The 288,358-nt window shown below is 39.3% G+C and overlaps 1 protein-coding gene across 4 annotated transcripts; it reads left to right on the plus strand.

The window, feature by feature from the left end:
• Positions 1 to 6,814: 6,814 nt before the first annotated feature.
• On the plus strand, positions 6,815 to 209,469 carry MDFIC (MyoD family inhibitor domain containing). 4 transcript variants are annotated; one of them, XM_081957345.1, is made up of 5 exons: positions 6,815 to 6,915; positions 7,159 to 7,304; positions 44,406 to 44,537; positions 73,372 to 73,638; positions 85,985 to 88,129. In XM_081957345.1, the coding sequence occupies exons 2-5, from the start codon at positions 7,217 to 7,219 to the stop codon at positions 86,224 to 86,226; spliced, it is 729 nt and encodes a 242-aa protein (XP_081813471.1). In that variant the 5' UTR covers positions 6,815 to 6,915; positions 7,159 to 7,216; the 3' UTR covers positions 86,227 to 88,129. The 4 variants fall into 4 exon arrangements, with proteins under 4 accessions (XP_081813471.1, XP_081813474.1, XP_081813473.1 ...); XM_081957348.1 differs by lacking the exons at positions 6,815 to 6,915; positions 73,372 to 73,638; positions 85,985 to 88,129 and adding exons at positions 207,789 to 207,867; positions 209,373 to 209,469 and having other exon boundaries at positions 6,995 to 7,304; XM_081957347.1 differs by lacking the exons at positions 6,815 to 6,915; positions 85,985 to 88,129 and adding an exon at positions 95,784 to 96,366 and having other exon boundaries at positions 6,995 to 7,304.
• The last annotated feature ends 78,889 nt before the right edge of the window (positions 209,470 to 288,358 follow it).

Below are 288,358 nucleotides of genomic sequence, written 5' to 3' on the forward strand. Positions count from 1 at the left end.
CTTTCAATTCCCTCCGGCGCCTCGGGCCTCGCTCGTGCCTCTCTCTCCTTCCCGCGGCCCCCCGCTGGTCTGGGCTCACAGCTGATCGCTGTTCGGGCCGCTTGGTTCTCATGAGTCGCCGTCATCCTGCCATGAATCTTCCCGTCCTTTCAGTCCAGATCAACTCCATCATCCAGCCCCCCTCCGTTCAGGGCCTTCATCACCTCGCCGCTCCATACCGCTCCGTTCAAAAAACGCCAGTCACCATGCCAGCCAGCCAGCGCACTATCCACCTTCTGCCCGGCTGCCAGACCGACCTAACTGGCCAGCCTGGGTCCCGGGCGAAAGCCAGTGTGGTCAGCAACAAAAATCCCGACCCTCGCGCTGGAAATGAGGGTCGGCAGCATCCCTGCCCATCAGAAAGCCCATCGCAATAAGCGGAGCTCAGAGGCAGACCTCCATTCCTCCGGAAGCTCTTCCTCCATGGTATTTCGCGACTTTTTCATGTTCCTTCTCCTCGACCTTGCTATCACCTGGTATTGCGATGTCTATGATTGTAACCTTATTTTTCTCAATCAGTGTGATGTCTGGTGTGTTATGCGCTAGTATTTTGTCTGTTTGTATACGAAAATCCCACAGGATCTTGACCATCTGATTTTCGGTGACTTTTTCAGGCTTATGTTCCCACCAGTTTGTTGTTGTTTTAATATTATAATTTTTGCACAAATTCCAGTGGATCATTTGTGCTACTGAATTATGCCGCAATTTATAATCAGTCTGCGCGATTTTTTTACAGCAGCTGAGTATGTGGTCAACAGTTTCATCAACTTCTTTGCAGAGTCTGCATTTGGCATCATCAGAGGATTTTTCGATTTTGGCCTTAATGGCATTTGTTCGGATAGCTTGTTCTTGCGCAGCCAGGATTAGTGACTCTGTTTCTTTCTTTAATGTACCTGTTGTTAACCATAACCAAGTTTTTTCACTGTCCACTTTATCTTTTATTTTTTCCAGAAATTGACCATGTAATGCTTTGTTCTGCCAACTCTCCATTCTTGATTTTATCACATCTTTTCTGTATTCTTGTTTCATCTGTTGGGCCTTCAGTAGATTTTTGTTCTTTACTTCGATTAATAGATGTTCTTGACTTTCTTTTAAATAATCAGCCAGTGCATGTTTTTCTTCTTCAACTATTTGCTTCACTTGTAATAATCCTCTGCCACCTGATTTTCGGGGCAGGTATAGTCTATCAGTGTCACCGCGTGGATGTAAACTGTAGTGCATTGTCATTAGTTTCCTGGTTTTTCGGTCCAAAATGTCCAAATCAGCTTGTGTCCAGTTAACTATACCAGCTGTGTATAACTGGTATTGTCCAGGTATCTATGGCCTTGACTGTATTTCCACCATTTAATTTAGATTTCAAAATTTTCCTAACTCTGTTGGTGTACTCTCTCCTGACAATAGTTTTTACTTCTCCATGTTTGATGTTATCCAACTGCAAAATGCCTAAGTATTTGTAGGCTTCATTTTCGTTGCATTTAATTAGTTGGCCATTAGGCATTTCAATTCCCTCACATGTAGTGATTTTGCCCCTTTTTATGGATACAGTGGCGCATTTTTCCATGCCAAACTGCATTGAAATATTGGTGCTGAATACTCGGACTGTGTTTGTCAGTGATTGGATTTCTATTTCTGACTTTCCATAGAGTTTCAAATCATCCATATATAATAAATGTGAAATTTTTTTAGCTTCTTTGGCTGTTTGGTAGCCTAATTTCATTTTTTTAAAGATTACTGATAGTGGGATCATCGCGATGATGAAGAGAAGAGGTGAAAGTGAATCACCCTGGAAAATTCCTCGCTTGATATTGACCATTCCGTTGTTTTCATTCCCTACTGCCAACTCAGTTCTCCATTGTTTCATCGCCTTTACAGTGAAGGATGTAATATTTTTACTAATGCCAGTTGTTTCTAAGCATTTTATGATCCAACTATGTGGCAATGAATCAAATGCTTTTTTATAATCAATCCAGACCATATTCAAGTTCATTTTTCTTTTCTTACAATTTTCTAATATCATTTTATCAATTAGGAGCTGATCTTTTGTGCCCCTACTCCTTCTTTTGTTGCCTTTTTGCTCTACTGGCAAGATGTTGTTTGTTTCCAAATAATCCATAATGTTATCTGCAATAATGCCTGTGAGTAATTTAAAAGTTGTTGGCAAGCATGTTATTGGTCTGTAGTTTTCAGGTATTGTTCCTTTAGTTGCATCTTTCTGAATCAAGTATGTTTTTCCAGTTGTCAGCCATTCATCAATTTGACCATTTTGTAAAATTTCATTCAGTTGCCTGGCCAACATTGCATGTAAACTGGTCAGATATTTGAGCCAGATTATTATTTATTTATTTATTTATTTATTTTTCCCAATACAACTCATGCAAAGGGTCATCCACAACTACATTACATTTTCCACACTCATATTTGTGATTCCTTATAACTTCTTTAAACTAAACATTTTTAGTACAAATCAGCGCATTGACATATATATCACTAATGCAGTTTCCTATCTCTTCCATTGACATAATTAACACCTTATGTATTGAATACAAGTATATCAACTATAGGTTAAACATGAATTGAAAAACATCTAATTCAAATGTATAAGCTGTGAATTTATTATATAATCACAGGCAAACATTGCACTTATGCCTAAGTCCTCTACCCACGCACATTATAAGACAGATAAAACTATCTTAGCTGGCTGTTGTAAATATTACTCTGCTAATTCAACAAGAAATTGTACTGCGTGAATCCTTAATGCAGAACACAGCTAAAAGTGATTTTAGCAATTTTCTTCCCAAGTTAATTCAAAATGTATATCCAAATGTTCCTCTTATTTTTTTTCCCCAAGCACTAGGGAGGATTATATTCAAAACCAGACACTTTTGCTGTGTGTGTGTGTGTGTGTGTGTTTGCTTGCTTGCTTGCTTCTGGTCTCCAGAGTCAGAAGGGCCGGTTGGGACCCCCAGAGGTCATCTAGTCCCATCCCAAACAGCGCCCCCCCCGCCCCACATTCCCCAGCCCCACCTCCTTTGGGAAGGCTCCGGTGGGGGGGAATGCGGAGCCCCCACCCCTTCTGCTGCTCTCCCCCACCCTTCACTCTTACTCCCTCCCTCTCTTCGCAGGCTGGGCGACCGCAGCGCTACTGGGACGGTGAGCATGGATGGGCCGTCACCCCGGAGAGGGGAGGTCCGGCCGCCAACAAAGGGCTTCTGCCGAGGCACCCCATGCAGGCAAAATAGCGAGCGAGCGAAGGAGGATCAGGCAGGGCACCGAGGCCCCTTCGCCTCCCACTTTGTCTTGAAGAGGTGGCTGCAGCTGCCAGGCGCGGACGGACGTAGGTAGCCAGAGTGGCCCGGGCAGGCGAGCAGGCAAGCGATGGAGGATCAGGCGGCTCGCTCGCTCATCTCCCCAGTTTCCCCGCCGCTCTGGCTACCTCCGTCCGTCCACACCCGCAGCTGCAGCCACCTCATCAAGACAAAGTGGGAGTGAAGGGAGGCGAAGTGGCCTCCCTTTAATCACTCACTCCCCCCGCCTGTCCGTACTATGCTAGCCCTGCGCTCACTGATTGGCTGGCTCACCAATCATCCCGCCCACCTCTAAGAGCCTTATCTATAGAAAGCCAAGTAGAAAAAAAGATAACTGGGTTTAGTGTGTAGGCAGGGCTAGCATAGTGCAGATGGGCGGGAGGAGCGAGCGATCGAGCAGCTTCTGGATGGGCGGGGGTGAGTGAGCAAACTGGTTCTGAATGGCTCGCTAGAGGAGGCCACCTCCATCACTCCTCTGCTGCCCCCCTTGCCTCTTACCGCCCCCCTGCCGCCCCCCTTGCCTCTTACGCACCCCTAAGCCATCTCACCGCCCCCCAGGGGGCGACACCGCCCACCTTGGGAACCACTGGTTTAAAGCTTCAAAAATAAGTACCAGCAGTTTGAAGTGGACTAAAAATGTACCTGCAGAGAAAATTGCATATTGGTGTTGTTTTTAACCTAAACTTCAGAAGACTTCCATCAATGGTTTTATGTAGATGCTGAACAAATACATGATATAGGATATAGGAAGAATAATGTAGGATTTTGTTGGCTAGTAAAGTCAACATGTGGCCTCGTGTTTGGAACTCTGAGGCATCGTAGATGTATTTTCAAATATTGAATGAAATATTCAAGAACATATCAAAAAGCACAGTTGTTTACTTATGCTGTAGGCCCATGGCCATAGGGTAGAACTTCCTGAACCAATACTATCATCAAAGACTGCAAGTACTCTGCCTTCTAAACCTAACACAGCCAAGTGGTCCAGAAGGGAATGTTGGTACTGAAAGACACTGACAGATCTCTCACCATTTCTTTTCAACCACTTGAAAAGTTAGGGTTGATCCTTCCTTCTTTCTTTTCTTCCTTTTCTGTTCAGTTTCAGGTTCCTTCCTCTTTTATATGACCATTCCCTTAGGCAGCACTTTGTCCCTTTGTTTGCCAAGGTCATTTCCACGAACAAATATGTCTGCCAAATCTAACTAATACTAATATCCTTAGTTATTTTTTTTGAGAGGCTAGGTCACCATTTTCACAATGATGTGAAGTACAAGATTTGATTAGTTTAGCTATAAAAATACTGAATATCTCTCCCCCCCCCCCATTTTCATTTTGTCTTTACTCTGTATAGTCAGCAAATAAATAAAAACAGAGACACAGAAAATAGTTATTGGTTTAGTAAATTGTAAGGTTTATATGGAAATGATAAAGTAGCTCTTTATTCTGTCTTATATTTATTTTTCTGCAATTCTGTGATGAAGGAATGAGTTCAAATAGGCACTTAATTAAGTTACATTTCCTTTCAAGAATTCAACTTATAGAAGGCAGTAAATGAGAAATGCATACTCCCTTAGGATACCAAAGCAGAATAGAGTTTGTAGCTCACGATCAATAGATCCCTTAAAAGGTAAATGGCAGAAAGTAGCTTAGTGGGTAATATGTTAACAGTATTCCCATCCTAAAAACAAATATATTTTCTAACCCTTCCTGCTTTTCTTATTGAATATTTCCTACTAATTGTACACAATAAGGAAAACAGAATAAATATTAAAAGGCCAAATCAATATTTGGGTCAATGTAATTTTTAACATTTTGATACAACATCTAACATTCCAGTACAAGTAAAACCTCCATTTTTGAGGACAGAGAGACTTAAATAATCCAAATGATTTTTAGATTTAAAGGATGTTCCCTGTTTCTCTTTCTTCCTGGTTACTACAGTCAACTACTAAGACAATCCTTAAGGGTATCATTTTCGATACATGTCTTAGGGATAATTGAAAGGACCCCCCATTTTTTTGCATTGCTTTGTCAACAAGTGATGGTCAGAGAAAAAGTCACAGTAGGGTTAAACCCAAATTTTAAGGAAGAGCAGCAAGCAGTGTCTGGAATGCTTCACCAAATTCCCAGTGGTGCCTGTTCTTTCCACAAATATATTGCAGTTCAATTTGTGTGGATGATGCACTCCCCCCCCCCCCCCAAATTTAAACTTCAGAACTCCATGTGGCACTCGCAACCAGATTTATTCCTGGTTGAAATTCTCATATCGGGGCCTTTCCAATCATCATATGGCTGTTGGATTCTCAAATCTTTCATTCCAAAATAGAATTGAGATTCTATATTTGGCTCAGTTCCCAACATAACAGATTCAGACTGTAATGGAAATGCTACAAAGTGCATTGTTGATTAGACAAACGTTTCTTTTGTTTTATATGGAACCAAACCCTAATGCTTAGACTGTCATAGTACCCAAGGCACACAATATCTATCCTGAATGTGATTGGGCACTCGGATTAGACAAGGTTAGCCATCACTGCTCTACAACTACAAAATGTTTTATAAATTTCCACTGAATTGAATGATAAAAGTGTGATACCATGGTTTTGCAACCAGGTTCTTCTCCCAACAGCTGCAATCAAAGTTCTGTATAAATGTTTTTATTTATGTGTGAGAGAGAAAAGAGGGGGGGGGGGCAAAGATGTGAGATGGGGAGAAGTGAAAATGTTGCGATGTTGCTATGGAGTATGAGGGTTTGCCAGAACTAGATTATAATCTTTTGGGGAAGTTGTAACTTGGAATAGTTGCTATGTGGTTGGTTGTTAAGTGAGAATTATCTGTAAAATGACTTGACATCTAATAGAGAAAAATATGTTTGTACTCTGGAGCACAGGGATCCAGGATGGTTGCCCCATGAGCTATATGTAGGGGAAGTGTAATTTTGCACACATGTGATGTTGAAGTGAAGATGAGCCCTTCCCATGATATATGAGGTAATTGTATGGATTAGTCTTTGGTATACTTGGCCTCTCTAATGAAGTAGGAATTGGTTCACCAGAGAACAGACTTGATCAGCATCACATTCTTTAGGAAGAAAAGATAGTTTAGCTTCTTCCTCTCTGCATCCTGGAGTGAGAGCACCAGCAAGAAGGGCAGAATCAGTGGGCCACGGTCATTTTCTAGGCTGGACAATGAATATAATTCACCGGATCCCCACAGAAAAAACAGGCTGTTATATGGAAATTACAAGGAAAGGAGGCAGGAAAGAAACAGAAAAGCCCTTCCAGATTCTACTTATGTTATTTTGGGATGAAGTTAGAGAAATACCAAACTTGAACAAAAACTGTAGCGGGGACTTTGCCTGTGAGGTTGCGCCTAGACCCATCCGGTTTACTCAAGGGATTGCCTGGAGGAAGAGAGGAGGCGGCAGGTTGCTGCAGTCGAAGAGTAGCAACAGGGAGGCGCACGCGGTCAGAGAAAGCAAAGAACCGCTCCTGCAAAGTTTTCCTTCCCAAGGGGGGGGGAGTTGAAAAGAGAGGGGGGAGGGAGAACACCAGACGTCCCAAAGTTAATAGTAAATATGCTTTTGGGGCGAGGCAATGATTATATTCAGCGTCTATTTTAGCTCCTTGGGGGCCTGGCTCTGCGCGTTTGAGTTCACTAGAAGTCGGTGACCAACGCGCGCCTGCCCTTAAATCGCCGGGGGCGGAGGGATCTTTTTTAGCAACAAATATTTTGCCTCCTGCGAGTAAAACGTGGGTGGAGTGTCAGGGTGCCTGGCACCCATTTGAGACACTCCATTTCTTTATGGTTTCAGGGTTGCGCGCTAGCTTTGCGGAAAGGACTTTTTTCAGGACTCGGTCGAAAGGACTGACATGTCCCAAGCGAGAAAACCCCTTCCTTCGGAGCCTGATGGGCGCGCCACTTCAGCGGAAAGCGGCTGCCTGACTTCCCTCCCTTGCGGTAAGTTGCTGGGAAGATTTCTTAGAACTACGGAGATCAAAGCGTAACTGCGAGACCGTGTTTGGCTTTGGGGTTTTCTGCCCCTCCGAGGCTGGCCTCTGCCCGTCCCACAGAAACTGTAGGACGCTTCAAGCACGAGACCGATTCGCGTTCTACGTTTCGCTTCTTCGCGTGCCTTTTCACTTGCACTTCAAAACACCACATGTACTTCCAAAAAACTCTTTCCTCTATCGGTCCTGTTTTCCTGACTTTTTGTTTATTGCGACGCCTCCCACATTCCTAGGCAGGCTGAGGAATGCAAAAATACGTGAAACTTCACTCACCTAATTACTGAACAGGCTGGGTGGGAAGTTGGAATAGGCTTGTTTTCTCTTCCTGGCCTTCTTCCTGCAAGTATGTGCTTATGTAGCTGGAATACAGTATTGGTGCCTTGAAATAAACGTTAGTGATTGGTTTTCTTTCATTGGGTTAGCTACGTTTGTCTGAAAAATAAATAGTTGAAGCAAGAAGGATTAGAAAAGATTCCTATGATAACATTACCCTGATGGTAACCTACAAGTTAAGGTAGACTATTCTGTTCATGAAATCAATAAATCAATCAGAATAGAGCCGGAAGGGACCTCCTGCTCATGCAGGAGATTCTATACCATTTCACACAAGTGACTGTCCAGTCTCTTCTTAGATCTTCCAGTGATGAATCACTCAGAACATCTGATGGCAAGCTATTCCACTGGTTAATTGTCCTCACTGTTAGGAAGTTTCTCCTTAATTCTAGGTTGCTTCTCTCCTTCATTAGTTTCCATCCATTGTTTTTTGTCCTGCCCTGTGGTGCTTTGGAAAACAAGTTGATTACCTCCTCTTGGTGGCAGCCTCTCAAATACTGGAATATTGCTATCATGTCCCCCTGGTCTTTCTTTTCTCTAGACTAGCCAATCCAAAATCCTGTAACCATGTTTATTCTCCAGTTCTTTAATTGTTTTAGTTGCTGTTCTCTGCACTTTTTCCAAAGTCTCAACATCTTTTTTGTAATGTAGTGACCAAAACTAGATGCGGTATTCCAGGTGTGGCCTTACTAAGGCTTTATAAAGCAGTACTAATATTTCATATGATTTTGATTCTTTGCCTCAAACCAAGGATTATACTAGCTTTTTTTGCTGAGTATACAATGCTGACTCAAATTTAAGTCATTTTCCCTCTCACAATTACTGTTTTTGAGCCAACTTCCACCTAGTCTATACTTGTACCTTTAGTTTTTCCTGCCTAAGTATAAAACCTTGCTTTTCTCCACGTTAAATTTCATTTTATTGGATCGGGCCCATTGTTTAAGTTTGTCAAGATCTTTTTGGATTCTCAGCTTGTCTTCTGTGGTGTTGGTTATTAGACAGCTTAGGCTGTCTTCTTTTTTGAGTCTTATTTTATATTGATTTTCATTATTTTATATATGGCTTGGTTTTAAAAGAGACTAAATGATGCAACTTGCATTTGAAGAGAAAGGAAATACAGTGCTCTACAACTGTTTAGTGAAAATCTCCTTGGGTGATGTAGCAGCAAGATAATAATGGAGAAGAGTTAATTAAACTTGAAATGCTTGATGATAATATACTTCCTTCTATTGTGTTTAACTGGATTATCTTTGCCATCTTGATTTCTGAAGAGCTATTTTGTAAGCCCTACTATATAATATGGGTCATCCATACACATTAAGTAAGCATAAAATTAAAGCCTCTTCTTTAGTTGGCTTTAAGTTCTATTGAATACAGTTGGACTTATTTCCAAGTAAATCATGCATAGGATCCCATGATTGGTATAGTGCAGTGATGGCGAACCTTTTTTGGCTCGCGTGCCACAAGGGGGAGCGCAGGGGGGTCGAGTGCGGGTGTGCCTCACCCATAATGCAACGTGCGACCCCCCCAGTGCGCATGCGCTCCGGAGGGCGTACGTGGGGGTGGGGGAGGCTGTTTTCGCCCTCCCCAGGCTCCTCTGGAGCCTGGGGAGGGCGAAAAAAGCATGTAAAAATGGGGGGAGCGCCTGTAGTGGGTGCATGTGCATTGGAGTGGTCGTGCATTGCATTATGGGTGCGGCATGCGCTCCCCCCACTTATGGCACGCGAGCCAAAAAAGGTTCGCCATCGCTGGTCTATTTGGTCTGCAGCCATGTTGGCATGATCTCTAGGCTCCTCAATAATCTCCACATTTTGTGGCTACTTTTGCTCATGTTCAGTTCTACTATTTAATCTTTGTTAATATTCACTTCATACTTAATTAAAGTATTGTTTTACATACGTTGTTGTTGTGGGTAAAATAAGTGGAAGGTGTGTTGGACAGGTTCACTACATTGAGTTATTTGTAAAAATAATAAATGTGGATACAAATAAATAATACAAATAACGTTGCTACAAATCATATATTATATATTAATATAATCAATCAATCTTTATTGATTAACCCTTGGGCCATATCAAAGTACTAAGTTCCAGAGACAAAAACTACAGTTTAAAATGAGATTGAAATAAACCACAATTTAAAATATAAATGGAATAAAATACAATTTAAAATATAAACAGAATAGAGTGCAATAATTTAAATTACAGATTAAATATGCTTAAAATTATATTACAATGTCACCCCTACGTCTACCCCATCAAGTGGTCTTTCAATCTACCGTGTTCTGCTGCACCAGCTTCGTCCTTGTTTCCATCAACTTTACAGTAAATTTGGCAATCCATTTCACCAACTGCAAATTAGTACCTAACAAACAATGTTGCAAAAAGCGCTCTTTGGATTTACGAGTACTGGTATAAAAGATCCTACCCAACTGGTGTTCCCTCAAATATGAGTACAGGGGGCAATCAAAATTATTTGGGATATTGTTTCGACTTCCCCCGTCCCACATAAACAGACTCTTTCACTTGCAGGGATTCCCTTATACCTGCCTCAAAGCATGCTTATTTGAAGTTGGTCCAATCTCAATTTGGAAAAAAATCTCCTTATGACGGGAGATAAAGGCGAAGGTAAGTATTTTTCTATTTTAAAAATTTGTTTGTTTACTGATAGCCAGGGGCAAACTTTTGCTGTTGTCACTTGTGCAATGTCTGATTGTGCACTTATGTCTATAAATCTCTGTGCAATCCAAGATCTGATCTGCCTAAAATCGTGCTGCTGCCAGTTTAAAGGCATACCAAAACTTGTTACCTGCTTCAAAATTCTTGATAACCAATTATTTTTATTACTTGAGCTAATCTGCTCCATTAGCGCGATCTTTATAACCTCCCTTCCTCGATCTCGATTATTCTTAGACAGTAATAAACAGTCTTCAACATGGCCCTTGTGCCAATCGCATGTACTCCCAATTCTGCCCTCACTACGCATGCTGGGGTTCCAGGGGACACAGCCAAGATTCTCCTCAAGAACTTATTTTGAGGGATTTCCAACCCAGGCAACTTAACTAACCCCCATATTTCAATTTTTGCCTGAAAGACCTTTAACATGGGGGTTAATGAAGATGGAGTTTTCTCTAAGATAAGTTTATTTAATTGGGTCGTCTGAGGCAGAGCCTTCTGAGCTCTGGCTTTTACATGTTTATCCCATTTACCATTTGTCTGGAATACTATCCCTAAGTAGGTAAATGACTGAACTTGTTCTATTCTTCTGCCATTTAAAATCCATCTCCTCATCTTTTGTTGCCAGCTAAATATCATTACCTATGATTTCTCTACGTTAATTATCAACCGATTCTTTATGCAATATGCTGCCAACCTCCCGAGTGACCTTCGTAGCCCCACCTGTGAGGCCGACATCAAAATTATATCATCAGCATATAACAAGCAATTTACCTGTCTTGTTCCTATACTAGATCCATGGAGTAATATGTCTTCCAAACATTTTGGCAAGTCGTTTAAGTATAAATTGAAAAGTGTTGGAGCTAAAATGCAACCTTGTCTTACGCCCTTATTTATTGGGATTGCATTTGTTACCTATCCTGTCCTGTTCACTCAAATTCTAACCTGGGTTTCCATGTATAACAATCTAATTAAATATAGCAATTTATTTTCTATTCCCATGGTCTCTAATTTATCCCATAATATTTGTCTATTAATTGTATCGAAGGGAGCCTTTAGGTCTATAAATGCCACATACAGTGGATTTTTCCCCCAAAACTTTAACTTTGTTATTAGATGGTCCAATACAAAACAATTGTCCATAGTAAATCTTCCGCTCCTGAAGCCTGTCTGTTCTTCAGCCAGAATGTTATCTCTCTTTATCCAATCTTCTAATTTATGCAGTAAATACTTAGCATCATTTTTTTTTGCTGAAATATCGATTAAATTAATTAACCAGAAATTATTTGGGTTATCTCTAGAGCCTTTTTTATGTAGTGGAATAATTATTGATGTGCGCCAGCTAGCAGGAATTTGCCCTGTTCTATTAATAAAAGTAAAGAGACCCGCCAGGACAGGCGCCCACCAGGTTATGTTTTCTTTAAAAAACGATGCTGGGAGCGCATCCTGTCCTGGAGCTTTATTTGACTTCGGGGAAGAAATTATTCGCCTCACCTCCATGATTGACACTTCTGCCCACTGGGGTAAGGCTTCATATCCCTGTTTCAGGCTAAGAGAAGATATCACATCATCAGAACTTTCCGCTATTGCTGGAGTGGCCAGATGCCTCTCCCAACTTACTGCAGTAATATTTGGGTCACTTGTTGATTTTCTATCTTTAATAATTTTTGAGACCCCCAACCAGAAGAGTGTAGGTGAAGCCAGCTTTGCTGCCTGTTCTAAGCCAGCCCATAAATTATCAGTATAAGAGGCTTTTTTTTTCTTCATTAGCTGCTTATATTTCTGCCTCATGATGATATACTTGTTCTGTAATTCCATGTTTGGGCTGTTTAAGTATTTCCTAAGTGATTTCCTGAGCTGTTTTCTCCTATCTTTGCATTCGTTATCAAACCATGTTGAGTGACTATGATCAGACTGGCCCTTTGGCTTAGTAGTCATGAAAAAATGTTTCAATTTATGGCATATTTCCGCAAAATATACTAAAAGCTCTTGTTCACCTGTACTATTTGAGCATATAAGCACTAGGGTTTCCATACATGGTGAATTCAAAAATTCTGTCACTACTTTCCCTTCAACCCTCTTCCATGTTAGCTTTCTCTCCTGGGCTATTTCCAAGTTGTGGCCTATTTGTTGAATTATTTGGTTCCTTTTCCTTAAATCAGAAGGAAATACCAGGGACATCTCAATTGGAAGATGATCACTTTCAGGCCTTGGTAAGGTTGAGACCGAAGTAGCCCCTGAGACTAAGCTGTGAGAAACACAAAAGTAATCGATAGAGCTACATGCCTTGGGACCAAAAAAGGTTATGGGGTACCTTCTAACCTCTGAGTCCTGGCCTACAATTTGAAGGTTACAATTGTATACCATTGTTAGAAATTTCCCCCCATCTTTATTCTTTTTCCTATCTTGGGAGTCCCATGACTGTTGGTTGTGTAAATAACCATCTGGAATTGTACCGTTTTTAACAAAAGATTCCAACAAGGGGCTAACACGGGCATTGAAATCTCCTGCCAAAATTAGAGGTGTTTTAATAATTTTTCCCCGTATATCTAATATCTTTACCTCCAGTGCCTCCCACAGGTCGCCCATTGTTGGGTTAACATACACATTTATAAATACTATTGACTTCCCTCCATATGCCAAATGGATTGCTTGAAAAAATAAAGGGCCAGAGTTCGAGCATATCTCGCTTCCCTTCCATCCTAATTTGGCTTTTACCAAAATGCACAGCCCTCCTGAGGCTCTTCCCTTTATAGCTACCCTCTTTGCTGATAGCTGCCAAATATTAAACCCAGGGAGCTCAATAGGGGCCTCATCACCACTAACCCAAGTCTCCTGCAAGGCTTACCTGAAATTTAATACAGTCATCCGTACACCAACTTCCTTTCCATCCTGCCACATTTCATGAGAGGAAATGTATTCTTGAAGAAGGTGATTGTATGCTATTTCCTAGTCAGGCTTCTTGAGTAATCTCTTCCACCCATTCCACCCATCCTTCCCCATTTGTGCTCACACAGCCATTTAATCGCCTGAACTCCATAAAAGACTGTTTAGGCGTCATTTCACTGCCTGTTGTTTTCTGGCTTGCAGATCTGTAAGCTCTATTAATCTCTGCCTCCATATATATGTATTTCTGCCTGTTCCGCCGCAATAAGATTGATCACGGAGTCCAACTTTAAACGCACCTCTTCAAACTGGTCAAAAATGGCCAAGACTGTTTGAGAAGTGAGCATGCTGTGTCGTCTGATAAACTCCTTTGTACTATCACTTAGCTGTTTTTCAAGCCCTAAAACTGGTCTACTGTAGTTGTGAAGCTCCAATTCCAATCCCTTATCCCGGCATGGAGCTGACTCACTTAAAGTTGCTGAGTCATTTGTCTTCTGAGTATGCGGAGGGATTTGTGAGCCTCCCAACAGGCCTCCCACCTACTCTCCTCGGCCTATGCCTGCCGATCCCATTCTGGGGGAAAATCCCCAAACAGTGCCAAAACCTCGCAGCTGTCTGGCCCGGGAATGAGGGAGGATGCACGACCCACAGTTGATGGAATAAGCTGACAGTATCCGTTGATTCTCTGCTGCCCCCGCATTCCAGCTCCACCTTCCATACTGCTAGGTGAGCACTGTGCCGTCTTTCTTTTCTTCCCCCTGGTAGAGGCCATCCTCCCTATCAGCAAGCCTTCAAACAAATATAGAAGAAACTCTGGATAAACTTGGTGGAAGAGCTCAGCCCTTCCAAGTTAAAAGCAATTAGGGAATTTCTGAAGGAATTCAGGCTGAGGAATCTCGGAGTTGGTTTAAAAGGCCCAAATTAAAAATGCCTATATATTAATATAGGTGTATATCCTTCAATATGATTCATTTTAGGACTGAAACTTTGCTCTAGATTCTCATATTAACTTCATTTTTATGGCCATTTACCACGAACAGGGCCTTTATAGGGATGGCACCAATTTCATAGAATGCTGGACCAAAACTTTGCTTGCCTTACATTTAGATTTATATTTGTTTTTTGTTTTTTTTACAGGGAAATAGCTTCTGTTATGGTTTTTTTCCCCCTGAAGTTGTTTCATCTTTTTACACTTGTATTACTATATCTAATATACTGATTTAGTTTTTCTCCCAGCAAGTTTGGCTTGTCTCATTTCATATTTAAATTTAGACACTGAATTTTCCAATCATGGCATTAATCAAATGCTGCAATATATATTTTCATTATCAAGGAAATTATTGAGCCTTTTGTGTATCTTAGTATCTTGACTCCTGCATAGATTACAGGTAATCATCGAGTTATGACAGTTCACTTAGTGACCCTTTGAAGTTATGAGATAGTCTCCTCCCAAGTACTTAAGACCACTTCCCGAAGTCACGAATGTTGCAGCACCATGGCCATCATTCACCCTTATGAATGATTGCAGAGGCCCAGCAACATTCACCCTGCCTATTCCTGCTCCCCCTCCCCCACCGGGTCTTCACAGACAGTCTTATTTTCGAAGATCTAGCGAGTTGTCTCCTCTCCAGCCTCTCTGTTTCTTTGCCTGTTCCTGGCGAGAGCAGAGAGAGAGCAGGACGGGTGCGCCCTGCTCAGCTTCTCTGACTCAGTGAGACTGCCTGCCATATCTGGAGCAACAGGCAGACTTGGTGAATCTCATCCAAAGGCTTCCAGACTCGGCACAGAAGAGCGTTTTCATAACAAAATGAGGCTTTGGGGCAGTGAACTCGCACTGCTTCAAGCCTCTCGTTGGCGTGCAACTACTTTTCCCCTGGAGACTGGATGCTTCAAGGTGTTTCCAAGAAAACAAAAGTATAGTATTTCTATGTCACCCTATTATGGAACTATAGCCAGACCTTTTCATTGCAGATTTGTATCTTATATACTTCTGTCTATCTCCCATTATTATAATTCTAATAAATATTTAAACAATATTGTAACAATGGAAAATACTCAGTGATACATAACATAAGGGATTTCAGATTATTTACATATAGGTAAATACTACAGGTAGTAAAATGTTTTCTCTGATAGACAAGTGATTTGATTGAAGTCATGTTCTAACTTTGTGTCCCAGTCCACTAATAATCTCATTGCCTTAGTCTAAACTGAGTCTTAACAATTAGCAAAGGAATTATGCATCAGCATGCTATTTATCACTAGGTTCTGCAATTGTTTGATACAGTAACAAGAAGCCACACAATAGTCACCAGATTGAACTGTAGCCAAGTTATTTGTCAGATTTAAAATTCTGTTCTTGAGAGGATAGTTTCTAATCTCAGTTCTGGATTAGGAAACCATCTGGATATTTGAAACAGAGTTCTTTAAAAAGTTTTGTACTTTTTCATAGGTAGCAAAATTGTTCTTGAAAATGAAGTCGAGCATTTGTCTTTATGGCAAATTGCATGACTGCATCAGAAATAAAGTTCATTCCTTATTTTCTACGAAATCTTGGAACTGCTGTTCTCTTTTGGGCTGAGCTTAATTCAGTGCCAAATTAACTGTTCAATTAAGCAGTTTTCCTACCGGAAGATTGAAAGACTTTTTCTAAGTATTTGAAACATGCAACCAGATCAACTCATGGATTTGCAGTGTATCATTTATGAGTCTTATGGCTGGTAGAAAAGATGAAACATTTTAAAATTACTGATAGTCACTTTGTTGTTCTTGCAGTGTTTACAAGGGCCTTAAGCATTCTCCTTAAATGACTTTGAATCAGAGACATAATGGTGGCATTATCTACATAAAACAAAATCAGCAGATGCTTTTTTGCCAATTTGATGCATATTTTATCACTTTCTTTTGTAAGCATGTTAATGTATTTACATTGTTACTAAACAGAAATGGAGCTACCACACCTTACTTTATTTAATTTACTATTGAGATCAAGTTGGAAAGCTGCCCAACATGTTAATTCGGGGTATAATTTTGCAATACAGTTTATAGCTTAACAGTAATAACCTTTTGTTAGTCCTAGTTTGTATTGAATTTGCATTCTCCAAACCAGACTAGTTATCTTCAATGATGTTTTTCTCCTTAAAACAATTGCACTATTTCCTTTCTACATGTCTTGCATGGAATGGCTAATTATATTTAATAAACAGATGGATGTGTAATTAGTAGGATCATTTTTGTTATCAGTTTTTCTGTTATAGCCAATTTAGGATTTACTCTAGGGAGCACGTCAGCTACATAAGGCAACTTAATGTTTGTTAACAACAATTTTATACCATGTATGAGATTCAGAATTCTAATCTAATTGCACCTTAACTACACTTCTCAATTCTGTTGCAAATTGCTTCAAGGTATTCACAGGTGACTAACACTGGCTTCTCATTATGGGAACAAGGAGATATCTGTTTCTTAACTGATTCTACTAGAAACATGGTCTGCATCATGGGTATCAAACTCAATCATGTCATGTGATGTATTGCAGCATATCATAATTTTTTTGCGTTTGTGGAGCCAGGGTGGGCGTGGTCTGTGTGTGACTCATCCAGCCCTCCAGCGACCAGTTTGACACCCCTGCTCTACATACTTTCCCAATTCTAGGGAGCTTGCCTGTTAAAGTTAGTGTAGTTTCTATAGGAGAAGGTGAGCTCAGAAAACCCCCTTTGAACACCAGATGGAATACAATTGTTTAATTTTCATTCTTCAGTCAATCTGTTTCCATTCATGCCCACTTTCCTTCCATCTAATGTTCTTATGCTTCAGTCACGCTAGTAAGCCATTGCTTACAGTATTTACTTTTGTTTTCTGAACAACTGTTCACTTACAAGTTACACATATAAAAACAGACTTGTATCAACCTAAGGTAACAATTTGTTGGGCTGAGACAACAATTTTCACTTAGTCCAGATCTGCACATTATAACAATTTTAACTCCCTTTTTGGAAGGAGGATGTTGGGATTACAATGTTCTGACCTCTGGTATCTTCACAAACTAGTGTTCTGCTACAGCTTTAATTTTCAGTAGCAATTTAGCTGCTGTTTGCTGAACCTCATTTTTTAAGTCTTTCCAGCTGTTCATTTTGATTCAGCAAAGGAACTGCTGATCATAGTTTGGAATATCTTCAACTTGGTGCTTCAATCTGGTATTGCATTTTTAATTATCTTGTTTGCAAATACTCTCCTTACTGGATTTAAACTCCATTTGACTTCTACACATCTCAATTGTTTACGTGAATCTACAATGATGCCAAGACCAATCAGCATTTATTTATTTATCAACAAGTACAAGGAAACAAGTATCAGTATAGCCATAGACATGGACACATGAAAAAATGGAACAAATAAATGGATATAAATAAGCAAAACATAGCCATAACCACCTAAAATGAGTACATATCAATGGGGACAGTAGGACAGGGACAGTAGGCATGCTGGTGCACTTATGCACGTCCCAGCATAATATTATTTATCTTTAATTGCTCAGTGAAATAAAGTCATTATAAGACACTTTACTTTGCTTTACCTGATTAAGTAAGCTATTTGATCTTGCTTACAGAAACTGTGGACCAACCTTTTAATTGGCCATACTTTAAAAAAGAAATTCATTTTTATTTTATTAGGCATGAATGTGTGAATTCTGCATCCTTTGTAGCATTTATTTGGGTGTCCTGATGAAGATACTGAAAGAATAAGGAGTCATTTTTGTAGATTCAGTGAGGCATTGCCACAGTAATATACATTACTTCTTTTGTTCCCCATTGTATTTTTGTATTTTCTTTTGGTTTTAGTTGGTAAATGAACTGATCTACCAACTAAACGAATGTATTTATTAAATTTATATGCTTCCCATCTCACAGTTAAGTGTCTCTGGGTAGCTTATAACATAATAAAAGCAAACATTAAAGGTATAAAGGTTTTCCTTCTCCAGTTGTGACCCATTCAAAGGGATGGTGCTCATCTCTGATTCTCAGCCAAGGGAGCCTGTGTTTCTGAGAGATGCTTCCATCATCATATGGCCAGCATGAAAATACAGAATGCAGTAACCTCCCACTGAAGCTGTACCTATTTATCTACTCACATTTGTATGCTTCCAAACTGCTAGGTTGGCTGGAGCTAGCATACAAAGCATTAATTGTTAAAATGAAGAAAGACTAAAAAAGTTAAAAACCAGAATGCAATGGGGTGGGATGGGTATGAGATTTTCTTCCTGTTCCACTAAACACCTCTAGCACAGAACACCAGGCCTTAATAATTACCAAAGGGACATGAGGAACAGAGGTGGGATTATACCTTGAGGAGCATGAGGTTTTCACAGGAAAGGCCTTTCTCTTGAGCCCTCCAAGCCAAAATTCCTTGACTGATAGGGTCTACAGCATGTTCCTTTTTTGCAGAACAAGTGAAGTGGGCCCATTGGGGTGAGATGATTCCTGAGGTAATATGGACTCATGCTATAAAGGGCTTTAAAGGTCTTAAGCACATGTTGAATTGGACTAGGAAGCAAAATGGCAAACAGTGTAGCTCGTGCAACAATTGTGTTACAATTAATGATGTCAGGATTTTTTTTTTACAACCATCCATCATAATAAAATCTGCTTCTCTCAGGTGGTCATTCCATTTGACCCTCTTGGACCCTGCTCAACTGGTGTCTTATATTTCTTTTGGCTACAATATGGGTAACAGTGTCAGGATTGCCTGTCAGTGTTTAGTTTCAGTGTATATGACATTATATGGCACAATAGCAGAAAATAATATATGTTTGAGAATTGAGCCTTGACCAATAGGTAAATTGATATGAGTTATTACTTCGAATTACTCCCATTCAGGATGGAGAGGAAATCTCAGCAACAGGACGTGTTCTCCGGGGGGGCTCTCCGAAAAACCGTCAAATTCCCTGCTGTGTTGAGGGGGTGATTAGCCATAGCAGCCTTGGGGGGGCAGTGAAGAGGGGGAGAACAAGTGGGTGTGGTCGGGGAACCTTCAATTTCCATAAATGCCTGCAAATTGCTTGCAATTGCTTCTGGACCCAAAGCAGGGAAAACAGCCATTATGAGCTACCACAGCTGAGCAGTTTGGAAAATCAGCAAAGTGTTCATCTGGGTGAGATAACAAGATTGCTTGAAAGCACAACATTCCTGTAATTAACCTTAATCTCCAGTTGGAATTTTTTTAAAAAGAAAGAGTGGTAAGAGACAGATGGGGGGGACGGGCATTAGAAAGCTCTCCCACCCTCGGACCACCAGCAAACAGACAGACAAAGCCATTAGCAAGACAAAAGGAACGATAGATCTTGAGAGCTGTTTAACTGTTAAAGGGCTAGAAAGCAAATTGGAATTTTGACTTTTACTTTACTCTTTACAGACTTTTACTCTGTGCTTTTGTTTTTCTATTAACTTTTGATAATTTCTTTGCTTTCAAAGCTGTGAATTTAAAAGATAAATATGATGAATTATTTGTTTGCACTTCCATCCAGTGGTAAATAAAACAAAATTGGCTGGGGAAAAAAAGAAGAAAGCTGGCTAAGAAGAAATGGCCTTGAACTATGGCTGATAATACTGAACTGATGATAAAGTCTCTCTAGAAGAAAGAAATTAAGACCAGCTGGGTAAACATGGTGTTGCACTCTCTTGCTACATTATAATGGGCTGCTGAGAATACTTTTTTCCTTTTTACTGGAAGAAAAAACAACTTAGACTAAAGGTTTTCTTTTTTTTCACTTTTCTACTTTGGTCCTTTTTTTCTACGCAAATTTTTATCTTTCTCCTTCCTTTTTTTCCCCGCCTCTCTTTTTTTTCTTTTTCTTTTATCTTTTTGCAATGAAGTGTGAATAACCATTGTTGAATTAATTTTGGGGCTTTTTTCTTTCTTTTTGTTGGGGTAAGTGCCTTTTCTCCAATCCCTTTTTTCTTGTTTCCTCGTTTCCTTGCTTTTTTTTTTTACCACACGTTGGCATTATACAGTGAATGGATTAAGGTAGCAAGAATCTGAAGACTGGGTCCAAGAACAGGGGTTGGTTTATTGGAGGCTGGTGTTTGAGCTGCTGTGGGCAATTTCAGGATTACAATCAATCTACTAATTTACTTTTTGGATTATAAAATTTGATTATAACTCAAGCACAACAATGTCAGAATCAAATACCAAGATGAAGAAAATAACATCATATGCATCTGCAACAGCTGCACCGCCCGGTCCAGTGACACAGAAAGTAACAAGCATACCAACGCAACAAGATAAAGCTACCTTGGAGTTAAAAGTATGTTGCAAGCCATACATGCAGATCTTAAGGGTCTTAAGGAGCAAATAAAGAAAGTAAAAGAGAAAGTGGGCAAGGTGGAAGATGAATTGAAAGAAGTCAAGGAAATGATGGGGGGAAAATGAGCAGAGATTGCAGAAGGTGGAAGAAAGAGCAGAAATAACAAAGAAAAAAGTGGAGGAGATGGATTATAGATTGATAACAATTGATAAAAAGCAAGATGAATGTACCATATTCTGGGAAATGGAACGATCTGAATTCTACCTAAGATTTCAGAACATTGAAGAGGAGAAAGAAGAGAATTTAGCAGAGAAGATTGCAGAAATCCTCTCAGGGGTCACAGAAATTAGTAAGGAACACATTTTAGGTGGAATGGATGAGACATTTAGAGTACATACAAGATATGCAATGAGAAATAACCTGCCCAGAGAGGTACATGTAAGATTCATTAAAAAAACTCTTAAAAATGAAATATTACAAGCAACAAGAAGTACCATAATCAAATACAAGTCTAGAGAGATAGTGGTATTGAAGCAAATTCCAAGGAAGTTCAAAGAAATAAGGAAAGAATACCACTTCCTGACTAAGAGTGTGATTAAGAAAGGGGTGAGTTTTAGATGGCTGGTTCCAGAAGGGATTTTGATAAATTGGCAAGAACAAAGGCACAGATTAGATACAGTAGAAAAAGCAGAATTATTTCATAAACAACATATAGTAGCACAGGAGGGAATGTTGGTAAGAGAAGAGGGAGGAGCCAAATTCAATTGACATCAAGGTGTGTAACACTAAAGGAGGATAACTATTATAAGATGAGAAAACACACAGAAATAGATCTGGAAAGATGGAAAAACTTACAATTATCATTGATGGGAAGAATAGCAGTAGTAAAGACGAATATACTACCAAGATTGCTATATCTATTCCAAATAATACCTATAAAATTAGAGAAAAAATACTTTGAAAGTATGAATAAAATAGTGGAGAAATATATATGGCAGGGGGAAAAAGCAAGAATTAATATAAAAATGTTGCAAGATGCAAGAATTTGAAGTGGATTTGGATTACCAAACTGGGAATTGTATTATCAAGCAGTGAGATTAGCTTGGATGAAATAATGGATCCTACTGAGTAATACAAGATTATTGACATTGAAGGTCATGATTTGCAACTAGGTTGGCATGCTTTTTTGTGATATGATAAGGCATATGGCTATTTTCAAAGACATTATGTAAGGAATGGATTGTTAACAATATGGAAAAGAGTGAAAGGGAAACACTATTTAGAAATACCAATGTGGCTTTCAACAATGGAAGCATTGAGACATCCAAATATCAGTAGAACGAAAAATATCATTAGATACAAAGATATCTTAACAGAAAGGGGGGAATTAAAACAAAAGCAAGAATTAGAAAAACAAGGGATTGATATAGGATGGTTTTCACAATTGCAAATACAATCAAGATATGAAAAAGATAAAAGGGAATACCGTTTTAATTTAGGAAGTTCAGAGTTGAATAAGATATTTATGGGAATGGAAGAAAAAATAATTAAGAAACTGTATAGCTACCTACTAAGAACTAGCTTAGAAGAAGAAGTGGTTAAAGATACAATGTTAACTTAGGCAAAGAATTTTGGCCATATGATCGAGCTAGAAAAGTGGCAACAACAATGGGAAAGGAACTATAAATTAACCGTGCCAACAGCTTACAAATAAAACTTATACAAAATGTTTTGTAAATGGCACATGTCACCGGGAAAATTAGCAAAGATGTTTAAAGACAAATCAGCAAAATGTTGGAAGTGTCAACAAGCAATAGGCTCCTATTATCATATGTGGTGGACATGTGTAGAAGCAAGGGAATATTGGACTAAGATAAGAGTATGGTTAAAGAAAATGTTACAACAAGAAATAGAATTTAGACCAGAGATATTTTTACTAGGTATTATCCCAGAGAAATTCAAGAAAGAGGATACTTATTTGATTATACATGTAACTACAGCAGCAAGAATTGTATTTGCCCAAAATTGGAAATTAAATAAGCTACCAACAGATGAAGAGATAGTAAATATATATATTAGATTATGCAGAGATGAATAGGTTGACAATGAAAATAAAGGATAAAGAGAAATCAGAGTACTTCAAGACATGGGAAAGATTTTATGATTGGCTAGAGAAAGGAAATTAGAAAAGAAAATAGGGAGAAAATATAGAACCTAGACGATGCACTGTTAAATGGAAAAGGGAGGGGGAGAAGGGGAAAACAGAAAAGAAAATATTAAATATATAAGTATATATCCCAAAGTGAGATATAAAGGGAGGGAATACAGTTAGGATAAATTAGCGAAGGTACGGGAATAAGAAACGATATCAAATTATATTTGAGTTTGCGGAAATATCACCCCAAGGAAACAAAGTGAGATCTGAAAGAGACATCTACAATAATAGAAAAGAAAGAGAGAGGAGGAGAGAATGAAAGAAGATGGGGGAAAGAAGAAAGAGGTGAGAGGATGGAAGGGAGAGGAAGAGAAGGAGAGATGGTAGGAAGGGGAAGAGGAAGAGTGGGAGTAGGAGAAAGGTAAGGGAAGAAGGAAGGAAGAAAGTAGAGAAGGGAGGGAGGGAGAAAAGAAAGGGAAAATAAGGTGGTATTACAACAGGAGGAAGGGATGGTAAATAAAGCAACCTAAACTGTATATTATAACCTATTAAATGAAATAAAAAATGTATAAGAATGATAAATGTAAAGAAGAATAACAATTATGTGAATGTATACTTAAAATGCTATGTAAGAGAACAAAAAAAAATTATGGGAAAAAAAAGGATGGAGAGGGGCTATCTGTTCATCAGGCTAAGACGAGAGTCTTATTTCTGTTCTGCATTCATTTGTTACTAGAATATTATTGTTCTTTTACTCCAAGATGCTGATTTGGGCCATTCATCAGGACACTTCCCTTGATATGGTCTTTATGTTGCCTCACTATTATCTTTCACTTCAATATCCTGCTTAAGCTTTTCCTGATCCAAGATTGAAATATAGTACCTTAGAATATTCTGGAGATACAGATTCAATAAATTTCAAATTGTTTATAGACACAGGTGGGTTTGTAATTATTCAGTTCTGCTAACAGGCAATTGCAAGTATTTTATGTAAGTTTACATCAGGGGGCTAGACCAATAATTATATTCAGTCTACTGAAAACAAGTAAGTGATTCAGGGATTATAAGATTTCTGTCATCTATTACTAGTTTAAATGTGTCTCCAGTAAATAATGTTTTTTAGTTATTTTATAATTGTGGAGTTTTTGTGACTTTTGTATGCCAGGGTCTTGTCATTATCTTTTCTGCTTAGTTATATTGTTGTCCCCCTCACTTTCTTGGCATTCTCTCTCTCTAATTTATACTGGGATAACTCTTGGCTAAATTTTTATATAAAAAGTTCATAGTTATTCTTATCTTCAACTTTTCTATCAGTTGATGGAATTTTTCAAAAAGAAAAAATATCAGTGTCTCAGTTATGAGAAAGTTTGCTTCGTTAATATTTTCATAGTATTTGTTATATTTCCTATGGATTTTATTTTCTGTTATGTCTGAGAAATCTTGGAGCATCTCCATTGTCACAACTGAGAACCTGTTTCACATTTAAACTATTGGACAATTATTCTAAAAGACAGAATCAGCTTCTAGAAAACATCACTACCAAACTCAAAAACTTTATTTGGGAAAAATTGTATCTACTTTTACAAAGTTAATTGGTGTTTTTTAATGCCTACGTGAAAGAGATTTAAATTCTTCCAGCCAAGTCCATACAGTTGTCAATGTAATTTAAAAACAACTTTAATTTTTTAATGTCAGGTAGCCTTGTAGCTTATGGGTCTGATGTTTTGTCTTTTATTAAAAGCAAAATTTATTATGGAGCTTTCTGATCAATACTACTACAACAATTTTCTTCCCAAATTCTGAGGGGAATTTACTAATCGTAATACATTATTATTTGTATGAACTGTCCTGGGGGTCAATTTCCAAGCTTAATTAAAAATGCTTTTCCTTATCTATAAAACTTACAACATTTTTATAGGTTGATTGAGGAACTGTTGCTTCCCTTATGAATTTGCTTAAAATTTAAGATTTGCGTTAAAGCTATTTTAAAGCTAGATTCATCATTTAAAAATAAATAAATTGTGGGGAGCAATAGATCAGGACTTCTCCATGTCAGTCTAAATGTCAACTATCCATAGCCATTTTCTAAGTTTACTTTTTAGTGGATTGTTTAAAATATTGCATCTGCTTAACTAACTCATCTATACTTTCAAGATTTTCTCCTTTTTTATTTTGGTGGCTGACATATCTGAAGTTTGTTAGATTAGATCTATGGAGATCCATGTTCAGCCGCACTCTCAGCTCACTCATTTTGGAGATAAAATAAAGGAAAATCTAAGTCATCTTGAGCTCTTGGGATAATTGTGAGATATAAATCTAATAATAGTTTTAATTGAGCTGCTTGCTTGGGCTTTACCAAAGTTATTATGTAAATATGTCTGCAAAGTTTGACATGAAAAACAGCTCTTTGCTTTTATAGCTGAGTGAGTCAAAGGAGAGAATTATCTGCTTTCTTGAGAGAGAGAGAGAGAGAAGGTGAGCTATATTGCATAATTTTCACTTCCGAGTCTTAAGTGCTGATTTGAACTTGAGTTGAAAATTAGTCTGGAGAACTGAAACAAGAAGTGGAGGACCATAATGTTTAAATTTTTATTTCTGTTTTTTACCTCTTCTTCCTCTCATTAGGTGTTCCTGTCTTCTTTTGAAAGTAATAGTGTTTCAGATATCAGACACTTACCTTGGAATGTGTAATCTGTTGTCAACTAAAAGTATTCTGAATGATAAATTACTTATTTCCCCTGTTTTGGGGGAATTCATATGTAAGTAGATATAATCTTTTTAAAAGAAAAATTTATTGCATAGCAACTAATAGCAACTAGAGTAACCAATAAGATAACTTGCACATGTGTTTGACTTCAAAACTACTCCCATTTTATACTGCTATAGCATGAAAGGAAATGCAAATATAACATCCTAATTTAAAATAATGATTCTCATTTAACTTATGGGGACAGAACACCTTTGTAAAAAAACACACAGACCTATTTCTCTGAAAATAAGACCTATACTGAAAATAACCCCCTAGTACGTTTTTATGTGTGTACCCTACCCCCCCCCCAAATAAGCCCTACTTAAGAGGCTGTGCAGCCAGCCACCCGCCCATTCCGTCTGGTTGCTCATGGTCCTGTGGCCACGAGGCAAGGTGGTGTGTTGGTAGAGCTGCCCCATGCACTGGTTACCTTGGGGGCACTGCAGCCATCTACGCTCCAACATCTGCCTTGCAACGGCAGCGGTTACAGTAGCCATGTGCAACAGGAGCCCACATGTGCTGGCCCACTTCTTCTGCTTGCTCGAGGCCGCAATGGAGCAGTAGGCCAAGTGGTGTGTTGGTGTTGCGGCCGCAAGGTGAGGCAGGTGTTGGGGCATGAATAGCCTGACTGCAGGAGCTTCTGAGGTAAGCCGGTCCAGGTTGTGTGGGGCAGGTTCACCCCCCCTCCCGGCCTCACCTCATGGCCAAGGCACCAGCATGTCACTTGGCTTCCTACTCCATTGTGACCACGAGGAAGCAGAAGTGGGCTGGCGGTCACACAGGGTTCTGTTGGACAAGGCTGCTGGGATCACTGCTGTTACAAGGTGCTTGGCCTGGCTGTGGGGACCCTGAGGGAAGCCAGTGCAGAGCGTGTGGGGCAGCTCCACCCTCTATACCTTGCCGTGGCAGCACTAGCTCTCTGTGCAGCCTCCTGCCCCACCAAAGAAGTGGGCCTCCTGTACATGGAAAAAAAGGCACCCCCTGAAAATAAGCCCCAGTGCTTAGTTTGGGCCCAAAAGAAAATAAAACCCAGTATTACACAGGTATAAAGGTTTTTTTTTTAATACTGTGGTATCAATATAAGTAACCTGATAGTATTAAAGTTCAAGTTTCTTATTACTCTTATTTTCTCTATTATACTATTCTCTATTATACTGCACTGGCAACTAGTTTTAGTGTTAAGTTAATAAAACTTCCCACATTTCTCAAGTAAATTACTGAGATTAGTCAGATGCATTAACTGTTTTGGGTTCTTAGTATACCCTCTGAGAATCCTGATTATATGGTACTATTTGCTTTTGTTCAAATACTCTTTTGAATTGGAAGACATATTGTTAATAAACTTAACTTGCTTCATTTTAAATCATAGAATCATAGGGATGGAAGAGACTGTAGAGGTCTTCTTCCTATCCAAAGCAGGAGACCTTATTTCATCCAATCTTGTCAGATCTTTACTTGAAAGCCTCCAACCACTTCAGGAGGCAAGCTATTCCATTGATTAATTGTTCTCACTGTCAGGAAACTTCTCCTTAGTTCCAAGTTGAATCTCTCCTTAACAAACTTCCATCCATTTCTTCTTGTCCTGCCTTCAGCTGCTTTGGAGAATGTCAACCGCCTCTTTTCTGTGATAGCTCCTCAAGTACTGGAAGACAATTATGTCATCCCTAATCCTTTTCTTCGTTGGCTAGACATACCTAGTTCCCTTAACTGCTCATCATTAACTTCATCCTCCAGACCCCTTCTTTATTATTATTTTCTGCATGCTTTCTAGGATCTCAATGTCATTTTTGTATTGTAGTGATCAGAATGGATGTAGTATTCAAAATGTGGCCTCATTAGTGCAGTATAAAGCTGTACTACCACTTCTTGTGATCTTTATACTATCCCTCTGTTGATGCAGCCTAGGACTGCATTGGCTTTTTTGGCAGCTGCTGGCTCATATTTAGGTGGCGGTCCACTAGGACACCTATATCCCTCTCATAGGACTACAGTTGAGGCAGGTACCATCTATTCTATAATTGTGTATGTGGTTTTTCTTGCTTAAGTGAAAGATCTACTTTTCTCACCACTGAATTGCATTTTGTTGGATAGAGCCCAATGCTCAAATCTGTAAGATCTTTCTGAATCATGAGTTTGTCTTCTAAAGTGTTGGCAATTCTCCCCAGCTTGGTGTTATCTGCAAATTCGATTAGTTTTCCTTTTATCCTCTCATCTAGATCATTTATGAAGATGTCAAAGAGCACAGGGCCAAAACAGAATCTTGAGGTACCCCACTACATGCTACTCTACATGTAAATCTAGTTCCATTTTGCAATGATATTGTCTATCACACATTTTTCTATTTTACCAAGAAGTTGGCTGTAGTCTTCTTTGTCAAATGGCTTATGAAGTCCAGGTATACTATAGCTACAGCATTTCCCTGATCCACTAATTTAGTCACTTCATTAAAGAAGGCAATAAGATTTGTCTGGCATGTTCTATTTTTAACAAACTCATGCTGGCTTTCTAGTGATCGCCCTGTTCATTTCTAGGTGCTCATAAATCTACTGCTTGATTATCTTTTCCAGAATTTCCCCAGGTATGGATTTCAAGCTGTTTAGTATGTAGTTTCCTGAATCCACATTTTCCCCTTCTTGAATATTGGAATCACATCAGTTCTTTTCCAGTTCTCCCCACTCCAGGAGCTTTGAAAGTTTTCATTCAGTGGTTCTGAGATTATATCTACCAGCTCCTTCCTGAATTCCTCTGAAGTGAATAGGTGTTCTTTTACCAATTTCTTGCCTACTTTGATCTGTATTCCTGTTCTGCCTCTCACAGTGCTGCTTTTGGTAGGTTGGGCTATTTTTTCCTTTTGGGTGAAGATAGATGCAAAGAAGCAATTAATTCTGTTTTACTTGCTGCCTGTCATTTTCTTGCTGTCTTCTCCCATTAGTGAACCAATCATTTCCTGGACTTTCTTCTTGCTCCTTACATACTGAAAGAAACCTTTTTGTAATAATTAGTAATAAATAATAATAGAAATAGGATGATGGTGACAAAAGAAAGTAAAAGTACTACCAGTAGTAATAGGCATCTTGGATGCAATCCCAAAACAATTGGAGCAACCATTTGGAAACTACCAGCACTGACAAATTTACCATCAGTCAATCACAAAAGACAGCTTTACTTAGAGTGGCTTACATCCTGGTATGATACCTATAATACCATCAAACATCCACATCTGCCTGTCCCAGCTCCTTAGGAAGGACTTGATAGGTGGACAAAAATGCCAAATCTAATCTGAATATCTGACTGACCCTGTGACAAACCATAATAATAAATAAATAAACTTCATTTGGAGAACTTAAGATGTTAAATGGTCTGCAGATTCATCATATGGTTTCAGGTATATAACTGCAGTTGAGGTGATTAATACTGTATCTGTGCAGCAATGACATAATTTTTTCCTGAATATCAAACCTACAACTTCATTTTCTATATTAGACATCCATCGAAGTAACACACACATCAAAAGCAGAACTCTGAGGCAGGTAGATTACTCAAAGAACATGTTTATTGGATACATCATATTGAGAGATAGGATGATTGCTTTTCATTAGATGTGTTCAAGCAAGAGCTAGATATCCATTTGTCAGATACTGTCAGATTCCTGCATTCTTGGAGCTACTATGAATTCATCAGATTCATCGTAGCTCCAAGAGTGCAGGAATCAATTATCGTGGGACTTGCATGGCTGAACAAGTGGGCACCTACAATGAAGTGGGAGGATGGTGTTAAGAAATTGATTATTGGTTTTGGGCCACTACCACCGGTGGAACCAAAGGGCCACCTGGGGATGGTTGTACCCAATAGCCCAGGCCGCCTAACACTTGCAGCACCTGCAGTAGACGCAAAACCCCCAGGGATCCAACAAGTACCAAAAGACTACTGGGACTTGGGGGGGGGGTGTTCAGTGAGGAAGATTGCAACTATCTTCCCCCTCATCGGCCCACAGATTGCACAATAACATTCATACCTGGGGCTACCCTACCAAAGCCCAAAATGTACTCCATGACTCCCAAGGAGATGGTTGAATTGAGGAAGTATATTAACATCAATTTGAAGCGGGGCTTTATTGAACCTGCAAAGTGAAAAGGCTCCAGTGCGAAAAGAAAGATGGCGGGGTTCATCTCTGTATTGGACTGCGGGGTTTGAACACCGTATGCGTGAAGAACACTTATCCCCTCCTCCCCATGAAAGATATGTTGAACCACTTGGCTAAAGGCAAGGTCTTCACCAAGCTGGACTTGAGAGAGGCCTATTACCGCATACAAATCATGGAGATAAATGGAAGACCGCTTTTAACTGCCCCCTTGACAGCTTTCAATTCAAAGTCATGCCATTTGGGCTACAAGGAGCACCCGCAGTCTTCGTGCAGTATATAAATGAGGTGCTACATGAGCACCTGTACTGCAGAGTGCTCGTTTATCTCAATGACAACTTGGTCTTCTCTGAAACCCTGGAAGAACATGTGAAGTCCTGGAAAAACTTCTAACCGCCAAGCTATATGCAGTTATCGAAGTGTGAGTTCCATAAAACCTCACTAGATTACCTTGGCTATCGCATCTCCAACTAGGGGATAGAGATGGTCCAGGAAAAGTGAAAGCTGTGTTAGACTGGAAAACTCCAAGTACTCACAGACAGCTACTGAGCTTTCTTGGATTTGCCAATTTCTATAGGCAGTTCATTTTGGCTTTTGTGGAGATTGCCCTCCCATTGACTGAACTATTAACTATTTGCCTTCCCCGACAAAGTCAAAAGCAAACCAACCCCTAAAGTGGACAATGGACTGTCAAAAAGCATTCGAGAAATTAAAACAGCTCTTTGCCCAAGAGCCCATACTGTAACACCCCAACCCAGAACAGCAATTCATAATCCAGACTGATGCCAGTGATGTAGCGGTAGCGGCTGTGCTACTGCAAAAGAATAAAGAAGGGCACCTCTTGCCATGCGCTTACGTCTCCAAAAAACTCACCACAATTGAAAGAGGGGGGCTATTTGGGAGAAAGAAGCATATGCGGTCAGGTGGGCACAATACTTCCGAAGGTTCACATTCGAACTGAAACACATACCTGCAGGGAAGAACTTGTTGGTGGATGCCTTGTCAAGAAAACCGCAGTTTGATAGTAAGAAGGAAGAAGTGGTTCACCCCATCCTTTCTTCTTCCCACCAAAAGGGGGCCCAAGTCACCACCCGAAGCCATGATAAGCTGACGACAGCGATGAAATCATCTCCCCCAGCAGACCTGTGGTTCAACAATAACAAGGACATTCTATCGATGAAAGATGGTTTAGCCTCGAAGGGATGCAAACTTTGCATTCCTGCGGGGTTGAGGCTGGAGGTTCTACAGCGAAGTCATGCGAAACTAGGAGGCCACTTTGGATTCCTAAAAACGCTCCACCTTGCCAGGCACCAATTTTGGTGGCCAAAGATGAAATTGGAAGTGGAAGATTACATAAAAAGCTGTACTACTTGTGCAACAATGTAAATACAGCCAGGGAAGCCTCCTGGACTACTACAATGGGTGGCCAGCCCTAGCCGACCATGGGAAGAGATCGCAATGGACTTCATCGTTGAGCTCCCAGACAGCAATGGGAATAGAGTAATCTGGACAGTTATTGATTTGTTTTTCAGCAGGCACATTTCATTGCTTGCTCAGGATTGCTGTTCGCAAAGAAATTAATGAAAATGTTTGTGAAACACATTTACCACCTGCACGGAGTGCCCAGGAGGATCATTTCAGACTGCGGAGTTCAGTTCACTGCCACGTTCTGGAGAAAGTTCCTGAGGTCCATTGGGTCCACACAAGGACTGAGCTCAGTGTGTCATCCAAGCACAAACAGAGCAGCGGAAAGGGCCAATGCGATAGTGGAACAATACATCCGGTGTTATGTGGACTATCAGCAAGACAACTGGTTGGACTTGCTACCCTTCGCCGAAGTAGCGTACAACAATGCGGTCCACAGCAGCACTGGATTAACTCCTTTCCAAATTACCAGTGGCATGGAATTTGTTCCCATGCCTGAGCTGCCTAGGGAATCTCCCTCCTCCATGTCTCTGACTGAATGGATGGACACGCTAAAGAAAGGATCAGAAAATATGAAAAAAGCTCTAGTGGAAGCGGCAGAAGCCTACAAGAAGTAAGCTGATAAACACTGCTCGATCCAACCCCCATTTCGTGTGGGGGACAAAGTTTTTGTATCTACCAAATACATAAGATTAAGAATGTCTAGTAAGAAATTTGGCCCAAAATTTCTAGGTCCATTCCCAATAGTGAAGATAATTAACCCAGTTATAGTTCAACTCTGTCTACCCAGAGTGCTAGGGAAAATTTACTCAGTATTTCATTGTAGCTTATTGAAACCAGTAATTGGGTACAGCATAAGACCGTTCACCCAGCCTCCCCCCCCCTCCTATAGTGATAGAAGGAGAAACACATTATGAGGTGAAAAAAATCTTAGATTCCAGGCTGTATAGGGGTCACTTACAATATTTAGTGCATTGGAAGGGGTACCCTTTGTCCAAGCTACTTGGGTAAAAAGCTGGAACCTAAAAGCTGATAAGTTAGTAAAACAATTCCATGATAAGTTTCCTGATAAGCCAAAGGGTGCCCCGGGTGGGGGGGGGGAGAGGTGGTTAATTCTGTTATGTTAACCCCTACGTTATTTCTTTTCAGGGAGAGGTTTTCTTCTGAGGAGAGGCCAATTGTCAGCCATGCAGCCATATTCCCTTTGGCCTGCCACACTTTTTATTATTCTACTATGCTGTTTCTATTGTGGGAAAATGGGAGGGTGGATGGTATGGAGTTAAATGCTATGTAGCCAAAATAAAATCCTTTTCTAAAATCCAAGGTCATCCTTTGTCTCTACACCTCTGCACCTGACCGGAACTGGATGGGTGGAACTGCCAGCATTGCAGTGGAATATTGATCATGTGGTTGTGGGGGCAAGATCCTGAACTTTCAACTGGGTGGGGAAAACCAGGAAGCTTTCAGATTCAGGTTTTCCCAGATATGCCAACATGGCTCTCTTAATAAATTGGAACTTTGAGCAATACTTTGCCTTGGACTCCGATTTAATTTTGGATGCTATTTGGAACCCTGACAGATACTTTAATTTGGGCTATTGCATTTAGTATTGGCCTTAATGGTCTAAATGGCCTCTATCATTAAAAGTAACACCAGTGACAAGGAATATCATAGCTGAATTTTGGCTGTCATATTGACTATGAACTTACCCAGATCAAGATGAACATTCTTACTAGAGTATTTTGATGTCTCAGGGTATCTTGGTATTGCCTGTATCAGGACCAATGTCTCATGATTTTTGTGTGAGTTACTCTCAAGTAGTATAGGGTAGTTTTCTTTAATCTGGATTCTGTGAGTGTGAATTTCAGCTCCTTGAATTCTTCTGTTACCAATTAATTTCTGAAGTGTAAACATAGGAGCATGCTAAACTTTGCAAATAATGGCTGGGAAATAGGAAAGGACAAACTTGCAGAATATGTTTCTATGACAAAATTACTGCTGTCTATCTTGAATGCTCTTTTAACTTTGAGATGTAGGGGGTAGTTCATTCAGGGATCAAAGTTGAAAGGTTTGGGTTCATATGCAACAGTTGATATGAGATCTTAAATACAAAACGTAAGTAATAAAATAATCTGCTTTATTTAAACAGTTTCAATAATCAATTCCCATTCACACTCATTTCACTCCCTTTAGTGCACCTTCTCTTGGCAGGCTGATGAGGTACTTGATGGGAAGATGCTACATGCAGCAGAGGGACAGGTTTAATGGTTAAGGCACCAGATTAGAAATCAGGAGACTGTGAGGAGAGGCGGAGCTGACTTCATAGCGAAATGGTGTGGATTCACAGGGCTCTCTGAAATCCTGCCAAAATCTGCCTGCCAGGAGATCCTTCAGGGCCATGATGAAGTCAGAGGGGACACTCTGTCAATCACAAGGAGACCGCAACAGCCTTGTTTAATCAGGAGAAACGTCTAAAAACCAGCACGAGAAAAAGATGGCCATTATGTGCTAGACCGAGACTGTGACAGCCCGAATGAAGAAGAAACAAGAAAATGATTTGACAACAGTGTGACTGATCTGGGTGAGATCTTTCAAACTTCTGTTGAGGAATTTTCTCCTATAATATTATTCTATTGAAAGTGGGACACAAAGAGGAGGAGGTAGAGTCTTCTCCCACTCCTCAAGAACAGCAGCAATTAAGACTGAGCTGCTGACAGATCCGGAAAAGGGAGAAGATAATTTTTTGAGATAAATCAATTTTAAAGCTAGGAAAACTGGACTGGTTGTTTTAGCAATTCTAATTGAGCTAAAAAGTATTAGAATATATTTAAATTGAAACTTTGACTTTCGGAACATTTTTTTTAAAAAAGAAGATTTGGACATTTCAGAGACCCAGAAGCAAAAGTAGAGAAACAGAGTAAGGGCAACATTTACTGGCGGGGAAGGATGTCAGGAAAGTGAAAGGACCTTGATTGTCTATGGCTGATAAGATTGTGTTTGTTACAAGTAATACCTGCAAATTGTTTGTACTGGACATTTGGAAACAGACAGTGAAAACATTGAAACTTTTTGAACATGTGTGGGGTTAATTGGTTAATCAGTAGTTGGCAAACCACGCTGATTAAATCAGTCAAAATCCACATTCCTTCCTCTTAGTCCTTTTGCTTACAAGAAAGACACGTAGACATCACATTCCATGCAGCAAAATATTAACTAAGTAGAGAGTCAGGTATCTATATTATGAAGTGTCCATGAGGTGTCCATGAGGAAAGCTTGTATCTGTAAGCCAATCAATAGTTGCCAAGTGGATTTTCTGTCCAATGAACTTTTACTATTCTGAGAAGTTTGACAATAAAAGGGAGCCCCGAACAATGCTCTGAGTGGGTGCATTCCCATCACAACCTTACTCCTGTCTGCATCTTCTTTTCTATGTTACCAACAAACATGGTAACTTTCTGAACCTTTGTGGATTATAAATATGCTGAGCAGTTTGAAGTTGGGAAACAGTATGGATTTAATTTGAGATTAAGTGGAAGGTTTTTTGATCTACAAGACACTGGTTTATAAAATATTAAGGATTTGGTGGGTCCTTGTGGATTACAAATATTATTTGCTAAAAGAAGAAGAAATAACAGATGTTTTTAAAGAAGCTTTTTGGACTAATTTATAGACTGACTTTGTGGATTACAAAAGACATTCCCATTGGTATCTGGGGGCTGGGTGGAAGGACCCTTTGGTGAAAGTATCTTGGTAATATTCTAATATTCTAAATGTGGGAAGTGACTAAAAGTGACTGGGGATTTTGGATTATTTTGGTATTGTGAATCATTGCTGTTTATTCTTTTTAAATTTACTAATACAGTTTGTGGGCAAAAATAATAGAAAAACGCTATTTGAAAATACCAGTCTGGCCCTACATGATGGAGGCACTGATACATCTGACTGTTGTTAATACAGAAAACATTACAAGATATAAGGACATTTTGAATGAAAAAGGGGAACTTAAAGCAAAGCAAAAACTGAATAGTCAAGGGATTGATTTGGCATGGTGACTACATATGCAAATACAATCAAAGATATGAGAATGATGCTAAAATGTATGTTTTTTATAAAGAACCAACAGAACTGGATCAGATATTAACAGGGACAAATGAAAAACTAATTCTAAAAATGTATAAATATCTACTGAGCATTAAAATGGAAGAAGAGTAAATAAAGGAAACAATGATATTAGGGGGCAAAATTTTGGGGTATATACTATAGAGTTAGATAAGTGGCAGAAATTGTGAGATAGGAATTATAAACTAATAATGTCAACTGCATACAAAGAAAATTTATATAAAATGTTTTATAGATGGCATTTTTCCTGTACACCGCTTGGAGAGTCCAAGCAATGGGTTAATTCAGTCTGCTTGCCCTTAGGACTGAGGAACTATTTTTCCTTTAGCCACACCTCCTCTTGGTGTGCTCAATCCCCCAGAATTCTTCCTCAGTCAGCCCGTTTGGACGTAATTAGTTAGAGCTCTGAGCTAAATTAATCCTTTTTTTGGCTTGGACTCTCTATTTGCGTTTTATTTCTTTTCCTAACATTCCCCAACCTTGTGAGACGTTTCTCTCTTCATTGCTGCGCTTCTCTCCAGCAGAAATTGCATTTGAAGGCCAGGAGGTAAGCTGGAAGGTGGTGGGGGGTGCCCCTCAGCCGATCCTCATGGGACGGCTTTGGAGGCCTGCCGCTTGTCGTTTAAAACGGCGCGGCTGCAGCGGCGAGGCTCCTACGTCCCCAGGCCCCCCGTTTGTTGTTTTAAACGAAGTATTTTTCGTTCCCGGCCTGCTAGAGGACCTCTGCCGCAGGGAGGAGTGGGCGATCGTCGCCATTCAAGGCGCGTTCGCTCCTCGCTCTCCCTTAGCCCCACGCTGTTGCGGCGGCCATTTTAGGCGTGAAAATAAGCGCGCCCAGCCATGGCCGCCATTTTGCATCAGCCTCGTTAAGGAGACCGCTGGAGGTGGCAGGGCCTAGCAAGGGTTTCTCGGGCTAGGATCGCCACCTTCGCCTTTTGTCTATTTTTGCGAGCGGCGCTGGTTCCTGTGCCATTCCAACGGTCATCATACCGGCTCAGGGAGGAGGCCTAAGTAAGCGCAGGCCAAAGCTTTTTATAGTCATTCTCCTCCCTGCTTCTCCTGCGGAGCCTTGCACCTCGGTGCAGGCCCCAATCCTACCCCTGGGCCTCCGACTGGTATTAAGCATGGGATAATTTCATACGTATTGATTCAATTACTGTGCATATGGCAATTTTAACGAATCCTTTCGTTTTGTTTCCCCTTGCAGCAACCAGTCTCTCTCTCTCCTTCTGCCTTATCATAGCCTTGCTCCATCTTGTGTGGTCATTGACTATGGACCTGCCCAGTCCCCCCGATTCCCAAGATACTAGGCCGAGCCTCTCGCAGGCCCCTAGCAAGGGTTCCTCCTCATCGGGGAGTGGGGGTGCGGGCAAGAGTGGTGGGGGTAGCTCTGGGAAACAGCGTTCCAGAACCCCTTCTGTGGCTGAGGCCAAGGATGCGGAAAGGCGCCAGCGGGCCCTTGACAAGCAGTTTGAGAAGGCCAGACGCCAGGCAGACAGGGAGCAGTCCCTCTCAGGAATCCCTCCTTCCCGTGAGGATCTCCAGATGGTCCTCGCCGAGGAGGTGGAGTCCCAGGACCTATCCCCAAATAGGTCATTTGTAGAGCCGGCTTCCCCGGCACCCTCTTGGGCCTGTGAGCAGGCTCCTCTCCCTGGGGATGCTAGCATAGATGATATGCAGGGGGCTTCACCCCCCCTAGAGGAGGGCTTGGATCCTGATTCTGACTCTGAGGAGTTATCTCCCTGCATGCAGGAATTAATGGCCCGTGCCATTGCCAAGGGCATCACGGAGGCCATGAAATTTAAGAGTCCCACTGCAGTGGCCCCTAGGGGTCCCAAACCCGATCAGGTAGTTCCCCCTCCAAGCAAGCGTGCTCGCCATCCTTCCCTGGAATCCTCGGTGGTCAGCGAGGCCTCTGCCATTGAGGACCCTGACCCGGAGGTGCTAGGTCTGTCGGACGACGAGGACCTCTCCCCTGAAGCGCCCGCCTTTGCGGGTCTGTTCAAGCCCAGCCTTTTCAAATCTGTCCTTCACAAGGTCAAGGCTGCCACCAGGGTGGGGATCAAGCCCAAACTGACCGCGCCGGCGGCAGATGCCACTCCGGCTAATCCCAATGCGGTCATGTTTGATGTCCCAGCACCCCAACAAGAGCTGGTTCCGGTCCCGGGGCTGTTTCTCGACCTAATCCAGCGCCAGTGGGCTCAGCCAGCCACGCAGTCCTCTCCCAGTGGGGTAGATAGGAAGCTTTATACTATGGAGCCAGTGCTGGAGGACCTTCTGGCCCTTCCCACTGTCGACCCGCCCATCGCTGCACTCACCTCCAACTCCTCCCTACCGGCCGACCTCCTGGAAGGCCTTAAGGCGGAGGACAAGAAGGCGGAAAGGGCGTGCCACAAAACCCACCTGGCGGCTGCCTGGGCCATCAGGGCCGCTTCATCCACTTCCTTTTTCAATAGGGCCTCTGTGATCTGGCTGCGCGAGCTCCTAACCAAGCTCCCGGCGGGAGACGTCCGCCTCCACCAGGATGTGTCCAAAATAATCGCGGCCTCCCAGTATGCCGCTGATGCATCCCTTAATGCCACTAAATTTGCCTCCAGGGCACTCGGCTCTAATATAACTTCTCGCCGGCTGATCTGGCTCCGACATTGGCAAGCGGACCAGAAAAACAAGTGGAAACTGGCTTCCGCCCCCTTTAAGGGGTCCAAATTATTTGGCGAGTCCCTGGATCCTCTCCTCATCGAGTCCAAGGACAAGAGGAAGATCCTCCCTTCTCTAAACAAAAAGCAGGAACGTAAGACCGCTCCCTATTCTAGGAGGCAGTCCTTTCGTGCCTCCGAGCCTTCCACCTCTGCCTCTTCCTTCTCTCCCTCCAATAGGTCCTTCGGTCAGCAGGGCGACAGATCCCAGGACAGGGCGCCCTTTCGGGACAGAGGCAGGCAGCAGTTCGGCTTCCGCAAGTATAACCGCGGTGGGGCCTCCAACAGGCCGTTCCGTAAGTCAAAGTGACTGCCCGGGCTCGGCGCCCATCGGGGGTCGCCTCCAGCTGTTTGCCTCCCATTGGGCCCAGAACACCGAGGACGCTTGGGTTCTGCAGATAGTCAGGGAAGGCCTCTCTCTGGAGTTCCTGTCCCTCCCCCCCCGGACCTTCATCCGGTGCCCTGTCCCATCCTGCCCCCAAAAGAGGGAGCGTATGGACCAGGAGGTCAGTCATCTCCTAGACATCAGGGCCGTGGAACCAGTTCCCCAGGGCGAAGAGGGGAGGGGGTTTTACTCCATCCTCTTCCTGGTGCCAAAGAACTCGGGGGGGTGGAGAGCCATCTTGGACCTCAAAAACCTCAACAGGCATATCGCCTACCGGAGGTTCAAGATGCAGTCACTGCAGACCATTCTGGCGGGGATTCGACAGGGAGATCTACTCACATCTATAGATCTCAAAGAGGCATACCTCCACATCCCCATCCGTCCTCAGCACAGGAAGTTCCTGCGCTTCTATTATGCGGGTCGCCACTTCCAGTACAAAGCTCTCCCATTCGGCCTCTCGTCCGCTCCTCGGACGTTTACCAAAGTGCTGGCGGTAGTGGCGGCCCAGCTAAGACGCAGGCCCATAAGGCTCCAGTGCTACCTGGATGACATCCTTATCCAGTCGTCGTCCAGGCAGCAGGCCCTGCGGGATCTCCAAACCACTATGAGATCCCTCAGAAATCACGGCTTCACTCTAAACATAGAGAAGAGCCATCTCACTCCAACAAACAGACTTGTACACCTGGGGGCGGTGATAGATACCAACTTGTGCAGGGTTTTCCTCTCCCGAGACAGGTTGGCCGGTCTAAGGTCCATGACCCACAAGGTGATGAGCTTGAGGCAGGCTCCAGTGGTCCTTCTGTCGCAGCTGCTGGGAAAAATGATCTCCTGCATTTCCATCGTGCCGTGGGCACGCCTGCATTCCAGGGCTCTTCAGTGGCTGCTGCTGCCGCACCAGAGGGCATCCAGGAGCAACTCTACCAGGCCGATTCGAGTTACGCCGGACGTGAAGAGGTCTCTCCGCTGGTGGGTTTCTCCGGCCATCCTCAAGGGCCACCTATTCAAGGAGCCCGAGAGGTTGATCATCACCACAGAGGCCAGCCTCTCCGGCTGGGGAGCCCACATGGAGTCCCTGGTTGTCCAGGGCAAGTGGTCCCAAGTAGAAACCAGCTACAGCATCAACCTGCTGGAACTGAGAGCTGCTCGCCTGGCCCTGCGCCATTTCAGCCGGTCCATCCATCGTCAACATGTGCTTCTGATGACGGACAATGTGGCCACCAAGGCCCACATCAACCGCCAGGGCGGCACCAGATCCAGAGCACTGATGAGAGAGGCGGAGTCCCTGGGCCGCTGGGCGGAGCGCCATCTGGAATCCCTCCGCTCCGACCATATCTCCGGAGTGGACAACACACAGGCAGACTGGTTGAGCAGGACGACCATAGATCCTGCGGAGTGGAAACTGGACCCTCGCCTGTTCCACCAGATGTCCGACAGATTCGGGACTCCGGCCGTAGACCTGTTTGCGTCCAGGGACAACAAGCAGCTCGACCGCTTCTACTCCTGGTTCTTCACCCCGGGGGCGGAGGGGACAGATGCACTGCGTTGCAAGTGGCCCCGCGAGCTACTGTATGCCTTCCCTCCCCTGCCTCTCCTTCCTCAATTCATCTCCAAAGTCATCGCAGAGGGAGCGGAGGTCCTCCTCGTGGCCCCGCATTGGCCCCGCAGGTCGTGGTTCGCCGACCTTGTCCACCTGTCGGTGTCTCCTCCGTGGCGCATTCCTCCGGACCAGATCTCCCTCAGCCAGGGGGCCGTGATTCATCCAGAGCCCCAGTGGCTCCAGTTGGCCGTCTGGCACTTGAGGGGGACCAAATAAAAGGCCAAGGCCTGTCGGAGGAGGTAGTGAACACCATTCAGGCGGCGAGACGCCCTTCAACCACCAGAATTTATGATGCGTCCTGGGCCGCCTTCGCCAAGTGGTGTGAGGAGCTGCTCATCGAGCCGACGACCGCGCCTGTTTCCAGAGTACTTGACTTCCTTCAAGCGGGGCTCAACAAAGGCCTGGCCCCGAACACCCTTCGACGCCAAGTGGCGGCCTTGTCCACCGTCTGGTCGGGCGACCACCTTTTGCCTCTCAGCAAAATTCCGAAGGTGCGCCTTTTCCTCAAGGGCGCCTCTAACCTTCGCCCTCCCACCGTTCATCGCTACCCCACTTGGCAGCTGTCCGTGGTCCTGCGGGCCCTCTCTGGCCCTCCATTCGAGCCTCTACGCACTACTTCTCTTCGATTCCTGACGCTGAAGACGGCCTTCTTGATTGCCATCACGTCAGCTCGCCGGATTTCGGAACTGGCGGCTCTTTCTGTTCGCCAGGATCTGTGCGTCATCCACCCTGACAGGGTCATTTTGAGGCTGGACCCGACCTTTACCCCCAAAGTGAACTCATGGTTCCATAGAGCGCAAGACATTGTGTTGCCAAATTTTTGTCCTCATCCGTCGCATCCCAGAGAGCGATCCTGGCACAATCTTGATGTCAGGAGGGCCCTGAAGGTCTACATCGCTCGTACTGCGGAATTCAGGAAGTCAGAGGCTCTTTTCCTCTCCTTCCAGCCTGGTTCCCTAGGGAAGAAGGTCTCTTCCTCCACAATTGGCAGGTGGCTTCGTGCCTGCATTGCGACTACCTATGAAAGTCAATCCAAGGCCGTTCCGCGCGGCATCACTGCACACTCCACACGAAGTGCTGCCACCTCCGCGGCCTGGGCCACCCAGGCCTCGATCCTGGACATCTGCAGGGCCGCTACGTGGTCCTCTCCTTCTCCATTTGTGTGACACTATAAATTGGACATTTTCGCCTCGGCTGAGGCGTCCTTCGGCAGGCGTGTGCTCCAGGCGGTTGTGTCAGAGACCGAATCCCGGGAGCCTTCTTCTGCCCGCCCAGATGGACAATAACTTGGGTATGTCCCATTGCTTGGACTCTCCAAGCGGTGTACAGGAAAATGACCATTGGCTTACCTGAAGGGTCCTTTTCTGTACACCGCGGGAGAGTCCAACCCACCCTGGCTCTCAAGGCCGGGATTCGGGTTCTTCGTGTCAACAGTACATCATCTTGGACGCTTCGCTCCGTCCGCACGAACTGACTCTTTCTAAGAATTCTGGGGGATTGAGCACACCAGGAGGAGGTGTGGCTAAAGGAAAAATAGTTCCTCAGTCCTAAGGGCAAGCAGACTGAATTAACCCATTGCTTGGACTCTCCCGCGGTGTACAGAAAAGGACCCTTCAGGTAAGCCAATGGTCATTTTCTTTTTTTTAGCAGATTTTTTCCCCTTCTACAACACATTACAGTCATTATATCAACATTGTTATATCATCATATCTGTACATGTATATAACATTTCGCTTCTATATTTACACACCTTTATACACAGTTCTATATATATTTATATATATTGTTTTTTGGCTTAATTAATTTTCTTGTTTTGCAGCCATTTGTACCAATTGTTCCAAATTTCATAATATTCCGACTCTTCTTTATCTTTTAATTTCAGTGTTAATTTATCCATCTCTGCACAATCCAAAGTTTTTTTTAACACTAATTCGTCCGAGGGGGCATTATTTTGTTTCCAGCATTGGGCAAATGCTATTCTAGCTGTAGTTAGTAGATGTGTTAATATGTATTTAATTTTTTTGGTATATTTTCCTTTGATTATTCCCAGCAGAAAGATTTCGGGTTTGTATTTTATCTGTTCTCCTGTAATTTCTTGCACCCATTTCCAGATTTTTGTCCAATATTTTTGTGTTTCTGGGCAGGTCCACCATATGTGATAAAAAGTCCCTTGTACTTTTTTACACTTCCAGCAGGTCGGTTTCATGTTTGGGTACATTTTAGCCAATCTTGCTGGTGGTAAATGCCAACGATAAAACATTTTGTACATATTTTCTTTAAATATGTTATTTTATAATTTGTGTTCCAAATTCTTTCCCAATCCACTAGATCTATGTTGTAACCAAAGTTTTTGGCCCACGCTATCATGCAACCTTTAACTTTTTCTTCTTCTAATGTTACTGCTAATAAATATTTGTAAATTTTCGTTATGAGTTTATTTTCCAGGCCAATTAAAATTTTATCTATTTGTTGTAATTCTGTGTATATTCCATATTCTTTTACATCTTTTTTGTATCTCGATTGTAGTTGGAGATATGGCCACCAATCTATATTTATATTTTGCTCCTTTAATTCTTGATTTGTTTTCAAATTCCCTTGGCTGTCTAAAATTTCACTATATCTAACCATTTTCGATAGATCTAGCGTATTGGGATGTGCCATGGCTTCCATAGTGGAAAGCCATGTCAGTATTTTCATGTAATGTTTTTCTCTAATTTTATTCCAGACCTGTATCAGTGCATCTCTAATATAGTGTCTGTGAAAGTATTTTTGTTTCTTTATAGATGGCATTTTTCACCCACAAGATTGGAAAAGATGTTTAAGAATATGTCCGCTAAGTGTTGAAAATGTAATCAGATACTGGGTTTGTACTATTACATGTGGTGGATATGTCCAAAGGCAAAAAATATTGGACAAAATATTGGACAAAAATACATACATGGTTGGAAAAAAATAGTAAAGCAACACCGTAACACAGAAATACTTTTGTTGGATATTCTGCCAGAAAAATATAATAAAAGGAATACATATTTAATTTTACATGTGTTAACTACATCTAGAATTGTGTTTGCACAACAATGGAAAAATGAAGAGATCACATGAAAACGATATAAAAAAAAAGAATGTGCAGAAATGGATAGACTAACATTCAAAATTAAGGAGAAGGAAGAAATTAAATACTTTTTAACATGAGATTTTTTTTAATCAATGGCTAACTAGCAGAAACAGAAGTTAGAAACTTAAAAGCATAAGGAAATGATTGACTTTATTGAAGACTTTCTAAAATAGATAAACAAATATTATTATTACTATGTGATTATTATTGTTATGAATATTGTTATTATTACTATTTGTCAAAAGCAACTGTATACTCAGACAACACACTGTTTATATAGAGACATTGAATTTATATATTTAATATTAAAAAATTAATAATAATAAAAAAGAAACAGGAGACTGTGAGTTATAGTCTTATTGTTGACATGAAAATTGGTTGGGTTGATTTTGGGTCAGTCTTTCGCTTCACAGGGTTGTTGTGGGGTAAATAGGAGGAAAGTGTATTGAGATATTTATAAAAATAACAAAGGCAGGATTAAAAATTTAAATAAAAAAATAAAATCAGATCAAAAGTTTTCCACTAAATCTTGTAAATCCATTCTTCTTTTATAGATTGTATATACAACTTCTCCTGTGAATAAATTTTCTCTCCTCTGCTGGAATATACTATTAAACAGTTTGTCTTTTAGTGCAGACTCCTTTTTCTAATGGAATGTGATGCTAAACTGTTTCAACTTACTCATTTAGAATGCTTTTAATTTCTCTTCTATTGATGTAAATTGACTCCTGTCTTTCCATAGTCAAACATAGTATATCAACTAATTTATAGTATTTCAAATTTCTTTTGCATTGCTTATGGGAAAAAGATTGTGTGTAGGACGTGATTGTGGATAGACTATAGATCTGTTGAGTTTCTCAACAACTAGTAGCTTGAATTTTGGTGAAAAACTATTCTTTGTAGAGTATATCAATTATAAATTACTAAAGGTTTATCTGTCAACTAATGTTGAAACTCATTTATCACAGTAAATACAATACAATAATACAATACAATACAATACAATACAATACAATACAATACAATACAATACAATAGTAGAGTTGGAAGGGACCTTGCAGGTCTTCTAGTCCAACCCCCTGCCTAGGCAGGAAACCCTATACCAGTGATGGCGAACCTATGGCACGCGTAGGTTGTTTATCTGGATTCATTTTTGTTAGACTAAAATCTGAATTTTGAAATAAAGGACTAATACTAAGGATGCATGGACTCTGATTTGTATTGCCATTTAGTATATTACACAATGTGGCAAAGTTTTGTATCCTTTGTGTCACATGGATTATAAGATGTGCTTTACATTGGAATTTCTTAGAGTTTTGAAAGACAAATGGTAATTGCAAACATGTTAAAAACATGACTTTAAAGTTAAACCATCATTTTTAAAAAATGTTGATCCTGTTGGAAATTCTTGAAGTAAATTTGAAATGGAAAAAGAAAATGTTAACTATACTTAAATGTTTTGTGGTTCTTAGAAAACAAGGATGAAGACAAAACAGCTATAGGAGTGCTAAGAGGACCAGAACATTTATGTAATCAAAACATACAAGCAGATACACAAGGCCAGCCCATCTGGGGAAATGGCAGTGATGGTAATCTCATCAGAAGTAAGTATGTACAAAACAGCAAAGCTACTGTTCCTTTTTATTTTGAGGGAGGGGGAGGAAGCAGTTTTCAATGTAAACTGCCTATAGGCTGTTATTGTATTACAATATGTTACCAAGTATATCAAATTTCTCCCCAAGAATTATTTCTGTAAATCTTATGTATCAAAGAGGAGAAACTGTGACATAAATACATTATATTGGTGATTTTGCTTAGCTTCATATGTTGTGTTGAATTATAAATAGTTTTATAAAATATAATAGTATAAAGTATAAATAGTATAAAATAGTATAAAGTATAAATAGTATAAAGTATAAATAATATAAAATAGTATAAAGTATAAATATTATAAACTATTCACATAGTGCTCTACCCTAACCAAACAAACCACATTATAATTTAGATTGGTAGATAGATCCATCCAGTATCTCAATTGCTCTTTTTTATAATTATAGCAATGTGTGTTATATAGTTCTGTTTATTTTCTGACATGACATATTTTGTTAAACTGCAACAGGATCTGTTTGTTTGTGGTTTAGAACAATGTGTGAGCCCATCATTATTGTTTATAAACCAGGATCATTATTTTTGCATTTTGGATGATCCAGTCTGTTGTATTTGTCCATAAAAAAAACGGTAGCTAAAACAAACTATGGCTTAGCATGAATTATAGCCTTATTGGTTGGTATATGCGTGTGCAGGAACACAATACTTTTGAATAATTGCTATGGAATTTCATTAAAGGATTTTGACATCTAACAGTGTTTTGATATGTAGGCTCTACAGTAGATAAAATAGAATAGAATAAAAACTTTATTGTCACTTTAAATGTATACTAATCAGCATACATTAAAATGAAATTTTGTTGCATTCAACTCTCAAAAGATAACCATTATGCATATTCCCATATACACACACTTATATGGCATAGAGAAACATCACAATCTAGTTTGAATATATACACATACTTGGCCCAAAAAAACCCCTGTGAGTTTACAAGACAGATGGCATAAGGAACAAAGCTGTTACAGAATCTAGTAATCCTGCTGTAGATAATTTGAAACCTCCTCAGAACAGAAACAGACCATGAAGCTTGTGTGTGAGGTCTCTAACAATACTTTGAGCTCTAAGCACATAGCCTTTATAAGCAGTATCCTGAATATCGGGAAGTGAGCTGCCTATAATCTTCTCAGCTGTCCTTACCACTTTCTGTATGGACCTTCTATCTGCCACCAAACTGCCACCAAACCAAAAAGTGGTGCAGTTTGTTAAAACGCCCTCAATCTGTAAAAAGTGGCCAAGACAGAAGGAGAAAGATGTGCTCTCCTCATCTGATGCAGAAAATGCAAACACTGGTTTGCATGCTTCACTGAAGATAAAGTATGAAGAGACCAAATCAGACTGTTAGTTATCTGAACTCCCAGATACTTAACACTATTGACCATCTCCACAGCTGCAGCCTTGATACAAAGTGGTGTATGACTATGCCAGTCCTTTCAAAAATAAACAGTGATCTCCTTTGTTTTGTTAACATTCAAAACCAGGTTATTTTTATTGCACCGATCCACCAAAGCCTTCACCTCCTCCCTATAAGAATGTTCATTGTCATCCCTGATAAGATCCACCACTGCTGTGTCATCCACATACTTCACAATATGATTCATAACAGACTTGGCACAGCAGTCATGTGTCATCAAGGTGAACAGTAACGGACTCAAGAAAAAGCCCCATGGGGAATGTGTACTCAAGGAGATAGAATTGGAAATGTTTCTTCCAACTCACACAAATGGCCTATCAATAAGGCAATCAAGTACTCAGTTACATAAAGAGCTATTAAAACCCAATAGACACAGTTTGTTCATCAAATGCTGAGGAATAATTTTGTTGAACACTGAACTAAAATCAACAAACAGCATTTGCACATGAGTGTTATTTTCCTCCAGGTGTGTCAAACTAAAATAAAGCACGCATAAAAGTGTTTTGATATGTAGGCTCTATAGATCATATGTATAAACAGAACATGAGAAGAACTTATTTGTTCCAAGAATCTGCACTAATAAGACACTTCCATTCTGATTAGGGATGCATTAATGTACAAAGCAATCTTTTTATTTCTTGTAACAAGTGCAGCAGTATTTCATCAAGATAGAGCTTTTGTTCTTGCGAAATGCTAAAAACAAATCAAAATTCACAGAATATATTAAACAAGATATGTATTATAATTCATGTTAGTTAGGTTTATAGAATGTTAGGTTTATCATGTTATTATTTCATGTATCACATTATTTCATGTATAAATGCAGCTTGGATGCAAGTTGATACTATCAAGTAAGTATTGCTCTTGAAAAAGTCAAGAAAAGATGGTCTTGATTAATATGTGAATTGGAAATTATGAGGAAATCTCAGGAGTATAGCTTTCTGTAGCTATACCAGAAAGTCCAAAACCAAAACAAAACCATCCTCGGAGAAGATAATAGCATACTATTTTTAGTTTGTTGTTAAAAACACTTTAGGCAAGAAGTGGTGAAAACAGCATTAAAGAAAAATGTCAGTGCTTTAGATTTTTGATCTGTTAACAAAGCATGGGTAGGAATAGAACAGTTCTTTTAATCTTGCTTTTGCTTATTGATACATTCATGACTGAATATTCCTTTCCCCTGAATGGATTGTTTTTCCACTTACATAGTTTCAATTATTGCTTTTTTGTTATAAGATCTTTTAAATTTTATGCTGTAATTTTTTTCCAAATGTTTCTTTTTTATTTTATAATATGCAATAAGAGAATAAACCATGGAGCAATCTTACTGGCAAATATCCATGAATGTTATTATCATAGTATCCAAAGATATAATTTTATTTATTAAAATTGGAGTGCTTGGGGAGGAGAGTTTGTTGGAGGTAAACTTCTGTCATTTCCTCAGTACCTGAAGAATATTGCAAGGCCAGTCTAAGCTGCTGTTGTTATAAATTTCTTTCTGAGTCAACTCCTCCTTGTTTTCTGAAAATTCTTCATTTAGTATTCTTTGATTGACATACTCTTAGTTTTGATTCTAATGACCTTTCATACTTCTTTTGATTTGCTCAGGAACCATGTATGAATGGCTTATAAATGATTTTATTTATTTGTTTATTAAATATATGTGTTGCCCATCTCACTGTTGCACAACTCTGGAATTAAGATTCTGATGCAGAGTCCTTGTTTTTTTGTGTCTCTCAATGCAAGAAAAGCAATATTTTATGTTAGATGTTTAATTGACTTGATGAAAATATTTATATAGGCGCCATTAGTGAGAAACATTTATACTCATTTATTGCCATAAAGTTTAATTTTTATTAATACAGTACTATTGCAATACTTAGTTACAATCAGGAATTTGTTACTCTTTGATTTAAAATACTGTTCCATTTAGAAAATTAAAATTGTAGAACAAAATCTGAAGGCAATTGAAAGCATATTCTTGAAAAATACTAACTTGCGTTGATGAAGAAAAGTCCCTAAGAGCCAACAATATTTATAGCATATAATTAAACAACACTTTTAAAATGGTTGTCATCAATTTATATTTACTTAATTGCAGTGATAAAGTGAAGATGGACTTGACAATTTTAAGTATGAAATTAAAAACAAGGTATTGCAGTGTTCATTCCAAAACACATATTTACTTCCAAAATGTTAGGTTTACTGCTAAAGCAAATTAGATATTCCCTGCTCATATTATCCTTGTAATAAAAATTATTGCAAATATAGGACTCTATTCTACAATTCTGTTTGATCTGTAATTTTAAGAAAGGTATAGAAGATGTTGTGTTTGTTGTAAAGAAAACAGTTTAAGACATTCCTTCCCAGAAAGGAATATTGCATACTACTCTCTTCCCTCTTCTGCTTTCATTACCATGCTTCAGTACCTTATGATTACATTCATCTTATAACAATAATTAATTTGGGAACTAATCTAAGTCTTCCTTTCAGGTAAATACTCTAAGTTGAAATAGCAGTAGACATTGAAGATTGTAGTATCTTGTACATTTACACAGATTTAATCTTTCTATTGCTCAAACAGGACTTCTGCTTTGTGATATTTAACAAAACAAGAAGCATCTCCCATATATTCAAACTGTCATGAATAATTGATTAATAATAATCCAGTTCTCAAGATTAAATAGCCTATTATATGCTGATGTTTTACAGATAGAAAGGTCACTGCCATCCATCACTTCTGCTTCAAATTTATCCTCTTCTTCATTAAACATATACCTTTTTCTTTCTGAAAAGGCATGTTTTCATCCATATGGGAAGAAGAAAAGCTTATGATGGACATGTTTTACTATCTTATAAGTCTACTCTTCAGTAAGAGGATAAATTTAAACTATCTGGATATGTCTAAAATGAATGCCTTTTAAGGTAAAGCATGACATTTTAAAAATTCAAATTCTCTATGGTACTTGAGAAATTGAAGTGGCTATTTTTGCAGAGTCCCCATTTGCAAGAATTAGTGAATTCTCTTTTGAGAGGTAATCATTTAAGGTTGCTTCACATGATCATCTTTTATCATATGATGATTACAAATATGCTAGTTTGCTTTTGTGAAATCTCTATTGCAAATCAGCTCTTACTATTAGAGATTCCTTATTGGGACAGTTGATAGAGGCCTCACTAAAAGCTAATTTGTGCTGAAGTTTTTTCCAATCAGACAAAATGGTAGTTAGCAGGAAGTGATTTTAATCATGCATAGGATTTTCATTCATAGACAATGTGATTTTTTGAAAGTGACTTTAATTTAGAAATCAATAAATGAATGAGAAAGAATTATTAGCATATTTTAGTGATGTACTTTTATATCAGTCATTATTTCAATAAGGTCTTCCATGTACAAGCTAATCTTAAATCTGAGAAGAGGCAAAGATGCCAAAGGGATTTCCCCAAAAGTAGTGATTATAAAGTAGATTAAATTTTATTACAGAGAATCTATTACGTAAGCAAAATAACTTTTGTTTTCTTGGATAAGTTTTGATGTTCTTATCTTGTTTTTATGTTTTACTTTACTAAGATTTGCAATATTGGCTTGGAATAAGACCCAGCAAACAAACTGAAATTTTCTTTGGAAAAGCATGCATAAAAGTATGCTATGTGTGTGGTAATTGGTCATTATTTATTTTTTAATAGCATGGCACATTTACATTGCATTTTGATAAAAACAAGAGATAAAAATACAAAATAGGAAAACTAAAATATTGTAAGCATATGTATAGATTACACACACACACACACACACACATAATGGAGCTTTGCTGATTTCCTGGGTCTGACAAATGAATGAATATATATATATTCGTAGATTTTCACGGGTGTAGGTATGCTGGTTTTGTTGTATTCGGGTCTTTTCCCATGTAATGTTACCTTGTAACCTTACATGGGAAAAGACCCGAATACAACAAAACCAGCATATATGTATGTGTGTGTGTGTGTGTGTGTGTGTGTGTGTGTGTGTGTATATGTATGTATGTATGTATGTATGTATGTATATATATATATATATATATATATATATATATATATATATATATATATATATATATATATATATATAAATACATACATACACACACACACACACACACACACACACACACACACATACATATATACATATATACATATATACATATATTCATTTGTCAGACCCAGGAAATCAGCAAAGCTCCATTATAGGCTCCATTTTGGCACTCTGTAACCAAATGTTGGATAGTTTATTTTTTGGCCTGGCAGTAACAATTCAGTGATGGTATTTTGCTCCACTTATAGAGAGCATCTGCGCATCTATTGTGTTTCCCCAAAAATAAGACCTGGTCTTATTTTCTTTTAAGATTGAAAATAAACACTCAGAACGAGTTACCTCTCATTCTGTGTCTCTGGGTACCTAGAGGTGTTTCTGGTGCACTCTTGCCAGCTTCTGCCCTGCCCGCGGTGCCAAACAAGCTTGCAGTTAAGGGCTCCTCTCTTCTGCATCTAACCTCGTGGCTCTGGAGCGGGTTGCGACCACAGTTTGTGCTCCACCAGGCCTGGAGTTCGGGTCTTGGTTAGGCTGCTGCTATGATGAGGCAGAAGGCCGTGCTGTTGCAGGAAATCAGGAGACCCGGACTGCGAGATAAAGGAAAGCTTTATTTGGCCAAATAGTTCAGATAGAGATAGCAATTTCTAACATCTGAACAGCGTTCTAATCCAAACACACATTCTTGTAGTGTGTTCAAAGCATCAAAAACACGAAAATATGTTAAAGCATTTCTATTGGCTGAGTTCCTTATTTCTGAGCAGAGAAGCAGATGATATCTTGATGCTCTTTCATGTCTAGGCTACAGTTGGCATGCAGGAAGCACTAGTTTCATACTGACTTGTGTGGTTAAGCTCTATGTCTGACTCGCAAGCGAGACCTCCAACTGACTTGGCCTACTTGCAGCAGGTGTTGCGGTTTGACATTTGAATTTCCTAAGTTTCCTGTTCTTCTTCAAGACTAGAAAATGTATAACGAGATAGAAGGGATAGATGGGGCCCTCAGGAGATCCTCTAGTCTGACCCCATTTCATATTTACTCTTATGTCCAAATCTGCCTTAGTCCCCCCTTCAAGACTCTATTTTTAATTACAATTGAGTCTTGCCTCTTATTGTGTCTTATTATGATATTTGGCATTGCATATGGCAAGGTTAATATCTCAGGAGTACATATTAGTTAATGGAAGCACATAATACAATCAGGTTATGTTAATGATTTAACATCATTATATATTTTATATATTTCCTAAGCTCACTACTGAGAGTGTATTTGAAGTAAATGCTGCCTAAAGCAATATATTTCTGTTGTGCATTTTTAAAATCTTGTGAAAAATACTGCTAAAGTCCCTGTTTAATTGGAATTTCAATGCTTTTTTTGTGTTGTTAGTTGGATAATATATAAGAAGTTAGAAACTGCCCACACTGTACTTTAAATAATGATTGAGCTGACATTGTAGTAGTCTGCAATTTTCTGTGGTAATGATATATTCAATTATCCATATTTAGCATTTGAAATATAAAAGTAGATGTTTTGTAAAAACTGTGAGCCACAGGATATGCCCCTACTACATCCTGGTTAAGAAAAGATTAGCCATCTCTAGAATAAGGAGAATATCCACACAAAATATTTAAACAAAAAAATGTGTGGTAATATTTTTAAATGCCTCCAGACTTACAGTTCTTATATTCAGATGTAAATATGGGATATACATTGTATGAAATAAATTTCATACAGGGTAATACAGGAAGTTTACAAATTGATTTCTTTAACAGTAGTTATGGAAGACACAGCAGTTACTAGAAAATCTGTATTCCAATACTAAGTAATAACTACTGCTAATGAATGCTAAAATTGTTGGATAGTTGTACTTATTTCATATGCTAATAAGAGACACTCAAGATATTGCAGTCCAAAATTAAACAATACATTCAATAAAACTACCACAGGAACAAGTTGGTTTCAGGAGAACCAGAGGCACATAGAATCACCCTGTACAATTACTAACAGAAAAGACAAAAGTTCCCAAATATTTTTGCTTTATCAAATATTAAAAACAAATTTTTTGTTTGTGTAGACCTCTACAAATCATGGATAGTCCTTAAAAGTCATCTCCATCTTGAAGAATTTGAATGCCGATCAGGAAGCAACAATTTAGAATAGAATATGAATTAACTAAGAAAGTAGTTCTTTGGCTCAAAAATCCACAGGTGTGTTGGTCACACTCCTGAAATAAAATAATATTTGTTTCTTAAGAAAAATGTGAGAAATCTAGACATTGTGCATCAGTGTACAGATACTACAGTGGCAGCTACAATATGCACTGGCTGCGTGATTAGGATCCATCTAGAACCATTAGAAAGGCTAAACTAAGAAAAATATTTTGAACTGTTGTGCGAGAGAAAATAGATGAGGTCACCTTGGAGAGCAAGCTGAATGCAATATTGGATTTGCACCTGTTCAGTTCTGTATCTAGTTTTACTCCCACTACTGTTCACTTGGAACCAGGTGTAGAAAATGGAAGCTAAGTAGAATCTGGAGAGTTAGATATATATGTAATACTTTATGACTGTACAGAATACAACTGTCACATTCTTATGGGTTCTACAGCCTTGCAAAAAAAGTTCAAGTTTTGTTTATTTTATCTTTAATAAGGTAAATTCTGGTTCTAGTAAGTGCTTCAGCAACTCATTCTTTTATTAGTAAAAATAAGGAGGCAAGTACAGAAGATTTATTATTAATACAATACAATACAATACAATACAATACAATAGTAGAGTTGGAAGGGACCTTGGAGGTCTTCTAGTCCAACCCCCTGCCTAGGCAGGAAACCCTATACCGTTTCAGACAAATAGCTATCCAACATCTTCTTAAAGACTTCCAGTGTTGGGGCATTCACAACTTCTGGAGGCAAGCTGTTCCACTGATTAATTGTTCTCACTGTCAGGAAATTTCTCCTCAGTTCTAAGTTGCTTCTCTCCTTGATTAGTTTCCACCCATTGCTTCTTGTTCTACCCTCAGGTGCTTTGGAGAATAGTTTGACTCCCTCTTCTTTGTGGCAACCTCTGAGATATTGGAATAATGCTATCATGTCTCCCCTAGTCCTTCTTTCTCTTAAGCTAAACATACCCAGTTCCTGCAACCGTTCTTCATATGTTTTAGTCTCCAGTCCCCTAATCATCTTTGTTGCTCTTCTCTGCACTCTTTCTAGAGTCTCCACATCTTTTTTACATCGTGGCGACCAGAACTGAATGCAGTATTCCAAGTGTGGCCTTACCAAGGCATTATAAAGTGGTATTAACACTTCACGTGATCTTGATTCTATCCCTCTGTTGATGCAGCCTAGAACTGTGTTGGCTTTTTTGGCAGCTGCTGCACACTGCTGGCTCATATTTAAATGGTTGTCCACTAGGACTCCAAGATCCCTTTCACAGTTACTACTACTGAGTAAGGTATCACCTATACTGTACCTGTGCATTCCGTTTTTGTTGCCTAAATGTAGAACCTTACTCTTTTCACCATTGAATTTCATTTTATTAGATAGTGCCCAATGTTCAAGTTTGTCAAGATCCTTCTGTATCTTAAGCCTATCTTCTGGAGTGTTGGCTATTCCTGCCAGCTTGGTATCATCTGCAAATTTGATGAGTTCCCCATTTATTCCCTCATCCAAATCATTGATGAAGATGTTGAAGAGTACTGGGCCTAAAACAGAGCCTTGGGGTACTCCACTGCATACTTCCCTCCATGTAGATGCAGTTCCATTGAGAACTACACGTTGAGTGCGGTTGGTCAGCCAGTTACCAATCCATCTGGTGGTGATGCTGTCTAACCCACATTCTTCTACTTTATCTAGTAGTAGGTTATGGTCTACCTTATCAAAAGCCTTACTGAAGTCCAAGTAAACTATATCAACGGCATTCCTCTGGTCCACTAATTTTGTCACATTATCAAAGAATGCAATAAGATTAGTCTGGCATGATCTGTTTTTGACAAATCCATGTTGGCTTTTGGCTATTACTTTGTTTGCTTCTAGGTGTTCGCAAATTCGTTGCTTGATTATTTTTTCCAGAATCTTTCCTGGTATTGAGGTTAGGCTGATAGGTCTGTAGTTTCCTGGATCTAATTTTTTCCCTTTTTTGAAGATGGGAACCACATCAGCTCTTTTCCAGTCCTCTGGTAGTTCCCCGGTGTTCCAGGATCTCTGAAAGATATAATTCAGTGGTTCTGAGATCTCGTCTGCTAGTTCCTTCAGAACTCTGGGGTGTAATCCATCCGGTCCTGGTGATTTGAACTCATCTAGGGTAGACAGGTGCTCACTTACCATTTTCTTCCCTATTTCAATTTGTGTTCCTAATTTTGTGGTGCTGCTTTTGATAGGTTGGACTGTTTTATCCCTTTGTGTAAAGACAGATGCAAAACATGAGTTAAATAGTTCTGCTTTCTCCCTGTTGCTTGTCACCTTCTTGCCACTTTCTCCTAGCAATGGACCAATTGTTTCCTTAACTTTTTTCTTGTTTTTAACATGTTGGAAGAAGCTTTTTTTGTTAATTTTTACTTTTGTGGCAAGCCTTTCTTCATTGTGAGCCTTAGCTTTCCTCACTTCATCTTTACAGGCTCGGGCTATTTGCTGATATTCTGCCTTAGTTATGTCCCCCTCCTTCCACTTTTTATACTTACTTTTTTTGTCTTTCAGTTTGTCAGATAGTTGTTTATGCAGCCATGCTGGTTTCTTTTGGGAGCTGTTGTTTTTCTTCTTCATTGGTATTGTGTTAGACTGGGCTTTTCTAATCTCATTTTTCAAAATTTCCCAAGCTTCTTGAGTTGTTTTCCCCTCGAGGATTCTCATCCATGGAATTTTTCCCAAGCTCTCTCTAAGTTTATTGAAATTAGCTTTCTTAAAGTCCAAGACTCTAGTTTGACTTTGTTCTACTACTTGTGTTTGGATAATGTTGAATTCCAATATTGCATGGTCACTTGCCCCCAGGGTTCCTATGACTTCAACACCTTCTATCATTTCCTCTCTGTTGGTGAGAATTAAGTCCAGTATGGCTGATCCCCTTGTTTCCTTCTCTACTTTTTGGAAAACAAAGTTGTCTGCTAGGTTTGTTAGGAACCTGTTGGATCTTCCACTTGGTGCAGAGTTTGTTTCCCAGTTGATGTCAGGGTAGTTAAAATCTCCCATTACTATTGTGGTGTGCTTCCTACATACCTTAGTTAGCTGACTAGCAAAGAGTTCATCTTCTTCCTCTGCTTGGTTGGGTGGCCTGTAGTATAGACCTATGGCAATGTCATTTCCCCCACAACCTTTAATATTGACCCAAATGCATTCAAGATAGTTCTCATTATTGTTGTGCTCTATTTCTGTAGAGACATAGTTATTTCTTATATATAGTGCAACTCCACCTCCTCTTTTATTTGGTCTATTTCTTTTAAATAATTTAAATCCTTCTAGCTGTATGTTCCATTTGTCAGTTTCATCCCACCAAGTTTCTGTAATGGCAATAATATCATATCTGCCCTCTTTTACTTGAATTTCTAATTCTCCCTGTTTATTCCTCATGCTCTGTGCATTGGTATATAGACATTTGAGTCCATTTTGATTGACCTTGTGTTTACTGTCTACATAACCTGTATTATGCCTGACTGCCCCTATTTTCTTGCCACTTGTGTGATTCATGCACATGGTATGACAATCACTATTACATGCTTGGTTTTGCTTGACAGCAGGAGTGATAATCGTACCCACACACACATCTATGTTACATGCATTTATAACCCTATGAATTTTAATTTGCTGGGGACAGAGATGTTCTGTATCTATTAATTCTCTGTCCCCGCTCTTCAGTTTAAATGTTTATCAAGAAAATCTGTGAATTTAATGCCAAGTAACTCAGTTCCTTTCTTGGATGGGTGCAACCCATCTCTTTTGTACAGTTTTTCATTGGACCAGCTACAGGCTTCATGACTAATAAAACCAAAGCCTTCCCTTTTACACCACTCCTTTAGCCAAACATTAAACTCTGCTACACGCTGGCCCTTCCCTTTTTGTTCCTTATATACAGGTAAAACCTCTGAAAAGATAAGCCTACAACCTATACTATTAAGTTCATACCCCAAGTTCTGGAAATCATTCTGCACAGAAAGTACATCTTTCTGGGATAGATCATTAGTGCCAAGATGTATAATAGCATCAACGTCACAGTCCTTACTTGCATTCTTGACTATCTTAAGAATACGCCTCTTGTCTCTGCTGGCAGTAGCACCTGGCAGACACCTGACCTATTTTAAAACCTCCGTATCCTCTCCTAAATTAACATCTCTTACGATTGAATCACCAACCAGAAGGTGACTTCTCTTTTTACATACCTTGATCTTCTTCTGCGACTGATGTGTGATACCTGGTTCCCCTTTTCGCCTTTCCGAAGAAAGTTCTTCGTTTTGGACCACGATCCCCTGCTTATTTGAGTCATCATTATCACAACTGCCTTGACCTATCTCTTTAGTGTCCCCATTAAGGTCAGCAAGGGCACTATATCTGTTTTGCTGGGTCACAGCAAAAGCTTTGGGTTTATGGTTCACAGCTCTCAACCTGCCAGATCCCACAGTTGTCCAGACAGCTCTTCTCCTGCAAGATCTTTGTGGTAGAGGGGGCTGATAGTGTGGCTTCACCATAGAGTGGAATGGCTGACGTAGACACCTAGTTTCTGCTTGGAGAGCACAGATTACAGATTCTAGATAGGTAATCTGCCTATGTAGACTCGTAATTTGTTTACAAAGGGGACAGTATCCAAATTTGAAAAGAGTACTGCGAAAGACAGGTGCAAAACAGCTATTACATTGAACTAAGCCAGTCATTTTGAAATAAATAAAATCACAATCTCAAACACACTAATCCAGAATGTATTATTGCTATTTTGGTTTATAGATATATGATTCGCGCGCCTAACGGCGCGCGGGCCCCCACCTCAGTGTCTTTGTCTTGTGACTCACCCCCTCCTTCTCTCCAGCAGCTCCAATCCTAGCTTCAGGAAGATTCAAATGATATGGAGTTTAAGGGCCCCCACCTCAGTGTCTTTGTCTTGTGACTCACCCCCTCCTTCTCTCCAGCAGCTCCAATCCTAGCTTCAGGAAGATTCAAATGATATGGAGTTTAAGGGCCCCCACCTCAGTGTCTTTGTTTTGTGACTCACCCCCTCCTTCTCTCCAGCAGCTCCAATCCTAGCTTCAGGAAGATTCAAATGATAAACACTTTCCATTAATATATATAAAAGGGTAATATAATTGCTTTTGGAAATATGCAACAAAGAAACTGGAACAAGACTATACTATTTTTTCTTGATATTTCTGGAAAAAGCAGTGTTCAACTTTTAACTGAAGAAACTTGTCATCTCTAAATTGTTGCATACATATTACAGACTGCCTTAGTTCTTCAAAAATATTGAAGATCAAAGAAAATGGTATAAATATATTGGTTCCCATTCAGTTAATTCCATAAGATAAGGACTTTTGAGTACCCCTGCCCTCAGCTATATTGAAACTATGTGAGCAGAATAGAGATTTATATCTTGTCTGAACTGAAAGGAGGAACAGAATTTTAACTTGGAAAAAAATTGCATGGATAATTTCCTCCCTAATGGGGAGCAGTCTTTACCATCTCTTCTTTGAATGTTCTATTACAAATGTTCAAGATGAATATGAAAAAGTTTGTCTTGTTCACTTTCCTTTTAACACTCCCTATTAGTTATTTGATTGTTAGGGAGTTGTAAACTAAAATGATTACATTTTATGGCATCGTTGTAAAATGAGAAGTGTGATGGCATAACTTTTCAGCAATACATGACCATGTATGTATGTATGTATTTGAACTCTCACGCATCTTTTGATTTGACTTTTTTGTTTTCCCTTACTAAATATCCCCTCAAGGTGGGTTGTATGGAGTATAAGTGAGTGACACAGTCACCTAATGAGTTTCTAAAACTAAGAAAGACAAAATATTTGGTGTTTCGCAATGCCCACCTAACACATTAATAATTACATTGCCTGGGCTTCTTCATGTTTTATTGTAGTAGAATATTCATATGAGAGGCAGATGTGAATTACATTAGTAATATAGCTAAAATATCTTTGCCATGTCATGAATATTATGTGTTGAGACTTTAAGGCGTACCTGAATTCTCATTTCTTTCCCACAATGTAGTGAATTTGAAAGACTTTCTCCTAAAAAATAAATCTAAAGTTAATATTTTCTAGTTATGAATACTGAATGCATATTTCATTGATGTCATCATTATGTTACTTTTTTGTGTAAAATGTCTTAATGTGAGGACATACGTTTTTTGTAAAAGATTTAGACTCTTGGTACGTGTGCAAGTTCAGCATCTTTTGGTTGTTGTTCTTTAGGAAGCCACTCTTTCTTGGACTGTGGCAGAAGCCTGGGGTGGGAAACTTTCTTACCTTAAGGAATGGATTTATAATACAATTCCTAAAGAACCACAACTATGGGAGCATAAGATAGCATTTTTAAAATACATGAAATAACGTGAAAGCATATTCTGTTATTCCAGAATGCAAGACATGAAATAATTGATTTAAGTTACAAGAAGCAAATTCTGATTGAATGTTAAGAAAAAGCATTAAAAATCATTACCCAAAGACACAGACCTCCAGAGCAGTTCAGAGCATGGACTGCCAAGCAGTTGCCAGAGAACCATCAGTTTGGGAAATTTTAATTTGATTCTAATTTTATGGTCAGGTATGTATGTAAGTGCCAAGTGGGTACAAGAATGATAGATGTCCTGATCCCACTCAGCTGGGATCTTTTGCCCTCAGCTGCAGGAAATTATATTACATATTTGCCTACAGTGTATGAAAATCATATTTAACTCCAATATTCAGATGGGTACTTAAAAACTTTATAAGAACTGCATACACATGTTTTCAATAGTAAGTCAGGGCTCTCCCTCCCGTGAATGTGACTGCCAACAAATAATTTTAGAGTTCTTTTTTCTGCCAGAGTTTTCAAGAGATTGACCTTTGAGTTGATTGACCTTCTGCATCATTAGAAAACTTTTATTATTTTCTTACTATTTTGTCTTACTATCTTTAATCTTCTCTTCACTCTTTATTAAATTTCTGAGAGTTTTTTTGCCAAAACAATTTGTCTTCCTATCTGAAAGAAGGGAGAGGGGAGATTTTCTTTTTTTCATTTCTCCTTTCACGGGCTTGTTGCCTTCAGCCTTATAGCATAAAGTCTCCTTTATTATAGGATAAATTATAGGATGATTACTCTGCTGAATATATGGGAGAATATATGATAAAAAATAAATACAGGTGGTCCTCAATTATGACCACAATTGAGCCCAACATTTTTGTTGCTAAGTGAGACTGTTGTTAAATGAATTTTGCCCATTTTATGACTTTTCTAGCCACAGTTGTTAAGTAAATGACTGCAGTTATTAAATTAGTAAATAGTTTGTTAAGTGAACCTGGCTTTCCCATTGTCAGGAAATCACAAAAGGCAATCACATGACCTTGGGACACTGTAACCATCATAAATATGAGATAGTTGCCAAGCATCCGAATTTTGATCACATATTGATTTATGGTAAGATTGAGAAAATACAGGTAACATGCATCCCTAATCAGAAAGCTTCCCAAAAAATGGTAAACATTTAAGGTCACAGTACCCTTTCAATAATTACCTTTGAACCTAGTATAATTTGCAGCATTTATACATATTGTTAGTGTATTTTAGCTTACATTTAGCTTGGTTAAAGTACTGCTATAAAACAAATTAAAATAAGCTCCAATTTATTTTAACATATTAAAAAGAAAGAAAGTAAGGAAAGTAATTCTTAGAAGAATAACTAACTGCCTTATCTTGAGACTTTAAAAAAAATTATGACAAAAACAAAACACCCTTGATAATGTGATTAATGAAAGTGTAACATGCTGATCAATACTAATATATAAAATATTACATTATAAATTAGTTGATCACTATTGTAAATGGTCATAAAATCAGTAATACATTGCATATGTTTAAAACTAGAGACATCTCGGATCTGGTAAAGCAACTTCAATATTCATTTGCTAGAATTCATAGCTTGCATTCATTGTGACAAGAGTTATTTGAAGCTGAATGAGATGTATTTGTTTTATTTGATCTGATTTTCTATATTTTAAATGCCAAGCTTTGCATTTTTCTCTGTTGGATATCATTTTAATAGTTTGCCCCAGTTTTTTGTTTTCTATCAAGTTCAGTTTCAATGTTAGTTTTATCTTCTGAAGGATTTACTATGTCATAAAGTTTTGTGTGGTCTGGAAATTTAATAAGAGATATATTATTTCATAATCATTGATAAACAAAGTGAAGAATAGTGGCTGTAAGTCATAACTTTATAGCAACTTGAATCTTCATTCTTGTCTTGTGAACTGCTATTGGCATTTGAGTAGAAATTTTCAATTTTGACTCAGCCTGGTGATAATATAATCAAGTTTAATGAAGGAGAATATTTGTAGCTTAGGCCCCTTCATAATCAAGTCTCTTCTAAACAATGGTGGGATCCTGTCAGTTTAACAACTGGTTTTGTGATTGCATGCTGATCACTTTGCGCACATGCACAGTTTTTACAAAACTTACTTTCCATGTTACTTCTGGGGAGTAACACAGCTGAGGTGCGGCAATCTCCTCTGCTGCTTGATTCAGCTGAGAGGATATAGGTAAGTAAAATGCAAGGGCAGGTGGGTGGGCCCACCTGATTGTTGGAGAGAACCGGTTTGTTCCCCAGCTGATCGTCAGAGCTACCAGTTCACCAGAACCAGTCTGAACTGGCTGAATGCCACCCCTGCTTCTAAACCAGGTTGCCAATTAAAATATGTGAACTATTGTTGTAGTTAAAATAACACAATATATTCCACATATTTCTATCAGCAGTCTAAAAGTGAAATATGTAACCTTCCACATATTCCTGAACTACAATTTAGAGTTGTGCAAACCGCTTGGAGGGACATTTTAAAAAACTGAGAAAGAACCTCAGAGAGACTCCTTCCCAGGCTGGAACCTTATTTGAGCCACCTTGTCACATTCATGAAGCATCCCTCTGACTGGTTTGTATACCCCCACTAATTGCTAGAAATTCCAGCTACAATCAGAGGTGTGTTTCTGCCGGTTCGCCCTGAATCGGGCGAACTGGTAGTGGCGGCAGCATTCGTACGCGCATGAGCAAACTGGTAGTAAAATAAATTGAAACAGACCACTGTCTACAATGGTAAATTAAGATGGAAGCAAGAAGTAATGATTCAATGATACCTGAAGTCTAACCAGCATTATAAAATGTCATGTTATTATATATTCTTGATCAAATGTAACTTGATGGTTACAGAGGTGTGAACCAATTACTATAGCTAAGCCATAAATTATGGACTATAAACATAGTGCCTATGTTTACACAAACCAAGAATCAATAGATCCACAGTTTTGGCTAAACACACCGTATGAATCAGGATGAAAAAAAGGTTAGATGACACTGTGAGCTCTAATTTGATGCTCCAATTATTTTAGAAATGATCTTAATAAGAATGACTGACAACTAGCACAGCAATAATCTAATGTGTGATGCCCTGAGTCCCTTGGTGGAGCGGGTGCGGCCTATAAATTGAATAAATAAATAAATAAATAAATAAATAAATAAATAAATAAATAAATAAATAAATAAATTACCAGGAGTCTTTGTGAATTTAGCAAGATTTAGGACTGGTTGATATAAATAATTTAAATGGTTGCCAAGAGTTGTCCAGTGAATTTCATGATTAGCTATGTGGATATGGGTACAGATTTGTAACTTCTCTAGATCTGGAGAATTCTGGGAGTTTACCTCTATACATTCTAAAATTGTCCACTGGATTAAAGGATATAGAATGGACCATAATGCTATGAGCCAATTTCACACAGCGTTCCCAAAATTAAGGAGGACTGAACTTCTCCTATAACGTTTAAGTGACATAATAAGAGGAAAACTGAATGAAGAGAAAGCTGATATAATAGCTCCTATGCCCTTACGAACTACAGCTAATTTTCAAAAACTCCAAGAATCCATCAATTACTTTCACTTTTCTTGAGTTTTGGTTTGTCATTATAGTTTGTATAGTTGCTTGGTAAGGATGCTTGGTAAATATGGTGCTGATTACAGTTTTGTTAGAAAATACAGTAATGATTTTTCTTTTTACAAAATATATACTGTATATAGACTAAATTTTATGCCTGTAATATTCTTTAACAGCTACTAAGAAAACTGTATAGATGTGGTAATCAGGAATCCAATTCATCCAAATAAAGAGCATAATTGATAGATTTATTTATTTATTTTCTCTTTAATAGGATACATATTGTGTGGTGTAGGTAGTATTCTCCTACATTGAAAACGGAATACAGCTAAGCGTGCATTTCATAATCATTGTTGTCATTTCTCATAGATTTAAAAAATATTTGAAAGTTTAATATTTAATTTGCAGTGAAAGAGAATATATAAGCATACATAACAAAATGTAAACAGGCAGATGTTTTTGACAGCTGGATATGAATTTCAAATCTAAATGGGGACTATCAGTTTTTTGTTTCATGTGTGAAATCTTGGTAATAAAGACATACTAAATACTCAGAAATATTTTATGCTATCTAGTAACCAAATAAGTAAATTACAATGTAATGTTGGATAAGTAACACACAAAATACTATATTAAGGTGTGCTTATGAAGAGGCCAATAAGAGTGCTTCAGTGAAACATGCTATTGGGTTATATGCTATAGCAATATATTGTCTTTGCAATATTATTTGCTGTTTTTCGGTCAGAAATGATTCATTCTATTTAATCATTAATCCAATTCTGATGCATTTTTACTAATAGTAATGGTAAAATATTGAACAAAATCCACTAGTTTTGTAATATCATGGGAACAATTTAACAACGGAAGCAAAGTTTCTTTCTAAATATATGTAAAGTAATATTTTAGCATTCTACATTGTTTTTGGGTTTTTTTTTAAAAAAAAGTTTGTCCAGTGCTATCCTGAATTTAAGGTGCTGAATGTTCCTAAATCTAATATTGGAATTCTGATAGACATTGCATTAGTTATTGAATGGGAAGAATAACATTTTGCTCGTGTATAGTGGAAAATGGAGTCTTTTGTAGCAGCACATGGTCTGTTTGGAATGATATAACAGACACTGCATGTTCACATATCAAACAAAATGCCATCTTACTATAGAAAAGAGGTGTCAAAAAGTTTCTTTGTACCTTTAACGCATGCGATTATGTAGTACAAAATGCAGAGTTTGTAAAAAAAAAATTCAATATACAGGCAAAAAATGAATAATTCAAAACAACTCATAAGTTCTACATTCTACTGTATCTTTTATAACACAGGCAGAAGATAGCATTGTGCTCCCAGTAGGGCTGAATTTGCACAAGTTACACCTCTGAAAATGCCAGATGGTCTATGGTCTACTTTTGAGAGCTGTCATATATGTAAAGATTTTTTAAAAAAGAAAGACAGCTGAATGAGAGTAGTGGATCATTAAAGAGAGAGTGAGAGTCCCTTGGTATCACTGTGTTTTAAGAAAGCATTGTGTCGTTTCCTCATATTAAGCTTTTCATTATTTTTTCCTTTTTTAGCTGTGTATAGCCTTTAACAATAAGGAAAACATTTCTATTTTAATTTGAATTATAGTGGCTTAATCATAAAAACTTTCAAATGTTTTTGGTTCTGTATATTAGAATTCAGGCATATAGATTCTAATTGGTTTCAAGTGCATTTTAAGCATACGATTCAAGTATCTTTAGTGAAAAATGATTGATAAAGTTAAAATAAATTTAAATTGCTATAATTAATACCATGGGGGGGTGCTATTCATTTTTTATTTGACCTGTATATCATTTCTGAATACTCCAAAACCATTCAGCTAAAAAGTTATATGCTAATGTTGAAAAAAATAAGTCTACTTGGGAACGGAATTTATGTCTTTATCCTAATAGAAATCATGAAATTAAACTAAAACAATTGCACAGGGTTTGCTTTTCGTGGAGATTTCATATTGCACATTAATTGTTATATGCAACTAGTGAACATATGTCATACATTATGATATTGAAAAATAAATAGTTGCAAACAACCACTTCCAATCTTGCAATAGTCTAAAGCAGGAGTGTCAAACTGGCAACTCTTGGGTCGGATGCATCACACACAGGCCACGCCCATCCCAGCTCCGCAAAGGGGGAAATGTCACGATACATCTTGTGACAGCAATGTGATGCTGCGAGTTTGACACTGGTCTAAAGCATCACAGTCAATTCTAATATCTCTGTCATTTAGTTTTATAGACTTTTTCCTATGTTCTTGCCATTTACTTATTGACAAAGGATTAGAGCTTTTCCAACAGCTGCCCAGAATCACTTTGAAGTGAGATGGACAGCAAATAAATGTGAAAATAAATAGACAAATAAACAAACAAACAAAATAAACACTAAGGTGCTTAATGTTGAAAGCATATGATTTTATATCCAGAAATTCTAGAAAGCATACCTCTCTGTTAGACTACTAAATGTCAAGATGCTTGCATATTCAGGAAATATTTACACTTTTATCAATACTGATTTAGGATGAAAATTGAAGTAGATCAAGTTATTCTTCCATAGGAAAATAAATGTTGAGTTCTAATCTGAGTTTGTGATTGATTAAGTTGTGTCTGCTTACCCATGTAAATGGAGTTTTCTGTAAAAAAGTGATCATATTTTAATATCTTTGGAGATTTTCTTTTGTTGGTGAATTGCCAGTATATTTCTATTCACTGAAGATGTTTGATGGAAATTTATCATTTTTGTGAATGAGTGTGGCTTTCCTGTTGTGTCTTTAGAATTTGAATTAAATTATTAGTTATCAGTCTTGCAAATAAGACCACAAAATAACACCCCCCCCTTTTAAATAGCCTGCCTGTCCATACATATATAAAATTTGCCATGAGACTTAAATTAACACAAGGAACCAAGGTTTCTTTTCTTTTCTTTTCTTTTTTTGCAGAACTACTATTTCTCTGCCTAGAGGCATTTCATGCTCCTGGGAAGACCATCAGACATGTCTGACTGTTTTGACAAACATTTTTCTTTATTTTATACAAAGATATTTTAGATAAGCTGCTTTTACAAATGAGAATTATGTTTTCAGTGAATGAATGATTTTCAATTGTCTGCACACATTAGAACTGAAGGTGATTGATTTTTTTCACTTTATGAGAGTTAGGATAAATGTTTTAATGTATGAGTCTTCTATAGAAAGTAGATTTCAATATCTAAAGTTTCCTTCTGTCCACAGTTAAATTTATATTCAAAAATAGTATTAATATATAAGCTTCTGCCAATAAATTTTTAGTGCATTTCAGCTTTATATTTGCCCTGAACTTGCATTATTATACTTTAAGGGGCACTTAGATAATTTTTTGCTGATGTCTAGTTGCAAGCAGGGTTGGCATAATGAGCTGACCATGACATGCTGACCCTGAAGAAAGGAGATTACTCCTACAAGAAAACAAATAAACACACATTATTACATAACAGTCTCCTGGTGCTGCTTGGCCTTATCATGGTCAATTTGGGTACTGGCATGGAATTTGTGGATAAGTCTAGTGGCAGGAACATTCACTGCTGTTACCCATTCTACCTCTGCCAGGGGAAACTCCTTCCACAAAACTAAACATTGTAACTTCCCCTCGGAATTGGGAGTTGAGGATCTCATTGACTTAAAATGAGGGGAGAGAGGTGGCTTAGTAGCTGGTTTCATTGGTGAGCTATGGAAGGGCTTGAATAAACTACAGTGAAACACCGGGTGGATGTGCCTGAAATTTTTTGACAATTTCAGTTCCACTGTCACCAGATTCACAATCCAGGTGAAAGGGAAAGGACCTATATTCCTAGGATCCAGCTTCTTGCAAGGCTGTCTCAGCTGCAAGAACTTTGTGGAGAGATGTATCTTATCCCCTATCTTAAACTCCTTCTGAGTTGTTCTCTTCTTGTCAATCTGTCTTCTGTTTCCCTTGCTGCTTCTAGCACTTTGCGGACCACAGGCCAAATGGCTTTCAAAGTACTGATCCATTCAGCCAATGATGTCATTGAACAGTTATCTTGAGGGAGTTCTGGTATAGGGACGAACTCAGTGGCTACTTGAAAGCAGGTGAATCCAATATGACTGTGTATGAATTATTGTATGCCACTGTCAGACCTGTCCTAGTCTGATCCCTTAGCAAAGAAGAACCCTCGACTCCATTTGGTTGAAGTAAAGGTACTTTTACTCAGAGATGCTGTCTGCAGTAAAGCCAGGCAGAATTTAAGTTCTCGTGCAAAAAGACAAAAGAATATTCCACTCAGTTTCATCCCTCCCCCCATGACTAGTCCAAACACAGCCAGTGTGGTGCTGCCTGGATGTTTTGAGAACTCTGAATGGTTTTGATTGATAGCTTCCACACTCAGGCCAAAAGGCCTTGAAGACCCCTTAGCACAAACCAGTCCTGTAGTGCTCTGATTTTCTTCAGCTGGCATACCCTCTCCCAAATTCACACACAATGGGCCCTATCTAACAACATGAAATTTACTGTGGAGAAAAGCAAGGTTTTGCACCTAGGCAGGAAAAATCAAAGGTACAAGTACAGATTAGGTGAAACCTGGCTCAAAAACAGTAACTGTGAGAGGGACCTTGGAGTCCTAATGGATGATCACTTAAACATGAGCCAGCAGTGTGTGACAGTAGCCAAAATGCAAATTTTGATTCTATGCCTATATAAAGACAGGCATAGAATCAAAATCATGTGAAGTATTCATACCTATTTATAAATTCTTAGTAAGATCACTCCTTGAATACTGCATCCAGTTTTCATCACATTACAAAAAAGGTGTTGAGACTTTGGAAAAAATATAAAGAAGAGCAACTATGATGATTAAGGGCCTGGAGACAAAAACATATGAAGAACAGTTGGGTATGGCCAGTCTAGAGAAAAGAAGGACTAAGGTGACATGATAGCAGTATTCCAGTATTTGACGGCTGCCACAAAGAAGAGGGAGTCAACTTATTTTCCAAAGCAACAAAAGGAGGACAAGAAACAATGGAAGGAAACTAATCAAGAAGAAAAGCAACTTGGAATTAAGGAGAAACTTCCTAACAGTGAGGGCAATTAATCAGTGGAACAGCTTGCCTTCTCTCAAAAAGAGAGACCGGAAGCGCCGCAACGGGAACAGTTGGGAAATAGCGGAGCTCTGATGGGCTTTGCGAAAATCCAGCTGGACACTCACTGTCAGGGACCCTCGGGTCAGAGCCTGTTCTGGAAAAAGAGGTGGAAAATAAGAGACATCTTGAAAACCAAAGAGCAAGTTCCTCGAAAGGTCCGAGATAAAGCTCTTCAAACCGGCAGCGGAAGCGGAAGCAGCTTTAATGGGCGCTTTAAAGTCGGGGCATCCGGACCAAGCTATCTGAGCAAGAGAGGTGTTGGAACAAAGTGCTGGACCTGGGTGAAACAGTGATCAAGCAAAGGTAAAGAAACTTTAAATTTGGATTAAAAAGAGACCCAAAGCGGAATTTAGTGGCTATTTGACAGATGGGGGATTTAACAGAGAGAGAGAGAGAGAGAGAGAGAGAGAGAGAGAGAGAGAGAGAGAAAGGGGGGTGACAAAAACAGAACGCCCTAGAAGACTTTTATTCCCAAAAATTGGGCCTGGGTGTATGTGTGTGTGTGTGTGTGTGTGTGTGTGTGTGTGTGTGTATGTATGTATATATATATATGTATGTATGTATGTATGTATGTATGTATGTATGTTACGGTGAAAGACCGAAATCTGGTGAATGTCGACATTCACCGGTGAATGTCGACATTCACCAGATACGCTTGATGAATGTCCGAAAATACCCTTATCCTCTCGACACCCTTACCCTAATCCCCTTACCCTAATACCTCGGCAGATATGCTTCCTTTTAAGCGTCTTCTATTCGCGGAGTTTTTTTTTTTATGTCGATCGCAGGATCGCAGGTTTTTTTTAAAAAACTCCGCGAATAGAAGACCTTTAAAAGGAAGCGAGGAGCCGAGGTATTAGGGTAAGGGGATTAGGGTAAGGGTGTCGAGAGGATAAGGGTATTTTCGGACATACACCCTTACCCTAATCCCCTTACCCTAATACCTCGGCTCCTCGCTTCCTTTTAAGCGTCTTCTATTCGCGGAGTTTTTTTTTTTTATGTCGATCGCAGGTTTTTTTAAAAAAACTCCGCGATCGCAGGATCGCAGGTTTTTTAAAAAAAACTCCTCGAATAGAAGGGTGTCGAGAGGATACGTTTTTTTTTTATGTCGATCGCAGGATCGCAGGTTTTTAAAAAAAAACTCCGCGAATAGAAGGGTGTCGAGAGGATAAGGGTATTTTCGGACATTCGCCAAGCGTATCTGGTGAATGTCGACATTCACCGGTGAATGTTGACATTCACCAATTTCGATCTTTCACCGTAACATATGCACACGGTAGTGAGGCGCTTGCTTATTTTTCTGTAAGAGTACTGCCCTTACAGCTACATTATTGGCATCTGCCTGAATGAGGAATGGAGTTGTTAGGTCCTGTTTATCTGTATAAATGTTCAATCTGTTGGCAGGGGGGAGGTTTTGGGTTACACTTGCATGGGGTTTTCTTTGTTCTTTTTCTCTACTTTGATGTACCAATTTTATCATCCCAAAGGTAGAGGAGGAAACTAGAAGAAAAGCTATACTGGACCTAATTCTTACTAATAGAGAAAAAGTGATAGAAGGAGTTGAAGTTGCCGGAACTTTGGGCAAGAATGACTCTGTCATATTGGAATTCAATATAATGCAAACACAAGCAATAAAATATAATCTAACCAGCATCTTAAACTATAAGAGCTGATTTTAACAAACTCAGAGACAGCCTAAGAAAAATTCCATGGATGACAATTCTAAAGGGAAAACAACTCAAGAAGCATGGGAAACTCTGAAAAATATGATCATAAAAGAAAGTAAGCACTAGGTTCTGCCTTAAGCCCAGTGTCAGACCTGGAAGCCATCTTTTACAGCCAGTACTCTTCAATATCTTCATAAATGATTTAGATGAGGGAATAGAAGGGGAACTCATCAAATTTGCAGATGACACTGTTGGCAGGACGGTCCCTGAAGCCTTCGGAACGCTTATAACCACCCTCCGAGCAAACCGGACATGACTTCCGGTTTGCTCGGAGGGTCATTTTAAGCGCTCCGAAGGCGTCAGGGAAGCCTCTGGACGGTCCCTGAAGCCTCCGGATGGCCTCTGGGGCTGTGGGTGGCGGAGGCTCTTTTCGCCCTCCCCAGGCTCCTATAAAGCCTCTGGAGCCTGGGGAGGGCGAAAAATGGCTTTTAAAAAGGTGAACTCAGCTGGCCAGTGCGCATGCGTGCTGGCCAGCTGACAGGGCAGCGCCTCGCGTGCCCTGACAAATGGCTCCACGTGCCACCTGTGACACGCATCCCATAGGTTCGCCATCACTGGTATAGGGTCTCCTGCTTGAACAGGGAGTTGGACTAGAAAACCTTGAAGGTCCCTTCCATCTCTATTCTGATTGAATCAGATTCCGAATTCTTGCCTACCTTTGTCCCTAGATGTTTTCAGAGGTTCATTCAGGTCCTACTGAGATAAAAAGAGTCTCAGTGAAGACGTAACTTCATATTTTGGTGCTTGTTTAATTTATTTAATAAAGTTAATCAATGTTAATATACCAGTGTGTAAAATTTCTCTTAGTTCAAAATTGTATTTGTAGGAGTACTTTATTAAAAAAAATCAGGGGTGATTTGAGCCAGCCCAACCCAACCTCTCAATATTTTTGGCTTTCTTCTCCACAATGAAGTTCTTACCATTCACTTCTAGACATGCCTCACTTAAATACATTTCTGAATAACTCCATAGAAAGAATATTAAACCCTCAAAAAGAATGCAAAACTTTCAAATGCTTCAACAAATTTTACAAGGCCAGGAGGAAATTAAGAAACAGCTAAGGGAAATGAAAGATGAAATTAAAGAGAATCAAGTTCAAATTTATAAGAACTCACAGAGACTGGACCTTGTGGAGGGTGGGGTGGCGGAGGCGAAAGGGGGGGTAGAGGCTTTACAGAAGGGGAACAAAGAACTTGATATCCAACAAATGAAAACAGAGTTTGAGAGAATGTCCTTTTATCTTAGATTTCAAAATGTAATAGAAGCAGATGGGGAAAACATAAGGGACATTATGACTAATATTCTAGCTGAATACATACACAAAGATAAACAGCAGATGGAATGGGAAATAGATCTGGTCTATAGAGTGAATTCAGCATATGCCAGAACACACAATGTACCCAGGGAGGTTCATATTAAATTCCTTAGGAAAACCACAAGAGATGAAATTCTGGGTGTACAAAGGGGGCAAACACTGACATACCACGACAGGGAGATAACCATTCTGAAGCAGATTCCCAAAAAAATTAGGGAAAAAAGGAAAAGCTATTCGCAATTGGCGAATAAACTATACCAGAAGGGGGTGTGGTTTAGATGGTTGATGCCTGAAGGCATGCTGATATTCTGGGAGGAGACAAGAATCAGAATCAACACACCCATAGAGGCACAGACCTTTATGGAAAAAAATAAAGCGAACCTAGAAAAAACAGAAGATACCACAATGGTCACACAGGACACGGGAGGGGCCGGAGCTCTGCCAGCGGGGGGTGAAGGGGAAACACTAAGAAAGCTCAGATCACAAAAATGAATAAGAAAACCACAATGTTATAAACAGACCGAAAGTAATAATGAAATTATATCTAGACTATATATCATAACTATATAAATTGATTGAAAATTATTTTTTCTAGAATTAATATGCTGATTTTTTATCATTATGTATTAATGTTTGATATTTAGATGTAACCTATGAGTTTGGAGGGAGGAGGCGTCTGCCACACTTGCAACTGCCAAAATTTGTAACCATTCCACTTACCCTTTTCCTTATAAATGTTTTAAAAAACCAATAAAACTTTTTGAAAAAAAAAAAAGAATGCAAAACTTCCCCCCAGCAATTAATAGAAAGAGGTTTCTAATCTTGAAATAGTCAAAATTGGAAGGCTTGTAAAGCAGTTATCCTGTCATTTACTTTTTAGTAACTTGGAGGTACATCTGTAATATATGCAAGGATTATTTTGTGTATAATCCAGAAATTAGTGAATATATTCCACTACTATATAAAATATTTTAAAATATTTTCATCAGAACCTGTTTGTTTATTGAAAGCCCAAAGGATTTCTACCCTAGTTGTTTTAGGACGTGTATTTTATGAGGTCCACATGCATAAATCAATATAAAAACATTTCCTAACGTAGATTTTCTATAATAAAAATATGTATGGTGGTTTCAGAGTTCTGCTTTGGTATTTTTTTCAAAGGTAACCAAAATATATTTTTTCCGGATTACCCGTATTTTTCGGAGTATAAAATGCTCCGAAGTATAAGATGCACCTAGCTTTTGGGGAGGAAAACAAGGGAAAAATATCTGCCTCTGCCTCCCAGCAATTGCCTCCCTGCAACAAACAGCAAATAGTATAGACAATATACACTGTTTGTAGTGTTATATTTCAGACTATACTTGTACAGATGCTGTTAAAATTGATGTGCTTTCTGGAAGTATAGTTATTTTCTGCTATTTAAAAGAATAGCACTTTTTAAAACAATAGCACTGGGCCTCTTCAGATCAAGCATTTATATTAAAAAGCTTCTTCATTTTGTTAAGTTGTCTGGAATAATAAAGCAGTCTTTAAAAAATAAGTGTAATAATTTGAACATTCTATAGGCATTTATAGCTGTTGACTTACCTCCTTGCAGCCAACAGCCTGATTAGCTGAAGAAGAAAAAAATCTACCTCTGCCTCCCAGCAATTTGCCTGGTGGAGCAAACAGCAAATTTCACTTTCAATTTTTCCTGATCATCAGCTGTTTCAAGCTGCAGGGATTTCTATAACCTATTGAAGCCCCCGTTTGCTGCAAAGAGGTAAATTGTTGGGAGGCAGAGGCCAAAGGGTTCGGGCCGGTAGGTGAGTGGGGCTACATTTGGTGTATAAGGTGCACCCAAATTTTCACCCTCTTTTAGGGTGCGTCTTATACTTCAAGGTACTTCTGGAAATGTATATAATTATGTATGATGTATTATATAAAGAGGGGGAAGGAGAGAGTCTCATTTATTTTGTTTTAGTTTTTATATTCTGCCTTTATAAACTCTTTTTTTTTTTGCGCTTTTAGCAATATTGTCTTAATGGTTTTTTAAAATTCTAATTTTAGTTTAACAGTCATGGGAACTTGTTGCCTACAGATAAGTTAATTTTTAATCTATTCTAAGAGAAACTTGGTTTGACTCAGAATATTTAACAATCTCTGAGGTTTTAAATCCTTAAAGTATTAATTTCTTACAGTAAATAAATAAATCTCTTACCATGGTTTCACTTGGAGACCAAAATTAAATCCATAGTTAGTGTTTAAAGCAGTGTTTCTCAAACATGGTAACTTAAGATGTGTGGAATGAATTACCCTGCGGATTTTGGGGCATTGAAGTCCACACAACTGAAAACTGGAATATCATCACTGGTATATAGCAGCAATTGATCTCAAACTCCAGCCAGTATTATACCTAAATATATTTGTGTAATATGGCAGAACATTTGCTCCAATATCAAATTAAAATAAAAAAGATTTGAGGAACTTCCTGGATGAGTCCTGGACATTCCTTATAGATGAAAATTCCATTTGTAGTAAGTCCAACGGAAAGTATATTATACATACTGATCCAATTAAAGTAGGAGAAATACATATTTACAGAAAGCTTGTTCCAGAAATTTTCACTGCACTGTATAAAATATTTTTTCTGCATTCAGTGACACTGCTACAGTGATCTCAAGTTTTTTAATTATATATTCAGATCGTTCATTAGTAATCAAATATTAACAGACACTTGATGACTTTATCAGTCCTGCATAATGTGATTTTATAATCAAAATAATATAACTTATAATAAAAACCCCAAATGTGTTAGTTAAAGCAATTTATAATCTAATCTATTGCAATCAGTATTTTTAATCTGATGAACTTTCATAGTCAGCAAGGTCTTTACCAGTGTTCTAGGTCATAGTTATGTAAACGTGGCTGAACGTTGGAAAACTTTGTTTAAATAGGTATCATTACAGCAGTTAACTGCTCTAATTCTTTCTTTTTTTAAAGCACAACCTCAGCGTTTGCCTCAGCCAAATGCTTTGCCGCTTGACAAGTATAAGGAAGGAACCAGCAAAAAACAAAATATCCCAAGAAGTCTGAATAGCGAAAGTGGATTTTGCAGTGGAGTCAAAGTTGATGCATCAGATAACCAAATATTTTCTGCACATGATTCCCAAAAGCTACACAGAAAAATTCAGTCCAGCCTGTCAGTCAACCATGATAGCAGTAAGAAAAGCTCTACTTGTTCTCATAAACTAGGTCCTTTTCCTGAAGGTAAGTTGATAACAAAGCCCATTCCTCATAATAATTAAGCAATTGTCTAAAAATAATTGAAGAGTCTTGAGTCATGTTTCAGAAGGAAGTAGAAATCATTACTGTAAAACATAACTTATTTCACCAAAGGAAAATGTTTGGTGGAAATTGCAGCAAGTATTTGAAAGAAATGAAAAGTATTTCCTGCTTTCAGATATTTGCTCATCTTGCTACTGATCTTGGAGTTTTCTTTAAATTGCTAACTGGCAGTATCATTACAGAGACAAGAAATGCTTTGTATTTAGGAGACAGGCAAATATTTTAAAATGTGTAATAACTTGAATTTTTGTTATTGACAAGGGCTTAGTACATCCCTAAAAGTCCATATTCTGTATAGAAACCTAATCCTGGGTATGTATGTATTTTGCGTGTGCGTGTGTGTGTGTGTATAGTATATATAAAAAATCACACACACACACACACACACACACACACACACACACAAACAGTTGTAAGTGCAAGGACCCATTGTAAATGACTTTTTTCAACATCATTGTAATTGTGAACTGTCACTAAATGAATGGTTTTTAGTAGAGGACCATACAGTTCGTAGTTACAATGGTGCTGAAAAAAGTCATTTACCACTGATCTGTACTTACAACTGTTTCATCCTGCCTATGCCACATGATCAACATTTGGGTACTTGGCAACTGGCATGTATTTATGATGGTTGCAGTGTCTCGGGGTCATATGATTGGGATTTGTGACTTTTCTAGCTGGTTTCTAATAACCAAAGTCAATAGGGCAGGGGTGTCCAAACTTCCCCATGGCTGGCTGGGGAATTCTGGGAGTTGAAGTCCACAAGTCTTAAAGTTCCCAAATTTGGACACCCCTGCAATAGGGGAAGTTGGATTCACTTAACCACATCATTTGCTTAACTGCCTCACCAAAAATTCGAGCAAGACTTACTTAGCAATTTATCGATGAACGTTCCAGACTCAGTTGTGATTGTAAATCAAGGATTACCTGTAAATCTTATTTATTTCCATACCCTCAATATATAAATAAATGTTATTCTTGTTTCTTTGGAACCTGTGAATAAACCATTGATCCAACTACCGTAGAAAGAGCATCAGAATTTTAAAAAGAAAAGGAGAACAAGGCAAAATATCATTTTATCCCCTTTCATAATCTTCTCTCAACATTATTGTGAATATGCCAGAAACAATTTTTCTGGAAGATTGATCATCTTGGCAATTTCCTCTATTCCCTCCATTTCAAATGTACATTGCCTAAGTTTATAAACCTCCTTTTATAGATTACTAGTTGAAGCAGTTTTTATTAATTGATTTGAGCACAGAATCCACACAATTCTCATTATAATGAGAGGAAAAACTCAACTGATTACAAGGGCTCTCTCTCTCTCTCTCTCTCTCTCTCTCTCTCTCTCTCTCTCTCTCTCTCTCTCTCTCTCTCTCTCTCTCTCTCTCTTTCACACACACACACACACACACACACACACACACACACACACAAACCTCTATGTATTGAGAACCAATTTGGTGTATTGGTTAAGGCATCAAGCTACAAAACAGAAGCCATGAATTCTAGTTTTTCCTTAGACACAAAGCTGAGCTGGATAAATTACCCAGTGTAAGTAATTTTGACTGATCTCTCTCAGCCCTAGGAAGCAGGCAATGGCAAACCACTCCTGAAATATAGTCAAGAAAACTGCAGGGACTAATCTAGGCAGTTGCTAGGAGCTAACACTGACCTGAAGGCACAAAATAAATAAATAAAAAGCTGTACTGTATACTATAGAATCATGTTATATAAATATCTTTAAATTGGCTTTCTAACAGTTAGTTGGTTAAATCTTGATATATGGAACAATATCTTATTCAATTATTCAATACTGTAGTGAGAGAAGGGCTTGTCCTTTAAAATATTAGGAAAAACTAACCTAAGAAAGAGTAGAATAAATATTATGCAAATTATTTTCAAAACATTATCAATTAACAGTAATAAATCACAGGGAATGTTTCAAGGAATTAAAAAACAAACATAATGCACATGCAATTGTATATGCTCACCAAATGTATGTAGCATCTTGTTTGTTTAGAAATGCATGTTTTCAGCTCTTGACATCTTGTCAAGAGGGGCTCTTGTTTGCTTGTGAAAATTATGTCACCTCACATCTCCTGTCACCTTTCTGATCCTTCAGGTTCTGTATGTAGCTTTTATGATATGCCGATGCCTGAACCTCTTGTTTTCAGCCTCTGCAAATTTGTACTTTCCTTCTTTCTTTTATATACTCTGGTGCTTCCCACCATTCACTGAAGTAATTTAAATGTCACTTTTCTGCTTCTCTCACAGTATTCTCACAGTCTCACATCAGGTTTGTATCACTGTACCTCCTGCTGCTATAGTGCAATAATCATGTCTGATTTAAATTGAAAAATATAGTGTACATTGTATTTTCTAAAACAAAAAGTATATGTTGTTGACTTATTGTATTGCTTAGGGATGGCAATTCCTGTATTCCCAATTGTCATCGTTAACTGAATCCCACTGTTGTTAGGCAAAGCAAGTTCTTGCTGGCTTTCCACAACCAAAGTTAATGAGGAATCTGGCAGGAAGTTGCAAGTCCCAGGCCTCTAGGTAAGGGAGTGACTACTGCTGATGGGGGAGGGCATGAAAGGGTATGGAGGAAGTCAGGGAGGGTGCACAAGAATTTCTACACAGATCAAGGAGTGAGTGGGAGAGTATAAGGAAGTATGCATTAGAAGGATCATTGTGGGTTGAGTGAGAGTCGTGGTGCAGATGTTGGGGAGGATGCACAAGAGGCACAGTGTGAGTCAGGAAGGGTTCACAAGTAACATGAGTCATAGAGAGTGCATAAGGAAATGAGGGAGGATCAGGATTGTAAAGACGTGCTGTGCAGGTCAAGGAGAATGCATGGTCCTGTGCAAGTGGGTGGCATAATATGAACACAGGGTCTGGGGAATGGTGCATAGGTTGGGGTGACTTATCCAGTGACAGTCAACCTTCTCTGCTAGCTTTCCCATTGACATTCTAGAGAAACTAGTTGAGAAGTTTGCAAAAGGCAACTATGTGATCGCAGGGTACTTGGCAACTGGTTGTAAGTTCTGGGATGGCCAGAACTCTAAGGACCCATCATTTTTCTAATACCATTGTAACTACAGTCACTGACTGAATGGTCATAGATTGAGGATGGCATATCCAAGAACCTAAAAAAAAGCTAAAATAGGCAACTTAAATTATACCAATCAGCAGGCAATATGTAGGGCACGCAAAGATACTCAACCATTTTCCAGTTGTCAGCCCTCCCTCAGATTGCCACTTCCACCTATGGAAATGGATTATTTTCTCATATGCTTGTTAAGTCTTCAGTTTTTCACTTGACAGAGAATCTGGCAATCTCTCTTTGTTATATGGAGAGTATATTCTCTGACTTTATCAGAGAATAAATACTATGTCACTGATATTTCCATTTATGTCTGTGGTCCCTTTCCAATTCCACAATTAAACAATTTTATGACTCTGTGTATATAATTTCTTGATATGAAGGTTGGAGGCCAAGCATCTCCTTCAATTCCTGCATCCTGCATCCCAATTTCATTGTATTTATTTTGTACAATGACAATAAGGACTATACTATGCTGTATCGTGTCACCCTCAAAGCCTATGAGGCAAAGTTTACCAAGGTAATAGGGCATCATCAGAATTTCAGACCTTACATACATTCTTCCAGTCATCCTGAAACACAGAAAAACTGCTGAGCTAAATAAACATTGTGCCACCAACTATTTACCACTTGGTGAAAAAAAATGTAAAGAAGAACTTTTCTTTTAATACCTACCACCTAAGTCTATTGTAGTGGAGGCATGTCAATTACATGGAGCTATGTTACAGGCGAAACCATCTTCCCTCATTACATCAGCCTATCCCACACAGTCAGGTAGAGAAGGGGCTGAGACACTGTCAGTTAAAATATTTTGATGTGGCATCTAGGAAGAGAGCCTTCTGAAATTGGCCTCGCCCCAGAGGAGAGGTGTGCCACACTTTTTTGACTTTTGGAAGAGTTTGAAGACAACTCCTTGGGACTTACAGAGAAATATGCAGCCTTGGTGTTGGTTAGTGTGTTGAAGGACCCCTCCCTGCCTTTTTTCTAAACTTTAATTATTCTATCCTTTTTTAATTGCCTCTTTTTACTGAGATACTTTAGAAGGCCAGATCCTGAAGATGAAACTCAAATATTTTGGCCACCTAATGAGAAGGAAGGACTCACTGGAGAAGAGCCTAATGCTGGGAAAGATTGAGGACAAAAGAAGAACAGGAGAACAGAGAATTAGGTGGCTGGATGGAATCACCAAAGCAGTAGGGGTGAGCTTAAATGGACTCCAGAGGATAATAGAGGACAGGAAAGCCTGGAGGAATGTTGTCCATGGGGTTACGATGGGCCGGACACGACTTCGCAACTAACAACAACAATTAAGATACAGTATTCTACAAAACATGTATCTCAGTAAAAAGATGCAGCTTTTAATGTTTATATTTTTAATTGTACACAGTCTAGAGTCATTCTGTGACATGGGTGGATTCTAAATTTGATTAATAAAATAAAATAAAAATCCATCAATAATAGTGGGAAATTATTCTATATTATTGGATTATAATTGGATTCCAAATTAGACTTCATTTTTCACAGGAAGTTTGGCTCCATGTTATTAGCTATCAGAAATTCTATTAAACTATACTACTTTTCAGGTGGATGACAGAAGTTATTGAGCATGTAAGGTTTTCCCATGTTTTCCAAGTACAGACATGAGCTAATCACAGTTTATCGGACAGTTAATTCAAAAGATATTGTCTCTTGTTTCCTACCTTCCAATGAATGCCGAATCCCTCTTTTCTTATCACTCATAACACATTTAACGAAAGTGTTCATCTTTAGCCTTATCTACCACCTGCATGATGTCATTCCCTGCTTTATAAGAATAAATAAATGAGTAAATAAATAAATAAGAGCCTTTAGAAATGATGGCTACCACTATTTCCCTTTATCTCTTCTCTCTCTCTGTGTGTGTGTGTGTACACCTACCTACAGGCATACATACTGTAATTATATATTCTACTTATATTTATTGAATAATGTTATTATGAATTTATGCAGAGTTTGCAGAACTTTAAAAATAAAACTACCTAGTACAAAAGGAATATCCAGAAAAATATCACCTCTCAAATATAACCCCCTCCCCCCACTTCCCATCGAATCCAGCCAAAAGCTTAGGCAAAGTGCCAGGTCTTAAGGACTCTTTTAAATAAAATCAGAGTGGGAACAGAACAGAATAGAATAAGAATTATTACAATTAGAACATAGAACTAGAACAGAACAGAACTCTATTGGCCATGTGTGATTGGAATTTGTCACAAGCATAAGCTCTCTGTGTACAAACAACAATAAAGTGATAGGTCATAAATCATAGAACTATATGATATATGGGGGGGGCGAAGTCACGACAACACGATGTGCGGTCTCAATGTTCTGAGATCGCAATCGACACTTTTGCCACTGGGGGGGGGTCCAAACGGATCTAAACTGTCCTGTAGAGACAGTGAACAGGAAGAATACGTCTTGCTGAGCTCAGGGATATCGCAAGATCCCCAAAAGAAGCAAGAGAAATTTCTTCAAGCCGGTGACAAAAAATCCAGCCAAGGCTGATGAAATCGGGATGGCCCCAAAACAGAAGGAATGGAAAGTGAAAGTGTTTCCAGCTGGTGAGGAATCTTCATTGTTTTCAAAGAGAGACTGCCTATAAAAACTTAAAAATTGTTTTAAATTGAAGAATAGAAGAATCAAGGGGCGAAATTAATTTTGCAACGGTTCTGGACAGTGGTTATCACATTTTTTTATATGCTATCTTCATGGATGAAACCTTTACAAGCTTTTTAAAATGGATGGATTAAGTCTTCTGTTTTTATCTTTTTTTTCTTTGACTCTCGGTGATTTATAAACCAAAGCTTTCCTCTTTCATCGCTGTGAGTATTATTATTTTTTAATTCATTTAAAGACTGGACCTCTTTTTCTAATTTGAAATATAAAACAGATACAAAAAAAGAAATATTTTAAAAGTGCTACGTACCGGGAGGTCTTGTTGATTGGAGCTTGTGTATTCAAGCAGAACTTTTCCCTTTCTTCGTGGTTTTTCTTTGATGGCTCATTACAGAGCGATAGGGGTAAGCCTTTGAAGCGTGTTTTCAACCAGAGAAAAGGGGGAAAAATGGCTTTTGTGAATCCATGTTTTAACTTTAAAAACTTTAAAAAACCTTCCAAGCGAGAGCTCTTTGTTTAAGATGGCGGAGTGTCAGGAAAATGGAGAGATTGTAAGGCTGCAGACAATATTTTTAGAATTACTAAAATTAACAAATACATATGAGAGGATTGAACAAAAACTGAAACTTTTGGAAAAGTTAACAGAAAGATGTGATCGAAAATTTGATGATGTTCACCAAATGCAAAATGAAGGGATTAAAATTCAAAGAATTGAAGCGGAAAATGGATATAAAGCGACATATGAGAGGATTGAACAAAAACTGAAACTTTTGGAAAAGTTAACAGAAAGATGTGATCGAAAATTTGATGATGTTCACCAAATGCAAAATGAAGGGATTAAAATTCAAAGAATTGAAGTGGAAAATGGATATAAAGCGATGAAACTTCCTGACATTTATGGTAATTATTACTCGGTATAAATTCTCAATTTTTCAACTATAGGGCACTCAAAGCGGCTAAGTTTACAAAAGCACTAAACATGAAAGTAACAGAAATTAGAAAAACCTGCTAAAAGTTCTGACTGAAGAGAAAGGGTTTAATTTCTTTTGTAAGGCTGAAAGTCTGGGTTTATATTTTATGCCATTCTATTTTTTAAAGTATTTTTTTACATTTATACGCTAAATGCATTCAATATATTCTATAGCTAGAGAGCATCTTTCTTAATTCTCTTACTTATGTGTCAGTAGGCATTCCCACATAACACAACAGAGTGTGCTCAGCATCCAAATGGCAACTAATTTATACATGACAGTTTTTTTAAAAAAATACATGAAATCCAGTATGGTATAGTGGCCAAAGACACCAGGCTAAAAAAAATTGACATAAAGGCAATCAATCAACCAATCAAGAAGGCAGGAAGGTATTTATATACTTTGAATTGACAAAACATGCTATATCATGTAATTATTTTACTAATTACTAATTGGTTTGTTTTTGAAAATGCAAAGAATGGGATACTGAAAGAGGAAATAAATGGAGAGGAAACCTATTTCAAAGGGCAAGAGATAGCAGAAGAAGAAAAAAGTAAAGAATTTATGGACTATGAAACTTTATTAACGAAAATATGGATAACACTGCTGACAACTAAATACAAGTGGAATAAAGAAGCAGAAAGAGGGCATCAGAATTATATGAGAGATCTTACAAGCAAGGAGTTGCTAGGACTAGTCCATACAAAGCTGATTAAGAAGAAGCTTAGAAGATTGATACCACAAATGGCAGAGGACATAAGATTGTTTTGTTATTGGAAAGATGCAGGTTGATAGATGGAAGAGTATAATTTAAAACTACTAGCTAAACCTAGTGAAACTTAGTGATAATAGGTATAGTCAAATAAAAAATTGATAATGATAATACTTTATACAATATGTAGTGTTATGATAAGCAATAATTGGATATGAATATTGAAGGATACCCGAGATTATATATAAAGGTTAATAATAATAATAATAACAATAAAAAAGAGAACTAAATTAGTCACAGTTAAGTTTTGATTATTAGGGGGGAAATGTTGTAACATAGAATATAGCCAAATAAAGGATAATAATAATAATCTATATATATGTATGGGTATAATATAAGGAAATTGGATGTAAATTGTAAACAGCGATTTGGAAAGGAGGATTAGAAAACTTTGTTATTAAATATTATGGATGTTTAGCTAGAATAGGATATAAGGATTTAATGTTAATGGAGGATTTTATAAATAAGTAAATGAAATGCCAGTATGTGGTTATGTATTTAATTTTGCTATATTTCATGATGAAGGACGTTTAAACAATTATAGTCAAATAAAAGTGGAGGTATGATGATGGTAATATGTATAAACATTTGATTTAATATACTAGAGTTAATTTGAATTATAGTTGATGATGGTAGAAGAGATGCACAAAAACCGTTTGTAACCAACTGATACACTTTCTACAGGATGTAAAGAAGGAGGATTTTTATGTTTGTTTTGAAAATTAAAAATAAATAAAAAAGTTTTTGGCAAAAAAAAAGAACTATATGATATATGACACTATATATCATATAGATCTATGTTATGAACAAAGTGATAGTCATATATCATTGAGAAGATGATAATAATTAATCAATGCTGAATCTGACTGACCAATTATGTACACTGGGCAATAACTAGGATGTGTGTATCCTCAAGTAACCAGGCCAGATGCTATGAAAGAGTTTAGTAGTGAAACGAGCAATCTTAAAATTTCATCTGGAATAATTGGCATGCTCAAGAGGGGAAAGCACGGATATTACTTCGTCATATTTCTTTTTCTCTTTAGAAACAAAATAATCCTTCACCCAGGTGCCTCCTCTCTTCAAAGCTCACTTCTGCATTACATTTAGGACAACACATAATGTTTCTTCCCTTTTTAACAAACATCTCAGTTCTGATCAAGGGGTCACTAAATTTCCTTGATTCTCAAAGAGGGTTTTCTTTCTATTTGTGCTCTGAATGGCAGAGTTTCAGAGAGCCTTATGTCTGTTTTTGACCTTTTAAGGTCATCCAAAGGGTTATTGTACCTTCTTGAGCTTTGTCATGACACTTATTTATTGAGAAAAGATAATCTATAAATAGACATGAACAAAAAATGGTCAAATGGGTAAACTATTTAGAAGTATTTTTAAATGACACTGATAGATAATAGGATTGTGTTAACAAAATGATACAAAAATGTTATGGCATACACTGCGATCTGTTTAGATTATTTTTAAGGCAATTTTACAAAAGTAAATGAGGAATGTACAGGTACCAATAGTTCCTACTCAATGTTGGTAATCAGGATCAGCAACTTTGTTGCTAAATTATTTTGAAAAACAGTCATAAGTCACTTTTTTCAGTGCCACTGTAACTTTGAATGATCATTAATCAAATGGTTGTAAGTCAAGGACTACCCATGTTTTGGTATTATTTTTGTCCACACTAATTGTCCTACATCTGAGCTAATGTGTTAGTGGGTTCCTGCTGTACATGCATCTTATTGTAATGGCTGTTTTTGTTGGTATTTTTATGTTCTTTTCTGTTACTAAATTTTAAATTTTATTCTGGATGTTATATGCTACAGAATTTTGGAATGTATTGGCTTTAACAAATTAAAATACTAAGATGATGACAATGATGATATAATTATTTGTTGTTTTATTTTCACAATCATTGCTCTGCATGTAGTGCCATTGCTATTAATTTCATGGCTGTTTCATTTTCTTTAGTGGTAGTTATAATTTGTTGTAATTTCTTTCTTTCTTCCTTTATTTGGCGTTCATTGTCAAGATAGAGAAAAAAAGTTAAGCTAATCGTGAATTATCAATACTGAGACACCTATTTCTTCTTACATATTCCTCGTTTACATTATTTTTTATAAAAACCATGAGAGGAAATTGTTAGTTTTATTCTATGACAGTCTCCATGACAACCGTCTAATTAATCCCTATCAATCTGGCTTTGGTTCTCTTCACTGAACGTGTACTCCCCAGCTTCATTTCATGTGTCATATCTGCTAAGCCCTGGATGAAGGTCACTTGTAGGTATGGTTATTCTTCATGAAAAACATCATTTAATATATGTAAGCATTCTTCTTACTAGCTGGTTCTTCTCCCCCACCTTTTTTTTGTTACCAATGAACATTTTCTATTCATCATATTTATATATTACTGTCAAATATTTTTAGAAATGAGCTAACAGATAAACTAACAATTTAAACAAAATGCTTATGTAACACCAAATTAACCAGTGGCTAATTTCTTTTGATTGTGGATGAATCAAACATGCATCTCTCCCAACATTTTTTACATTACAGGTAGTCTTTGACTTACAAACACAATTGAGCCCAACATTTCTGTTGCTAAGCGAGACAGTTGTTAAGCAAACTTTAGCCCATTTTATGACCTTTCTTGCCACAGTTGTTAAGTGAATCTCTACAGTTGTTAAGTTAGTAACCTGGTCGTTAAGTGAATTTGGCTTTCCCATTGACTTTGTTTGTCTGAAGGTTGCAAAAGGGAATCACGTGACCCCAGGATATTGCAACTATCATAAATATAAGTTGGTTCCCAAGTGTCTGAATTTTGATCACATGACCATGGAGATGCTGCAATGGTCATAAGTATGAAAAACGGTCATGTCATTTTTTCAGTGCTGTTATAACTTTGAAGGCTTAGGCCCAGGGTACCTGCGAGACCACCTACTGCCACCAGAGGCCTTCCACCGTCCAGTACGATCCCACAGAGTTGGCCTCCTCAGGGTGCCGTCGGCCAGACAGTGTCGGCTGGTGACCCCCAGGGGGAGAGCCTTCTCTGTGGAAGCGCCTTCCCTCTGGAATGAGCTGCCCCCGGAGCTTCGCATAATCCCTGACCTCCGGTCCTTCTGATGCACCCTAAAAAGTTGGCTTTTCCAGCAAGCCGGCCTGGCCTGTTAATTTTAACTCATTTTTAAAATGTATTGTTCCATAAATTCGGTTTGGTTTTTTTGGATATATATATATATTTAATTTCTTTTTAACTTTTGGGATGTGTGTTTTTTAATGTTGTACGCCTGAGTCCTTTGGGAGAAGGGCGGCATATAAATCCAATAAAAAAAAAAGAAGTGTCACTAAATGAAATATTGGAAGCAAGGACTCGGTTCATTTATAAGTGACAAACTGAATAATCTCTTTGGAAGATTTTGTTTTCATTTTTCAACCCAACTTATTTTTATATTTTATAGCTAGCATTTCTTTATTAGCATGAAAGAAGATTGGCTTTTTTATTTTGGTTTTGGTTTTGCAGATGGATTAAGGCCATGCATAATATAGGGTAGTCTTGAAGTAAGAGGGATAAGTGCAGTGGTAAACATAAAAAGGATAGGAAATAGGAAAATATTATTTAAAATAATAACTATCATTGTTCCTGTTATGGAGAATGAATAATTGGCATGTCAATAATAATAAAATGATATGAATTTGGTGATATATAACAACATGTTCTTTAGGAGCTTAATAGCAATAGCACTTAGACTTATATACCGTGTGACAATGCTTTAAACTTCTCTAAGCAGTTTACAGAGTCAGCATATTCCCCCAACAATCTGGGTCCTCATTTTACTCACCTCAGAAGGATGGAAGGCTGAGTCAACCTTGAGCCTGCTGAGATTCGAAGTGCCAAATTGCAGGCAGCCATCAGTCAGCAGAAGTAATCTGCAGTACTGCATTCTAACTAATGCGCCACCCCACTCTACTGATTTCTCCAAAATCAGTAGAAAAAATCAATACAAAATTACAAAATCTTCCAAAGAGATTATTCAGTCAGTCACGTAATCCTATGTCTGCTGTGCCTCTGAACTTTACTGCTGTGCCTCTCAAATCTTTTTGTAGCATTTTTTTATTGATTCATTTTTATTTATTTGCTTCCTGAATTACTTTGCTCCAGAGGTTTTAGGCGCATATAAAATCCAACCCAATATAAAACATAATATAATCAATCTATCAAACTATTTATCAATCTATCAGACTAATCAGTATAGACCAGTGGTGGGATTCCAATTTTTTTACTACCAGTTCTGTGGGTATGGCTTGGTGGGCATGGCAGGGGAAGGTTACTGCAAAATCCCCATTCTCTCACGATCAGCTGGGACTCGGGGGGTAGAGAATAGATGGGGGAGGGCCAGTCAGTGGTGGTATTTACCAGTTCTCTGAACTACTCAAAATTTCTGCTACTGATTCTCAGAACTGGTCAAAACCTGCTGAATACCACCTCTGATATAGGCATATCTTAATCAGCAAAAGCAATCCAAAAAAGGTTTTAACTAAGAGTGGGGGCATTCTTCTTCATGAGTAGATTGTTGAAAGGAAGGTGAGCTAGCATGCAAAAGTGCTCCTCATATTATGCATGCATATGATGTGATGTGGGAAAAAAGAAAATGGTTTTGTTTACTCTTAAGGTGTTTTGTTTTCTCCAGAATGGTCATTCAGAATATAGTATGAAATTTCTGTTCTTCTCTTTATTCCTTCCCTCCCTGTCTACTTTCTCAAGATTGCTGTGTACACTGTATTTTGGCCTGCTTGTTCTGTGAATTCGTCACCCTCTGTAGCCTCATCCTGGAGCAAACCTCATGTGGCATCTGCTCAGGAGTGGCCTGCTGCTGTGGGGAAGAAGTGGGAGATGACTGCAACTGCCCGTGTGACATGGACTGTGGCATTATGGATGCCTGTTGTGAATCAGCAGACTGTTTAGAAATCTGTATGGAATGTTGTGGGATTTGTTTCCCATCATAAGTTTCTATTTATTCTGGCTTTTGTTGTTGTTGAGCTTTGAAAAACTAGAGACGGCTGTTCTCTGCATCTCTCTATTTCTAAGAAATTCTTTCCAAAGACACTATTAAATGTGCTCACAGCAACCTGCTACACACTATTAATCTCAGTGAAAAATTGAAGAGAATTTTTGAATAGTAGGCCATAAAGAATAAATGCAGGACAAATCATTCACACAAATGAAACAACAATTTGGTGGCTGTATCTGGAAAAAGAAAGAAGGGACAACTTCTTTGAATTTTTGTTGCTATTTGATCTTCCTTTTTATAGCTGGATAATCAAGAAAATTTATTTTAATGATTCTTGCTTAGAGAAATGTGTAACTGTTTTCAAGCAAATACAATTTGTTATGTCTTATCTTAAATATATTTTATGTTAACTGTAATGCAAATTAATTTATCTGATCTAGTCATATTATTAAGGTCTGAAGAATAATCTTGTTCATATTTTATAGTACAGCATTGTACATGTCTATTCTAAGTAATGACTGCAGCTTTAAAGTACTATTTACTTCTATAATTTTTGCATACCATGTGTAATATTATAAAGAGAACAGTGTAGTGGCGTAGAGGTGAAGGCGCTTGCCTCCCACTTGGAAAGTTCTGTCCTAGGGTGCAACTTATCTGCTGCGAACTCCACATAGGCGTCAGGAAGGGCATCCAACCATTAAATGCTGAACTCCATCCAGTCAGTCTGACTCTACCCCAAATTAAGACTCTACAGGGTCACAAAAAGGGAGTATATAATAGTCCCTTTTGTAAGTAAGAGTTAGGTTGGTTCTTCCTTCATTTCCCTCATCTGGATGATAAACGGTAAAGTCAATAAATGTAAGTAAATAATCAAAAATGAGGGAGAACAGATTATATTGAAAGAAAATGAAGCTAGATGTACAGAAATGCTTTTCCATGCAAACGGTTTAAATAGATTTTTAGAAAACATACAATAGTGTATGAAACCATTATGCAAGAGATTTAAACACAGATTTAAACACAAGAGATTTCATACAGTATTTAAAGTTGTTTAATGGTGAAGGAATGTATTTAGAAAAAGGTAATACATATCTTGATTTAAATATTCCTGAATTCTTCTCATGGAGCAATTAAAATCTAGTCCAATGGTTTTAATAAATAACATAATTTTCTGTATCTTGGAATATTATGTGTTTTCTGTCTCTTGGAATTTTTATTGTAATTAATAGCTTATATATACTATAGAGATCTATGTAGCTGTTCTCATTTATGTCAATATTTTCTTGATCTCAGTCAATTATTAATTATTTCCATTTAAAGAATAATCCATTTTATGATAAATAAAAATTAAAGTCTGAATTAGAAATAGTGATTTATCAATAATTACTGCTAAGTTTTTAGTGGAAAGAAAATGTACAGTATTCTCAATGTACCTGCTTGCATATGTTGAAAATTAAGTTAACTATTCTTATTTCATATTTATTGATGCTGCAACAATTGTTTCATTCCCAGGAGAGGTTTCTGTTTGATTTTTCATGATCTTCTCCTATTTTTTGGTCTTTGATAGATGTGAAATACTTTTGATAAAATTCTTTGATCTTGAATTTTAGTGCATTGGCAAATGAGTTAGGGGAAGAGTAGGAGTAACTTCTGCCCAACCCTTTGATTCTGAAAAATGTAGGTGGATACTGTGTCATTTATACTGACAGAATTTAAAGAACATTGTATAACCAACATTTTAAACAAAGTTTAAACCAAGTTTACACTGAGTAAAGAAGATCAATCTGTATGCTCTTAATTATAAATTTTGAAAAGTTGAAGCACATTTGTAAATGAGAGAGGCATTCTTTTCCTTGGGTTATTGGTTTATCTCTCTATTATTATGGCAAGAAAGAGAGATTTGTTACATATTGGAAGATCTTTCCTATTACAAAGCAAACAGCTGGACATAATCTTTGGATAAAGGGGAATATACTGTGCCCTGAGCAGTCATGCTTTCAGCCATCTATTTAATACCACACAATTATGTTTACTTTATTATTTAAAATGGATTAGCATTGCCAAACAAACATTACAGATCATTAGATGAAAGGAAGAACAAATGTACTGATTTTGTATTTAAGGTATGCTACCTTAAGCATTGCTTAACTTTGCTTTTTTAGAATGGGATTGTATATCAACTGTCTGTTAATTCAGACATATAAATAACTTTTGTGGCTAGCCTAGTACCATGTTTATCTGCTAAGACTACATTTTTATCTTCTTGTTGCTGGGGCATTTGCTATTTCTTGCTCCCTTGAGTACTTTAAAATTGCATCATACCATAGACTATTATGTCATTTTGAAATTAAAAATATACTACCATCCCATCATAGAAAGTGATTTTTATTTTTAAAGCAGATGCAAGGAAATGTATATACTTTTCTAAAATGTCAAAGTACTTAAATATAATAATTACATATGTATTCTTCAAATGGCTATATTTTTATTAGTACCTACTTCATCTGTAAAAATAGAAGTCTTCAGCTGAAACAGGAATACAGACGTTTCCATTGAGTTTAATTCTCTCTGGACTTTCAATCTTTACAAATGAAGTATGCAGATCACTGAAGAAATTATACCAAGTTGAAACAAACCAAATTATTAGGACAATATTTATCAATCTTTGGGACTTCAACTTCCAGAACTGAAGTTTGCATAGCTTAAAGTAGGCAAGGTTGTGATACAATCTTATGGGTTGGAGTGATGCGTGACCTGGATTTTTGTCTATAATGTCGTTCTCAGTTCCTGCTAATCTACCTCAGCAAATTGCAGTATGACTTTGATCTTTCCATGCTGTGGACTAACATCACTGTTCCACTCTCAAATTTTGGTATACTGTATTTTTGGAGTATAACACACACCTTAGTTTTTGAGGAGGAAAATAAGAAAAAAACAATTCTGCCTACCAGGTATTCATCTGACTAGCATCCTTAGTCTGGTCAGCTTCAGCACATAAGTTTGCTGGTTTTGAGCATGCACATTTTTTATCCCCTGGACTATGTATTCCAAGTGAGGCCACACTGATAAAAATCACCTACAATCATTGCAAACAATCATTCCTGAGGGCAAGTGAGAAGTCTATTTGGACCAAAAAGGAGTACACTTTCCTATCTAAACTATATCTGAGATCATCAAGCAGCATGATTGATTCTATTTCTATTCTGGAAACTTGGAGCAATAATACTAGCAAATTATCTACTCCACAGAAAAGTTGAAAGGTATACTCAAATGAGAAAATTCAAAGAAGATAGCCACAATTTGCAAAAAGAATGTGCTGCATTGGAGAGAAGTAGATTCTCCATTTCTTGAGAAATTGTTTTTGAAGCACAGACTCCATTTTGTTTCGTCTCTACTCTTCCAAGCCTCACTTAGATGTACCGGTATCCAAAGGGATGAGTATGCTAAAATAAAAATATTCAAAGCTTTTTTCCAGCCCTAATGAGGCGCTAACGAGTGAAGCGATCTTCCATGCTTTGCCAGCTTATCTCATTGCTGCTCCCTGTGATGATCAGCTATGCTTTAGAAGCTTTTTTTTCAGCCCTAATGTGGCGCTAACGGAGGGAGCAGCAATGAGACAAGCAGGCAAAGCATGGAAGATGGCTTCACTCGCTAGCGCCTCATTAGGGCTGAAAAAAAGTTTTGAAAAAACTACATTTGGAGTATAAGATTCTCTTAAAGGGGAAAAAGTGTGTACTCCGAAAAATACGGTAGTTCTAAAATATTAAGAGTTGTTACACTTCAAGCTTTCTCTAAATGCATGTTATTATTTGCACTGAGATGTTTCCACACAAAACTCTACAATTAAAAACTAAGCAAGAACCTATATTATATGTTTAATACTTCACTTCCAGCTTCTGTATCAAGGCCAACCTTTATTTATTTAGAAGTAAACATTCTGATAGCGTCTAAGGGGTAAAATATAACATGTACTTAGAAGCCTTTGAATGAAATGCAAAATTAGTTTAACATAAAGTGTTTTGGGGTCAGAGCCTTTGTGCCCTGTAATACTTGTTTTCGAATCACTCTGCCAACCTTTTGTTGCTTTGCTTACAACTGAGTCCTTGATTTGAAAAAAGATGAAGTAGGCTTCAGCTGCATTTATGAGAAATCATTGATTACTTCATTAAAAGTGTATTTTTAAATCATTCTAAGGTCAACCATGCACATTCCATTTATAATCCTAAATTGCATACATTTACATCACAAACATCTACCCTCCCTCTATTACCCATGTGTTTTCTTACAGTTTTATATGTTTACTAAGTAGCTGAACTGGATAGTAGTATCTAATATAGGGCAGTAATTAAATTTTTCCATTTGTAACAGTGGGGTGGTGATCCCTCTGTCTACACATTCAATTTGAGAAACTCATAGATTAAATTCCAGTGTTTGCTTTTTAACAATTGCATTTTTCCCAATGTATACTTATATAGTATTTTTATTTCTTTATGTTACAATATTGTAATGTTGTATTTATTGAGCTGTTACTGGTTAAGAGCAACTTTTGTCAATCTAGTGCTTTTGATATATGATTTTAAAACCCTAAATTAGCAACAGCCCTGTCATAACTTTACACTTGATTCTTTTCATGAGGGGAATGGGTTATCATATCTTTATTTATTATATTGATTTATAAATCTAAGATTTAATCTTAGAGATGCCTTTACTGACCATTCTGCACATAAAATAGGAAGGCATTTGTACAATCTATTTTAAATGATAAGCATATCATTTAGTAATGATGCACCGTATTTTTCGGAGTATAAGACGCACCTGTTTTCCTCTAAAAAGAGGCTGAAAATCTGGATGCGTCTTATACACTGAATACAGCATTTTTTGCCTCCTGAAGCCTCGCCCCTTCACCAAAATAGCCGTGCATAGCCTTATAGAGGCTTTCGGACAGCTCCTGGGGGCTGGGGAGGGCAGAAATGAGCAAAAATGGGGTGTTTTTTGCCTCCCAGGCCCCAACAGCACTCTATAAGCCTCCATAAGGAGATGCATGCAATTTCTTTTGACAAAAACCAGTCTATTTTTGCAAAAAACGGGCCATTTTTTGCTTGTTTTTGGCCTCCATCCCCCCCAGGAGCAGTCTGCAAGCCCCCCCCCCCAAGGCTATTCATGCCTCTTTTTTTGAAGAAAAAAAAACCCGGCCCGTTTTTGCGAAAAACGGACCGTTTTGGGGAGGTTTGCAGAGTGCAAAAACTTTTTTTTCCCCTTTAGGAAAGTTGTTTAATTAGAGGGATTATGAGAATTACATTGATCAAGTGCTGTCCCAGCAGAAACAAAGTTTTAGGTGCTACAGGTTGTCAGCTATTTCCTTCTCCAGCACATGGATAAATATACCTGGAAACATCTACCTACCTACTCTCTCTCTCTCTCTCTCTCTCTCTCTCTCTCTCTCTCTCTCTCTCTCTCTCCCTACCTACTGTATGTCTTTCTCTCCTCCACCTATCTACTGTATTTCTCTCTCTCTATTTTTCTCTCTCTATCCCTCTACCTACCAACCTACCTAATCTCTCTCTCTCCCCCTACCTATCTACTGTATTTCTCTCTCTCTCCCTACCTATCTACACTCTCTCCCTCCCTCCCTCCCTCTCTCTCTCTACTGTATTTCTCTCTCTCTCTATTTCTCTCTCTTTATCCCTTTATCTACCTACCTAACTACTCTCTCTCTCCCTCCCTCCCTAATGTATTTCTCTCTCTTTCTCTCCCTCTCTATCCCTCTATCTACCTACCTACTTTTTTAAAAAAATTGCCTCTTCAAAACCTGGGTGCGCCTTATACTCAGGTGCGGCTTATACTCTGAAAAATACAGTACCTTATTTTAACTCTACTTTAACTTTTCCCCCTAGAGAGTTTTTGTTTATTAGTGACTGATATCTCGAATGTGAGATAATTATTAAACATTGACCCATATTGATGTGCTGTTTTGTTAAACTCTTTTTAAGTTCATCAAGAACAATTCTATTTTAGTAAATAGATGCCATGAGTATCTGTATTTTTCAATTGTTAAAATGCCATGGGAAAATTCAACTGCTGTAGTCCAATCAAACAAATAAAAGTAAACTGGATATAAATTGCAAACAGAGTAGATAAGATGGGGATAAGCCAGGGATGTCTATGAGGGGAAAGGTGGACAAGGCAGAGGTTGAAAGCATGTGAATGAAGCCTCATCACTTTTTGCACATATCATGCATGCAACAAAGAGGAATTTCATAGCCATGATCACTCGTCTGACTTTTCAACCCCTGTCAGTGGAGGATTAGGGAAAGCAATCTAGCTATAATGTTGTTTGTTTATCTCTGGGATGAAAATGGTGGGGCACTCTGCAGATGTGATATACTGGTATATGTGATCACCTTGAAAGACAGGATGAGATGCAGCCAAGGTAACAGTTAGATAAAAAGAAACTTAGCCCATAGCAGGAATAGAGGTGAGGCAAGAATCTCAGACGGACCCACCTTAATTTCTTTGGCTATAAAGAGGATAAGAGGACAAATGTACTTTCACACTTGCAAGATTTTGTTAATATAACCTTACAATAAGGTAGAAATAGCTCATTTCCCTGTGTTCCCTTTCTGGTCTACTTTAGAAGTTGACATCAGGAGAGAGTTTTATATGGGAATCTTTGCCTAATACAGAAAACACTTTCCTGTTGTTAACCTTGGTATTCCTTGACTTAAAACCGTAATTGAGCCCAAAAGTGAGACATTTGTTAAGTGAATTTTGCTCCATTTTATGACTTTTCTTGCCACAGTTGTTAAGTGAATCATTGCAATTGTTAAGTTAATAACCTGGTTGTTAAATGAAACTGGCTTCCCATTAACTTTGCTTGTCAGAAGGTCGCAGGGACATTGCAACCATCATAAATATGAACCAGTTGCCAAGCACCCAAATTTTGGCCATGTGACCATGAAGGTGCTATAATGGTCATAAGTGTGAAAAATGGTCATAAGTCACTTTTTTCAGTAATATTGTAACTTTGAAAAGTCACAAAATGGACTGTTATATGTTGAGGAGTGCTGTAGTATATTATACAATGAAAAAATATTGCAACTACTTTCAACTCATTAAAAAAAGACAATGTGTGGATGGTGTAGATTTCCAATGTGTTGGTTTATTTGCAGAATCACAGAAGGTCCAGTTTGTTTGATTTTCAGACTTTGAATTATATTTGGATTAAATCATAGAGGTTCAAAACAATCTTACAATAGCGTCAGTGGTGGGTTGCAGATGGTACGGGCGTACCGGAGCCTGCCTGGAGCACCGGGTACCATTCCGGTATAGTGCTTTCGAGGGCCGACCTGCCTGCCCAAGATCCTTACCTGTCCTTTAAGCCTTTGGGGCTTCTGCGCATGCTCATGGTGCATACGGTGCCTGCGCAACACTCTGCCAAGCAGCTGGAGTGTCGCGGAGGCTTGCGGAAGCGTCGCAGGCAAGTACGACGCATGCGCGTGTCCATGTGGGTGATGCTGGGGCCATTCCAACTGTACCGGTTGGAATGGAATCCAGAACCCATCACTGATTAACATTCACCACTGAATAACATTGTAGTGGGAAGAAAATGGAAGACTTTTGCAATTATGGGCCAAGTCTCATCTTAAGACGGTTTGGATAAAGGAAACAATACTATATCCACAAAAAGTTTCATTTCTAAAAGAGAAAGAGAATTCTTTGATGCAAAGCTTAACAGTATGCAAATTTTGTCTGTGTGGGGGTGCCTTCAAGAGTCTTGACTTGTGGTGACTGCCTAGACCAGTTTTCTTGGCAGGATTTCAACCGTTGCCTGCCTGCTAAGACAGAGAGAAAGTGGCTGGCCCAATGTCACTCAGCTGGTTTTATGCCTAAGGCAAGTCTAGGAGGAATAGAACTTCTGGTTTCTAGCCTAATGCTTCAACCCGTAAACGAAAGTAGCTCTCATAAAGAACGTAATATTCCTTTTTATGATCGGTAAACATTGTTTTCATACCATTTCCTGATATAAACTTTAAATAATTTCCAAGTGCAGTGTTTCAGCATGACCCCAGAAATTGGCAAACTTGCTCTTAAGAGAACCAGTGAATTTTTCTTAATGCTGGAAAGCATTTATTTTTAAAAAAAAGTCCTTTGGAGTGTATTATAATGAAACTATTGGAGTATTGTGTTGGTATTGCTTTAGAAAACTGCATATTTAGTGTAAAATGAATTTTGATTAAACAATATGGTTTTGCCAGTGTACCTATAACACAAGCTTTTAATATACTTGTTTTGTGATGTGAAGGATAAACTCTCTGATTACATAATAGACTGCAAGAGATGGCTCATAATTTGCAATAACCTTCAAGGTCATGATCATTGTCTATAGCAGAAGAAATTAGTTGGTAACCAAGATACAAGCTTTAGTTGCAAGTAACTTTCTTAACTGGACTCTAAATATAGGTAAAATGAGGAATATTTAAATTGTTCTGAATTTTAAAATAATGTTTAATAAAACATATTTACATAATTACATTTCAATAAACTATTATGCACTTAATGGTAACACACACTCCTATTAAAATATATATCAAAGTCCCATTCAAAAGCAAATTAGTTGTTGAAAGTCTTTATTTTTAATGTAATTATACTCAAATTAATGAAGAAATTTAAATTCCAATCACTGGGAGAAGAGTTAAGCATTGGTGAAAATCAGAATTACAGATTGCTTAAAGCAAAGCTGTGAATTGCATGATAGAATTAAAACAATCCTTTATTCAAATTCAATGCTTAAAAAAGAACAAGTCCATCATCTGGAAATTTGACTTGTAGCTTGACATTAAAAATAATATGAGTAGAATTTTCAGTGGGGTAAGCACAAAACTAGTTCAAGTAGTGTCACTCTCAATTAATGTACTCAGGTGGTATGCCCATTAAAATTCCCACTTGTGGGTTCTGTTCTGTATGCAAATGGGGTCATTACTCTGAGAATTTAATTGGTTATGACACAGGCAGTAGGAATTTTCCTTTTAAAATGAACCTACTTGCACACATTTTCACTGAGAATTTTATGGTTATACATCTTTTTATTGTTTGGCTCTACAAATATTTACCAAAAATCTAGATTGTCTTTATTTTTAACAGGTGATTCATAATGCATCAAAATGGTTTTAGATTATTATGGATTCCTGTGCTTGCAAAACTTATTAAAATATACTTGATATGTAGGTGTGTGCTTTGTTTCACATACAGGTGAAACTCGAAAAATTAGAAATTGTGCAAAAGTTCATTTATTTCAGTAATGCAACTTAAAAGGTGAAACTAATATATGAGATAAGACTCATTACATGCAAAGCAAGATAGTTCAAGCTGTGATTTGTCATAATTGTGATGATTGTGACTTACAGCTCATGAAAACCCCAAATCCACCATCTCAGAAAATTAGAATATTACATGCAATCAATAAAACAAGGATTGTACATAGAACAATATCGGACCTCTGAAAAGTATAAGCATGCATATGTACTCAGTACTTGGTTTGGGCCCCTTTTGCAGCAATTACTGCCTCAATGCGGCATGGCATGGAAGCTATCAGTCTGTAGCACTGCTGAGGTGTTATGGAAGACCAGGATGTTTCAATAGCGGCCTCCAGCTCTTCTGCATTGTTCAGTCTCACGTCTCTCATCTTTCTCTTGGCAATGCCCCATAGATTCTTTATGGGGTTCAGGTCAGGCGAGTTTGCTGGCCAATCAAGCACAGTAATCCCATGATCATTGAACCACTTTTTGGTGCTTTTGGCAAAAGTTGCTCTCATCAGAAAAGAGGACTTTGGACCAAGGAGCAACAGGACTTTGGACCACTGTGCTTCATTAAGACCAGGGTCAATGCAGCCATCTACCAGGAGATTTTGGAGCACTTCATGCTTCCTTCCGCAGACGAGATTTATGGGGATGCTGACTTCATTTTCCAGCTGCCCACACTGCCACATTTTTAAGGCTATTCAATGGTGTTTTCTGTGAAAAGTGCTATAAAAACAAGGTTTGAAAGGTAGGAAACCAAAGGCACATACAGAAAGTGTCATATTTGTAGTACTAATTTGTTATATATTAATTTTGGGAATCAAAACTTGTAAAGTTTATTTTTTTCTTTACAAGCAGATTTTTAAAATACATTTTGTTTATATAAGCTACCTTAATAAAAGCTGAATTTGGCAAAGTATAGTAAATTTAAAATATGAGTGCACTTATAACACTCTCTTTTTATATCCAAACAAAAATGTATTTTCTCTCTTGAATTGTGCAATTATTTATTTATATAAATTGGGGACATGTATATGTAAACACTGAGATAAAAAATTCACACTCAGTTTATAAAGCCAGGCATTTTAATTGTCAGAAACGACATGAATTTATTGTACATTAAATGATTGCTAATATGTAATTTTTTATTCATTTCATTTTTTAATTTTTATGGGTTTTTTTCTAATAAGTCTTCAAAATAGGTTATCTTTAGCCATAGAATTAAATCAGAGATGGACACTGATTATTTTTAAATCTTCCAAAAAGTTTTTATAAATGTTCACAACTGCTCCCATCCCCTAAAAGTATAGAGTTATGTAAACAGAAAGCATGACTGCAATTAGTTAGTTTCATGTCATAGGTCACATTTTATTGTATTAACAGCATAAATGCTTTCTAATAATGAACACAGAAATTCAGAATTTTACGTTTGCTTCTTTTAAAGCTATATGACATTTTTTTATATCAGTTGCTAACAGTATAAATTTTCATTCTAATAATCCATATTTTTTCTGTTGAAACTATAGACATAGTTCCTGTTCATAAGAGATATACTGTACAATAATTGTATTTTAATGAATTCTCTTTTTAAAAAATTCTATAAGTTGTGATTGGGAGACTGTATATCATAACATACCTGTTTGTATTTCAACAATCATTTAAATATGTTCCTTCTCACAGTTGGGTTTGTATCTTTACCCCTATTTGATATTTCCTGTTGTTTGATAACAAAACAAATGCTCATTTGGAACTTTTATTTGACAATTCTATAACTGTTTAATGTGTATTTTCTTTGTGTAGTTTTCATTCTGGAAGAGCTGTTGCTGCCATCTTCACAAAACTACCTTCCTTCCTTCCTTCCTTCCTTCCTTCCTTCCTTCCTTCCTTCCTTCCTTCCTTCCTTCCTTCCTTCCTTCCTTCCTTCCTTCCTTCCTTGCTCCCTCCCTCCAACCAAGTCTCTGAGCAATTTACAGAATACTATAAACATTAGAGTAAAAACATGGGTAAAAGAAAACAACAGGATCCCAAGGAACTACCATGAGAAGCCAAACCCATAGCAGGAGAGGCTCTTCATCACAAATCTTTTCCCCTGATTCTGTGGAATACTCAGGTTTTAATGGCTTTCTGAAAGCAGAATAATCCATTGGGTATCAGGCACCTGGAGTTGAGTAATGAAATTAGAACATCCTTCCTGCAAGATCTGATGGCAACACTCATATCTATAGCAAAATGAGAGTAATCTCACTGTGACAAATTCAGCTGTTAATAGCTTTGACTTTCAAATCATGTGTGTTCTGAGACAAAAAACAGGTCTAATACAAGGATACTCACATGAATCAGGATCAGAATGATGTCATAGCATGCATGAACTTCTAGGCTGCTTCCAAACTCACCCCAGGGTTGTTAAATTGAAAGCCATCAAAACTCCAAAATAGTATTGTCAACCAGCTCTCTGCCAAGCATACCTTTATGGCTAGATGCACTTTAGGCTGCCTATATAATTTGGAAGAAATTGCTTCAGAATGCATGGAAATGTAAGTGCAGCACATCATTAAAAACAGCAAGGTTTTTTTTCCCAGGCTTTTCTGTGAGCATGAAAAAAGAGGCATCTGCCTTAATGAGTTACTGACATGTCAGCTTTGAAGAAATGCTAGGCTTGTGGTTCCTTATGATCCAAAGAACCTGTTCAAAATCATGTTTGATCCATGCATAACCTACAGAGTACTTTTTCATTTCTTGGTGTATGAACATTTTTTTTAAATATTTCAATTACAGTCAGACACCAACATACTCTGAAGCAGCCTTATTTTTAGATTCTTGTAAAATCTTGTAGCGGACTTGAAAGATTGCAGTTATATTGAAAGGACAGTTTTGCCCATCCCCAAAGGGATAAGGACATTTTATAAGGACTAGGATCGCAAGTGGGAAATAGAATGGCTTCAAACTGGTAGGATGAACAATCCGGTGGGGCATAATTGTTTGAGTAACACTTAGTTTTTACTGCAGAAGGCTAAAATATGTGTTAGGTTAATTTGAAAGACAAAGCTAAATTGAACTCCCTAAGAAAATAGTTTAAATAGATGAACTTCCTGGAAAAATAAACATCATAAGTAAAAAGTGAATTTGCTTAATATAAGAAGTTATTAAAAGGGGAGGGGGTTAAACCTTAACGCTTCGGGTGATGAGAGGGTCCTTTCATAGAGTAATAAAATATTAAAGTTCAAATATTCCACAGGGACTGATTGAAAATTTATACGCTAAATTCTTTTTTTTTTTGTATAATAAAGGAACTTCTGGCTTTAGCCCCTGCAACTACTCTGACTTCATGTATTATTTGAAAAGAGGTTAGCATGTTGGACGCACTCAAGACCAGCTTTTATGATACTTTTTTCTAGGAGCATTTCTTTTGGGGGCTTGGTTTGTACATGCAATATCAATTGAAATGTAGCAGTAGACTATATCCCACCCTACTTCCCAGAATTACGTTGTGGCATTGTATCATGGTTGGTGAATTCATTTGATAGTTCACTCTCCAAAGTACAGATACCTGTACTATATAAAATCCATTGCTATAATATTTCAGCTGAACCAAGGTTTTTCCATATTCTCTCTTTCTAGCTCATAAAGGATCAGCCCTGTGGACATAAGAAACTGTAGGGGCATGAAAATGTCACCTTTCAGGCCCAGCTGACAACAATGGACCTTGCCTACCTGTATTTTTTTAGTACTATTGTACTGAGGTCTTTAAAGTTAGTCTAGTGACAAATTTGATCCAGTCTTTGAAATATTTAGTACTCATCTCTACATCACACACTGCATAGCTCCAAATTATTCACATCAGTTATCTTAGAATCATCATGTTTAGTCACTCATTGCTGCTGTAAACATGGTGTTGACGGTGTCCAGTCTTCCTTAGTGTTTCTTGCCCTGCAGTATTACTTTTAAACAGTTAAAGCCGAATCATGCCACAGTTGTTCTTTAAAGATTCCAAATAGAAAATGTGCACAGTTGGATGTAACCTTTGATGTTTTACATTTGTAAAATAAAATTGTATGATTTTTACTGGAGTTTGTTATGTTGATTTTAACCTGCTATGAATTGGTATCATGTTCCCAAAGTGCTTTTTCAATGGCAAGTGTTTGGAGATAAATAAATCTGTATTCCATTTTGATCAGTGATTCTTACATGGCATGTATATTTTTAAAAGCCTGTCAGTTATTTCCAGTTGTGTTTACCATTCTGATCCTTGTTTAAAATTGAGTGCGCCTGAACTCATTGTTCTGTATTTTCAAACAGTTCTTTTTTTAATAGAAATCACTCTGAATACAGTTCTATGAAGTCTAGGGTTGACATCCACCTGTGTCGATCCAGCAGACAAAACAGGAAAAGGGGTCAGAGAGAAAAAGTACAGTTGCCAAGGTACTATCTCCACACGTTTCCTCCCCAGCTTTGGCTGCAACTATGAGAGTGGGAGGCCAGCGAACCAGAGAGTTTCTTCCCCGTCTTCCCAGGAGTATGAGACTTCTTGTGACCAGGCCCTGAGCTGCCCTGCAGTTTGTACTGCTACTGGAGGATGGGCTGCAGTGCCCCCACTTTGGCCCATGCCAGCTCTTCCAGTCGCCCATGCCAGGATTGCTCCCCTCTTTGGGTTCTTTTTGTGCTGGTCAGAGGGGGCAGAAATTTCAACTCAGAATTGGGGTCTGCTTCAGCCTCCTGGTGCAGGGCTTTGGGCAAAAGCTGGAGGGCCCTGCTGGTGGCAAAGAGCCAGAGGACTTCATTCCAGTGGGACTGCATCATGGCCTGGAACTGGCTAACCATCTCGGCCCGCTGAGCCTCCAGGTGCCAGCACCTGTCCTTGTACCCCCACAAGTCTTCCCTCTGCTTGGAAAGCCTATGCTTGTAGTCCTCACTGAGGTGCTTGTTTTGGCCAGATCCAATTTGAACTGAGCTGTTTTGCCAACTCTTGTGGCTGTTTAGCTCCAACAACTGTTTCCTGTTGGGGCCCTAAGGAGCCCATGCAGCAAGGTGAGGATTGGCTGGGAGAGGAGGGGCGAGGAGAGACCAGATGAGGGAAGGGGCCTTGACATGAGTGACGTTGAGTTGGTCGCCTACCCAGCCACAGCCATCCAGCTGGTCATTATGGCAGAGAATTGGTTGTTAAATTATTTTAATAATAATAATAATAATAATAATAATAATAATAATAATAATAATAATAATAATAATAATAATAATAATAATAATAATAATAATAATAATAATAATAATATTATTTCTTAGCCGCACCCTCTCCCGAAGGACTCGGGGCGGCATACAATAAAACACATAAAAAACAATATGGACAATACACACACAGAATAAACGAACACGCGTACATGGAGGAGGTATGAAGATAAGAAAAGACAGTTAAAACATAGTTTAAAATCCCCTAATAAAAGTCTAAAAGTCACAAAAATTAAAAAACCCGTCAGGAGCAGTGTGAACGAACTATGGTTGAGCCAGGCCAGCTACTTGGAATAGGTGCGTCTTGAGCTTTATCCGGAAGGAGCGGATCCCACCACTGCATCTTTATTATTTTTATAAAATAAAATAAGGTGGCAAACATAGCTAATACTGCTTCCTCCTCCTATTTTCCCAACAACAACACTCCTATGAGATGGTTTGTGCTGAGAGAGTGTGTCTGATCCAAGTCACCTTGCTGGCTTTTATGCCTAAACAGAGACCAGAACAGACAGTCTCCTGATTTCTGACTTGGTTCTCTAACTACTACAATGATGTTCTATTTACTTGCATTCATTTCCTTCTACTTTGCTGGGATCTATTTTATACCACTGCCCTTATGCAACTCATTGCATTGTTATTTGTTTTTGTGGAAAAGTTATTACATAAAAGTGAAACATGAAATTAACCAAAACCAATAGTGCTGGTATCCAGTATCGCTATCAACAAAGGAAGGCAATGCCCAGCAATCAAAAGGGAGGGACTGGGCCTCTAATAGCCTAAAGTGACCAATAAGAGGCAGATTCTTGGGGGCAGGGCTGAAGTAGCGACGACACGATGTGCAGTCTCAATGTTCTGAGATCGCAATCAACACTTTTGCCACTGGGGGGGTCCAAACAGATCTAAACTGTCCCGTAGAGACAGTGAACAGGAAGAATATGTCTTGCTGAACTCGGGGATATCGCAAAATCCCCGAAAGAAGCAAGAGAAATTTCTTCAAGCCAGTGACAAAAAATCCAGCCAAGGCTGATGAAGTCGGGGCGGCCCCAAAACAGAAGGAATGGAAAGTGAAAGTGTTTTCAGCTGGTGAGGAATCTTCATTGTTTTAAAAGAGAGACTGCCTATAAAAACTTAAAAATTGATTTAAATGGAAGAATAGAAGAATCAAGCGGCGAAATTAATCTTGCAACGGTTCTGGACAGTGGTTATCCCATTTTTTATATGCTATCTTCATGGATGAAACCTTTACAAGCTTTTTAAAATGGACGTATTATGTCTTCTGTTTTTATCTTTTTTTTCTGTGACTGTCGGTGATTTATAAACCAAAGCTTTCCTCTTTCATCGCTGTGAGTATTATTATTTTTTAATTCATTTAAAGACTGGACCTCTTTTTCTAATTTGAAATATAAAACAGATATAAAAAAAGAAATATTTTAAAAGTGCTATGTGCCAGGAGGTTTTGTTGATAGGAGCTTATGTATTCAAGTGGACCTTTTCCCTTTCTTTGCGGTTTGTTTTGACGGCTCATTACAGAGAGAGAGGTGTAAGCCAAATGTCCCTTTGAAGCATGTTTTCAACCAGAGAAGAGGGGAAAAAACAGCTTTTGTGAATCCATATTTTAACTTTAAAAAACCTTCCAAGCGAGAGCTCTTTGTTTAAGATGGCGGAGTGTCAGGAAAATGGAGAGATTGTAAGCCTGCAGACAATATTTTCAGAATTACTAAAATTAACAAATACATATTAGAGGATTGAACAAAAACTGGAACTTTTGGAACAGTTAACAGAAAGATATGATTGAAAATTTGATGATGTTCACCAAATGCAAAATGAGGGGATTAAAATTCAAAGAATTGAAGTGGAAAATGAATATAAAGCGATTAAACTTGCTGACATTTATGGTAATTGGTTTGTTTTTGAAAATGCAAAGAATGGGATACTGAAAGAGGAAATAAATGGAGAGGAAACCTATTTCAAAGAGCAAGTCATAGAAGAAGAAGAAGAAAGTAAAGAATGTATGGACTATGAAACTATTAACGAAAATATGGATAACACTGCTGACAACTAAAGACAAGTGGAATAAAGAAGCCGAAAGAGGGCATCAGGATTATATGAGAGATTTTACAAGCAAGGAGTTGCTAGGACTAGTCCATACAAAGCTGATTAAGAAGAAGCTTAGAAGATTGATACCACAAATGGCAGAGGACATAAGATTGTTTTGTTATTGGAAAGATGCAGGTTGATAGATGGAAGAGTATAATTTAAAACTACTAGCTAAACCTAGTGAAACTTAGTGATAATAGGTATAGTCAAATAAAAAATTGATAATGATAATACTGTATACAATGTGTAGTGTTATGATAAGCAATAATTGGATATGAATATTGAAGGATATCCAAGATTATATATAAAGGATAATAATAATAATAATAATAATAATAATAATAATAATAATAATAATAATAATAATAATAATAATAATAATAATAATATAACAACAACAACAACAATTAAAAAAAGAGAACTAAATTAGACAGAGTTAAGTTTTGATTATTAGGGGGAAAATTTTGTGACACAGAATATAACCAAATGAAGAAAGGATAATAATAATAATCTATATGTATAGGTATAATATAAGGAAATTGGATGTAAATTGTAAACAGCGATTTGGAAAGGAGGATTAGAAAACTTTGTTATTAAATATTATGGATGTTTAGCTAGAATAGGATATAAGAATTTAATGTTAATGGAGGATTTTATAAATAAGTAAATGAAATGCCAGTATGTGGTTATGTATTAAATTTTGCTACATTTCACGATGAAGGGTGTTTAAACAATTATAGTCAAATAAAAGTGGAGGTATGATGATGGTAATATGTATAAACATTTGAGCTAAGATACTAGAGTTAATATGAATTATACTTTATGACGGTAGAAGAGATGCACAAAAACCATTTGTAACTGACTTATACACTTTCTACAGGATGTAAAGAAGGAGGATTTTTATGTTTGTTTTGAAAATTAAAAATAAAGAAAAAGTTTTTTGACAAAAAAAAAGAGTCAGGCGGATTCTCATTCTTGGCTGCTTTGGCAACCAAAAATCACACCTGTGTCAGGAAAAAAGGCAAACTCTACTTTAAAACTGGAACAACTGAGCACAACTTTAAGCTGCTAGAAGTTTGGGCTGGGGGTAGCTACATAATGAGGACATGGCAGAATAAGTGGTTACACAAAGCATCACCTTTGTAGTAAAATTAGGGGCAAATGAAAAAGAGCCATTGATATGGTATTAGATACTATGGGCAGATGTCCTTCAAAATATTTCTAGGAATGGTATAAACAACTTGACTGTAAAGTCTATAAGGCATAAGAAATAAATACTAGGTGTATTGGGTATTCAAAGTTCATATTCATGTCTCATTTAATAATTCTCCCTTGACTGCCCCATAGACAAAGTCAAGATAAGTCATCCTTACTTTCAACAATTGAATTAGAGCTGGTACACATGTTACATACCCTTCAGCCTGACAGGTTAAATCTACTCTAAGTGCACTTTATCCTGTCCAGGAGAATTGAAAAACTAGGGCATCAAGTTGAATTAACAGACAAAGTAGAGTTTGCTCTGTAGACTTTCAGTGTACAGGGATTCTTATTCTGCATTAAAAAAAACTTGGTGGAAGAAGAGCTAATGCATCCAGAGGAGCTCCAAGTGTGTACAGTATATTGATAGTCAAAGTTTGTGTGGGAAGAGACATCTATCTAGTTCAGTTCCAAGCTGGGAGAAAGTCACTGGAAATATGGAGGCTGATTGGAAAGATGGCTTATTTATAAAGCAGAACCACATGTGATTCTGGGCAAAATGGGGGGGGGGCTTTGTATTTGAGCTTCCTGTTCCTGTGCAAGAATGCGTCCTTTAATTTTCTATTGGTATTGTTAGATTCCTATGAGGTCATGTAGGGGTTATGTAGGGGTCTTAGCTGGCTCTATAGGCAAAAGAAGAAATGCAAATTCTAAGTGTGTCAGGGTTCCAAATAGCATCCAAAATTAAATCATAATCCAAGGCAAAGTATTGCTCAAAGTTCCAATTTATTATTATTAAGATTTGGAAGAGATGAACATTACAGACCAAAATGAACAAATAAGCAAAAATACCCTTGAATATGCTACATCTATAGCACTGCCGGAAAAACACTTGGTACAGTCAAAAATTTGATTTAATGAAAAATTGATGGACAATGGAGTCGACTTCCAGTCCCTGCAGGCGATGGACGTTTTGTCTGCCGCTTGTCTTCTTGGTGGGCTCCGTTTGGAGCACAGGGGACCTTGGAGGGGACCCCTGCCATAGGGCGGCTTGCTGGAACCCCCCAGACTCAGCGGCAGCCGGTGGGGGTTTTTCCAGCTTCGCCCCAGGAGCCGGGGAGCAGAAGGGGGGGCATGCTTGCCCCCTTGCCGAATAGGCTCCGGAGGAAATAAGCTAATTAAAGGAAGCATAGCTGAAATGTTGGTTCTGGAGGATCCTTCCTAATCTCTTCAACTATCGGTAACAGACAAGCAGCAGGCTATCATAAGTTTCTGTTCAATCTTTTTTAAACCGAAGATTGGAGAGGGGAGTTTTTCTTTTCTAACCCCCCCTCGGACAAAGCGCATTCAAACTCTCTCTCTCCACTTTGGAATAGAGAGAGAACAAAGGCTGACTTGCCACTCGAATTAACTATATGAGAAAGACTGAAATCACAGTTGCAAGAGTGTTTGCTGAGCTGTTTTTAAAAGTTAAAACTTTTGCTCTTCTCCCGACAGAAAAGAGAAGTCAAGATGGCTCCCCTTCGTTCTCGTTTCTGTACTTATAAATGAAGTCTGCCTTTTGAAACCACCCTGAGAAAAAAATGGTAATTTCTGGCATCTTTTAATATCTCCCTTCAGGGTGCTCCGGATCTCTTCTGCTTCATGGATTTCTTTACTTTCAGATTTGCCTGCTACCCTGGACCAACCCAGCTGTGCGCTCCAGCAATGCCATTTTCTTTGTAAAAGATTTATTATCTCTGAACTTAGACAATGGGACCTAAGAAACCACCAACGGGCAAGTCACTTTCGGCTCCTGCATCGGCGACTTCCAGCCCAAGTACCCAGCAGCCGAAAATTACTTCATTGCTACAAAAAGAAGCGGCTGGAGAAAGTTCAAAAGAATTATCTGTCAACCAAATGTTTCAGGAAATTATTATAACACAACAGAAAATAAACAGAGGATTGCGGTACTGGAGGAAGGGGCAGCTGGGATAGAGGAAAGAGTTAAGGGGGTCCATAAGGGAAATTTAGAACTGGAAAACTTTATGGCCAAAATAGAATTGGAAAAATGTCTTTTTTTCTTAGGTTCCAGAATCTACCAGAGACAGAAAATGAAAATCTTAAAGATATTATGAGCACAATTTTAGCAGAATACCTTAAGAGAAACAAAGAGCAGATGTGCTGGGATATGGACCTGGTCTATAGAATTAATTCAGCATATGCCAGAACTCATAATGTTCCAAGAGAGGTATGTGTTAAATTTCTCAGGAGGACCACGAGAGATGAGGTGCCTGGGGCCCAAAGGGAGGGACCTCTAAAATACCAAGATAAAGAAATTACCATTCTTAAGCAAATTCCAAAAAAGATTAGAAAAAAAGGAGGAAGTACTCTTCCTTATCAAAGAAGTAACAAGTGCCATAAAATCAATGAAAAATGGCAAAGTTTCAGGAAATGACTGTGTTAAAGTTGAAAAGTTGATTCCACTTCCGGTTTCTGTGGACGACGGACATGCTGTTCACCACTCGCCGTCCTGGTGGGCCTCCCCTGACTCACGGGGAAGCACAGGGTGCCTTGTAGGAGTGTCCAGCCAAGGGGGCAGCTTGCTGGAGCCCCCTGGAGCGGCAGCGGCCGCACGGGGGCTACCAGCTTTGCCCTAGGCACCGGGAGGCTTTTGGGGGCTGCGCTTGCCATGCGCGCCTTCGTCCTGAGGAGATTGGAAGAAAACGCTCCATGTGAAGGCAACAGCAGAAATGCGGTGAGGGGGGAATTCCCCCGAGGTCTTTTTCTTACTTCTTTGAACAACTAAGTAAACAAGGATTAGCAGCTCTCTTAAGACTCTTTGATCTCGATGTTAAGATTGGAGAGGGGGGGTCTTTCTTCCCCCCCTCTCGGAAAAGCGGCTTTAAACAATCTCTCTCTCGAAGGAGAGAGAGAGAACTGGGGAAAAAACTCTTTGATATTCACTTCTTTCAAGCAATGGGGTAATGACTCTCTTGAACAATTGTGAAAGAAAGAAAGTGAACTGACCTAATAAACTATGAATGGAAACTTTTTGAATGATTGTTCTCTGATCTCCTGAGAGGGCTGAGCCAAAATGGCACAGTGTACGCAGGATACTAGCAAAACTATACCCGAAATGCCTCAGAGAAGAAAAAAATAACCAACGCATGGAAAAATGCTGAAGTGATTCTTATACACATGAAAGGGGCCCAACAGATAATTTAAAGAACTCTCTCCCAATAAGCCTTCTTTAAGTCATCTACAAAGCTTTCACCAAGATAATAGCAAAAAGAATAGAGTACACTAAGTGATGCCCAGCCAAAGGAACAGGCAGAAGTGGCTACGGCACAATGGGTCACATCCAGATGGTTCAGCAAGTCATTGAAACCCACAATGGGTACAACATGCCTCTGCATGGCTTTTCTTGACTATGAAAAGGTGTTTGACTCAGTATTCCAGCAAGCAATAATTAATGCATTGCTTAACCAAGGCAACCCTGCTTACGTAAACTTACTACAATCAATATATGAAAACACAATTGCAACAATTTGCCTTAATGATCTCAAAGTGGAAATCAACATAGAATGAGGTTCATGACAAGGCGATACAATATCACCTATCCTCTTCTCAGCCTGCCTTGAAGAAATGTTTTGCAAACTAGAGTGGGCAAAAGATAGAATAAAAATCAATGGCATCTATTTAAATCACTTAAGATTTGCAGATGATTTTGTTCTCTTCTCACAAGATTCAGAACTACAAAGAAACATACAAAAGCTGCACAAAGCAGGAGAATTATTTGGCTTACAAATAAACCTGAAAAAGAGACAGGGTATGTTTAATAAATTCACAAAAGAAAGAAAAATTGTTATATCTGGAGAAGAACTAAATATAGTAGACCACTATGTATACCTTGGCTAACGGATCTCATTGGAAGGTGATACAATAAAGTTAATTGAAAGGCATGTTGTGGTTGGCAAGCTAAGCGTAATTTTCAAGAATAACCTCCCCCTATGTCTAAAGGACAAAGTTTTAATCAGTGTGTCCTACCTGCTCTAACATGTGCTGGTGAAACATGGACACTAACCTCATCATCAATACAAAAGCTATAAGTGGCACAAAGAGCCGTGGAAACATACATGCTCGGCATTACAAGACAAAATAGAAAGAGCTGCACATGGATTAGAGAACAACTGAAAGTATACAATATCATCAAGAGAGTAAAATAATTGAAATGGAGATGGGCTAGTCACATAGTAAGAAAAACTGATGGCAGGTAAACCAAGGCAGTCATAGAATGGATCCAACTTGATAACAAGCATCCATGAAAGAGATCTAAAACAAGATGGATTGACAACCTCAGTAAGTAAAGCTCAGGACCATATAGGTTAGAAAGATGCAGAGAGGTCTTCATCCTGTGGTGGATAGACAATAGATAAAATGATAATGATGAGAAATGATACACGCACATGCGCACAGACACCCACACATGATCAGTCCTAACTGCTCTTTAGCATGGAGGGTAGGGGGAAAATTGTATTCATTGTAAGAAAAACAACATGACAACATGACTGCAGATTTACAATCTTGAATTGTCAATACAAGTTCCCTTTCTCACAAACTGAATACAAAAATGAATGACCCCTATGAAATATGTGCTTTGAAAAGGTTCTATCACACAAGGAAATCAATAAGGATCAAATCATAAAACAAATATATAAAGAAATAGTAATACAGTGTGAAAACAAGAGCAGACCAAAAAAGGTATAGCTAAAGTTGATGAAATCTTCAAAGGCAGAAAGGTACACAAAGGCAATTTATGAAGCAGTGTTGGATAGCATAGAAGAAGGATCATTTTCAACAATAGAAATAGATTTGTGAATGCTGGTAGTTTAAACTACACTACCAGCCCTTTCCCCTCTAATTTACTGCTTTTAATTTCTTCGATTAGTGCTGCTCACACTGCATTGTTTTGCTGATGCTAAAGACAATGGTAATCAGATGTATTGCTAAATATTAGATATACTTAAATTTATTCTTAAATTCTGTTCAAATAAAGCATATGTCATGGAAATATCTTACTAAAGATGCCCCCCAGCCTCATTTCTGGCAACCATGTATATAGCATCTCCACACCATCTTCAGACCTGTAGGCCTTTTCACATTAATAGAAAACCTATGGCTGTTAGTGGGCATGTCCCATGAAGTCATTGGTATGAGATTTGGCATTAATATGGAAACCTTTCATAGAGCACTTGCATACCTACATGGAAGAGAATGCCTAAATACTGTACATTTTTCTGTTCTCTACATTTGATCATTTGGGGGATAAATTCTTGGTAAATTCCCATTAATTGATAGACATTTCCTATTCAATATCTACTTTTCAAGTCATCATTTCTGGGAATTATTTGGAGATGCTACTTCTTTTAGCTTGAAATTAAATTTAAGAACGCTCATGCAGGCATACATAGTCAACCTATTTTTCTTTGCATTTTTTAATCCTAATAATTATCTTTATTTTCAGTGCATCTGAGAACCTCATTTCATGTTTATTTTAGGGTTTTTCAATGACATACACCTTGAATCATTGGAATAAATATCTTTTTATTTAAATCAAAAGTTTCCTTTATAATCAATGACCTCCTTATGCAGTGGCAGATTGCTTCTGCATATTTAGCTGCTGTGTTCATCATATATGGAGATGGTCTATTATACAAAATCATGATTCAAGGACATAATTATTTCCTTGGTTGGTCTTGAAATCTATTATTTTTTGGTTGTCTAATATCAAAGTATCTCAGTAAATATTTCTTCATTTTATAACACTGATTCACAAGTCAATGTGTTTTGGGGTCAGTTAGCATAATTGAAAATGACAATTCGTGTCTAATGTTTAATTTCAGGGAGAATTTCTGTAAACAGTCTTTTTCTGCTACAGTTGAACATCTTTAAACGACAACCTGACCACTTAATATAATCTTTCCTAGGCTGTCAAATTTTCTTAGTGTTTTCCTATTTTTAGTTCAGGGATATCCTACTAAGTTATGCAACAAATCAGCAGAATGGACAAAACCTTACAATTATGATAACAAAACCAAAATCTATTTGTGTAAGCTCATATAGAGAAGAATGGCTATGTTTAAAACAGAAAAGATATGTACCTGCTGGCAGAGTTTTATTCTTCTTTATGATTAAGTGAAGAAAGAAAAATAAATGTGGGTTGTTGGTTTTTTTGCCCAAATGCCTTTGTTCATTAGAGCTTCTACTTTTCATTTATTTTTCCTAATATTTGGAACACTTGTCTGTATTACTAATAAACCCAATAATTTATATGATTTAACCAAGTTTAACAGATTTTTAAAAGATTTACCCATTAAATGGTGTCTTCTGAGGTTGGACAATTTCTAGCAGTTTTTATGGCTGTTCCTGATACACACTACTAAGATAGATATGGGACAGGCAAAATATGCATCTTTCATGAAAATTCCGTTATCAATTACATCTTTTAAAACGTTACATAGGAATTCAGCTCTAATGAAGTGGGATTTGCTTTCTTCATATAACTGGATTAACAATTTGAACAGCATCAATACAGAGAAGCGACTGCCAGTTTCCAAACAGGTGATTCAATCTTCTGCAGCAAACAATTCCAGACACTGAGATTCTGAAACAGTTAAGTGCTCTTGAGGTACTGAAGTTGAAATGTCAGACCTGCCCCAGTCTGATCCCTTAGGGAAGAAAAACTCTCAACTCCATTTAGTTGAAGTGAAAAGTACTTTTAACTAGAAGATGCTGATTGCAGTAGCAGAATCTAAAGTTTCTGCACATCAATACAGAACTAACTCCTTGGTTCTCCTAGCAAGTGGGAACAAAACCAAACTCTATTTAGGGTCTATCCATGGTCTGTCCGTGAGTAGCCAATTCAACACCACTGAGATGTTTGGGGAAATACTGAGGTGTTTAGGCTGGTGAAATTCCACTCTTAGGGTGAATGGCCTTGAAGATGCCAGCATGAACCAGATTCTAAAACACTCTGTTCTTCATCAACTGTCAATCCCTCTTCCCAATTTCCCATCATATTATACAGTTTTATTTCTAATTTGTTCCTGCTCCTTTCCCTGGCTAATTTATGGCAGAAGGCCAGTGAAGCGCCAAGCTGAAGATGGTGAATCTGACATGCTGTCCCCCTTGACAGGGACATTAGTCCTGTAAAACAAATGAAGAGACGAACGAGAGAGAGCAAGGTGGGGGGGGGGGGGAGAAACAAGGCAGATGCTTGCTTAGATAAGTTATGTTGGTTTATCAGAATATTGATTGTGAAATTGTTTGATGAGTTTATCTGCTTTAATGTGTTAAAGGACTACCCATTCAGTTTCAGAGGGAGGAAAGTCCATGCAACTAACTATTGCAGCTTTCCTTGGTGTTTAAGAGTCTAAAATGTCTTTAATCTCAAAATGTTGTTCTCCCTCAATCATGAGTGATTCTGGCAGTAGTGGAGGCATCAGGTGCAGTGGGGACAGGTTTTCTGGTTTTAGAAAGCTGCAATGGAAAATCAAGTGAATGCATCTAAGAGATTTTGGCAGTTTGAGTTCAACTGTGATGGGTTAATATTCCATTTCAATGGGGAATGTGCCAATATACTTTGGTCCTAGTTTTTGGGAAGGTTGTCTGGATAGCAGCTATTTTGTGGAAAGATAGACACGGCTCCATACTTTAAAGTCTTTGGGCTTCATTCATTTTTTATCTGCAAGTTTTTTTAAAAAAGTCTCTCTTGCCTTCTCCAGTATTTTCTAACCACTGGCCAGGTATATTGTAACCGAATAACCCAGTTCTTCAGAGATGTAATAGGCAAGGTAGCCAGATGCAATTAGGCATGGACATAAAGTCTTCTCCTGTAGCCACTTCGAATGGGATGAACCCAGTGCTCCTATGCATAGAGTTGTTGTAAGCCACTTCAGCAAATGGGAGGTCTGTGCAATTTTCCTGTTGGTAATTAATGTCAGATATCTGAGTTATTGTTCTAGGACCCCATTTCAGAGGTGGTATTTGGAGGTTCTGACCATTTCTGGAGAACCGGTAGTGGAAATTTTGAGTAGTTTGGAGAACTGGTAAATAACACCTCTGCCTGGCCCCACCCCCATCTATTCTCTGCCTCCCGAGCCTCAGCTGATCGGAAGGAAGTTGGGGTTTTGCAGTAACCTTCCCTTGGAGTGGGGTGGGAATGGAGATTTTACAGTATCTTTCCCCTTCCAAGCCCACCAAGCAACTCCCACCAAGCCACACCCACAGAAGTAAAAAAATTTTTGAATCCCACCACTGTGCCATTTGTATATTCACATATCCTGTCCATTTCCAGATGATGACTAGAACTAAGCCCTTGGGATACTCCTAGAAGTTTAAAACTCTTGCCAAAATTTTGAAGTGAATTGCACTCCATGATTGTATTAGTTTTGGAGCAACATGCAGTCTATAAACATGATGAATAAACAACTTAGCCAAGGTGTGGTGGAAGCAATTTTTTTGGCAGGGCACAAAATGTATTTGCTTAGAAAACAAATCAGTGATCACCCAGATTACAGTATTCCACAAACTTTCCAGAAGTTTCAGTATGAAATCCATAGCAATTTCCTTCCATGGGGCACTGGGCTCCACCACTGATTGGAGGAGTCCTGGTGTTTTCGCCTGCCACTGCTTGGCTGAAGCACACACTGAATAACTGGCCACATAACTTTTAATGTCTTTTAAAAGCAACGGCCACTAAAACTGCTGCTTAATCAAGTGTCATGTTTTTACAAAGCCAAAGTGCCCTGCAGTTTTTGAATCATGCCATTTCTCCAGAATCAGCAACCTTTGGCTTCTGGGAACATATAGTTTAGCTCCTACCCAGGTGTACATTCGTTCCTGCGGGCTGGGAGCCACGTCTCTCTCTAGCACTGTTTTTAGGGTCTCAACTATGCCCTCCCATATTTGGGGTTTTGCTTTTGCCTACACTCAGGAGGTTCCTGGCACCGCAAACTGGCGGTATAAGAGGACCAGCATCCTGGATAATATGTTTGCTAGGAAAATTTCCCCCTGGTAGGTATCAGAGAGTGAAATTAAAGAGATTAAAATACTGAGCCCACTGGACTTGTTTGGGTGATACTCTATGAGACTTTTAGAGGTTCTAGATTTTTATGGTCAGCCCACACCTCAAAAGTTATTTTTCTCTCTTCCAAGAAGTGCCTCCAAGACTGGTCAGCACACTGCATAAGCTTCCCTTTCCCACACTGCCCATCGCTGCTTGGCGTCAGTGATTTTCTTGGAGGTGTATGAACATGGTTGCAGGGCACCCTGGCTGTTTCTTTGTAACAGAACTGCCTTCACCACTACATCACTAGTGTCCACCTGAATGATAAATGTTGCATTAGGGTTTGGGTGTTTCAGCACTGGCTCAGTAGTAAGCAGGCATTTGAGTTTCTTGAATGCAGTTTAGCATTCCATTGTCCACTTCATTGGCTGGCTGGGTTTGGGCTTCCCCTCCTCCTTCATCGTTGGTGATGGGGAGGGCAATCTGGGCAAAAGATGGAATAAATTGGTGGTAAAAAATTCATGAAGTTTGCAAAAAAAATCAACACCCTTTGCAGTTGCTTTGTGCTGCAGGATGGAGCCCACTTTAGTACAGCCCTTAATTTCTCAGGGTCCATTTTTATCCCCTCATGGGAGATCAGAAGTCCAAGTGGTCAATTTTACTCTGGTAGAGTTTTTACTCAATTTTACTTTGAGAGTTTAGTATGTAGCTGAGAAGACCTAAGTTTTTTAACAACTACCCTAACAAACACCACATGTTCCACCATAGTCTCAGTATAAATCAGTATGTCACTAGGTAGACCAATACTCCTTTGTACAGGTACTCATGCAGCACATCATTTATCATCTGCATGAAGGCAGCAGGGAGGCCCTGTAATCCAAAAGGAAGAACTCTAAATTGAAAACATCCTAAGGGGCAGTTCCATTCATCTCCCTCTTTGATTTGAACTCAGTAAAAGGCTTCCCACAAATCCATCTTAGTAACAATCTTTTTTTAAATAACGTTTGCCAGATGGGCTAACATATCTTTCATTAGCGGCAATGGGTAGACATTTTTCACACACACAGCATTTAGCCTCCATAGTCTATGCAAAGGTGAAAGGACCTGTCCTTTTAAAAAAAATGGGACAGAGGCAGCTACCCTTGGTTGGACTGATTTATCAACTCATGTTTTAAGTTTTTGTCTATAAAAGAATGTAATTCCTCCAGCTCCTGAGGAGTCATTGAGGTTGGGCTTAGGCAGTTTTATTACCCATTTGTTCCTCCTCCCTTTCCTGGTTCATTGATGGCAGAAAACCAGTAAAACACCAAGCTGAAGATGGTGGATCTGACATTTCTGGATGATTATTTTTATGTGATGTCTGGCTTTTCGGTCAGCCAGGGGGGTGTTTGAATCAGTTGCAGAGCACTGACGTGAAACGATTGAAGTTTCATAGCTCTGGGGCGTCATCATTACTGATGGTGACCATCCACCTCCCTGCAGCCTTCTGTAGCTATTTCAAGACCATATTCAGGACCATATTCCAAACCTGTGCCAGGAAGAACCCCAATTGCTGGGGATCCCCATCAAACTTCCCATCCAGTGGCGGGATTTTATGACTTCTTCTGGATGGTGCCATTCACATGCACCCAAAATCATTTGCACAACACATATAGTATTCTATCCTTCAACTAGTCTGGCCATGCTTTGATCAGGAAATTGGGAAAGACAGAAGTTTTGCAACAGTCTTGAGTCTGCCCAGGAATTCTTTCCCCTCACACCCATTTGCTTAATATTGTATTCTGCTACCAGATTCCAGTTGCTGGGCAATTTTTTTTCTTTCGCCCTGTGGTCCAGCTTCCTTGTTTTAGTTAGTTAATTCCCAGACTTTTCTGTGTATGTCTTACCATTTTCTCTATATCATGTGATCTTCTGGACATAATAGAATCTCTTGATTTTTGGTCTAATGTCATCAGATGTTCTATCCTGATGTTAAACAAAGTTTATCAGGAGAAAGTGTGAAAAGCAATATTAAAACTTAACATGTGGGACCAAAATCCATACAGCATGAAATGAATGGTGTTTAGAAATAAATAAATAAAGTTAAAAATGAATTGGAAACTTTATTATGAGGAAATGATTAACATATCGCTAAGATTTATAAAATGTTATTGAAACTGATTTTGGAAAATTGGAAAATTTGGAAAAAGAATATATAAAACATTGTATGATTCAATGGGCAAGGAATTTTGGATATAATGTAATGCTTGAACAATGGTAAAATATGTGGACGAATTTACATTAAATTATAATCTAAAAGAAAATTTCTATAAAATGATGTATCATTGTATTTAACACCAGGTAAGTTAGTTAAGCTGTTTAAATGTATGTCAAATTAATGTTGGAAGTGTAAAAAGTAATGAATGAACTTTTTATCATTAATGGTGGACATGTGATAAAGCAAAAAAAGGAGTTTGATTCATACAAACTACACTACAAGCCTCCTAAAGGCTATTCATGCCCTTTTTAAAAAATAAATTCCGGTTTTGGGAGGTCTGCAGAATGAAAAAACTTTTTTTAAAATTTGCCTCTTCAAAATCTTGGTGCGTCTTATACTCTGGTGCATCTCATACTCCGAAAAATACAGTAAGTTGTTTTGATATGGGGATCCCAATGTGTCATTCGTTTGATATATAGACCAAGGTACCTGTTCCTCACCCTCTTATACAAGGAACGATCAAATAGGATGTGAGCCAGGTCTTCTACCTCTGCTGCTCATTGTAGAGTATAGAGTGGAATCTCCCATATCTGACCATTGTGTCAAGCTGCTCAAATCTCTCTCACGTAAATATCTCCCTAAGATGTTTTGACAGTTGTAACTTTAAATAGCTGTCTATTTTCAAAGTACATTTGTATTTGCTCAGCCATTTTAGTTATCCACCTTACTAAGGATAGCTATATCATATTGTGCTTCTACATCCTTAATTCTTTGGGCAGCTCTTTTTTAGAAAGAGTTATCCTATTACACAAGAGACAGGAATGCCACAGCTTCTTAACAAAATTTGTTAGTTAGGAGATTTGTGATTTTATTTGCTCTAGTAGACGTAACTTGGGGAGTCTATCAGTCTCCATTTCATTGACTTTGTGCCATTAGTTATATGCTAAAATTTTGGATAGTGCATGAATTGTATGAATTCCCAATTCAGCTCTAACTGCTACAGGAGATGTTCTTAGATCTACACCCAAAATACACCTCAAATGCTGGGACTGTTTTTTTCTAGTGCTGTAGTTGAGTATAGATCTCAAACTTCTGCTCCAGAGCATGGGGTAACCTTAGCTTTATATACTTTAATTAATGGGACTAAGGACCCTGGGTAACTATGATTATTTAATTTAAGCAGTACATTTAAATGAGCTTTTGCAAAAGATGACCCTGGAACACTGCAACTATCATAAATATGAGTCAGTTGCCAAGCACCTGAATTTTGATCACATCACCATGGGGGTGCAGCAATGATCATAAGTGTGAAAAGCAGTCATAAGTCACTTTTTCAGTGCTGTTGTAACTTTGAATGGTCAATAAATTAACTGTTGTAAATTGAGGACTATCTATATTCCTTAGAGTATTCTTCATGCTTTCCTGTGATTAGCAGAAGGTTTAAAGCAGAGGGGGGGAGGGACTTTTACTTCCTATATCATCTCCTTGCCCCATACATGCCTGCCCCATGCCATGACCACAATTCCAAATCTTTTGTAAAGAAAATGTCTGAGATAATGGGATAAGGTTGTCATCTTTTATGAAAAGGAATATGACCAATATACAGTATATAGCATTTTCCATTTTTAACCCTTGTATATGTTTCTGAATTCATTGTCAACACACATGTCACAGTATGCTACTGCTCTTGGGTTATGCTTTTCATGAAGTTTTAAGCTGGCTTAGAGGTTTAGCTCTTGCAGGGCAATGTTGAACAGCGTTACTCAGAAGCAAATCCTAAATTGTTTAGAACACATATAAACAAGAGCAGTATATAATTTTATTTAAGGTTCGTGGTGGGTTTTTAAATTTTAGCTAAGAGTGAAGAAGAGTGAGATACAATTGTTTTAAATAAAAGAGTTTCATGAGTCAACATGGCACCAAACCCATCTAAGTTAGTTGCTGGGGAAAAGCTGAGCTTTTTCTTCTGTTATTATTTATCATGCTCTTAGTATTTTTAGTTTTTCCATCTTTGCTTTCTGATTGTTGCCATTGCATAAGAGCATCACTTTCTATTTGTGTCATAATTTTAATTAACTTGCAACTTGAATTAACTTCGATTCCCTTTCTTTAACTTCCTGCGGTTTCTACTTGATGCTCAATGTCCCTGTTCAGTTGTTCAATTTTTAACTGAATAATCTGGATTTAATGTAAGAATTCTGGTAGTTTCTCAAAAAGACAGGTCTCTTGTATAAAAGCTTTCTAATATCATGTTTGTTTCTTCAGATGCTCTTGTGGAAAAAAACACTATTATTTCAAGTTCTTATTTGAAAATCCTGCAGATGTAGCTACCCCCCCTTTTAGACTTACATTTCAAAGCCAACTGCTTCTTGTTATCATCTTGTCTACTTTCCCATTATAGTTATACATTATGATATTGAAAGAGCCTTTGATCATTTTATAGTTTGCTTAGGTCCTTGTGTAATACTCTCCCTCACTTGTCTGGGAGCATGTATACATGCTTTGCTGGAAGACTGTGTGTCAGGGAGGAAAAAAGTGATTTCTTTCTAAACTTGTCAAAGGATTAAAAAATAGACATGTTTTGTCTGGTGTACTCTACCTGCTTTTCTTCTGTGTTTTAAATGAGTCTTGAAAATTAATATATCTACACTGGGGACAATAATTAATGCATTTCCTCCATTCCTTTTCCATCTTCATTCTTTGATGCTGCAAAATAAAACCCATTATTATTTGATAATAATAATGATAGCAGTGTTCCAATATCTCAGGGGTTGCCACAAAGAAGAGGGAGTCAAACTATTCTCCAAGGCACCTGAGGGTAGAACAAGAAGCAATGGGTGGAAACTAATCAAGGAGAGAAGCAGGAGGAGAAATTTCCTGACAGAACAATTAATCAGTGGAACAGCTTGCCTCCAGAAGTTGTGAATGCCCCAACACTGGAAGTCTTTAAGAAGATGTTGGATAGCCATCTGTCTGAAACGGTATAGGGTTTCCTGCCTAGGCAGGGGGTTGGACTAGAAGACCTCCAAGGTCCCTTCCAACTCTACTATTGTATTGTATTATATTGTATTGTATTTTTGGTATTCTTTTCTTCCCAACAATACTGTTATGTTTCTGAAGTGAGCCCAAAGCATCAGCAATTCATTTTGATGTAATATAAATTGAAGCAGTTTGGGGATTTTAGCTTTCCTTATGTCGGTGTTTACCTTATATACCCAGTAAAATACTTGGGTATATTTGTTTCTGTTTCAGAATATTTGATATTGTTTATGATAGCAATTGTAATGCTAAATCATTTCACTGTACAGAACGTATTCAAAGTTAGAACCAATTCTGCTAACCTAAGACACTGACTGGGTTCACATATAATGCTAAACCTTTGTGTAGCTTTAAAAGCTTCTTGCTCCTTTAATGCATCTTCCATTGATTAATCTTCTACTAACCAGTTTCCAATTACATATAGTCCACATTAGTGACTTCCCTGTTTAGTGCCTATTCATAGTTGCAACACTGATGAAAAAATAACTTTCTGATCAATTCTAGCATTTACAGGCTTTGTAGCTCTGTAAAGTAAAGAAAAACTGAAGCAAGATCATAAGCAGAGTCATAGTTTTACTTAACAGCTCCTTTCCTTAACAGTCCAGTTAGCAGTCCCAATCATATTTTTAATTTATTTATTGATTTTTATCCTGCCTTTATTACTTTAAAAGTAACTCGAGGTGGCCAACATTCCTCTTCCCATTTTCCCCACAAAAAAAAGGGGGGGTTGAGGGGCTGAGAGAGTTAGCAAGTGGCCCAAAGTCATCCATCCGGCTTCCATGGAACTCATCGTCTCTGGGTTTCTAGGCCAGCACCTTAACCGTTACGCCAAACCGGTTGCTGAACAAGATCTACCTGTACATTTGAATCTCAACATTAATTGATCATTATTAAATTATTTAATTATTAAAGCAGACTAGCTTCATAAACTTTAAGACTTCATAAAGTCTTTAAGAAGATGTTGGATAGCTATTAGTCTGAAACGGTATAGAGTTTCCTGCCTAGGCAGGGGGTTGGACTAGAAGACCTGCAAGGTCCCTTCCAACTCTACTATTGTATTGTATTGTATAACTTAGTATGCAGTTTATTTAATTTAATTTGTATCCCTTTATTATTTTTACAAATAACACAGGAAACATATCCAACACACTTTCCTCCTATTTTTCCCACAACAATAACCCTATGAAATGGGTTGGATTGAGAGAGAGTGACTGGCCCAAAGTCACCCAGCTGGCTTTCATGGCTAAGGTGGGACTTGAACTCATAGTCCCCTACTTTCTAGCCTGGTGCCTTAACAACTAGACCAAAGTGGCTCCCAATTTCTTCATTTCTATTAACATTAGTTAACTTTAACTTAACTACTCCACTCTTTAAATGGTTGAAGAACTACAGTTAATAAAAAATGAAAATAACAGTTCCAGCCATGGCCATCCCAACAAAGAAGAATTCAAGGAGTTCTTCCTCTTAATGATAAATTATAGTTTAACATTTAGGGCGAACAAGACCACTGAGTAATTGTCTTTTTGGGAGCTAGAAGTGGTGGTGGGGAGAAACCCCCAAACAATGCTCCCTAGCTGAATTGGGCTATAATTTGAGGCTTTCGCTGATAACATCCAGCCATTCAAGTAGCAGATGCCAGTCTATTACTGATAAGACCAAAATATATTATGGTTTCACAGTTTTCAAATATTTGACATCAGCTGTGAGCATTTATGCAAGCAAATTGAAGTGCATTTTTTTCTCAACTGTTTAAGGTCCAAGAACAATGTGGTCTAATTGATCTATTGAATGCGCTGTTGAGATTGCATGAGTTAGAAATGAATGCAATGCTAATGTTCCGTGGTTGCAATAGTACAAAATATATTAAGATAACTTGCATCTCAAGAGCAATGAACTTTGAAAAATAATTTGAGTTATTTCTATGATGGCTTCCAGATCACCTGCAGGGAATTCTTTATGTGCTGCTCTTTTCTGTTGGGGTATTTGCTACAACAAGAATAGCAGGATTCTATTTAGTTTAATATAAAAATCTGAGTTAGAAATTACAAATTATGTCATGCTGTTGCATCTCTTAAATTATTTTAATGAGATGGGTCTCTCTTAAAATTAAGCTATTTATTATTTCCTAGAGAGCAGCTATGGGAGCCATTAATGCACGTAAGTGATGTAATTAGAAACATAGGGTAGCAATAATATTATGCAATTGCACGTTATAAACTACAACGGGAATATTTTCCGCCTTGGTAAATGATTGATACTTGTTTTGTTTGTCTATGAATCATGATATTTTAAGCAGTTAAGTTGCTGGATAATGCTAATTGTTTTATATGCTGCATATTAATAATACTTTTTCAGGTCAATACCTCCCCATTAGAGCATTTTATTTCTCTATTTACAAAGCAGACTGCAAAACTAAAACTATGGCATGCAGATATATCCCAATTTGGCATGCAGATATTTATCAGCATGCAGATCCTGTATATCCCAGTTTGGAAATTTAAAACCAAAACAAATCTATCCATGATAACTTATAATTAAAAAGCCAATATAATTTCCATATAATTAATGGAGTAAGGATGACTGAAATATATGCAACAGTTTTCCTATTGGACTGGTTTTCTCTTTAATTGCCAAGCGTTTTGTTTTTCTAAGTTGTTATTGTGCTAGTTACATATGATTCTTCCCCCCCCCCCCTAATGATTTCAAACCATTCATTTATGGACATAGAGCTGTCAGCATACACTGCTGTGCCATCCTTTCCCCTTCCTCCTGCATGCCTCTTCAGAGAATTAGGACATTTTTCTGACTAGTAAGGATAAAGCACAGAGAGCTGCTGGAAAAGGGAAGGGTTCTTACCTGGGATGCCACACAAAGTGAATACATAGTTTCTCTTCCAAAAATTGATTTTGGAAATTTTTGAAGTGTAAGGTACTACCCTGAAGAGAAAGAATTAGCAAATGTCCAATCTCCAATGCCCCTTTTTGTTTCACACGATCCTATTGATGCATAATTTGGCATCAATTATTTGCTACTATTAATCTTCAAGGCTGAGTAGATGGGCCTTCTCACATCTGAAGAACTGATAGCAATAGCACTTAGACTTATATACCACTCCACAATGGAGTCAGCATATTACCCCCAACAATCTGGGTCCTCATTTTACCGATCTCTGAAGGATGGAAGACTTTGAGCCACTCAGGTTTGAACTCCTGTCAGTGAACAGAGTTAGCCTGCAATACTGCATTCTAACACTGTACCAGCACAGCTCCTTGGTGTAGTAAGTCAAGGGCCTTGACTTGTATGCAGGGCTGGACATCCTCATATGCCCTCTAGCAATCTTAAAACAGGTGACAGTTCTAGACACTCACAAGAAGACAATGTTGAGTGGAACACATATAGACCACAGCTCAACAATGATGGGAAGGAAGAAGATCACTAGACATGCCTTGGATGCTTTCATCTTAAAAACAATATAGGAGAAAAGGAGCTAAAAAGAACAGCCATATAATGAAGAACATTTTGATAGAAATCAAGAGTTGGATGGAACTTATAGATCAAATTCCTGGTCAGCCAAGTATCCATTATTACATCATCTCAGTATCTACTTAAACATGTTCAACAAAAGAAGATACATAAGTCAGTAGATGCCATTTTTAGTAGCTCTTGGGTTTAGGAGCTATTTCTAGTGTTCAAATGAAATCTGCTTTCTTGTAATTTAAATCCATTTATTTGTTTTGTCTTCAGCAACAATTTTCAATGATAGCATTCCCTCTTTTGTATAGAACAGTTCTTCAAATAGTCAATTTCCTTTATGCATTCAAGTATGTTGTTTCTTAGATGTTTTAAAATAAATAAAGTTGTTCAGAATACTAAGAAATAAAACATAAACAATATTCAAATACAACCATTGTGTCTGCTTGCATTCCTTTCCTTTTCTCTAGTTTGCTTATAACTAAGAACTCTAACATTTTCCTGAGCCTTTTTCTTTACGGGCACTTTAATACCTTGATAGCTGTAGACCTGTTTTGTTTGTCAATCTCATCTCTAAAATGCAATTCCGAAAATTAAATGTAGAGTCCATGTGTGATCTAACCAAAGCAGAATAAGAGGAATAGTTACTGGTTTTATCCCTCCATTGTTGATGCAGACTAGGATTATATTTGCTTTTACTTGTTGGCTCGTTCTGATCTACCAAGGTACACATATTTTTTTTTGCATGTATTGCTAGTACCCAAAATAAATTTCCTCACCATGCCTTTCACTTTCCCTATCAAAATCATATATCTGTACCTGTTGACATTTATCTTGCTGGTTTTTGCCAGTTCTTCCTGCTTCTCAAATAATTTTTAATCCCAAATAATTCCCTCTTGTCCCCTAAAATTGGAAAACTAGAGAGAGTCTTGGGATACAGAGTCACTTTACAGTGAGATGGATACCATATAAATTTAATTTAAAAAAATGAAAATACTTTGCTCCATAGATTCTTGGAGCCACTGAAATACACCTGTTGGGTATATTGTTCAACCAATTCTGATTCTATCTGATGATAATTCCTGCTGAACTCATCTTCTGATGAGGAAGAGAAAGTAGAACCAAGGGCTTATAGGGATACTAATATGGGAGAGGGGGTTATCCCAACAATGTTAAAATCAGTACCTCTACTCCTCATTTTATCATAAATATCAATGTGGAATTATTACACAGAACTTTTTATGAACTTGTAAGTGACATTAATTCTCTGTATCTCTCAAACAGGAAGAAAAGAATTTCATTTGCAGCAATTGCAGAATAGCTGGAATAGCTGCTAGCACATCTTGCTAGAGAAATTAAGATGGAGCAGATTATTTTTCTAATTACCACTGGGACCTAATTATCATTTATAACCACATAACTCTTTATGAACATGGATGTGCATAACCATGGAATCTGGATCAGAAATTCACAAATACACTCTATTTCTAGAAATGCTGGAAGTAGGACATTCATACTATTGTTCTTAGATGTGCCAACTATAATCCTGCATACAGACATTATGACTATAGCTTTTTGAGAAATACATCCTCCATAAAGATATTTAAGGGACGAGACTGAAAAGATCTGAGCACCAAAGAACAGAAGGGGGCTGGCAGAGAAAACAACAAGAGACCAGAGCAACGGACGCTGGAAGTGAAGGCAATAAATTAAGCCTGAGGTTCCAATAGGCAGGGAGGGAAGACTCCGGTAGAGAATAAAAATAAATACAGGACAGAAAATAAAAGATAAATAAATAGGCAAATAAGGACAAGAGTAGAAAATTAGAAATCAAGGAAGAATAGGATTAATAAAGATTAATCAAATGAGGCAAATCTTAAATAATAAAATAGGGTGGAACTGGCGCTCAAACACTTTTAAAAATATAGGGAAGAAAAGGATAAATAAAAGTAACATAATAGAAAGCAAGCAAAATAAATAACAAGGTATAAAAACAAGCACAAAAAGACAGAAAAAGAATAGGAAAAAAAGGATATAAAATTTTTTACCCTTAAAAAAACCAGCAAAAAGAAACTCATGGACCAGGTGACTGATACTATTGTGGTATGCAATATATGTTCCATGTATGTACTCATGCCCAAAGAACACCCAAATTATACATGTATTAAATGTAAACTATGTGAACTACTAGAGGAAAAAGTAAGGGATCTAGAGGCAGCTCTAGCCAAACTCCAACATACACAAGAAAGCTATGCCCAAATTGAACCAAATAATGAACAAATAACTCCCAGAGGATTTGACCCTGCTGATAAACCCTTGGAGGAAGACAAATGGAGGTATCTCACATACAGAAGGAAACACAATAATCAAAGAAAGAAGCAGCACACAACAAACCCCTGCTGCCCAATCTAACCCAATCAGAAGCAGGCCCATTAAAACTGAGTAGTCAATTTCTCCCTCTAGTTGAAAATAGTCAGACCCACAACCTCCCCTTCAAAGAAAACATGCAAACACCTAGAAAAGAGACATAATCAAATACCCCTAAAAGGTCACATCAACAAACTCACCTGAGATAAACAGAAAAGCACTCCAGACTGCACCCTCTAAAAAAGAAAGGCGAGTGTTGATGATAGGAAATTCTATTCTCAAAGGAACAGAACCAGCCATCTGCAGACCAGATATACAAACTAAGATGGTATGCTGTCTCCCTGGAGCAAAAATCAAAGAAATGGTTGAGAACCTAACCAAAATAATAAAGCCCACAGATTACTACCCTTTTCTCCTACTACACGTTCGGACAAATGACACAAAAAAAGGACTTCAAAACAAAGTTGAGTGATTACGAGCAGCTAAGTAAGAAAGTTAAGGAGTTAGGTGCACAAGTAATTTTTCCATGTATACTGCCAATGAAAGATCAACATCCAATAAGAGAGCAAAGGATTCTAGAAGTGAGCCACTGGCTAAAGGATTGGTGTCACCAAATAAACCACCTTGGATTCCCTGACCATGATCTGCACTACCTCCATGGTGGACTTTTGGCAAGGAATGGGATGCACCTCACAAAGAGTGGGAATAATGTTTTTGGAAAACAAATGGCTCAACTTATCAGGAGGGATTTAAGCTACATTTGAGGGGGGAGGGTGGCCAATCTCCTGGACTCAATTCCAAGCAAAAACTCCTAGAAAACAAGTCAAATAATGAGGTAAGGAGGGATGGGAAGGAAGACAAACTCAAATACCAAATAGGAAACATAGGAAGCATACTCAGAGTCAGACATAAAGATCTCAAGTGCCTATATACAAATGCACAAAGTTTGGGGAACAAACAAAGTGAATTAGCACAGAATGTGAATTATCAACGTGAATTATTAGTACTTGAGGGCAGATATGATATAGTTGCAATTCCAGAAACCTGGTGGATGAAACCCATGACTGGAGCATACTGCTAGAAAGATACAAACTGTTTAAAAAACTCCATAAAAGAAGAAATGGAGTTGCACTATGTGTAAAAGAGCACCATATTGCTAAGAAATGCACAAAACCCAAAAATGAAAACCTAGAATGCATATGGCTCAATATAAAAGAAAACAAACAACTTTGCCATAGGTATATACTATAGACCACCAAACCAAGCAGGAAAAATAGATGTACTTTTTGCTAACCAACTAACCAATATATGTAGGAAACATATTACAATAGTAATGGGGTACTTTAATTACCCTGACATCAACTGGAAGACTAACTCTGATCAAGTGAGAGATTGAACAGGTTCCTGACCAACCTAGACTGATAACTTTGTTGTCCAAAAGGTAGAGGAAACAACTAGACAGTCATACTGGACTTAATTCTTACTAACAGAGAAGAAGTGATAGAAGGAGTTGAGATTACAGGAACCTTGGGTAAGAATGACTATGTCATAATAGAACATAATCATACCAAACTGTTAGATTTTAAAAGAGCTGATTTTAACAAGGTTGGGAAAGGTTCCTTGGATGAAAATCCTAAAAGGAAACCAACCCCCAAAGCTTGGGAAACTCTGAAAAATATGATAATAAAAGTCCAGTCCAACACAATACCACTCAGTGGCAGATTAAGGCTCACTGGTGCCCTAAGCACTGACAAATCTTGGCACCCCCTCCTTTGTACATACAAATCTTCATTGGTTTTTTTTCTTTTTCAACTTTGTGGTGCCCCCTTGGGTCTGGTGCCCTAAGCACATGCTTAGTCTGCTTAATGGTTAATACACCACTGAAAAAGAAAAAGAAATAAATCCAAGAAGAAACCAGCATGGTTGCACAAATATCTCTCTGATAAACTGAAAGACAAAAACAATAAATATTAAAAAATGGAAAGAGGGACACATAACTAAAGCAGAATATTAGCAGATAGCAAGAATCTGCAAATTTGCTTTGAGTTTGAGAATTGAATTTGCTTTGAGGAAAGCAAAGGCTCAAAATGAACAAAGACTTGAAACAAAAGGCAAAGATAATAAAAAAAAAGTTTCTTCCAACCTATAAATAACAAGAAAAAAATCAAGGAAATAGTTGTTCCACTAAAGAGAGAAGACAGCAAGGAAGTAACAGGCAACAGAGAGAAATCAGAGCTGCTTAACTCATTCTTCATGGGAAAAAAAAGTATAGTCCAACCTATCAAAAACATAACTGTAAAAGACAGACTAGAAATAAAAGGTAAAATAAGGTAAGAGAACACCTGTGAATACAAATCACTGGGACCTGATAGATTGCATCCCAGAGTTCTAAAGAAGCTGGCAGATGTCATCCCAGAATCACTGCACCACATTTTTCAAAAATCCTGGAGCACAGGGGAACTACCAGATGATTGGAAAAGAGCTGATGTGCTACCCATCTTCAGAAAAAAAAAAAGGGTGGGTGGGTGGAAAACAGACCCAACAAACTACAGACCAATCAGCAATACCTGGGAAGATACTGGAAAAGATAATAAAAAACAGATCTGCCAACATCTAGAAATGAGTGAAGTAATTATTAGAAGTCAGCATGGGTTTGTTAAAAACAGATCATGCCAAACCAATTTTATTTCATTCTTCAACAGAGTGACTAAATTAGTAGACCAGCGAAATACTGTGGACATAATATACTTAGACTTCAGCAAGGCATTAGACTTACCCAATTTGTGGATGATACTAAGCTGCAGGAATAGTCAACACCCTAGATGGCTAACCTTTTTGTTGTTGGGCGCCAAAAATGAAAGGGCACGCATGTGATAGCACGTGCATGTGCTGGCACCATAATGCAAAGCATGCCCCCACATGCACATACACGCACAACCCTCTTCATGCTCCCCCCCCCCCATGTGTGCTAAACTGTTTGCCTCCAAGCTGAGCCTGGTTCTTCCAGGGGGCAGGGAAAGCCGTTTTCGCCCTGCCCAGGCTCCAGGAAAGCCTCCAGAGCTGGGAGAGAGTGAAAAACGGATCTTTCCTGAAGCTTCGGGAGGGTGAAAACTGCCTCCCCCGGAGGCCCTCTGAAAGCCAGAATTGGATCATTTCTGAACTTCTGGGGTTTTTTGCCTCCCCAGGCTCCGGAGGCTTTCCTGGAGCCTAGGGAGGGTGAAAATGGCCTCCCCGGCCCTCCAGAAGGCCGAGTATCAGCTGGCCGGCACATGCATGTGCACTGGAACTGACAGCTCATGTGCCAGCAGATGTGGCTCTGTGTGCCACCTTTGGCACTCATGCCATAGGTTCGCCATAATCACCCTAGATGATAGGCTCAAGAGCCAGATGGATCTTAACAGACTTGAACGCTGGGCCCTAGCTAAGAAAATGAAATTCAAGGTAGAGAAAAGTAAACTCTTACACTTAGGCAAAAAACCCCAAAAGTACACATATAGACATAGTAACTGTGAGAGGGATCTTGGAATATTAGTGGACAAGCAATTAAATATGAGCTAAGACTGAGGCAGCAGCCAAAAAAGCCAATGCAATCCTAAATTGCATTAACAGAGGAATGCAATTAAAGTCAAGTGAGGTATTAATACCACTGTATAAAGCCTTAGTAAGATCACACCTCGAATACTGCATCTAGTTTTGGTCACACACTATAAAAAAGATGTTGAAACTAGAGAAAATGCAGAGAAGAGCAACAAAGATGATTAGGGGACTGGAGGCTAAAACATGCAATGAATGGTTGCAGGAACAGGGCATGGCTAGTCTAGTGAAGAGAAGGACCAGGGGAGACAGGATAGCAGTGTTCCAATATTTGAGGGCTGCCACAGAGAAGAGGGAGTCAACCTATATTCCAAAGCACATGAAGGCCAAATAAGGAATAATGGATGGAAATTCTGAAGGCCATACAAGGAATAATGGATGGAAATTGAACTAGTACCGATTCAACCTGGAAATAAGGAGAAATGTTCTGTCAGTGAGAGCAATTAACCAATGAAACAGCTTGCCTTCAGAAGTTGTGGGAGCTTCATCATTAGCTTAGTATGTGTGTCTACTTAATATACTATTCACCAAATATGGCATATTTATATCATAGCCTTATGTAAATCAAGCCTCTATTTAAATCATGATGGAAAAAAATGGTGGCTTAGCAAAGTATGTGAAACCAGCCCTTATGTTACATGTTATTTGATCTTACTACAAATATATTGATGGTAACACCAATGTTTAATACATTTTTTTTTGTCCAGATATTTGTAATGTGGTACAGTTTTCTGACCTAAAGATTTATCTATTTAGCCATTGATAGTAGATATATTCATAATGTAGCTAGCATTTCATGAATGTTTTTACCACATTACAAATATTTCTTATGTTGTTATTGTAGCTTTCAGTTTCATTTCAATATGTATCTAGGAAGAGCTCATTCTTTATTGGCTTTGTAAATACTGCGCTTTTTGCATTATTCAGGGTAATTCAGAACAGGTTCCTTTGAAGCATGACTTCTCATTATTAACAACAATATAAAAATACTGAATGTTCATTTTCTTTGTTTTTGAATGTCTTACTTTTTCCTCTGCTTCCTTATTAATGCCTTTGTTTTAAAAATGGGGCATGGAGACTCATCATCTCAGCAACTATCTTAGTGAATATACTTTTGCTCTGGGGCAAGCAGAATTTAATATTCATGGATCTGGCTGAACTTGAAGGGAATCAATGTGGATTCTCAAGCTTTAGGTACTGGGGCTAAATATCAGCTATGAACAACTTATCAGAGAGTTGGCAACATTATTAAAGCATCATGTTAGAGCAAGATATATCTTAAATTGAAAAAAAATCCGTTGAACAAGCTACACCATTTCTAGTTGACAGTCCAATAAAATATGGCTAAGAATAAAATACTTTGTTTAAAAAGCAGAGATCTCAGCAGGGAACTGGAGAATAAAACAAGACAAAGGAAGACAAAACAGTAACATAAAAACAGAATCTCATAACTTACTGTTGGTGGGTCTCTATTCAATACTGTTAGCAGGTTCAATTTCCAGACAGTACTTAGATCTTTTATTGGACACACTGCTTGACTGCAAAAGCCAATCTGCAGTTGCAGTGTCACCTGCATAAACACATAAGCATAAACAGATGGTTTTAACCTCTGGAATCGTTTTTTCTGCCAAAGTTTTACACCTAAAACAGAAACCTCATAATAAAAAGATAAAGTCTGAGTTCCACACCAACCCATGACAAGTTTATAAATACTGTATAAGTCTTTTATTTTTATACCACAATCTTTCTCCAGAAAGTATACTTAAGAAATACTTTTTGCTTAATTTTGGCACGTCTTTGGAAAAAGGTTAGCCATCACTGCCTTAAAGTTTTTAAAGCTTTAAATCAAATCAAATCAATGCAAATCAAATCAATGCAAACTAATTGATTCCATTGGTGGAACATCTTCACATTAGCATTTTAAAACATATGGTAACCCATTTTCAATGATCAAAATAAACCTCTGGAATATTGAATCATTTGCCATCAGTAGGAGCACAAAGCAAGAATGCTCAGAATCTCTCTGGATATTGGTACTTGCTTTTGAAGGTTTTGTATGCGGATTGTGATGTCAATCCATAAGAAGCAGAGCTTGTATTGCAATAACATTATCAACATTTTGATAAGCTCTTCAGATTGATTCCGGTTTTAAGTCCAATTCTCTTTTCATACAGTCAACAACTAATTCTAATATATCACACAGAGATAAGGTTGGTTGGTAAATGTAGCATTTGTTCTCATTTGGGGTCAGTGAGAACTATTGCCATGCTTAATTAAATAAAAATCTGATACAGATGATGATTTGATTTTGTCAGAGCCAGAGAGCAAAGTAGTTGTAAGTAGTCTCTGTTCCCAATTATATTTTTCCCAAGTTCATGAAATATTTCTCCACAAGTTAATTTGCATGTGAAATAGAAATAGTAAGGTTTTGCTGCATTTAATGGAGTTTTATTTCTATGCTTTCTATGTTACACTTTACTGCTATTCTGTATGACATTTTACACATTGTCTTTTAAAGCGTCTTTTCTGGAAAATATTGATGCAGCATTTCAAGAACAGGATCTGTTGTTATGGTAACTCAAGTTGTAAAATATGTAAATATGTGTTGCATAGATAAAATAGACTACTTTTTATGGAACACTTATATGGAGAAAAAAAATTCATATCTTTTAAGTGACTAGTTGCACTCACTTTTAGTTTCCTTTGCAGCACCTTTGTTCAGGCCATATTGTGTTCTACAATCACTCAGTTCATCCATATCCTAACCAAAGCATTCTATTTTATTATTTTCTCTTGGGAATATCTGCCAAACTTTTGGAAGCAAATTTATTGCTATGAACAATAAGTAATTGCCACTCAGTGAACAAACCAAAGCTTATAAAGTTAGGTTGTTTTGATCTAAAATGGTATATCCAGGCTTTTTCTGTAGCATAGCTGAATTGGAAACAGTTTTACTATATTTTCAAACACCATTTTGAGCATCTCATGAACACTGACCTCGTTGATAATCATAAAAAAAAGTGAACATAATGTTATTTATTGAAAATTCAGATTTAGCACAGGATGTATTAACTGGGGCATTTACAGTTGTTTGACAGGATTCTTAAGGGAAGTTTAATCAGGGTTTCCCATAAGTTAAGAAAACATTGGTTTTATTTAGGTGAGTAGAATAACATAATAAAAGAATTGGAAGGGACCTTGGAGGTCTTCTAATCCAACTCCCTGTTCAGGCAGAAAACCCTATACCATTTCAGACAAATGATTGTCCAATCTCTTCTTAAAAATTTCTAATGTTGGAGCAGCATAACTTTTCGAGGCAAGTCATCCCACTGATTAATTGTTCTAACTGTCAGGAAATTTCTCTTTAGTTTTAAGTTGCTTCTCTCCTGGATTAGTTTCCATCCATTGCTTCTTTTTCCTCCTTTCAGCTGCTTTGGAGACTAGGTTGACTCCCTCTTCTTTATGGCATCTCCTGAGATATTGGAACACTGCTATCATGTCACCTCTAGTCCTTCTTTTCATTAAACTAGACATACCAAATTCCAGCAACTGTTGTTTATGTTTTAGCCTCCAGTCCCCTAATCATCTTTGTTGCTCTTCTGTACTCAGGAGTATTTTTTTACATTATAATGACCAAAACTGGGTGCAGTATTCCAAGTTTGGCTTTACCAAGGCATTATAAAGTGGTAATAACAGTTAACGTGATCTTGATTCTGTCCCTCTGTTAATGCAGCCTGTGTTGGTTTTTTTGGCAGCTACAGCACACTGCTGCTTCATTGTCCACTAGGACTCCAAAATCTCTCTCACAATTATTATTATTTTGAGCTGGGTACCATCTATACTATACCTGTGCATTTGTTTTTTCTTGCCTAGATGTAACACCTTACTTTTTTCATCATTGAATTTCATTTTGTTAGATAGGGTCCAATGTTCAAGTCTGTCAAGATCCTTCTGTATCTTAAGCCTATCTTCTGAAGTGAATCATCTGCCAGCTTGGTGTCATCTGCAAATTTGATGAATCCCACATCTATCCCCTCATCCAAATCATTGATGAAAATATTGAAAAGTACTAGGCCTAAGACAGAGTCTTGGAGTATCCCACTCCATATTTACATCCATGTAGATGCAGTTCAACTAAAGACAACATATTGAGTGAGGTTGATTGGCCAGTTAGGAATCCATCTGGTGGTGATGCTGTTTAATCCACATTTTTCTAATAGGTTGTGGTCTACTTTATCAAATGTTAAAGTAAATTAAGTTCACATCATTTGTCTGGTCCACTGATTTTCTCACTTTGTCAAAAAATGCAATATGATTTTTCTGGCATTATCTGTTTTTGACAAATCCATAGTCTAGGATGGACAGGTAGTCTCTTACCATTTTCTTGTCTATTTAACTTGTATTCCTAGTCCATTTTTATGGTACTGGTTTTTTTCCCCTTTTGTGTAGACAGATTTAAAAATGAGTTAAGTAGTTCTGCTTTCTCCCTGTTACTCATCACCTTCTTGCCATTTTCTCCCATTAATGGACTAATCATTTTCTTGACTTTTTTCTTGATTTTACATGTTGAAAGAAGCTTTTTTTTTTTTTTTACTTTTGCCTTTTTTATTTTTACTTACTTCATCTTGAGCCTTAATTTTCTTGACTTCATCCTTGCAGGCTTAGGCTATTTGCTGATATTCTGCTTTAGTTATATGCCTCCTTTCCCCACTTTTTATATGTGTCCTTTTTATCTTTCAATTTATCAGAGAGTTCTTTATGAAGACATGCAGGGTTTCTTGAGAGCTGTTATTTTTCTTCTCCATTGGAATTGTGCTAGACTCAGCTTTTATAATCTCGCTTTTCAAAATTTCCCAAGCTTCTTGAGTTGTTTCTCCTTGAGAATTCTCATCCATTGAATCTTTCCCAAGCTCTCTCTAGGTTTATTGAAATCAGTTCTCTTAAAGTCCAAGACTCTAGCTTGATTTTGTTCTACTGTTTGTACTTGCATAATGTTGAATTCCAATATTGCATGATCACACACACACACACACACACACACACACACACACAGGTTCCTGTAACTTCAATACCGTCTATCATTTCATGTCAATTAGTGAGAATTACTGCAAGTTCAAAATGGCTGATCCCCTTGTTCCCTTCTCTACTTTTTGGGAGTTTTCTAATAGGTTTGTCAGGAACTTTTGGTGCAGAATCTGTCTCCCAGTGAATGTCGGGATAATTAGTCACCCATTACTATTGTGATGTGCTTCCTACATACCTTAGTTAACTGACCAACCAAAAGTTAACCTATTTCCTCTGGGTGGATGGGTGGGTGGCCTATAGTACACACTTATGGCAATGTCATTCTCCCTCCCCCATTTTGAAATTGATCCAAATGCATTCAAGATGGTTTCTAGCATAGTTCTACTCTATTTCTGTAGAGATGTAGTTATTTCTTACATTTAGTGCAACTCTACCTCCTCTTTTATTCGGCCTGTCTCTTTTAAATTATTTAAATCCTTCTAGTTGTATATTCCATTCATGGATTTCATCCCACCAAGTTTCTATAATGGCAAAAATATCATATCTGCCCTCATTTACTTGAGCAGTGCAATTCATTTACTGATTTAAATGAAAAATGCCAGTACAGCTCAATGAAATTGGAATTATTAAGAATTTTATTCAAGAAACCATGATTAGCTATGTCATGTGAACCTAGTCAATATCTACTTTGGATGCAAAGGCTGCTACTTATAATTAGATTCTTAATGCTATCTGGATAACTATGCCAATGAATTTTATTCTAGGGTTAGATATATATAAACACAAGTGACTTTTGATTTCCCCTTTACATCTAGGCATACTGTCTTTTTAATGGTATGTTCTCCAAAACATTCTTATAGCTATTAAGAACTTAACAGCAGTTGGATTCATACAGCATCCTAAACTTTAATAAATCATGGTTTATGATTTGGCTTGCATTGTAAACATATCAAATTTTTATTTATTCAGTGTTGTTTGACAATTGTTGACTTAGCCAAATATATTGGTCAGTTCATTCTATACTCTATATGGAAGGTGTTCTATCAACTCAGAAATGTGTTTGCTGACCATCATGACTCAAAGGCCAACATATTTTGCCTAATATTTTCATACTTTGAATTCAGATATATTCTGCTTTGAGATACTCTGTAGATGATTTTTTTATACCTGAACTATATATATGTTTTGCTAGTGTTAGTCAGAGAGATAGATAAGAGATATAACCAAGAGAGAGATAGTCAAGATTTATTTTCCTTAGCCCCAGGTTAATACGTTTTTATTTTTATAGTATTTGTGGTCATTGTTATTTTGTATAAACAACTTTTTTTTAGACTGAAATCATTTCTATTTTAATTCTGATCAAACCAAGAAAAGTCACACAATTTTGCATAAAACATTCAAGAGATTTCAAATATTTCATATAACTTTTCAGAACAATTGTCTTATTTTTCTTTTTAAATCTTTATGTCTGCATGGATATCTCTCCTGGAGTTGTTCACGTTGTTCCTTCTTGAAATAAAGGTTCAGTGATTTCAGTGTGTGCAGGATGGTTGCATATGCCATTCTCTTCTGCCAAAAAGTGACAGAGACACAGCAGGGTGGGGAGGAAGTTCAGTCTTCAAGTCATTTTCTACTGCTTCTCTTGATGTCCTTAATTTTCATATAGCAAGTGATAACTAAGATGGTATTTTTTATATTTGGTCACACTGTAGCTAACAAACCATGCCTCTGATTACTGTATACAGCTAGCAGACCTTAATATGGCCAGTGTGAATATAAAACTATTCAGCAGAAAGCATGAACTACTGAAGATGAGAGCTTTTGCTTTCCAATTCAGAGAACTCAGAGATAAGTTGGTGACTGCTTAACTTTGCATGTTACTTTTATCCAGTTGGAAGGAGAAAAGCTGAAAAAGAAGCATGATACACCTTAACCAGATACCTACATTATATATTTTGCATCAGGCGATGGATTGTAGCTTTGTTTCTCTATATACAGTGACCATACATCCTTTATCGTAAGAGGGATTCATTATTTTAGATATTTTAATTAGAATATGCCTTTTGAAAAGCTTTTCTTGATTTTGGTCTTGAATGTTCCTTTGTAAACCAGAGTTACAAACATAAACAATTACCAGTATTTTTTTTTTAATCCTTGAGAATCTCTTTCAGATTTGTTGTTATTTCCTGAAAATAAAAAAAGGTAAAGATTTCCCCTGTTCAATCATTTGTGACTCTAGGGGTGCTGCTCATCTCCAGTTTTTAGCTGAGGGAGCCAGCATTGTCTGAAAAGATTTCCATTGTCGTTTGATCAGCTGAAGTGACTGGAACATTCTCCCCTCCGAAGGGTACCTATTTATACTCACATTTGCATGCTTTCAAGCGAGGAGCTGAGGCAAGCAACAGGAACTCACTCCACCACGCAGAGTGCTTGGGTCTCAAATTGAGGCTGCCAAATTTCCAACTGCTCAGGGTCGTTAACTGAGATGGTCCCGTATTTACAGTAGTAAAGAAGTAAAGATCTGGGCAGCTGGCAGATGCTGCAGAAAGGTACTTGCAGCTTTCTCAACTGATCCTTCTATGCGTCACTCGAAGAATGAAGTTGTATAAGCCTTTTCTCTACCCTTTACACTAGTATGATGTCCTCAAAACAGATTGCGGACTTCATTCCATTACCAGTATTGATTTAAGATTCAACTTCCATTATAGTGAGGACCTGTACATGGAGTGGACTAGAAGAAATTTTCATACTGTCCTTTGCCTCATGGGGGGAAAAAGTTATTAATCCAGGTAAGGATTTTTTTTAAATGTTAGTTTAATACAGTATCAAGAAGCCAAGTACTTAAACCATTGGGATTTAGAGCATTATTTTGCTGTCATTCGATTTCTTAAAAATTCTTAATTAGAATAGTCTTATATTCTCCAGTTTTAAGATCACTTCTCAGAACATCATAGGGTACTAGGCAGATGTAGATAACAGAAATCACAGCAGGCTTTTCATCCCCCACTAAATCCAGTTTGATATGGCTTCAAAATTCACAAAAGATATGTGCCAAGAAATTTAGCTTTCCTTGGTTCAGTCAGTGCACCCGAAATGCAATTAAGTTGTAGTGTTACTTGTAGTTCCCAGTTGAACATGACCATATGTGGCTCTGCTCTATTTTACTTATAGTTGCAATATGCAGTTAGGAAACACAATATTGTGACAGTTTGCTAAGGTCCATTTGCAAAACTGCTTTGAAGAGAAATAAAGGGCTTTCTGCACAACCATTTACACAACAGGCTTTTTTTTTGCCAGCTTCTTTAAAGTTGTGATTATAAGGAGAAACTGTTTATTAAATTATTTGTTTAATTATAAGATTTATATTCTACTGTTCCCTACTGATATTTACCACATAAATATCATTCTCTTCTCATTTTTCCACCCAATAACAGCATCATCAGGATTGTCCCAAAGTTACATGATAAGCTTCAGTAACTCATGGAAAACTGAGTTCCTCGTTTAAACTACTTTTGTTAGCCTGACTATCATCACTTTTCTTCAAGCTTGCTGCCATCTGCCATGGAAATGGAGGGAGGGAGCACTGGGTATTGGAGAGGGAAAGCATGCAGGTGGTATGAGACTGGAATTGCTGATAAGGGACAGGGAGGCTTGGACTCAGAGAGGTCAGCTTGGGTTGTTTAACATCTTCAAAGTCAGCTGTCCTGGGAACAGCATGCACAAAGGCAGCATTGAGCTGCTGGACCAGAGACATTCCCAAAACATCTTCCTGGTTCATGATTGTTCTGGGGTTATTTTCAATTTGTCTTTTCACATGCATTTGCTTCAGACCTTGCCTGACTTTTGCTGCAATCAGTTCTTTCCTAGTAAAAGTACCTTTTCTCTGAATCTATGGAGATTGCTCCTTTTTATCCAATTATTTCCTTATTTTCTTAACACAGATAAGAAAAAAGTTTTTTTTTGTTTATTTGTTGCTTTTGAGCTAGCATCTAGAAAAGGAAAAGGAAAGATTTTTTACTCTCTTGTATTTTGTGTTCCAATGCACAAATTCCTCTTTATTTTTACTATTATTTCAAAAATGCAACCCTAATAGGAACTTGAGTTATTTATTGGCATCTAAAAAGCAAATGTTAGGTTAATTTCTTTAATGGTGATGATGATTTATTAAACGTGTATGCTATTTGACACAACATAATTCTGGCCAGCTCACAAATAAAAACATAAATGACAGAGATACCAAAACAAAACAAGAATAACAAATTACAAAAAAGACAAGAACCAGACAAATACAAAATAAACCCAAATAATCCAGGGTGACTCAACTCACTCTCAGCAAATGCTGAAGAGCCAGTCTTCAACATCAAATGGCTACTTAAGAATTAATTAAAGCACACAATAGTTTTCTTAAATTTTGATTCTAATCCTTGGTGTTAAAATATAAATGTATAATATATAATAAACAGATAGCAGGACCCTGACATTCCCAGGCTAAGGATTATTATCAGAATGGGGTAGAAGCCAGTGTCCAATGGCTGGATCATTTGTCTCTTCAGTTAACAACTGCAAAGAGATACCAAATGGATAGAATGCACAGTATCACTTTTTATCAAGTTGGTGCTGATCAATCACCCAATGCAGACTTCATCATTGTATTTTCTCCTGTTTAGAATCTTTAGTCCTTTTTAGTGTCCAATTTCTAAAGTCATAAAGTGACTTATCTTTGATATGAGACATGATAGCAGTCTTCCAATACCTGAAGGACTGTCATAGGGAAGAGGGTATTGATTTATTCTCCATAGCACTCAAAGGCAGGACAAGAAGCAATGTGTGGAAGCTTGTCAGAGTTCCAACCTCAAAATCAGGAGGGATTTCTTGACAGGGAGAAAGGTTAGTCAATGGAATAGCTTGCCTCCTGGAGTTATGGGTGCTTTATCACTAGAGGTTCTCAAGAAAAGATTGGACAACCTTTTGTCATGGATGTAACTGCCTTGGGCATGGAATTGGACTAGAAATTCTCCAAGGTCCCTTCCAACCCTATGATTCTATGATTGAGCAAATAAAAACAGTCATGTACGATCAGCACTATTAACAAGACCAGTTCTAAGAACTCAGACAGAAAGATTGTTGAGCAAACTTGACCATGGTGCACCAGGAGAATTTCTAACCTATATGTTTCCCTAGTAGTGGTAGGTTCCTACTGGTTTGGACTGGTTTGACCAAACCATTAGCTTTGACTGCAAGCCGAGAGTGAACTGCTTCTCTGTTTCTGTGAAAGTGGACCTGCCTGCCTGCCAGACCTCGGGTTATACTGACCTTTATTTCTGCTTCTGAAGCCCAGCTGATCAGTGATGGCAGATTGAATTGCCGCTCCTCAGCTGTCATTCTTGCTCCCTTCCTTGTTTGCAATGCAGAAGTTAAATTTTTGGCAAACTGTGCAAAGCGTGCATGAAGCGAACTGCTTGTTCAGCCAGTAGGAATCCACCCCTGTTCCCTAATGTAGATAAACATATTCCAACCCCTTGTCCACTTGGTTACCATTGATAGTTATGTGTCTTTTTTCCCCTCTTTCCCTCTTTGCTCCTGAACTGTCTCCTATTGTGAACAACTGGACCTAAATGGCTCTAGTCTACTTCCAACCAAGACTCCTTCACCTAAACCAGATCTGCCTTTACTTACCCGGAGAAGATCAGTCAGATGATGGATCTTACTAACTGTAATCTGTTCTTATGACTGTCATAGGGAATCCATCAATGGTTACAGTTTGAATTCAAGTCAATAGAACTTTCTGAGGAGTAAAAACTGTCATATTTGAGAGGGGAAAATATCTCATTCATATAATTAAAAAAAAAGAAATAAAATTGCCTAAACCTGTTTGGATTGTCTGTCAAAATTGGATTACATTTTTCAGGAAGTTTTGCTTGCACCTGTGAATTTTGTTTCCTGCATCTGGCTTCATAAACAATTCTGCTTAATTAGAAGGTAAACTTGTCAGTCTCTCAACTTTCTTCTTTCCCTTTCCCTATTCAGCTGATTTTCCATATATGGAACAATTTTTCATGTTTCCCCTTTCCTTCTGCCTAATTACAAAGGTTCAGATTTACTTTAGATCAGGAAAAATACCAGTCAATGACCAATATTAATTATAAGAATAAAATATATAAATCATCAATATCCATGTTAATATATATTTTAAGCAGTTTTACCTGCAAGTGATATCCAGTCTGATTAGTGTTTTGTTTGCCTATCTCAGATGTAGGCAACATAGTTACCTATAATGTCAAATTATTTCAGGCTTTTCTTTTAAAAAATGAAAGTTTGCTATGCTGACCATCTCATGCAATTAATTAAAAATATCCTACTTATACTCATGTGTTGTGGCCCAGCCGGTGCCGCTGCCACCAGACTCCGAGAGTGATAGTCCATATGAGTCAACTCCAGAGAAGATGGGCGATCCTGGACAGGATTCGGAGGCTGAGCAGGAATCTGAGAGTCTGGTCGGCCACCAGGTGGCGCCAGAGGCATGGAGCAGCGGTGAGAGCCAGAGGAGGAGGACTCCCGATGCCCTGCCTTGGAGCTGCGGGGAGGACAGTGACTCAGGACTTAGCAGGGCATTTCTAGATGCCCATTTCCGGCGCGCCCACAGACGCAAGGAGCGTGGGCGTAATTATAGGCAGTAAAGAGCTCTCAGGTGCTGTTTGGGAGACGCCCTTTTTAGGTTATAAAAGGGTTGACTCTGGAGAGGCTCTGCGTAGCAGTCAACAAAGGACTTATGCCAGCAACTCTAGTCTGGGATCCTGGCAAGCTGGATAGCTGCTTTTGTGTTCTGTCCCTGTGAGTTCTGTCTTGGTGGCTTGTTGCCACGAAACCTCTTGTCTGTTCGTGTAATAAACCTTGTTCCCTTGTACTGTTCCGGAGTGTGTGTGCTGTGTGGGCAATGGAGGAAGGGGGGTCAGAACACTCATGTAGGAAAAATTCAAGCCTGTAAATATATACATTGGGATCTATTTTGCTGTATCTATAAATCTATAAATTATAGATTATAGAATTTCCATATGTATCATAATTATGACTAAGTTACAAAAACAAACAAAGCATTCATCAGAATATATATGCTTGATGATCTTATGGACAGAGGCATGTAATTTTATTGGACATTTTTTTGAGTTGGTTTACTGTTCTTTGTTTGAGTGTACAAGTAGTTCTCCAGTTACAACCATAACCTTGCCTGTTGTGGTCATAACTCATGATGGTCAAGTGACTAATTTTATGACTTCTTGCAGCACTCATTAAGCAAATCACCATGGCTGTTAAGTGAATACTGTGGTCATTAAGCAAACCAATGATTTTCTATAAGTACTGTTTTTCTGAAAACCAAGTAAATTCTGAGTTTGGGCAAAATAATAAAACATGATCAAATAACTATGAGACACTGCAAACAGCCATAAATATGCTTGATTGCTGACCACTTGAAATTGGAACTTTGAATTGGGGTCATACATATTCCCCAAGTAGGCCTGTTGGAACTTTGAATGGTCTCTAAGGGACAGGTTATAAATTGAGGACACCCTGTATGTGTAAATCTTCCAAATCCAGCCTCCCATTCTGGGATTACTAACACCTAACAGACCACAGCAAAGACACAGATTTTTTAAAAATACAAAATATATTGTTTGCTCAGTTGTAATGAATGTCTCCAAGTAAAGACACCTAAGATTCTACCACAAGAGTCTACTTGTGTTCTGTTAATGGAAAAAGCAAAAGTTGCTGCTATTCTGCTCCTCTATTAATATGCTGAAGGATTGCAACTCCTTAACGAATCACAAATGAAGGTAAATATATGTGCCTCAGAATATTGCTGCAGGATACAATCTGGGTTGGTCACTGGGACAAGAGATTTAGTCTTCCAAGCTTTCAGACTCATGCTGGGGCCCCTCCTCGGGGAATTTCTCCCTCTAAAGCCAAATTGAATTTAGTTTAAAGAGTGAACAGGTTAAGAACCGGTTCAGGTGTGCTGTCCTTTCTGATCTATGCTCTGACCTGGCTCAATAGAACTGATAGATGAGCTTGCAAACCCATCATTTTGTGTGGATTTACTACTTCCTCGATCTCCATCTACTTTTCTTAGGGAAAATTAACCATGTTATCTCTGCTTCTCTTAGAAAATCCCAAAGGTATTGAGAATACTTTAAAAATTAATCTGTAGGTTTATTTTGAGAGAATAGCTGCTACCTCCTTTCCCTCATGGAAAAAAAAAACCCTCTCCTGGCCTAACAATATACATTCCAACTCAGATAACTATTTAACTCCCCGGCTCCCTGCTCTATATCTTGCAAAGCTATGGGAATGTTAAGTGAAGCCCCGCCATGGTCTTTTCCCATGGCAGGCTGGGAACTGCTTCTAGTCTATCAATGAACAGAATGTGAGAGCAATAGTGCTGTTTCAGTAATGTTTCCAAGAAACTTGGAGAAAAGGCAGGTAGTTTAAGAAGTTTCTTTCCCTTACTTTTTTCGATAAAGACTCTACCCTCCCCCTGCATTTTTTTCCTCCCCAAGAGACAAATGAAGCTGATCAATAGGCAATTCAGCCAGCCAGCATCTCTCCTCCCTGTCCTAGAATTCATTTTATTAAGCCATTCTTCCAGGCTGGCCATATCATCATGCAAGAAGAAACAATTGTTTTAGATAGTAAAAGTTAGGTCAGTGATATTTACCAAAAAGGAGGTGATGCATCCAGTTCAACCATTCCTGTGACTTTTGTGTTAGCCAGGCTGCATCACTTTCAGTGGAGAATTCTGTTTTGCAGCTTATACTGCAGAAAGATTAATTTGCCAATGTAATTCACTTTTATACATGAAACAGGCCAAACCTGCCTATTCTCTTATTTTACTCAGGATTTTTTTCCTGCCTGATCTTGCCTTTGTCTGGCAAAATTCCCTACCATTATAATCTAAGGCAGTTCTCAAAGCCACCCCCACCCCACCCCCTTTCATTTAGAAATGGAGATTTTGAAAAGTTTCCTGAATTTCTGCATTTCAGGTTAATGGATTTTCTAAATATTCTTCCTTGAAGATTTATAAAATTGACTGAAAGATGAATGTTTTTGTTTAAAGGCTATAGAATCAAGCCTATAGTTTCATTATCATCAGAAAAGAACACAATTGTGCAGGAAGGCTTTGAAAAACAATTGCTAGGATAGTGCTTTAAATTTTTTAATAGATTGAGTTTTTCTGTGATATATCTATTCTTTTTGATGTCAGCTATAACATACATTATATTGATCTGTCTCCCAAGTGGCCTGCTTTAGTTTATAAGGACATGGTGGTGGTAGATGTAAGGAAATGTTGCCTACAGATCCTTTTGCCCTGTTAATTCTGGGATAAATTAAGCTATGTTAACTGGGAAAATAAGAACAACCTTAGGAGTGAAAAATGTTTTCCGTGAATCTTGCCAGACCTATTACAGCATGTTCCAGTCTTTATTCCAGAATTAATATTTGCCTTTTAAAGCGCTTATATAATTTTTCCTTTTGACATAAAAGCATTTTAAAACTTTCTGCTTATTTAAAAAAATATATGCCTAAGCTCGCTCTGTGTGTGTGTGTGTGTGTGTGTGTGTGTGTGTGTGTGTGTGTACACATGTATTGCCTGCTTCCACTAAATTATAAATAATATTAATGCAAGAAAAATGATAAAAGAACAAGTATGGTCAAACTGCCAATATAATGGAGATTGTAGCTTGTCCTTTTTTCTTTTCAGTGTGATCATTTTGGAGGCAGTCCAAATAGTAAATAGTTCAGGGAGAGGAGAAAATATGTGGTCAAGAGAATGAAATTATGCTGAGTAATTTACTAGGAATGGGAATAGGCTGATTGCTGTACTTTCTTAAGACTTTGTAGAGGTTTAGGAAGAGCTTCTTGATGTAAGACCAGTAGTCTACTTTGCAGCATTCCCACTTTCCATTGCTGTTCAATCAGTCTGCAATTCTTCTGACATAATTGCCCTGGACTCACACCGAGTCAGGCAGGGTGTCAGACCTGCCCCAGTCTGATCCCTTAAGGAAGTAAAACTCTTGACTCCATTTGAAATGAAAAGGTACTTTTACTAAAAGACTCTGACTGCAGAAGAGTCAAGCAGAATCGAAAATTCCTGTGTGCTAATACAGAACTAAACCCCTGGTTTTCCCTAGCCATTCTCTGGTGATCCTTCTGCGCAAAGCCAATCCAGCACCACCAAGATGTTTTGAGAAACTTGCCGTCCTCTGTGAATATTTCAGGACCATACTCCTGCATGTAAGTCTAAACTTGGATTAGGAAAACCCCCAGTTGTTGGGAATCTCCGTTAAATTTCAAACCCAGCAGTGGGGACTTGTGGCTCCTTCTCCTCCCCAATGGTAGCCCCAAAGGGCCCATTGTGCTTGCTTAGGGGATAGCTTTCAAGGGGTGTTTTTAAGCTTCCATGTTCTTGTGATGGGTCCATACCTGGAATGAGATTTTGCTCCCTTCTAAGAAACGCCTCCAGGAGAGGCACGCCCATCTATCAGTGTACACTTTCTTCTCCCATACAGTCCATAATTGTTCAGTTTTGGTTAGTTTTCTAGAAGTGTAAGCACATGGCTATAGCTGTCCTTGCTCATTTCCTTGCATCAGAATGGCTCCCACTGCTACATGACTGGCATCAGCTTGGATGACTAAAGTTTTTTGGGGGTTGGAGTGTTTTAGTACCAGTTCAGAGGCGAAAAGTTTTTTGAGCTTTTCAAATGCTGCTTGACATTCCATAGTCCATTTTGGAGATTAGCTGGGTTTAGGCTTGTTCCCTACCTTCATTTTCAACAGGTTTGTGATGAGAATGGATATCTGAGAGAAGGAGGGAATGAACTGCTGGTAGAGGTTGGCAAATCCTAAAAAGATTTGCAGCTGCTTCCTAGTGCATGTTGGCACCTGTTCTAGCACTGCTCACACGTCTTCTGGATCCATTTCAATGCCCTCATGGGAAATTCGATAGCCCAATAATGGATCTTGTCTTGGTGGAATTCACACTTAGATAGCTTGGCATATAACGTAGCAGCATGGAGCTTCTGTAGGACAGCTCTAACCAGTTTCACATGCTCATCTTTTGTTTCTGTATAGATCAAAATGTCATCTAAGTGACCACCCCAGCAGTGGTCACCAACTGGGGGTCTATGGACCACTGATGATCCGTGAAAATTTTTTGGTGGCCGCAGAAAATGTGCATTTTTTATATTGCACTAAATCAGGGGTCCCCAAACTACAGCCCCTGGGCCAGATATGTCCAATGAACATTTGTGTTGCTGCAGAGAGTGTCCCCCTTCGGGGTCTTTTTTTGTGGGTTGGATGTAGTAATTCCAACTTCGGGTTTGCTTTGGCCTCCTGGTGCAGGGTTTTGGGCTAATGCTGGAAGAAAGCGCTGCTGGTGGCGAAGAGCCAGAGGGCCTTGTTCCAGTGGGACTGCATCATGGCTGGGAACTGGCCCACGATCTCAGCCTGCTGAGTCTCCAAGTGCTGGTACCTTGCCTTGCACTTCCGGAGGTCTTCCCTCTGCTTGGAAAGCCTATGCTCGTAGTCCTCAAGGAGGTGCTTCTACTGAGCCTCCTTCTTGGTCAGATCCAATTTGAACTGAACTGTTTTGCCAACTCTTTCTTGTGGTGGCTGCTTAGCTCCAACAACTGCTTCCTGTTGGGGCCCTAAGGAGCCCGGGCAGGAAGGCGAGGAGTGGCTGGGAGGGAAGGGGTGAATAGAGGCTGGCTGGGCGCCCCTCGACATGAGTGACATTGAGTTGGCCACACCCACTCAGTCACATGACCACCTAGCTGCACCCACCCAATTGGCAGATCATACTAGTGGCCCGCAGGATTTAAAATTATGAATTTAGTTGTCCCTGAAGTCCAAAAGGTTGGGGATCCCTGGCATACAGGAAGTTATAAGAAAGGAAGTAGGAAAATTATTTTATGCATGCTGTCTGTGTTACTGGCCTGATATAAATTGTACTTTTCTAGAAGGGAAAGCCTCCAGTTTCTAGTGCACTTGCAAGTCCTTGCAGCGCCTGCAAAAAAGAACTGTCAAATTGTAACCAAAATCTGTTAACCAAGCTGCCTGTACCCAAGATATTTGTCAATATGTCTATATCAGGCAAGGTGACACTGAAGTCATTTTAAGGATTTCTGCTACATCTAGCAGAAGAAAATATATCAGTTTAACAGCGAAATAAACACAGACACTTTAGAATATAGAATTCAGCCAGGAATTCTAAATCTTGTTTTTAGATTTATTTCTTATTCTGTACAGCAATACTCTGTTGACTTGACAATGCATGCCTTTCATAATTCATTCTGCTTGATTAGTGTCTTTGATGACTTGGAATATAGATCCAACAGAATTTTCAGTGCAGAAAAAATGATATTGGGAGCTTTTTGTGTATGTTATTGTGCTAACTGGTTGTCATGTGTTCGAGGTTAACTGTGCTTTTTTCTTTGGTATATTTTGAAATGTTTGTCCATGATCCAACACTGGTACCAAACTTTTTTTTCTGTCACAAGAATGTTCATTACTGCTGCTCTCCTGCCATAAGAATGTGTTAATGGCTATTTTGTTGACTTATAGTATCCACTTTCTTAATTAAGACTGCTCACTTATTAATTAATACCCCACATACTTAATTGTTTACTGTGTAACAAGTTAACTATGTTAATCTATAATACTCATATTATCATTAATGTGAACGCTTTGAATGACCAAAACTATGATAAAGGATGGAAATCAATATCTATAGGCCTATCAAGTAACGACCATGGCATATGGAAAATTGTGAGTTGAAATATAAGATAACGAAGGTAAACTGCCTAAGCAAAGAAATAAATGAATGAAAAAATAATAGATATTTGTGAAATTTAAACAAAGGTGATATGAAAGAAGGTGATATAATCTAGTAGAAGTTAATTAACATATGCAGAGAAGCTGGGGTCTGTGTTTAATTACAGTATGAATGAAAAATGCTATAATATATCTCTGAATGAATTGGTGCCACCTACATTGTTGTGGATACCTATGAAATAAGATGGATGGGGACAATCATATGCTATGTAACAAAAATAGCAAGGAAGCAGTTATAAGTACCAATCCATGTGCTTCCATAAAAGATAATTCCTCAAATTAGTTACAGGAGTGGAATTGAAGACAACATAGAACCATTAAGATTAAAAGAAATAGAAAATAATGGTGCCTTTGATGGAACTAAAAAGTTGGTTTGGAGAGCTTGATATTTCGTACTACTTTTCCCCACTGCATAGTATTGCTTATCCCAAAGTCAACAATGTGACGGCAATGTATAATATGCATGTCATTCTGTATGTGTCTTTGGGAATAGATTTGGACAGTTTGGTGTAGTGGTTAAGGCATCAGGCTAGAAACTGTGACAGTTCTAATCTTATCTTAGATACAAAGACAGCTGGGTAACCTTGGGCCAGTCCTTCACTCTCAGCCCTAGGAAGGCAGCAAAGGCAGCACTTCTGAAAAATCTTGCCAATAAAATTTCAGGGACTTGTCCAGGTAGTTTCCTTGAGTCAAGTTTGACTCGAAGGTATAGTGACAATAATTTTGGGATTCGAAGAAGATGCAGAAAAAATATGCTAATTTATTTCATACTTAACATAATGGAAAGCAGATTTATCTTCTGTATGATGTCCTGGAACAGAAGCCTTAGCGCTAGTAGGTCTGGACTGCAACATTCAAGATGATATCTGCAGTGGAACCAAGAATTAATGTTTTGTATGTTTCCTTATATCTGTCATACAGCAGCCATCAAGATTTTTGTAACTCCCATTAGGAAGCACGGTTCCTATGGTACAAGATGACAGAAAATACTGGGTTTGGGGGGTAAGGGGGAATGAATCTTTGGGGGCTTAAGACTGCACTTCAAAGTTTTTATGAGATCAAGATTTATTTATTTATTCTTTTATTATGCCGTCCTTCAGATGTCTCTCCATTGCTTTATGGTCACCCAGATGCTTCCTGATTTGAAAAGGGACCCTTGATGGAGCTTCCTCTATAAGTTTTTCATTAACATTTAACCAAACCCTTCACTGTAGCATTGTGTCAAGTTACTGATTGCTGCAGATTCATTGTTAGATCGGGTAAAGGAAGACACAAAAGGCTAGCGATAACAGCTCTTTATTGAAGTACGTGCAAACATCCACTGAAGAGATGGTCGGCCAGCTCCCCTTTTAAATGGGAGCTGTCCAGCCTCTCAGCCAATCAGGTGCTCCTCTGTTCCCGCCGGCAACCAGAGGACCTGAGTGGAGACTTCTATTGTTTAGCAGCAGTAGAGGGGGAAGTATCTAACACCCCTCCCCTCTAGGATGGAACATTCTAACTGGTAACGTAGTCCCGTAAGTAGGTGGGCCTTTGCATTGCCCTGCTGGACCTGTGCAGTTCAGTTTGCTGGTTGCCCTCGCGCAGGTTGGATGGGCCTGTCGTTTCTTCAGACCCGCCTGGTGGAACCTCCTGGAACCTTTCGCAGGCCCCGGCTGGAACTTCTGGTGGTGGGTCTTCCTGGCCCACATAGATGTCAGATAAGTCCCGTGATGTGTCCGGAACTGTCGGGAGGTGGTACTGCTTGAGTTGTGGAGGAGCCACCGTTGGTTGCCGGAGTGGGGAGTTGGTTAGTCGACCCCGGAGTTGGTCGATGTGTCTCCTCTAATGTCATCCGTCCTCGAGTCTTACAGAGTAGGATCTCGGGCCGGTGACGCCGACGATGGTTGGGGGTATCCACAGCCCCCCCCCCATGTAATTGTGCGCGTATACTGGATCGCCTATGCTGAATGATCTGACCTTGCTTGTGGAATCTGGGGGTGTTTCTGTGGAATATTTGGGGTGTAGCCAGTCCAGGTGGGACCTGAGACGGCCGCCCATGAGGAGTTCAGCTGGGCTTCTTCCAGTGGTGGCACTGGGTGAAATGTGTTGTATTAACATGTAGTGGTCTATTCTCATTTGCCAGTCGCCCAGGCCCATCTTGTTGAGGGCTTCCTTTGTGGATCTCACCATATGTTCCACCTGGACATTGGAAGCCGGATGGAATGGTGCGACCAGGGTATGTCGGATTCCTTGCGCCACTAAGAATGCCTCAAAACCCCTGGCCATGAATTGTGGGCCATTGTCTGACACTAGCACATCAGGGAACTCATGAGTCGCGAACAGCCTCCGTAGCGCCTTGATGACCGTGTCTATGGTAGTGGATGTTATCAGGACTACCTCTAGCCACTTTGAGAATGTGTCCACAATTATGAAGAAGGTTTGGCCGTGGAGTGGCCCGGCAAAGTCTATATGTATTCTAGACCACGGTGCTTGGGGCTGCTCCCACTCTTTTGCGGGCGCCTCTGGGGGAGCTGGTCTGGATTTCTGTCAGGGGGTGCATGTGGCTACCCACTCCTGTATGTCTCTGTCCATGTTGGGCCACCACACATAACTCCTTGCCAGTGCCTTCATCTTGACTATCCCTGGGTGCCCCATGTGAAGCGCCTCCAAAACAGCTATTTGTAGATGTTTTGGAATGACCACCCAGTCCCCCCATAGCAGACAACCCTTGATTGCCGACAATTTGTCCCTCTTTGAAAAATACATTTTATATTCTGGCCCAACTGGCCCCTTGGGCCACCCCCTCCACACCCAGTTCAGAATCTGTTTGATGATGGGGTCCTTTGTGGAGTGGCGTGCGACGTCACAGGAGGAGACAGGTCCGGAGTCCAGGCAGTCAAGCAGGAGTACCACGGCCTCGGGGGTGGGGTCATCCAGCAGTTCTGGTAGGGGGCAGCGGCTCAACGCATCGGCGTGTCCTAGTGTGGTGTCCGGGCCGACAGGAAAATAGTCCATTGTGTCATTCGGGGGGAGAGTGACACCGGGGTGGGGCGGTCTCCCGCCAACAGTCCCAGTAGAGGCTTGTGATCTGTAATTAGGTCAAAGTCCCTGCCGTACAGATATTCATGGAACTGCTTGACTCCCGCCACTGCAGCTAGGGCTTCGCGGTCCAACTGGCTGTAGTTCTGTTTCGCCGCGGACAGTGTCCTTGAGTAGAACTCAGTGGGGGTTTCCATTCTGTTCGGCATCCGATGGCTCAGGACGATGCCGACGCCAAAGAGGGAGGCGTCGCAGGTCAGCACCAAGGGCACGGTCTGGCTGTATTGCACGAGGAAAGAGTCCACGGATAACAATCCTTTCACAGCGGCAAATGCTTTGGCCTCGGCTTTGTCCCATGTCCACTCTGCATTCTTTGCCAGCAGCCATTGTAGCAGTTCAGCAGCTGTCGCTTTCGGCTTTAAAAACACGCTATAGAAGTTAAGGAGCCCAAGGAACGCCTGCAGCTCAGTCTGATTCCTCGGCGTGGGGGCTTCCTTAATAGCTTTTATTTTTTTTGTTAGTCGGGTGAATTCCTGAACCATCAATCATATAACCCAGGAACTCCACTTTTGGTACATTTATTTTACATTTTTCTCTTTTGAGACGGAGGCCCTTGTCTCTGATTCTGAACGGCGCATACTCGTTTTAAAAGTTGCACTTCATTTGCGGCTGATACCAGTATGTCGTTGAAATAGGTGATGACCCCGGGTATCGCCTGCAAAAGTCGTTCCATGATACTTTGGAACAGTCCAGGGGCGATAGTAACTCCGAATTGCAGGCGGTTACATTTGAACACCCCCCTATGTGTCATGATGGTTTGGGCCTCCGCAGTAGCACCATCTACTTGCAGCTTCTGGTACGCCTGTGCCAAATCTAATTTTGCAAAAATCTTTCCCGGACCGAGGGGGTGTAACAGATGCTGGACTACCGGTACCGGGTATGCACTTTGTTGCAATTCTTTGTTAATTGTGAATTTATAGTCAGCGCATATTCTGATAGACCCATTGGGCTTAACGGGGGTCACGATTGGCATTTCCCAGTGGGCGTGATCGATTGGTTTGAGGATGCCCTGGCTTACCAGTTTATCGATTTCTTTGTCAATTTTTGGCCGGAGAGCGAAAGGTACTCTCCTGGGCTTAAGTCAAATTGGAGCTGTGCTTGGGTCTAAGCTAAAGGAAATTGGGTCCCCCTTGTACTCACCCAGACCAGAGGCGAAGACGTCCTCAAACTCCTTAAATAGGCCCTTCTCTGGTCTGCTGCTCGTCCACGCCGTTGACTTTGGCCATGACCATCCCCAAAGCCTGAAATCAATCCAGTCCAAAAAGGCTTTGCAGGTCATTCCTGACTACGATCGTGTGTAGGTTCTTGCTGATCGTCTTGTAGCGCACCCTGAATGTGCCTTGGCCCACAATGGGAACCAGGTTGCCCTGATAGTCGCGAAGGCGGACGTCTGGGCTTCGGAGTTCCTTCTTTTGGATAGACAGCACCGTTTGTTTTAGTACCACCCATGAGATTATTGTTAAGGACGACCCAGTGTCGATCTCCATCTCGCAGGGGGCATCCTCAATGAATACGGTGATCTTTAGCTCCTTGGATCGACTTGTTCGGATGTGCCTCACCAGAAAGGTGATGTTCGGCTTTTTGGTGTGATCCAGGTGGCCTCGGCTGGTCGACGTGAGGTTGGCGATCCTGTCATCAGCGTCTGCCCTCCTGGGGTACCTCTGGTTGGTACGTTGCCTTTGGCCCGGACCTTTCTCCGCCCTCTTGGGTCGACTGTGGGGAATTCGCTGCGGCACACTCTGGCGATGTGCCCCTTCCATTTTTCACCGCTGGCATGTCGCGTCTCGGAATCAGCAGGACCATCTGATGTGATCCCCTCTGCAGCTGGCGCAGGGCAGATTTTGCGGCTTGAATTTTCATGCTGGCGTCGTTTGGCTACTGCGCATGTGATGGCTGTCTTCCTCCTCACTCTCGGAGGTCTCGGGTTCTGTGGTTCTGCGATGGACTTGGGCGTTCTTGGGCACTTCCATCTCTGAGTTGTGGCGCTGGAGGGTCACCACGGACTTGTTTGCCCTCGCCTCATCGAGCACGATTTGTAGGGAGAGGTTGGATCTGGCCAGGAGTCTCATCTGTAGACTCCGATCTCGGACTCCCAGTATTATCCGATCTAGGTGTAGATTGTCCAGCTCGCGGAACTCACAGTGGGCTGCGGCTTTCTGGAGGGCTGCCACATACTCGTTCATGGACTCGCCGTCCTTCTGGTTCCGTGTATTAAATTGGTATCGGTGAACGTACTTCGATGGCTTTGGCATGTAGTGTGTTTTCAGCGTTGCTTGCAGTACGGACCACGAAACGGCGTGCAGGGGTACCGGCTTGGAGAGGTTTTTTGCTGTTTCCAAGACTAGCAGTAACCTAGGAATAGGTTTTTCTTCCGAATTTCTGGAACGCCGCCGAGATCATTCACCTCTAGGAAGACTTCGAATCTCAATAAGTACGCGTCCCAGTTGTCTGTGGTTGGGTTGAACAAAGGGGGTTGGTCGTAGGTGGCCATCCCGATCTCTCTGGGTACTCAAACTCACTGGGAATCTGCAATGGCCCCACTGTTGCCTTTCCTGCCCTCCAGGCGGATGCTGCCGCATGATTAGGCTCTTTTTGTGATGGACTTCGCTCTTTTCTCTGCCTAATTGCCTTCTGATCCCACCTTCGTCGCCAGTGTTAGATTGGGTAAAGGAAGACACAAAAGGCTAGCGATAACAACTCTTTATTGAAGTATGTGCAAACATCCACTGAAGAGATGGTCGGCCAACTCCCCTTTTAAATGGGAGCTGTCCAGCCTCTCAGCCAATCAGGTGCTCCTCTGTTCCCGCCTGCAACCAGAGGACCTGAATGGAGACTTCTATTGTTTAGCAGCAATAGAGGGGGAAGTATCTAACATTCATCATATAGTACAGCTCAAGACACTTTCATATAGCAGCCTACATAGTAAACTGAGACAGAGCTAAAATGACATTAAGATTGACTCAGACTTCCATCCTTCTGAGTAAAATGAGGACCCAGATTGTTGGGGGGAATATGCTGACTCTGTAAATCATTTAGACAAGGCTGTAAAGCACTATGAAGCAATGTATAAGTGCTATTGCTATTCATGGTATGTTATCATGTAAGTGTGCAGCATTGCACACTTATATTTTGACATCTGATGCAAATACATAAATAATAGTATTTGTATGATGGCATCATCGTGCATATTTATACAATTTGTTCTCTTATTCAGAGAAATCCTATGTTCTCACAAAAAAACATAAAAAACACTAATTGACAACTTCATTGATTTTTCTTTCACCCATTCAATTACATTAAATGATGACAAGGATGACAAGAAAAGATGATCTTTGGGGGCTTGACTGCACTTTAAAGTTTCTGTAGGACCAAAATTTATTTATTTATTCTTTTATTACGTTGCCCATTTCCTCTACAAGGTGATTGAAAGGCATACATCAGTGGGGCAAAATAATTGTTTCTTAATATTGGCAACTTTAAGACGTGGGGATTGGGGAATTCGGGAATTGAAGTCCATCTTAAAATCTTAAAATCGCTAAGGCTGAGAAACACTAGACCACATCATACAATTTGTATGTGTTCTTTTTCGGTTAGTTTGAGTGGGTGGGACACTCAGTATGCTATTTTAGGCATACAGTGTGGATTTCATGTGTTTTTTAGCCTCCATACAAAACAATAGTGACTGAAGAAAACTCCAATGTTTTAGAAGAAAGTGCTTCCAGACAGTGCACTGTGCCACCGTCTCTTGTGACACCCAGTGGAAGTCCCACATTTGCAGTGGCTTACCTAAAATTTCCCAATCTCTTGCTGCTGGATTTGGACTTCATTGCCCCAAATTGAGGCGACATGGCTAACATCTTACTCATTTCCTTCCTTGTACACACAGATCTTTTTTGGGCTTCCAAATGAAAATGTGATTTGCAGATCAAAGAACTGAGTAACAAATATACCTTTATATTTACATCTCTCCAATTCAAGATGAAAAGGTGGAATGCCATTGTTTTGTTAAATTTCCATGGATTCAGTTTGAGCTTGCAAGGAATAATCAACATTTTAAGTCTTGAGCTGCCACTTCTACATACTTTGAAACATTGACATAAGTGGAATGGAAGAAAAATCACTAAATAAAAGAAAACCATTTGCCAAAAGCGAAAGAAATCTTTCCAGGGTTTAGAAACATTTAAAGAAATGGAAACTATTAAACAACACCCCAAACTCTGAAGTATTTAACAGTTTGTTTTAAAATGAGACTATGAGAGATGTTACAAATATAAAGGTAATTTATTGCTCACTAACATTTGTTGAACTTTCAAGTATTTATTTGGCTCTAGAAAGGACAGATCACTGCCAAATGATGGGGAAATGGTAAATGTGTGTAAGCACACTTGTGTGGGAGTGTGTGAGTCAGAAAGCTTTTTTCTGAACTCTATTTCTTTAGTTAAGTTAACTGCTTTACATTTGTGTCACTGCTACACACTTCACATTGTGTCAAGCTGAATCACATGAGTTCTGTAGCTTGCTGGTAATGCCATATTGCATTATAGATTTAAAGAAATGTGGGTTCTTTTATCAAGTAGGAGCTCAAAGTGCTAATCATCTGACAAGGCTTCTGATCTTCATGGAAAAAGGAGCAGCAGTAAGATATGCCTGTGGATAGCCATGAGTTTATATAAACATTGTGCATCAGAAGCTGGAAACAAATAGTGGCGCCCCTTACAGGTGGCAAATCTTTCACTGCTTTCGCTCTGATGTCTGCATATTATCACTTGGTGCAAATTATTTAGCAGCTGCCATCTTATTTATAGGTATGAACTACACAAATTAATCTCATAAATAATTCATTCCTTTTCCTTTTTTCCTTCAAATTAAAATGCTTGCCACAGTTAAGAATCTCCTTCTGTCAAGCCAATGTATATATATATTGTCTGTGAGGGTTTTCTTTTAATTTCCTGCAGCTAATAATATGTAAAGTAATATGTAAAGACCCATATATAAGTGATGATGAAAAGAAGGATGGATTAAACAAGAATGTTTCACTCTGCATTTTACCAGAACAAGAACACAAGATGTTCTTGCTACCTGAAGTCTCAGGTAAATGGAGATGGTAGAAGTTGAATGTGGGTAGAAAGCATGCATGCAACCAATGTATTATGATTTTGTTGTTAATAACGCCTTCCAAGACTGTCAAATTCTGCAAATTAGATACAAGTTTCTGATGATCACATTATACATTGTGATTTAATGAATAAAGGAAAGAATTAGATGGGAAAGGAACACATGTCATCATCTCTTTTGTAGAACAGGAGAATGTTCTTGCTATTACAATTGAACAACAAAAAGATGGTATCTTGAGTGAATAATGGCTCACATTTTGAAGAACAGAACTTTTCTTCCTAATAAGACATAAAAATGTCACCATGGCCCAAATGGAAAGACGTTCATAAGTTTGTTTGCTAGCAGACTCCTAGGGAGCCAAACATAAAAATCCAGTAAATAATTAGCTCTCATGTGACAGGCTTCTGAATTACTGTGATACATTAATTGGACAAAATTAGCATGAATTAAGGCAGATAAGTATAACATGTAATTTATTACTTACTAAGCATGGTGCTGCAGTGGAAGCTTCAGATTTCCCTTAAGATTGCTTTAACAGCTATAATGCATTCCTTAATTTACTCTGTGGAAAATCAATTTTTTCAGAGTTCATTAAGCACCAATATGTTACAATGTAAATCCCCAGAGCATAGAGCCACAATATATTATGCAAATTCTTACCAGCACAGAACCAATATGTAAATAGCAATAATGCAATTGTCAGCTTCCTATTGATAGCTATACTGGGAAGGAATATAGTTGAAACTTTGTCAAATCCATTGACATCTTTTCATATGCTTTTATTAAATGGTTCTTTTGGGGAGTTTCACTTCTCTAGAAGTACCTATTTGTAAAGCAGAGGCACTGAATGCTTCTTGGCACTTCCATGATCATCAGTGATTTCTCAATGGAAACGCAACATTTTATATTAATTGAACTCAATGGATATTAAAGCTGGCTGAAATTCTACTTTATATTATATGACTCTGAATGTATCCAATGTATCTTTGTATGGCAAAACTGAAATACACTGTTTAGACCAGGGGTGTCCAAACTTGGGAACTTTAAGACTTGTGGACTTCCCCAGCCTGGCTGGGGAATTCTGGGAGTTGAAGTCCACAAGTCTTAAAGTTCCCAAGTTTGGACACCCCTGGTTTAGACTGTTATTACAAAAAGTAAATGTTTTATTTATTTCTTATCCAGATTTGGTGGGAATTATGTGGCTCTTCAAAATGCTGGTGAATTATCATTCTCATTAAGTTTTGCAAATATCTAGAAGTATCATCCTCCATATATAGTCCAAGCCCCAAATCAAAGCTACTGAAGTCTTACATTAGTAGTGTGGTTTGAGAATGCCAGTGAAGACAAATATATATATAAGAGGATTTTTTTTTCATTCTTACACATATTTAATTGGAATAAATTCAGTATAAAAGTTAAAACATTTGGTATCCGTTCTGGTCTTTTGGAACTCAAAGTAGCATTCAATAGCATCAATCACTGTATGCTTCATGATTGCCTGCTAAGATTAGGAATAGAAGTCATAGTGGACAACTTCAGTCAGTAGGAGGAAGAAGTAAATTCAGCAGCTGCTCCATTGTGAGATACTGCAGAGCTCATGCCTCTCTCCCTGCTTTTTAATATTTGCCTGGAGCACCAGGAGATGTTATCCATTGTTTTGGGGTAAGGTGCTATCAGTATGTTGATGATACATATATCTCTATTTGTAGATTCAAATACAGTATACAGGCATATGTGCATATAGTTCATAACTTGCAACTTACTAAGCGATCATTCAATGTTACAATTGACACCCCCCCCAACATTTACTTATGATTTGATCTTGAAATTACAATGCTGTCCCATGGTCACATGATCACATTTTGGATACTTGGCAACCTACTCACCTTTACGACTATTTGCAGTATCCTGTATTCATGTGACCATGACTTTAGATGTTTTTTGCCAATGTCCGCTGTTTACTTCCTGTTTCTAGCAAAAAGTGTACATTTGATAAAATTAGTTCTCTTATTGACCATGACATTTACCTAATAACCACCACAAAAAATATTGCAAAATTGGGTCTGGTTACATGGTGACCTACTTAATGACCACAACTTATGATTGTAACTCTGGACTTGATTGTGGTCATAAGTTGAGAACCACCTTATCTCCACACCAAACCAGTAATGACAATGAAAATTAGTGAAAACTGATCCAGTGTTTGAAGACAATAATGATCTGGATGGGAGAAACAAATTGAAGTTGCATCTTAACAAAACTAGTTGTTATTTGTCCTGAAAAGAAGATCACAAGGTCGGTTGGGAGACCGTGGCTGCTGGCTACACCCGGTCGTTTGTACCAACCCCCGCAGACTAGGTGGTCAGGAACTACAGAGCCATGGCCTGCGGCTGATGCTTTGCAATGCAAGGTCCGTAACCAACAAGGCCCCCCTCATTAGCGAGTTGATCTCCGAGGGGGAGCTGGACCTTGCAGGGATAACGGAGACCTGGTTGGGCCACGAGGGTGGTTTACCCCTCGTGGAAATGTGCCCACCGGGTTTCCGTGCATTCCATCAGCCTCGGGCCCTGGGTAAGGGTGGTGGGGTGGCGGTAGTTATATGGGATGGTCTAGAACTGAGAGAGTTCACTGTTCCTCAGATACCCGGTTGTGAGTCCCTTGGTGTGAAATGGGGCCCAGGGAGGCAGTTGGGCCTGCTGATTGTATACTTGGCTCCTCGCTATACATCAGCGGCCCTGCCCGAGCTCCTCGAGCTGATCTCAGAGACGGCGGTTGAGATCCCCAGGCTTTTGGTCATGGGGGACTTCAATCTGCCGTCGACGGGAGCAGCATCTGAGGTGGCTCGGGAGTTCATGGCTTCCATGACAGCCATGGGCCTGACCCAATTAATTCAGGGCCCCACACACGGGGGCGGTCACACACTGGACCTTATTTTTGTATCTGAACAGTGGACGAGTGATCTGGGAATAGGGGATTTAGTTATTACTCCCCTGTCATGGTCAGATCACTTATGTCTCCGGCTCGACTTCCCTGCCGCTACCCCCCACCGCAAGGAGGCGGAGCCAGCCTGTCCAAGCTGGTACCGCCCCAAGCACCTGATGGAACCGGATAGGTTCCAGACGGAGCTTGGGCCACTACCTGTAGCCCTGACCCGCGCTCGGTCGGAGGACCTAGTGGCCGCCTGGAATATGGCGGCGGCTGGGGCCTTGGACCGGGTTGCGCCTTTGCGACCTCTCCTGCGGCAGCGATCCACCCGAGCTCCTTGGTATACCGAGGAGCTGAGGGTGATGAAGCGCCATAGGAGATGTCTAGAGAGCAGGTGGAGATCCTCACGCTCCGAGTCTGATCGAACACAGGTAAGAGCCTATTTACGGACCTACCTTGTGGCATTGAGAGCGGCCAAATGTAGACATTGTGCCGCTCTTATTGCGTCCGCGGATAACCGCCCTGCCGCCCTGTTTAGGGTGACCCGCTCTCTCCTGTCACAGGGGACGCGGGGGGCACCCTTGCAGGGTAGAGCAGAGGAGTTTGGGGAATATCTGCAGGACAAAGTCGCTCAGATCCGGAGCGGATGGGCCCCCTCCAGTGGGCCGGACGAGCCATCAGCAGTGAGTCTTGTGAGACCATTCTGGGAGGAGTTTGACTCTGTTGCCCCCGAGGATTTGGACAGGTTGCGTGGACGGCTGCGACCCACCACATGTTCAATGGACCCGTGTCCCTCCTGGCTGGTACTGGCATCCTGGGAGGTGACACGAGGCTGGCTTCTGGGCCTGGTGAACGCCTCATTGGGTGAGGGATCCTTGCCAACTGCCTTGAAAGAGGCGGTGGTGAGGCCCTTACTCAAGAGGCCTTCACTGGACCCAATGGAGCTGGCTAATTATCGTCCAGTCTCCAACCTTCCCTTTTTAGCGAAGGTTGTTGAGAATGTGGTGGCACAGCAATTTCCACGACACCTTGACGAATCCGAATATCTAGACCCACGCCAGTCCGGCTTCCGACCCGGGCACAGCACAGAGACAGCTTTGGTCGCGCTGGTTGATGATCTCTGGAGGGCCAGAGATAGAGGTTGTTCCTCTATCCTGGTCCTATTAGACCTCTCAGCGGCTTTTGATACCATCGACCATGGTATCCTATTGCGCCGGCTGGAGCGGATGGGAGTCGGAGGCACCGTTTTACGGTGGTTCGGCTCCTACCTCTCCGACCGGTCGCAATGTGTGTTGACAGGGGGGCAGAGGTCGACCCTGAGGCCACTCACTTGTGGGGTGCCGCAGGGGTCAGTCCTGTCGCCCCTCCTGTTCAACGCATATGTGAAGCCACTGGGGGAGATCATCCGTGGTTTTGGGGTTGAATACCATCTGTACGCTGATGACACTCAGCTGTACGTTTCAACCCCAAACCACCCCAGCGAGGCTGTCGAAGTGATGTCCCGGTGTTTGGAAGCCGTCAGGGTCTGGATGGGGGACAACAGACTCAAACTCAACCCCTCCAAGACTGAGTGGCTGTGGCTACCGGCACCTCGGTTCAGTCAGCTGACTCCAACGCTGGCCATAGGGGGCAAACAACTGCCCCCTGTGGAACGGGCGTGCAATTTGGGCGTCCTCCTAGATGCCCGGCTGTCAATGGACGACCATGTGGCAGCCGTGGCAAGGGGGGCGTTCCACCAGGTTCGCCTGGTGCGCCAATTGCGCCCCCTTCTGGACCGGGATGCCCTACGCACGGTCACTCATGCACTGGTGACGTCTCGCCTGGACTACTGTAACGCTCTCTACATGGGGCTTCCCCTGGGATGCGCCCGAAGACTGCAGCTAGTCCAGAACGCAGCCGCGCGGGCAGTCATGGGGAGTACCAGGTACTCCCACGTAACACCGCTCCTGCGCGAGCTGCACTGGCTACCTGTGGTCTTTCGGGTGCGTTTCAAGGTTCTGACCACCATCTTTAAAGCGCTCCATGGCATAGGGCCTAGCTACCTGCGGGATCGCATCCCCCCACACACATCCCTGCGGCCAATTCGCTCTCACAGGGAGGGGCTTCTCCTGGTGCCGTCCACTAGGCAATGCCAACGGGCGACACCAAGGAGTAGGGCCTTCTCTGTGATGGGCCCAACCCTCTGGAATGACCTCCCCCCGACATTAGAACCACCACTGACTTCCGCTCCTTCCGACAGAAATTGAAGACACACCTGTTCCGACTCGCTGGCCTGGCATAATTTTAACGTCTACCTCCTGGCATACATATTTCTTACTGGTTTTTTAGGGGGATTGCTCTTTTAAACTTAATTTTATAGGATATTGGGGTTTTAAATGATGTACATTTTAAATTATTTACTTAGCAGTTCTGTATATCTTTTTATCCTCCTCTTATTCATGTATTTATCCACTTAATATTTTAATTGTTTAAATTTTATAGTCATTTATGCTGTATTTTGATATGGACTGTACACCGCCCCGAGTCCCTTTCGGGAGAGGGGGCGGTCTATAAGCGCTAAGAAATAAATAAATAAATAATAAATAAATAAATACTAAACATTTCTGTTCCAGTGGTAACTCTAAAAAAAATGGTGATTTTTCTAGGCTCACAATTACTGCTACATAGGGAGTGGAAGATATGGCTAGCGAGGCCTTTGCCCAGATGTGGGCAATGATGACCCACTTCATTTTTATCTCCTGTATAAATACTGCAAAGCATAGTATATAAAGTTTCTTTTGAACATAGCATGGAAAATACAATTTCTACATCATACAACAGCCCCCCTGTATAATGCTAGTGTTGCAAACACTGCATAGATTACTAATGGACTTATGGATACAAATCCAAGTCTTTTGGCATATAAAGGCATTCATTGTGTGTGGAAACTATAACCACCCATCTAATTTGCATACAATGTGGGAGGGTGTTAATCCTTCAAGTACAGGCCATAGGGAGCTGTGCTTTATTGACTCTTGCAAGTCTGTTTGTGTTGCACCTCCTTTGTATCCCACAAAATCAGGGAGGAGCCTGCCGGAGCTTCTTCCAAATATGATTTTGCTTTCTATGAGTAAAGGGATATTTGCTTATGCAAGATATTTAGAGTAGCTTTTTATATTCAATCTGTTGTCAGGAGTTGCATGAGGTTTACCACTTTAGATATCTTATATATGTTTTATTGCATACTGCCTGGAACACAGTGGTGGGTTTTAACATTTTTTAGAACCTCTTCTGTAGGTATGGCCTGTTTTGTGGGAGTGGTTCGGTGGTCATGTGACTGGGTGGGAGTGGCTTGGCGGTCATGTGACATGGGCATGGCCAACTTGGAAAATGTGGTGAAACACACTTAACAACGCTCTTGCTTATCAACCAAAATTTTGGGCTCAATTGTGGTCATAAGTTCTTTCTTTCGCTTTCTTTCACTTTCTTTCTTTCTTTCTTTCTTTCTTTCTTTCTTTCTTTCTTTCTCTTTCCTTCTTTCTCTTTCTTTCTCTCTCTTTCTCTTTCTATCTTTGTCTTTCTCTTTTTTCTCTTACTCTCCCCCCATTTCTTCCTTCCTTTCTTGTGTGTATCTCTCCCTCTTTCTTTCTCTCTTCCCTCCCTCCTTCCTTCTTTCTTTCTTTCTTTCTTTCTCTCTCTCTCTCTCTCTTTCTTTCTCTCTTTCTTTCTCTCTTTCTTTCTCTCTTTCTCTCTAAATCACTCTAAGCTAATGTTTGATGAAAGCAGTCACAAGTTTAGGGTGAAAGTTTCTTCAAAACTTGAACCATGATTTCAACAAAAACCTCTATGTCAGCATCAAGCTCAGGTTTTGACTTTTATCTAGAGCCCACCAGCTTCAAAAGTTCGGGACAGACCAGGTCTCTCCAGCTTAGATTTCCCAAATAGCCCTGGCAATCAGGAAACCATGGGTGTGTGCCACCTCTGAACCCTCAGCCACCCTTGATGCTACAAGAAGACATATTGATGCTCAACTATCATGGGCTTTGGGAGAGTGGCCACCACAAGGGATGGAAGGCAAGCAAGGCTAGGAGACATCAGAAAGCTAGAATGAGGGATGTCTATGGGGATTCTTGGTCATCCAGGATGTCCCAAAGATGCTTTTTTCCCCCAAGAGGCAGATGGGCTTTCTGCTTTTTCTTTGAAGACCTTTCACTTCTCCTCCAAGAAGCTTCTTCAGCTCCTCCAGAAGCTTCCTCAGAGCTGAAGAAGCTTCCTGGAGGAGAAGCAAAACATCTTCAAAGAAAAACCAGAAAGTCCAGTTGCCTCTTGGAGGAAAAGAAGCACCTTTGGGAGAAACAGATGAGGGCACCTGGTCCTAGCCTGTGCCCCTCGTGTATCCATCCCAAGGAAGGACTCAACCCGACTTCAAAAAGGGCCCATGCTCCAGAGCCAGCCAATCTGCAGAAGCGTGAAGGTGGGCAGGGGGGGACGTGCGTTCAAGACCAGTCATGGCCAAGTTCCCCCAATGTAGTGCCCGGATATGCCGGGGGGAGGGGTGGGAAAGGGATAAAAGGTGCGGGTATGGCATCCCCCCTCCCCACAAAAAGCAATGCAGCTCCAACAGTAGCAGTAGTTTTCCCCTTCCTCCACCCAGCTCTCCACCTCCCCCTTTGCTTACGCTCCCCACTGACTCTGAGGCTGCAGGTGCCCAGGGAATTGAAGGGGGGAATGCTGGCCATCTGCCCCCCTCTTCCAAAGCAACCTCGCAAGTTTTCAAGATCGTCTGGAGAGGCTTTTTTAAAAGAAACCGCCGAAAAGGCCACAAGATCTGGAGAGATGGACATTTGATTTTTTTTGGGGGGGGGCATCCCCAGAACCAGGTTGCCCAGCGCTCTGAAGAGGTCCATGTGGAGCTCCAGAGGCTGTAATTGTGGCACAAGGGGGCAGAAGTCCCCAAACCCAGCGGGGAGCGTAAGCAAAAGGAGGAGGTGGAAAGCTGGGTGGAGGAAGGGGAAAACTACTGCTACTGCTGGAGCTGTGTTGCCCTGCTAGATTCAGTGACTTCTGCCCCCCGTGCTGTGCTTTGCTGCCGCCAGAGCCAGAGATCCATGCAGGGCTTCGGTGGCTGCAAAGCGCGGCAGAGGGGCAGAAGTCCCCGAACCCAGTGGGGCAATGCAGCTCCAGCAGAAGCAGTAGTTTTCCCCTTCCTCCACCCAGCTCTCCACCTCCTCCTTTGCTTACGCTCCCTGCTGGCTCTGAGGCTGCAGGCACCCAGGGAATTGAGGGGGGGGGGGAATGTTGGCCATCTGTCTCCCCTCCCAAAGCAACCTTGCAAGTTTTCAAGATCCTCTGGAGAGGCATTTTTAAAAAAAGAACCCCCCCAAAAGCCGCAAGATCCGGAGAGACAAGCAGGTGGTCTTTTGGGGGGAGGGAATCCCCAGAACCAGGTTGCCCAGCACCTGAAGAGGTCCGCATGGGCCTCCGGTGGCTGCAAAGTGTGGTATGATGGGCAGATGTTTCCGAACCCAGGGGGCAATGCAGCTCCAGCAGTTTCCCCCTTCCTCCACCCAGCTCACTCACCTTTTACCCGGAGGCTCTGCCAGTGGAGCACCTGCCATTTCACCTCCCAAGAGAAGCTCGGGAGAGAAGTGCAAATGGCTGCAACTCAAGGCTCCCGAGGAAGACGCTGGACACTGGGGTAGGTGGTGTCACCCCCTGCGGCTCCTTCTGCTGCTTCCGGTAATGCAGGATTCTTGGAGAGCATTATGTTGCAGGCACAGTGGCACAATGATTCCAGCAGCTGTGTTTTTCCTTGAAATTTGCTGTCCCGGCAACCCAAAGGGGACATTCTCCCAGCGGCATTTCAGGCGCTCCCACCCTTAGTCGGGAGGCGCCAAACTGTGCCCAGCCATCCTCACTCCCCCCACTGGCTAAGGGTGGGAGTGCCTCAGACACAGCTGGGAGAATGTCCAGGACAGCAAATTTCAAAGAAAAACGCAGCTGCTGGAATCGGTGCACCACCGAAAGTTCTCTAGCCTGGCTGCACCCAATCTTTTCTGAGCACAGGGAGACGGATGGCACAAACTACCGTCCATCTCCCCGTGCAAGTCCTTTGCTAGCAGGCAGGCTCTAGGACACCTGCCGCTACCAAAGGACCTTCCCGGAGTTGCTTTTCTGAGCATGGGGAGATGGATGGCGCAAACTACCGTCCATCTCCCCGTGCTCAGAAAAGGAAGCCCGTGCAAGTCCTTTGCTAGAAGGCAGGTTCTAGGACGCCTGCCACCACCAAAGGACCACCCCTTAGTTGCTTTTCTCTACACAGGGAGATGGACAGTAGTTTGCACTGTGCGGCCGGCGCCTAGGAGGTCCTAGGAGACTAGCCACACCGCATAAGCTCCTGCCACCATCCCCACCCCCGCGCCTGTGCTTTCTAGTGGCCAGGCACCTTAGGCAAGTCTGGGGCCCTTGCAAAGGCCTTGCGAGGTCCCTTAACTTGTCAAAGACACAGGCCGCGCCGTGTAAGCCCCCGCCACCATCCCCACCCTCATGCCCATGCTTTCTGGCAGCCAGGCATCTTAGGGAAGTCCGGGGACCTTGCAAAGGCCTTGCGAGGTCCCCGAACTTGTCAAAGATGCTGGCCGTGCCGCATAAGCTCCTGCCACCATCCCCATGCCCACGCCTGTGCTTTCTGGTGGCCAACAATCTTAGCAAGTCCGGGGACCTTGCAAAAGCCTTGTGAAGTCCCCGAACTTGTCAAAGATGCCGGCCGTGCTGTATAAGCTCCCACCGCCGTCCCCACCCCCGCGCCCCTGTTTTCTGGCAGCCGGGCATCTTAGGCAAGTCCGGGGGACTTTGCAAAGGCCTTGCGAGGTTCCCCGAACTTGTCAAAGATGCCGGCCATGCAGCGTAAGCTCCCACCACCGTCCCCATCCCCACACCCATGCTTGCTGACGGCCCTGCGGCCCTGCGCTGTAAGCGAGCCTGGAATCCTTGCAAGGCCACAAAAGGTCACCAGACTTGCTTATAGTGCAGGGCCACGGCAGGCCGCTCCATATGGCCTGCTGCCGCCCTTCCCTGCCCCGCGCTTAGTTGCAGCTTTCTTACCTCCTTGGAGTCAGCAGGCAGCAATAGAGAGCCTAGCAGGAGAAAAGGTAAGTGGGTTTAGATATGGTTCTTAGAGGTGGGTGGGGCTAGGATAGTGTGGACGGGCGGGGTGAGCGAATGAGCGACTGGGCCGGGGCAGGCGTTCCGGAACTTACTTCTGGGTCCACCAGTGAAACCTCTTCTAACCTACCACCTGCAACCTCCTCCACCTACCTACTTATTTAATTATTTAACTGTTTTGCATGTATTTTATAACGTATTTTAGTGACTGTACACCGCCCCGAGTCCCTTTCGGGAGAGGGGGCGGTCTATAAATATGAATAATAAATAAATAAAATAAATAACCGGTTCGGTAGATTTAACAAACTGGTTCTACCGAACCGGAGCGAACCGGTAGAAACCCACCTCTGCTGGAATCAAGTAGAAGTGTGATAGCTTAATAATAAATGAATGAATAAATTGGTTCAGTTGATGATGGGACTGTATCTGAATAGAGGTTTATAAACTTATATTATGAGAGAACCTTATAAAATTGCATTCTATCAACTTAAAGTATTTGTTAATATAGTTTAATATTGCTTATTCTGATTGGTAAAGTTTGACAAGCATAATTTCTTTAAATGCTGTAGAACTGAAGACATTTGCTAAAAGATGAAACTATGTATAGTTCTCTTGAAAGTTGAAAATATGTATACATTTGTTGCATTTTTTAATACGAAATATAAATTGTAACTTTAGTTCCTGGTTAAAATTTTAAACAGATCATAATTTTTTGAGTATTTTGTAGGAGAGTTAAAGAAAAGACAGCTGTATCGAGAGTTTAGATATCTTTATTCACTGTGTCACCTAACTATATTACAAGCAAGCAAGTCACATAAGTCATTCATTCTTAAATAAAGTGCTGTTTCATTAGTATGAATCCATTGAATGAATGGATCTTTTATTAGATTAAATTAACAGTGCATTGGGGTATACTGGTGGTAATCAGTTATCTTTCCATAGCTAGAAATCAGGTTAGTTAGTTTTATTTATATTCCCAAAAGGCAATGAAGGTCTTATGTCTTATTTTAAAAGTACCAAGTAATTACATCTATTATGTAGTCTACTGCTGTTTTTATTTCTCAATATTTCCTTTGTTAGATTAATATAGTACAAAACCTTCTCTTATAAATAAATAAAAAGCAATTATGTCTAAGAAAAGGACCATGGAAAAGGTACAGTACATATCCGTGGCTATATTTTTATTAAGGAATGCTTCATTGACTTTCCTTTTACTTCTCCATCTTCCTCATATTTCAAACAGTATTTATATATCATCTAAAGTGAAAATTTACTGGTGTTGTTATCTAATCTGATTCAAAAGCAAGATAAAGACTTAGCTACAGGAGAAGAAGACATTGTAAAATGTGCTGATGATATGGAAGGACCCAGGATGTCAATTTATCAATTGATTAATGGTTGTAATGTTTATTTTATATCATTAACCAACATCATCTGGAGAAGGAGGATGGTTTTGAGATAAATGAACCTGACTAAAGCAGATCTGTAAAACTGTAAATGCAGAGTTGGTATTTGGAATGTAGAGTGAAAGAAATCCAGTGTTTTATAAGATTATGGGAATGAAATATATTTTAAAGAGAGATGAATTAATGGAGTGGGAGTTGCAAACTATTAGTTACTGCAATGAACACAAGCCAGCTCTATAAAAAATGGGGGGAAATCGCATAAGTGGAGATTTTAATAAGGTTTTGATTATGGAGATTCTCAATCATCCAGGTCATGGTTGTCCCAAAGGTGCTTTTCCAAAAGGCAACTTATTAACCCATAGGACTTCTTTTTCAGAATTGAAGAATTTTAGAATCTTAGAGTAGAGTAGAGTAGAGTAGAGTAGAGTAGAGTAGAGTAGAGGAGTGGAACAGAACAGAAGAGAGGAGGCCTTCTAGTCTAGCCCCCTGCTCAAACAGGAGACCCTATACCCATGATGATGAACCTATGGCATGATACCACAGGTGGCACATGGACCATTCATTTGTTAGGGCACGTGAAGTATTGCCCTGTTAGCTCCAGCATGCATGCGCGCACTGGCCAGCTGACCAGCCTTTTTTTTCCGGCTGATTTTCGCCCTCTGGAGGCTTCCCTGAAATCTTGAGAGGGTGAAAAACAACCCAACACACAAACCGGAAGTTCAGGAATGGAATACCAGTTGGGCCGCTTTTTCGCGCTCCAGAGGCTTCAGGTAAGCCTCCTGAAGCCTCCAAGGAGGGCGGGTGAGGTTGTTTTCGCCTTCCTCAGGCTCCTAGAAAGCCTTTGGAGCCTGGGGAGGGTGAAAAATGGGTCCATTGCGTGCCAAAAGTGGGGCAAGGGGGGGTCATGCATGCATGTGTGTGTGGGGATCATGCATGCATGCACTTGGGAGTCATGCACATAGCATTATGGGTGTGGGGACGCCTGTGCATGACCCCCCAGCGCTTCCCCTGCTTTTGGCACACGATGGGAAAAAGGTTAGCCATCATTGCCCAATATCATTTCAGACAAGTGGCTGTCCAGTCTTTTCTTAAAAACCTCCAATGATGGAGTGCCCATGATTTCTGAAGGCAAACTGTTGCACTAGTTAATTGTCCTCATTGTTAGGAAGTTTCTCATTAATTCCTGGCTGTTTCTCTCTTTGATTAGTTTTCATCAATTATTTCTTGTTCTGCCCTCTGGTGCTTTGGAAAATAAGTAGACCCCCTCTTCTTTGTGGCAGCCTGTCCAATACTGGAATACTGCTATTATGTCCAAGATTTCTGAAGGAGTTGGCAGATGTTATCTCAGAACCATTGTACCAAACCTTTCAAAAATCATGGTGCACAGGGGATGTACCTGAGAAAAGGAAAAGGGTAGAAGATGAGCAGGTTCCCATCTTCAAGAAAGGGGGAAAAACACCCAGGAAACCACAGATCAATCAGTCTAACATCAATTAGACACCTAAACCTAACCCTAACCCTAACCCTGGGAAGAGCCTGGAAAAGATAATCAAAAAGATCTGCAAACAACAAGAAGCAAATAAAGTTATAACTAGTAGCCAGCACATGTTTATTAAAAACAGATCATGCCAAACCAGTCTTATTTCATTCTTTGATAAATCACTAAATTAGTAGACCAGCGAAATGCTGTGGATATAGTATACTTAGATTTCAGTAAGGCATTTGATAAAGTAGACCACAATCTACTTCTTAGTAGAAGCTAGAAAAATGTGGAATAGACAACATCACCACCAGATGCATTTGTAGCTGGCTGACAAACCATACTCAATGAGTAGTCCTCAATGGTACAACATCAACATGGAGAGAAGTAAGCTGTGAGGTACCACAAGGTTCCGTCTTAGGCCCAGTACTTTTCAATATCTTAATAAATGACTTATATGCGAGAATAAAAGATAACTAATCAAATGTGCAGATGACACTAAGAAATGATCAACACTCTAGATGATAGGCTCAAAATCCAGATGGATCTTAACAGACTTGAACACTAGGTCCTATCAAACAAAATGAAATTCAATATAGAGAAAAGTAAAGTATTACACTTAGGCAAGAAAAACCAAAAGTACACATATAGACAGTGTGAAACCAGCCTTAATAACTAACTGTGAGAGGGAGTCTTAGTGGACAACCAGTTAAATATGAGCCAGCAGTGTGATACTGCAGCCAAAAAAGCCAATGCAATCCTAAATTACATTAACAAGCCTTAGTAAGACCACACCTAGAATACTGCATCCAGTTTTGGTCATGGCACTTTTAAAAAAGATTTTGAGACTCTAGAAAAAGTGCAGAGAAGAGCAACCAAGATTATTAGGGGACTGGAGACTAAAACATGAAGAACAGTTACAGGAACTGGGCATGGCTAGTCTAGTGAAGAGAAGGACCAGGGGAGACATGATAGTAGTGTTCCAATATTTGAGGGGCTGCCACAGAGAGGAAGGGATCAAGCTATTTTCCAAGGCACCCAAAGGCCAGACAAGAAATAATGGATGGAAACTGATCAAGGAAAGATTCAACCTAGAAATAAGGAGAAATTTTCTGACAGTGAGAACAATTAACCAATGAAACAGCTTGCCATTGGAAATTGTGGGAGCTTCATCACTGGAAGCTTTTAAGAAGAGATTGGACTGCCATCTGTCAGAAATGGTGTACGGTTTCCTGCTTTGGGTTGGGGGTTGGACTAGATTACCTACAGTACAAGGTTCCTTCAAACTCTGTTAATCTGTTATCTGTTACTCTCCAGGCCTTTGATCATTTTAGTTCTCCGAACTTTTTCCAAAGTTTCAACATCTTTTTTGTAGTGTTTTTTTATTATATTTCCCAGTATCTGCCTAAGTATTGATGTTAAGCTTACTGGTCCTGGCTGTTTTTTTTTGTTTTGTTTTTTTGAAGATGGGAACCACATCAGTTCTTTTCCAATCCTCAGATACTTCCCTGGTGCTTCAGGATATTTGAAAGATATGGTAAATAACAAGATGTAATCATGGTAGTGGTTTTATATATACGTGGAATATTAACACATGCACAAAAGGGAGAGGATTTCATCATGCTACCATGTGCTGTCTTGATGTTTTTGGAATACTCCTCCATGGATGCTGCTGTGAAGTTGTGTACTTTATAGCACTGTAGTGTCATAACAAGTAGGTTTGTTTTCCTCACTTTCCACAATTCTCCCAGGAGGTTATACTGTTAACCTTTCAAATCAAGTTACTAATAAAAAATGGAGAAACTTCCTTTATAGATATGAGCTGCTTTTTAAAGTAGGAATTTCCTTCTGTCTTTCAAAAACTGAGATAGAAACTCCAACGTGGTTCTTATGTAAAGAGAGACATTGGTTTTTCACCTATTCCTTTAGTTCATGTTCATTATATGTGATCTGTAACTAATGACCAGGATTGCGGTCTTCAGCAAATACAAGTTTATGGAACAAGAGTACTCAGCAGTATTTTTTTCCTCAGAGGCTTACATCAGTTAGCATTCTGGAATAATACTCCATATTATACTCTGATATTACAGTATAGTTAGGCCTGCGATGGTGAACCTTTTTTGGCTCGTGTGCCATAGGGGGGGAGCACAGGGAGGTCGTGCGTGGGTGTGCTGCACCCATAATGCAATGTGTGACCCCCCCAGTGCGCATGCACACATGAATGGCACGACCACCCATTTTTTGCATGCTTTTTTCGTATTCCTCAGGCTCCAGAGGCTTTATAGGAGCTTGTGGAGGGCGAAAACAGCCTCCCCTGCCTCCCCAGAGGCCCCCAGGAGCCTTCCTGTTTGCTTGTAGGGCCCATTTTAGTCCTCCAGAGGGAAAGCCTCCTGAAGGCCCCTGAAGCCTCCGGAGGGCTTAAAACGACCTTACGAGCAAACCGGAAGTCCGTTCCCGAACTTCTGGTTTGCTCATAGGGCCAATTTTTTGTGTTCCGGAGACTTCAGGGAAGGTCCTGAAGCCTCCGGAGGGCCTCTGGGGGAGGGGAGGCTCTTTTCGCTCTCCCCAGGCTCCTATAAAGCCACTGGAGCCTGGGGAGGGCAAAAAAGGGCTTTAAAAAAGGCTGAACTCAGCTGGCCAGAGCGCGCATGCGCGCTGGCCAGCTGACAGGGCAACACCTTGCATGCCCTGACAAACAACTCCGCCTGCCACCTGTAGCAAACATGCCATAGGTTCGCCATTCTGGAGTTAGGCCTTGTATAACTGACAGATTGGATGCCAAACTGTGATTTTAATATAAAATATTTAAATATCTATTATTTAATACTTTATTCTAGAATTTTAAATTGGTTATTCCTTGAATGTTTTGATTTGTTCTCGTCTCTGGTCTTTTACTGTAATAAACTTTGATTTGATTTGACTCTGGGATTTGCTTCTAGATTTCATTGATAGTGTTACTTACATTAAAAAAAGCATTTAATGAATTGCTTTAAAAAAATAGAAACATGTTTTTAATCCGAGAATCAAGGGGATCCATCCCATTTTGCCTGCTTCTTCTTCCAAGTATATCTTCCAGGAACTCAGAAAAAAAGAATTTCTTGACCAATACTGTTACATATTCACTCTATCTGCTATGGTTTCCACCAAGGTCCTCTGTTCAGGCAGGAACAGAGATTCAATCCTATCGGCTAAGAGGTCTGACAGCAGCCCTTTTATAGTTGCTGGATTGCTGGATTGTACATACTGTTCTTCTGTTAATAAAGAGCTGTTGTTACCACAAGCCTGTCTCTGCCTTCTCAATACTCAATATCTAACAAATACTAACAAGTTAAAACCCTCACCCATCTGTGGCCTGTGGGGAGTGTCAGATCTGCCTGGCTCAGCTTGGGGCTTCATAGCCATCCTGCCATTAAAAAAAGAGAAGAGGAGGGAGGATGAAACGGGGAAATATGAAAGAGCAATAAATAAAGAAAATAAAGATACCACATACACACAATGTGATAGAAATTGGGAAGGGGGAATGACAGGTGAGAAGGACCAGAGCAGCCAGATCCTATTTGTCCCAGGATCCTGAGAAATAGGCAGATTACACCACCACCCCTAACATCACAGAGGTCTCAAAATATCTTGGGTGTAGCTCTGGTTGGCTGGAAACAGGCTAGTCATGGGGGGGAGAGATGGACTGGCTGCAAACCTATATCTTATTTTTGTATCCAGTGCACCTGTAATTTCAGAACTGGCTAGACTTTACTGCAATCAACACTCTTAGTAAAAGATCTCTTTGCTTTAATCAGATGGAGTTGAAGGCTTTTCTTTCTTAAGTGATCGGATTGGGGCAGGCCTGACAGAGAGGTTGTGAAGAGGAGTGTATGTTTAATGTTTGTGCATAGATGCGCATGAGATTGGAATGTATAAGCTCAGGGGATCTGATGATGACAGAAGAGAAAGAACTTATACCTAATGGAGCTGTTTCTTAGGACCATAAATGCTCACCTTATTCTTTTTACTTCTGCTTCTTTCTGACAGTCTTCACCCAGTGCTGTTTTTTTTTCAAAATACCACCCTAAAAATGCTGATTCCTAGGTCAAAACTATCCATGCTTCAGAGTGTGGGTAGACTAAAATAAGCTGTATAGTCTAAACAATCTGTAAATTTGGTATATAATTTTAAAGTGAAATGAAAAAGAAACATTACTTTGTAAGTCTAGTTTATCTTAAGTATATTTTTCATTTTGATACTGAAAGAGCTTGAGTTGCTAAGATTAGTTTGTCAACTTCAAAACAGATCAGGCCTGCTGCAGCCATCTTTCTGTTTCTCAGCTTGCCACACAGTCTGGGAGGGGGAAGAGGTCTGGATAGACCATCCCACGGGAACTAAGGTCATCTCAACAGGCACTGGTTAGAGACTAAGAGGAGTTGTCAAAGAGATGCCAGGATACCTAATTAGACAATGTGACCTGTGACAATAAGGGAGAGAGTTATCTATTCTTTAATTATACTGAAACTGTGGGAAATAGTTAGATCTGGTTTTGTTTTCATCTGTGCTGAAATGATGTACTCAATAAAACAGTTCTTTGAGAAAACTGCATGTCTTGGAGTGCTCAATTGGTTGGGTTCATTAGTTGGAACCTTGATATAGTTCTTACAGTTTGTAGAGAGACAGAAGCCTATGACCTGTTGATTCTCCTTGCTCTCTTAATAATTTTTATATATAATTTGTCATGGTGGTTGGATAATTTTTCCAGTGATTCATATCCACAGGCTTTCAGAAATAGCACTGGTGGATTTTACTCTCTCATGGTCTTTATGTTATGATTTCTCTCAATATCTCTAGAAGAATTGGAATAAGGTGCTGCCCTGCCTAAACTTTTGCCAGGATTTTAATATTCAGAAAACAGTAGGAATATACATGGATATCAGAAAATAACCTGAGGCCAAAAGAGAGCCTGTTTCTGTTTAGCTATCCAGCTCACTCAGATAGTGAGGGTTGAGAAGTGTATTTCAACCTTGGCCTTAGAATACAATGGAATAGAATAACAGAATTAGAAAGGACTGTGGAGGTCTTTTAGTCCAACCCCCTGCTCAGGCAGAAAGAAAACCTATACCATTTCAGACAAATGGTTGTCCAATCTTTTCTTAAAAACTTCCAGTGTTGGAGAATTCACAACTTCTGGAGGCAAGGCCACTGGTTAATTGTTCTAATTGCCTAAATTTCTTCTTAGTTCTAGGTTGCTTCTCTCCTTGATTAGTTTCCATCCATTGCTTCTTGTCCTGCCCTCAGGTGTTTTGGAGAATAGCTTGACTCCCTCTTTGTAGCAACCCCTGAGCTATCAGAACAATGCTATCATGTCAACCTTAGTGCTTCTCTATTGCGGGCTACATATATGTATTTAAAAGGGAAATGTCTTTTTAGTGTGTTTGGTCGTTAATCTATCCATTTGCCTGAAAAATATCTTCTGAGCTTGCAAAAAGTAGAAAACAAAACAAAATAAGAATTCTGTTCTAAAGGGTCTGAGATGTAACAATGAGCATCATTGAGAAGTATGGTTTACTTTGTACTGGACAGGAATGTGCAAATCAAAATTTTGCTCTTGAACAGTTCACTGAATAAATGTGAGAGATGGTTTTTCCCCCTAGACTTGTTCAAAATAAGAACAGTATGTGATAAAAAGAAATGACTGGAATGACATCTCTCAATCATCATACTGCCCACAACAGTAACTCAGTGGATTTTCTTCATAATTGTTCTGGTTCCCATTGTAAAGGTAGTGCTTGACTTAAACAATTCATTTAGTGAACGTTCAAAGTTACAACGACACTGAAAAAAGTGACATAGAAACGTTTTTCACAGTTCCAACATTTTCAGCATCCCCATGATCATGTGATCAAAATTCATATGCTTGGCAACTGATTCATAGTTAAGACCATTGCTGTGTCCCAAGGTCATGTGATCCCTTTTTGACAAGCAAGGTCAATGGAGAAACCAGATTTGCCTTACAGTCATGTTACTAGGTTAACAACTGCAATGATTCACTTAACAACTGTAGCAAGAAGGTCGTGAATCGGGGCAAACTCCCCTTAACAACAGACATTTTAGACTCTATTGTGGTTGTTAGTCAAGGACTACCTGTATTGAGGGGTCTTTTGCTGCAAATCCCAATTTGGATAATCTGCTAATTGTATTTAACTAAGAGAAAAGGACTTCTGTGATGATTAAGTTTACCATTGGATGCAAAGTTTTACTCCTTTCCATGCTAGGACCCAATCTGGGTTAAGTATGATGGATTAGATAGTTATGACTACTCAAGAATAAATGAGATTAATTAAATAATGAGAAATATAGGGCTTAGTAGGTTCCTGTTGCAAAACAAGGCCCACAAACATGACTCTTCCAGGTATAATGAAGTAGGTGAAGTGACTGGTCTAAATATTTTGCATCCTCTAGCATGCAAGAATGCAGTTTTACAGAATTCTGGATTACCTGGTCAAAAGCCAAATGGAGAAGTAGACCAGACTCTTCTGATCTGACACCTACCTTACACAGATCACATGAGTAAGAGCTGAGAACCAGGTGGGATTTAGCTGAAAGATGAAGCAAATGTAAACTGTGTCATGCTGATTTAATCATCTTCTCTTTTTTATTGGAAGATGTTTGTATAGTTGCCCAATGAAAGAGTTTCCAACAATAGTAAATGAAATGTTGATGCCATAACATGCCATTTGATTTGTATGTTAAAAAGAACCTTAAACAGATATTGAAAAACAATATCTTATTAAAAATAATGTTAAAATGATTTCCTTTGGTCTAACACAGGAAGCATTCATTACAGTTTTGCATCTTTATGCTTTGCAGCGTGATTCATTTATCTGCAGAAGACAAAGAGGAAACTGAACATTTTAAAAACTGTAAGGGAAAAAATGCTTTCCTCTCTGTGTTTAATGTCTCAATCCCCTGAAGGAAGATTTAATTGCTTTGTGAATGACCCTCAAAATCATATGGAATGAACCTGTTGTCTGCTTTGAAGAGGAGACAGTGTTATTTCATTCCAACTCCATTGTTATATAATTATTGGATGCATATAATAAATGAAAAGTAATCAGTAATCTTTAATCAAACAAGGTGCTTTGCCTCACTGCGATGAATGCTTATGAAATAGATGGCACAATTTTATTTTTCTATAAAATGTGCAAGTAATTATTTTAGTTGATGATCATTATTTGCACATTTTCAAGTTCCACCAACGTGTATGCTATGCTGGCTATTTCAGCGATTGATTCTTGAAATAATTTACTGAAACATTTTCAAGGATCTTTTTTATACCAAAGAGCTATAACTATTCCTTGATATCTGCATACTTTAAGGAATGAAAATGTCATGGAATAAAACATTGTTCTATATAGTAGTTTTTAAAAATAATGTTTCTTTTACTTTGCAATTTTTTTAAAAATAGGGATAGACAATGGAATAGGGTTTGGGAGAGAACAAAACAAAAATTATAGCAGGAATATTGAAGCCACGATTACAAATGGAAGAAACCCTGAAGATGAACTCTTAATAAAATGGCTCCCTATACCAAGTAGGACAAGCCAATCAGAACATCAGTTTTCAGGTCTTCTTTGCATAATGTAAATCATGCCAGGAAGTGCCAGGCAGCTGCAGTAGGGAATTACATGAGATATGCGTCTGTTTAATTTCAATTGATTGTTTTCTTTGAAGATTGCTGTAAGAGTTGTAAATGATAGATATTTTATTTAGTCTGCAAAAAGGAGTAATATTTTATTTAATTTAAGGGTCTGTTTAGTGCCTCTTGTAGTGCATTTTGATTACTTTTAGTGACTCAAAGTAATATTTAATAATTGTTAGTTTTCTTTTTAGAGAGTTCTTAGGAAAGCAACAAGAGTTCTTACAGCGACATGGATAATTAACTTGAAGCATGTCTGTCTCTGGGGGAGCATCAGATATGCAAATGAGGAAGTTAAGATTTAACCAGACATGCTGGTAATTACAAAAAGTTTTATTACATTAAAATACCAGTTTATTAAAAGACCTAATGGTTTTAATTTATTATTACAACATCAATATGTTTAAAAGTACACACACACACACACACACACACGTATGTATGTATGTATGTATGTATGTATGTATGTATGCATTTGTGTTACAACCCCTGGTATGCCCAAATATGGGAGAGAGCTCACTACTCCCCCTTTCTGTCCTTCGACTCATTACAGAAAACCATCCAGGCAGAAAAACATATTTTTATTTTTTAATGTTGCCTTTTTATATTTGTGTTGTATTTGTGCTGATAAATAAATAAAGGGAGACTAGTATAAATCTATTTCAAGCTATTTCAAATCCCAGTAAGGGTATGGCTAGCTGATGAGAGCTAAATAGCTTGAAATAGATCTATACTAGTCTCCCTTTATTTATTTATCAGCACAAATACAACATATATATATCTGTATATGTCTGGATGGTTTTCTGTGATGAGCCGAATGACAGAAAGAGGGAGTAGTGAGCTCCCTCCCATATTTGGGCATACCAGGCGTTGTAACACAAATACACACACACACACACACACACACACACACACACATACACATACATATATTTGTGTTACAACCCCTGGTATGCCCAAATATGGGAGGGAGCTCACTACTCCCCCTTTCTGTTCTTCGGCTCACTAAAAAAGACCATCCAGGCAGAAAACCATATTTTTATTTTTAATGTTGCCTTTGCTATAATAATAATAATAATAATAATAATAATAATAATAATAATAATAATAATAATAATAATAATAATAATAATAATAATAATAATAATAATAATAATAATAATAATAATAATAATAATAATAATAATAATTTTATTTGTTAGCCGCAACCCTCTCCCGAAGGACTCGGGGCGGCGTACAATAAAAACAAATAAAATACAAATAATGACAGACATACATACATAAAACAAAGACATATACATGTGCATGGAGGAGGTAGACTAATGAGTGAAAAAACAATTAAAAACACAATTTAAAATCCCATTGAATAAAATTACCGAATTAAAATTACCGAATTAAAAAACCCGTCAGGAGCGTTATGAAGTTATGGTTGAGCCAGGCCAGCTATTTGGAATAGGTGGGTCTTGAGCTTTACACGGAAGGAGCGGAGGTCAGTGGTGGTCCTAATATCCGGAGGGAGGTCATTCCACAGGGCTGGGCCCGCCACAGAGAAGGCTCTGCTCCTAGGCGCCGCCCCTCGGCACTGTCTGGTGGACGGCACCTGGAGAAGCCCCTCTCTGTGCGAGCAGATGGGTCGTAGGGATGTATGGGGCAGAATACGATCCCGCAGGTAACTAGGTCCTGAGCCATGGAGCGCTTTAAAGATCGTAATCAAGACCTTGAAACGCACCCGATAGACCACAGGAAGCCAGTGCAGCTCGCGCAGGAGAGGGGTCACATGGGAGTACCTAGTACTCCCCATAATCACCCGCGCGGCCGCATTCTGGACCAACTGCAGTCTCCGAGTGCATTTCAAGGGAAGCCCCATGTAGAGAGCGTTGCAGTAGTCCAGGCGAGACGTCACCAGCGCATGAGTGACTGTGCGTAGGGCGTCCCGGTCCAATAGGGGGCGCAATTGGCGCACCAGGCGAACCTGGTGGAACGCCCCCCTTGCCACGGCCGTCACATGGTCATCCATGGACAGCCTGGCATCCAGGAGGACGCCCAAATTGCGCGCCCGCTCCACGGGGGCAAGTTGAATGCCCCCAATGGCCAGAGATGGGGTTAACTGGTTGAACCGGGGGGCCGGAACCCACAGCCACTCCGTCTTGGAAGGGTTGAGTTTGAGTCGGTTGTCATCCATCCAGACCCGTACGGCTTCCACACACCGGGACATCACTTCGACGGCCTCGTTGGGGTGGTTCGGGGTGGAAATGTACAGCTGAGTATCATCAGCGTACAGATGATATCCCACCCCGAAACCACGGATGATCTTGCCCAGCGGCTTCATGTATGTGTTGAACAGGAGTGGCGAGAGGACCGACCCCTGAGGCACCCCACAAGTAAGGGGGCTTAGGGTCGACCTCTGCTCCCCTGCCAACATATGTTTGTGTTGTATTTGTGCTGATTTATCAGAAAGGGGGAGTAGTGAGCTCCCTCCCATATTTGGGCATACCAGGGGTTGTAACACAAATACATACCTATTTCCCTGGCTCAGCTGATAAGGAGGAGAGCCTGTGGCTTAGTGGCTAATACATCTGCCTAATATGTAATACAGCCCAGGTTCAAATCCCAGTAAGGGTATGGCTAGCTGATGAGCTAAATAGCTTGAAATAGATCTATACTAGTCTCCCTTTATTTATTTATCAGCACAAATACAACATATATATGTATTTACAACATTTCGACGAGGTCACACTCGTCATCTTCAGGCTGGTGTCTTTGGCTTCGTGCTTTTGCAAGCAAAGCATGATCAGAGCTGCCGTTTTTCTATTAATATAGGTGGGTGGATGTGGAATGTTGGCTTTGTTGCTTTAAATGGATTGGTTGGCTGTGTTGTCACATCTTGATTGATTGACGGAATTGATGTTTGGTGAGGATGATTGGTGATGGTGTCCTGTGTTGTTCTGGGTCCTGTGTTGGTTTTTGTGGCTGGGACTCTTTAAAGCAACAAAGCCAACATTCCACACACCCCCACCTATATTTATAGAAAAACGGCAGCTCCTATCATGCTTTGCTTGCACAAGCATGGAGCCAAAGGCACCAGCCTGAAGATGATGACTATGACCTTGTCGAAACGTCACCAAGATACTATCTTACACAGGAAAAGACCTGAATACGCCAAGACCTGCATACCTATACCCGTGAAAATCTACGAATATATATATATTGTATTTGTGCTGATAAATAAATAAAGAGAGACTAGTATAGATCTATTTCAAGCTATTTAGCTCTCATCAGCTAGCCATATCCTTACTGGGGTTTGAACCTGGGCTGTATTACATATTAGGCAGGAGTCTTAGCCACTAAGCCACAAGCCTTCCTCCTTATCAGCTGAGCCAGGGAAATAGGTATGTATTTGTGTTACAACCCCTGGTATGCCCAATTATGGGAGGAAGCTCACTACTCCCTCTTTCTGTCCTTCAGCTCATTACGGAAAACCATCCAGGCAGAAAACCATATTTTTATTTTTAATGTTGCCTTTTTATATTTGTGTTGTATTTGTGCTGATAAATAAATAAAGGGAGACTAGTATAGATCTATTTCAAGCTATTTAGCTCTCATCAGCTAGTCATACCCTTACTGGCATTTGAACCTGGGCTGTATTACATATTAGGCAGGAGTCTTAGCCACTAAGCCACAGGCCTTCCTCCTTATCAGCTGAGCCAGGGAAATAGGTATGTATTTGTGTTACAACCCCTGGTATGCCCAAATATGGGAGGAAGCTCACTACTCCCTCTTTCTGTCCTTCGGCTCATTACAGAAAACCATCCAGGCAAAAAGCCATATTTTTATTTTTAATGTTGCCTTTTTATATTTGTGTTGTATTTGTGCTGATAAATAAATAAAGGGAGACTAGTATAGATCTATTTCAAGCTATTTAGCTCTCATCAGCTAGCCATACCCTTACTGGGATTTGAACCTGGGCTGTATTATATATTACGCAGGAGTCTTAGCCACTAAGGCACAGGCTCTCCTCCTTATCTTTATCCTTAGCTTTAAGGTGCTGGAAAAAACGTCCTCCCTTTTCCAGCACCTTAAAGCTACAGGACATGAAATCAACTTTGAAGGAGCCAGGTTAATCTCCAAAACAGAACACCTCAACAAGAGAATAATTATGGAAGCCATCGAAATAGAGAAACACCCCCACAACATGAATAAACGTGATGATACCTCCCGCCTACCAAACATCTGGAAACCAGCTCTAGCCAACAAACGAACACCACCCACCACCCAAGCCGTTATAATACAAAACAACAATGCACACACAGCCAGCACCAATCAGCACCAATCTACCAATCATGATACAACCACACAACCAATCATTCCACTTACTGAAACAAAGCCAGCACCCCACCCCCCCACCCCCCAAGATTTACAAAAAGATGGCAGCTCCGTTCCCATTTTAAGACCAAGCCTGAATATGGCAGGTGAGATCTTGCCGAAACGTTGCAAAGACAATCTCAATCTTACACAGGAAAAGACCTGAATACAACAAAACCAGCATACCTACACTCGTGAAAATCTATGAATATATATATTCATTTTCTTTTTTGTTTTAAAAGACTTAAAAATAAGATTTTACAGAAATACTGTAAAAATTGTAAAGTCCTGTTTGTTAGAAAGAAATAAGTTACAACGTGGGGAAGTATTTCAGAATACAATATATACTGTTTTAATTTCCATCAGAATTTTTTTTAGATAGAAACAAGTACAAAACTGGGTGACAGGGAAAGGAAGAATGGACAATATTTTTACTTATAATTCAGTCAAAATGTGATTAAAGTTAAAATTCAGCCACCATCAAAATAATGTAATAAAAACATCAATAGATTGCTGGAAAGGAAAAGAATTACATGATCATTTTGTACAAAAGGGAAAAATGTATAAAGATAAAATGAAACTACAGGTTTGATTTTGGTTGCTTATGAGCAAAGTATTTGAACTAATGCAATCAAGGCCAAAATTGAAAACTCATCAATTATTCAAAGTATAAAAAAGCAGAAGAATTGGTAGTTCATATACTCAATTCCTGCAAGAAGATTGATCATTATGTGATTATATAATTATAAATAATGACATATAACACTGTCAAGTTTTCTACTAAGACTGTAAATACTATTATTCTTCTCATCCTTACTAGTACCTATCTCTTCCCACTTATCGCTATGTCCATATTGTTTGTATCTTTGCAACTTATATTGTTTTTATTGTTTCCTAGTATGATTCGATTGCTTGTTAGTATACTATGACTATCACTAAGTGCTGTATCTTTATCATTCTTGAGGAATATATTTTATTTTTTCTTTATGTACACTGAGAGCATATGCACCAAAGACAAATTCCTTGTGTGTCCAATAACACTGGGCCAATAAAGAATTCCTATTCTAGTCTATTCTATTCTAAAACCATCATCTGCCTGTAATGAACATATTTGTGGGAACATGTATTTGAAAAAATTAATCAAAAGTAAGCAGGTGGCACAGTGGATAGTATGCAGTATTTCAGGCTGACTGTGTGCAGTGCCATGAGTTCAATCCTTACCAGCTCAAGGTTGATTGAGACTTCTATCCTTCCAAGGCCAGTAAAATGAGGAGCCTAATTGTTGGGAGCACTGTGAAGTGGTATATTAGTCTAAGTGCTATTGTTATTGTGGGTTTTCTGAATACAAACTGATAACACACCAGATTTAACTGTGGTTGAAAAGAAGCAAGTGTGATAATTGATGTGGCAATAGCATATAGTAGAACAGAGGACAAAGAATCCTCTGGATGCTGATTTTTGAATCTAACCTTCTTTGTAGTTACTGCTCTTGTCCTCAATGGATGAGCAAGAAATTGTTCTTTGTACATTCTCTTTCCCATCTTATATTGTCATGTTCCTACTTACCTTTGTCATTTTTCTCAAATATTTCTACCATTGAATTTTGACAATATTTTTGACACTTGCTGAATTCAGCTTTTCTAAAGTCTAAGGTAGACTATGTTTGAACGTCTCTCTTTTTTAGTATTATTAATTTCTGGATGACCCTATAGCTTTCATCCAAACTCTCTATTACTTTATATTTCAGTTCAACATTTCTTTTGCACTTTTTTATTTCTTTTTTTTTCTTCAATTTTATTAACAAACATATAAAATACACACACACAAGACTTAGACGTACAACACATTTACACAATGCGATACAAACAGGAGCTTCCTGTTCTTTCTAGTAGCAATTATCAACCGATAGCGCTCACCTTATATTATTTCCCATTCAATTGTATTTCATTTAAGTTTCACCATTCTTAACTTTCTTATTTTACTCATAACTATTATCTTTGAGTTTTGTTACATACCTTCATTGATTCTTGTTTCTTTCCTCCATCCTCCTATACCATTTATCCCATATCTGGTAGAATTCTGATTCTTCTTTTCCCTGAATTTCTTTAGTTAGTTTGTCCATTTCAGCACAGTCCATAACCTTTCTTATTATTTCATCTTCACTTGGAGTTAGTTTGTTTTTCCATTTCTGGGCAATGGCAATCCTTGCAGCCGTAATTATATGTAGTATTAAATACTGGATTTCTTTTTTGTATTTCGCAGACATTATTCCTAATAAAAAAATTTCAGGTTTCCATTCTATTTTAACCCCCGTTATTGCCTCCAGCCAGTTTTTGATTTTTTTCCAAAAAATTTTAGCCTCTTCACAGGTCCACCATAAATGGTAATACGTTCCGTGTATCAATTCATATTTCCAACATTTTGTGGAGGTATTTGTTGATATTTTAGCTAACCTTGTTGGTGCCAGGTGCCATCTATAAAACATTTTTTACTGGTTTTCCTTGTATGCAACTGAGAGTGTAATTTTTAAGTTTGTTCCCCAAAATCTTTCCCATTTGTCTAATTCAATATTATATCCAAAGTTCTGCACCCATTTTATCATTTGTTCTTTCACAATTTCCTCTTCCATTTTATACTTCAGGAAAAATTTATATATTCTCCCTATCATCTTTCTATCTGAGCTTTGAATAATTTTATCCAATTCGTGTGGTTCTGTTTCGATGTCATGTAATTTGGTATCTTTATTGTATTTAGTTTTGATTTGAAGGTAAATTAGCCAGTCAACTTTCATGTTCTGTTCTGCCAATTCTTCAATTGTTTCCCTGTCTATCAATTAAGTCTCTATATCTTAGCATTTTGTTCAAATCTATAAAATTTGGATGGGTCATCCTTTCTGTCGGTGATAGCCAATTCGGAATTTTCACATAGTGGGGTTTTTGTTTTTTGAGCCATTTTTGCAATAGCACTCTTTTAATTAAATGATTCTTTTGCACTTTTGATAATAGGCAATTCCCTGTCTTTTATTTGTTATGTACCGTATATTCAAATAAAATAAATATAAATCAATTTTCATATATATTCTCATATGTACATAATTCTTTACATATAATGCTGTTTTTTCTCCTTTTGTAGTATCATCCTGAACATGAAAATTTACATCCCTTTTTAATGGGTTCACTACCCAGACATTTTTCCCTCTGATTTTTACAGAAGTTTAAGATAAGGTTAAAGAAATTATGTGCAGGTTAAAGAGCCATGAAGGGGGAAAAATGGATTCTTGATCATCAGTTGTTTCCATGTTACTAATTTGATGATGTTCTTCATTTAAAGGTGAATAAGTCCATTTATATGAGGAAAAAATGTTTCATAGTAAAAGATCATAGACCGTACAGTTGCACATATACTAAAAATAGAGGATGGTCTGATCAAAATGTATAACAGAACATAGATGTCATAGTTCAGTTTAACTATCAAATAAGCCCATTTTTAAGTATAGAGACTTTTTAAAATTTCTATTAACATGATCCCTGTTACATTTTGCTTTTAGTACTGTACAGGTTTTTTGCTTCTTCTCTGGCTCTCATTCTCTGTTTAAAACCTAAGAGTCTGTGTTACTTATCTTAAAGTATACTGATTTTTTCCAAATTATTTTGAAAAATTAACAATCTATATTACCTTTATCAAATTATATTATCTAATATATTCTTTATCAAATGGAACAATCTAACAGAGTATGATTTTTAACAATATGGAATGTGAATTTGGTTTTGGTATCTGAATGTTATCTTTTGTTTTTTGGAAAAAGCATGTCCATAGTACAACAGGATGAAAAATATAATTGTAGTTTTGTCTTTTACAGCCCAGGATGAATAAATGCCAGAATTAAATGGAGATGTCCTAAATGTATGAAAGCATACTTCAAGGATAAAATATTGTTATGCCATTTCTATTCCTATTCCTATGAACATTTAGGTGAAACTGCCTCAGGACCTAATCAGATCATGTTCATTTGCATATACTAAAAACTCTGCAGTGAGGTTTCAACACATTCAGAGTATATAATGTCACTTTAAAAATCATTTGGTATAATACATGTTCTATAATTCAGCATGAGTGGTTGCTGGCACTCAAGCAGAATAGTTTGACAAGACTCTTTATGAAATGAACATCTGCTTAAATTACTGGTCTTTTAATTGTCAATTTAATTTTGTGTTTATTAAACATGTTTGAAGGCGGCACTGTGCAAGTGCCTGTTATGTGTCTTGAAAATGCTGCGGTATTGATAAAATGTCAAGGCTTCTACTTGGGATTGACAATAATAATCAAGTTTACCAGAATCATTAAGTTAGCTTTTGAGAGCAGGAGGAACTAGTGAAAAGGGTATCCTTCTCTGGCATTATTAGCACCTTTTATTCCACAAATCCACAAAGCAAGGGAATATTAAGTCATTGTTGCTTTTCTATTAATTCTACACTACAGGAAAAAAAGTAATTGAAAGCTCTTTTTCTTTAAATATAGCACTAGGGAATAATTGGATTTATTGTAATTTATTGCTCTAAAGTTAAGCACAGTAGAGTCTGTCAGTACTGTGATGTTCTTATTTATGTTTGTTTTCAAGTTGCAGTGCAGTTAATTAAATTTAAAAGCTACTCTTTAAGATTGCGATCTAGGATTTAGCAAAATGTTCTCTTTTTCTATGAAGAAAATGAAGCCTTTCAATGCATTGAAAGAGTTCAACATTATTTATGGGAGCATGAGAACATCCACTGATGTTAATATTCCAACTTGATTATGGACAGTATAAAGCACTTTATACATCGACCAATGTAAATTGGTAAATTGAGGGAGATCTAAAAGCCATAGAATTCCAAGAAACACAGTTATTTCCTTTCCTTTCACCTCCTTTATTATTTCTAGTGCTGTGACCCTTTTTTATCTACTCCTAAAGAAGTTGTTAAACTTCTTTTGGAGTAGATCAGTGTCTGATGACATTGAAAGGCTGGATGCATGTTAAAAAATTAAGACATAATCCAGAAAAGGAACAGAAAAGATAGACATGCTCCTGATTGAGGAAGCACATAAACTCTGGAATAGGAGTTCAGCTTCTAGGTGGAACAGTTTTGCCCATAAATAATAAGGGGCTAATATTTTTAGCTTTGCACTTGAAAGAAGCTGTAGAGAACACCCATGCTTAGCTTAAGATGGTGTACCAGTGTATCATTCTAAGGTTCTATTCTATTTTTTAAAATACTGCTCCATTGATAACAGGATTATTATTTGCTTATTTATTACATTTACATAGCCACTCAAAATGCAACCTTGTGACCATAGGAGGATACTGCAACTGATTTTATAGGAATTTAAATAATGATTAGAATTGTATTTAAGCATGCTGAAGCTATTGTTAATTGTAAAACAAAGAAGCCTTAATGGATAATAATTTTTCATCATTTGCAGTGTAAGTCCGTGAGAGAGGAAATAAATACAGAAATGTTCAAGATAATACTGCAAGCTTTAAATAAATAGGAGTTGAAAAGCAGTTGACACTGCTTTCTCCACTATTGACTTCAATAAGCACAGATATTCATTATGTTCCGTTCCATCTGCTATTGTTACCAAATGGGTTTCTGTGTTCAGGATTATGAATGGATGCCAAATTATAATGCTATGCATCTCCAAGACTGTTTCTAGTAAAACCCATGAATTTTTATATGAAAATGTTTACATGACATTAAGAATGTACTAACATGATTTATATTAACATAAAGCTGCTATAATTTTAACAGGAGAGTTTAAGTGCCAATTCTTGGAATAGGTTGAAACCATAATGAATTATGTAGGTATTTTCTCTACATATAATGATTCTTCTTTGTAGATCTTATTAGATTACAAAGTATTATTTCAAAGCAATATATTTTTCTAACAATAGTTTTAATAGATTCAACCATAACTTTCTAAAGAGCATCTTCTTATCCCTTAACTGCAGGGATGGGATTGTGCATATAAAATTTCTGTTTCTCATTCCTTATAGATTGCTTCCTATAGAAATATTTTTTTAGTTTGCTTTCTCCCTCTCCTCCTCCCCTCTCCCTCCCACTTCTTCTGTTTGAATGACTCATGTAAATTCTTTGCTTAACTCTTTGAACTCTTTCCAAATCAGTTTTATAAAAAATAGCTTTAACGAGTATATCTTATCCAGCAGTTTTATTAGAACTTTGGTAGTTGGTCTACAAGAAGTTCATGTAAGAGCCTGAATTTATCTCATGAAAATTGTAGAAAACAAAAAAGCTGACCTCCACAGAGCTACTTCAGGCTAGCCCAAGGGCTTGAGTTCATAAAGTGGATTTTTGACATTTCTCCCCCCTCCCCCTTTCTCTTACAATAATCTGAAACATGTCATAAACTGAATTCACGACTCTCTTTATTTTCAAGTCTTTTCCTCGGCAGAATGGGGGCAGAAGGATATGAACATTGGCTGAAATACACAAGTCAAAAGCAATTTGAAAATTGTCAAGATTAAGATAGTATATTGCTGAGACTCTTGTTGTTCTTGTTGTCATCACTTTTACTTGTATGTTTCATTCATTATAGTTGAAAAGCAGTATTAGCCATGTCCAATCCCAATTGGCCTGTTCTCTAAGATCAGAAGAGCCCCCTGTGTCATGTCATGCCCTCTGGAGGACTCTTCTTTAGAAGATGTATAGCTCTCTAAGAAGCATGTTGCTACTATAAATGTTGCAGCTGGCCAGAGGGATCCATAGAAGATTTCTTTTACATCCTTAGGGGAAAGAATAATATAGAAAGGAACCGTGTAACTACCAGTCACACTGAGACGAGATTGCTTTCCAACTTCAAACATGATGGTTATTACATTCTGATACCCATCTGCATAAGATTCAAAAGCAATGATGAAACTGTGCATAAATCAAACTTCATCTCCCTGGAAGTGTCATTTTCTTTAGCATAAACACATATACTTCCTTCATCCTCTTCATATCGAGAGACTCTGCATTTCATCACAAAAGATATATGTTGCTCCATTTTCTCAGACCAGACTGGGAGCTGTGGGGTAAGAAAATATTAGTTGTTCACAATGGATAGATTTCATTACTCATTTCCATATCTATTTCTAAAGAAGGAAAAATCTAGTTTGAATATGGGGGACAGAGAAAAAAACATTCTGATTCATGAGAATGAAAGGGGCTCCCTCCAAACTTCTCAGCTGGATATACAGACATCCACTTAAGCCCTTTCTAAATTATTACCAGCCTCCATTTCTTTTTCTCCCCACATTGTAATTGGCTTTTATCTTAAGACATATCTTTAATTTGTAATTATTTGAATATGAAGTTGTGATAAAACCTTAGTTTTGCTGTGACACAATAATGTCTCCTAAAACAATTTATAAATTCTCCTCATGCTGATAAACTTGAATAGATGGAATTCTGCTTTTGTACACAAAAGGTGAAAAGCAAAGTACATCATTATAATTCTACTGAGAATTATTAGGAATATGGATCAGTCCTTAGATAATTAGTGATTTGCTAGATTGATCCAGGGGATTGTAGATGGAACATTATCCTTGGTACAGATTTTCCCTAAGAGTCTTTTGCTTATAACCTCATTCTATAAAACTGAAGAAGATGTTTAAAAAGCCTGAAGAGGAAACAAAAAGAAGGGGGGGACGACTGTTGATTTGCTTATCTTTCTATGTGTTCCTTTTCCCAATAAACTCCTTTTTATATTAATATAGTTGCTTATTTGATTTTATTAGATAATTTCTCCTTAAATCCTTCTTCATGGGCAAGAGACATCATTACATTATTATTCTGGTATTTTGGAATTGGAATTAAGTTTGTAAAGGGCTAGGACAGAGAATGACAAAATACCTTCTAGTTTTTCTAGAGCTGAGTTGCATAGAATATTGCGTAATCAGAAGAGTCAACCTGAGTTGTAGCAGCTTACTGTAATTATCCTTAAATGGAAATCCTTGGAAGTAGTAGTCTGCTGGTGAAGGATGAAATTGTCTTACTTGTGGTTTGCAACTGATGGATACAGCTTTATTGCTGATAAAAGAGTGGCCATGACATTCCTATAGATATTATTATTTACAGTGCAACAGATACTTACTGAGACATTGTATGCAGGTTTGAGCATAGAGACATACTATATATGAATAGGGTGATAGTGGAAACTGGCAAAAGAAATTACATATTGTACCAACATGTGAATGAGTAGTATTTTTAAAGTGTATTTGTTCTACCTATTGAATATAATAGAGGCACATGATTCATGAAATCCTCTAGTTTGAGGAGAATTTAAATATTGCAGGTCCAAAAAGTGAGATATGTATATGCTCAGGGAAAGCAGGAAAGGGAAGAAAATTTTCCCATAGAAGACCACAAAAAATTAGCTTCTCATTGCCAGGCTTGGTTTGTGTCTTTTTGCATTAGTTGCTTCCTATAGAATGTGATAGAACCACATTGCTTTATTATAATCAGTAGAAACAAAGTGAGAGGCTAGAAAGCCAGATTCATATTGCAAAATAATCCAGAATAAAAATAATCATAGGGTAGGTAATCTTTTTTAATGGTTTTTCTTTAGACCCAAAGTTTTTTCTGAGTTGTAAGGCATTTTCGCTCTCTCTTTTGGCATCTCCAGAAACTAAAAGTACCACACCATGATTTTTTTTCTGAATTTTTCTTGCAGTATTTCACTCTATTTGATGGGGGAAATTACTTCTTATTTTTTCTCCCAAAGGAGATTAATATTTGGCTTAATTTAAATAGACCAGGTGCAGGATTTTGTTACTTTAATTGGTTGATAGATGTAAAAATGCTGCCTTTTGCTGTACAATAATTGCTCTAGCATGCTTCTGGGGACTTCAGTTCAGTCCCAAGGAAGATCACATGAGGAAACGTCTTCATGGGACTGTTTCGCATGGGGATCTAGAGGCAGTCCCAGTACTTGTGGAGAAAGAGAGATCTTTGGGATATCTTTGCATAGAATATATCATAAGAACACGTTCCAAATACTGGAGATCTTAGTGGGAAGATAATTTCTGATGGGCCACTACAAGGTAGATGCTGGAATGAAAACATGCAGACATCTAGAAAACAAGCATCATCAAATGTCCCTTAAAAAGTAGCATCACCACGTGCTTCTGTGACAGATAGACAAATACCCCAAACATCCCTAGGAAAAAAAAGGCAAGTGTTGGTGATAGGAGATTCAATTTTCAAGAACAGAAGCAGCTGTCTGTAGACCAGACAGTCACTCTAGAGAGGTATGTTCTCTGCCTGGAGCAAAATCAGAGATGTGGCTGAGAACCTTAACAAAATAATAAAACCCACAGATTACTAACATTTTCTACTACTACATGTAAGGATGAATGACACTAAAAGGGACCTGAAACAATATTGAGTGATTATTGCATTAACCAAGGGAGTGAATCAAAATCATGTGAGGTGATAATAACACTCTACAAAGTAAGGCCACACCTAGAGTACTGCATCCAGTTTTGGTCACCACACTATAAAAAAGATGTTGAGACTCTAGAAAGAGTGCAGAGAAGAGCAACAAAGATAATTAGGGGTCTGGAGGCTAAAACAAATGAAGAATGGTTTCAAGAACTGGGCATGGCTAGTCCAGGGAAGAGAAAGACCAGGGGTGACATGATAGCAGGGTTCCAATATTTCAGGGGCTATCACAGAGAAGAGGGAGACCACCTTTTTTCCAAAGCACTTGAAAGCCAGACAAGAAACAATGGATTTTCTGACAGTGAGAACAATCAACCAATGGAACAGGTTGCCTTCAGAAGTTTTGACTGCCTTATCACTGAAGGCTTTCGAGAAAAAATTGCAACTTATCAGAAATGGTGTAGATCCCCTGCTTGAGCAGGGGGTTGGGCTAGATGACCTCCAAGATCCCTTCCAACTCTTATTCTATTCTATTCCATTCCATTCTACTCTATGGATTAAAACATATAAACCATTAAGCTTAGCTGAAACTCCTACTCAGCATTGTAAACTGACAACTTTATCACTTTTAAGGGGGAAATACTGTGTTTTTTTTTCTAGGCAAAGACTTTTATAAAAGCAATAAGGTAACTGTATGAAGTGTGTCTATCATGATATAATCACACCCCAGGGGGAATGAGGTACTCGACTGCACCTCTTGCTTTGTAATGACCCAGGGGTGTGATTATCTTATGATAACCGCACTCCCTGTCATGCCTTATTGTTTATATATTTCATATGTCATAATGAATCCTGAAGCATTTTCTAAGGCTTATAGCAAATGCAAATGACTTTGAAGTCTAGGAACTAGTCAGATTTTCTAGGTACATATAAATTAATATTGTATACAATAAGAAAATGATGAATGATTCATATTCATGGTTGCCAAGACAAAGTTTTTAACTTCTCTTTCTGTGAACTTTAGAGGAAGGATTTACTGCTTTGCTTGTAACATACTCTAAGGAGTTATTCAATGATGCACATTATCAACTTCAGACACTACATTGTGAGTGATACACATTAGACTTTGACTACATTTGGGCATACTACTGAATCATAGTTTAATGTTATGAGAACAAAAGTCAACATGCTCATTTCTTTCATTTTGTACAGTCAGGAATATACATGGTCAGGAGCAACTATATTATTTGTCCTTGTGTATTTATTTATATACCACCTTTATTATTTTTATAAATCAAAAAACATACTACCTTCTACTTACCATATTTAGTATGTTGTTTAACACCAACGCTTAATTTAGTTTTAACTTTAGGTATTTGGAATAAGCCACCTTTATAAACTATATTTTAAGATGTCTTGTTTCAACTGTACATAGTTATAATTAAGAATCATTATCATTTGAAAAACATTGCAAGTTGCAATTAATATGAAAATGTTTTCAGATTTGAATTCATATTCATATTCAAATTCTGGCAGTAGCAAGAGAATCATACAAACTAGGGCTATGTCCATGAACTCTTGATTGTATATAGAGGGTTTAAGGATTTCTTTTGTGTGATATTTTTCCAGTATATATTGTACTGCAAGTATGCAGTACTTTATGAACACAGGCTGGCAGATATAGCAGACAACTTAAAAGTATCAAAAGTTGTAAACTGATCACAGTCTTTTCACTTCATAACAAATTATATAATTATAAATTGCATATTAAATCTGTATCAATTTTAATGTATATAAAAATCAGAGTAATTTTGAAAATAGCATGAAATGAGTTTACAAATTAATACTGGCAAATTAGCCTGATATATTAATTTACAAATATGTGTAAATGTTTTCAGTAAGGCTAATTACACATACACATATGCACACAATGCAATAATGCTAAAAGCAAAATATTTCCAATGTATTAAAAACAGAAAATGTCCAAATGGAATATGTATGTATATATTATAAACATGATACTCCTTTTCATGGGTTACGTTCACTTTCTTCACAAGCTGTATTATAATGTTTACATTTTTTAATCATTACAAAATGATCTGTGTAGTTTTTGAACTAACTAGGAGAAAATATTTTCTGTTGAAGGTAGCCATTTGCTATAATTTTTTATGATGTAATATCATTTTGGTTGACTCTTTTCTGTCTCCCATTTTCCACTTTCTCTTTTTGTAGTAAAATCATGACAGTGAGCTACTGGTTATTTGGAGATACCTACTTTGTGTGTGAGAGGGAGGGAATCTACATTTTCACAATCACATTCTAATTAAAATGAATGGGGCTAATAGCTGATTCATAAGGAAATAAGAAAGAAACCAATGGACTTCTGAAATTTCAGTTAGGGACTACTGTTTAATACAATACGATAATAAACTAAGCAATTGTATTATATATACCTTATGATGCAATCACATCACAGGGTGAATCTGCAGGATATGGAGTCCTTTAGTAAACTTGTAACCTTGTTAATCTGATCTGTGTAGCAGTCAACAGTTAAATACTGCTTCACTGCGGGAAAATTGTTATAGTCTTCCTAGGCTGCCACCATAAACTGGATGATAAAGATGATGGCCTATCATTATGACTCCTGATGAGTTGATTCATTGGCTGCATCTACTTGAGATCAGCGAAGTTAACTACAGGTCATCTTTCAAAACATCTGTGTGTCTAAAAGAAAGCTTATTTAGCAAGATAGCTGCAGAAGCAGAATACTTCTGATTATCATAAAGGTCAGACATGCACATTTTAACTGGTGATAATGAGTAGTTTTAAATATGTTTGAGCCTTTTCTTAATCCTGCCATGTCACAAGGCTTCTATTGTTATGCACCAAAGAATGTGCCTTTAATTGTACCATTTGCCCTATTGTATCTTGATCATAGAGCAGGAAACGCAATCATACTTGTGATAACTGCCTACCACATGTTCTAATAATTACTAGCCTTCAGTAAATTGCAGAGGGAAGCAACACAGGAGACTGGTAAAACAAAAGGCTCTCAAAAGTTGCAAGGATTATTTAAAGAGTTCCATGTAATATGTTAGATGGTGCCAAATATGTAAATTTGCCTGCCTGATTCTCCTTTGAGCAAGCATCATATAATGTGGATCATTGTTAGGGACATTTGCAGAAAACATTTTAATATAATTAACAAGGAACAAGCTAATGCTGCTTCCATTAATAAACAATCCAACTGTTATGTAGGTATAACTATGTATGAATAAGGCCCGATAAAGTATAACCTAGTCAAGTGTATTTTACAATCCATCAAGGGATTTATCACTATTATTAATCATCTGACAACAGAAGAGGAGTTTAGCCAGGGAAATACTTTTATATTGATGTGCAAAGCAATACTTGTTTATAAAGGATGGGTTAACTTGGATTTTCATATTTAATATATTTGAGCAGTTATTTTCTAGAGCATTTTGTGAAACTCTTTAGTATTAGAAGTGACAAGTTCAAACAGTATGCATTCAAATAATTAAAGATGTGTAAAATGTTTTTACATATTTAAAGTTGCTTTTTAACTGTACAACTTAATTGCTGTCAGTGGATATGTTGGTACTGATCCTGTCGTCACCTTGTCCTTTAAATATCTGTTTAACATTACATTTAACACAATATTTTACAAGTTCTATCTTAACCATAGTAAAACAAAAGGGATATATTGTTGTCATTTTATGAAATGATTAAAGGATTTAGTATAATATTCATATTAATGTCCAAGACTGCAATCATAAATATATTGTATTATGGATTTGCTTTGTTGTTTCCAATGGGACATGCTTTGGAGGAAGCATACGTATAGCACCACACCATTGTTTTACAAACTTGGCAACTTTAAGTCGTATGAACTTCAACTCCAGAATTCTCAGCCAGGATGCTTGGGAATTGAAGTCCACACATCTTAAAGCTGCCAAGTTTGAAACACACTGCACCACTCTATACTAAAGTACTTGACAAAGAGACTTGAACTTATGACTGCAAACATGCGTATAAAGAAATAAACTTCACTGATTATGTAAATTATTAGGATTAGGGTTTAAAATGTTTTCATAAGTTTGATGGGTGCATAGATTTCCAGCCATGAGTGAGTCCTGGATCCAGCTTTAATGCTGGGACTGCCCTAAAACATTTAGGAGGTATTTACCAGCTACAGCAGATATTCCAAGGATACCTTTGTCGGAGGGAGGATGCTCTTTGGAATCACTCATGCTCTGATACAGTAACATCAAGGCATGATTATTGCAACACACTCTTTCTGGAAACAGCCTTGAAGATGTTCAGAAATTGTAATTGACTTATCAATAGCACAAATTAACCGTGCTTCTTTGTCATCCTGTATTACTTTTGTGTTTCATTGTCTTGACTAGTTGTCAATTGCTTTTCTAGTAAGGCTTTACAAGGCTTAGATCAACCTTCTTATAACATTTCTTGTTATAGTTTGCTCTTGAGTGATCAATGGATAACTTTCACAATTTTCTCCTGTCATCAATATATTTTGAATTAGTAACCAATTCAACTTGCCTTCTGTTAGGGCCCAGACAATGGAATAAATTACTGTAAGTTATAAATTGAAGAAGTTCCCATCTTATGGTAGCTTAGATGAGGCTCATAACATTTACTCATGAGTTGTAATGTTTTAACTTTTGTACTCAAAACCTTTGTTATGTTTTTGGTTTTTTAAAGTTCTTTAGATTTATTAAGTGTACATTCATTAAACCATTTATGTAGGCAATGCATAAAATATTCTTGAAAACACAAAACTTTATTATATAAACTGTTGGATCTGGGCAACGAGAGAACAGACTGCGGACACGACGTGACTTAACAGCTCTTTATTAGTAGTAGTAGTGATCCAGCTTGCTCTGTGGCCGGAGGGTTCCCCTTTTATAGTACTCGGGTACGCCTCTCGACCAATCAGAGCGATACCTATTTCCCGCTGTAGCAGCGGACCAGAGAGGAGACTTCCTCTGATATATGTTAATATCTAACACCCCTCCCCTCCTAGACGGAACGTTGCGGTTAGTAACATAGTCTTTTAGGTATGTTGGAGTTTGCCTTACTCGGGAGGAACGTCGCAGTTCGGGTTGGTTAGAAGTGGTTGCAGGATCGGATGCTTTTTCTGTTTCTCGTTCGGGTGGTTTCGTGCCTTCGTTGCTAGGGCGTTCCGGAGTCTGCTCGGTTACGTTGCTTGGGGGTTGCTCTGCTTCGTGCCCGATCTCTTGTTCAGACCTGGGCTCGCAGGTGTCGTAGTTCTCTGTATTGGGGCTCTCGAGTGGCTGACTTTGCGTTGGTAGGTAGCTCTCGTCCTCGGTTCGAAGGTCTGAGTGTGCTAGGCGACCGCGAAGTTGATCGATGTGCCTTTTCCAGTTCCGCCCATCTTCCAGTTCCAACAGATACGATCGTGGACCCGTGATGCCAATGACCTTTGCCGGCATCCACAATGTTCCCCCTGCATAGTTGTGGGCGTATACTGAATCCCCTATGCTAAAGGTCCGAATTTTGCTTGTGGAGTCTGGGGGTGCTGTGGCAGAGTAATTTGGGTGAAGATGGTCCAGGTGAGACCGTAGACGGCGGTCCATGAGTAGTTCAGCGGGGCTCCTACCCGTCGTTGCGCTTGGGGTAATATGCTGAATTAGGAGGTAATGGTCAATGCGTGTTTGCCAATCACCTGGACCCATCCTAGCGAGGGCCTCTTTTGCAAATCGCACCATTCTCTCCGCCTGTCCATTTGATGCCGGATGGAATGGCGCGACGAGGGCGTGCCGAATTCCCTGACCTGCTAGATATGTCTCAAATTGCATGGCCGTGAACTGGGGCCCGTTATCGGAGACCAGGAGGTCGGGCAGGCCATGAGTGGTGAAAAGTCGCCGTGGAACCTTAATGACTGCCTCTGCCGTGGTTGAAGTCATTAGGACTACTTCTAGCCATTTCGAGTATGCATCCACAACTATAAGGAAAGTCTGACCTTGGAATGGCCCTGCGAAGTTGATGTGTATTCGCGACCAGGGTGCTTTAGGCTTCTCCCATTCTGTGGCGGGCGCTTCCGGGGGTGCTGGTCTCGATTCCTGGCATGGGTCGCAAGTGGCCACCCATTCCTCTATTTCTTTGTCCATGTTTGGCCACCAAACGTAACTTCTTGCTAACGCCTTCATCCTAACAATCCCCGGATGACCCACATGTAAAGCATCTAATACATTCCTACGTAAAGCATACGGAATAACAACTCGATCCCCCCACAATAAGCAACCTTGTAACACTGATAGTTCGTCCCGTTTTGACCAAAACACTTTGAATTCCGGGCCCACGTTTCCCTTCGGCCACCCCCTCCAAACCCAAGTTTGAACTTGCTTTATTAACATGTCTTTAGAAGAAAACCTTGCAACATCGTAGGAAGAAACCAGTCCTGAGTCCAAACAATCAATGAGCAGCACCGGTACTTCGGGAGTGGGGTCTGGCAAAAGGTCCGGTAGTGGGCAACGGCTGAGTGCGTCTGCGTGTCCTAGAGTGGAACCCGGTCGATGAATTAATTTGTATGAGTACGCAGCCAGGAAAACAGTCCACCTGGTCATGCGTGGAGAAAGGGAGACTGGAGTGGGGCGGTTTCCCACCAAAAGTCCCAACAGCGGTTTGTGATCTGTAATCAGTTCAAAATCGCAGCCGTAGAGGTATTTGTGGAAACGTTTTACTCCAGCTACAGCAGCTAGCGCTTCCCTGTCCATCTGGCTGTAATTCCTCTCGGCCGATGAAAGAGTCCTGGAGTAGAAGGCGATGGGTGCTTCTTTTCCGTCGGGCATCCGGTGGCTGAGGACTGCGCCGACTCCAAAAGGTGATGCGTCGCAGGTCAATACCAGCGGTAGTGTTTGGCTGTATTGGACTAACAGTGAGTCAGTGGTGAGCAGGTGCTTTACTCCGGCAAAAGCTGCTGCTTCGGATCGTCCCCATTTCCATGGTGTGTTCCTCTGGAGTAGACGGTGTAGTGGCTCAGCAACGGTCGCCTTCTGTCTCAGAAAAACGCTGTAGAAGTTAAGTAGTCTGAGGAAGGCCTGCAACTCGGTCTGATTTCGTGGTGTGGGGGCGTCCTGGATCGCCTTAATTTTCTTTGAAGTGGGGTGTATTCCCTGACCATCGATTCTATAACCCAGGAATTCTACGCTAGGCACGTTAATTTGGCATTTTTCCTTTTTTAGGCGGAGACCCTTTTCTCTGATTCTGGCCAAAACAGTTCTGACTCTTTTATTTAATTGCTCCTCGTTTGCAGCGGACACCAAGATGTCGTCAAAATAGGGGACGACTCCCGGTATCCCTTGCAAAAGTCGTTCCATGACGCTCTGGAACAATCCTGGAGCAATACTCACACCGAATTGTAGCCGTTTGCATTTGAATGCTCCTCTATGCGTCACTATAGTTTGGGCCTCCGCTGTGGCGCTATCAACGGGCAGCTGCTGGTAAGCTTGTGCCATGTCTAATTTTGCAAATACCTTTCCTGGCCCCAACGAGTGCAATAAGTGCTGTACTACAGGCACAGGATATGCGCTTTGTTGTAGCGCGACATTAATTGTGCATTTATAGTCCGCGCAGATGCGGACTGATCCGTCTGGTTTGACTGGGGTCACGATGGGCGTTTCCCAGCGCGCGTGATCCACCGGCTCAAGGATTCCTTGCTCCACTAACTTATCTATTTCCTTATCTATTTTTGGGCGGAGTGCAAAAGGCACTCGTCTCGGTTTAAGTCGGATTGGCGCCACTTTGGTGTCTAAATTGAATGAAATCGGTTTACCCACATACTTACCAAGACCAGGGCTGAACACATCCTCGAACTCCTTAAAAATCTGCTCAGTGCTGCTGTTTTCCACGGCGTTGATTCCGGTGACTTCTAGCCCCAAGGATTCAAACCAATCCAGTCCTAGGAGGTTTTGTAATGGTGCGCTGGCGATGGTCACGGGCAGCTGGGCTACGATGTCCTTGAAACGGATCTGGAACGTGCCTTGGCCTACGATGGGGACTCGGTTCCCCTGGTAGTCTCGTAGCAGGATGTCTGGAACACGTAGTTGGCTCTTTTTGAGGCTAGGGATAGCCTGTTTCATGGATGCCCATGAAATGATCGTCAGGGACGATCCTGTGTCAACTTCCAGCTCGCAAGGTGAGCCCTCCAAGAGGACTGTGACTTTCAGCTTTTTAGGCCGCTTGGTGCGGACCTGGCTTATTGTTGTGAGATACGTTCACAATTCCTCTCTCTGGGTCAACTCTATCTCATCATCTGTATCCTGAAAATACTCTCGTTGAGCGTCTTGATAGAACGCTCTCTCAGCTCTTTGTGTGTAGTCTCTCTGGGAATACGCTCGCTCAGCTCCTTGTGTGTAATCTCTCTGGGGATACGCTCGCTCAGCTCTTTGGGAATTTTCTCTCTGGGTAAACACTTGTGGATTTCTCTCTGGGCGCCCTTTTTGATTTCTCCAAGCCCCTGGGTTGGGCTTCTGTTGGCGGTACATGGGTGGCTGCCGTGAGGCAGGGACTTTGCTCCGGCACACTCCTGCGATATGCCCAAGTTTGTTGCAGTGCGAACAAACAACGTTCCTGAACCTACAGGTAGACCTGGGGTGATTCCCTCCGCAACTTGCGCAGTGTGGCAAACGGAATCCGGGTTTCCCCCCAGGCCTCATGTGACTGCTCCGCATCAGGTGACTGTCCTCGAACTCGGGATCCTCGTAGTCGGGGCTTGTGTCCTCGTAGTGAACTCTGGTTTGCCTTGGTGCTGGCTGGTTTACGCTGAACCCCCGTTGTATGGTTACCGATGATTTCTCTGCTGACTCTGACGCTCTTGCTTCGTTTAGAGCTATCTGTAGGGTTAAATTCGGGTTTGCCAACAGCTTCTTTTGTAGTGAAATGTCTCTTAACCCACAGATTAGCTGCACTAAGATATGCTCGTCCAGATCCCTGAACTCGCAGTGAGTTGCTGCTTTACGCAGGGCTGCAACATATTGATTTATTGATTCTCCAGCTTTCTGGTTCTGCGTGTTGAATTCCTTGCGGCACACATGGCGGGAAGGTTTTGGCGCGTAATGAGTCTGTAGCGTCTGTTGCAACGCCGTCCATGATACTGCCTGTATCGGAGTAGGCGCGGTGAGGTCTCTGGCCGTGTTGAAGACTTCTTTCCCGCAGTAGCCGAGGAAGATGTTTTTCTTTCGGGCGTCGGTGATCCCCGTGTATTCGTTCGCTTTGAGAAAACACTCGAAGCGAATCATGAAGGCTTCCCACTCGTCGTTCGCTGGGTCGAATGGAGCGGGGGGAGTGTGCATCGCCATCTTCTCTCGTTTGAATTTGCCGCGCTGCGGTGACCGAGATGGCTGCCGGAATTTCTGCTGAATTCCTGGGCTGGATCAAATCCGGAGATTCTGGAGTAGCGTTCTTCATCCTATCTGCCTCTCGATCCCACCTTCGTCGCCAATGTTGGATCTGGGCAACGAGAGAACAGACTGCGGACACGAAGTGACTTAACAGCTCTTTATTAGTAGTAGTAGTGATCCAGCTTGCTCTGTGCCGGAGGGTTCCCCTTTTATAGTACTCGGGTACGCCTCTCGACCAATCAGAGCGATGCCTATTTCCCGCTGTAGCAGCGGACCAGAGAGGAGACTTCCTCCGATATATGTTAATATCTAACATAAACCTTCAATTAACCCAGTAAAGTTTTCACATCAATATGAATTTTGGGTGTTGTCTGTCTCTACAAAACTGCTTTTTTAAAATTTTATATATACATACATACATACATACATACATACATACATACATACATACATACATACATACATATAATATTTTTTTTGTGTGTGTGTGTGTGTGTGTATGTATGTATGTATGTATGTATGTATGTATGTATGTATGTATTGCAAGGCAACAAGCATACATAATACTCTTGCCTACTGTGTTCTCCATAACAATCCTGAGAGAAAGGTTGGGCTGGTCCAAGGTCACTCAGCCAGTTTCCCTTTCCTATTTCTAGGATAGTAGCTTAGTCACTACATGAAACTGATTCTCTTTATAAACACTAAATCTATATATGTATATCTGTGTAGAATCTACAGTATTGCTTCCTAATGTCCTTTCAAAAAAAGTTCTGCTTTAAATTTAATTTATATTTTCAGTGAAATTTTGTTTAGTTTAAAATCCTCCAGATTAAATGCATTTGCTATTTAAGTTCTGCCTTGCTTTTCAGTCCAAAATGATGTTGAGGATGGTCTATACCAAATCATAAAACAGAATTACAGTGCAGCTGTTTCTATCTTTTCATTTATATAGTGTTTATATAGGGCTCATCACAGGTAGTTTTCTCTGTACATAAGAGGTTACAGGGACAAAGTAGAACAATTTCTATGATAATTTCTCCTGTTGTTTCTATGAAACAAATTAGTAAAGGAAGACAAATGATGGCCCTAAATAGCATTTCTCAGAGTCTCCAAGAAGGCTTATACTTACCAAGAGGGAGACAGTGGCATAGGGCTAATGTTGCAGTGGGCAAATGGCCTACTGATACAAAATGGATAGTTCAGGACTTTTTCATTTTCTTGAAGTGTGTGTTTGTGTGTCTGTGGATTGTGCAGAGAATATAATTAATACAGCATACAATATAACTAGGAAGGCCACTAATGTAATACATTTATGTATAGATATGGCTGACATTGTATCAATGAAAAGGGTAACTGATGAACCAATCTCATATGATTTATGTGTTTATTGTCAGATTTATATCCAACTTTCTTCCAAAAACTGAAGAAGCATACATAGCAGCACCTTTTCCCATCCCCCACCCCCACTATCATAACTTCTTAGAAGGAAATTGGTTTACAAAGTCCCGCAGTGGGCTGAACTTAAATCTAAATCACCCTGATCTATACCAGTACTTTAGCCACTATGATACACTGACCCACTTACATTTTTATTCAGATATCAATATCACTTCAGTTAATGGGCCCTCCGTTAATTATAAAAAGAACTGCAGCTTTAATAAGTTATATAATTCCAGGATTTACTTCTGTGCTATTGTTAAATACAAAAGCCAATAATGCTTAGTACCTTAATACTGAATTTACTGGAATTTTTAAATCAACAACTGTATGATTGCACTAAATGCACATTTCTCATTAATTATAATTTCTACTGCTCCATTTACAATTACTCTATTGAGAAAGTGCTTGGAAAAATGAAACAGATGTATATTATGTAGCATTTGGACAGACACATCTGTTTATTCTTCAAAAATCTTTTATTGTCACTGAGGGCAAAATTGATGGGATGGCATTTCAGGAAATCTTTCTTGGGAATGTAGTAACACCAGAAAAGAAAATGATAGGTTTGAGATATCTATGATGTATCTTTTTCCCCTTTCTTCATTTTTTAAAAAGATTACTGTTACTTCACAGGAATGGTGTTAGGTTAAATTAATAACTGATTCTAAAGCTCGGGGATAGCCTAGGATGGCAGGAATGATATTACACTCATTTCATTGATAACTCTGTTGTTAAGGGGGCTTCCAGTTTTTAACAAAAGCAGAACTATTGTGCTCCTATTGCACAATTCATTGGTATAAGCAAAGCCTCATAGTCTGATACAATAGTCTGTTGTGGAATAATTTAATGGAACAATGTAAGCTTTTATTCAAAGAAATACTTGAATATTATATTTTCTTACATTTCTTACCTATTGTATTTGTAACTTTAAAACTTTGGAGCCTATCTGGAGCTTCTTAGCTTAAACAATTGAATAGACATTCTCAGCTTTGCTTATGGTATTCCTTCAGCTCTGGAGTAAAGAATTCTGGATCTCATCTTGGCTTTTCCCAAAAAGATGAAACTCCACAACAGCTTCTAGAATTTAGCTAAGTGAGTCCCCATTCAGAGACCTGTCAGTCATCAACCAGTGAGGGAGAATGAGAAGGAGGAAAAGACCAACCTTTATTAATTAATAGGAGGGCTTTGGCCTTTACACTTTGAGGAGGATTCTTTTTTAAAAAATGAATAAGACAACTAGTGTTCCTTGGTTAGGCAGCAGAGATGACAATGGCCGCAAGATTTAGCTGTAATTAGACTTGTGTAAACAGCTGGAAAAGAACTTATCTGGCTTGTGAGGGGCAGCTGATCTTATGCTTTTGGCATAAGACGGGTGTCCAACTCAAGGCCCGTGGGCCAGATTCAGCCCGTGAGGTGGTTAGGTTTGGCCCATGGGCCACCCTGGAAACAGTGAAGGACTGGCCCATGGTGTCTCGACCCGGCCCGGGCTGACCTGCAACCTGGTGGTGGCCAACTGGGCTGGACTGCGGGCAGCCTTAGATCCACTGCGCTATCTCGGCCCTGCCCCCTGGGCATGCACACTGGAGGCAGTGTCCCTATGGACTACATTCTGAGCACTTCCCTTTCACCCAGGGCACCTGCCTCAACCACTCGCCACCTCCTGTGCGCACGCCCAGGGGTTGAGGCTGAGGCAGCACATCAGATCTAAGGCTGACTGCAGTCTAGCCTGGATGGCTGCCCCCAGCGCCGTGCCTGCACCAGATATCCAGGCCCTGTTCACTGGATTTTCACTGGGACTTCCCTGCCCCCACATGGGAAAGCCACACTGCCAATCTCTTTCCTGCTACTCATCCCATCCTAAACACGGAGGAAGGAAGGAGATGGGAAGGAGACAGAATGGGACTTTTAGGCCATGGGGCTTCTGCCTGTTAGTATGTGATGGGTGTTAGGAGATTGCAGGGCTGTGGCAGGGTGAGCAGCGGTGGTGTGCAGCTTCTGGCATTGCAGGGGGCAGAAGCACAACTGCCTTCTCGGCATCAGGCATAGGGTCAGTCCAGGCATGGAGACAAGGGAGGCGAGGGGTGAATAAAAAGAGAAGCCGCTGTTCCCAGGTTTTGTTTTAATCTGCAAGAGGTTCTGGACAGAGGCTTCCCATTTTGAACCCTCTCCCAGTGTGCCTCTGTGTGGTTCTCTGCTCACTTCTCCCAGATCTGTGTGTGTGTGTGCATGTGTGAGGGGGAGGTGTCCAGCACCATAGCCCACTGCAACTATCAGGCTGGCTCTCCAAGAAACAGGCATGGTGACAGCACTGGCAACATCAGGAGAGGCATGTGATGTGGACCACCGGATGCCCCTGTTCTGTCCCACGTGGCTGGGATGGGGCAGGTGGCACATCTAGCAGGCCAGGCTACTGCTGTGGGCTGAGATAAGGTGAAGCAGGGAGTGGGGCAGCTGTTGCCAGTCACCATCAGTCCACCTACTCCATCCCATTTGTTTTTGTTTGCTGCTTGGATGGCCAGCCCAGTGGAGCAGGCTCTGGAGCCACAGCGCGCACCAGCTGAGGTGCCAGCAGGCGGCTACTGCCGGAAACCATTGTTTACTATGTACAAAGGGCAGCGAGCGTGCAGTGGCCGATGGTTTTCAGCAGCAGATGTCCCACCCCATGCCTCACCTCATCCCATTGGACAAGCCTCCCATCCACTGCTCTACCCACCAAAAACCTCTGGATTCTCTTCCCAACCCCACCCCAGTTCCCTGAGGACAACCAAAATGCTGATGCAGCCCTCAATGAAATCAAGTTTGACATCTCTAGTATAAGATGGCAGCAGGAGCAGTAGGAGCTTCTGAATGAGATGAATCTTTGTCCTGTTGCTGCCATGTGTCCTCCTGTGCCATCTTGTCAATTATATTTTCTCCACCAGTTTCCTCCATGTTAGTGGAATTTTTATATTTTATATGCTTGAGTTTTGATAGTTGTTTGGTTGGTTCTTCAGCTGATTCTTGGATGAGAGATAAGCTAGCAGGACAGACTTGGGAGTGGGAGTGGGAGTATGTTTGGATGGATTGGGTTATGAACTGATGTGAGAGAGTGGAAGAGGGTGGTATGGTAGCTTATGCCCAAGCTAAGGGATGGTGAATGTGACATGGAAGTATTTCTGAGTCTGTGCCAGTCTTTAACTCTGCCTAGGATTTCATTTCCCAGCCAGAAGGGTTATACAGTTTGGGACTCTCCTAGATTCATGTTTCCTGCTCATAGAGTAGATGGCAGCCTTACTGGGTGTCTGTGCTTTGCACCAGCTTTGTCTTATGCACCAATAGTGCCCATTCTTGAACTAGGAAATCTTGTTCTTTATGATTCATGTCTTAGTCACCTCCCATTTGGTTTACTGTAATGTAGCCTGTTCATGTGCACAGCAAAGGAAAAGGATATTTATGAAACTGCTTGTCCCCCATTGTTTCTGTCTGTCCTCTCTGATCTACCAGTTTGCTTTCATTGAACAACGCCATCTGGCTGGACCCTGGAACTAAACATTCCTCCAGAGATAGTCCAATTTGTTAACCACTTTTAAAGCTGTGACATCATGCTTCCCCCAAGCATTTAGGCCAGGCAGATAGCTCTGTTGGTGATGTGCCTTTTTGTTTGAGAAGTGTTGATTAACCAGCGCATCATAGGTTATTTACTATTATAGTAGTTTTAATTTTTCTAAGTGCCTAGAATACTGTGAGATGGATGGCTCTATAAATCATTCAATTAATAAATATTTCTATCTCATTATTTTTCCAAGATGACCATCCTAAATCAAACCTAGTCTTTTCAAGATAGTTATTGATGTGTTTAAATATTTAAATGTTAATTGATGCATCTGTGTCTATGTGAACTTTTAAAATGTTTCATATAATGCTTAAGTAACTTTGCTTTATTGTAGCCAATTGTCATGTAAGGTGCTTGTCAATTCTTCTATAGCAAGCATGGAGGTAAAATGGTTTTCCTAAGCCGAAGGAACGGAGTCCTTCCCTCATATGTAGGATCTTAATTGCTTGTTTTAGCAATGATCGCAGTTGGTGTTACATTAATATACAGTATATGGAAAGCATGCATTTAATATGGAACTCTTTTGTTTATTCCTAACTAATCATTTCATTTCTTTTGCTACCTCAGCAGATAAAACTCAAACAATAGTAGCAGAGAACAGACTTAGAGATGAGAGTTTAAATAGGTTGATGTACCTGATCCTATTGTGTGAAAACTTCAGTATTCTCCCCCTTTCCCTTCCCTACATATGGTTCAGTTTCTAATACAAATTCCTTCTTACAAAAACACAAGCTCTCATATCTTTGCATTTTGCACCTTATGAAAGAATCCCAAAACATGGCTCATGCCACCAGGGGGTTGTCTGAATTTTTCTTCAGACTAGTCTCAGTGCTTTTGTTTTCTTTAAAGTTATGCTTTTGGTTCTGACTTGTATTTGACAAAATGAAGTTTTTATAGCTTTTTTGTAGCAAAGCAATGCATTCAAATAATAGACAAAAATGCATGCCTAAGTGGAACAAATCAAACTTTTCCAAGATCTTTCTCTTGGAAGCAAACATTCTCTTAGATGTTACTCTCTAGGTTCACTTCACCTGAAATATAAATGAACTGAAACCAAATACGGAAATAAAAGAAAATTGGTTGACTTTTTTATGTTGGATTGCAAATTCTTTATGCATAACAAAGTGATATGAATAGCAAAAATTCAGTATCATTAGGAATTCAGTGATATCTGTAACTATATAATTGTGTAAATCTCTCCATATTTATGTGACTTCTGGTAAGATTTACTTCAGGGTATAACCCGTGAAGTGTTAATGATCTTACACTGCAGTCCTAACTGTCAAATCAAATTATAACAAGTTTGGTTTATTTTTCAAGTAGCTTCAACATGGATACCACTTACATTGGATTCAGAACTAAGCACCTCATTAAGAGAGTTTAAAATCAATGGTGATAACTCAGCTAAAATATGTCTGCTATTGATCACTCGTTGCTCAGCAATACGAAGCTATTGTTAATCAGGAATAAGAGTTGCTAGTGTGTATATGTGTATGTGCGTAATATTATATTCAGTATAGCTTAGTTTTGTTAGTGTTCCTGTATTTCAAATGCAAACACTAGTGGGCAAGAAAGCTTAAGAGCTAGGTCATTTACAGTAGTTTTCTGCAGCGTTGTGGGGAAACCATGAATATGAAATGTCTATGGAGATTCTCAGTCATCCAGGTCATGATTGTCCCAAAGGTGCTTTTTCAAGAGGCAATCGGACTTTCTGGTTTTCCTTTGAAGACATTTTGCTTCTCATCCCAGAAGCTTTTCCAGGTCATGAATATGGAATGATGAATTTTGTAGTCCCTTCCTAAATAGATTCTCTTAAGGATAAACGGAAATAGAGATAATTTACTACCGGTATAATATTAAACTCTATGGTTGTTCGATGGGTTTGGATTATTGACATATGAATTTAGCTATTCTGCTAAACACTACCCTGAGTTCTATGCACTCGTTTAATGGCTTAGGGTAACATGTGATAAAAATATTATGATTGACTACCATGTTCATCATTCAGTTCAGTTAGGTTGCCAGGGAAATCTAGAGTACATTTTCTTTAGTATGCTAAATGATTAATTAGATTTTTTTCATTGTTCCTTCTTCCTTCCTTTTATGTACATCTTGTAGTTCTGCTTAATGGACTTAAGCGCGTGGTTTCACTTTCTTGTGGTGCTGCTCAGTTTGTCTTACTCTTTGAAGGCTGATTCTAAATATCATTTTTATTCTTCTCCCCCAGAACTTTCCTTCTATTGGAATTCAGTAAGAACTAGGGAAACCTTTACCCATTCCGTGGTGAGAATACTTTTTTCCCCCAAAATCTCTCAGGCAATGAACTCCTATACTACTTCGACAGCACAGGCTTTGTTTAATACAGAACTCTGTGCAATTGATTTTATACACTGGATTAAAGAAAGGAGACATACATTTTCTTTCTAATTTTTCTTTCAGTTCTTTACAGCCTAATTCCTTCTTTTCCATCCAACTTCTTTTCCATTCTGAATCTCCAATTGGCTTCTAACTTACTCCGTCTATCCACGTGATGGCGAACTTATGGCACACATGCCCGAAGTGGCACACAGAGCCATGTTGCCTGGCACATGCAGCATCGCCTGTTCCTCTTTTTTTTTTTTTTTTTGAATAAAATTTTATTGGTTTTTCAAGATTTATAGGGAAAAGGGTAAATGGACAGGTATACAAATTTTGGCAGTTGCAAAATGTGTGAGGCCCCCCTCCCTCCATACCCATAGTATACATTTATATATAATGCATTAGTATATAATTGATTACAATCAGCATATTAGTTCTATTATTAAATTCAATCAAATTAAACATTACAGTATAAAATCCAAATATAATTCCATTTTCACTTTCGGTCAATTTATAATAATATGATTTTCTTGTTTATTTTTGTGATCTGAGTCTTCTTGCTATTGCCCCATCTCCCTCCACTGGCAGAGCTCTGGCCCCTCCCGTGTCCTGCGTGTCCGTTGTGGTGTCTGGTGGTTTCTCTAGGAGTGTTTTATTTTTTTCCATAAAGGCCTGCGCCTCTATGGGTGAATTAATTCTGATTCTTGTCTCCTCCCAGAATATCAGCATACCTTCAGGCATCAACCATCTAAACCACACCCCTTTCTGGTATAATTTATTCGCTAATTGCGAATAATTTTTTCTTTTTTCTCTAATCTTCTTAGGGATCTGCTTCAGAATGGTTATTTCCATATCATGATATGTCAATGCTTGCCCCCTTTGTACACCCAGAATTTCATCTCTTGTGCTTTTTCTAAGGAATTTAATGTGAACCTCCCTGGGTACATTGTGTGTTCTAGCATAAGCTGAGTTCACTCTATAAACCAGGTCTATATCCCACCCCATCTGTTGTTTTTCTTTGTGTGTGTAGTCAGCCAGAATGTTTGTCATGATGTCCCTTATATTTTCCCCATCTTCTTCTATAACATTTTGAAATCTAAGATAATAGGACATTCTCTCAAATTCTAATTTCATCTGTTGGATGTCAAGATCTTTGTTCCCTTTCTGCACCGCTTCCACCCCCCCCCTCACCTCCTCCACCCCCCCTTCCACAAGATCCAGTCTCTGTGAGTTCTTATAAATTTGGGCTTGATTTTCTTTAATTTCATCTTTCATTTCCCTTAGCTGTTTCTTGATTTCCTCCTGGCCCTGTAAAATTTGTTGAAGCATTTGTTGAAAGTCCATCTCTATAGTCTTAGGTTGCATCAGTTCTGTTATCTTTGACTGTGTAGCTGGACTGGATGTTACAGATGTTGGAGCAGACGTGGCAAAGCCAGGTTTCCCAGGAGGTGGTCTTTTGGATGCCATCCTTTATAACATTAGAAGTTCAGTCCATATATAAGATAAACAGTTAGAAAAGAAGGGTAGCCAGGTGAGGTCCGGGAGCAGAAGAACCAGGCAGAAGAGAATCTCTCTAATAAGTCTGGCAATAGATGAAAGGTTTCCCCTAGAAAGTTCAAAAAATACCAATCCACAAGAGATTCCTCTGGGAGACACGGAGACAAAGACCGGAAGCCTGAATTTTAAAGGTGGAGTCAGGTTTCACAATTCATAAAGACAACGGAAGTGTGCCATCTTGCCCTGCCAGTTTTAGGCACAGAGGCATAACAAAGTTTTAAAAAAGTTCCAAAAGTCCACAAATCACAGTAGAAAGTAAAATTAAGTTGAAAAGAAAATCATCTCAGCCTGGGTGAGGCTTCATTCGTTGGCTCTCCCCCCTCCTCCTTCCCCGGGGGCTGAGAGCAAAATTATTCCTCGCCGCTTGTCCAAGGGGGGGGGAAACCCCCCCTCCAGCCGCGCCTCCAGAATACTCCGAAAGTTATTTTAAAGTTATTTTATAACTAATTCTTCGTGCAAAATAGGGCATGAAGAGAGAAGCAACCTCACCGCACCGCAGCTGCTTCCTTCAATTGCTTCATTCTCCAGACGGCTTTAGCGAGGCGCGAGGCGCAGAAACGCGAGGCACCCTCCGATCTAGCTCCCCGGTGCCTTGGGCGCGCGCGAGACCTCCCGCCGGCCGCCGCCGCTGCAGGAGCTCCCCGCGATGCCGCCCCTCCAGCAGGACCCCTCTGAGGGGTGTCCTGTGCCCCCCAAGGAGTGGGGAAGCCCACCGGAGAGCCGGAGCGGGCAAAGAGCTGCCCGTCGCCGCTGCCGCCGGAACCGGAACTCCGCCTGTTCCTCTTCTGGGTTTCTGGTGCACATGTGCATACAACGATCAGCTGGCCTTTGTGTGTGCAGCAGTGACAAAAACCAGAAGAGCTGGTCTTCCATTTTCTGGCTTGAGCATGCCTGCCTGCCAGCTGATCGGCATGTGCGCAGGCATGGCAGTAACCGGAAAACTTGCTGGACGGCGCTAAGGCATGAGCCGCAAACCAGAGGTTCATTTTCCACTGCATGCATGCCCCCTGGGCAGCTCCTCTTCCTGGTCGCAGCCCAGATTAGCACACATGTGAAGTGCTGCCTTTTTGGCACTCAGTGCCAAAAAGGTTCACCATCACTGGTCTATCCTAACCAAAAATAAAATGTTACCAATCCTCTTTGTTTATTTTCAGGCAGCAAAATAAAAGAATTAGAACAATCTACATTCAGCAGCAATATAAGTCATCAAGAGGAACTGCTGCAGAGAAGAAGGTAAAAGCTTATCCTTTCTGCCTAGCATAAACTGTTTGGTTATTGAGATGCAGTGACGTGCGGTGAGGTTTATGACTGGTGAGGCACTGACACAGTGTTGGGTTTCAAATATTTTTAGACTTGTGGACTTCAACTCCCAGAATTCCACAGCCAGGCATGCTCAGTTCCAATTTAAAGCGACAGCATTTGTTTTTCTCCTTTGCTCCTTCTTTCTTTTTCTTTTTCTTCTCCTTCCCCTCCTTCCTCCCTTTCTCCCTTCCTCCCCCTCTCTCAAACACACACACACACACACACACACACACACAAGTTGGATTGGACTATCTCTCCTACTCCTTCCCTCTCTCTCTCACTCTCAAACAAACCCCCCCCCACACAAAAGTTGGATTGGATATCTTTTCCAGTGGCTTGAAAGCAGCTCCTCTGCCATCCCCCCCCCATTCCCCTGCTGCCTTTCCCAAACACCTCCACCATTGCAAATGCAGCCTGCTGTCTGGGTGGGAAATGCCTGGAACACAATAAAGCCCACCCACCACCTCCTGCTGGCAGGCTGGGGTGAGAGGAGAGGCAGAGAAGCCGGAGGGGAGCCGAGCCTTCCAAAAGAAAGAGGCTGGGGGGAAGTGTGTGTACTACAGCATGGCTCTTTGCCTGGCTTCCTGCCTCCTCCTGTGGTCTCCTCAGTGCTCGCTTGTGCTCTCCCTCCCCAAGTGTAGTTTGATTGCAGGTGGAGCCATGTTGCCTTTTCAAACTTGTAATCAGTGAAGCTGGGCTAGATTTTTATATAGTTTTATCCAGCTGTGTGTGTGAGAGAGAGAAATGAATGTGGGCCTGGGGAGGAAGTCACTACACTTGGGGAGGGAGAGCACCAGTGAGGAGACCACAGGAGGAGGCAGGAAGCCAGGCAAAGAGCCATGCTGTAGCACACACACCGGCCCCACAACGTGGCTCTGCCTGCAATCAAACTACTCTTGGGGAGGGAGAGCACAAGCGAGCCAGGGTCCTTCCCTCCAGCCTTTGCCCAAAGCCCTGCACAGCACCAGGAGGATGAAGTTTGAATTCCTCCCCCTCCCTCCAACCCACACGTACCTTTTCCAGCTTTTTTTAACAGTTAAGCAGAGTCATCCACGGTGAGGCAGTAACTAGCTCAGCTTTTTCCTTTTACTTTTTTTTTTCATGATGAGAGTGGTGAGGCTGTGCCTCACTTGCCTCACCTGACTGCACGTCACTGTTGAGATGGCATATAATGATTGGCCTCCCTGGTCACCTGGCAGTAATTTTATATATACTGTTTAAAAGTCTTATTTTCACAGGCATCATCATTTAATATATTTGAAACACTACAGAGTGTTCTATTTTCATTGCACATTTTACCTGTTTATTACTTTTTTATATTTATGCAAAATGTATCCTCCCAAGTATACTTGTAACTGCAGTATAAATCATCACTTTAATATGTTTTCCAAAGTAGTAGTAAAATTAAAATCCAGGCTGTCATTTTTATTTTACAGGTTCTAGTGCTTGAGGCCTTTCTCACAAATGAAGAGATCTATGCAGGCATAGACAAGACTCACTGTGTCTGTGGAGATATGACTTGGAATAACAAGAATATCATTTTTAACAACAAACAGAGGTTTGGCTGTGAATTAATAGAATATTTAATAAAATTTCATATTTTATTTTGTTTGCAAAGTCTCATGCTGTCCATTGCTCTGCTGACAGACTGTATAAATTTGATGCTTTCTTTGGAACTATCTTATCAAAGAGCATCTATTTTATTTGCCTTTCAAAACCCATAAATATTGTTTTGAGGATTTTGTTCAGATCAAAGAGTATATCCATACCCACTTGTCATTTTAACTTGCATGTACATGTGTGTGCTACCACCACAGAATACTAGAGATATTTAAATCAACAATATGGGTTCCATTCAGAATCACTAAAGAAAATTTGGTTTATTTCTAGAATCTAGTACCCCATTCAGTAAAACAAAAGCATCTTTTATCCTAAGTTAATTAGTTCATTATAGGAGATACATCATTCTTTTAAAATAAGGCAAAGAATTTCAAGTGCAATTACAAAGATAGTTACTGGTAATAAACTGAAAGAGAAGAATAAATGATAAAGTATTTTGATGAAAATTGTATTTAGGAAGAATAATAATTTTAAATTTGTGATAACTGTGCTCGTACAAGATTTTCATTCTGTACAGAAGAAATAGCTATCTATTGTTTGTAAATAAAATGATTTTTTTTCATTGTGGCACTTCTGTCTGATGCAGTTAATCACAGTATTCTTTTTGTAGTTGTTAAGCAAAGGGGGGAGGAAACCCCTCATCTCTTATTTTAGCTCCTGATGTTCATGTTTTATAAAATACCCATCAGGTGCATCTATTCCTGACAATGTTGTGTTTTAATTCCAGAATGGATTTGCTTTAAGTTCAAACATTCTGGATTTTCTATCATGTTTGAAATTTCATCCAAGAATAACTGCTTTTCAAGAAAATTAGCTACTATTTGAAGCTAAATATTCTGGAGTAAGCCACTTGTGTATTTGGCTCTGTTGGATTGCAATTTATTTAGCAATATATTATTTTTCACGTGCTTAATTTTTTTAAATTATGAAATTTTAGGAAGGATAAAAAAAATTCAGGAAAGAATTCAAATCCTTTTTTTAATATTTGTTTTTGTGGAATGGGGAAGGACTGTAATTCAAATCAGTTTCCACCATGTTTCCACGAAAATAAACCATATCCCAAAAGTAAGCTCTATGAAGATCATCATCAGAGCAGGAGGGAGAGTGGGCCTGGCTAGCACTGGAGGCAGCAAGTGTGCGGTGGCCAATAGTGTCTGGCAGAAATTGCAGCCTGTGCAGCACAGGGGAGTTGATTATCAGTCCAAAGAGCAGGTGGAGACAGAGGCACAGGAGGAAAGGCTGGTGATCCTGGCACTCCATGCAGGCTGCAGGCAAGCCAAGGGATGCGAAGACAAGCATCCTGCCGGCTGCCCTCCCACTCCATCCCGCCTTATCTCAGCCTGCCTGCTGATAGCATGGTGCATCCGGATTGCCTGCCTCCCCTACATGCTTCTGCTGCTGCCATGTGAAGACCAGCCTCCACAGCTGGCCAGCTGTTTTGGTCCACAAACTCTCGGCTTTGCTAAGGACCACATGGCACGTCCGAATTGTGTGCCTCCCCTGCTGCTCACTGCTTGGACAGGTAATCAACTCACTTGTGCTTCACGGGCTGCACAGCCCCAGAGTGCACCAACGAGGGGACTAGTGGCCTGCCAGATGTCAGCTCCCACAGCCCAGCTGGGCTGATCACCCTGAAATCGTGTTTCCCTGAAAATAAGCCCTAGTGCTTATTTTGGAGCCCCAAAAATATAAGACCGGGTCCTATTTTTAGGAAACACCATAAGTACTCTACTGTAGAATCAAGACATAACAGGGCCAAAGGCTAGAAGGCAAGTTCCAAATTTAAGCTGCTTAGCAGAAAAGGGGGTGGGAGTGGAGGGATCTACTTTTTGTAATTGATTTGCATTCTCCCAAGAAAAAAGCAAAATATGCCCAGTACACTAAGAAATATTTTGATCAGTGTAGTTTTTACGTGCCCTATTATGACATGGCCAAATTACTTATATTAGAAGCCTATTGAAAATATTTAGTTTCTTAATTGATTTTGCCATATAGGCTGAACATCCAGAAAATGGTAGAAAGTCAGTAATGTATTCCATCATAATAGGGAACACTGGAGAGTATATGAATGAATGTTCATAAGCTAACAGCAGTTTCAAACATATCAGCTCTGCTTTGTTCTGTTCTGTTCAGTGGATGTATAAGGGTAATTTTATGAAAGAATTGCTTTCAATGAAACCAGCTTGGAATTTGCAAAGGTGAAACCAGGTTTCTTTTTTGGAATACAAGAAAATTTACCGTGAAAATGTTAGATTACAATAGGTTTATCATTCAATCAATAAAGGAGAATATTTGTAGCTCATGGTTGAAATGAAGGGTTTCCCAGCCCAAAAGAGAAAAAGACTCTGCACCTCTCCACCAGTAATCAGATCAGCATAGAATAAATCCAAGGTCAATCTCAGACCAACAATCAAGTAAGCAAATCCAGAAACTGCCGAAGAGCCATCAGTAAAGGCTATTCTTTTGAAGACAGCAAAGTCCACATTATGGACAGAGGATGGGTGGTTTGGAAGAGTGGTTAAAGAGACTATCTATGTCAAAATTGAACAGTCCTCTCTCAACAGAGGGGGCAGGATACAATACAATACAATAGCAATGGTGCTTTGTCAAGAGGCAACTGGACTTTGTTTTTCTTTGAAGATGTTTCGTTTCTCAACCAAGAAGCTTCTTCAGCTCTCATTGGATGGTGGGGAATAGAAGGATTTATATTCCTTGCAGACAGCTGGTCATTTGCATTCTTTTAGAGAGTCATTGAGGCCACTTGAGGTTTGTCTGTGTCTCAGGGTCACCTGAGTAGTGCAAATGGATATGGAGCCTTCTTGGAGCTGCTAAAAAGACTGTGTTGTGGAGCTGTGCTTTTTTGCAGGATTTTTTTCCTTGTCCCTTCACTGCTGAAGGTGCAGGATATTGGGGATGAGTCTGTATTGTCTGCATATCAAACTGAAGCGCAAATGGTTAATGTATCTGCAATTTTTCTGGAAATCCGTTCATACTGCCACACACTTTGAAGGGTGTTCATCCCAAAGTGCATAGCTAAATGGCTGTGGAGATTGTCAGTCATCCAGACAATCTCCAGTCTCCTCCAATCTGCTTGCAAGTCAGGAACCCTGGAGCTGTGTCACTTTTTGCTTCTTGCCTTCCTACATTAAAAGAATTCCCACTTTCTGGCAGCTGGCTTCTGCATCTGTTTCTTCTCAGTGTCTGTGGTGTGTCCCAGCTGGGAGCAAACTGGGGAAATTTCTTCCTACAATCTGCTACATAGAGTGTTGTTCTCCCATGAAAAATTCCATGAGTCTTCATTGTGGTCGGGGCTGAAAAGTAGTCTTTGTCATAGTTACAAAGCCTCTACATTCTACAGATGAAACAGAAATTTTGAAGATTGAAAAATATGTCATATGGGAGCCTGTTTGTTCCCATTAGAGAAGTGCTGACATAGTGTGTAGCCACATCTACTCTAGTGATTTAAAGTACCTTTCAGAATTTTCTAGAATCACTCAATTATCACTGTGGCCAACAGTAATGAGAGCTTTGCATTGCCTCAGTGATGACTGAGTAACACTGTAACTTATTACTGGGGAAATGGCCTCAGTGGCATATTAGGTTAGTGACTGAATTTAAGTATGTTTAATAATATTAAACAGAACAGGGGACTTTATTCAGACCAGGGTAAATTTCTGTTTTTATAACCACTTCTGCTTATTTTTGCTGATGCACAGGGATTGCATTTAGAGAGTCTGAAATCAGAAATCTTAATATAGAAATACATTACATATTGCATTGTTTCTGAAGCTGTTGTTCAAAAGTCAAGTTATTCTGGCAGTAATAAGGAGCACTAGCATGTGCTTTGTTTCTCCCTTTAACGAATTGTCTTAAGTATGTTAAAACTGATATTGTGATCTCTGTCACTTCATATACTGTATATTTTGTTTTTTGGGGGAAGGGGGGGTCTACATATACATATTACTTTTCTATTTTATAATATACCAGTGACTCAGTAAATTCAAAAGCAACGGCAAGTTTTTGTTGAAGTGATTAAATATGTTCCTTAGGTATTTAGGGATTTTTTTTCTCTTCTCCTCTTTAAAAACTGTGGGCAGGTTGAGGGTCAGTGAAAGAGTCATTCTAAGATTTCCCTCAGCAAATGTAGCTGAGCTGTTAGAAAGGTCTGTGGAGGATATTGCCTGAGGTAGTATTAATTCAAGATTCACATTCTGTGGAAAGTCGCACTATAACAAGAGGATTGTGTGAAGAAATGCATGCTCATAAACTTCTATGATTAACTGAAAGATCACATTATTACTCAAACAAAGGTGGGAGGGCTGTAAATGGCTGTATGGTTAGAGCTACCACATGGATTAGAGTGGCACTTTCCGCACTTGTAGCAGCTCTGTATCCATAAGAGGTACTTTGTGTGGAGACGAAGTACACAATTGGCCTTTTCTTCTGTAAGGATACATTTGTTATACTTCATTGAGTGACTATGGAGAGTAGAGAGGGGAAAGGGATACATCATTATTACATTTCACTTAAGATTAAGGCTGCAATTTTGAAATGATTGAGGTAAACATGCCCAGAAAGAAGTCCCTTGATCACCTGGCACCAGGGATGTGTGGTCAGGGGAGGCAGGGGAGGCAGAGCCTCACCGCTCTCATCATGAAAAGAAAAAAAAAAGGGAAAAGGGAAAAGGCACACGTGGTCCGATTCCCTCCCTTCCTGAAGGGGATCGCGGCTCGCGCTCCACGGTCCCCTTCATGTTGACTCAGGAAGGCGGGGAATGGCGCCACGTGTGCAGGAGGCTGAGGCTGCCTCACCCTCCTGCACACGTGGTCCCATTCCCCGCCTTCCTGATGACGTCACCAGCCTCACCAGCCATAAACCTCACCGCACGTCACTGCCTGGCACTTTGGCCCATGGGCCATTTTGACCCATATCAGAGGCCCACCTTTAAAATACATGAGGCAAGTGATTTGCACAAGATTATTTAGATCATTAAATATAAGCCAGCATTAGCCTTTAGGAAGTTAGTTCTCTATTCTTTTTCAGACTGTAGAAAGGAGTACTGTTGTTATATCCTCGACTTACGACCTGGCAGCCGGCAACAGCCAAGCCGCGCCTGATTGGCTAAGATGCGACTTGGCTGAGCGTGGGCTGTCGGGCCGTTCTCATTGGCTAGCCTGCTTGACAGCTCCGTATAAATAGCTGTCAAGCAGGGGGTGCTTGCTTTGGGGTGACAGGGTTGTCATTCCCCCTCCCCTCCACCACCAGGTGCTCACTCGTCTCCATGGGGACCACCCAGGCATAGCGCGTATGAAGGCATTAGCGCGCAGCTATGTCTGGTGGGCCCCATGGGACGACGAGATAGCTGCCTGGGACGACGAGATAGCTGCCTGGGTGGCACGATGTTCCCTGTGCCAGCTATCTCGCCCCGCCCCGCCCCGCCTGCTGCTCCTGTCCGGCGGTGGGAGGCTCCAAGAGGGCCATGGTCGAGGGTCCATGTAGATTTCGTGGGCCCTTTCCATGGCCAGGTGTTCTTGGTGGCCGTGGTTGTGTACTCGCGCTGGGTGGAGGTCATTCTCATGGTGTCCACCAAGCAGAGAGTACCATCAGGGCATTGCGACGCCTCTTTGCTACACACGGGTTGCCAGACATCCTCGTGTCCGACAATGAGCTGCAGTTTGCATCCACGGCTTTCCAGGAATTCTTGGCAGTGCAGGGCATCCGCCACGTGCCAACCGCCCCCTACCATCCTGCCTGCAATGGCCGGGCGGAACGAGTCGTCCGCTCAGCAAAGGAGGCATTGGGCAGGATGGAACGGGGCGATTGGCTGGCAAGGGTGGCCGCTTACCTTTTAGGTCAGCACTCCACCCCTTGCCCCATTGACAACAAAAGCCCCGCTGAGCTCCTGATGGGCCGGCGCCTGCAGACTCCCCTGGATAGAATGCACCCACTCTATTCAGGGGAACAGCTAAGCAACCTGGGGGCCCCTCCCCGTATATTCAGGGTGGGGGGACTTGGTCTGGGCACGGAGTTTTACGGAGGATCCTAGGTGGGTAGCTGCCACCATCTCAGAAATAACTGGTCCCTGTTCTTACAGGGTCCACCTCCCAGATGGCACCGAGTGGCGGCGCCATGTGGATCAACTAAGATGCCGCCACCCAACTGAGACATCCACTCAAACTGACCCGTCGAGCCCGGCCACCGACGCCTTGCAGCTGGTCTCAATTCCGCCGCCACTGACAAACACAATTCCTTGTGACGCCTTCCCCCAGTCAGGCCTTGCCTGCCCAGATGCCACCTTCCGGCAGTCGTTCCGTTTGCCGACTCCTTCCGTTCGCGCCCCTCCTGGTTTGCCCCACCCTGAGGCCTTCCCCCAGTCAGGCCTCGCCTATCCAGACGCCGTCTACCTGCAGTTGCACTCAAGCCCACCTCCATCGGACGCGTCCCCTTGCCCAGTCCTACCTGGGCCTTTGGGTCCGCCCTCTGGTGCAGGCCAGAATGATGTCACCCGGAGCTACACTTCCTTCAGGGAGGAGCTACCACGGGCACCTCTTCCTCCGCCGAAGACTCCTCCTCAACTGAGGCGTTTGGGGTGGGTCCGGCGCCGCCCTGCCTACCTTAGCGAGTACGCATGTGCAACTTACGCACCTGCATCCTCGCTGGGGGGAAAGGAGTGTTATATCCTTGACTTACCACCTGACAGCCGGCAACAGCCAAGCCGCGCCTGATTGGCTTAGACGTGGCTTGGCTGAGCGCGGGCTGTCGGGCCATTCTCATTGGCTACCCTGCTTGACAGCTCCATATAAATAGCTGTCAAGCAGGGAAGGTGCTGAAGTTGATGTAAATAGTTCTGACTGCTGTTTTGTTGCTAATAAACCGTTGCGTTCCCTCAGAAGTGCCTCGCCTCATTCCTTCGACCAATTCACAAACGTTGTTATCTAGGTACTTGAAATGGAAGGGGGGGGGAGTCATACTGTATAATTTTTAAAAGGTAAAATTTAACGTTAAATTTGAATGGTAATATTATTTGTGAAAAGTATGCATGCATTAATATTTATAGCATGAATTATAATGTGAGTCAAGGACAGATCTTTGTGGATTTGTAAAGAATTCCCCTAAATATTTATCGTTTAAGGGCAGGCATATTATAATTTTGTGGCATTAATTGATCTAAGCCTCGATTTCAGAATGCCCCAAGGTTAAATGTGACATATAAACGAGCTAGGGAACCTCTAGCTCTGCTGTTGTTGCTGAACTACAATTCCCAGCATCTTCTACTATTGGCCATGCCAGCTGTCTCCATTGGGAGTTGTAATTCAGCAAACAGGAAAATCCCATCTCTATTCTACATCTTCTATGAATCTGGAGACATATTTCCAAGCATCTTGGGCCTTTGAGCATAAGATTCAAATGTGCATGTTCAGAATTTGATAATTTGTTATTATAGAGTAGGGCAGAAATATAAGCATGATTTCTTGAATAAGGCATCCAGAGTAGTATGCTGCATGCCTTATTCGTAACAATAGTAAAATAGTCAAGAACTAGCATTTTAAAACAAAGGAGAATATTCTGCCAACTTGTCTGATTCAAACACCCCAGATATTTTGTGAAGGCTTATACACGAGCATATCCATCCTAGGAAAAAGAACACATAGGTGGAAAGACCCTCTATAGTCTTGCAAATAAGACCTCGTTAGCAAATGTCAGGTGTCAGTTACTCATGAAGCATTTGTGCAGATGATAAACAAAAATAAAGTGTTTTGAAAATCCTCTTCAAAAAGTTTGAACTTGTCATGTTAACGGAAATAGGAGTGGAAACTGATGCTGAATGTGCATGCATGTTGTGTGAAGAAAGTGCATAGAATGTGAAATGTTTATATTTCAAATGCCTTTTAAAAATTACAGTCTAACACATGATCCATAATCTGCTGATCTTTTAAACATGGTCAAATGTCAAATTAATATAGTAGTACCTTTATGCACCAAATATTCACTAATGCTTCTTGAATATGAAATGAAAGTTATTTATTGGTTAATGTATATATCAGTTGATACACTAGATTAAAGGGATATAATAATAAATTCATTGTTTTTTTGTCTTTTGTATTATCTTCACTATTGGCAGTGTGTTGTAGAGATTGTACATGCCACGTAAGTGAAATACTATAATCTTTACTGCATATTCTGGCACTGATTCTAAAGCTACTTAGATCAATAATGTTTTTTATTTGCATTGGTTGGTGGACCAGTTTATAACTTCTTGCAAAACCTATTGGTTATTTTAACTTTCATTTATAATATGGCGGTGATACTGAAGTATGTACTGCTAATACAGGTAGTCCTGGATTTAACAACAGTCATATAGTGACCATTCAAAGTTACAATGGCACTGAAAAATGTGGGTTTCACACAACCACTGCAGCATCTCCGTGGTCATGTGATCAAAATTCAGAAGCTTGGAGACTGACTCACATGTATGATGGTTGCAATGTCCTGGGTTGGGATCATGTGATCCCTTTTTGCGACTTTCTGACAAGCAGAGTCAACGGGGAAGCCAAATTTGCTTAACAGCCGTGTCACTAACTTAACAACTGCAGTGATTCACTTAACAAGTGTGGCAAGAAAGGTCGTAAAATGGGGCAAAACTCACTTAACAAATGTCTCGCTTAGCAACAGAAATGCTGGGCTCAATTGTGCGCAGGACTACCTATATAATTAAGTATTTACATATAGCATTAACTTGTTTACTTATTCAAAGACTATGTTGCCTGTCTTCAACATTTCTGAATGGTTCCTCCATTGAAATCAGTATGGCTGCTCTTAACTGTTCTATGGATTTTAGCCTAACTAATTCAAGTACAAGTCAGCTTACCTTAGATTCAGAAAGAAATGTATGGTCATGGGCTGCATTCAGTTTACTAGTAGAATAAAGTTTTAGTGGTTAGAACACTAAATATGATTATGAAAATTTTAGATGTAGGAAAATAGATTTTATAAATTAATTACATATATTCTTTTCATCCACAAATAGGGATTTAATATATGATATGAACTAAGAAAATTAGGGATGATGAAAGCATGGATCCTACAATTTCAGATGCTTTTGCTTTAGAAAGAGGCATGCTTTGCCTTCCAAGCTGGGGAAAATGTTTGAGCTAAGCTTTTATCTCAAGCTGACTCCCCTTTCATTAAAAGAACAGGCTTCCATGAATATTTTTTTAACTTTTTATTTTGTTTGTACAAACTTCACATCTTTGCAGCACATTGCATTTTTTCGCAGATGTGCACGTCCACCACATATGGTAGTATGTTCTGTGTTGTTAGTTGCATTTCCAACAGATAGGTAAGCACTCTGGGAACATTTTTGCAATTCTCGCTGGTGGGAAATGCCATCTGTAAAACATCTTTTACATGTTCTCTCTATATGCCGTTGCTATCGTTAATTTGTAATTTTTTTCCCAATTTTTTTCCCATTCCGCCAATTCTATAGTATATCCAAAATTTGTTGCCCATGTTATCATCGTTTCTTTCACAGTTTCTTCTTTAATTTAATTTGTGTTTTTTTCCCCTGACCAAATAAAATGTGCAATTAATTTGTTTAAATCTATGAAAAAGTTTTACCCTAGGCTAATCACTTGAAATAGAAATAATTTTGGGTGGTATATTTATTTTTAACAATGGCTTCTGTGAATATTAATACATCTCTGGCTGATGTGATTTCTAGATCAGTTTCTTTCTAATTCAACAAAATTGCTACTATTTTTGCTTTAAACAAGATGCTCTTGTTTTGTTTTAAACAAGATGCACAGTGTAGTTGCAACCATGTCCCTTGGTAAACTATTGGTCTCTTTTTCCCACATGACTTTGTTCTGTAACTATTTCTCCTCTGCAGCCATAGAATCACAATGCATCCCAAATACCAACTATGTCTGTTAACCAGAAGTTTCGGGACCCTGAAATAGAATAGTACATCTGCCAAACTTTCTTATTTAATTCACAGAAATATAGATTTGTAAGGACACTATGTTGTCACTTTAAAGTATGATATCTAGAAAAAACTGCAGCTTTTTAATTTTGTGTTTATTTTTATTATTTATTTATTCAGTGCATATGGTTGCCCCTCTCACATTACATGTCTTAGGGCAACTCATAGTGTTAAAATAAATAAAATATAAACTAATATTAAAATAAATAACACAACAACTGGAAAATCATAAAAAGCCCTTATCCTAGCCAAGAAGCAGGCTTCCTCTCTCACTCTGGGCCCCAGGCCTGGGCACAGAAACAAAGTTTTGATTGTCTTATGGGTGGAAATGGAACAAAATGAAGTAATATCATGGGAAAGTGAGTTGGAAGCTAGTGCCTTAAAATAATACAGGAAAACATGATTTTTGGTTTCTCTATTCTTTTGAAATGATTGGCCAGAGGGGGAAATAAAAACAGGCACTTACATTATAGTAGTTTTGCAAATATCACATGTGTGCGACTCTCACCAGATGTCTGATGCAAGACACTATTCAGTGTGTTAAAAAGCCAAAGGCACATTAACAGATGCTCAGCATAATGAAGTAAGCAGCATGGTGTAAAAGAAAAAAACACAAGATTGAATCCCATTGGAAGCTATTTTTTCCTCATATTTTTCCCTCCATTTTTTAAAAAGAAGGTGATGGTAGACTATGTCCAAATGGCAGCAAATAGTACATTTTGCTTTTAATACTAACCATTTTGTTGTTTATTTTATGGCATGGATCTCTAGGTAGGAGAACCCTGCTCTATAGGACAAACATTTGTCTAGAAGGTAGGCTTGCATTTAGAAATTCAATGGATCATATTGTTTGGGTGATTCCGGTAATTATTGTATGACTAAAACCATCTTCTGGTTTTAGCTGCGGTGGCGCAGTGGTTAGAGTGCAGTACTGCAGACTACATCTTCTGACTGCCAGCTGACTGCAATTTGGCAGTTCAAATCTCATCAGGTTCAAGGTTGACTCAGCCTTCCATCCTTCCGAGGTGGGTAAAATGAGGATCCAGATTGTTGGGGGGGAATATGCTGACTCTGTAAACGGCTTAGAGAGGGCTGTAAAGCACTGAAAAGCGGTATAAAAGTCTAAGTGCAAAATGACCCATTGCAGTGTGGATGTGTGCCTTGAATGTATATATACTATGACTTTAACGTACTAAAGATATGTTTCTCATACATAACTTTAAATCATGTGGAGTTGAACTCTAGATCTTTCTCATGCTGGCTGGGGAATTTTGGGATTTGTACTCCACATGTCTTAGTTATTGAAAAACTGCTCTGAGTGCAGAGTGGAGTGCAAAAAAGGGACTAGGGCTAAGACAAGTCAGCTGCCATGCTTCCCTGTAGGAACTGTTTTGTCATACAATTCTGGGGAAGCAGCCATTAGGGGAGGGATGTGGAAGAAACTAAAATATTGTTCAGCCATGAGATGATGGGAAACAAATGAAATCTAAGATTTTGGTGGTTGTATCTGATAACCTTGGGAAGGACTAACAGATACTCAAATCAATTGGTTGATTTATTTACTTACTTGCTTTAGTTTAAATAATTGACAAAATTATTATACTTATGAAATGAATAAGTAACAGCTTGGAAGAGTATAGTGAAATGATTTGTTCTTCTGAACAGTACTCCCAAATGCAATGTTAAAATTTCTGTTAGATAAAAACTGAAAATCCAAACAAAAACATTTGTGAAATGAAATAGCGATTATGTTTTTCTGACTTCTACAATGAATTTCCAGATATCTACTGTTATTGATGTGTTAAATTCACAATTTTCTATCTCTTTACATCTCAAAATAAACAACAAATTACAAATAATGTATACATTAAAAAAGAGCAAAAATAAAATAACAAATAAATTATAAAAATCAATATAAGATGTTTTTTAAAAGGGAATGAAATGAAACAAGAAAACAATTATTGAATCACAACATTTACAATGGGAAGTTCTGTGTGTGAAAAGATTAGTCTATAACAGACTAGATCAGTGATGGCTAACCTTTTCCGAACCAAGTGCTCAAAGCGTGCATGTGCACGAATGCACATGCATGTGAACCCCCCCAATGCAGTGCACATGTGACCCCCTGTGCATGTGCACACACCTCCCCGCCCACACCCTGCCCCCCATCCTCCCCATGCACCCCCCACATGTGCATGCCCCTCGCATATACTCTGCACCTGTGCATGCCTGGCAGAGACCCAAAGACCAGCTGGCCAGCGGGAGGCACACACACCTGCATGGCGGAGCTGAACTGGGGCAACGGCTCGCATGCCCACAGAGATGGCACTGTGTGCCATCTGTGTCACGCATACCATAGGTTTGCCATCACGGGACTAGATGTTAGGCCCAAAATCAAGAATGGCATTTGGCACTTCTTCCAAACTGAGTTCTTCATTCACACCTATAGACAAGATCTTGCCAGACTGAGGACTCTACTATCTACATCTACAGTATACTCTGAACTATTTCGAAGGGGCTATTTTCACCCTTGTTCTCTCACATATATTATCTGCACTGAGTTGCCTCTTACTCTTCTAGAATGGATCCATCTCCTCTCTCCATCACAAGTGTACAACTCTGAGGGTTCACTCTTCATTGCAATCAAAATAAAATAATACAATAATTTACATAGAGAATAGATTTAAAAATACTGTAGCACCTGGAATTACTCTGCACATACAACAAAAATTTGACGCAGGCAATTTGGCAACAACTATAGGATAAATCTGGAAATGCTTAATAGACATGAAAACTGTTCCACTTGAAATAATACTATATGGATATGTTTGTCACATATTGAAATCCTTTACTACTTTTAATATAAAGTAGTTTTGTCACTGTATAGAAAAATATACCCAAAGTTGTTGAGCCACCCTAAAAAGTGTCATTTTAAAATAGCTGCCAGACAGAGAGGTGAAATACAGCCATACTTCTCCTCTTAGTTTCTAATATTTTAGAAAATACCATATTGTATCCTGGGAAGAGGCAATTGAAGGGAATCTTAGTAAGTATGAATCATACCACAGAGCAACAAAAGACTGGATGAATTATTCCACCAAGTTTTCATAGCAGAACAAGAAAATGTGAAGCTTCTGTGTATATAGAGACAAATTAGCTGAAAATAATGTTCAGCTTTTCACTCTTGTATAAAGCACCACAGATGAGCTAAGGATGTATGAAATTGAAAATGCTGTCTTAAGGTAGACACTGAAATATATGTATATTTTAGAATATAAAATAACAAGAAGGTATAGAGATTTTCAAAAGGATATTGGTGCAATAAAACTTACAGATACAAAAGCTTTCTCCATCAAAGGGATCTGTAAAAAGTAATTATTAAGTGGAACATGAAATGTTAGGTTTTTCTATTAGTTTTTTCCCCCCCAATATCCTACTATCTCTTTGCTGTCTCAGTATATATATATATATTTCTCTATTGTTCCAGCTTTCACCAGGGAAATACCAGCTTCAAATTTATCCCTGAGCTAAAACCTATAAGATGATTGACAAAATATTAAGAAAATGGAAAACTGGGTTAAATATAAACTCTCTTGCTATTAGGGATATAGTCCTTATGCACAGGCAATGACTATTCACATCTTGGGAGGAGAGAATAATTTTTAACTCATTTCTTCATTTTTAGCATAAGAAACCTTTATACTCTCCATGCAGCTATGTATGGAGCCCTTTTTTGCAGCTATATGCGAAATCCCTAAAACATCTACGCATTCCTGCTGCCTTATAGTTTTATCCCATTTTCCATGTGGTCTTCCAACAATATACTGTATATTCAGGCTGAATTAATAGAGCAACTTCAAGTTGAAGTTAGATCTGCTCTTGACTATGTTCTGGAAGACTTTGAAGACTGCGCTGTTCTAACAGGTGTTTGAGTTATGATGTCTCTTTGATATTGTGTGTTTTTAGTTCTTTTATGCATTTCCTGTATTTTGCTTTGTTGCTTTTGCAAAATGCTGAGAATCTATTTAGTAGCAGAATATAAACCTACTCAATAGGTAAATATGGCTTTTATATCATAAATCAAATGCAGATGCAATCAAATTGAACCTATTGCCAATATTCAGATGAGATAGAGACACTATGTTTTGTCATGATGATTTCTTCATGGCAAGATATGTACATTAATGCTGTAGATAAGTGTCTTGCTTTGAATTGTCACATAGAAGGAATTGAAATGGGCAAATAAGGCTACTAAAATGTACTATGAGATGTATCTGCTAATCAGATCCTTGGGTTGATTCTCCATACTTACTTTCCACACAATCAGCTCATTGTGTTAATGCATAAATTCACTTTAAAAATTGATAATAGGATTAAAATTTGATATATATCATATAAGTAGACCAAACAATTTGGGCTAGCCACATAAGCCTTGGGGTGTTTTTCAGCATATGCCACTGGTCACAGCATAAGGATCGGTGACAGAATGTAATTCAGAATAACATTATTGTGCATAATTTGTAGCCCCAAAACGATGTTCCTGAAATGTCATGTCAGATGCAATTGATTTGAAAGTAGGACTCCCATTGAAATCAATTTGAGGCTTTGCTTAAGAAGAAGTATATGAAAAAAGAATAATTGTGCATCTTGTACTTGATAATATTTTCCAATTTCTTCAGGAAGCTGTATGCTCAAAGCTCCACTTTCTTTAAATGTTGAAGGTCAAGAAGTGAACTCCTGATTTTCTTCCCCTCTTTTAGCTTGTATTAAAGATAAATAGCTTTGTGGCAATATCTGAAAGGAGACTGCTTTTAATATTTTCCCCTTTTCCTTACCTCTACACATTCTGCACATTCACAGTTGCATGACAGTTTCCTCTGCCCTAATGAGACCCACAGTTGGACTTGAGACATTATTAGAGAGAGATCTCTCTTTCTTTCTCTGAACTGGTTAGACAGCATATTATGATAAATAAAAAACTGGTGGTTTTTTATTTTCTTTTTACATGGTCAGTAAACAAAGGACCCTCATTTTCTCAAAGCTTTCTTGAAGTGGAAAGATTTCAGTTTATTTCAGATTTATAATCAGCAAATTAATATGAATAATAAACATCAATGCTCTAAACATTTTTCCTGCTAGACATGTGGATTTTGACTTCCTGACTTTTGTTTGAAAGATGTATTGGAAAGATTTGGTACTGGAAAAATATTATTTAATTCTACTATAAAAATATATTATTGTGCCTCTAAAAATAGTTGCATTTTTCTATAATATAATGCTATATTCAGTTTCATTAAATGGATCTCTCTTTTTTGCAAATTCTTTATATAAATGAAACTATTTTTCATTTAAATAAATAAATATAAATGAAACTATTTTTCTCTGTTCAAGATGTGATTAAACTGTTAATGTTTAATTGTATAAAGTAATTAAACATTTTCCTACAAATTCTTAATCCTATTGGTAAAATATCAATATGGTATTTGTAAAATATCAATATGAAATAGAAATTGCTATAAAGAGATATGATGCATAAACTCAATAAAGTATATTTAGTATATTTTACAGAGTCCTTATAGTATATTTAGTAAAGTTGGCCATTTTTAAAAAACAAGGTGCTAAAGTAGTTTTTAGAATGTTAACCCATACCACTTTCTGCAAAAATACATGAACTGTAATTCAGTACTCTATCCCATTTCAGTGAAGAGATAGCTTTATGATGTAAAACTATTTTTTCTAACATATCTGGGAGCCAGAGTTTTGTATTGACCTTATAATATGATAATATATTTTAAAACTTAACTTTTTAAAGTATTTAGCGGAGTAGCACTAAGAGGAACTATATGATTTTAGATAAAGATCTTGGTTGGATCAGATTAAAGATTTCCTAATTCCTAGTTTAGATTCTCTCTCTCCAACCAGTTATCTATATCAAATAGCATGGCTTTTCTTTTGCAAATATGTTCCTTAGCCCCAGAGACTTTCTGCCTTAAATTTGAAATTAATTAACAGCTATCCTGACCAGTGGTGGGATTCAATTTTTTTTACTACCGGTTCTGTGGGCGTGGCTTGGTGGGCATGGCAGGGGAAGGATACTGTAAAATCTCCATTCCCTCCCCACTCCAGGGGAAGGTTACTGCAAAATCCCCATTTCCTCCTGATCAGCTGGGACTCAGGAGATAGACAATAGATGGGGGCGGGGCCAGTAAGTGGTGGTATTTATCAGTTCTTCTACTCACTCAAAATTAAAGGTTCTCTAGAACTGGTCAGAACCTGCTGAATACCACCTCTGATCCTGACTCGAAGCAATAGAGCTTCCCTCCATTAATTCATTTAATTTGTTCTTACAGTTGTCAGCCACTATTACAGCTTACGATGGAAAATTCTGTAATTTACCCCTCCCTCCCTCCCTCCCTCTCTTTTCTTTTCATTAATTTTGGTTACAATTTTCTACATGCTCTCTGGTTCTGTGATACTCTTTTGCGGGATGGTGGTGATCGCTTCTGTATACAATATTCCAAGCAGTGACGTGCAGTCAGGTGAGGCAAGTGAGGCACAGCCTCACCACTCTCATCATGAAAAAAAAAGTAAAAGGAAAAAGCTGAGCTAGTTGCTGCCTCACCGTGGATGACTCTGCTTAACCTCACTGGTGCTCTCCCTCCCCAAGTGTAGTGACTTCCTCCCCAGGCCCCCATTCATTTCTCTCTCACACACACACAGCTGGATAAAACTATATAAAAATCTAGCCCAGCTTCACTGATTACAAGTTTGAAATGGCAACGTGGCTCCACCTGCAATCAAACTACACTTGGGGAGGGAGAGCACAAGCGAGCACTGAGGAGACCACAGGAGGAGGCAGGAAGCCAGGCAAAAAGCCATGCTGTAGTACACACACTTCCCCCCAGCCTCTTTCTTTTGGAAGGCTCGGCTCGACTCCCCTCCGGCTTCTCTGCCTCTCCTCTCACCCCAGCCTGCCAGCAGGAGATGGTGGGTGGGCTTTATTGTGTTCCAGGCATTTCCCATCCAGACAGCAGGCTGCATTTGCAATGGTGGAGGTGTTTGGGAAAGGCAGCAGGGGAATGGGGGGGGGATGGCAGAGGCGCTGCTTTCAAGCCACTGGAAAAGATATCCAATCCAACTTTTGTGTGTGGGGGGGTTTGTTTGAGAGTGAGTGAGAGAGGGAAGGGGTAGGAGAGATAGTCCAATCCAACTTCTGTGTGTGTGTGTGTGTGTGTGTGTGTGTGTTTGAGAGAGGGGGAGGAAGGGAGAGAGGGAGGAAGGAGGAGAAGGAGAAGAAAAAGAAAAAGAAAGAAGGAGCAAAGGAGAAAAACAAATGCTGTCGCTTTAAATTGGAACTGAGCACGCCTGGCTGTGGAATTCTGGGAGTTGAAGTCCACAAGTCTAAAAATATTTGAAACTCAGCACTGTGTCAGTGCCTCACCAGTCATAAACCTCACCGCACGTGACTGATTCCAAGTATGATCATACAAAGTCTGGGGTGAAATCAATTTACCTTCATTACCGGTTCGCAAATGTGAGTGAGTGCTCAAATCTTAAATAATAAGATAGGTGAAACTGGAGCTCATTTTAAAAAAAAAAATATAGGGAAGAATTCAACACCCCACAGCCCACCCAACACCCCACATCCCACGCAAGCGATGTCAAGCCTAAGCCACACCCAGTCAGCCATCACCAACCTAGCCATGCCCCTCCCCACCCCCACTCTGGCTCCTCGAGGGCAACCACAGTGCTGATGTGGCCCACAATGAAATTGAGTTTGACACCCCTGTTATAGTTTGACATACGGTGAAAAGCGAAATAAAAAAATGAAGGTGGCAGAAATTACGCACTATTTGTCTTAAACAAAAATTTTGTTATAATAGGATTTAGAAATTAAAGATAATGCAAAAGTGTAGAAAAGGTAAGTTTTTAAGAACGTCTGAAGAACTATGGAATTATGGCTTTACAATTAGAGTTCACTTACCAATGGTAATTGAGCCTGGAAACTCAATTGCTAAGGGATATGGCGCAAAGTCATATAACCATACCAACTTACAAGGAAACTATAGCAGTCCCAGTTGCCATCATTAGGTGAATCCCATGCAGGTGCAGTGCTCTGTAGTAACATGATCACCATTTTTGACCTCCAGCCAGGTCCCCATTGACTTTGCTTGTCAGAAGCCAGCAGTGAAGGTCACAAATGGCGCGCATGTGACTGTGGCACATCGCAACATTGTAATTATGAGAAGTTGCTGAGCACTCAACTTATGATCATGTGACCATGGAGACACTTTCTAGCAACTTACTTATGAGAATTCATCATTTAGTGCTGATATAACATCAATCAGTGAATGAGTGGGTGTTAAACAAGGACTATGTGCGTTCTATAAGACAACTATAATGGGATTCTGGGGGGATGTGGAAAACTTTGATTAGTTGCATGTACTAGAGCTAAAGAACTGAAAAAGATAACAAGCAAGAGTAATTAAAATAAGAGATATTTTTAACAAATGATATTCAATGACTTCACAAAAGACATTTATATTTTATATACATTCAATCATACATTGAATACATACATACATACATACATACATACATACATACATACATACATTGACTATATCCTTCATCACATGCTATGTTTTTCATTATAGCAAATAATTTGCTGTACATTGTCCATCTGGACGGAAACTTCCCTACAAGTAGGAAAGGAGTAAATTACATTTCGAAGTACTTTTCTTGATTGCTTGCACTTGGTTGGATTGTGCAAGACAAACTCATAAATAAGGAGGAAGAATAAAGACATAGTCACATAATTTTGCACACATGTTGCAAAACTCTGAACAATTACTAGATACAGCAATAGCAACAGCACTTAAGACTTATATACAGCTTCATAGTGCTTTACAGCCCTCTGCCAGACCTGCCCCAGTCTGATCCCTTAGGGAAGAAAAACCCTCCACTCCATTTGGTTGAAGTAAAAGGCACTTTTACTAAGAGATGCAGGTTGCAGTAAAGTCATGTTGAATCTAAGTTCCCACACAAAAAGACAAAGACTATTCCCCTCAGTTCCAAACACCTCCCCCCATGACCAGTCCAAATACAACCAATGCTAGATGTTTTGGGAACTTTGAGATGTTTTTGGTTGGTAACTTTCCATAGTGAGGGCAAATGGCCTTCAAGACACCTTAGCATGAACCGGCCCCTTGGTGCTCTGTTTTTCTTCAGCTGTCATTAATTCCCACACAAGAATGCATACATTTATGGCTGCCCATTGGATTTCCCCCCCCCCATATTTCCCACCACAGTCTTTTGATGGCAGGACGCCAAGCTGAAGATGGTGGATCTGACACCCTCTCTAAGTGGCTTATAGAGTCAGCATATTGCCCCCAATAGTCTGGGTCTTCATTTTATTGACTTCAGAAGGATGGAAGGCTGAGTCAATGTTGAGCCAATGAGAATTGAACTGCTGGCAATCAGCAGAATTAGCCTGCAACTTTATGCTACCAACTACTAGCCATTCAGAGTTTTGGAAACCACTTATGCTGTGAACATTTAAAGCTAGAGTCATCAAAATAACTCAGTGATCTTAAAAAAGACCTCTCCAGAGGAGCTTGAAAACCTCCTATGTTGCTTTGAGAGGGGGAAAATGGGCAGCATTCCACCCCCCCTTAGGCACCTGCAGCCTTGGAGCAGCTCTGGGCACTTGCACAGTAAAGAAAATCTCGTGAGGGCAAGTTGTTAATTGCCTTTACTCTTACTGCGATCTCTGCAGCGCCTGCTTCACCTACCCCTTCTCGGGTGGTTCCAGGTGGCAGAGATCATGGTAACAGCATTTCCGGGGGGCAGCACAGAGATCTCGGCTGCTTAGAACCGTCCAAGAAACGGGTGCTGCAGAGATCACAGTAACAGTGTTTTAGGGTGGCAGCACAGGGATCTTGACTCCCTGGAACTACCCAAAAAGGGACATATGAAGCGGGCAATGTGTGAGAAGTGTAAGGCAAGGTGGCTCACTGCTCAGCCTCCCCCTTCTTCAGACAACCCAGGTGAAGGGTGGTTGGTTTCTGTTCCTGGCACAGGAGATGGATCTGGCCAGGAGGAATGCATTTCCCATTTTGGAATCGGGGAGGAAAAAGAGCATTTCAGGTGGTGGGCGGTTCCAGGCTGTGGGGATCGCAGATCCGTCTCCCAGGCCAGGAGCAGAAGCCGACTCCCTCCGCCTGAGTCAAGGATTAATTCAGACTGGGCTATGTTTGGAGGGAGCCAGGCAAGTGAGAGCTCTGCGTCGCAGGCAGGGAGTGTGAGTGTGTGGTGGTGGTGGTGGGTTCCTCCAGTGAAGACTTGGTACCACCTTTCCTTCCCAAGCTGTGCAGCTTTAGGTGGGTGGGTGGACAGGTGTGTCATGCTGGCTGCCTTCACCTCTGGCCAGCCCGGGAGGCCAGATGACAGTTGAGGAGGCTTTTCGGGGGACCCTAAATGTGAACTTTCCAGGAAGCCTGTGCCTGGCCCCGGGCGCACCATGAAAGCTGGGGTCAGTGGAAGCAAATGAGCCAGGACCAGATGCCAGGTGCACAATAGGGGCTTTTGAGAGTGCGATGAGGGGGAGGTGAATGGGGTTTTGTCTTGCCTCCGCATTGCAGGTTGGAAAGGGGCCACTCTGATTTAATGAAGCGAGGCCGAAAGGCGGTTGTTCACAGGGTGGTGAGGTCTCTCCCTCCCTTTCTGAGGGAGGAGGGGGAAGCAACCTGTCTAAGAGTGGAAGGACGGGCAGCCAGCAACTGATGGGTAGCCGAGGGGAGAAAAAAAGGCAGTCTCAGTGTTTGGGGAGGGCAGAAGAAAGGGTGGGAAATATTTCAAGACCGTCCCTTGCATATTCACGGGAGGATGGCAGGTGTTTCCCAAAGTATCCCTCCACCTTGTAGGGTCATCCCACCAAAAGGATGGCTGGTCAAACAATGAGTGGCTTTGCAAAGGAGAATCTTTGTACCTGAAGCAATTCAACCTGAATTTTTAAAAATGTGTGTTGGTGGTGGTGGGAGCTTAGTGGCTCCTTAGGCATCACTGCTTCTTCAGATTACCCAGTCGGAGGCTGATCGGCTTCTGCTCCTGCCCCGGGAGACTGAGCTGTAACCCACACAGCCTGGAACTGCCCACTGCCTGAAACGCTCTTTTTTCTCCCCGGTTGCAAAAACAGGACCTGTGTTCCTCCTGGCCAGATCCATCTCCCGTTTCCAGATAGTCAGTTGCTTCTGCTGAATCAAGCTGCAATAATGTTCTGAAGCTGACCAGGCCATTTGCTTCAAGGACGCCAGCCAGATAATACTGATGGATGCTGGCAGGCAGAGGCAGAAACTTTTTTTCCTGTTTTCCTCCCCAAAAATTACGGTGCATCTTATACTCTGAAAAAACGGTACAAAAAATACTATAATTATGGGCATCAAATGCTTCAGAAAGCACACAAAGGAGAGAAATTTGCATGTAGGCAAATCTTCACTCAAAGGAAGCAAACCCTACCCTCAAATAGCATTGATGATGTTACCTGTTCAAGAAATGAAACAGTGTAGCTCAGAGAGCACTAAGGACTCCGCAGGTCAATCCCTCCCTCCCTCCCTTCAATATCATTTGTAGTATGTTTGGCATGGTCATACCCTAAGAATTTATGTCTTTTCCTTATAATTCACATGTTATTAATTTTTGTGATGTGATATTATTGCAACTTAATGGAAAATAATCAGCCATTATTAGTAAAATTAAACCTGAGGGGAAAACTGGAGCTTTAGTCAGTATTTTAATGTTAAAGTATGACTAAGCCTGCTTCTAATTGTCTATGTTCAGTGCCCAATATATTGTGATTACTCTTTAATATGAACATTGCTTCAATATTCCTAAGGTGACCAACCGTCCTCCTTTAGGGAGGACAGTCCTTCTTTTGTAAGTTTTGTCCTCCCTCGAAAAGTGTCCTCCTACATGTCCTCCTTTTCGATATTTGAAGACTAATCTGTTGCGCGTTATGTGACGTATTTGTATTTGACATGACAATTCGTCAAGGCTCGGTATAGTGCAGTATAAGATGCAATTATGAGACGCATGCACTCCGCATTGGAGACCTTGAGAGAGAGCGTTGCATGCAAGTGGCTTTGTTTACTTCTTACCGAAACACGACACGGCACATACACACGCAGTAGACTGAGATTGAGATTGAATGTTGATACTCTAGCTCAGTGACGTGCAGTGAGGTTTATGGCTGGTGAGGCTGGTGACATCATCAGGAAGGCGGGGAATGGGATCACGTGTGCTGGAAGCTGAGGCTGCCTCAGCCTCCAACACACGTGATCCCATTCCCCACCTTCCTGAGCGTGCTCCGCTGGCTTGTGCTCCGCAGTCCTCGAAAGCGACTGGGGAACGCCGAGAACCTTCCTGCCTCTGCTGGACTTTGCAGTCCAGCAGAGGCAGGAAGGTTCTCGTCGTTCCCCAGTCGCTTTTGTGGCTTCTTCATCCAGGAGCGCCGACAACATTTCTGCCTCCACAGCTCACGGGCGCGGACGGATGGAGGTAGCCAGAGTGGCGCCGAGGCAGTCCGGCAGGCGAGCAACCGAGGACCTCCATTGCTCGCTTGCTCGCTTTTTCGTCCGCCCGGACCGCCTCGGCGTTGCTCTGGCTACATCCGTCCGGCCGCACCCGGAAGCTGCAGAGGCAGAAATGTTGTCGGCGCTCCCGGATGACAAAGCCACGAAAGCGACCCCCAGTCGCTTTCGTGGCTTCGTCATCCGGGAGCGCCGACAATATTTCTGCCTCCGCAGCTCCCGGGCGCGGCCGGGCGGATGTATATAATATTATAATATTATATATATATATATAGTATATAATATTATATACTATTATTTCATGAAGAGAGGTGAGGCTCTGCCTCCCTTGCCTCCCCTGACCGCACGTCCCTGCTCTAGCTGCAGCACTTGCTGTAAAATTCAATATGAAGGATATTTCTTGTTCAGATATTTCCAATATATTGTTAGAAGATGATACATTGACAAAAAAATATTAATTCAATGGAAAAGTACTCATTTAAATAATAATTAACAGGCATGTAAGCATAATTACAATAAAATGTTACAAATATTTTTATTATGCATATATCATATTTTAGTGTACTTTGTTGCAATGAATAAAATATTTCTTTTATTTACTATATTTTTTCCCCAATTTATTTGTCCTCCTTTTCATTGTAAAAAAGTTGGTCACCTTAATATTCCAGATTGTGCTTCATTCTGAATCATTGAAATTGTTAGTTTCAATGTCTACAGTGACAAATAGGGAGTAGGGGATTCTTAGATTTTGCTTGTTGCCCTTTTTTAATGAGGAATGAAGTTTCATTGAATAGCTTTCTCTCCTTTCTTCACACTAGTCTTTCCTTTCAATAGCATAAAACAAAACCTATGTTCAAAAGAAAAACAAACTGCTCAGAGATAAAGAGGAAAGTAAATATAATTCCATTTTATTTATTCATTAATGTTACTGTATTGCCTTAATCCTTTTGATTAATTCACACCACATCTCTTTAGGTTTGGTGATTGCTCAACACAGCTATGTGGTGATGTGTGCTGACTTTTGAATATTAACCTACAACCTGGATTTAGGCCTGTGAAAGAACTGCCTGTACATTTCACATTTAGTCATAGTGCTGTGTATGTTTATAATTACAGAAATTATAATGTTATCTTTCATATCTGCATCTTATAATAACGAATGAATATAATTACTACAGCAATGTAATACTTACTATTCTGGTCACAAGTCATTGTCAATCAACCTTTTTGTCTGTGAGCTCCACAGGGTTAAATATATGAAGCAAAGAAAAAACATATTTGCATCTTATTTCTTTCCCCTTTTTACCGCTATTCACATTAGCAGATAGTAGAAAAATAATGTAGTTATTATATTTAAATTCAATGTCTTCCTTAAAATACTTTAGGGTCACTTGTACATTTCGTAGGGTAAGATAGATGATAAATTACTTGATTCCAACATTTTGAATGGTGTGGTAGCCAAATGTAGCCCTAGTTTCTGCCTTGGTTTACTTTCCCAATAAGCAACTGACTCAGAAGATCATTTAAAAGCAGTTTATTGGGGTACCCTGATAAAGTGGGATCTCTCTATGAAAAAGGAGAGAGAGAACCCTGAGCCCCATATTACATTCCTTTTTATAATTAACACAACAAAGAAAATGCAAGAGGAAAGTTGATTGGACAGAATAAAAATAACCTCCCCTTTGCATAGGAAATCAGTTACAAGTAGTTAAATATGTTACATATTTGCATCCCATAGTATCACACATGTTCATTACAATGTCCAATGCATAGGATAAAGTGTTTGTTGCATTCTATTAGCTTTATGTACTTTTCTAATACCTACTTACCTATTGAGATATTTGTTCAATTTATTTCTTATTATAATGCCCCTCCAATTCTATAAGGGATCAGTATTTCCCTCTCTTAAAAATTAAAAGAAATTCAGAATTTCACCATGCAAAACAGATGGCAGGAAAGCTCTTTGAAATTGTTTGCTGTTATATTGGAACATCTCATTTGGCTTTTTCTGGCAGGTAATTTCTGCAGCAAACTTTACAAACTCTAATGCTGAGTGCTGAAATCTACTGTGCTTTCCTCAAAATAAGACCCACCCTGAGAAAAAGCTCTAGCCTAAAAATAAGCCCGGGGGATGGGCATGGCCAGCACAAGAGGCTGCAAGTGCATGGGGACTGATGATGTCTGGCAGCAGCCACAGCCTGAAAGCCTCTTGGCACAGTGCAGATAAGTCCAAGTGTAGATGCAGGAGGGGGAGACAGGTGATCCAGATGTGCTGTATGGCTGCCTGGCTCGCAGGAAGCTTGTGCGGTGGCACAGTCAGCAGGCAGAGGCAGAGGCATGGGAGCAGAAGCAGACACTCTATTTGCAAGCAGGCGAAGCTTCCAGTCTCTGTCATTTCTCCATCCAGGCAAAAAGTGTTTGGGTACCTATGGGGTACTTGGGAACAGAGCAATATGACCTAATGGGTCTTTTGGTCCAAAAATAAATATATAACACCCGGTCTTATTGTTGGGAAAACATGATAGTTATAGCACTATGATATTCAGTGTCCTTGTTGATCTTTTGTTGACTTCTGCTGGGGGCTTTTCATAATGCCCTTGTACAATCTATTTCTGTTTGTGAAGATTAGCATGGTAGGCAGCTTTGTTTGGAAACAAAATGGTTTGTGTTCCCCTTTCTCCTGCCCACCTGACTAACATACACTTATAGACACATACCTGTGCAATAATTACACCCACATAGCTGTGTTCATGTTATGACCTAGTTACAAAACACTGTCCTCATTTTAAAAAAATCCTGTAGCTATTGTGATCAAAGCTGTTGATGTCTTCTTGTAGGGATCTAGTTGGATACTCTGAGATACAGAAAGTTTTGATTTTTGAAGCAGTTCCAGAGGTTCTTTCTTATTTAACTGTTCTTTACATCTGTGTTGATTTTTCAGAGAACATGGTCATTCTTGAATATAGTTAATTTGATGACATCATATCACTTGACTCATATATTAAATAACAATGAAATATTTATTGCAAGAGAATTCCATTCTTATTTTATTTTGGCCTTGTTGGGCGACTATAAGCAGATCAAGTTATTCAAGCAAATGGAAACTGAAATGACATATTACAGAAATTGGTCTAGACTTCCAGAAGATACTGCAAAGAATGGTTATGTCTCAAATTGAGTTAATCTATCTTTTAATTGCTTTATTGCTAATAGGAAACAACAACAAAAATGACTGTTGTAATCTACATTGCTGCTTTGTGATGTCTTTCATTTGATTAATTATGACTACAACATTGAGAAAACATGTGTGAGAGCAGTTTTTTTAAATGAGCAGAAGACAAAGAAAATGCTTTCCCTATGACTTAATTTATTTCTGACCCACCAGCAGATAAAGCCATAGAGTTGCTTATCACTTTGGTAGCTTTTTTCCATGTCATACAATAGCTTGAATTTGTATAGATAAATCTCTATAATAGTATAATAGTAACCATGATCTATAAATATCTATTTTTACTTCAGTTAAATATAAGCCAAAAATGGAAGCAAGATCATTGTGTGGAATGTATATTCCATTTAATACAATAACCTAATTATGTTGTGAAATTTTTGAATTGTACCATATGGAATCGTATATTATATCTCAGCAAGTGAGATGCAAGGAAGATAATGATCTTTCCCATTGTCCCCTATAAATGGTTCAGAAGCTGGCTGCCAATTTTCTGAAATGTGATCATATGACCATGGGGTTAATGCTGCAGTTGTAACTTCAAGTACAGATCATAAGTAATTTTTTTGAGTCTGCTATAATTTTGAATGGTCATAAGTCAAGGACTTACCTGTAATTGTAATTTGCCTGGGAAACATTTAGTTAATTTTGTAGCCTACCTTAAATTTACTCGTTAAATACTGCTATCAGAATGTTAAAGTGACCTTGGCATACAAACTATAGAAAACACCACTTTAAATTATCTATTCTGCACAAATTGATTTCATAAAAAGGCAACAAGCCTTAAATAATATTGTATTGCTTATATTTTAGCCATTCAAAAAGATTCAAATCAACATTGGAGGTGTAATCAAGTGTGCCAAAGACCTCTGATATACTGTACTGACCAAATACTGATGTCCTTCTAATTATTACTAATTTGATTAAAATGTGGTATTGTAATCCTTTAGGTGGGGATATTACAATTACAAATCTCACTGCAACAAAGTGCACCTGACTCCTAACCCTCATAGAAAGTGCAGAAGGATTCAAGGGTTAGTGGTACCAAAGGCCACCGAAAGATCCATTAGGACCATGAGAATCACACTCCCCTTTCCAGTCCCAATAAGCATCACCCACAATAATGATAGTTTGTATCCCATACCAGACTTGAATGGAAAAAAATAACTGTCCAAATAATCCTGTTAATCTAAGAGTTTTTGTAGCTATAAACATTCCATCTTCTCAGCAAACTTATTTGAAAAAGTTGAAAAAGGGATGAATAATACTTAAAACAATCAAATAGGGAAACAACTTCTTAAGGAGGTAACACATTTCCATTTATTACATAGTAGACCAAGATGTCACTCCCTGAAGAATGTATCCACCACTGCCTGAATTCAGTTCTCTCATCAGTTCCCTAGAAGCTTTTGCTAGCCTGTACTGAAGGGATCCTACCCAGAAGCAGCTGAATTTACACTATACAGAATCCTCTCATTTCCATGGGATATAAATGCAGTTTCTATGATTTCAACTGAATTTGCTCAGTTGACTCTGACAGATGTGTGCTTGTCCTCGAATACTGCACGAATTCTTCTCAATCTCAATAGTCCAGTAGCACATCTGCTACCTCAGATTTCCCAAATGGGGTTGAATAATTTTAGATAAAGCTGCTAAGCAACAACCCACAAATGCAGTAAGAATGGCAAATTAAGAATAGTAGGTACACGTCGTCATTACGATGTAGGCTTACATTTGAGCTCTTACCAGTCAACTGTCCAGTTGGCAAATTCAGAAAAAGAAACTCCTTTCTGTAAAACTTTACAGAAAAAACCACATTGGCACAGAAGAAGCAAATCAGCTCTGGGTTTCCCATGCAAAGCAAGCATAGTTATTTGCCCCTTTTCCCTATGGGCCACCCACAGTCCAATATGTTCACCAATTGCTTCTGTTCATTTTTTCATGGGAAACAACCAGCCATCGCAGGTAGCTGATGGATGCTTGGATGCCACATTGTGTCCCCCCACTGCATTCCATACACTCTTCCTTCTATTGTCAAGCTGCGAATGAAGCAAAAAATGTAGGTGAAAATGCAAGTCAGTCTTGACATGCTGACCCCCCAAAAGAAGGATAAACCTGAAACAAGAGTAAACATATACATTATTATCACAAATCAACTACTGCTGCATTTCCTATTGGGGCTGTTGATGGTACTTAGTGTGAAATTTCTTAACTAACTTGCTGCCCTAATATCTGGAGCTCAGCCTTTCTACAGTACTATGTAGATACTGTAACTTTCTCTCGGGATATCTGGAATCAAGAATCTTTTCTACCTCATAGTGCTCTTCTCCTTTTATTAAGATGAGTCTCTATGTGGGTCCCAGCCTTGAAGCTGCTTGGCTCCATTAGGTAAGTTGCTGGTGCCATCCCGTAAGGGAACCATCTAACTGAAAAAAACCCATGGGCTGTCTTAGCTTTCTCAAAACTCAGTCCTAGTTTCTTCACTGCCTGAAGGCTAATCAGGCACTTTTACCCTAAGTCCAACAAGGCAGTGAGCCCCCCCCCTCCTTATTCCCAATGAGAACACCAAAATCTCTACCCAGTTCATCATAGGGATAATGATGCAATTTACCATTGGGTCATCTTTCCCTTCACTGTTGCTCTCGTAGAAGACCATTGGGCTTGTCATGGGTCAGAATACCTTCACTGGATTGGGGAGAGACCTCCATGACCTATGAGTCACCGATGTTTTCTCCTTCAGCTTTGTGGGTGGTTCTTTCGCCTTCGGTTGGGCCCTGGCTTGTGGTGCAGATGCCGGCTGGGGTGTGAGGCAATCAGCTCCTCATTAGTCTTCCTTTCCACATTGGAAACATACTATGGGCTCTGGTGGGGCTTCTCCCCCATGGTAAGGCCTGTACCCTGTCTTCCACATGGCACTGGGCATCTCTTGGGCATTCGGTGGGGCAGGTTCTCATTGTGCTCCCGGTACTCCATCAGGTTGAGCTCCACATTTGTGGCTAACTGGTACCATGCTCAAAAGTCGCAGGGCACCCTGCAGAGCAGGCAGTTATGATAAAGATTCTTGTTCAGCCATTTCCAGAAGTGGTATACCAGCATACGCTTGAGCCAATCTCTAAGGTGAGCTACCAGGCTGCAAAAATCTTGGATGAACTCTGTCACTAGCTGCTTGCCCTGCTATAGGGAAGAGATGCGAGTTTCTGCATGCTGGACTGCTGTGAGGTCTTCTAATTTGTCTAGCAATGACTGCATAAAAGCATCCAAGTCTTGCAGCTCCCTGTGGAAAGGCACTAGCCTTCCTGCTGCAGTTCCCTCCATGTTAGATGTAATGGCATTGAGCCAGATATGCTCATCCTGGTACATCACTCCATGGTGTTCCATATAGTTGTTGGGTCATCCATCAAACCAGACCACTAGGGAAGGTCCTCTTGCCCTAATATGTACCCAGGTGGTAACCCTACTGCTGCCGAAGATGCCTGAGCAGGGTTGCCAGCTTCCACTGAGGCTGCATGTGCCAGTCCCTGCCCCACTTGTGGGGAGGCAGCAGGGATGAGAACCGCCATCCCTTGGAGGGGGACTCCCACTATCCCAAGTGGGGTCAGCACCATTGACCGCAGGAGAAAAGGAGATGGGATAGGCAACAGCTTCATAGCACCTGTCTCAACTCCTGTGATTACTGTTCCCATGACTGCTAAGCTGTGGTAGGCTGTGGTGGTGGGAGCTGGCCCCTTCAGGGCAACCCCATGGGTCAGATCTAACCACATCATGGACTGGATGTGGCCCATGGACCTTAAGTTGGACATGTCTGTTCTAAAGCATGGTCTCCAATGTGGATCAGGCTCATTATGTCCTGGTATCAGCTCATAACTCTGCCCTCTATGGTAACATGTCATAGGCCTGATTCTTCTTTTTGCATATTTTCAATATTTTGCAATATTTTCAACATTAAAACAGAAAGGCACACTGCGATAGAAATACAGTTCTAATCCTTATTCATAGAGCAAACATATAATTTGATACAATTCTAGTGTGAAAATTGGAAATTAATTTTCTTTTTTGTTTTTAAATTCATGCATTAATAGGGATATTAATACTTTAGATCAGCTAATCAGATTTTTAGAAAGATTTGAAGAGTAAAATGGATTGTTTAAAAGTTCAGGATAATAGTATAGTCCGTTAAAATACTTAACTGAGATTTTACAAGTTGGCCTCAAAGCATCAGCCATTTCTAAAACTCTTACAATACTATTGGCTCTGAAATGTGTTTATTGTAGATTATTTTGAATCTACAGGGTTTTGTTATAGATAAAAGTATTGCAGGAATAGGTACTAGTTAGTCAGAAGAACTATGAAAAAAAAGAATTTGGATATTCCATATTAATAAATCAATTATAAAAATATTGAATACGGTTCTTATTCAAGATGTGACTAATTCAACAGTTTCTTTTCATGTTTATTGGATGCCATACAGAAAGTTTTGGTTGTTCATTATGTTGAAAGAGTAAAATGATGCCAGGGACATTTCTACATTGCCCATTATTATCTTATTCTAATTTAATATCCCTAAGTTAACACATTTCAAAAAAGAAATACATTGCTAAAAACCTGGAAACTATAATATAGGAAAGATTGTGGGATTACCAAGCATGAGGCATAGAAAAATTACTCTTTTACTCAAAACATGCTACTACATCATTTTGATTCTTTTCTTGCTTCTTTTATTTTTGGTATCTCACGTTTCTTTCTATATACAAAAGAAAAAATAGAATATTAAAGATGTAGAAATTAACCATCTTTGTCCAACAGAGTCCTGATATATGAAATTATTTCATGTGAGAGGATGGAAGTTATATTAAATATATGCTATGAGAAATGTAATTTATAATGAGTTTAAGTGGCAGAAAGAAATCAAAACTTTCTGAAACTCTGATGGTGAAATTTATGGTGGTTTTCACCCTCAGTGTTTGATTTTTTTTAATATTTGGGGTTTTTTACTTTTCACCTTACTGTTTTCATTCTAATAGTTTGAATACAAACAATACAAACAAATAGTTTAATAGTTTTTCCCTAGCTCGCTTCAATGTCTTGCCCTCAGCACTTCTGGATGGTCGTTTCAAGAGGCTCCCGATTAATAAGCGGCTGTGTCCTTGTGACAGAGCCGAGGTTGAGACAGCGGAGCATGTCCTTCTATTTTGCCCTATGTATAGCGCGGACAGATCTAGGTTACTGTCTCTTCCTGAAATCGTCCCTTCTGGTCCTGATGGCCGTGATTTGTTTGTGCATTGCCTTGGGGATGTCTCCTCGTACATCACCTCTCAGGTTTCCAGGTTTTTCTTGAGAGCTGTGACCATTAGAGGAGAGAGCTGTAACCTCCCTTAGTTGGGCTTTTGATGACTGGCTGCTGTGTCTCTTTTGTAGTGGTCGTGTTTTGGTCTGTGACTGTAAATAAAGTATTATTATTATATAGTTTAATATAAACAGTTTGTTGGTTGAACAAAAAGTAACATAAACAAATAATAATAATTTGAAAAAGAATGTGGGTTTTTTTTTTTAGGCTTGAGGCACTTTTACCTGAATTCATACATTATAACTGTGAATCAATTGGCCTGAATGGCCTGAATCAGGCCATTGTGGTTTGTTCAGCAAACCATAATTAAAACTTTGTAATAATGTTACTTATGTATGCAATTACAGAATAAGTTACATCATTCTGAATATGGATGGATACATACATGGATGAAGTATGTACAGAGGCTGCAAAGTTTCTGACTTTCTATTGCTTTACAAACTCATCTGATGCATGGTGAATTTATTTTTACTGTTTACTTCTATAAACCCCATTTTATTTACATTTTATGTAAATAAAAGTTATGTTTACATTTACTTCAAGCTTGAGTACCAGATGCTTTCAGACACAGCAAAACAGAGATGAGGATGGGGATAATTTTAAAAAGTGTGAGAGAAAAGTGAAACGAAATTATTTTTTAATTCTAACAAGGTTTTTTTTTTAAGTTCCATACGTCTCTGCAAAGGGGGATGTAAACTTTAATAATACAACACTGCCACTTTAACAAGGCTACATTTGTCTTTGCCCACATGTTAGTGAAGGATTAATATGAAAAACTTTTGTCTAGCACAAGTGATTTGAAGATGTTTTGCTGCATGCATGTGAACTCAGCAGGTAATTCTTGCCCATCTTTGATGTCAAACAGCACAAAACTTCAGTGAGTAATAGCTTCAGAAATACGATAGACATAGCTGAGTCTTCATATGAAGCTCATGCTTGAACTACATCAGAAGAACTGACATCTATTATGGTGAGCAAAGACAAGTGTTTGAAAAGAGATTCAAACAGAAGTGTCAAAATTTACAGTGCATAGTTTTATATAAGTTGATTTTAACCAAGCATATCTCTGTGAACCTGGCAGGACAGAAAAGAAATTTCAAAAGGCAGAGAAATTGTTGTCATCTAAGGGCATGGAATGTTTTAATAGTTCAAGGAAGAATATTTCTGAAAGGCTATATGGTGCTCCATTTACTTTAACTTATATGGTGATCCATTATTTTGACTGAGTAATAAGGCTCATCAATTTCCTTTTTCTTTTTCCTTTAACATCCCTCTTCTTCATTGTTTTAATAATTTTCTTTGATATAGTTTCAGGAGATAAAAAAGTGACTTGTTATGAAGTCATGTGGTTCAGCTACATATAATTAATGTTGCAACGCAATACAACTTTAATATGCAATACAATGCAATACAAATGATTTCTATCTACAGTCAATGATATAGGTAGGTGGTAGGTTCTTAGTATCATTTGAGGTATTCTGTCAGAATATAGTAAGGTTTTAAAGAATATGTATTGTTCTATCGAGCCTGATCAACATTGTTTAGCTATTATCTTCCATTTATTTGCTTTTGTACTCCGTGCTAAATGTATGCTTCCCTGTGTGAACAGCAATTCTTTAAAGCGCATAGTTTGTTTGAAGCTTTGTCCTTACTCAGAGCAGTAGTTTGAAACTGACCCCAACAGGCTAAGGTCAGAGTCAAGCCTAATTGTTCCCTTGAAATACTGCTGCTTTTGTTCATATCTGACTTAGAAAGGATAGAAAATAAATCTGCTTGTCTTGAACATAGAAATTCAGAGCAAAGTTTGCTTCAGAGTTTGCTTACTATTTTAAAAAGGAAATCATGAATGCCAATTGAACTTTCATAGATATTTCTAATGAGATGAATAGGCCAAATCTATTGTTGAAGGTTTAATTGAACTGATTAGCTGGTATTTATTCTATAATACAGGGGTGTCAAACTCAATTTCATTGAGGGCCACATTATGATTGCCCTCAAAGAGACAATTGTGTGTAAGACTATGATGACACACAGCATCCAGGTGGCCGCGGCTAGAGAGGTGTGGCTGGATTGTCACAAATGGGTCACCACAACTAGGTGGGCATGGCTGAGTGGGTATGGCTAGCTCGATGCCCACACTGGCTACAGCTGTCTCGGGATTGTTGGGTCAGGATGGAACAAGTCACACTGGCTAACTCAGTATGGGGACAGTTTGGTGCCCTCCAAGCTCCTCACCTCCCCAAACTGCTGGCAGCCAAGTGCCTACACATGTGTGTGTGTGTGTGTGTGTGTGTGTGTGTGTGTGTATGTATGTATGTATGTATGTATGTATGTATGTGTATATATATTTATATATATGTGTGTGTGTGTGTTGTATTTGTGCTGATAAATAAATAAAGGAAGACTAGTATGGATCCATTTCAAGCTATTTAGCTCTCATCAGCTAGCCATACCCTTACTGGGATTTGAACTATATATAGATAGATACACACACACACACACAGAGAGAGAGAGAGAGAGAGAGAGACATTACATTCTAAGTTTGGGGACTTTTATCCACAGAGGAAGGAGAGGCCCTTCTCCCAAAATCCAGGCATGATTGACAGTTTGCAAGCTCAGATGTGGATAAGTCTCCAAGCTTGGAAGGGTGTGTGTGCATAGGCACAACACACCAAAGGAGACATTTTTCTCCCAATCCCAGACATCATTGGCATTTCTCTGCCCAGTGCCCCTTCCCAGCAAAGCAGGAGGCAGAGGATGATGCTGTTGCATGTGGAAATGCAAAGAGAAAGTTTGCAGGAAGCAGTTTCCTCTGAATCAAACTTCTGCCTTGACAGATGTCTGGAGAGCAAGAGGAGGAGGCAGGAGAGTAATGTTCGGAGGTTCTGCACAAGAAGGCTGGCCCTTCTTGAAAAGGGAATTCCTATTTACAATCATGTGTGGTAAAGATGCTGACTTGTTGGGGCAGCCTTTCCTCACCCAGCTTCCCTGCCATCCTTTCCTCCTCTGCACTTTCACATGCAACAGCATTGTCCTCTGCCTTCTGTGGGGGGCCAGGCAAGGCAGAGGTCTCCAATGGAGGAAGGCAAGACCAGGGTGAGCCTCACCGTCCATCTCAGGCCATGCAGAGGACCACCAGATAGCTGTGCAGGCTGCCCAGAGATCTGGACAGTGGAGGGCAAGTGCCCAGCCTGGTCCCAGAGCTTCTGGGGCACCTGAATCCTGCAGCCCAGTCCAGCCCAACCCCACTAGGAGAGGACAGAAGGAGGGGCCAAGGATGAGAGTGCAGCACAGCTGCTGGTGGCCAAGTGCAAAGCAGAACTTCCCTCAATGCCTCCCTTCCTCTCATTCCAATCTTCTTCCTTCCTCCCTCCCATCCTCCCACTCTCCCTCTTTCCATGCCTAGGAAGGGACAAAGGGAAGGGGAGAAGGTGGCACCACTGTCATTGGCCGTGGCTTTCCCACATGGAGCCACAGGGTAGGGGCTGTCCTGGTGAAGGGGAAGTGCACACTAGCTGGGCCGTGGAGGTGGCAGAGGTGCTGGTGACAGGCATGGCACTGCTGCTGGGGCTCTATGTGCTGATCTACAACTTTGTGGTGGCCACCCGGGCCAGAACAGAGTCAGTGAGTCCTTTTCTTTCACCGGGGCGCCAGTCTGGTGCGCTTGCCGCCGCCTCCTCTGCACATGCCCTGGGGCAGCGTCCAACGAGGGTGGGCAGGGCTGGGGCCAAGGGGGTGGGGGCTGGCCCCTGGCTGTCTCCAGAACAGCCCTGTGGGCCATTTCTAACCTCATCATGGGCTAGTTCTGACTTACGAGCCTTGAATTTGACATTTCTGGTCTACATATTCTTAACATTTGATGAAGGCTAAGTCCTCTTTATAATGAACATTCAGAGCAATAACCATGCTAATTTTACTCCTTTCTGCTGACAGAGGACAGTTTCGATGTGGAAAGATTTTTCTATTCACAGAGACTACTTGCCTATGTAGAATCCTGACTTTCCAGGACTGAATATACTAGAGGTGGGATGATCCCAGTTTGGCCTAGATCGGGCAAACCAGTAGTAGCGGCAGCGGGAGGTTCTGCCCACCATCCCGGATGCTTCGAACATGCGCAGAAGTGTCACGCATGCAAGTGAGCCCGAACCGGTAGTATAAAAATTGGCAACCCACCACTGGAATATACATTGCATTGGCATTAAGACTATACCTGCTTAGAAAATAATACAAAAGAGCTGCTTTGCTATGCATAGGAGAATGCATGGCAATGTGCATAACAGTTGCATTTGGAAAAGTCTAGCAACAATAACAATGTTTTACTAAATAAAATGTCAGTGTTCCAAATATCATGCAAAATTAAATCAGAGTCCAAGGCAAAACTATCCTTAAACTTCCAATTTAATAAATTAGACATGTTGGCACATCTTTTTCTAATCCCAAATCTAAAGCTTCCTGGGATTCCACCCAGTTGAAAGTTCATGATCTTATCCCCACGCCCATAAATCCATCACATCGTCCAATCTTCTTCAGACACACTGGCATCTCCACCCAGCTGGTTCCAGTCATGTGCAGAGGTGAGGAGACAAAAGATGACCTCGGGCTTCTAGAAAAGAATGTCAACAACACATTCCACAATTCTACTCCTTTCCATTCCCCCCTCCCAATTACTACACTAAAGAAACAGCACAGTGAAATAATAGAAAGTATGGCAGGCCAAAGATCCTAAAAGGAACATAACTATAGGCCTGACATAAACACATTAAAGCAAGTATGACTTTAATGTAACTGATTAAGGCAGTACATTTTTGTCAGCTCACAAGAAAGCCTACACACACACACACACACACACACACACACACACAATGAAAGGTGCTATCTTTATAATCCTACCTGTTACAAAGCTCCTCTTCTGAATATTTTTTGAAACATGCATAACCTGAATGGAGATCTACTAAAGGAAAGGTCTGGCTACAGCACGTTGCCTTGCATACAAATAAGACAACAAAAAATGGTAGAGTTGGAAGAGGTTGAACATGTTCATTCCTGCCCATTTCTTGTATGTTATAAGTTATTTAGTTGTGTCTGAATTTTTCTAAAATATGCCTTAGTAAAGACTTTGCCAGATGCAATGTTGTAAGGTGATTCAGAATATTGGAGGTAGGTTTTCCAGGAACAGGATTAGATAGGGTGTATGAAATTTAATTTTTCATAATGTACTCAGGGCTTTTGTATGTATGTGTGTGTCTGTGTGTGTGTAAATTACAATCGCAGGCATTTATATCACCAATTATTCTATCTCACAAAAGTTGTTGAGAGCCCCAGGGACATAATGCCTCTGGCTGGGTCCATATTGCTTGTCTATCCTCATTGAAGTTCTGTCTTGGCACAGGGCTGGTGGTGTGGTAGTATTTCTTTGCTGTACTTTACTTTCTCATTCTGAGACACCTGACCCCTAAAGCAATGCTACTGAATGGAATAAGTAAGACCTATTCAAGCTAGTTGTCATTAAAACTGGTACATTGAAATTCATTATTTCATTTACTAGGTGTATTTAAGATTTCTTAGTTTAGGCATCAAAAGAAACGTTAACCCTGAAACTTAAGATATAAAAATGACATCCCTCAAAAATTATAGTGCCTTGTTTTATTGGATCATTTCATTGCTAGTGGACCACAGATTCAAGCTTTATTGAAGAGGGGAACATGTTTTAAGTGCCCATTAATGTATTCTTAATTAAAATGGAAAGCCTATAAAAGTCCTTGTGACTGCCATATGAATAACAAAACAATTATATCAGTGTAATTGCAATGAACACTAAATAAATTAATAATGAGGGCATTTTAGTCTGTCGCTTTCATTTCTACTCATTCACAGGAATTCAGCAAACAAAACTAAACTAGGCAGCTTTAATCTCATCAATGCCAAATACATAGGCATCCAGCATTAATTGTAAATATATTTATTGCAAAGTTAATATGAATTTACAATTACTTGGTATATTGTGCCATGATGCAACTGGTCAAAAATCACACATTTTAAGAAAAGGATTAAATGTACACTAGTTATGGAAACAGTGATCTATAGGATGCTTTCGCATAAGTGATCATGTGTAAAGTCAGTCGGTCATATAAAACTGTACAAGCAACTTTATAGGATTCAGATATATATGTAGTATATATTGTATATGTAGTAATTCTTTTCATATAGGTCATATAGGGAAGCATAGAATGTGACATCTGATATACATATTGATAGTGTTATTTTTTGCAAAGAAAGCAATTTTTGAGAGATATGGGTTTAAAAGTTCAGTAGGACATTGGGACATTAAGGGTAAAAAGGTCAAGACTGGAAAAACAAGAAGGGTCTGCTATTCTGGTAAGCGAGTCAGCTTGGGCAAGCAGACAATTGACAGTTTAAACCACACAGACCAGTATACAGTAGAGAAATTAACTGTGTGTGTCAATTCATTATGCTTATACTGCTAGGATTGCAAGGGAACAGGAAATGTAGGTTAAGAAATATTTTAAAAAGGATAAAAGGTAACCTAGAAAAAGTGGAACTGGGAAAAAGATGGAGAAACAGAATAAGTATGGGGAAATTCATGGAGAGAGGAAACAGATATTCTGGGAAGATTGTAACCCTGTAGTCTTTGTCAAATGGGGCTGCAGGTAAGGATTTGTGGTTCGGGTGGAAGGAATAAAAAGCTGGAGAAATGTATCCCTTTTTATGCCTACTTGCTAGCCACCTATTCTTGCAAGAACATGCAATAAACTGCTTAGTGTTTTACTTCATGACTCTGTCCAATTTCTGACTGGTGAGTCTGTTTCTCAAAAATGGGGGCTCGTGCCTGGATTCAATGTCATCGTGGGGAGTGGGGCCAGCTGCCCTGTAGCCAGAAAGACACATCCCATCGATTTCAATGGTCATGTGTGCCACTGGTGGTCGTTCAGCTCCTCTGACTGACTGTAATCCCAGGATACAGTCATAATGAGTCAGCAACCAGGAAGGCAGTTGGAGAAAATAAGTAGGCACTGTGGCAACCAGGCAACTCTGCACAGAGCAAGGTAAGAAAAACTGGACTTAAGTATTGCCTTAGTGGTTGAGATATTCTGGGAGACTATTGAAAGTGTATGTGTAAGAGATGTACAGGTAAGTATGAAGTGAATGCGGAGTCTGGATCCACGGTTCTGTTCTTCCACGGGGAAAACAGCCAGAGAAGGACAAAATGTAAGATTACATAAGTCTTGAGTAGGATAGAATGGGAAATAGGAGCTCTAGGCCTATGTAAAATAAGGGGGTATAGAGTCAAACACCCACAGAAGCATGCCTCCTGATAGTCCAGTGGGAAGGATGCTAAAGTACTGGAAAAGTAATTCCTACACAAAGTATAATGATAAAAGGAAAATGATTCAATATTGCATTGAGGAATGGCCCATGGAATTGTTGATTCTTTGGTAGTTGTGACGTCAGGGGAGGGACCCCATGGAACTGAAATGATCCAGGTCCAGGTCCAAAGGTTTAATATGGATATGTCCTAGAGCAAAAGAACATGTCCAAAGTAAAATGTCCAAGGGAGCAGGGAAAGGAAATCTCCCAGGAAAGTCCTCAAGATTTAATGTTAAAATATTAGTCTACACATAAGAGGACAAAGAGTCTGAAGAAGAGGATTATGATCCAGTATTGTACTGTGAAGTGCCCAAAATATAAACTAATGGTGGAAGGCTTTCCCCCTATTGTCTCAGGGCAAAAGAAAAGGAAATAAGTATTTATGGCACCCTTTATACAGGTGCCTACGGGAGAAGGCAATCTGAGGTATGTTGAAGCCCCCCCCCAGCTTTGGAAATCAGGCAGTTTAAGAAAGAATTGCCTAAACTAATAAGGAGAAAACACACAAGGAGGGATACTTTTCTAAGACCTCACAATTCAAGAATACCAATATTAACTTGGATTGCCAACAAATTTCTGTCTGTGACAAAACAGAAAACACAATTGCTTTCTCCTTTGAACTGGGGCATCTCCAACCAAGTTGCCTCTCCTTCCTTCCTTCCTTCCTTCCTTCCTTCCTTCCTTCCTTCCTTCCTTCCTTCCTTCCTTCCTTCCCTGCTTTCCTTCTTTTTTTTAAAGCTGCCAGAGGTGCTGAACACAGGCGTCTCATTTTGACCTCCCCACTCTGTCATTGTCTCTGTGCCTGATGGGCCTCTATGTGGCTCTCAGTTCAACTCTTCCAGAACCCCCACACATGTGTTTGTGTGTGTGCGGCGCACTCAGCGGTCTCCCCCCTTGCAACCCCGTGCTGTGTCGCTGGGGAGGAAAAGAACGGGAGAAGAGAAGTTGGAATGGGAGCTTGTTGCAGCCTTCTCCGGGGCTGGGAGAGGGAGCTGGGGGGGGGAGGATGCGATGCGATCGGCAGCAAGTTGGGGGAGGGAATGTGCAGTCCAAGGTACCTTGAGCACACACCATTGAAGTGGTAATAGGTGAGAAAAAGAAACAAGCACTCCCCCAAAACAGCTTTTATTAGTTTGCAGCCTGCCATTGCAAAAGATGCGGGGCTGCAAGGGGGAGATATCCTATGCACACGTGTGCACGCACATACACACACACAGAGAGAGAGATGTGCATGGGTCTGGGAAAAGTGAGGCAGAGGTCTGTCAGGTGCAGAGGGAATGCTGGGGGAAGGTCTAAAGGGGAACCCTCTGCCCTGAGCTTCTGGCAGCTCTGTCATTCTCTCTGTCTCATTCCATCTCCTTCCCATCTCCTTCCTTCCTCTGCACTCAGGAAGGCATGAGGGAAGGGGGAGAGATTGGCAGCATGGCTTTCCCATCCCATCCAGTGAAAGGCCTACAAGCAGGGCATGGAAATGCTTGTGCAGCCGCCGCATTGATGTGCAACCTGATGGTGGCCATCCGGGCTGAACTGCAGCCAGCCTTAGGTCCCTGGTGCCACCTCGACCCCATCTTCTGGACATTTGCAGCGAGCTCACGAGGGCTGGCAACCTGGGTGAAAGGAAAGTTCTCAGAATGTAATCCCCTGGGATGCCAGACCCCATGAGTGTTTGATGCCTCCTCTGTGCACGACCAGGGGGTGGTGCTAAGGTGGTGCCACAGATCTAAGGCTGGCTGCAGTCTGGTCCAGATGGACACCATCAGGTTGCAGATCAGCTCCCGGTAGGCCTGGGCCAGGCCAAGGCATCGAGATCTGGTCCTTCACTGTTTCCAGGGTGGCCCCGTGGCCCGGATCTAACCATCTCACAGCCTGGATCCAGCCTGTGGGCCTTAAGTTTGATACCCCTGACCTACAAGGTCCCTTCCAACTCTGTTAATCTGCTAATCTGAAGAGTGTTCAAGTTGGTATTCATTTGAGGCACTGTATGTGACTAATCTATTTGTCATTTAAACTGCATCCTTTCCATCTTTTCAAATACCCTGCTTAATTAAGGAATAGTTTAACTAGTGTTAAGGGGAAGAAAACAGATTGGGAAAGTATATATGAAGTGAGGGCCAGAGGCTGAATAATTACTTACTTGTAGAGTCAAGTAAGTAAGTATTCAATGTCAATTTATGCTATGTCCTCGACTTGGGACCGGCTGCAAGTCCTCGACATACGAATGGCAGCCGGCAACTGCTGAGCCACGCCTGATTGGCTAAGGCGTGGCTGTCTGAGTGCAGGCTGTTTCTGTTCATCTTATTGGTTGCCCTGCTTGACAGCCCTAGTATAAATAGCTGTCAAGCAGGGCAAGTTGCTGAATTGTAAGTAGTTGCCGTTGACTATCGTTCTGTTGAATAAAGCTGTTCTACTTTACCTCAGCTGCTCCACTCCTCATCTGTCTTCACAGTATTCAACACTGGCGACGAAGGTGGGATACTGAAGATCTTTGTCTAGAACAGCTGCAAGAAGAAGGATTTTTTAAAAAATTCTTCTCCTCGCAAAATCTTTTTCCCTCAGCACTGATAGTGTAGCTATGGCTTCGCAATTTGCGCCTTTCAGCTTGGCCACAGAATTGTGGGCTGGGTTCCTCGAACGCTTCAAATGTTTTCTAATTGCTAACAACTATCATCAGCTGCATGAGGACAGAAAATGTAGTTTTTTTCTAAGTTTGTGCGGGCCAGAGATGTTTAACCCTGACAGACCTCTAGCCTCGCCACTGGCAGCCCATGCTTTGCCTTGGGACACTTTGATTGCCAAATTTAAAAAATCATTATGCGCCCACACCCTCACGCATAGCCCGCTGATATGCTTTCTGTCAGTGTGTACAAAAGGACACAGAGACTGTGAGCCAATTTTTGCAGTCCTTCCGTACACCGGCCATCCAGTGCGAGTTCATCCACCTGGATGACTCGCTGGTCGAACAATTTATTTGCAGGGTGCACGATGTCCATCTCAAGTGGAGGTTGCTTGCCCCAGCTGATATCACCTTGCAGCAGGCTGTAGACGAAGCCAGAGCTGCGGAGCTGTCTGACCGGTCCACGGCCGAAATTCAACGGTGCCAGCAGCTGATCAACGAACCTGCCTTATCGACGAGCTAGTTCCGTTGGATGACCTAGATGAGGACCAGGTTGACTGCCTCAGGGTGCAACCCAGAAGGCTATCTGCCCCTGCTGCTGCCTGCTCCCAGGCGGCCAGCTGTGTGGGTTGCGGCGGCAACCATGCTCATGCAGCCTGCCCCTTTAAAGCTGCTACCTGTTGCTGCTGCAATAAAAATGGCCACCTCCCTCATGTCTGCCCCGCTACCTTACTACCGGCACCTCAACCTGACTACCGACCAGTTCCTGGACGCCAACAATGCCAGTAGCCGCCTCAGAGAGATGACTGCTACACCATTAATAAGAAACAAAAAGCCCCTGCCGCCTCAGTCAGCAAGGCTTCAGCTGACGCAAAGAAGATCACCTACCTACCTAACTACTCTCTCTCTCTTCCTACCTACCTACTGTATTTCTCTCTCTATATATTTATCTCTCTCTCTATCCCTCTACCTACCTACACACACTCTCTCCCTACCTACTGTATTTCTCTATCTCTCTATCTCTCTCTCTTTCTCTCTATCCCTTTATCTACCTACCTACCTACCTACCTACCTACCTACCTACCTACTCTCTCTCTCTCCCTACCTAGCTACTGTATTTCTCTCTCTCTATTTCTCTCTCTCTATCCCTCTATCTACCTACACACACACTCTCTCTCTCTCCCTCCCTACCTACTGTATTTCTCTATCTCTCTATCTTTCTCTCTATCCCTTTATCTACCTACCTACCTAACTACTCTCTCCCCCCTCCCTAGCTACTGTATTTCTCTCTCTCTATTTCTCTCTCTCTCTATCCCTCTATCTACCTACACTCACACACTCCCTATCTACTGTATTTCTCTCGCTCTCTATTTCTCTCTATCTATCCCTTTACCTACCTACCTACCTAATTACTCTCTTTCTCTCCCTACCTATCTACTGTATTTCTTTCTCTCTATTTCTCTCTCTCTCTATCCCTCTATCTACCTACACACACACTCCCTCCCTCCCTACTACCTACTGTATTTCTCTCTCTCTCTCTCTATTTCTCTCTCTCTATCCCTTTACCTACCTACCTACCTAACTACTCTCTCCCTCCCTCCCTATCTACTGTATTTCTCTCTCTCTCTCTCTCTATCCCTCTATCTACCTACACCCACACCCACACTCTCCCTACCTACCTACTGTATTTCTCTCTCTCTCTATTTCTCTCTATCTATCCCTTACCTACCTACCTACCTAATTACTCTCTTTCTCTCCCTACCTATCTACTGTATTTCTTTCTCTCTATTTTTCTCTCTCTCTATCCCTCTATCTACCTACACACACACTCCCTCCCTCCCTACTACCTACTGCATTTCTCTCTCTCTCTCTCTATTTCTCTCTCTCTATCCCTTTACCTACCTACCTACCTAACTACTCTCTCCCTCCCTCCCTATCTACTGTATTTCTCTCTCTCTCTCTCTATCCCTCTATCTACCTACACCCACACCCACACTCTCCCTACCTACCTACTGTATTTCTCTCTCTCTCTATTTTTCTCTCTCTATCCCTTTACCTACCTATCTACCTAATTACTCTCTTTCTCTCCCTACCTATCTACTGTATTTCCCTCTCTCTATTTCTCTGTCTCTATATCCCTCTATCTACCTACACACACACTCCCTCCCTCCCTACTACCTACTGTATTTCTCTCTCTCTCTCTCTCTCTCTCTCTCTCTCTCTCTCTCTCTCTCTCTCTCTCTCTATTTCTCTCTCTATCCATTTACCTACCTACCTACCTACCTACCTACCTACCTACCTACCTACCTATCTACCTACCTACCTACCTAACTACTCTCTTTCTCTCCCTACTATCTACTGTATTTCTCTCTCTTTCTCTCCCTCACTATCCCTCTATCTACTTACCTACTTTTTTAAAAAAAAATGCCTCTTCAAAACCTTGGTGCGTCTTATACTCCAAAAAATACGGTGTTCACTTTTTGACCCTTTTGGACTTACTTCTTGTTTTTCTTGATATCATGAGTATCCCCGGAATTTGGGGGGAGGAGAAGATTCCAAACATGTCATCATTAACCAAAAGGAATGAATTACATATTGTCCATCGTTTGCTTCATGATGTCATAACTCAGTTGACACATAATTCACACTTTGTACAAAACCCACCAATGGCTCAAAATTCAGTGTAATCAAGGAGCAAATATAAGTTTTGTAGAATCTTTACACAATGGAGCCATGTAAATCCCCAGTAGGATGTCTTCAACAAAACAGGCACCACATCAGGGAAGGCATTCTTCCAATGTCCCATTTAATGACAGAGTACCTCTACTTTGCCCAATTATTCTGGATGGTAGAAGCTACTTTAGATAGGTAATCCCTCAAATAATGAAACCTTGGGTCACAAAGAGTTTTGTAGCACCTTGAATTGTATTTAGAAGCCATTTGGCAACCATTTTAGCTTGAAGAGTAATGATGACATATAGTCATATTGAGGTATGCCCATTATTCCTGGGCTGCTACATTTTGGACCATCTATAGCAGGACTGTCAAACTCCTGGCCTATGGGCTGGCCATCCCAACGCTCGGTTTAGCAAAGGGGGAAAAAGTCCCGATATGTCACGTGATGCATCTGTGATTATGTGAGTTTGACACCACTGATCTATAGGTACAGCCCAACCTACAGAGCATTGTAGTAGTTCAGTTGCAAGCTGATTAGAGTATAAATAACTGTCTTATGGTTAGGGTTAGGGTCAATTTAACAGTTTTGTGAGTGACCTGGACATTTGTACTTCCTTTTAAAAAAATTTAAGCACTATAATAAAAGAAGCAAATATTTTCCTCCAATTTTGTACCATCCCTATTCCTGCTTTCAAATGTGTGACCATTTGTTTATTTGTAATAGATGCTATCAGTTTCTAGAGAAAGTTAGTTTTGCATTGTAAGTTTAACTGGCTGGTGTAAGTTACAAGTGATGACTTGTTGCTTTCACCTCTGAATTTAGTATACTATTCTGTATACTATTCTGAATGAACTGATACTGAAAGAGTGAAATTTATTGAAACTAAGATACAGTTTTGATAGGCCTCCTGTCCATAAATGCAGATGATAAAGAGATCATCAATGTAGATTTATATAAAGAAAAATATTTTAAAGAACAGAGATCATTGTTAGGATGTGACGTTAAAACATTATTCTTATAGTTCATATATCATTTTAAAAATATTTGCCAAGACTATATATTCCTGGTAAAGTCATCCAAGGTGCGAAGGTCATCATTAGCTGTCCAGCTAATGCAAGCAGGTGCCTTATATTGGGCAGCAGCAATACAGACAGTTGCAAAAAAAATCAGTTCACACTGTGCGATGAAGGAGGAGAAGACAATGATAAACCACTGCTGCATTTTTACCAAAGAAAGTATATGGATGAAAAATATAAAATGATTAATGATATAGTGCCAGATGATGGACCCTCAGGTTGGATGTAATCCTAATGCAATTAATCACAATTTCATGATTTAAGGACAAATATTTTATTATTATTTGGATGATTTGCTTATTCACCTTGAAGATGATTGCATATTTATGAGTGGCTCTACCTAGCTAGAATCTGCTTAATTTCCTGGTGCTCCAGGCTGAAGAATGGGGCTGACTCAATTCTTCTTCCAGAATGGCCATTCTGCGATGTTTGGAGCATCTGCTTTTAAAATCAAGTCAAGAAAGTCTGATAGAAGATACATATTTTTAGCAAGTGTATACTTATTTCTTGTCCATTCTATCCTAATTAGTAAATTGGTTTCATTCATGAGGAGGGTTATGCAAATTCATTTATCATTTTGGAAATGTAACATTATGCAATTTGAAAGCCTTTATCTTTATCCATACTACCAGGTCTCAGATACCAGCTTTTTCGTGCAATCATGTATTGTGATCTAAAAAACACGAATGAGCTGAGATGCTGTGCTTTCGAAATTTCTTGCAATCATTCTCATAACACAGTTGCAGCTCATCATCAGAAGTTCTTCTGAAATACATTTTGATAAGTACATTATGACTCTTCAAATCTTCACCAAACGTACCAAATATTTAAGGAAAGCAATGTTCATTCTCAACAAGGGTATACAAAATTCTTGGTAATTAGCAGACAAAATCCAAAATATGAAATTGTGTATGGGATCGAGATATTGGATATAAGACATTAAAATCAACTAAATTGGTTTCAAGTAAAATGTTTGCTCCAAATTTGACATTTTCCTTGCAACGTATTAAAACTGCAAGAAAGGAAATAATAAAAGTTTAATCTCCTACAAAAAAAGAAAAGAAATGAAGAAAAGGACTGTACAATAGTATTCAGTTGTATTACCATTTTCATGATAGTATCATGGAGAAGGTTAACATGTAGAATGAATCTCTGTGAATCTGTGGCTAATTCTGTTTGGGCTGCCCCAAGGATTAGACTTTTTTTAAGATATAAAGAATTAGTGTCAGAATACAATGTTTCTCATTGTAATTATTCTGCATGCATACAATATTTACTTGTGTAATTTTCAAGAAATGGTCACTTGAAAGTCAGCAGTGTGTGTTCAGATTTTTCCTAAAAAACAGAAGAATTGGACAATTTCTACAAATGTAAGGCCTCTAATACTTTTTTAAAACATTTAAAATGTTAATGTTAACATTAATGTAGGTACAGTTGACTTATTACAGCAATATAGATTGATTATAAACTTTACACTTTGATTTTCCTATTTTTTTAAAAAAAGTATTTTAATTATTTAGATTTTTTTTTTTAAAAAAAAGATAAACCCTAACAGTATGCCAAGTGGGGAGGTTTCCAGTTTCAGCTAGCTGTGGAAACTAATAGTTCTACGAGCTAATTTCTAAAATGTAAGAATGATCTTGTTTTCTTTTATTTCTTGACTTGCTATAGAAGTGTTAGGTTGTATCAATATGTATCCATAAAGGAATATACCATTAACACTGTTTGGATATGGTCTATTCAAAACATCTCTCTCTATGTTTAAAGTTGTGTTTGACAAGATGAGACAAAAATGTCGAGCTCCAAATTATGATAAATAAAAATTATAGATCTCTTTGACAGCAGACAAAAACCATGTACAGAACATCTTTTTATTCACTTTAGGCATGTAAATGTTTTTATTCACATGTTTTAATTCCATTCACATGTTCAAACTACCATTGCCAATTGATAGAAGCTCAAAGAATGGATTGGTATATGCACATTCCTGATTTTGCTCTTTCTCTTTCTGCCCCTCACACAGAAGGGACATACACAAACATGCACGTAAATGTATCTAAATAATGGTTTCCAATTCTTAGCTCTGCAAAGGTAAAGTTTTATTTCCAACATCTCCCCCTATGTGGAATGCACTAACTTTCAGATACAGGTAGACAAATTGTTTAACTACAATTTGTACTTAGGCAGTATACACATAAAATTATTTAGTAATGGGTTCAGTGTTCATAGTTTTGCTTCATTTTTTACTAAAACATGACATAAAGCAGATTAAGCAATCCATCCTGTCTACTTCTAACTTAATTTCTCAAATTTCAGTAAGACATTAAAAAAAATTGTGGAGAGGGAAGAACCATAGTTGGAGTTATACAAATAGCAAGCATTATTTCTCACTGTCATCTATTTTTAATGCAATATCTCTCCTTTACTTAAATGGGAAAATTAAATTGTTACTGGAGGAAAAAGACTTTCTTGCCTTAATTGAAAGAGTTTAGAGCATATAGCTGTAAATATGCATGTCAAACAGCAGCCTTTGTTGCAATAAGTCTTTCCGACATCCCAGCACATATCACGCCCTCTTTTCTGCCAATTTTGAGGTGAGTCATGCAGAAACATTTTAATTAATGTTGAACTTCTTAAAGTTGAAGCAAAAATAATTACAGCTCAATTGTAGTTTATCTCGTCTTGTTCATCACATTCCTTGCCTCCACCCTCCCTGTTAGAGTTCATTTCACAGTCTCTGAACTGTAATAATGTATTTTGTAAAGTTGCAGGCATGTATATGTTTATGTATATCTGAAAATAAAGAGATCTTTTTCTCTCCAACAGTCCAAAAGCTTCAGAAGGACAAGTACTTATCCTTCAGTGAATTCTACAACCACAGTGACTTCTAGCATTAACAGCTCATTCCCTATCTGTGACACACACACACACACACACACACGCACAGAGATTCTGCAAATGGACGGCATCCCTCCCTTAACAATTGTTTGTGAAGAAAGTTCATAGCGCACATCACATGTATGTTAGATCTGTAAGTGAATAGATCTGCAGTGCTGCTAATTAGATCTAAATTCTTGATTTACTATTTATAAAACAAAATTGATTATTACTTCATCAACAACATTTAAAGCATCATTAAGAGAGGTCTGCTCTAGCAGCCTCAGGTTAATTTTTTTAACAAGCACTTTAGTTGCTAATCTGTGTTATTGCCAACATATGTAAACTTCCTAATGCTAATTGCATTCAGCTGTGAATCAAACAATGTCTAATTCTCCTCAGGATTAATTATGCACATGTGCTGCCTGCATTCCTAAACATGGTTCTCATAAATAATAAGAGATATATCTGGGCAGATGGGGTTTTTCCAACTAAATGATCTGTTTACCATGAATAAAATAATTGACACATAGTAGACTCTGAATACAAAGGTCTCCACAACATTCACATTTCCACCATAAATAATTACCAAGACAGTTGTTTGTGTGACTAGATATTCAAACTCAGGCTCTAAAAAGCATATTTGTAATCTCAACTGATTACCTCTTCTTTGGTGTCAAGTGCGGGAACCTTATAAAGTAGTCTATATTGTATGGTAGATGAAGAAAGATACAGTAGGTGGCTTTAAAGCAAACGCACATTTGGTAAAGCCAAAGAAGCCAGCGTAAGTGGACTTCAGATGAGATCATTCTAAAAAAATATATGCTGGTACAAGCTTGAAAATGCACATAATAAAAAGTCTGGCAGTACAGGTAGTCCTTGGTTTACAACCACAATTGAGCCCAAAATATCCATTGCTAAACAAGACAATTGTTAAATGAGTTTTGCCCAGGGGTGAGTTGCTGCTCATTTTACTACCAGTTTGCAACCCATGCATGTGGGCATGCGCTGTTCAATGTAAATTGTTCTTCATGCAGTGAACTGAGCACATGCAGACACTAAAAAACAACATGGTGGCGGCCCAGCAGCAGAGAGGGAACCAATTCGGGGGCGTTGGATGCCTGAGTCACTGCCGGTTATGCTACCCAGGCCTGAATTCCACTACTGGTTCTGCCAAACTGGGCCAAACCAGGAACAACCCACCTCTGGTTTTGCCCCATTTTATGGCTTTTTTTGCTAGAGCTGTAAGCAGTTGTTAAGTGAATCATGTGGTTCTTAAGTAAACCTGGCTTCCCCCATTGGCTTTGCTTGTCAGAAACCAGTTGGAAAGGTTGCAAATGATGATCGCGTGATCCCAGGAAAGTGCAAGTGTCATAAATACATGCCAGCTGCTTAGCACCTGAATTTTGATTACATGGCCAGTCATAAGTCACTTTTTTCAGTGCTGTTTTAACTTTGAACAGTTAAAACAACAATAACTTAGAAACTGCTTTTTCAGAAAAAAATACTTTTCCCCTTAAAAAAACTATCATTCCCTATTTAATTTTTCAGTTTTTAGGATACGTATCTCAATGTGGACTCATTATAGACCAAATCTGTTCCTCGTATGCTTGTTGGCTTATTATCTATACATGTATTTATATCTATATGTTTTTCCCTTTTTCTGTGAAAATTTCTATGTACATGATATTTTCTTCACTTTATCCATTGATAACACAAATCCTGTGCGGTAGTTGGAGGTATGAAAGTATATAACTACCATGAAAATAAGACAGGGTGTTGTTTTCTTTTGACCCCCCCCCCCACCCCCTCCCCAAATAAGTACTTGGACTTATTTTCAGGGAGGTCTTATTATTTTTGAGGTGCAGGAGGCAGTGAGAGTGGTCACCTCATGGCTGCTGCTGTGTTACAATATTTTTGGGGAGGGCTTATTTTCGGGGGGAGGGCTTATATTAGCACATGCACTCAAAAGCGCTATTGGGCTTATTATCCAGGGAAGTCTTTTTTTTTTTTTAAGGAAACAGGGTAACTCATGAATTGCATAACCGAATGAGGACTTGTAGCTTGATTGCCACAGTTAAATCTAACTAATGTAGCTAGTAAAATTATGCTTTGTGCTGATTTTAGCTAGTTAATGTTGATCTTAACTTTGGTGTCTCAATATAGATAATATGATATTTTATTTTTTTCTAACTTCTAACTGGTTAGAGTGCATAGAGGCTGTATATTGTCATAAATGAGAAAATAACTAAAATCTCTGAAAATGTTCTATTTGCCATTACTATTTAAATAGTACCATTTTGCCCCTCTATCAGCCAGAAGAGAAAACAAAAAATCTGAATAATTTAGTACTATGGGCAGAAAAAAAGATGGAATGTTGATGAAAAGTTGAAACTGCTTAGCAGCAACAAGCTAGTTCTCAATAGGATGGAATAAGAATATATAGTTAACAAATCAAGGTACCATATCGCAGTTTGAAATAATAAAGCAGATGGTAGAATATTTTGCCCTGGAGTGAGGTTCTATCCTCTAGGGAATGATACATGCTGAATTATGGTGTGTATCTGCTGAATTTTTTCCAAATTAAATTTTATTTGTGGAATGTGACACAATTAAGTGAGCCAGATTCCCAGGTGGTATTAATTGTCACAACAACAGCATTTGTTTTGAAAGTTTTTGCTGGTTTGGTTCCTTTGGGTTTATGGCCAAGTTTTTTTTTCCTTTTCAAGAAAATCATTGCCTGTGGCTAATTTTTGCAAGCAAATGAAACTGTTCTTACTGGGATTCCCTCCTTGTTTCCATTTCATTTTGAAATGGCATCAAACTAGATTGTAATGATCTACTTAAGCATATTTGTGAGAAGAGCAATAGTAATAACACTTAGACTTATATTACAGTGGTGGGATTCAATTTTTTTTTACTACCGGTTCTGTGGGCATGGCTAGGTGGGGGGGTGTCATGTGACTGAGTGGGCATGTCCAACTTCACATCACTCATGCCCACTCAGTCAAAATATTTTTCCAACGTGTCTGCATGAAGTGGCTTTCATGTAATCCTTGGTTCATCCTTAGGCAGGATGACAGCAGAATCTATTGGCCATTTCCAGCTGATGCAGACCTATTTTTATATTTATTTGTTAATGTTCTGTTGTTGCCTTCTAAACAGCTGGTTACAACAGTGCTGTGCCAGAGTATGTAATAGTTCTAGACCACTCAGCTGGCAGTAGTATAAGTGCCTTAGTTCTATGGTCCTGACTGATTCAGAGTATGGCTGAAATGATGTAATTAATTAGGATTACAATGACATCCTATTACAGTAATAGTGTGATAAACTGAAATGGCATAATACTAAAATGATGGGACCAAATCCTGTTCCTAAATGGAACAGAGGACTCCACATCTTCAGTTATATAATTCTTCCCTTTGCTTGCCCATAATAGCTAATATTCTATCCAGCTAGGCAATGAAATAATGCAAAGAAGAAAAAGATAAAACAAACAGTTCCCCATCCCATTGTTATTTTTCCTTACCATGTTTTCTCTTCAGAGTGAAAAGGAAACAGTTTTCTCAAAAAAATAATAATTGGGAAGCAGCAAAGCTGGTTCCTAAAAAAACTGGGGTGGGTGATGCCTTATTTGAAAGAAAGGGGAAAATCTCAGGAGGAGGAAGGAGGCAGCAGTGGGAAACTCCAGAGGCAATGTTGAAAAACTGCACAGTATCTGCAGCATTGCTCAGCTTCAAAGCAAATGACTCAACCCCTGTGTGAAGGACCTTGGATGTGCATTCATTGACATATGTCTATGGAGATTCTTAGTCATTCAGGTCATAGTTGTCCCAAAGGTACTTTTTCAAGAGGCAACTGGACATTCTGGTTTTTCTTTGAAAATGTTTCACTTCTCATCCAAGAAGCTTCTCCAACTCTGACTGGATGGTGGGGAATGAAAGGATTTATATTCTTTGCAGACAGCTGGTCATTTGCATTATTTTAGCCAGTCATTAAGGCCACCTGGAGGATTATTGGTGTGTGGTATGTGGACAATACTTGGGTCAAGATCAAAACACAGGAATTGGAGGCGTTCACCAAACATATCAAGTCTGTGGACAGATACATCAAATTTACATGGGAAGATGTTGAGGAAAATAGTCTAGCCTTCCTGGACTGTGCAATACACATTAAGGAAGACAGAAGCCTTAACACTGACGTTTACTGAAAACCCACACATAGAGATCGATATTTACATTTTGATTCCCGCTACCTCACTGGAGCACAAAATGGGAGTCATCAGAACTCTACACCACTGAGCTGAAGGCCTGCCTACCAGTAAAGATGGGAAAGAAAAAGAACTAAAACACAGCAAGGAAGCCCAGAGAATGTGTGGCTATCCCAAGTGGCCCTTCATCAAATCTCAAAAAAGATCCTCCAGGAGCTCCTCCATAATAGACAACAAAGAGAACAATAAATGAAGCAGTATTGTCATTCCATATGTTGCAGGAATATTGGAAAAGCTCAGAAGGATCTTCAGCCAATGCAACAACATGCACACTTCAAACCCGAGAATATACTAAGGCAGAAGCTTGTCCACCCTTAGGATAAAATACCCAGACACAAACTGAGCAATGTGCTATATGTAGAACAAAGCAGTGAACCATGTGCAGATCTACATTGAGGAAACAAAACAACCACTTCATAAACACATGGCGCAACGTAGGAGAGCAAACCCATCAGAACTAGCTTTAGAGTCTGTCTGCATTTAAAAGTTACAAAGGCCATTCTTTTGAAGACAGCAAAATCCACATTTTGGACAGAGAGGAACGCTGGTTTGAAAGGAGGGTCAAAGAGGCCATTATGTCAAAACTGAACAGCCCTCTCTCAACAGAGGTAGAGGGATACAACATCATCTATCTCCAGTCTACAAAACAGACCTTGCAACAGTTCCAAAAATGCTCCACACTCATTTCCACCACTCAGTTGACCTGAGGATAAACTTCCAGGTGGCTTTAACAACTTGCTAAAAGAATGCAAATGATCAGCTGTCTGCAAGGATATAAATCCTTCCATTTTCCACCATCCAGTCAGAGCTGAAGAAGCTCCTTGGATGATTGGCAATTGATTAATTGATCAATTGACTAATCCATTAATTAATTTCAGATTAATTAATGTACTGGGTGGATTAATTAATTGATGGACTAAGTGAATTAATTAATGAACTAAGTGGACTCACAAATAAGAGGTTAATTAATATAACAGTGGATACCAGCAAATAAGAGGTACTCAGCTACTCACCAACACAACAAACCTATCATGCCAGGCAAACGCTCCAATGCCAAACAAACATCCAAAAAGAAAGAAAACTCTAACAATGATCCACACAACTCCTGCACATGCTTTAAATGTAAAGAACCTTTCAAAGAGAATGAGATTTCCATGAAATGTACCCTATGTGACAACTAGGCTCACCACAGCTGCTTGGGACTAACCAATAACATGGTTCAATTCCTAAAAACATCCTCACTTGAGTTTCCACATCTCTGACCATGGTGCAGACCCAAATTGGACAAATTTATTGTCCTATCTGAAAGGGTTGACACCATGGAAGCACAATTAGCATCCCTTAACACATAGAAGCATGATTAACATCCCCTCGGGGGGGAAAAATACAACACAGGAAAGCGAACACCCATCAGCTATAAATCCCATCTCAAACCAACAACCACAACCAAAACCAAAACCATAGATAACCACCAACCCTGAAAATAATGTCTCCATCCTCATCAAAGAGCCATTGAACACGAACAGAAGCATCCCAACACTATCCTATTTGGTCTAGAGGACACCAATGACCACGATGACATCACAAAGGTTTGGAACATTATCAGCGACTTTCAGGCATCATCCATCTCCTCTGATGAAATTGACATTTACAGCAATGGCCCTATGTTCAAGAACAGCGACGGCTCAGTGGCTCCATGGTTCTGCAGAGTCATTTGCTAAAATGAGGCCAGCAAACGAAAATTCATTTACACAATAAACTCACTCGCCAAAAGCAACACCAACCATAAGAATCTTTGTTCACAGCCTGACCTAGTCCATACTGCAACATGCATGCTCTCGTGAGCTCCACTCAGACCTCAAAAGACGCCAGGACCTAAGAGAGACTGACCTAGATATTGACTACCACTCTGACTGTATCAAACGCAAGATCTATGGCTCACGTCCCAATAACCCCCCCCCCTAAAAACCAAAACTAGGTATGCATGCCCCTAACTACCTCCAGACTCACCACTACAGACTTGAAATGCAAGCTACTCAACACAAGAAGCCTCGCAAACAAAATGCCTGAATTCCTACTCTTACTAAATACGGCTATATTTGACCTTATATTTGTCTGCGAGACTTGGTTGAATACATCCTTCCCTGATTCCATTACCACAGTAAGTGACTATCATGTTTACCAGTCCGACCGTGAAATCTGTAGAGGGGGTGGTGTTGCTATTTTCTATAAAAAGTCCCTAAATGTGAAAAAGATTCAAATTACACAAGAGCTTGCTCTTCCTGAGTCCATTGTCTGCAAACTGTCCTTAAACACCACATTTTGCTTCTTACTAGGTTACAGAGCCCCTGATTATGACCTTGTTCACATGAACAAGGTAACTACACTACTAACATGGGCAGCCTCCTGCCCACACACTCTTATCTTTCTTGGTAACCTCAATTTATCTCTTATTAATTGTACCCTGAATGAATGCACATCTGAACTCATACATGCAACCTGTACAATGTCATTGCTACTCTGGGACTGGATCAATTAGTAACAAACAACATTAGACTCAACAACTGCCTTGATCTCATCTTCTGCAACAGTTAAACTCAATTTACTGTCTACAAATAAAAGAACCCTTTTCCAACAGTGACCACAGCATGATAGACTTTTGTCTCAATTTACGTCCCCACAAAGAGGAGCATAATGAATGTAAAATATAACTTTTAAAAAGCCAACTAAGATCTCATAGGTGCCAACCTATCATCTCTTGATTGGCAAATTCTGTTCTCTGCCTGTAATATTATTGAAGACCATTGTAACACTTTCTTGCTTGAAGTCAAAAGTGTCATCAAACTATACATACCATTAATAACCCCCACAACCAGAAAAAAAATATTACCCATAACAATAAGAAAACTTCAATGAAAAAAAAATATCTGGCAAAAAAAAACAAAGCTGGCTACGTAGCTGACTTTAAAAGCCACTACATTACCTTCTGCCACCAAATAAAGGCAGAATGCACCAATTATCACTGCAAACAAGAAGAAAACCCCTTGCGCACAAAATCCACCCATGCTTTCTATAATTTTGCAAACACCAAATGTAAAGATTCAAGATCCATCCCACCCCTAAAAAGGCTTAATGGAAAAGACTGTAATGATGAAGCCATTAAGGCCAACCTCTTCAACATGTTCTTCAGTTCAGTCTTTGTAAACAACAATGGCCCCACTTTTCCTAGTCATACCACAACCAACTGCCATGATCTGATACATATCGACTTTATAGAAGATAATGTTGAAAAGGCACTATGCAACTAAAACCATCTCTACCTATTGGCCCTGATGGATTATGTGCCTACTTCTTAAAAAAGCTTTCCACTGCCATAGCAGAACCTCTAAGCATAATCTATGAGATATCTTTCAGAACCAGTTCCATGCCCCATCTATGGTCTTTAGCCACGGTCATCCCTATCTTAAAAAAAGGAGATCCCAGCCTAGTTGAAAATTACAGACCAATCTCACTATGTTGCGTCATCTGCAAAGACATGGAATCAATCATTAACCAATTCATTACCCACTACTTAGAGCAAACAAGCTCTAACAAGCACTTTGGTTTCAGAAAAAACTTGTCCTGTAATCTACAACTCCTACACTGCAAAAACATTTGGACTACACAATTTAACCAGGGTAAAGCAATAGATGCAATTTACATAGACTTCTGCAAAGCCTTTGATTCAATGGTACACGACAAATTACTGTTAAAACTAAAATCTGATGGCATTTATGGATCCCTACATAAGTGAATAGCTGCGTTCCTATCAAACAGGCAACAAATAGTCAAAATAAAAAACATCCTATCAAACCCTGCACCAGTTAATAGCGGTGTCCCCCAAGGCAGCATCTTAGGACCCACACTCTTTATACTTTACATAAATGACCTTTGCGATCATATCAAAATCATCTGAGTCCTCTTCGCTGATGACGTAAAACTATTCAACATCACCAACAATGCTGTTGTCCTTCAAAATGACCTTGATTATGTGTCTGAATGGTGAAACAATTGGCAACTCCAAATCTCAACCAACAAATGCTCTGTCTTACACATTGGCAAAAAAAATTTTTGAACACCATATACAAGCAAGGCGGATATGACCTCACACACGACCCCCACTCTGTCAAGTATCTTGAAGTACTCATATCAAATGATCTAAGCACAAGAACTCACTGTAACAACATTGCCAAAAAGGCATTAAGAGTAGTTAACCTAATCTTGCAAAGCTTCTTTTCCAGTAATATTGTACTGCAAACTAGGGCATACAAAGCCTTTGCTAGACCAATTCTTTTTTTTTCTTTTAAACAAAGTTTTATTGGTTTTTTTAAAATTTACAAGGGAAAAGGTAGTGGAAAAGTGTGGTAGGCGCCCCCTCCCTCCATACTCATAGTATACATCTAAGTAAAAGTCATTAATACATAGTCGTATATAGTCAGCATGTTAATTCCATTGGTACTTTCAATCAGTTTAATACATAGTAGTATATAGTCCGCATGTTAATTCCATTGGTACTTTCGATCAGTTTATGTCAAAAAGATTTTCTTATTCATTTTTGTGATCTGAGCTTTCTTGGTATTGCCCCATCTCCCCCCGCCGACAGAGCTCCGGCCCCTCCCGTGTCCTGCATATCTGTTGTAGGATCTTCTGTTTTTTCTAGGTGTGTTTTGTTTTTTTCCATAAAGGCCTGTGCCTCTATGGGTGTATTGATTCTAATTCTTGTCTCCTCCCAGAATATTAACATACCTTCAGGCATCAGCCATCTGAACCACACCCCCTTCTGGTATAATTTATTCGCTAATTGCGAATAATTTTTTCTTTTTTCCCTCACTTTCTTGGGGATCTGCTTCAGGATGGTTATTTCCCTATCTTGGTATGTCAAGGCTTGCCCCCTTTGTGCACCCAGAATTTCGTCTCTTGTGCTTTTTCTAAGGAATTTAATATGTACCTCCCTGGGTACGTTGTGTGTTCTAGCATAGGCTGAGTTCACTCTATAAACCAGATCTATCTCCCATCCCATCTGTTGTTTTTCTTTATGGATGTATTCAGCCAAGATATTTGTCATGATGTCCCTTATGTTTTCATCATCTGCTTCCATCACATTTTGAAATCTAAGGTAAAAGGACATTCTCTCAAACTCTGTTTTCATCTGTTGGGTATCAATTTCTTTGTTTCCCTTCTGCACCCCCTCCACCCCCTCCCTCATCTCAGCCGCCCCACCCTCCAGAAGGTCCAGTCTCTGTGAGTTCTTATAAATTTGGGCCTGATTCTCTTTAATTTCTTCTTTCATCTCCTTTAGTTGTTTCTTGATTTCCTCTTGTCCCTGTAAAAGTTGCTGAAGCATTTGTTGGAGGTCCATCTCTGTACTTTTAGGTTGCATCAGGTCTGTTATCTTTGATTGTGTAGCAGGGCTGGAAGTTGCTGATGTCGGGGCAGAGGTAGCAAAGCCAGGCTTTCCAGGAGGTGGTCTTTTAGGAGGCATTGTTTATAGAATAAAGAGTTCAGTCAGTGTAGAGAATGGACAGTGCTAGACCAATTCTTGAATACAGCTCATCTGTCTGGAATCTACACTATAAAATTGGACATTAACACATGTTTATTATTATTCCTGTTATCTTGTACATGAGTGACAAAATAAATAAATAAATATCTTTTTAAAAATCCCAGAAAGTCCAGTTAATATATATATATATATCCAGTTAATACATATATATATATATATATATGTTGCCTTTTTATATTTTTGTTGTATTTGTGCTGATAAATAAATAAGTATAGATCTATTTCAAGCTATTTAGCTCTCATCAGCTAGCCATACCCTTACTGGGATTTGAACCAGGGCTGTGTTACATATTAGGCAGATTTTAAAACATTAACATTAAAAATAAAAATATGGTTTTCTGCCTGGATGGTCCTCTGTAATGAGCCGAAGGACAGAAAGGGGGAGTAGTGAGCTCCCTCCCATATTTGGGCATACCATGGGTTGTAACACAAATACATACATACATACATACATACATACATACATACATACATACATACATACATATTCGTAGATTTTCACGGGTGCAGGTGTGCTGGTCTTGTTGTATTTGGGTCTTTTCTCATGTAAGATTGAGATTGACAATCTCAATCTTACATGGAAAAGACCCGAATACAACAACCCCTGGTATGCCCAAATATGGGAGGGAGCATACTGCTTCCCTTTTTCTGTCTTTCGGCTCACCCTAGGAGCCATCCAGGTGGAAAGCCATTTTTTTAATGTTGCCTTTGTTAGCACAAATGCAACATACATACATACATGCATACATTCTCATAACTTCTTTTTTTCCTTTTTAGCCTTTTTTGTTTGGTTTCTTTCTGTTCTCCCCATTAAGAGACAATTCTATTTCAGCTGCCAAACTCTTTTCTCTCCCTTTCTGTATTTTATTGCTATTTTTTTTAAAAGGAGGAAGTCATTCTCTACTGTTTTGAATTCCATTTTCTATTTTCTTAGACCTTGATAACCTACCTTAGAAATGGTATTGCAGTGTCAAGACAGTCTGTTCTATGTTAAATGTTAGCTATGTCTGATTTGTTTTTTAAAAGACATTTAAAAATGGGCATCAAGCAGAATGAATTATGTTCTGCTTTTAGTGTTGTCATCCAATGCAAGAAATTGCCAAATAGGAAAAAGTAAGGACTCATGTCTGAAAAGGTTCATTTTTCATTATGATCGACTCCATCTCTGCTAAGTTCATATTATCCCTGGGTATCTATTATCTATTCGCAGTCTAGCTGTCGCTTTAAAACAAACACAAATCTTAGACAGAAGCAAATTATTTCCATGCCTTGTAAGTCAGATGTTTCCAATTTAACTATGTGTTTCAAATTTGGTCTGTATGCTCTTTTTAGTTTAACTGAAGATACAAATTCATTTAAGAACTGTGCGAGTTAAGGAATAATAAAAATGTAAGTATTTGTGCTTAATTTAACTACCCATACAACTCAATTACAGTTTGTGCTGAACAAAGTGGTTTTTGGTATTTGCAGCATCATTTATTTCTTAAGAAATCCATTGATTCCAAAATTCAGTAAAAGCATATAATTACAATAATTGTTTTAGCTATTTAAGGATATTATAAACTGGATATTATTGATACTAATCTAAAAATAATTTTGCCTTGGCCGTTCTGACACTGTTTATCTTCACCGGTTGCTTAAAGATGAAGGGATCATAGTCAGAGCCTGGGTAGCTGGACTCTGTGCAGCAGCACTGATGAATAATCCATTGTAGCCATTTTATACAATTAATGCACTAAATCTTGTGATATTATCACTCCATTGTATTTTAGTATCTAATAACTACAGGCATTCACAATTTAAGGACTAATATTACATTATACCTTAAACAGAAATGAAAGATGATGTCTTCCGAGACCCATGAGTTGTCTACGCTTTTGCAAAATAATTGAAATTCTTAGAATTTAGTGTTGGTAGGTAGATAGCATGAGTGAGCTGGGTTAGGAACAGGGCGTATTTTATCCTCAGTTATGGATGTATGCTGTGTAATTTAGGACTATTCGCAGTTTCTCAGCTGAAACTAATTCATAGGATTGCAAAACCTAGCAGAAGGAAGCATTATATATGGTGCTTTGAGCTACTGAGTGGAAGGCAGTATATGTCTATCCAGTGGTGGGATTCAAATAATTTAACAACTGGTTCTTTGCCCTAATGACCAGCTGGGTAGGTGTGACTGGGTGATCATGTGACTAGGTGGGCATGGCCAACTTGACATCACTTACACTGAGAGGCACCTCGCCTCATCTGGCTTCTCCGCACCACGCCTGGCCATGCTTCACCCTTCCCTTCCCAGTCACTCTTTTTCATTTCTGGTTGCTCACCTCGCTGTAGCGAATACTTTTCAAATAAAAAGACTGCTAGCCTTGAGCAAATAAATAACAAACATCTTGACTTCAGGTTTGATGCATCTTGCAAAGTATTACTGCTCATTCTAGTCTCCTTTCCTGCTAACAGGTCCATCTCAGATTGTAACAACCTTTCTTTTGCATCATTCTATGGGAGATTATTCTGAAATGTTATCGGTGATGTTTCCAGCTTTACAAGTTTGTTTCTTCCAACCCTGTTTTTGCATGCAATTCTTACAAGTTATTTTGACATTCCTTCCTCCTTTTTAGTAGTGGTTAAAGTGTTGGCCTAGAAACCAAGCGAATCTGAATTCCAGTTCCATTTTAGGTTTGATAAAATGGCTAAGTGACCAGTCACTGTCTCCCGGCCCAAACTTCTTCTTAGATTGTGGTTGTGGAGAAACAAAGAGGAGGAAGGAATATTATATAAGTTCTCCACCTTGAGTTCCTTATAAAATAATGAAGAGACAGGATAAACATTTAACAAAATAAATAAATTATTTGTGAGAATGATGTCCTTCTAAAGGAGAAGGGATGCTGACTGCCTTGTCACATGCCTTACACTACTGCATTTATTTCATTTTTATGCACTTTATTTTTCTCTATTTTTTGGTTTATTCTTCAATGATGGCACAGCCTGTGAAATTCTTACCTGACTCACATGCCAGGGTTATGTGAGAAAACATCAGGTAAACACATCCATGTGACTGACAGGCAATGGCAGCAGAAATCACTAAGCAGCTACATTAAGACAGAAAGATGGAGGCACCAGAGTGCAAAAAGCAAAGGATCTCAGGTAGAAGAGAGCTGAGAAATCCACCTTTCATCAAACTGGCACAACCTAGTCAACTACAAAAGGTAGGGACGTCATCCATGCCTCTTTTATGTGCTCTTTCCATTGGGAATTTTGAGATTGTTTCAAACTGACAATGCAAAAATTGCCCCAGCTCTACAATACTGGTGATCTTTTTAATGATCTTTCATTTCTTTATCTAGAGAAATGCTGACAGGATTTTAAAAGCAAGTTTAACCATGCCCTTTTTTCCATTTAATCAATTTTGCCAAACATCTCCGCAACTCACAATAAAATAGTGCTCAAAACTCACAATAAAATAGCACAATGAAGTAGCACTGTTCCAACATTTGAAGGGCTCCTACAAAATGAGGGGGTCAATCTATTTTCCAAAGTACCAAAAGCCACAACAGAAACAATGGATGGAAACTAATGAAAGAGAGAAGCAACCTAAGACTAAGGAGAAATTTCCTAAGGGTGAGATCAATCAACCAATGGAATATCTTGCCTTCAGAAGTTGTGGGTGCTCCATCACTAGAGGCTTTCAAACAGAGAGGGGACAACTATTTGTCTGGAATGAATAAAGGGTCTCTTGCTTAAGCAGGAAGTTGGATTAGAAGACCTCTGAGGTCCCTTCAAACTTTATTATTCTATGTTCTCTATGTTCTAAGATGGGTGCTTCACAGCAGAAGCAATACAACTGGATGGACCACACATGCATTAAATGTAGGACCTGTATGAACAAGCTGCATCATTGTCCCATCCTTTATCTTTTTTCCCCAGGAAGAAACAAGAAGTAGCCAACACTGCAGCAGCTATAGAACTCCAGGGAGTATCAGCTGATCACAGAAGTGTTACTTAATACCCTTTAGAATGAAAATGTTTGTAATCGTGTCCTTCTTCCTGAAGGGAAGAGGTTAATCCAATCCCTAGATGAGTCATTGATGAGTTTTCTGGATGTTTCCCCACCCTAATCCTGTCAGTTTCTATTGTTTATTCAAGCTGTGTGCCAGCTGCATTTCTGTGGTTTTGTTATCACAACTATCCACCTGTTAGGTGGTACTTGGCTGTCTGCCAGGAGCTATTAACTGAAGGGAGAGAGGAGAGAAGAGAAGAAAAAACCTCTCTTGCACTTTATTTTCAGCCTGTTCGCCGAACTGCACAAAAAGTTAGCTACTTGTTCAGCTGAATCAGTGTGAACCGGCTCAATCTCACCGTGTGTATCAGTTGATAACATGCATTGTTATGTAATCATACAGTATATATTTGTAGTTATGAAATAATGATAAATACTTCTCCAAACCATCCAGTGACTGCTTGTCAAATTGCATCAAGCTAGGATTTTTTTTGTACTGCATTTCCCTTTCTCTATATTTGTTTCCAATAGTTCACATATGTGTTTTGTTAAAAGTCATTACTGCTATCTGATCCTGCACAAATAAAAAATATGTAAGTGTATCCAGAATTACTGAAGTTCCTAAAGGTTTAGAATAGCAATGGAAGATAAATTCAGTTTTTTCCCATTCATTCAACTACTAGCTTGACTTTAAAACAGAGAATTCTGTTAGGACCTTATGATGGAAAATACATAATTGAATATAGTGAGACTATATGAAATAAAAAGCTATAAAGTATATTTCAAAGTATATTAGTTTGTGAGTGGTGCTCACTGCTATCTCTATTAATGACATTTCATTATTTCATCTAAGAAAAACACATTTTGTAATAAAGTTAGAAATATCACAAATTCAAAAGATTTTGTGGGTAAATTATAATTTAATGAGTAGTTTAATAAAATCAGCTTAGTTCATAAGAATGGGAAGTAATAGCAGAAAGAATGGAGCCCTAATCCCATTTACTCCTAGTCTCAAACCACTCTCAAATTTCATTACATTGTTAACAGGAAAATCATATAAGAATTAGCATAGTTTCAATGCTATTTGTTCTTAAAGGAGATTTTTAAAAAATGATCTATTCATCATCTTATTACTCTCAAAAATACATCTGAAATTAGAATTTGAATGGCACACGAATCATGGTTAAACCAATTAAAATTAACTTTTAGGAATTACCCTCTTTCAACTTTTTCTGTATTGATTTGTTTTTATGACATCCTTAATTTTATACAGAGAACTCTTAGAGATATCTAATAGAAACTTTGTCACTTGTAATAAACATGATCAGCTTTTGTATTTTTTCATAATCTCTGGTTTATCTGTTTTTCCTTATGTAAATTAATATAAATATGTGTTTTAGAAAAAAAAACATTTCCAGATAGCAATAGCACTTAGATTTAGATACCATTTCACATTGCTTTTACAGCCCTCTCTAAGCAGTTTACAGCATATTGCCCCTTACAATCTGGGTCCTTATTTTACCCACCTCGGAAGGATGGAAAGTTGAGCCTGGTGAGATTCAATCTGCCAAATTACAGTCAGCCAGCAATCAGCAGAAGTATCCTGCTATACTGCGTTCTAACCATTGCGCCACCAGGCCTCTTATAGATGATTTAGTAATGCTCATGTAGAGGTACAAGTCAGCAAAATGTCATTTCTTTTACAGTTTAATTGACTGGATCAGTGACTAAGATGCTGAACCTGTTGGCAGGTTGGCAATTTGGTGGTTCAAATCCCTAGCACCACATAATGGAGTGAACTTGTCCCAGCTTCTGCCAACCTAGCAGTTGGAAAGCATGTAAAAATGCAAATAGAAAAATAGGAACTACCTTTGGCGGGAAGGTAACAGCATTCCGTGCGCCCTTCATGCCAGCCACATGACTACAGAGATGTCTTCGGACAGCCCTGGCTCTTCGGTTTTGAAACCGAAATGAACACCGCCCTCTAGAGTCGGGAACGACTAGCACATATGTTCGAGGGGAATCTTTACCTTTTACTATTTTGGAAAGTGAGAAACAAACAGATTGCAGTTGCTTGAATGTGTGGCAGAATGTTAGCAAATAGACATTTGTGTGCCATGATTTTTTTCATGACACCCCATAAATTAGTCCTCAGTTGAAATGGAGAATATTGGCTACATTGAAATAAAATTCAATTACCAATCAAATATCTTGGGGCAGCTTTTTGACAGAATATATTTGTGGCCACTATATAATTATTGGAATTTATATGTATCTAATAGAACTATGCAAGCACTTCATGTATTCCTCTAAAAATCTCTGCTAGAAGGTTGGGTAGTGATAACTTCTTGAAGAACAAGTCTGGTTATTTTGAGGCCTTTTGCATGGTGTCTGTGCATCACTTGAAATGTATATTTCTGCTGGGATTCACACCAAAAGGTTTGCATAGTTCTATTATCTTTCTAATTTGATGGATGCAACATTCATTTTCTATTATTGAAATGCATTTTCAGGTACATGCAGTAGAAATATTACATTCTGTCTATGCTGCTTTTTAAAAGAACTTAACGAGTAAATAACTTTTGTTCTGGCATTTAATTTGAATAATGACTACTTTCAAATAAGAAAGATATTAAAAATATGTTTGAAATATGTTATCTTATCTGATTCAGTTCTACTTACTATGCTCTATTTTTATTCCATGAATTTCTTGGTTTCTTGAATCTATAGATTTACTTATTCGTACTTGTTCACTGATATACAGTAGCTATGTTGTGCAGCTCAGTTTATCCAAACATCTGTTTATATAGTAATTCTGGATATTTTACTATAAATTGTATAAAAGAGATTTGTAATATCAGAACATCTTATTAGAACTGATTATTTTTTGCATATGGCTTAGGAAAGATGAGGACATTAGACAAATTTACATAATGATTGTACAATTAATTAACTGTTACTGTAAGCTATTATGAGAATGTCTACATTCATTTTGACTATCAAGTCACGATTGTCCAATAATGAAGGACTTCAGCCAATCATCATGCCAGAATTTTTACCATTCTGAAAATACTTATCAAAATCTATTTATATTAGCTAACTTTTTCTAAAGAGGTGCAAGAATGATGTTTGTGAATGGCAACTTTTATTGTATATAAAAGATAGGAACTGTCTGGTAGCGTATCAGAACTATTGTCTTGCTCAATTTCTATTGGCTTTCAGGAAATTATTAAAAACCAAATTATTTTGGAGGACATAGTCTTAATTTGCTGTATTGCTCCACTGTTATTTATTTTATATTTTTATTTATTTTCGTTTTTTGTCAGTTATGTTAATACTTCAGTGGTTATGTTTTAACTATTATTGAATTGTACAGCATGGAAATTTTCACTGCAGCAAAATTCCCCCCCACCTCTGCCTCCACCTGCTGCTTGGACAGGTAATCAACTCACTTGTGCTGCACAGGCTGCAGCTACTGCCAGACACCATTGGTCCCTGCACCCTTGCCACCTCCGGTGCTGGCCATGGCCCCCGGGGCTGATGATGATCTTCACTAGGGCTTGTTTTTTGGGTAGGGCTTATTTTCATGAAAACATGGTATTGCATGTGATTGCACATTTGAGTGCCTGAAAATGTTGCCAATATATTCCTAATCAAGCTATGGTTCATTGTTTCTAAGCAATACATTTTGTGGGGAGAAGCTGTTGGCTGTCCCATATGCACTTGCAGGTACAGAATATGCCTGCCTGTCTGGTCATGCCAATGAATAATATCAATATCATTAATAATTATAAATGGCAGGGGGGAGTCAACATCACGACGATATGGACATGTGGTCTCAATGCTCCGAGACCGCAGCCGATACTTTTGCCACTGGGTGGTCCAATCGGACCTAAACCATCCCACAGAGACGGTGAACAGGAAGAATACATCTTGCTGATCTCAGGGACATCACAAAGTCCCTGATGGATCCAAGAGAAGTTCTTCAAGCTGGTGACAAAAAATCCAGCCATTAGGCTGATGAAGTCAGGGCAGCTCCAAAATGGAAGGATACAGAAAGAGAAAGTGTTTCCAGCTGGTGAGGAATTTTTGCCGTTTTAAAAGAGACTGTCTATTAAAAACTTAAAGTTAATTTAAATTTGAGAACAGAAGAAACAAGCGTCAGAATAAAGCTTTGAATGGTTTTGGACAGTGGGTTATCTTACTTTTTAAATGCTATATTCATGGATGGAATTTATGCAAGCCTTTTAAAATAAATGGATTAAGATTTTTTCCTTCTATTTTTTTTTCTTCTATTATTATTCTTTGTAACCTATGGACTAAAATTCTACTTCTTCACTACTGTGGGTGTTTCCCCCCTTTTTCTCTCTAACTCATTCAAGAATTTGACTTTTGTTTAACTTGGAATATAAAAAAGATACAAAAGCACAAACAAGGAGAATTGTTACAACAGAGGGAGGGAAAAGCACTGTGGCTCGGAGGCTGGAGGTTTGTGTATTGGAAACAAAACACTCTTACTTTTCTCACTGATTATTCTGGCTTGGCACTTCAAGGTCTCACTGTTAGTTTATAGAGAGTGATAAGAAGAAAAGCATACAGATGTTCTTTTGAAGTATATCTTTAACCAGAGAAAAAGTGAAAATAAGACCTTATTGTGAATTTATGTTTAATCCTGTAAAAACCTTCTAAACCAGAGCAGCAGTGTTTGTCAGCTGGAGATAATGGCACAACTTCAACAGCAGAAAGAAATTTTAAGCCTGCAAAAGATCTGGTTAGAAATTCAGAAATTATCAAATACATTTGAGAGAACGGAGAAGAAGTTGGAAAACCTAGAGCATCTAACAGTAAAATATGATGAAGAAGTTGGAGATGTTTATCAAGTGGAAGAAGTGGATGTTAGTGTCCGAAGAGGAAAATGACCATAAAGAAATTAAATCCGCTGATATCTATGGGGATTGGTTCGTATCTGGAAATGGAAAGAATGGAACACTGAAAGAGGAATTAAATGGAGGGGAACTCTACCTCAGATGGCAAGATACAGAAGAAGAAAAAACAAAAGAATTTATGGATTTAAAGAGAGAAATTTTATTAGCAACACCATTGATAATACCACCGACAATTAAAGATAAGCTGATTAAGGAAACAGAAGAAGGGCATCAAAGTTACATGAGAGATTTAATAAATAATGAGTTGCTATGAGGAGTTCATACAAATTTGATTAAGGAGATGATTAGAGGACTGATACCACAAATGGCAGAAGAAATGTTGTCCCGGTGTTTGGAAGCCGTGCGGGTCTGGATGGGGGACAACAGACTTAAACTCAACCCTTCCAAGACTGAGTGGCTGTGGCTACCAGTGCCCCGATTTAACCAGTTGACGCCATCACTGGCCATAGGGGGCGAATTATTGCCCCCTGTGGAATGGGCGCGCAATCTGGGCGTACTCCTTGATGCCCGGCTGTCGATGGATGACCATCTGACAGCCGTGGCGAGGGGGGCGTTCCACCAGGTTCGCCTGGTGCGTCAATTGCGCCCCCTATTGGATCGGGACGCCCTACGCACAGTCACTCATGCGCTGGTGACGTCTCGCCTGGACTACTGCAATGCTCTCTACATGGGGCTCCCCTTGAGATGCACCCGAAGACTGCAGCTAGTTCAGAATGCGGCTGCGCGGGTTATCATGGGAGGATCAAGATACTCCCATATAACACCATTCCTGCGCGAGCTGCACTGGCTGCCTGTGGTTTTTCGGGTGCGTTTCAAGGTGTTGGTTACTATCTTCAAAGCGCTCCATGGCATGGGACCTAGTTACCTGCGGGACCGCATCTCACTTCACACATCTCTACGACATATCCGCTCTCACAGGGAGGGACTCCTCCAGGTGCCATCCGCCAAGCAGTGCCAGCGGGTGACGCCTAGGAGTAGAGCCTTCTCTGTGATGGGCCCAACCCTCTGGAATGACCTCCCTCCCGATATTAGAATTACTAATGACCTCCGCTCCTTCCGACAGAAGCTCAAGACTCACCTGTTCCGACTAGCTGGCTTAGCCGATTGACAGTTCCATCTTCCACCTCCTGGCAAATATTTTATTGGGGAATTTTTTAAGGGAATTTTAATTGTATTTGTATTTTAACTAAGAATTGTACAGTATATTTTTTACCTCCTCCGTCTACGTCCACGTCTATGTCTACGTCTATGTCTATGTTCATGTCTATGTATTTGTATATGGTTTTAACATGACTGTACACCGCCCCGAGTCCTGCCTAGGAAAGGGTGCGGTCTATAAATAAAAGTTTATTATTATTATTATTATTATTAAGACATGAGACTGTTTTGCTACTGGAAAGATACAGGTTGATAGATGGAAGTGCATAATTTAAAACTAGTTAAACTTAGTGAAATTTATTGACAATAGATATAGTCAAATAAATAATTGATAATGATAATAATATATACATATATATTGTTATGATAAGTAATAATTGGATATAAATATTTGAATGATACCCATGAAAGAAAGATTAGAATTTATTTTTTGGTTATATATAAAGACTAATAAAAAAAACTAAGTTAAATTTAGTTAAATTTTGATTATAAGGGGGAAATTGTTATGATACAGGATACAGTCAAATAAAGGAGGGATAATGATACAAAGAAATATATATATGTATGGGTACAACATAAGGAAACTGGATGTAAATGGTAAACAGTGATTTGGTAAGGAGGATTAGAAATTTTTGTTACTAGATATTATGGATGTTTAGCTAGAATAGGCCATAAGGATTCAGTGTTATTGGAGGATCTTAGAAATAGCAAATGAAATGCCAGTACATGGTTATGTTTTAAATCTTGATATATTTTATGATGAAGGATGTTTAAACAATTGTAGTCAAATGAAAATGGAGATATGATGAAGGTAATATGTATAAATATTGGAGTTAAAATACTTGAGTTAATATGAATTATGATTGATGACTGTGGAAGAGATGCACGAATGTTTTTGTAACCAACTGATACACTTTCTACAGTATGTAAAAAAGGAGGATTCTTTGTGTTGTGTTTGTTTTGAAAATTAAAAATATTTTTTTTAAAAAAATAATTATAAATGACAGCTATTTCTAAATTCTGTATGTAACTCCAAAGATACTTTTAAATGTCAAATATATTTTTCTCTCTGTCTACAAAATTAAATCAGTTTTTATTACTACTTTGCTACATAAAATTAATTGGGGCTTCCCCTCTAATAAACTATTTACTTTGATTATTTCAACTGCATCCAGAAAAGTGCAAATCTGCCACATAAAAATCAATACTATGTATTATAGTTTATGGTCTAGGAAATGTTATTACAGTACTTTATGATACAGCTGTTTTGCACAGCATGATTTCAGTAACACAGTATAACCACCACAACTATATTAACATAACAGTATACAATCAAAAGTCAATTACAGTATAGCAGAGAGCCTGTTATTGGCTGTGAAAACTAAGTACCCAGCTGTCATAAACACAATGTTTATATACTTTGAGTCAAAATGTATGTATTCTATTTTTTTACTTATGGTTATTGACAAAACACTTAAGGAGGTATTTTGATAGGGTTGTACAAGCTTTTAACTGCATGACTTCTATTTAAGTCAATAAGCAGTATGTACTTAGAATCCACATGTAACATTTTGAAAAATCATTACCTAGTGGTTTGTTATTGCTTACACAAAATCATTTTATTCTTCACTAGATTTTGTATATTATAGACTGGTTATGAGAGTTGATAGAAGTCTCTTTTAAAAATGTCACTGGCCTCCAAACATGGCTGACTAAGAGAGTAATTCATGTAGGTCTCAAATGATAATGAAACAATTTGCACTTCTATAGTTTCTTTCATCAGGAATCTCACAATGCATTAGCATTAGTTAATTATGCCTCATAGCATTCCCTTCGATAGATAAGTGTTTAATAAATGCAGTAAAGAAAAGGCAGGTTAGATGACTTGCCCAAAGACACATATTAAGTAATATAAAGAACTAGAATTAAAATCGAAAGATCTGGTGTCATAGTTGCTACCAACTATGAGATGGGATTCCAAATCTCAAAAAACTAATCCTGAGTAGTTGAAGATGCATAAAGGAACTTATAATAGTTGTCAAAGTGGTGTTACAATGCCCTTACAGAGATAAATTGGCACATGATCACAATGAAGCCCTATTGTCGTATCAGCCAACCAGTGTGGTATGTTGGTTAAACTGTTAGATTAAGAACAAGTAGTTTGTTCTAGACATTTTGGCATGGAAACACTCATTAGGCGAATGGGATAGGCTGTAAGGATAGAAATCTTACAAACAAAGTAAATAACATTGTACCAGTTAGCAACAAGTATTCCCACTGTGTCTTGTGTCTTATATCTAAATATACAATTCATTCTGGCTGTCTGGAAGTTAGAAAGTTCTGGATTTCTTGAACATCAGTAGCCCATAAGGCACTGATGTGTATAAGTGACTACAAAGCAGTTTGTGGGAAAATATAGTTGTTCCTACTGTTGAGAGGCTAAAATAAATATCTTGTATCTCTCTATAAAATGAATCTCTACCATTTAACTTGTGGCAACACAAAGTCCTTGGAATTTAGAAGTGTTTGCAAGCAATATGGAATCTGGCAGAAATGTGACTTTATGAAGTCATATCAAACCGCTCCCCTTTTACAGCTTGATTTAACCTAAATTTGTGAACTAAATTTTACTACATGTGTAAAAACAGGTTCCTCAGTGCCTCCAGTTAATCAACATAATTTATCCTTCCTTGATAATAGATTGTTTACATTTTTATTAGTTTATAGATAATAGATATAAGCACAGCAAGCCATAAAATAGATTTTTCCCTATATAACTTATTTCTAAAAAAGCTTTCAATGGTGAAACTGTACTTTAGTCAGCCATATAGTATTTGACTCCAGTATATTAGTATATACTGGAGGCATAATCATATAATAGCTGAATTATACCCAAGATCAAAAGACACAAAAGTGTTGCATGGTTGTATGAAGCATCTATAGATTGTTCTTTTGGAACAATGTGTTGATGAATGAAGTTGCCATTATGATAAGGGTAGTGGAAATGCACTTCTTTGCACCTTTTTAAAATCCTATTCACCTCTAGAGGCATTTGGAGTGAAAAGGTAAAAGAAAGAGACAAGTGATTCGCTCTGTTATTTATCTCTTTGCCTCTTTGACTGGAATAATTATATTTTTAGAGGTTTTTTTCAATCTACTTCCTAAACTGAGTAGCACTTCCTCCCTTCTTTACTTTTCTTTTTTTCATGTGTGAACAGAACATTCATAAATGTAGGTTTTTTAAATTAGAGCACAGAAGTTGTTTTATCAATTTTACTTATCCTTTTAGACCAGGAATAGATGAGAATTGAAAGTCATCCTTTTTGGGTGAGGTTTTAACCAACCAACCAAACAATCATGGGGTTGCTTCTACAGATACATGTATGCACAGTTAAAAATGATTCATAATGAATTAATTGGAGAATTCCAACCTAAATCAATTAAAAAATGCTCCTGCCAATGGGACATTGTTTAATTCCAACTGTAGCAATGTTCTAATTTCATATTGTTTTGCTTTCTGTTCATGGTACAAATAAAAATATACTTTATTTACATCTAGTGAAGACAATGTTGTACTGTAGGATCCAAACTGGGTTGGGCACCGGGACCAGAGGTTTAGTCTTCTGACCTTTCAGATTGCAGTGGAGCCCAGTCAATTTCTCTCTAACAGAGAGTGTCGTTCTGTTAATGTTAGAGAGAAGATCTCTGAGGATTGGCTCCAGCATGAGTTTGAGAGCTCGGATGACTAAGCTTTTGGTCCCAGTAACAGACCCAGATAGGATCCTGCAATATTATCTATTATCTTCCTTACAGTTGTTAAAAGAGAACTAACCTTACATATATTTACACAAACTTCTTTGAAAATGGGCGGAGCTGCTTTCATTAAATCAAACTAAAGGATAGAATGCATATATATTTCTACTTTAGAAGTGCTAGATATTACACTGTCACCTAAAAAACAATGAGGATTTTGGTTGATTATTGGAAAGTACTAGTCAATTAATCAATTGAATTAATCTTCATAAATTTAACACAATTTTGGAAAGCAACATTATAGCTAAGGATTTCACATGATTTTTATGAAGTTGAACTATCTTCCTAAAACATGGAATGAACAGCTTTAGGTGTATTGAATCTGGGACAAAACAAAGAAGATAATTTTACATAACTGGGAAGAAACGTAGTCTCTTGACTAAAAAAATGTATCCAAAATATGAATTTGTTATCTATTTTGGAAAAGCTGTTATAAAAATACTAAGATGATACAATAAGTTGCAATATGGTCTAGATTTAATGATATGCTTCAATTGAATTAACTTTAAATAGTTAATTAGAGCTAGTATATGGTTTCCTTTTTGTCAATAAGGGTTTTTGTCACATTTATTTTAATCCCTTTTTTTTCTTCACAGTATGATCACTATTACCTTTTTTAATCTGTTGGTAATACATATTTTAGTTCAACATTTAAAAAATAAAATTTAAAATTTAAAAATGAGGACAAACAATAGTTGTAACAGGAATTATTCTTTGCTTTAAGACAAAGCATGGATATCTCTTATAAAAATAAATATTTCTTCCAAATTATCATTTCCCATGAACTGTCATTGCTTGTATTAAAAGATCATTGAAATGTTTAGAAATCATATAACCCAATTCATTAAAAGCCAGTTTTCAGGAGACCTGCGTGCCTTTAACCAATTAGTGCATCAACTTAATTGGCTGAATCAGCTATTCTCAACTTGATACCCTATCACTTATCACACTTCCTAGCATCACACCACCATCACCCTAGAAACTGGGACATACTGGAAGACTTCATGCTGGGCAAAGTTAAATGGTGCAGCTTTACTTAGAAATAGTGGCATGACTTTTATTTATTTTTTCTGTGGTTCTTTTCTTTACTATTTGGGTCTCTTCACATTGGCAGAAGGGCTATGTATGTCTTGGGGAAAGCAGTTCATTTTAAAAAGTAACAGTGTGCAGTTCTACCCATGCATCCTCAGAAGAACTTCCCACTGTACAGGGTTGCCCTGAAAGAGAACAAGAGCGCCACTTTTTGTGTCATTCTAACAGCCCAGCCCTTCTCAGGAGCCCATGAGATGCTGCCTCAGCTAAGGGGCAGGTAGGAGCAAGCTATAAAAGCTGAAATTTTACTAGTAGATTATCTCCCTGCATTTTCCCCACTTGTGCTTTTGTCTTTGTGCTCTGCCTTCATTGCCTGTTGTTAAATGATTGATAAAAATTGTTAAATAGTGCAAACTCTCTATATGCCTTGGTGTAATGAGGCCTGTCAAACATGAGACACAGTTCTCATCATGATATTAAAATTAAATGCAGCATTTAAAAAATTTCTGACATAAATAAAGAAGTTATTTATCTGGACCAATGCCTTTTCTATAAGCTCAGTGTTCTGTGTAAGTCACTGTCATTGCACATATTTTATTTTGTGACACTGTGGTAATTTTTCTTCTTTTTGTATGCCAAACTTGCTGCCATTAATCCAAACATTGTCAATAAAGTTTAAGATGGTTTTGCCTTTCTCCTCCACATTCCCTTCTTTCCCTTTTCTGTTCAGGATTATTTCAGCTTCTTTGAGTGTAACTATAAAGACAGATTCTATAGGCTTCTTTAGTCATCATTGACACCTGTTTGGATTTGGAGATAACATCTACAAACGTTCTAAGCAGCTGCTATTACTAAGGTAGGTTCACACAATATACTAAAACTAAACTAAAATGGAATTGGATAAATTTTATAGTACTTCAATGTGTTGCGTAAACGCCAGCTTTTGTCTTAGTATGTTATGTGAATTCAGATCTTCTGTTGTTAAAACTGGATGTAAGTTCCCCTCATTTAGATACATTGATCTCAGTGGTGGGTTTCCATTATTTTTACTACGGTTCGCTCGTGTGCACTCTTTCTCTCTTGCACCTGCAACACTTCTGCAATTGCGCAGAAGCATCTGGGTGGGTGGGTGGGCGAAGCCTCCCACCGCTGCCACTACTGCTTCGCCCGATCCAGGCCAAACCAGGAGCAACCCACCTCTGATTGACCTACAACAGAGTTGTTTCTGTTGGGCAGTTGGCCTGCTCTAATTTTCAGTAAGTCAATTGCAGAATAAGAGATGGAAGTAACCACAAGGAATCTACCTCCTACAAACTTGTACCTGAAGTATTAATATTTACATTGTATACACAGATATATTAAGGGCCAGCAAAATATAGTAGAATGAACTCTATTACTTTTAATTATATGTATGACAGCCTAAGGCAGGATTAAAACTCATGGTCTCCCAGTTTCTAGCCTGGTGCCCTAACCATCGCATCAAAGTGGTTCTCTTGCAGCAAGTAGTCTGCTTTTCAGTTTTGACTGTGACTTCAACCATAAACATAACTCAAATTTCATTTAAAAAAATGTTTTAAAAATATTTCATTTTTAAAAAATGTTTATTTGAACTAGCCATTTTTGGTCTACGTCTTAGGAAGGAAAGCATAATTTTATCTTTAAAACCTTACACTTTTTATCACTGACATTTCTCCTTCTTTTAGGGCTTTTAAATTAAAAAAAAACTAGAATGAAAATACTTAAAGTGGATATATTAAGTAGTTAAATAAATTACTTTCTGCAAGTGCAATCTTCTGGAAATGTATAGAGTTAAAGTCCACAGATTGTTAACTACATTTGGGTCACTGAAAGCAGAATATTTGGGGTTGGGTGTCTCTCTGATGACAAACATGAAATACAAATTTATGTAAGAACAGCTTGTTATATTGAGTTTAATTTTTTTCACGGACTGTTTAATGCTTGATCAATAAACTTGAGTATATCAATATTTGTTGCAATATATAAAGAACAGTATAAAGAACCACAAAAGCTACAAACTTGGTTCTGAATTCAATTTGACATGAATCTGTGCTTTACTTTTTAAAAAAAATCAAGCTAATTACATAAAATCATATGCCTACAGCAGTAATGGTATCCTATGATCTTCACTACCGGTTCGGTAGCGGGAACTGGTGCCTGAGAGTCCTTCCTTTGATTTTTAAACTACTTTTTAATCATGCTTCCCTCCTTTTAAATTCTAAATTTTCTATTTTTAAATTTTATATATGCTGTTTTAAAGGGAAGGGAGATATTCCGTGTTTTCCCAAAAGTAAGACAGGGTCTTATTTTTTTTTGATCCATGAAATATGGCCTTGGGCTTATTATAGGGAAGGGCTTATTATTTTCTGGGGCAGGCGAGAAGAGAGGCGCACCTTTTACCTTTCCAGCTCCGTCACATTCCTCACCATCGTGTCCAGGGAAGCCGCTGGAAAAAAAAAAGCCTTCTCGCGAGTTCTATCAAACTTCTTGAACTTCTTGACAAGGGCTTCTTTTTCCTTTTTTACCAGGGGCTTCCCTGGACACAATGGCGAGGAACGCGACAGACCTGGAAAGGTAAGAGGTACACCTTACGGCCCAACACTGCCCACCTCACCCCAATGGTAAAGGCAGCCTGCCTCTTACCTGTTCAGCCCCACTGCGTTCCTCGCCCATTCGTCCAATGAAGCCCCTTGTAAAAAAAACCTCGCAAGTTGAACTCACAAGGCTTTTTTTACAAGGACGAAAGGGCAAAGAACGCAGTGGAGCTGTCAGTCTCCCGTAGCACTAGGACACGCATCTCACTTCTCCCCCCACTGCTACCCTTCACTAAAGGGACGTCGGGGAAGGGAAGCAGCCAGGCCCACCATTATCATTGGGGCTTGGTGGGAGGTGTTCTTTTTGCGTGAGAGGGAATGAGGTGCGAGGTGCGTTGCTGGCCTGCCACCTCGCACCCCACCCCCAATGTAACAGCAGCCTGGCTTTTTCCCTTCCTCAACGTCCCTTTAGCAAGGAGTGGAGTGGAGAAGTGAGACTCACATCCTAGCGTGGAATGGGACTGCTCTCCTGCTGCCCCTCGCCTGCCTATTTCGCCCCCAGGGTTTCTCCCCCAGTCATCCACCTCTTATCACTTCACCTCCACTGTGAGGCAGCTGGCTGTTCGTCCTTCTCTTCCATCCCCAACCCTTCCTCACGGGCCTTTGGGAGAGATACTCTTCACCCCGGCCTTTTGGGTTCAAGAGACAGTTAGCCGCTAGCCAATCAGAGGAAGGGAAGGGAGAAAGAGAGAGGCATGGAGGGAGAAAGTGTTTTGTGTTGAGTTTCCAGTTGCTTCGGGTCCGAGCTAGAAAATCTAATAAACCCTTTGCATTCCCCCCACCCCAAAATGCTGGGGAATAGCTAATAAATTCTTTGCAATTCCCCACCCCAAAATGTTGGGGAAGATTTCTTTCTCCTGAGAGGGCCTATTTCCTCTCTTTTAAATTTGCACAGGCTTAAATGTGTATTATTAAGAGTTCACCGTTGTTCTGTGGTAAGATTCCCCAACATGTGTCAACCATAGGTATACTTCACATTTTGAAAACACATTCAGGCTCCCTCAAATCCGAGGCAACTGGAAACCATCGTGTTCCTTACCCTTTTGTCCAGTGAATCCCCTTGTAAAAAAAAAAAAAAAACAACCTCATGAGTTCAACAAAGTTTTTTTTATAAGGGGCTTCAATAGATGGAAGGACGAGGAACGCAGCAGAGCTGTCAGTCTGGTAGTGCTAGGACATGCGCCTCGCTTCTCTCCCCCCCCCACTTGCCACCCCTTGCACCACCCTGCTTTTATCATTGGGGTGGGATGGGTAGTGTTTTTTTTGCACGAGAGGGAACAGGCAGGAGGGGGTGGGCTCTTTGCACGGGAGGAAACGGGGCATGAAGCACTTTGCTTGGCCTGCAGCTCTTTTTGCGGCAGGCCCTCTTTTTGTCCTGGAAGCTGTACCGATAGGTGGTACAATGGTAATGGCGGGAACCAGTTGCACATGCGCTTTAGTTCGTGGCAGGCTTATTTTCAGGGGAGGGCTTATTATGGTGCATGCTCTGAAAAGCCCGATTGGACTTATTAGCAGGGCATGTCTTATTTTCGGGGAAACACAGTAGGTAGTTCAAAAATGTGAAAAATAAATAAATAAAAACAGCTTTGATGTCACTGACAAACCTGTGAAACACATGACACAACTATCCCAATCAAATGATGAGTTCAGATAGAAAAGTAGAATGATTTTTTAAAAAACCAATCAGCTGGCCAGAGGCAGAACATATTAAATGTTGGACTTGCCCAAATCTTAAACATATTTTATTGAAAGTTTGATCTGCTAAAGAGTTTTGAGTAAAAGAGTTCAAAATAGAAAAAAATAGATAGACATTGGAAATAGAAATGAAAAAAATCAAATAATGAAAATGCTGACATGTAGGTAATGTGATAGACATATTTCACCTGACTTGCTTGTCTCTGCTGGGAAATGTGTATAGACTGGTTAAAATCCACCTAGCTATTCAAATGAGAACTTTGCATATCCACGAAAGAAGAATTGCTGATATAGAATGAAAGGGATTCAGCTTTTTACTTATTTACTTAAAATAATAAATAGTCTTGACAAAAATATGCAAGCATCATTACCTAGGCAAAGATGGCTGAAATGTTATTTAAGTAATGAGAAAGAAGATAGTATTCAGATGGTTCCCTGATTCATGGGAGCATGAGAAGAGAGAGTCTGTTATTATAGTCAGCCTCAACTCTACCTGTGGACTTGATCTCTTGGTCTGGTATAAACATTGGGGTTGATAGGTTGCCATTTGTGGGACTTAGTGTCCAGCTGTAACCATAAATACAGCTCACTGATGTACTGTATGTGTTATTTGAGATATATAATATTCAGATCAGAAGCATAAATATATGTCAGACAAATGTTGTGCTGCTGAATCCCAGGGCTATTTCAAACTGTGTTCCATAAAACATGGATGAAACATATCTTACTTTTTTAATTTATCAAATTGCATTATTTATTAAAAAAGGAGAAAAAAATAAAGCTGTCAAGAATCTTCCGTGAAACACTAATATTTTTTTTAAAAGAAATGTCTGTCACAAGAGCTTTGCCTCTTGATTAAGGTTTCCCAGATTTTTGTTTTTAAAGAGTTTCCATGACCTGAAAAAGTTTAAAAAACCCTGGTCTATTCAACATCACTGTATTGAAATAAATGCTTTTTGTTCAAAGATAATAACAAATTTCTGTGGCTTTGAAATAAAATCCAGCAGGCTTTCTGTTTCACTTGATTTACTGGGAACTGTTTGCCTCAGAAAGCCTCAGGTTAGACTAGGTTTAAGCATTTGTCTTTATACTCAGTAGTTTATATATTTTAAGAACATGATAAATGGTTGCACTGAAAAAAACTCATTATGGAAACTATTACAAGAAAATGCTAGAAATTCTGTGAAAGAGAACAGTATTTACAGAGCTGTCTTAGCTTTAAATTAGACCTGTAATTAGAAGAATCTATAAACATCTATCATATTAAGCAACGCTTTAGTAAGTTTAAACAAAAACTATGGAGTTACTTAAATGTCCTGACTTGAGATGGTGTTAGTAACTTTCATCCTTCTGTATCTTGTCTTTGGATGTGTTGGATAATTCCTGGTGGAGTGTGGCTATGAGTTTGTGGAACATTGTTATTCCTAGAGGTTGGAAAATTCTGGATGTCATTTCTAACACCCCTTTTGTGAACGGAAGGATTAGTTTTGTGTGATGGTTGGTTTGTCTGGTACATTGTGGTTTGGGTGTTGTGTGTCGGAATAAAAAGTTTTTTGGATAGCCATTGTGGAGAAAGACATCAAGCAGCTGTTTCTCTTCTGCTTTCCTTAGCCTAGCGTTCCACAAGCAATTCCATCAGCATACATACTAACTGCAACCAGCCTGCAAACCCCTGATAATTCAAATAAACCACACAACCAATCAGCAACAGCCCCAACCAATACTTCGCTACCCAATGATCCTCACCTGATACGACGTCTCCATCACAAGACCCATCACAAGATCCTCACCTGATGTGACCCACATGTGCCCCCTCACAAAACCCAGCACTAAACCTTCAACTGACATGAGCCTCCTATCGCAAGACCTACTGACTACAGGAAGCCCTTATAAGGAGAAGAACGCCAACACT

Source organism: Natrix helvetica (genome assembly GCF_964273705.1).
Source record: "Natrix helvetica genome assembly, chromosome: 6".
NCBI lineage: Eukaryota > Metazoa > Chordata > Lepidosauria > Squamata > Natricidae > Natrix > Natrix helvetica.

Excerpts from the sequence above, each read along its gene's own strand:
- MDFIC (XM_081957345.1), top strand. The coding sequence starts at position 7,217 with ATGTCCCAAGCGAGAAAACCCCTTCCTTCGGAGCCTGATGGGCGCGCC. Across the intron at positions 7,305-44,405 it reads CCTGACTTCCCTCCCTTGCG|AAAACAAGGATGAAGACAAA; the intron begins GTAAGTTGCTGG and ends TGTGGTTCTTAG. Across the intron at positions 73,639-85,984 it reads ACTAGGTCCTTTTCCTGAAG|ATTGCTGTGTACACTGTATT; the intron begins GTAAGTTGATAA and ends TACTTTCTCAAG.